Genomic DNA, 288358 nt, shown 5'->3' with positions numbered 1-288358 from the left:
TCGCAGTTCCAAGTAAAGTGGTTTAACCATATTCACAACGCAGTGCACACACACACACACACACACACACACACACACACACATGTGGCGAAATGTTTCAATCTTTTCCCCTTATTTTCTGTATCTCGATCAAGACCCACTTTCTCCGTGACAACCCACCGTTTTCTGAACCCCGTCGCCCGTTTTCCTTATCGTAAACCACTGAAACCCCACATAAAACGTTTGTTTTTATTCTCTTTTTCCCCATTAAAGTTCTCCGCTTGTTACAATAAAATATCTGCTCAGCGAACACCTGTTGCAAATGTATACAATTCGTCCACACTGACTACAAACCCCCCTTACCCCCGGCCAAACCCACCCACACACACACACACACACACACACACACACACACACACACACACACACACATGATGGCCCATGGATTTCCATTTTCATTTTTTCATTTCATTTCCCTCACCGAATGTCGTTCTCGTGGAGACGTCTCCGAGTGAAGGGTCGAAGGTCAGCTACACTCAAGAGGGTCATAAGGGCGGCTACACACACACACACACACACACACACACACACACACACACACGGGTTCCAGACGAGTACAAGGGGAGGTCTAGGGTCGTCCACTCTTGCGTGCTGGCGTCGCAAATACTCCCTCGCTCCCCCTACATGGTTACCCACTCTGTTTTTTTTTTTCTTCCCCCCACACCATCTCAACCTCCACTATTCTCGCACGGTCTACAGTGATGTGAGGCGACCCTTGTCATCTACCCCCGGCGACATATTTCCATCCATATCAAACATCAAAATATAGTAAACCTGCAAAACGCAACAAAAAAATATAGAAAATAGAATCAATTTTCGTCGGATCCCAGGCGTTTGCTCATTCCGACTTGAAACAGCCTCCAACCAAGCAGTGACATGGCCCCTGTTCGTGACTGTACATATATATATCAGGAATCGTTTGGTTCAATTATCATGGATATATAAGTTCAGAAAACTCGCTTACGTTCGTTAATGCATAAAACTCGCTTACGTTCACTGATGCATAAGTTCAGAAAACTCGCTGACGTTCGCTAATGCATGAGTTCAGAAAACTCGCTTACGTTCGCTAATGCATGAGTTCAGAAAACTCGCTTACGTTCGCTAATGCATGAGTTCAGAAAACTCGCTTACGTTCGCTAATGCATGAGTTCAGAAAACTCGCTTACGTTCGCTAATGCATAAGTTCAAAAAACTCGCTTGCGTTCGCTAATGCATGAGCTCGGAAAACTCGCTTGCGTTCACTAATGCATAAGTTCCGAAAACTCACGTACGTTCGCTAATGCATAAGTTCCAATTTTCGCTAAGCTTTTTCTTTTTAACTAATTCAATCTCTATCCTTTTCCAGACTCGAGTCTGCTCGTCAGGAACTACGGCTGGACCAGACAGTTGCGGCTCCAAGTTGGGATCGAGGCTGCAGGGGTGAAGTTAAGGGGTTTCGAACCTGGGATGTCCTGAAGCGGTCGGGGGGGGGGGGGGGGGGGGAGAACCCCCTGAAGCCTTGATGAACTTCAGTCGGAAGCTGGAACTTCGATGAAGTGGCGCTGACAAGGAAATTAATGATGTTCTGTTAAGAGGAAAGAAAATTATCTAACTATATATATATATATATATATATATATATATATATATATATATATATATATATATATATATATACTCTCAATGGTTTCAGCATCAGTTTCAGATCTGCCATAGCAGTTTCAACATCAAAGACAGAGTTTTCATTGCAGTTTCAACGTCCAAGTTGTCATCAGCAGTTTCAAAATCAAAATCAAAGGTACGGTGACTAACACATGATATATTTTCTCTAACGTTGCTTGTTACATAATCACTTGTCACGGTGATTGGAATGAGATTAGCATCACTGCTCCCTTATCATGCCGTTACTAATCCACCAATCACATCCCCCCCCCCCACTAATAGCCTACAGTCGTAGATAAAGGGTGATAAGAGTTACTTCAACTGTACACACACACACACACACACTACGACATTACGTACGTGCTTGAGTGTTGTCACAAGTGTAATAGACCCCCCCCATAACTGCTGCCCCTACACGACTACAATGACGGCATTTCATCCTCCTTAACACGGGGGGAAAACATACAGCCAGCAGCTGGGGCCCGGCTGTAACCAGCCCCGCCCCGGTAACGCGTTACGTAATACAGAATCATCGTGGCTCAGTTACATACAGGTCTGGACCTTTCTGTACTATCCCCCCCGCGGCTCTGTACGCGTCTTCTTTGCTACCGGCCAAGGAGACGGACACGAGCGAACGCAGACCATACGTTTATCTTCTACGCATCTTCGGGGGGGTTATGGGGGGGGGGGGACTGAACGGCTGGGGAGAGGAGAGGAGGTATGTGGGAGGGGGGGGGTTACGAGATAGCGTTCACCCTCGGCCACCCGAAAAACAACTCCACAGCCAATGTGTCGCCGTCAGCAGCAGCAGCAGCGGAGGAGGAGGAGGAGGTGGGCTGTAACCTTCTGACCGGCCACTCAACTTCAACCCAAATTCAGGCATCTATCTCTCTCCCTCCCTCCTCTCCTCTCCTCCTCCTCCCCCAATCCTTTTTACCCACCACCACCCTCTCCTCTCTCTCTCTCTCTCTCTCTCTCTCTCTCTCTCTCTCTCTCTCTCTCTCTCTCTCTCTCTCTCTCCCCTGCCCCTTACATCACCCACCCCCATCAACCACCTCCTCCTCCTGCCCCTTTGGAGTACTAAGGCCACGGGAGTGACCACTTGCCCTGACCCACTATGAATGCCAGGGATAAACATTTATATTTCTTACAGTTCCACGTCTTAGAATATTCTAGAGAATGGGGTCCCCATCGGCGCAAAAAAAAAACTGTACAAATATGCAATAGATGATCACGTAAGTTATCTTACATAACTGGTCCTCACTGAGGATTAGACTGGTGGTCCCATAGTGCAGTAAAAACCAGTTTCCTCCCACACACACAGAAACAGACACAGACACACCACAGCAGTGTGACACACTCCCTACACCAGCTCCATTCAGACCTACCACACTCGTTCCCTTATTTCCCCCCATCACCCCATTCCTTACTCCCGACATGATGGGGCGACCCTCCCCTTCTTTCCCCTTCCCAACTTCCCCTACGACTCCCTCTAATCGCCCTGCACTCCCCACCACCACATGAGGTAAAGCAAGGACCCTTCCCCAACCATCCACTCCCTCACTACACCCTCACAACCCCACCCCGACCATCGACCACAACCTAGAAGCAGCGAGAGACGTCCCTCGGCCTCAAACCTCACTAGTGGACCGAGTCAACCCACAATACAGTCATTAGCGGAGCCATTAACTTTATAGCTCGGAGTCCTCACTCCCCAGCGAGCGTTCGTCACGTTAGACGCTTCCAAAGGAGCGTCATCCCGTACCGTTGAATGCTGCTGCCCTACACGTCTTCATGCTGCCCCACATGTCTTCATGCTGCCCTACACGTCTTCATGATGCCCCAAACGTCTTCATGCTGCCCTACACGTCTTCATGCTACCCCACACGTCTTCATGATGCCCCAAACGTCTTCATGCTGCCCTACACGTCTTCATGCTACCCCACACGTCTTCATGATGCCTCAAACGTCTTCATGCTGCCCCACACGTCTTCATGCTGCCTCACACGTCTTCACCCTGCCCTACACGTCATCATCCTGCCCTACACGTCTTCATGCTGCCCTACACGTCATCACCCTGCCCTACACGTTATGATGCAGAGTCCACTTCCCTCCTTGCTTTACCGCGGAGTCCAGAGTCTCACACGTCACAGAGGCGACACGAGAGTTGAGGTGTCTGATGGTTGTCGACGTTGACCAAGAGGTCTCCCAGTTACGTCACCCCCTTCCAGGACACCCTGAGCAGCCGACCACGTCACCCACCCATCCACCAAACCCAAAACTGTAGTTATGCATATCAGCCTCGCTTCTGGCCACTACCCACCCACCCTCTCTCTCTCTCTCTCTCTCTCTCTCTCTCTCTCTCTCTCTCCACTGCCTTACGAGGCCACACAACCTCCCTCAAGGCGCTTCAGTCCATTAAATCTCGTGGTATCTCGTCGACAAAGTATACTGGAAGGTACTGGATTGCACCATCTTCATATCTCCCTAGCTCCCCAGTTCCTCATCCTCCGTCGACACGAGACGCTGTGCTCCCTATACCCAACACACAACCCTGCGTCTCCTCAACTCACCTCTGCCTCCCCCAGTCTGGTGTTACCCCAGACACAAAACAAGGAAAGAAAGATTCCCAGTCCCTCTATCGTCACTTATTAGGAGGTGTGTAACACAAATCCTAACCCCAATTCTCCCCTAATAATCCCTGGGACTTCCTCCGACCGCTTGGGGTTCATAAGCGTACTGCACCAACCCGACCATGCACCGTCACGTGAGATCCCTCGTCCCCTGGGTTGCAGTTCGCCACCTCAACCGCACGGGGCGCGCGCGCGCCTCAGCTCCTACAGACCCGCCACAAGAACCCATCCCAATCAAGTACAGCTATCCGTCACAACAGGTCGACCTTCATCCTCGTAGTGGCACAAAAACTTCATCATTACCGATCGACGATAGCCAAGGCGTTCACCTTGTATGGACCTTATTTTTTCTTCCTCAGACGGGACTCTTGTCACACTATCATCATGCGAAAGCCAATCCCCCTCCCGACACACACACACACACACCCACTAGACCAGCCCATCACTCGCTCCTTACCTCTGGACACTAAGCAACCCTCTGGGGCTTCCAGATAATGTGGAGGGTCGACCCATCTTCTCCACACCCCTCTAATCTCCCTCCCTTCTCTTCCCCCCTCCTCCTCCTCCCCACCCTTCGACCACACCACACCCTCCCTCCTACCCCAACCCTAAAGCCCTTGTCGCCAGGATCTGTCATCCTCCTCCATCCTCGCTCTGAAGGAACCCAGTCATTTAGGAACAAGTGTTTCCGTCGACCTCACCCTCTCCCACTCGGTGTCCTTCCCTGAAATCTGAAGTTTCTGTAGCCTCTGGTGTAGGATATGTCGTCCAACCGACATTCCTACACATGCAACGGGGTTCTCGGAGATAAGACTCTAATGGGCATAATCCATGACGGCACAGACAGACAGGAAACCCCACGTACGAAGATTTTTTTCTTCTTCTTCTTCTTCTTAAGTGTCGTACGTCAGTGTCGTATGTCACTTGCGAGCGTCGTGTGTCGTGGGTGAGTGGCTCCTTCCCCCCCTCTTCTCTGGCCTCTATAACAGGATCGTCTGGCCTTACGACATCCCCTTCTCTCTCTCTCTCTCTCTCTCTCTCTCTCTCTCTCTCTCTCTCTCTCTCTCTCTCCGTAACGTCCACCCCCCCTCCCTCCCCCTGTCGCAACCTGAAGCTAACGAGATTAAACCACGTGAGGGGAAAACTTACTTCAGGTGTTCCAAGTTCCCTCCACACCCTCCCTCTGGGAACTTTAAAGGTCAGGTCAGGTCACGTGTGGAGCGTTTTTCTTCCCACAGTCATGAAGAGGTGGGAAATATGGACACTTTTCTTTCTCTCTCTTGATGATTTCTCTTTGGAGTCATTTTTTTTTCTTTTGCGATTCCTTTGTTTCACAGACCTGAGGCTTCTGGGCCGTGGGGTTTAAACATGTACTTAAAGCCTCTCACACAGAAAAACAAGGACAAGCATACAGAAACAAGGACAAACACAAAGACACTACAGACGAACAGCAAAAAAAAAAAAAAAAATCCACACACGGAGACATACAGTGGACAGAAATTTTAACAAGGTGAGTTATGTCTATGTTGCAAGAGACAAGGGCCCTACAAGTTCACCCTGCTCCCTCCTCGAAGTCTAAATAGGTAATTAAACACACACACACACACACACACACACACACACACACACACACACACACACACACGTAATATCCTCCCATTTCCAGAATAACACGTAACGTAAAGGTCACGAGGGAGGAGGTATGGTCGGCGCTGGAAACGACACAACCCCCACCCACACATCCCAGATGACCAACTCTCGGTACAACCTGGGATACGGTGGACGTCATTGGGAAACCCCCACAGAGAGAGAGAGAGAGAGAGAGAGAGAGAGAGAGAGAGAGAGAGAGAGAGAGAGAGAGAGAGAGAGAGAGAATGTGCAACCTACGATACCGACTGACGTCGTTGGGAAAGCCCAGAGAGAGAGAGAGAGAGAGAGAGAGAGAGAGAGAGAGAGAGAGAGAGAGAGAGAGAGAGAGAGAGAGAGAGAGAGTAACGCGACCTCCTGAACCTTCAGGTGGCGTCGTCATCATGATGTCTACACGAGGAGAGGGGAGTCTTCCCTACTCGGCTTACATGATAATACTGTTCTTCCTTTCGACTCATCGCGGACGCCAATTGCGTCCACCATCGCGGACGCCAATTGCGTCCACCATCGCGGACGCCAACTGCGTCCACCATCGCAGACGCCAATTGCGTCCACCATCGCGGACGCCAATTGCGCCCACCGATCTACACAGTCAACTGCAGTTACGTGTATCTAAATACAAGATGTACAGGAAGTAAAGAATGGATCTTTCAAGCTCTCAAAAAATAATTAAATATGGCTACAGTCACGTATACGGACGCTAACACAAGGCCTAGAAGTCCGCGCGTCAGGTCAAATGATCACTTAAGTACAGTACTAATGTAATGATACTTATTACTGGACTCTGGGAAAAAATGTTGTACTGTCACAAGCCGAACGATAAACAAGTAAATTCATAAGAAGAACTGCGTTGCCTGACGTACGTGCTATCAGCTGATACGTAAGGGGGAGAGAAAAAAAACCCCGCTAACAAGCTCATTAACATATTCGTCTTTGCCTAATATATACGTACATGTTACGAACATGAACTACACATCATTGAACCACGGTGATTAGCGAGTTGGTTGATTGGTTGGGCTTCGGAACCATCGACACAGCCAGGGTCGTTATGGGTCGTCTACGTCAAACTACGTCCAGCAACCAAGAAAAAAAATTCTTAAGAAATAATCCTCAGGTGTTAAGGACAATTCTAAAATCACACACACACACACACACACACACTCACAATGTACGTGGCTCTGCACGTATGAGCCACTGGACGCAGAGGAGAATCAGTGTCTTCCTTATATGCAATTCTATGCCAATATATTCTTTCTTGGAAACCCCACACTACAAAAAAATACCGAAGACTTCCTCTTAAGACACTGGCACTCCTGTTTGGATGATCCAAGTTCCTCTTCCATCCTTAGAGTTGCTCCGTTTATACAGAGGATTGAACCTTCCTTGTATGGAGTTGCTCCGTTTATACAGAGGATTGAACCGTCTTTGTATGGAGTTGCTCCGTTTATACAGAGGACTGAACCGTCCTTATATGGGGTACTGTTCTCTCATCTGGAGTGGCTCTAGCTCAGCATCCTTACTTGACGGGGTTCGAATCAAAAGCGGTCCGACTTGTAAACTCTCCCAGTCTAACTTCAAAAACCCGACCCGCCCGACCTACGCCGCAATAGTGGTTCACTTTCCTCTCTTCCACAGGTATTACTCTGGTTTTTGCACCCGAGAGTTGGCTGCTTGTGTGCCCCCCACCACTAGGTAGACCACACAATACTCGGCAAGCTGCTGCGTCACGTGATTACTGTGCGGCCGTTGGCAACTCAAGGGTGGGCCGCTTTGATAACTTTTTCTTTCCCAACACCTCGAAGCTTTGGAACTCTCTGCCCTCTCATGTCTTTCCCAAAAACTATGACCTGCCGCACATCCCAAAAGACAAGTTTTTCACTTCCTCCAAAATACGTCCAGTGCTTTTCCTCGTCTCTTCTCTTTATCCCTCTCATCATTCTCTCTATTTCAATCAAGGCTCAGAACTGACGTGGACTATTCGTCTGTGCCCGGAGCCTCCAACAACAACAACAACAAAATGAGATAACAAGAGACACATGCACCTCACATCTACTCAGTTGGTCACCTCCCCTCTGGGGTACTTATGGTGCAAGTTTATAAAAAGATTTGTTCTCAAGTTATCGTGCTATGAAAGTACAGACACACACACACACACACACACACACACACACACACACACACACATACACATACACACACACACACACCTTGTAAGAACTGCCTCTCTCTCTCTCTCTCCCTCTCTCTCTCTCTCTCTCTCAATCAATCAAAAGTAACCGACGACGATAACCGTTTTCTATACGACGTTCCACCCACCTTCACCACAACCTGACCCCCATCCCTCCCTGTACCTGACACAGAGAGAGAGAGAGAGAGAGAGAGAGAGAGAGAGAGAGAGAGAGAGAGAGAGAGAGAGAGAGAGAGAGAGACTGCCAGCTCCGCCTCATTGGTTGAGACTATGGCCTTTAAATGTCGAGGTGAAACAGGTGGAGAGAGAGAGAGAGAGAGAGAGAGAGAGAGAGAGAGAGAGAGAGAGAGAGAGAGAGAGAGAGTTCTCACAAGGTGTGTGTGTGTGTGTGTGTGTGTGTGTGTAGGAGGGTTAGTGTACAGTTCCGCGAGTGCGTGTGCTGGAAAGTGCGTTTGTGTATGTGTGTGTGTGTGTGCGTTTTTCTAACGGGAGATTATATTTTTTCTTCTTTCACCTTTTTCTTTTTCTTTTGATCAAAAATGATTCACTATGAACACTCGAGTGAGGACGGGGTCTGGGGGAGAGAGTGCTGGGCCCCCAACACCAGGATAGTCGTGTCCTTTCGACCATCTAACCAAGTGACGCCACCTATCCACCACCTATCCACTAAGCACCGCCACCTACATCCTCTGTGGACTACCACCTATCCTCTATCCACCAACAACAACCACGTGAAGCCACACACACACACACACACACACACACACACACACACACACACACACACACACACACACACACGATGATAGGCTGGGTCAGGACCCAATTGTAGGGGGAGACTGGAGTAATAATAGTCAAGTTGCGGGGGATGGGTCGAGGCTTCTCCTCTTTCATAGACGACGAAATGGAGAGACTTGGCGAGTCACGTCATGCTGGAGAGACCCTGACCCCTCGTGTGTGTGTGTGTGGGGGGGGGGGGAAAGGGGGACAGCGCAGCCCTCTACCCCCTGCAGAAGGACTTGTGTGTGTGTGTGTGTGTGTGGGGGGGGGGGGGGGTGGAGGCAAGGCAGCCTCCTGCAGGACTTGTGTGTGTGTGTCTGTGTGTGTGTGTCACATATGGGCCCTTCACCCTAAACCGTACATTGCATATATACACGGGCAATGAAAATGTAAGTTTATGTATATGTCCATACATATACGTTGGTCCCTAGGCTTATGTATGTATACACACACACACACACACACACACACACACACACACACACACACATACATACGATACATGGGGTTCATCATTCCACCTCTGTAAAATGCTCACCTATCTATCCTCGTGCAAATGTGAACCCTCGCGTGCACACAGTGCTTGTAATGTCTTGCCCTCGGCTGATTCAGATCGCACAAGCAATTCACCTTATCTCCAAGAAGCCAGGCCCAATGCGACGCCTCTCCCCTTCCTGTGCCACTAGACCAAGGCCCGCAGAGTCCACCTGGTTTTCCTCAACTTCAGTGTATATGTCTTTTGTTCTTCCTCCAAGACGAGGGTTTGAACTCGTGGCTACGTCTCAAGGCAGGGGGGGGGGGGGGGGGGGGGGAAGGAAGGAAGGAAGGGACATTCAGCACCGTCTGTTTCCACCCCCCCCCCCCCCAGGCCTGCGCTCCCTCACAAGACAGAGCCACTTGGTGTCGATATCAAGACTCGTGAATGGTCGTCTGTTCCATCTCAAAAACCCACCAGTTCCAGACCCGAGTCTTGCTTTTCTAACGTTCCCTCCTCCCTGATCAATCAACGCTGATCCTCTCGCTTCCCATTTTTCCGCCTATTTGATCAACCACCTTGTGATCAACCACCTTCTGATCAACGTAACGATCATCATTTTACGTGAAAAATCGCTTCAATCAAGTCATTTCTCTTCACATCATCATGATTTCTCCATACTTCTTTTTTTACTCAAAAGTTCTTCAGTTCCTCCACGTGCTGTTATTTGTTCCCAACGATAACATAATAACACACACACACACACACACACACACACACACACACACAAAGTCTCAGGGTTAGAAAAAAAAAAGTAACATGACCCAAAAAAATATACGCATCACTCACATCCACTTTCTTCCAAGGCCGAACCCCAGCACTCCAGGGATCCCATTTCCCTCCACACCGTTCGTGTGTGTGTGTGTGTGTGTGTGTGTGTGTGTAACAGCAGCACAAAACCCACACACCCTATACAGCGAGCGATGCCCCGCCACCCTCAGGGGATACTAACTCAGGCCCTCCTCTCCAAAACACACTATCGGCCGTAATTCTACAAACGCCACGTAAAAAGAAAAAAAAAAAACCAGGTCGCTAATCACACCATAATACTGAGTCTCCCTATCTCTCCAATCTCTCTAAAGCCTGGCCACTCCTTCTATGGGTCAAGAGTGTGCAAACCCCTGAATGTCATACTCACCAGAATCCTGCGGTTCACTGGACGACTTTGAACCGTACGTGGCCGCTCCATATACCTCAATCAGCCCCGATCCCCTACCCCCCCCCAAAAAGGGGCTGGCAATTTAGCAAGATGTTAGCCCACGGAGACACCCAGTCTACCCCACGCCCTCGTGTGGGTAAAAACCGTCCCATCACTCCACCCGGCGCTGTCCTATATAGCGAAGGAAGGTCTTACGCGAAGGCCAAACGCGCGTAAAAAAAAAGAAAAAATATATTCCTTTCCCTACAACTTGGTTTTGATTTCGCGAGCGCGACCGGTCGGGTAATCCGAGACACGTCCACGCGTTACGGTATTTCTAGCACGGTTTATCCCCCTTGAGCACGGATAAACCCCGTTGAGCATGAAGATAACACGTCCCAGTGAACACGACGGAGGCGTGGTGGCCCCAGGACCCAACCGCTCAAGACGGGAGTCAAAGGGTTCGTGTCGCTGTGCTTAAAGGTTCGATGTCCCGAACACAGGCGTCGCTATACATATATCCACTAACAAACAAGCACAAAGGTAAACAAAAGGTAATTTGTATATATATATATATATATATATATATATATATATATATATATATATATATATATATATATATATATAACGAAACAGACAAATAGATAGAAATACTAAAATATACTTTCCCACCGAAGCGAGCTTCAAATTACTGGTTTCTACCGACTCTCCAGAACCTAAACTAACGTCTGCTTATCTTCCCAGTCCCTCTCCAGCAAGGATGGCCCTCACTGATACAGTTTATTACATTCACAAACTTTCACCTTCCCCTGAGGACGGAACAGGTTGTGCAGGTCGGGTGGGAGGACACGCTGTTGTAATATAATATATCACACAGTTTGACGCAACCTCATAGTCTCCACGCACACTTGGGGGAACTGGCATGGCTGCGTCCGACCATGAAGACTGAATTCCAAACGATACATCAGTAATTTGAGTCATATGCCCGACTCTTCAAAGGCCGACGGTAGAGAAAATGTTAAATACGGAAAATGCACTGTGAATCCTAGGTAAATCTACCGAAGACGAACTCCCTCGGAGGCGGCACGAATCCTTCGATGAATCCGACACGACTCGAATCCGGAACGAAACCCGCCCCCCTCCGAACCGAACCGAACCCACCGAAATTCGGAACTCGCGAGATAACAAGCTGTACCATCATCGACGTAGCCCAAAAGACACTCGGTGTTATCAGACGACTACCATCATCAGATAGAAGCAGAGACACCCGCTGATAGCAACAACTTCGTGTACTCCGTAATCAAACAGCCCCGACCCTGTGTAGTGGCGAGATGCCCTTATCTCTACAGATAAGCTGCCGATAACGCGTGGGACACACTCGCTATAAAGAAACTCCCGTGCGGCAGCTGGCGAGGCACCTGCCCCCCTCGCTCTCGGACTTCGAACTTCGGCCGGGGCCCCCAAGAGCGTCACAAGCCGTCTGGTGAGTCTCTCTCTCTCTCTCTCTCTCTCTCTCTCTCTCTCTCTCTCTCTCTCTCTCTCTCTCTCGGGCCCCTAGATTTCGAAGGCACTGTGATCCTCTACACCGTCAGTATCTCCCCGGGAAAGCGACTGCGCCTTGGACCAAAGGCCTCTGGTCGAGTAAGGACCTGGGAAACGACCGTTGACCTCACACGGTACGACAAACAGGCCTCTAACCTGGGTGTGTGTGTGTGTGTGTGTGTGTGTGTGTTGAGTTCCCACATCAACAAATGATCACTTCTTAACCAGACCAAAGCCAAGACCCAAATGAAAGAAATATCTCCACCCCATGACGTTCGGAATATAATATACATATATATATATATATATATATATATATATATATATATATATATATATATATATATATAAAGAATAATGCAAATTTGAATGTCAATAATTTCGCGATTAGAGTAAGACCATAAGGTACAAACGCCTGCTCCTCCACTGTAAACATACACGTGCACTGCGCCACCACCACCACCACCTCGACTCCATTTTCCACCAACACTGAGCAGCCGGCTGGGCCTGGCTCCTGGCTAGAGGCTCAAGTGTTGCATATACACGGACGGGACAACCGTTACTTACTGTCATTTCCTTTCCTTTCTTATCTCCCTCCCTCCTTGCTTAATAGAGACTATGGAAGCACCCGTAAAAATATAAAGGAATTACCGTAACTCATACCATATTCAATTTTCCTTATCAGTATAGGTTGCTATATTCAATTCCTCCCCACCATTACTATCAAATTCAAGAAGCATAATGAAAATGAGTGAAAAATCATGCTGACTCTATGCAGAAAAATCTTAGATAATCACCATTACAATCGCCCTTGAAGATAACCTCTTACAATTCCGTAAGGACAATCAATCTTGGAGGAATTTATAACAACACGATCATCATTCAAGTCCTGACTTATACGATCTCAGATACAATATAACATATCTACATAACTTTCCCAGTCTTACAGGTGATAAAAATACGACTTCAGATACAATATAACATATCTACATAACTTTCCCAGTCTTACAGGTGATAAAAATACGACTTCAGATACAAAATAACATATCTACATAACTTTCCCAGTCTTACAGGTGATAAAAATACGACTTCAGATACAAAATAACATATCTACATAACTTTCCCAGTCTTACAGGAGATAAAAATACGACTTCAGATACAAAATAACATATCTACATAACTTTCCCAGTCTTACAGGTGATAAAAATACGACTTCAGATACAAAATAACATATCTACATAACTTTCCCAGTCTTACAGGAGATAAAAATACGACTTCAGATACAAAATAACATATCTACATAACTTTCCCAGTCTTACAGGAGATAAAAATACGACTTCAGATACAAAATAACATATCTACATAACTTTCCCAGTCTTACAGGTGATAAAAATACGACTTCAGATACAAAATAACATATCTACATAACTTTCCCAGTCTTACAGGTGATAAAAAATAACTTCATGTAGTTTTGCTGCCCTACGAATCTACAGCAATGGTAGGTGTGTCTTTTTTCTTTCTCTCTTAATCCCATGACTTTAAAAAGTCGGCAGTGTGGAGGGATACGCATATCAGGGAAAAAGTACAGGTCAACGCACAAGTACGAGCAAGGCTATAACTACATCAAAAGAACCTACATGAAAGCCTTACTTAATTTCACGGAGCAGCAGCTAATTCTACGTATCATTCCATGTTATTTCGAAAAATGCGATGGTTCAGATCTAGCAGACAAGGGCGCGGCCGCCATAGGACAATGGAACATGAAGACAGCTTCCATTGTTCCCATCTAACAGTTTATAATACATTTCTTTCAATCATCTCACGTGGTGAGGAGACAACAGCAGGCGACGTTTGTATGCCTGGTCATAACTTGTGGATGTAAAGGGAACTCTCTCGTCCTCCTCAGAGAGAGTTCAGTTCCCGATGAGTCGATTTATTACCGTGGATTCCGTTCACGAACGCCACAGTCTTCACGGCCCTCCCGACTCCGTTCACGAACGCCACAGTCTTCATGGCCCTCCCGACTCCGTTCACGAACGCCACAGTCTTCATGGCCCTCCCGACTCCGTTCACGAACGCCACAGTCTTCATGGCCCTCCCGACTCCGTTCACGAACGCCACAGTCTTCATGGCCCTCCCGACTCCGTTCACGAACGCCACAGTCTTCATGGCCCTCCCGACTCCGTTCACGAACGCCACAGTCTTCACGGCCCTCCCGACTCCGTTCACGAACGCCACAGTCTTCACGGCCCTCCCGACTCCGTTCACGAACGCCACAGTCTTCACGGCCCTCCCGACTCCGTTCACGAACGCCACAGTCTTCACGGCCCTCCCGACTACCAATCAACTTAAAAGTCGTTTGGGGAAAAAAAATAATTCAACTCTACATCGCACTCAACTCTCTTACCATTTTCTCACTATGAGTAAAATGCACAAAAAAAAACGGCTAAAAAAGAAAAAGTTCTACTGGGATTTGTGGTGGTGCTGAACTAAAATTTTGGTGGTCATGTAATATGCATTGCTATTAGCCTGAAGTACTTATCGTCTGTGTACGTCAATATCAATGTAGTTTAGATGAATAAATCATATTTTTTGGAACATGAGTTGGACCATTTATATAACCTATCAAACAATATCGAGTAAAGTCCATAAAGATTAAGCAAATCTTCGAAAAATGTCGGGTAAACGTAAAAGTAGGGTGAGGAACAATAAAATATTGCCGTAATCATAATAAACCTCACCTTACAGCCAAGATTAGACCAGCATTACGTCAATATTGGTCTCGCGATGCGTAAATGGCCACTAACTGTGCTCTTTGTTTGTTGACACACGACGACATGTTACCTACCTCTGCCTGGTTCAGTCCCACGGCATTCTCGACACACGTTCTTCTGTAATCATTACGAACTACATAAAACACCTGAAACACAATAATTAGCATCTCTCCAAAGCTAGTCAGTATTCATGAGGAGCTAAAATAGACTTCTACCGAATCCCGATCTATCGAATCCCGGTTCCAACAGCGTACATGAAGATTTGAGAGAGCTTGTATTACCCAAGATCTATGTATCAATTTCCCCCCAGAAACTTACAACCAACAGCGACACCGAAGAAAAGAGTTTAAGAAAGTTTAAGATTTACGTTCGGGTGTTCGTGTATATCGGTCACAGCTGGGGCTGGAATTCAAGTAAGAGTGACGTCTCGTGAACGGGCTTCGGGGGCTCCATCTACTGACCCCTTGATACACGCATACGGAAGCTGGGAGACGTAAACGGCTGAAACCACCTCTCAAAAGATGATGTGTCGTGTGTGTGTGTGTGTGGGGGGGGGGGGGGGATATCAAGTGTGTGTGTGTGTGGGGGTGAGGGGGAGAATCAAGTGACACAATGGTTTGGCAACAAGCGTCCGTGGTTTGCTACCAACTGCACTTCAAGATCTTTGAGGTTCTCAAGACAAGGATTTGTCATAATATTTTGGTTTTACATATATTAAAAAAAAATAATAAGAGTTGTAGAAGGAACATTCACCAATGACTGGGTTATACTGCACGACCCTGGGAATTCCTGTTATTTTTTGAGACTGTATGACACATAATATCTTTACGCAATCACTCACATAAATATCACAACTGAAATATACATAAATTTTCAATAATCTCCAACATCCTGTCTAAGAATCTATGATTTCCAAGGATATAAATAAACCATGTCATACCGATGCGCCCTAACACCCAAACTACTTTTAAAAAGACTTGCAGCACAAGAAGAGTTTAAAACAAGGCAGCATACGTGGTTAATCGTCAAAAGTGACAATCCAGGCGCATGTTGACATAAGACGAACTGTTTAAAACACGGCAGTATACGTGGCTCATCATCAGAGAGCACCAAGTGATTGAATACTGACACAATCCAGGCGCATGTTGACATAAGACGAACTGTTTAAAACAGGGCAGTATACGTGGCTCATCATCAAAGAGCACCAAGTGATTGAATACTGACACAATCCAGGTTCATGTTGTCAAGACGAACTGAACAAACGTAAAAAAAAAAAAAAATGGTCAAACGTTGCTTATCCTTCAAAGAAAAAAATGTTTTTCGAAGATCAACTGATCCTTAAAAAGGACAGATTTGCCAACCAAAACCAGACACTTACATCAAAGGGAGGGAGCTGGTTAGCATGGTTTCCAGCCCACCCATACAAGCTCCAATTACACTATTCAAAAATATAAAAATAGATAAGAAAAAAAAAAAATACGTGGCCACTGGAGCCCGTCAACAACATGTACATGATGGATGGCAGCTAATGAATTAAACTCTATTTTTTTTTTTTCCCCTAGGCGGCTTCAGTCAGGGCTGCGCTACGTTCAGTAGCAGAGGGAAATGTTGGACACCTCTCCAAGTGAGGGAGTTTTCAGACAAGGCTGGCTGCACTCCTGTCATCAAGAGACCCAACCTGCACCAATATATTAAAAAAAAATTGGATCCCTCGCTCCGAAAAGACTTCGAAAGAGAACGAGTTCTCGAGTCACAAAAAAAAAAGAGAAAAAAAAAATTACCGTCAGAAGAAAATAAAAGACAGTCGGAGATAAAGACATCCCCCCCCCAACACCCACAAAGCCTCCCCCACAGCGGTCAAAAGCTAAGACTTGGCAATTATCTCTGGCGATTTTCCCCAGAGTGGAGGGGAATTTTTTTTATCTAACCCCACGATCACTGAAGACATTTTTTTCGCCTCATTGAAATCTGCTCGAAGCAGTTTTAATTCTAATCGCTATTACACATACAGCTATGATATATATATATATATATATATATATATATATATATATATATATATATATATATATATATATATATATATATATATATATATATTCCTATGAGTCCACGGGGAAAATGAAACACGAAAAGTTCCCAAGTGCACTTTCGTGTAATAATCACATCATATATATATATATATATATATATATATATATATATATATATATATATATATATATATATATATATATATATAACAAGTGGCTCATACACTCTCACGAGAATAATTACGAGCTTGTGACCCGAACGCTCTGGTTCGCGTGGGAGTGCATGGGAGTGTGTCTGGTGGGAGTGCATGACTACGCATGACTTAATGGAGTGAACAAGCGACCATTAAGGGAGCATCCATGCCAAAAAACCCCCCCCCCCCCCCCCCCGGGCGAGCCAGCCTGCACCCGTCCTACCTAATGGCTCCCGGTCGTGGTAATAAGAGGCGGCGAATCACTGGCAATGACGTCCATCGTGTCATGTAAACAAAACAAACAAACACACAGCTGATGGCAAGAATATAATTGCCTGACAGAGTCTCTTACGAACTTTTTTTGTTTGTTTGTTTGTTTGTTTCTTGTGTAAAATGAATGACATTAAGTCAGAGACGTCATATCTCTCTGACACCATCTTTGTCTTAAGAGCATAAAAATATATGAAATATATAAAATATATCAAATAAACTTGCTAGCCACCGATGGCACGGAACTTAAGATACAAGTCTGGGTTTGAGGTTACACCTTTCGTTGTCAGGAAGAATAATGAGAACTCAGAAGTCTCACATTAATGAGAACTCAAAAGTCTCACAATAATGAGAACTCAGAAGTCTCACAATAATGAGAACTCAAAAGTCTCACAATAATGAGAACTCAAGAGTCTCACAACGACACCATAAATCAAAAGATCAATGCAATGAGTAATCTCAAACCATAAGGTGCACGAATGCGGCCTATGCATTCATCCATTAACTGTGATTGGCAAAGGACCTTCAGTTAACACGAATGATAAACGATAAGAAAAGAAAAAAAAAAAAAAATATATATATATATATATATATATATATATATATATATATATATATATATATATTCATATATATATATATATATATATATATATATATATATATATATATATATATATATATATATATCAATTCATTCAGCGCGAGAGCATGACCACAGAGCACGACGGTACGACCTTTGAGCACGACGGTACGACCCCTTGAGCACGACGGTACGACCCCTTGAGCACTATTTCATCTTGTCTATTATAAAAATATGAAAACTTTCCCACATATATTCATAAGCGGAGTAAAGTCTATGTCCTCAGACCCAATACTGATGGGAAACGGGGTGGAAAAGGAGGTCGGGAAAGTGGAGGCGACTGGTAATGAAGTGAAAGTGTCACGCGATGCGACATTGTCTGCTCCGTGACACATTCACTCGATCGTGTTTCAAGGAGTTGGATCAGATTCCCGCCTGTACCCTCACCCCAGCAGAACCTTCTCGCCGCAATGGATTAAAGCGAAAACTATTATATATTATAATCATTCCTGAGGATGACGGCTCGGACTTAGAGCACAGCGGTATAACCTAGGCTTTCCTTATGAAAGCCTAGCCTATATGCCTGCTCCTCCTTAAGGCTAGGCTTTCCTTATGAAAGCCTCGCCTATATGCCTGCTCCTCTTAAGGCTAGGCTTTCCTTATGATATGCCTAGCTCATTATGTCTCATCCTTAATGGGGGGGGCGGGGGGGGGGGGGGGTCAGGTCAGGTCCCCCAGGCTATACACGGGGTCTTACCGTCGTGCCCTTAACTGACATCAGTACAAGACTAGATTTCGTCACGAACGTGAACCACATATGCACCACATACTGTCACCCCAACACCCCCCACACAGGTGTATATTCTCCCCCACCTCCCCATACACACAAGTGTACACGTGGCTCACACGTAGCCCACTATCTCCCCCACAACACCCATATCAGAGCCCGAATACACCGGATGGTTAATAACTGGGGAATATACATATAAAGGGGCCTTGATATTACCCGGGAGGCCTTTACATAAGGTGACTGGATTTTCTTATCGACAGATGACGTCAGAACCGCATTGCGCCCACCAGTTTGAACGAGGCAACTCAGGTGAGCCCCCGCGAAGACCTGGCATAACCCCCGGGATCCCTCCCTCCCAGGTCTGATCGATCTCAGAACACATCATCGAAGTACACAAATATATGAGAGAGGAGGAAAACGCCTTCTGCGATGAGCGTGGGTGGAGGCCCATAGCAAGAGGGGTGGGTCAGGTTGAGATGGTTAGGTTAGGGAGGGAGACCGGGAGCCATGCATCGACACACGAGGGTTGACGTGGGGCCCCCACGTGGGCCCATGAAATCAGAAGGCCCCCCGGACCCCCTCATCCTATCGGTTCAAATAAAGGAAGAGAGGTAGGAACACATTCTACCATTTGTCAACCATTGCTGCAACGTCTCATAATGTTCTGACTTCTGGCTTCTCTCTCTCGCGCGCGAAGTGTGAGGCTTTCGCACAGCGTGAGACTATGACACAGTGAGGCTTTCGCACAGTGCGAAGCTTTACAGTGTGAGGCTATCACACAGTGTGAGACTTTCGCACAGCGCGAGGCTTTACACAGTGTGAGGCTTTCGCACACAGAGACTTTCACAGTATGAGACTTTCGCACAGTGCGAGGCTTTCGCACTAGCTCCACCCCCTCAAAATAAAAAAACAAACCAAATACAACATAAAATCACTACAAAACTTTCCTCGTGACTTATATTGAAATCATTTCTTTCTGGCCATTTTTTCCCCTCTCTTCTTAACGCTCCTTGTCATGCGAACGTGAGACACAGCAGGAGAAAGTCCCGTTCACTCAGCCCTGCAGACTGGCATAGCCAACCAACCAACCAACCAAACCAGCTCTTACGACCACACTGTTGCCGGCACGACCCAGGTCCAACCCAAACCACACGACAGGTGCGGGAGGCCCCACGACCAAACTCCATGCCAGTGACCAACAAATGCCGTGGGTAAAAAAAAAAGAAACCCAGTCAGGCGTCAAAATCTTTCGGCCACAAACCGAAGCCCAGCCCACAGTAGCAACAGACGCGCGGGCTGCCCCAGCCAAACAACGAACTAAACCCTCCGTTTAAACGCAGACTGGGGCACCAAAGCCCAACAACAAGATTAAATAAGGTTGTCGAACTCTATAAATACTATGTCAGAGAATGGTTCCTCGATGCTAGCGTGTGTGTGTGTGTATGTGTGACACCTGGTAACAGCAACACCTTGGTATAGGTTCGAAACCCATCCATCGTTCTGTCAATGGGATCTAGTTGCTTATGAGAGGATAGGATCGTTATGAATTGAGCCGAATCTGCTGATCCAACCATCGACATATGCAGGTTGGTTGGCACAATAAGGACACACAATTTACAATACGAAATCATTAAAACAATAATTAAAAAAATAAGGTCTTCAAACACCAAGTTTTATGCCATACACAATTATCTTTCAATTACTTTTCCTCTTTATCCTTTATCAGACGTCCATTGTCTAGGGAATACAGGGGTATAATATTCACATATAGGAATGAACCAAATGTAAAGGCGGCCTGGTTAAGACGTTTCTGAGGGGAGAGAGGTTATATATGGTTATATAACTGATGACCTGATGGTCCATAACGAATTTATCAGTTGGAGGACAGTACACGGAGAGGACAGATAAGCAGATCTGATGGGCTAATAATGACAATAATAATATTATCATTATTATTGATAATAATAACAATAATAATAATTACTATCATTATCACCATTATTATCATCATTATTATTATCATTATTGGTAGTAGTAGTAGTGGTAGCAGTAGTAATATCATTATCATTAATACTGATCATTATTACCATCATCATCAATATCATTATAATCATTACGATTATCATCATTATTATCATTATCATTATCATTATCATGCGTAGCCTGTACTGCCTCCTCTAGTCTATTGTGGGAAAACCTCTCTCTCTCTCTCCATTCTTATGGCAGTTTCCTATGTTATAAAGTCTGCCGCCACAAGATTGTGTGAGTTCAGAGAATCGACGTTGACCCCCCCCCCCTCCCCTCTCCTCCTCCCCCCTCAAAAAAAAAAAGAACAAGAAAGAAATAAAAACCCCGGCGGAGGAGGTTTACTACCCTGGCGCTAATCTTGTACGCGGCCGTGACGCAGCGGGAGGTCACTGACACTCTCTCTCTTGGGTTTTACGACACACTCACAGGTGAGAGAGAGAGAGAGAGAGAGAGAGAGAGAGAGAGAGAGAGAGAGAGAGAGAGAGAGAGAGAGAGAGAGAGAGAGAGAGATTACCTATCTGTACCAGTATGGGGAGGGAGGTTTACACTCATGGTGAGGTGAGGAGGAGTTGGGGGGGGGCCTTAATCTCGTGTGTGTGTGTGTGTGTGTGTGTGTGTGTGTGTGTGTGTGTGTGTGTGTGTGTGTGCGTACATAAAGTCAGGACGTGGTAAGCACAACACAGGAGACGGAGGCATAAAAAAAAAAAGAAGAAAACGTTTGAAAGAAAAACCACTTCCTCCGGGTAGCGCTATGAACATACCACCTTAGTGACACTCATATACCACACCCTCCCTTCCCTTCCCTCCCAGCGAGGGCCAACACAACGTCTGATCCACAGGCCACAATAACAACACGAAGAACATGAAGAACAACAAGAACAAAGAGTCGCATCATGGTGATAATGAATATGTGAAATCATGATAAAGACACACTCAACCCGGCTACATATATACTATATACACACACTGACTCACCAGAAGCCGGCTACATATGCAGTACATACAATATACACACACAATGACTCACCAGAACCCGGCTACATATGCAGTACATACAATATACACAAACAATGACTCACCTGAACCCGGCTACATATGCAGTACATACAATATACATACACAATGACTCACCTGAACCCGGCTACATATGCAGTACATACAATATACACACACAATGACTCACCTGGACCCGGCTACATATGCAGTACATACAATATACACAAACAATGACTCACCTGAACCCGGCTACATATGCAGTACATACAATATACACAAACAATGACTCACCTGAACCCGGCTACATATGCAGTACATACAATATACACACACAATGACTCACCTGAACCCGGCTACATATGCAGTACATACAATATACACACACAATGACTCACCTGGACACGGCTACATATGCAGTACATACAATATACACACACACAATGACTCACCTGAACCCGGCTACATATGCAGTACATACAATATACACAAACAATGACTCACCTGAACACGGGTACATATGCAGTACATACAATATACACACACAATGACTCACCTGGACCCGGCTACATATGCAGTACATACAATATACACAAACAATGACTCACCTGAACCCGGCTACATATGCAGTACATACAATATACACAAACAATGACTCACCTGAACCCGGCTACATATGCAGTACATACAATATACACACACAATGACTCACCTGAACCCGGCTACATATGCAGTACATACAATATACACACACAATGACTCACCTGGACACGGCTACATATGCAGTACATACAATATACACACACACAATGACTCACCTGAACCCGGCTACATATGCAGTACATACAATATACACACACAATGACTCACCTGAACACGGGTACATATGCAGTACATATAATACACACACAATGGACTCACCTGTGGCACAGGTGCGCGAGCACTTTACCACCACAGTACAAATGTACACGACATCTGTACACGGCAACATAACGACATACAATCGTTACACTTGCCGAACGGAATGTACACCCCAGGTACACCCCTGTAACACCAGGTACACCCCTGTAATACCCTGGTGGGCAGAGGAATGTACGCTGTACAACAAGGGGATCAGGAAATGTACAAATGTACAGCCATGAGAGAGAGAGAGAGAGAGAGAGAGAGAGAGAGAGAGAGAGAGAGAGAGAGAGAGAGAGAGAGAGAGAGAGAGCAGCAACAAATGTGGCAGCCACCATCACAGTGGCTATCAGCTTTCCTTCCCTGGCCCCATGGACGTTTTTGGGGTTTACCCCGTTCCAAATGTCGTTCAGTCCACCAGCAAACACTCTCCCCATCTCCCACATCAACACTCAACAACACCTAACTCACTTCATCTTATTCTCAACTCTCATTATATCTTCCTGCGGTAAGCGGTACGCGGCGCAAGCCCAGCTTAACGGCAAAAAAAAAAAAAAGAAAAAAAAATTCGTTAATCACTCTTCAGCAGGTGGATTCCTTCCCTCCTTAATCCCACAGAGACGAAAGCAAACAATGGCCATATTATATATAGAGAGAGAAGGGAGCAAACAGCAAACAACTACTCAATTACAAACAGGTGAGGGGAGGCGAACGAGAATTTCCTCCCCCCTCCTCCCCCCTAAGCAAGACTTTGGGGGTGGGGGAATCTCTTACCCCAGGGGCCCCACTGGTGGCACCAACCCCCCTCCCTCAGTACGTTCTGGATGCCTTCCAAACACCACGTCTTCCTCATCATGAACAGTGCCCAGCCATGAGCAGAGGAGGGCTGTACAACTTCCACTCAGGGATGGTATGTCGTAATCCACGACATTCCATCACGCCTTCCTAATCTTGTATCAAGTCCTTGTATCGGGTCCTTGAGCACGATGATACGGTCTTTGAGCACGACGATGCGATCCTTGAGCACGATGGTACGATCCTTGAGCACGATGATACGGTCCTTGAGCACAATGGGGTGATCCTTGAGCACGATGATACGGTCCTTGAGCACAATGGGGTGATCCTTGAGCACGATGGTACGATCCTTGAGCACGATGATACGGTCCCTGAGCACGATGATACGGTCCTTGAGCACGACGGTACGACCCTTGAGCACGACGGCACGACACTTGAGCACGACGGTGCGACCCTCGAGCACGATGATGCGGTCTTTGGGTACGATGGCACAATCCCTGAATATCACACTTTTGCCTTCATCCGTACGCATGTGGAAGCATGTCTGCATAAGGGGCAAGCACACGCCTCTCTCTCTCTCTCTCTCTCTCTCTCTCTCTCTCTCTCTCTCTCTCTCTCTCTCTCTCTCTCTCTCGGCAGCGCAGTCACTTTTCCTCATCAATCGTGGAAGTCGACAACGGACACACGGGCCTTCGCCCGTCCTCCACGGGAGTGTACAGGGGAGGCGCCCAGCCTTAGGTGTATATATTTCTTATACGTCTCTTTCTAGTGTCTCTCCTGATGATGTGATTATTACACGAAAGTGCACTTGGGAACTTGTGGCGTTTCATTTCCCCGTGGACTCATAGGAATACATATACATATATATATATATATATATATATATATATATATATATATATATATATATATATATATATATAAACCCAGCATCTGTCGGTGCTGGAGGGTCGCCCTCACACACACACACGCGCGCGCGCGCGCGATTTCTGGGAGGCAGCCGACTCTTCTAAGGGGGTCAAGTTATGCTGAAGCTAGTTTCTGTGAAGCTGCCTCTACCAAGGGCCAGAGGTGGAAACTGCAAGAGGAAGTCGAGCCAACGTTGCATGGGTGGTAGGGTACGACAGAAGGGGGGGGAGGCGAGGGAGGGAGGCGGGGGGAGGGGGGAGGAGGAAAGAGGGGGGATGTTGGTTCCTCAATATGGGGCAAAGGGCAAGACGGAGGGGGGGGGGTTAACATGAGCGCCGTAGTGGTATGAAGAAGACGGAAGGGTGGTGAAGAGGAGGGGAGATGGCGAACATGATAGAAGAGTCACTATTAAGACCAGACTCAAGAGGGGGAAAAAATGATAATAATTTAAGCGTAAGAGGGGAAAAAATAATAATTGAAGCGTTTAAAGAAAAAAAATAGGGAGTGGTCTGTTTTCGGAATACAATCTGTACATCGACCTCCTTAATAATGGGAGACATGTCTCAGGCTGGCGATCTGTCAACTGGGCCTCCAGGACAAAAAGGCATAAAATAAAAACATTTATTTTCAGAGATGCCGAACCCACAAGTCGAAGCCAACTGAGGCAATAATCGAAACATGCAAATCACGAATCAGTAAACGGAACATAAAAATCAGAAGTCGAAACACTTGGAGAAAAAAATTATCGTAATGAATACGTCAGCGTCGAAACAAGGAGTCAGAAAGATACATGTGTTGCATACAAGTTAGATATGTACTTACATATCTCATGCTTGGTTCGTTTGAGCTTAATAATCGACGGAGAGAGAGTGAGTCGGGGGAAGCGGACATATCTCGAACTCACGAGTCGAAGCAGTATTGCTCTGAATAAAGCTGAGTGATCAGAAGTGACCCCCTGAGAGTGTTCAAAGTGGGATTCGAACATACGGTAGTGGTTCAGACTCCTAACCTAAGAACGCCCCCCCCCCCAAAAAAAAAGCAACAGACTTTTAAAATAATCCTGTGAGCGTATCATTTAAAGTGACTTCAAACCATACCATACCTCTCTTAGAGTGACACCTACTTGAGTATATCTAATACCATGAATCACAACTGATATCATGACTCATTGAAGTGACTCTCGAGCAATGATACGAGAGAGAGAGAGAGAGAGAGAGAGAGAGAGAGAGAGAGAGAGAGAGAGAGAGAGAGAGAGAGAGAGAGAGAGAGCGTACTCGTACATGAAGCCGAGAAGAAACTGACAAAAAAGTAAGAGACTGACAAATAATAGCCCGTCTCTCTCTCTCTCTCTCTCTCTCTCTCTCTCTCTCTCTCTCTCTCTCTCTCTCTCTCTCTCTCTCTCTCTCTCTCTCTCAATTTATATATATATATATATATATATATATATATATATATATATATATATATATATATATATATATATATATATGAGATACATGAACAAGTACAGCACACATGAGAGGCAGAGCGGAGCGGCCGGCCGGCCAGCCTGGCTCCTATCCAAAACACCGTGTGATCCCGTCTTCACCACCAGCACGCCACGTGGCTCCCACCTGACACACCCCGGGGTAGCGGTGTCCGGTCACCCTCCCCAGGGGGTGGCATTTGGTCACCCCTCCCCGGAGGGGTGGTATCTGGTCACCCTCCCCACAGGGGGGGTAATGAATGGCCACTCACCTTTAGAGATAGTGTCCGACCACCCTCCCCTGGGGTTAAGGCCGAGCCATCCTCCCCTGGGGGATGCTGTCAGATCACAGGGGCACATAGGGTGATGGTGGTACTGGGCTACTACAAATTCCCTGTGTACTTCAGGTTCCCCCAGGGTAAAGACAGGTCGGCTGCGTCTCCAGCGATGACCTAAGGTACTGGGGGGAACCCTGTGGACTCAGGCGACCCATGGGGAAGGCACGAGACCCAGGGGTAGAGACGAGCGCCTACCTGGCGACGGTCCTCAGGGGGTAATCATACACGCGTCCCAGCACCAGCCCCTGGGAGTATCAGTAAACCACATGAGTAATGACAGACCCCTGAGGGAATGGCACGAGTATCCCCTGAAGTGCGTAGTGTTACCTCGGGGGTTCCTGGTGGTCGCAGGAGGGCTAAACATTTGACCGAGGGGGTGAATCCCTCACCCTGGGATAATTACTTATCTTAGAATCAATCCTTAACCCTGGGGGAACTAAGGATAAACCCTTACCTTAGGGAATAAATACTTAACTCATGAGTAAATGCTTATCTCATGGAGGGGTAAACCTTTACCTCAGAGGTAAATCCTTCGCCCTGAGGCCAATACTTAACCCAGGTGAAGATACTCGAACTAACATATTCGGTACACAACTTCGAAGAATGCGACACACACACACACACACACACACACTGGAGTATTTACTAAGGGAGTGCCAGGGAGATAACATAGGATAGGTTGCGCAGCCAAGATTCTCAAGGTAAATTCTGTTCTTTCTACCGGGTTAGGGGCAGATCTGACAGGACCTTTAGCTTGGCACACACACACACACACACACACAGGGTTGTACCGGAAGTGCGTGCGTATGTCAACGCCGTGGAACATCGACGATTATCATTACTGAGGTTAGGTTAGGTTAGGTAAGGCTAGGTTAGGCTAGGTTAGGTTCGCGCAGTTTTCAAGCCGTCGGGAGGGGCGATGGGAAATGACGAGCCTGAAGTACATGAGAGAGAGAGAGAGAGAGAGAGAGAGAGAGAGAGAGAGAGAGAGAGAGAGAGAGAGAGAGAGAGAGAGAGAGAGAGAGAGAGAGAGTGTGTTATGAGCGGTCAATCTTCAACATACAACCTCACCACTAGTAAGGCGCTACTCGCTTCCAATTCATTACCACGCACTGGTAAGAAATCACCACCCAGCATTACTGAATCACCAGTTCACTATATATATACACAAACACACACACACACACATATATATATATATATATATATATATATATATATATATATATATATATATATTTATTCATTTATTTATCTATTTTGCTTTGTCGCTGTCTCCCGCGTTAGCGAGGTAGCGCAAGGAAACAGACGAAAGAATGGCCCAACCCACCCACATACACATGTATATACATACACGTCCACACACAGCACATATACATACCTATACATCTCAATGTATACAAATATATACACACACAGACATATACATATATACCCATGTACATAATTCATACTGTCTGCCTTTATTCATTCAGTCGAATTATCTAAACATGTAGTAATCATAATAAACATCTGAACAAGCCTAACCACATGTATCTTAATTTATTTGCAGTCTTATCTAAGCAACTATTTTCATACGTTGTAGTAAAGATAAACACTTGCTGACGCCCTAAGAAATCATCACACTAAACTTACAGTCATACGCTATATTGTATTTCAAATCTGCTGTGGACAACGAAAACACAAACCATTTTTTTTTTTTCGTCCAAAATTTTAAATATTCCGAGAAGAGAAAACGGTTGGGACAGCCCTCTCGTTCGCTCACTCACTCCATCTTTATTACCTCATTATCACCATCCCACTACCGACTATATCCCAGGCCGCAATCGTTCAACCAGTCGCCGAAACTCGTCGAACGCCGCTCCGACTAAAGTCGCTCATTCTATGACTTACACGAGAGTCTCCAACTGTCGCAGTGATCAGGGGAGCAAGCGCCGCCCACGGACTGCGCCGTGCTCCGCTTTTGGCTCGGTGGCTGCGGACATGTTCTGTTAATAGTACTGCTTGTTTTTGTTAATATAAGCTTGTCTGAGTACCCCCCCTTTGAGCGCGTCTGTGGATAAATATTTATTGAGATAAAGCTGTGGACTTGTTTTCGTTCCAACATTCTCTCTCTCTCTCTCTCTCTCTCTCTCTCTCTCTCTCTCTCTCTCTCTCTCTCTCTCTCTCTCTCTCTCTCTCTCTCTCTCTATTTGCAATCTAAACTTGTGCAGTATTATCACAGCGCAAATAACCAAACACTGAGGCTTTTTTACTCACCATATTTGCGACCTCAAGACTTGCCCCAAAGGAGTAACACACCGACCTCCAAACGACTGTGCCATCTCTAATAACAGCTACTGTCCCCAGCCTCATGTGACCCGTGGGACACTGCCCAAGCCTCCTGATCTAACAGAACCTGATGAAAGACTTTCAATATTGCGAGAACGAAATGTAATACGTACACAAAAGTTCCTCCATAAAGAGTACTTTCGTTTCACCCTTTTATTTTTACCCGTAAAATAAAAGCGAAATAATGGAACACATTCACACAAGCTTTAATGAACTTTCTTATATATATATATATATATATATATATATATATATATATATATATATACCGTCGTTCCCATGATGCTCCGCAGCGTCTCCACGAGAACCACCGCAGCACGCCATTGGTCGGCCACAAAGCTACTGCGATTGGCTGCCGATACTTTTCAATATCAAATCTACAATAATAATAATAATAATAATAATAATAATAATAATAATAATATAATTATCATTATTAGTGGCATTATAATTATTATTATTATTATTATTATTATTATTATTATTATTATTATTATCATTATTATTAGTATTAATATCATTATTATCATTTGCAGCATGTCTTCTGTCATCCATGAAAAGAATATATTTTGTAATCATGGCTATCAATGCTAAAGAAAATGTAGGATGTTCGAGACAGCTGACCCTGCTTGCTTGCTTGCTTGCTCTGTCAGTTCGCTGTTACGTTGAGCACCAGCAGGGACCGACCCTTGGGTACGACGGCTTAGCCTATGACCAAACCCTTACGTTAAGCCTCAGCTCAACGGTCGTCCCTGACAAAGATGACACCACTGTGTGCAACTGGGTTGTTAAACGATACGGAGAAATAGAAACCATGGAATTCGTTAATTATTAATGTATATTTCACCGTCTTATATCTAAAAAAAAGTCTGGAAACCAGTTTCACAAGGCATCGTAGTGTTCTGGGACTCGATGTGTGATAAAAAAAAAAGGATAAAAACTGGTATAATATTACTTACTGCCTCTCACTCATTCCTCCACATCACAGCCCATTACTCAACACCCGAGTGCAAACATCTGGTCCTCTTTTACCATCTGGATTTTCCATGGGCGTCACTGGGCCCATCCCGGACGTGTATACACTTTAACTCCTCACACACACACACACACACACACACACACACACACAACACACACGCACACACAACACACACACACACACACACGCACACACACACACACACACACACACACACATTCATATGTACATATATGAACATCAAGCGCTACTGCAAACACAGATAAGACATTCTTAGACTAAAACAGACTCTGCTCTCATAAACTCAAAGAAAACACTATGTTCAACTCTCTCTCTCTCTCTCTCTCTCTCTCTCTCTCTCTCTCTCTCTCTCTCTCTCTCTCTCAACTACCATAGGAATAATATGGATTCTATCTCCATAAGCACAAGCAAAACATACATAGAACAGAGCAGAACTCTTTCCCTCTCACACGAATAAAGATATAAAATATAACAGATCCTATCTCCACGAGCACACACAAAACACAAATAAATATAAAAGACTATACTTGGCCGTCTATCTTTCTCAAATAAACAGACAGACACACACACAGACACACACACACATATAATAACACTCCCCAAGCACACACAAAATACAAAAACAAAACTCTCTCTCTCTCTCTCTCTCTCTCTCTCTCTCTCTCTCTCTCTCTCTCTCTCTCTCTCTCTCTCTCTCACGCACACAATACTTCCCATTACGCGCTCCCATCTTCACCCACAATACCAAAATGCTTATCAATCCGCTAGAGGAAACGTGGCTGGCCTCCTTCCCAAGGGCGCTCCTATCTATAACCCTTGCTCAGCCTTTTCAATGCTTTCCCCTGACACATCGCTCTCCCACACACACACACACACACACACACACACACACACACCACTAAGACCAGAAACCTTTCGTGCGATGATGATGACAGAAAGGTCAGAAACATGGGATTCCAATGTACACAAATGCAAAAGGATGCATTCTGGTAATAATGTATCGTGAATAAAGATATATTACTAACGCTCGGTAAACCGATAACAGAAGCAAGAAAACGGCTTTAGAGTTATTTATGATAAAAAAAAATGCCTATCTGAATAAAACACTGCCAATAGCGATAAAAATAGACAACAAAACGAAAGATATATAATATCTACTCTTAATCCATTGCTCCCCGGTCAAATCTGATTTGAAGTAAGCTTTTCAAAATCTATGCCGAACGCAACTTCATGGAAATAGACGCTAGAACAGAGCAACAAAACTAAACGACACAGATAAAGCCTATTGAAGTAATAATATTCTCTTCAGACAAAAAAAAAAAAAAAAAAAGGTTTTCTGGGATCTAATTGCATTTTCAAAACAATCAGTAATTTCGAGTTGAGTGGTAAACCTCTTACCATAAGACATGGATTCAACGACCAAAAATAACGGCGTGGAAAACAAAAGGAAGATGAGATGGCAACGTGAGTACGATATCTTCAACCTATATGAGTTGTCGTACAGCATTGTGGCTATACACTACTGCCATATGGGGTAAACGCCAAGACCGTCAATAACTACCAAGCCAAGGCTAGACAATTACTTCAAGGACATCTAATTCCAGTTAATATTACGCCTGTTTGTAGATGAGAACAAAGATACCAATATGGCTGGCTGGGTTCACTGTGCCACCGGTATAGTCGACTGGGTGCAGTGAGTCACCGGTATGGCTGGCTGGACGTAGCAAGACACCGGTATGATTGGCCGTGTACGGTGAGGTATGGCTGGCTGTTGAACGTGTTGCTGGATATTATTACCACCACTGAGAATGTGCTGCTTGCTGCATATCACTCCCGCTATGAACGTGCTGCTGCATATCACTCCAGCTATGAACGTGCTGCTGCATATTACTACCGCTATGAACGCGCTGCTGCATATTACTGCCGCTATGAACGCGCTGCTGCATATTACCACCGCTATGAACGTGCTGCTGCATATTACTCCCGCTATGAACGCGCTACTGCATATTACTACCGCTGTGAACCCGTTGCTGCAAATTACTACCGCTATGAACGCGCTGCTGCATATTACTACCGCTGTGAACGCTGTAAGGGTACATACTGACGCAGTGGGACTTGCCGCAGGAATACTAGTATATAAAACCTGAGCCAAAACATTGAGGACTGCCGCAAAAGGCCATATCACCAAGAACATGGAAATACAGGGAGGGAGCAGGTCCTGCTTGGCAAATGTGGGTGCGGCCTTCACTGCGGGAGTGTCCAGCCCCACCCACCAACATCAATAACCTCCCCTGGCCACGGAACACTGACCTATGCCCTCCTAAGACCTCGACGATGACTCGGCGCTGAGAAAATAGAACACCGATATCTAATCTTTAAACATTCCCAGCGTCGTCGTACGACCGCCAGCACACGAGCGGTTGAAAACAACTCTCGTCTCTATCTAGGCGACAAGGGCCATCTGCCCCAGTTGACCAAGAGGAACAACAGCAACCTTGAGCCAGTGCATGGGGTGGAGAGGTCGTCAAGCAAGAGAAACCGGCTGGTACCAGTTTCCTTGTTGCTAACCTGATCCTCTAAGAAGGCAACGTCTTCGCTAGGCTACCGCTATTCCGCTTCCCGCCACCACCATACGCAACGTCTCCGCTTGGCTATCGCTATTCGGCTTACCGACGCCGCCCTACGAGTATGTCTAAGTATAGTCTGTCGCTTGCATTAGGACAACGACCCTAGAAAATAATGCTGGGCTTCAGTACAGTCTAACTCCACTCGTCTTAAAATATATATATATATATATATATATATATATATATATATATATATATATATATATATATATATATATATACTAACTTTCTCCCGTTCGTATCAACTGCTAAGAGACCTCCGTCTATTTGTTGCTAGGTTAGCATGACAAGGATGGCTAGGCTGCTCGACCTTGGTTCTCAAATAAGCATCCGTAAAATTACCATGCTCGGTGATGCAAATTAATAGCAAACCAATGTCTTAATGGCAAGGGTAACTCGTGGACAAACAGGTTCTGCAGTTAAATTCAGTTCAGCGAAGCGGCAACAGAAGGAACGTGCGCTACGTGACGTAACACGGGATCGCACCACAAGGCCTCCACAACTACTGCACTCGAACGCACTCTCGCACGACAAACAATACGGTTTAACAGAACACACGCACTCGATCATTCTTTTTTCTATCCACCAATTATCGGTGCAATGACTCTTAAGCCTGAACACTACTTGGTCATATACGTTATGGAATGGACTAAAGTTAACACCAGCGTTTCAAGCTAAAGCATATCAACGTAGAGAAAAACTGGCAAAGACAGACACACACTGTGACAGACAGATGTAATACGTGCGTTTGAATTGGGTGTTAAATATATAGTTGGATCAAGTAACTACCACGAATCGCAAGCATAAATCAGTTTATTTTTTTATGTATAAATTGGTAATACTCAATTTAATCAATTCAAAAATATTATCCCAAAAAGACATTCACATACACTTGTGGAACCATAACAATCTAACCCATTAAACTGGGAGTTCACAGGAGCTGTGATCATTATGCAGGAACACCAACAGCTGACTGTGAGCATAAGTGCGAAAAGACGTGGCATTCAATTCCCCCCCGCCCCCCCCCCCCCCCCCCCCCTCAGGAAGATTCATCATATACCCTTAGGTATGGTAAGCTGACCTCTGAATTGATGACCCTTCACAGTCGGGTCAAAGTTCACGCCGTTATACCCAAGGGATGTGTTAGTCTTGCCCTAAGCTCGTACCACTCTTCTGACAAGATGCAACATATGTTTACACTGCTATTCTGTGGAGGTTTACATTGCTATTCTCCGGAGGTTTACACTGCTATTCTGTGAAGGTTTACACAGCTATTCTGTGGAGGTTAACATTGCTATTCTCCGGAGGTTTACGCTGCTCTTCTGTGAAGGTTTACACTGCTATTCTGTGGAGGTTTACATCGCTATTCTGTGGTTTACACTATTCTGTGGAGGTTTACACTTATGTGGGTTTACACTGCTATTCTGTGGTTTACATTGCTATTCTGTGGTCTACACTGTTATTCTGTGGAGGTTTACAGGGCTATTCTATGAAGGTTTACTTTCCTATTCTGTGGTTTACACTGCTATCCTGTGGAGGTAAAGTGCTTGTGTTTACAACACGGCGTTCATCCGTGTTACAAGTCCCCCACAACCACCATTATCATAAGGTGCCACAAACGTAGCGCCGAAAATAAACCAAACAGACCACTGGACACCAAGCCCAATAAACCGCGATCATAAAACTGCCCGGAACGCCATTCTAGATAACGCTGTGGCATCAGTAACGCGTTAATAAACTCATGACATTAATGGGCTTCTGGAAAATCTGCTGCTGTTTAACGTTAATTTCTTTATGAGAAATACATGCACTAGCATAGTTATTCTTCTTTTAAGTGTGTCTAAAAATAGTATGAATACGTGTATATGCACATCTGAAAACCGAATCTGCATTGCCTTATTCGTGGACACATGCATAGGTCACTATCCTTCCCGTGTGGTGTTTGTGTATTAAGGACCTGCCATCCCTTATAGCAGAAACTCAAAACAGCTATTTCGTAGGTAAATAAGGAATCAAGAAGGCGCTCTCTACACAGTGCGGAAACGGAGTACAGGCCAGTATCTCACCCTGCACCACACAAGCTCTTCTTTCAGTTCTAACGTTAAAAAAAAAAGTTAAAACGTTTTTCTTCTGACCGCTATCTCTACCCCCGTTTGCAGCCCCTTGCATTTATGTTGGGCAAGTCATAAACTGATTATAAAGAGAATAATTTATCTCAACTCCAATATAAACACACATCAGCTGTGTATCAACTGACTGTCATGGGCAGCAATACACGACAAAATTCATAGCGTATATATATATATATATATATATATATATATATATTGGAAAGGATCACAGTTTTGGCGTCCTAGCTTCGTCTCTTCGATGTATATCAACTGACTTATATTTCTCTCTTGTGTCTCCCCTGATGATGTGATTATTACACGAAAGTGCTACCTGGGAACTTATCGCGTTTCATTTTCCCTGTGGGCTCATAGGAATTTATATATATATATATATATATATATATATATATATATATATATAGATATATATATATATATATATATATATAATTCTTGAAAAATATATACGATTTCTAGATACTTATAACATTACAGAATTATAGTCTGTAGTAATAATTTCGGGAGAACAGTACCTCTCGTGCATGCCCTTCAGAACTCACTCTTACATACTTACAGCAGAAACCTTACGACTGTTTGTACAACCCGTCCAGACAGGTGCGTCTGACACCTCTCCCCACACACGACCAGCTTGTCTGAGTTACCTCAGGAAGTCTGACTTTACCCCCCATGAACACTGCTCTCTCTCTCTCTCTCTCTCTCTCTCTCTCTCTCTCTCTCTCTCTCTCTCTCTCTCTCTCTCTCTCTCTCTCACTGAAGGACAGATGCGGCTTCGGATCAAATGGCACGGTTATCAAATGATACGAAAATCACTTTGAAGTAATACGACCCTAAAGATTAGCATACACAATCTTTTAAGAAAATAAATAAATAAAATTTCCGCGCGTTCGAAGGTTGTCAAATGAAGAGCGAAAACATGGTATCTAACGTGAGCATCTGCGCTGTTGCCGAGATAACGACGAGAAAGCAATGCTCACCCTATTAAATTGGGTCGCGTCACAAAATCAACCAACTCGTAGCTCACGCCAAAAATAATCATGATAGGCTAACCAAGACTGACGCATCGGAGTCGTTTTTTATCCATTGTGTAAATCATACATACGCCCTTTAGTCCTCCATGCATCATCATCAGAGGCTGTTCGTAATATTGAAAACTACTTTTTGCTTCCCCTAGACTCTGGGAGGAATTAGGAAAAAAAAAAAAATACACCGGAACTAATTCTGGTCTAAACGCTTAAGTGAGTGCCCCCCACCCTCCCTCCTTCCTCCTCCTCTCAACCGCCATTCATACACCCATTCACGTGACCAGCTCTTCTAACTTGTCTCTTTTTCTTCTATACAGTGGAGCTCACAAACTACAAAATCTACTTGCTACGAGAGTCGGTGATCATGAGCGTGTACCTCTGTCAAACTAACGCAGGTTGGGTGAGCGTTATGGGCTAAACAGTGCGAGCAGTGACGCCTTACCCGGAAGCGCATCTGATTTCCATACACGGGTAAGTACCACTGGTTCACGAACTGACGAATACAGTTAACAATCAATTCTACGAGCAGCGGCAGTCTACGGTGTAACCAAGCCAATATTCACGTTTTACTACGTTCCCCAATATACCTTCCGCCATCACGGTTTGAATGAGACGTAACTCTTTGATAACCTGCCGACATACACCAAGGTTTTTGGAACATCATTACCCCGCTCTAAGCCACAACTGGAAACTCAAATACGAATACAAAACATTTAAGACCGTCTGGGTTTCAGCCACTTTCCTCGCCGCGCTATCGACAACCAGTGAACCTCCAAAAACAAAATCCCTATGGGTAGTTTAACGCATCAACCATTGCTAATTACCACATTACCAAAGCAGTTCCCACAGAAAAATCCATATGCCTTTATCTACAACATTTTACGTTAATTCCAACTTTTAAAAACCTCCCCATTCCCATTATCACGTCTCCATCTCGTCTCCCATTTATCCCCCAAGCCGCTTCACATGCCCTGGTTCAGTCCACTGAAACGTCGCCCTTTGTATATTACATCGCTTTAATTCGCTCTATCCTCTGCATGCCTCAAACCCTCCTGCTATCCTCTGCACGCCTCAAACCCTCCTGCTTGGTTTCCTTCCTATACTTCCAGTTTCTCGATCCTTACTTCTCACTACAAACCTCAACATGTCTACATAAACAAACACAACCCAACATTCACCTTAAATGTTTCCCGTTTCATTCCCATCGTTCCTACCACTGAACAGTTCCACCAACCCCAGTATCTAACGCACCTAACCCAACCACTCGAGAGGAAGTACTTCTAGCCAATGCAGCAGGTTCACAAACCTCCCCAACACCAACAGCCTTATTGATCACCACCGACACCACCTAAAACAGCCGGGACTTATCGATATGAATAAACCCCCATTAAGCTCAGGACTATTGTTATCGTATCCTTGTTTATGTCACACGTCTTATTAAGCTGTCGACCATAAACATTTTTTTTTTCTTACGGCAGGTAAATGTGACTTCTCATTCATTTTTGTTCCCCAAATGATAAATCATACATAGCCTTCATCCTTAGCAACTCTCAGTTAACGTTAAAATACGAGGATTCATCCCTAGAACATCTTTGTGCGTTTAAACGTAGGCGTCATCCTTAGCAAATCTTAGTACGTTTAAAATTGGATTAGGCTTCATCCTTAGCAAATCTTAGTCCGTTTAAAATAGAACGAAGCTTCAAATCTTAGTACGTTTAAATATAAGTTTTCATCCTTAACTCTTACTACGTTTACATGACTCCTCGTTTATACCCAAGTTTAACATTCAACCATTTAAATAGTTTGGAGCTTAAACTTCCTTCGCCTGGTGGTAACAACGGTTGAACACAAACAAAAGTGTGCGGATGCAAGTCACAGAAAAATGAGCACAAGTTTGAACGGACGCATTCAGAAGTGGTGCGCAACGCCAGAACGAACTTTAGCATTAGCACCGTTCAACTCTACAGTAGTGTCCCGGCTGCAGGCCTGGCGAGCCACACCAACGGGGTTTCAAGCAGTCCACAGATCAATATTGGTGGTGGGTCACCCAGTCCCTGAGCCAGCTCAGTTGCTAGCTTGCATGCTCTCTCTCTCTCTCTCTCTCTCTCTCTCTCTGGATTAGAATTTATATAAGAAAATTGTTACAGGAAAGACAGCGACATTAAGGTACGATAAGCGTATATAACCATTCATTTTGAAAAAAAATCTAACATTTTGTCACAAGTCAGTCAAATCTTTGACAAAACGCTACACAGTATGCCCCACCCATGAACATTTTAAATATGGTGTTGAAACAACTCATCTCGTCCAACACACTGTAACTAGTTTAACGAAACTTTACATGGTGAGCACCAAAGTGAAAGCTGTCAGGATATCCATGATTTTACGTGCATGCCATGTGGAGTTGCAGCTAATATACAACCATAGTTGTGGAGGTGGGGGAGACTGAATGCTACGTCTGGCAGCGTGGTACTATTGCCCCCTTTCCAACCTTTCATACAAACATGGTCAAACGTCTGCACGTCATTCTTTAGTTATTTTCCGTACTACACATAATAGTCTGCATTTTACACCTCATACCGATAAAACGACTTTGCCTACAGATAATGGGAAAACGACTGATTGCGGCAACACGGTTCCAACTTCGAAAATTGCCGCTCCTAGGTAGACCCAGCACGAAGGTCCTACTTTTTTTTGTCAGCCAAGCAGTGCAAGAAATTCAGCACCTCAACTCCTACCGTGCGATTGTTCTCTTAAATGGAACAATATGCTACAGAATAATCGGTTTCAGAATCAGAAATTCGATTTTGCCAAAATATACATACAATGAGATCAAATGGACATGAATTTTTCCCGCAACACACAAGCGTGAGAATTCATCCTAAATACAAATCAAAGCAGAAATGAAAAAAAAATGCACTGCACACTTATTTACAAGAGTTCACGGCATTCTGTCTTGTCTGGTAAGGTCATAGACTGGTTTGCCGGGAGACGGGTGAGGGGGAGGGGATATGAAACCGTACGACATTCACTTGTTTCGCCCGCCTCAGCTGCGTATGGCCCCTCAGCAGCCAGTACATTTAAATGATGTCAAGAAAACATATTGTGTGCAAAAATGGGCGTAAGATGCCGGACAGCAACGCAAGACTTTGTACAAAGAGGATGCAGTCAACTCACGCTCTCAGCACATTGTAAATCATCTGATAACGTACATGGAAAACACAGAGTTCATACCTTCGTGTAAATTACTGGGTTAAGGTAACTTACACCACATGTGATTCGCTCGTTAATCTTTACGTTCGATTCGTGTTGAGCGTTAAGCTCTGGTTCAGAGATGACAGTGTGCTTTGCTCAGCTTATCAAGCATTCTACTTAAGTCTAGCGCTACACAAGCAGGTCTGGCTATGACCTTATTCATTGGTGATCCAAAATTAGTGGTCCAGCTGGGGGTAAGGTCAGCTTAACTTCAGCTTGGTTTGAATGAGCTACCTAAGGCTACCATCTGTACAGCTGGCCAGATTATGTTACAATAAATAATTCTATGCTACAGTACATAGTCTAGAAGAGGTGTGGCAAAGCTTTAATGTAGTTTCTTTACTCTAACTTGATCAATACTAACAGGTAAGCCACTGCCGCATGCATGCATGCATTCCTCAGATTCCCTTGAACTATGATCAGGGTGTCTCAGGGGTCAAAAGTGAAGGGAGCAATGCTCCAAAAATACACCGTGCTACTTACGGATGCAGACGGCGGCGAGAAGGCGTGCAGACTCGTCCGGCGGTATGCAGGTCGGGAAGAAGGGCTTCATAATGTACACGCTGAAGGTGAGGGCGACGATGGTCTGCGAGCACGGCCGGACGATGATGCACTCCACCCAAAGCCTCATAAACGCCAGGAAGGGCCCGAACGTAACCATGATGTAGGCATAGTCGGCACCAGTTTTCTGAATCATGCAACCCAGTTCGGCATAGCAGTAGGCGCCGACCATGGAAAAGAGGCCGCTGGTGATCCAGACGATGAGGGAGAGGCCCACGCTGCCAGTGTTCTGCAGAACACCCTTCGGCGAGATGAAAATACCAGAGCCAATGATAGAGCCCACTATTACCGTGATGCCGTTGAGAAGGGTCATCTTCGGCTTGAGACCCACAACTTCATCTTCCTTCTTGATTTCCTCTCCATCTCCCGTGGGGACCTCCTTGTAATCGGTTTTCGCTTCAGTCATGGCTGCCGTCTGTGCAAGCGTTCAACACCTTTGACGCGGGAGCTCGGCAGACACTGTCAGCGAGATCCACCCCAGCTAGACTACGGCTCGCACGGCACAGATGCCAGAATCTGCCAGAAGCGTACAGTCGTTATTATCCACATTCACTTGGCATTACTCTGTACTTATAAGAACACAAAATAACATGCGTCAATGTCTACCATACAACTACTGTATCTTAGAGCTGCTGACAAAGCCATATTAAAAGTATGTTGAAATACAGTGAGTTATCATAGAGAACAATTAACATAACTTTCGATGTAAACCATCTAATAATGACGTCACAAGATCGCTGGAATGAACAAATTCTCAATTTTGTGCTGTCCTGCACGTGTTGCAGCTCAGTAGCAACAACATCGCATCACCTTAATGAATTTCACACACACAGATACACTTCAAAAAAAGTAACTCCAAATAAGCAATTACACTTGCAAGCGCTAGAGGGATCTATTGGTTGTAAATGCTTAGAATTTCTAATGGAAAAAAACCCTAGTCCTTTAAATCTGAAACCCGTTTAGGTGATCTTATTCAAAGCAAGCCTAACTGCACTCAAATCTAGTTTCGGTTTTCCCTTAAACTGCGTAAAAACGAGAGTACAAGTTTCGCGAAGTTAACCTACTCAATTCTGTCACTGAGTAGCATAAACTATAGCATTTTATAGTAAGCATGTCGTATAGAAATTGCTTTTGGGTCAGAATACAAGGACACAGACCCTCTCCTGCTCTCTCTCTCTCTCTCTCTCTCCACCCCATAGCTCCAGGCATCGTCCCCACTAGGAAATCCCAGGAAAAGGGACGCCTGGCCACCCCCATATCGGTACGCGCGCCGGCCTGGCCTGCACGTGGCGCCTTACACTACTGCGCGTGCGTGACGGCCGAAGCCCCTCTACTGCCACCCTCCTCACACTATTATTCTCACGTTTCTTCAGCTACCTGAATGGATTACGCAATACTCTCCGCGTGGCATCGTACCACACAAACATCTGTTTGGTAGAGGTTCAAGTCCTTTGAGTGTGGCGATATCTCAACATTTCCTGTACACGGGGAGTCTGATGCAATTTCTGTCACAATTAGAGTCAGATGTGTTCGCCTTCAGTTACAACACTGAATATTTTTTCTTTTACTCGTAATATACATTCAAGTCCATAAAGCGTTCATCGGAGAGTCATATCTTAAGATAATCAATGACCCAAGTACCCTCTAGCGAAGACCTGAGCGACATTGTTTGATTCAAATGGTATGATGTGCGCCTAGGTGCGCGCGGGATGGTGCGCGCATGAGCGAGGGAAACCGATCAGGTTATAACCGGTTCACGGGTGCCAACGCTGACGCAAGCTCACGTCATCTGTGGGGCCACAAGAACACCACTACATTCATGCCTTACCTACGCACACGTGCCACTAGTGGCCTGTCATGTGACAATGCAAATGGCGGAGTTCCTTCAATATTTTTAAACGCGAAAACATCAAATCAAAATCTATTTAACCTCATGAATAATAAATGCTTAATCTAAACTCATTTTTTTCGGTGCTGAAATTGCAATAAATAAATGCTTAATATAAACTCATTTTCGTTTTTCGGTTCTGAAATTACAAAAGACCTTGTAATATTTTCTTTTGAAGAATGCTTTTTGTAAGATCTCTCATATCACAAGGACGTAGTTTCTTCAATGATAGATCCGTTCAGGAAAGAGTTTCCTATGTTTTCCCTTGTCACAACAATCCCTCCACCTTTTCTTCTTGTTCAACCACTTCAATCAAACACAACATTTGCAAACGACACACCCTTCACTTAATCCAATACACCCAACAATACCTCTAATGCCTGTACCCCTTATATACAGCCGAAGCCTCACCACTTTGAACAGTGTGATAATCTTGTATTCAAAGGGCGTCAAATAAATCTCACTGATTTAGGTAAAGAAGGCTTTGAATAAGAGGAAAACTGTGAGGTGGAGGCATTCTACATCAGCTGTTCAGAGCGAAAACAATCGACGGGCGCCACACTGGAGACACCTGCTTCCCAAGTCATTTTGGCCAGTGTCCTCGCGCAATTCAAAATTTTTTTTGCCCGTCTTGCGGATATCCAAAAACATCCACCTGACGCTTGTTTATGATTCAGAAACGACCTTAATTCAGTTTATAAATCTTTATTATGAACACTAAATGGGTCTCAGAATAAAAAAAAAAAAAAAAAAAGGCTGCCTGTGGTGAAGTCTATGAATTTACGCCTGTGTAAACACATGATTACCCACAATGTTTATAAAATCCATATACCTTCATAAATCTAAGACCCACACAGCCCTGTACCCCACCACATCTTTACATCACGGTTTGCCAACTGGTCAACATGCGCATCCCCTCAATTAACACACCTCTCTGTACAATATTCTGGATCTGTGTTGTTTTGGACTAATGATGCTCCGGAATAATATCATTGTTATGCCAGAGATTCGGGCTCTGCAGCAAGATGGGACAAATCCTCAGCATGACCCTGAGGCGACCTTTGACCTGCCTCTGAAAGGTTAGGTCAAAGGCCAGTCCGTCATGCTCAGGGGTTGTAAGATGCGTACCGTCGTATTCAGGGTTCTCACAACCAACGAATTCAAAAGAGTTACGATGTGAAGCTAAGCTTTGAGGGACACAGTTTACGATTGGCGTCATTCGTCTGTTGTATGGTTTCATATTCTCACTGTAGTTTGCTGGAACGTAGAATAATAGAAAGTTTATAATGTGAATATCTTTTTATGAACGAGAAAATAAATAGTGAATATGATGTACTGAAAACAGCAACATGAAATACACTTCACTGATTGATCTCATTACGATCAATATTTATAGTAAACAGAAAATCAGTTATCTCCAAGCTGGGGAAACTGTGGACATATTTCATTTTGATGAAAAAAAAATAAAGCAACGTTCAAGTTAATCTGTATCAAAGTATTCTATATGTATTGAAATTACAATTATCTTTCGCAATAACAAGATTAAATACGATCTTAATTCCCCTCAAACTGGACAGCCTAGTGCCATCAAATTGGATAGCCTAGCTGGCCCTAGCCTCCCAGTGTTGGCCAGTCACTAATAAGTTATAGGTCATGTTTGTGTATGACATATACCGCTACCCCTTAAGGTGATCCTCGGCGTCCACAACTCCTTCAGTCCCCCTAGCCTAGCTCTGCTCTCAAACCCATCTCCCTTTCTGTATCTCTTTAAGTCGCACTATTTCACTATTTTTCCACTTCGCTGTCGTTCCATTTCCTTCCGTTTAAATGTCTTGTGATTGTTCTTTTAATATTTTCACGCATTCGGTGTTATAGTACAGTAAGGTCAGGCATTTCCAGTACTTCATCCCACTGAAGTGAACGATCCAACATCTCTGCTCCCTCACCTCACCAGCGTATCCCTCACTCCACTCCCAAATCTAGAATGATTTTCTAACCTCTACAACCGCTCCTACTTTATATATTATAATCTCATTACCGTTTATAGTAACTTTAATTGTATCAGTTAGAGAAGTAATAACTATAAGAAACTTCTACTAGTAATCCTTCAAATATATATACATCAAAGGTGTACAACTCTCTCTTCAGATTACACAAATATTGAACTGTACACAGCCTATCCTCATCCTTCTCCACTAAACGACTTATCCGTGTCTCCATGCTTAACCCTACTGTAAAGGTAGAAACTCTAAGACGATGGAGTTGGGTTTATGGACCCCTTCCCCCCCAAGTAAATCAAATGACATATTGCAACCAGGAAGGCATTCGACCATCTCAAAATATTTCGTCATAAAGAATAGAGATGTTCTACATCCTGCCAGATTTCGTGCTAGCTGATACCATCCATACACTTAACAGTTACACAGTTTCAAGTCACCCTGAAAAGTCAGTTACTTAAAACCTAATGAGCTATTTTTCAATGTAAAATAATCATATTACCATGAAACATAAAAGTAGATCAGGAAAGTAATCAAATACAATTAAAACAATGAAAAGAGAACAGTAAAAATTAGCTACGACGGTTAGAGAACACAATACAGACGAATTAAATTCAAATGAGCAAAACGACAAAATTAGTATTCTGAAATTTCAGGCACAGTTCAATACGGTAATTACTATGTACTACGACTTCCGTCGTTCTCTATCTACAATCGAACGGTGTGATTCAGTCAGTATCTTGCTTGCTACCACAACCCGTATAAACTTCGACCAATTGAGAGCTAAGCTCTTAATCATAAGTTACAAAGCTCTACCTAAACCAGCAGGAGACCCCTACATATTTCAAGTATACCCAAAAGCTTTCTTTGAACCATCCTCGTTTAGCATTTAAGCGTGGATTTCCTGACGACGATGTATCCAGCCAACACTCACCATAAGTTGACAGAGACTTGCAGTGATTTTTAAGGCTTATCCGATGATAGAGGCATAAATACACCGAGCAGAGAAGTAAGAAAGTGACCATCGTCCGCGCAGCCCCTCCACCACGTTCGTATGTTTGCAATTTTCTCAAGGGGTCACAATGCCTTCACTGAGTACACGCGAAAACAAAACTAAGTGAAGGGAGAAAACAATCATAAAACATGTACTGACTGAATAAATGGGTGAGGTCAGCCTTCGCCGAGGCAGGCAATCCTCTTGTTTTGATGCGTGGCTTATATTAGCACCTGACTGAGCAAGAGTACAGATAAAATCTCGTCAACTCAATAGACTACTGAGGTGATTCTAATGCTTCCTGAACAGTAGCTGTCCATCTACAGGATAGATATGTTCCATATTGCATCTGACTTGACTCGAGAAACGTATTGAGGATGAGAGTCGAAAGACTGGACTGCTGCAGGGAAGACACCGCTGCGCTAAACTCCAACTCCGCCACCATGATAGCAACAGAACCCTAAAAGAATCGATGCTATTTTGATACATCCACAATCATCTATAAATCTATTCTCGATACAAAAAGGGACGCCATCTACAATAAGGTGAACTGCTTCCATTAAAAAAAATACCAGTTGTAACTGGCAACTCGCTCATGGGTAAAAAACACACGTAAGGTAGTGGTAAATGGCTGAGTCCATGGGCCAACCCGGGGTCGGCCCCACATGAGTTCGAATCCTGGATGTGGCAGTAGTAACCCACCTAACTCAGGTGTTCAACCTTCCCTTCGGTGTTGATCGATATAAATGGATGAACGCACGTCGCGACATCTCACAGTTTTCAAGCTTTTCGTTTTCTTTGAGCAGTGGAGTCGATCCCAACCTAGCGCGAACTTCTCGTTCCATCATCGCTCGCACCGTTGAAATCCCGTGTTTATGTGCTGCTGTTCGCGGTTCATTGTAAGGTTGTGTAATGAACACAATATCAAACTGGGAAGGTTCATATTGTTTTCCTGAGCCACCGATTTTTTTTTTTTTTATCTGCGATGTAAAGAAAAAAAGTCAGGAATGACATGAATTGGCAAAATCGCTTCCCACAGGAGTCTAACCTAAATCCAACTATAAATAAAAACCAAAAACCACAGGCTAGTTTCCCTTTGACATAATAAACTCAGTGTATCTGTCAATTAAATACATAAGATAATACATTCCTGTAAATTTTTCCTTACATGTAGATAAACTTTAATATAATTCCCCCCCCCCAAGATTTAAATCCACATTATTTAATTTCCCTGACCCCAGACACACACAGCCACAAACACACACACACACACACACACACACACACACAGGCTCAGGGTGATCCTTTCTTTGTACGCCAATGAATGTGTGTGAGCACGTCTGTCTATCTGAACCCAGTTTGTGTGCACAACCTCTTGCTTCCAGCTGCCCCCGGGTTCACGTGACTGGTGCAATGGCCCCCCCCCCCCCCCCCCAAATCCTCCTTGCCACCAGCAGAAGTTGTTGCATCCTCAAGAGGGGGGGAAGGGTGGGGTGGGGGGAGGGAGGGAGGGGAGGGGGTAGAAAAACCACTGCCAGCCAACAAAAGCGGACTCCAGGTGAAAGTGGCCAGTTTTACAAGTACACACTGAGGCTCTTGCTGGCCGGAGAGAGAGAGAGAGAGAGAGAGAGAGAGAGAGAGAGAGAGAGAGAGAGAGAGAGAGAGAGAGAGAGAGAGAGAGAGAGCATGTGCGTCCTTGCTCTTCCTGATCAAGATAAACTAGTCTGAATTGACTGTGTTCTCTCTCTTTCTTTCTCAAACTCTTCCTGCTGCTTTAGCAGCCCATCCATGGAATAAAAATCTTATTTTCACATATTTTTTCATACATTTTCGCAATTTCTCGTGTTAGCGAAGTAGCGTCAAGAACGGAGGACTGGGCCTTAGTGGGGGAAATCCTCACTTGGCCCCCTTCTCTGTTCCTTTCTTTGGAAAAGTAAAAACTGGAGGTGAAGATTTCCGACCCCTCGCGCTCCCAGCCCATTTAGCTGCCTTCTACGACACGCAGGGAATACGTGGGAAGTATTCTTTCTCTATCCACACACACATATATATATATATATATATACTAAATTTCTGGATAAGTTTAGCTGTTTTCAGGTCATGACTTGGCTTTCACGTCTAGTCTAGTCTGGGCCTCACGTTTCTCCTTCGTGTTTATCTCTTCTGCCGCTCGCTGTTCCTGAGTCATGACCTGAAATAACTTGTTACAAAAAAAAAAGCAAAACACGGTTTACCAATCTCCGGTTAAGACTAACGAACAAAAATGAAAACTAAATTGAGGGCGACAGTTTAAAAGTTCTCCATGAAATTCGAAACAAGTGGAATGCAACCGAGCGTTTCTGTTTTTGCTCATGAGATGATGGTGCGATTTTATTCGCCACATAAATTGTTCTCCACCTTGAAACGGACTATATGAGCTCATTCCTCTGTTCTCAACGCTACCTCGCTAACGGGGGAAATGGTGGGTATCTATAATATATATATATATATATATATATATATATATATATATATATATATATATATATTGTGTATAACAGATAAAACCACAAAAGAAATGGACTTGTATTGCAAAGATCTTTCGCTGTATCCCATCTTCACGCAAATTGACAGAAATATAACGTAACAAGTAAAATATGCAAGGAAAACCCTGGTCAGTGTGGAGTTACATCAATCAGAACTGACAAACCTAGTAGTAACAAGTCAACTGTGCAGGATCCTTTACATACACTTTACACACCTGATTGACACAGCCTAACTGAACTCATGTCCAGTGTACGTACAGGAATCCACACCAGTCGACATGGTGCGACTACGTTTATCAATCTTGCTTAATCCACTCCACACAAACCTGAGGTTCTCCTGTATATATATATATATATATATATATATATATATATATATATATATATATATATATATATATATATATATATATCCCTGGGGATAGGGGTTTAAGAATACTTCCCACGTATTCCCTGCGTGTCGTAGAAGGCGACTAAAAGGGGAGGGAGCGGGGGGCTGGAATTCCTCCCCTCTCGTTTTTTTTTTTTAAATTTTCCAAAAGAAGGAACAGAGGGGGGCCAGGTGAGGATATTCCAAAAAAGGCCCAGTCCTCTGTTCTTAGCGCTACCTCGCTAATGCGGGAAATGGCGAATGGTTTAAAAAAAAAAAAATATATATATATATATATATATATATATATATATATATATATATATATATATATATATATATATATTGTGAAGGTGAAAATAACAAACATAAAAACATAGGAATCAGATATTGGACAAATCTTTAACATATAGTCAACAACAGACATCCACAACTAATTCAAGAGGATCACTGGCATGGAGGCGACCTCCTTGTTACAAAACAACACTGCAGTGTTCTGCTGTGGCATACAACACCTATGACTGACGCCACAGGTGCCTGTTGTTCGCTCCTCTGATGCAACATCTGCCTTCTGTTGCACCCCGCTCCTCGCACAGGGAGAGAGAGAGAGAGAGAGAGAGAGAGAGAGAGAGAGAGAGAGAGAGAGAGAGAGAGAGAGAGAGAGGAGGGGAGGGGTGCGTGATCCGTGGCTAGGCACTAGGTGGTGTGGGCGTTGGCCGGTAACTTTTCGGCTTGGCGGCTGCTCGCCTACACTCTCGATTAAATATATCGCCCTCCACCCCCACCCCCTTACCTTTTACTCCCTCCGTATATTCTACTTACAAATTCTTATCATTAATCCAGGGGGGGGGAATATATCTTTTTTTTATCTTGATCCTCAACGTCGGATACGAAGGGCAAAAAAAAAATCACAGGAAAGTCCAGTACGGCATTGATCTTTAGCCCTGGCGGCGATCCAGGTGTTGCCGTCACTCAGTTCGGTCTCAAATTTCGCCCGCGACTGGCCGTCGAGGAAGTCTGTCTATCTTGGTCTCCTGTCTGTTTGCGCGTGTCTGCACGTCACGAGTCACGTGAACTGTCTCGTTCCGAACTTCCCCAGCGGCTAGCAGGCCTTGTGTCTATCTGTCTACCTGCATGCCTGTGTTTATATCACAAGTAACTGTCATCTCCATCACACTTCTCAACCTAGGCTAATTTCACCTTGTGCATCTTATATATGAAACACCTATGACGCACACACAAAACCCTTATATAAATCCACACAGCTACATATCTGAAAAATACGTCCATGTCAATTTCCATTCAGCTCATCCATCATCTTCCATACCTTTCTTACATATACATTAGCTCCTTCCATCTTTACTGTGTGCGGTTTCTCTCTAGTCTTTTAAAGCGTTACATGAATGCATGACTATTTTCCTACTCTCACGAATTAAGTATCCCAGTTCTTTTCCACTTACACACCTCTCAAGCTTCTGTTGAGAGCAGAAGCTAAAACAATCATGTTCACTGGCATTACTCAATGTCCAACTGAGTAATGTCAATGAACATGATTTCCCAGTACCGAAATATCTGAATCATTTGCATTTCTTCCCACCTAAGGCTAACACTACACAGGGACCGACCATCACTAGCAGACGTATGTATTTTACTCCTAACATTCTCCTCCTCCATCACTTATCATCAAAACAACCTAGTCTATTATGAGCCATCATCAGGAATCATTCACCCTCGTCAATAAGCCTAGCCTTTCCACACCTTTCAACTCCCTCCAGACAAACACTCCACCTGTTTACACTCGCCAAGACTGGTACAGTTAATTAACATATTATAATAATCTAGAAGGGGGAGTTGGAATTATTCTTACACCCCCCTGGAAACGAGCGAGTCACACCGACAACTGAATTTACGTTTGTCGTAGAGCGTCCGGTATACGGTCACATTATGTACTAGGCTCCTCATCTAAAGGCGCTGTGATCCTCTATTAAAGGCGCTGTGATCCTCAAAGGCGTTGTGATCCTTAAAGGCGCTGTGATCCTCAAAGGCGTTGTGATCCTCAATCAAAGGCGCTGTGATCCATGGCTGGTGGTAACTGACGAACACGAGTGTGTTAAGTTGCGGGATCGATGCCAGTGGTAACTTGGGGTGGGGAAGTGGAGGAGGTGAATAGAGATGATTCACACTGGTGGGACGACAACAGTCGACGACGAGAAACACGACAGACGAACGACCAAACACAGAGCTTAAATGTTGCTGGGGAGAGAGAATAAAAGTGACCCGGGACGCGCTATTGTGATAATGGAGGGGACCAGTGTACCCTGATGTAAGTAACGGGAAACAGTACTGAGACGAGAGAGAGAGAGAGAGAGAGAGAGAGAGAGAGAGAGAGAGAGAGAGAGAGAGAGAGAGAGAGAGAGGGGGGGGGATATTCAAGAACCCGCCATACCATTCTTTTTTCAGATCCCTACCCTTTACCTGCCTTCATTACCGGGCCTTCTGGCGTGCGTTCTTCGTCTCGGGGTCACCATTTACCACCAGTTAATCCACCAGTCTGCCCGGCCGGACGGCAGGAGACGTGCATGCAAGACGGTCATTGTTATTGTCAGTGTTGCTAGCCTGGGGCCAGCATTAATGGCAATGGCCCCACCGGAACTTAAAGCATCCATATGAATATATACGTTTTCAATATATTCACAACAGTTCCATATTTTTTTTACTACATTTCCCTGTGCAAAACTCGCATACTCTTACATATTTATCTTATGAACACATGATCAATTAAAATAACATTAAACAGGATGAAGTGTTTTTAAAAGACTTCTAATAAATACAGAAGCTACCACTACCGATTAAGTAAACCCAAACGTCTATGGTAAAGTGTGACATAAATTGGAACCTTACTTCCAGCTCAGGAAAAGATAACTAAAAGTGAATCTTTACCGCAGGTCTTTCCAGAAGATAGATTAGAGGTCGCTTTGTTATCATAATCGAACTTATGATTAAATTCAATATCAACGTGTTTCCCGTATCAACAGGTGTGATGCCTTAGAACAATGTACGAAAACTGTACCGTGATAAAGTGTTTACAGCGGGACACGGAGGAGTCAAGTTCACTCAACTACGCACGTACACGCGCACTCACCAGGGGAACTCCGTGGTGTAGTGCTCAGTGTCCCTTGTTCGGTTTCCAATCTCGGAAGGGGCAGTCGGCCCCCAGTCAACCCACCTGTTCATCCTCCCCCTCGGAGCTGGTCGATAAATAGGCACTACACTTAGGCTGGGGTGTCTACACATGAGTAGAGACATGATATATATACATACATATATATATGAACAACTACAAGTATACAATAAATAGCAACATATATACAAAAGTATAAACAAATACATACATGCACACATAATGTGCAGTCATACATCCACACACAAATATTGTCCAGAGGAAAAGAATACTTAAAGAACAAAAAGTGAGAAAATCCAGTGGACTATAAACTACAGACACTGCCTTTGAGGCAACAACAGAACTTGCCACATACTACGATAACGAAAGGAAGATTCCTGCAGACGACAAGTCATAATGGAGGAAAACGAGAGGGAAAATGGTAGCCAAAAAATGTCGCTAGGCTGAATCTAACAAGCACAGAGGAGTAGGGGAACTCGTTCAAAAACGAAAGGGGTAAGTATGGTGAAGAAATGTGCGGCGTTGGTTGACGAATATATCGCCCTACAGGAAGGCGTAGGTTGAATACTGCGACCATTTCAGAGCCATTCTCAACATCCTCTTTGGCTGGCCGGGCCTGCCTGCCTCCCTGCCGGGCGTCAGAATGGCACAATTTGCTGTCATCTCCGGACAGACTGATGCTCCCCACACGACAAACTATTTCACCCTGCCAACACGGGGGATGAGATGGCGCTGGTATCATTTATAACGTCTGTTTGTAAGCAAAAGACGCGAAACGGCTGATCGAGCGCGGCAAAAACAAGATAAAGTTAATTGAATAAGCGTCCACTTAACCACACACAAAGGAACCCTACCACTATAAGGTCGAGCGACCCATTACTGTCAATAAATAATGGTCGTTAGTGGTGGAGCAACATTTCACTGGGTCAGCTGAACATGGTATAGTCATCTTGTGTCAGCGTGAAAAGCAAACTTGAGTATGTTCATAATACCAGTCAAAGTGCAAGGCTATCATGATCTAATCGTGTAACTGCGTAGCACTTTCCGAACCCACTTACGTAGTTCAATGTCTGTTTATGACCCGAGGAAACATATCTAAATCATCGGAATGACAATGAAAAGTACAAATGAGCATATGATCATTATTGGTCACAGAATAATGTGAGGTATGATGTAACTCAAAAGCACAAGATTATATATATAATTTTGGGTCAAGGTAGTGTAAATTATCCTCTCCACAAACAGCAGCTCATAACTGCATTTCAGTACATGGAGAAAAAGAAAATCCTTTTTTGGAATGAATAATTGTGGACATTACAAAAACGGTGCCTGAGATAAGATACGCCACGAATTTGTGTGTTTGTGTGTGTGTGTGTGTGTGTGTGTATTTCGTTTTCAATCAATTATATACTGTTCTTATCAGATAATATATCATTACATTATTCATCAATTATTCTTATCACACGCGTTGATAGATGAGGGTGATAATGAAATACAGGTAAGTGCAGGAGTATGACATCAAAATGGATGAGGTGACTCACATGGATAATGACGGGTGATAAACATGGACCGGAAAGTGACGTAATTACTAATACACATGGATGAAGGGATGATGTGAGTGATGGACGTGGATGACAAACGCGGATTATGAGACGTGGAACAGATTACGTACCTGAGCAACAGAGCGCCCACTATGCCGTCAGGACCTGGAGAAAAAAAATATTATACAAAATAAGTCTGGCAGTTGGTGGATTTTTTTTTCTCTCGTCACAAATAAACGTTTTATTAACAATAAGAAAATATGAAAAAAGATATTATTGAGTAATACAATTGAAGTTAAAATGATATCAGTTCCATGGCTAATAACAGTAAGCAACAGAAAATATGTGAGGAAAAGTGAAGTAGTGGATGAGAGAAGTTGTAAGGAACAAAAAAATAAATAAATAAATAGACAGTGCTCTTAAATAAGCTTGAAATAGATGATGGTACGGACGGCTCTTGCGGTGAATAAAGGTAAATAGAATCTGTATGACACTGCCAACTTCACAACAGCGAGGCTACAACAAAGACATTAACCTTGGCTCGATACAAAGCTACAAAAAGAATTACGAACTACGCTACAATCAGCTTAACACAACCAAACAGCCGCTTCTTCTCCCTGAATTAAGAAGGATGGCGGTCACGTCTTTGGAGGTTTTATGCAATATAATGTAAGTTTAGGTTAGGTTTTATGGTCTAGGCTGGGTTAGGTTAGGTTTAAACAGTTCGGTTCGGTAGTATCAGTCCTTGAGTTAAGTTGAACGTGTGAAAAAATTACCTTAAAGATTTATGCAAAATGGGGTACCCTCATTTTCGATATCAATAATAATAATAATAATAATAATAATAATAATAATAATAGTGATGATAATACAGTTGTCGGGTTTGACTTGCAGTGTCGCAAACACCGAAGTCCCAGATACCTGCGGTAATGGCCCAGAGGTGTATGTGGCACATTGCCATACATGTGGCTGTCCATATGGTAACAACCCCCACATACATCTGTAATCCGAGGATGGATCGTTAATACGTTGTGCAAACGTTAATGGTCTGTCACACGGACGGCAGATGGAAGGAAACTTAAATCATTCTAAAATGGTATCGTAATTATTTATTTTGGTCATCAAAACACTATGTTACCTTTTCTTAAAACTTCAGTGATTGTCAGATAATGTGCAGAGAGACACTTTATGTACATTTCAACATCGACCGAAATATTTTGTGGAATCTGTAGTATACTGACAAGTACTTCGAGGTATCCTAAGGCATCCACCATCATCTTAAAAGATTTCAGTACCATGACGTGCGTGAAGGATCTCCACCACAACCGTGGTACAAGGGATCCACCATGTCCGTCTGCTGCACCAACACACGATTCATCCCCAGCCGTCTGCTCCAACCTCACAAACTCATAAGGTTCTCGTCTACATGGGAGTCACCCAGGGACATCTGGCCTCTCCCCTAGCGCTCTGCCTTTCTCCGGTCATTGCCCCAATATGGCCGGGACCACCGCCCAGCCTTTCAGAGCCAAAGCTACGCTCTCCTCACCCCGGGATATTCATTCAACTCTCCCCATCCCTCACTCCAAGCTTCCTCCCTCCCGAATGGAAGCACATTCACTCAAACCCTAATTCACTTCCTTAGTATTTGCTTACGTACCACACAAACTAATTTGATTATCTACGTCACCGACACCACCACTTGTGCCTGAATGTCAATGCACTTTTAGAATGACTGTCATGGGATCATTACACTTACGCGAGTCATGATGTTGGAGGAGCAGCGGTTTAGGGCTTGCATGAGGTTTGTTGGTCAATAATGTAAGATTGGAACACTTCGGGATCATCAACTAAAAGGAAAATGACATTCTCTCTTCTAAGGGACATCTTACTCGGCCTTAATGTAAAAATTTTATTTCAACACTTGTTATTGACCAGTTCTTTCAGGGTGACTCATGCTTTTGGCCCGCTTCCCTGCCCCTCAGCGAGATGCTGGGCTCACCGACATGTAATTACAGCGGATGGTCACTCTTGCCAGGGTTTGATCTATGCAGTACATATACATCCTAGTTAAGTCTTCTGTACCTATGTACATTATATATATATATATATATATATATATATATATATATATATATATATATATATATATATATATACATACACTTGATTGTCGTTTCTCGCATCAGCGAGGTAGCAGCAGGAAACAGACGAACGGCCCATCCACTCATAATTTCATTTTATGGTTCTCTGATTATTTCATAATTGTATTGGAGGACAATAGACGAAATGGAAGAAACAGGAAATCTATGCTTGATGACAAATTATTACAATAAGAGGAGGAACGTTGAAAATTAAAAGTTGCCAAGAGTTAATTCCTTGAAACTGAATCCGCTGACATTCAAAATAATAAAGGGAAAAATACTGACCCATCCTTAGCTTTTTTGGAAAATTGCAATGCCATGTTTGTATATCATACATTATCATTCCACATGGTCACTGCTTGGAGTTCTCATACTTACGTTGGGTGAGGTAAGGTTGTTTGGGTGTGGCTTTTCACTATATTTCTCAGAAGTGACCTAAGGAGAAGGGAATGTTTGCTTTAAAGAGTTTGTGTTTGAATAAGAAGGGTGAGTGGTCCTCGGTGAAGGTGGATCTTCATCAAGGAGGAGTGATGTCATCATGGTTATTAATATATGGACGGGTTCTTGAGTGGTGAATGCAAGGGTCTTTGACTGACGGGTTGATCTATGGCAAACTGGAGGTGGGGAGGCATGAGAGGTGAATCAGTCAGTTTCCAAGTGAACAAAGTCCACATCAAATGAAACAGGATGATAGTGCAAAATCTCCCAAGCTTTTCATCCATTTAGGTTGATTCTAGAGATGATTTAATTTCCACACAATAATGAAGGCTCCAAAAATGGAGGTCTGGGGTGCTTTACAATTGCAAGCCCTTCTGTCTGTCTATTTGTCCTTTCACAATTCAGTTTCCATAGGAATATGAACAAAACTTTTTGTCTGGTTTCATCAAAATTACATATGAAGGTACTTTGGAAGAAAACAAAGAGAATCATTGGTTTTATGGTTCACTTTTACCCATTATCCCAAACTTATGCATCAATTTTATCAAGTTCTCTGTCAAGTCTGCCACTAGAGCCATATCATCTGCAAACAGGAACTAATTTACCTCACAGGCCCCCTACTTCTAGAGGACTGCAGATTTGCAACTCTCCCCAAAACTCTAGCATTTACTACCTTCAACCATCCCACCCATAAACATGAAACAGCCATAGTGACATCCCACACCCTTGATGCAGACCCACCAAAACCTGGACTTCTTCCCTTTCTTTAATCAATAAAAACTCTTCACTGCTTCTAGAAGCTTTTCTTTATTACCATAAGTTTGTAGCATCTATAAACCCTATCACATGCTTTCTTCATACCAAAAAATACAATAAAAAATATATCCCTCTCTTTCTGTTAGTTTTTCTCACGCATAACAATTGTTTAAGCACCATTATAAAATTGTAAGACCTTAACATGGTTTAGGTATAGTATTTAAACGAAAGTTGAGAATATATGTAGGATCAAAAGAAATGTGGAGGGAAAATCAACGAAAAACATTCTACACTACAAAAAAAGATATAAACTTTTTACTTAGATATATCAACAAAAACCATTAACTTGTTATATTCTTGCATATCTTTTTTATAAATCTGCAGAGATAATTTGCCACCCTCCTATACTGTGTCCTAGGTAATCAGTGTTAACTTTTGGTATTCTTAGTTGTCTCTCTCATCTAACAAAAGTGGAAAAATGTAATTACACTTTTTTTGCAGTCACATCAAATTCCTCTTGAATCATCTAAAGTTTCTTTCAAAAAGTAAGATATACTTCATACATAAAAACTTCATTAGAAATGATCTCTCCTTAGAATAAAAAGAGCTTTATTCAATAAAATGAAAAGCAAAACATCAGTAATGAAACAACTCGTTGCATAATACAGGTCTTCCTTTTTTCATCTAGTCTCTGTTTCTCTGTGTTCTTTGTTTCTTTTGCTTCACTCATTGTGTTTCCCACATCTATTGGCCACAGTAAATCTTTAATCATAATTTCTTCCTTTCCTTGAGATTATTTATGGGAATCAGTAAGATAAATCTGAACCTTAAATTATATCAATGAACACAACTGAAGTGGAGATCAACTGCAGTAAACAATCACAAATACACCAAAAATGGAATGTTGATAGTAAGTGATTTTATTACTCATTCTCTCCCCTTCCCTCCAACGTTTTCTCCTATATTTTCTTCTCAGTGAAGAACTGTAATAAACAATCAACAGTCACTAAATATGGCACATTGATATGAGCAAGGCATATAAAAAAAACCAAGCAACTTTCAACTCTGGATGATTTTATATCTCATCCTATCCCTTCCCCTCCTATGGAACACATGCCATCTCCCATATTTTCATCACACAAGGTCCTTTGAGATCTCTCATAATTATGGGCAGGCAAGGTATATGGTCCTCCTCTCTTGAGAATTTTGATGAATCATTTATCATGGCCCACACCATCTCTTTAAGCGTTTGACAAGATTTAACCTAGCATTGCTCACTGAATTTCCTTTCTTTGGCTTTCCTGCTTTTCTTTTTCCTTCAATGTGTAATTTCCTTTCCAGTCAATACATTGCAGTGGTCAGTGATAGCACAACTCCCTCTTATCCTGGCAACAGTGGTATGTATCCATTATGTTCTGTCATACCTTGTATTCATTTCTGAAATTATAGTAACTTATATCTTGAACCTCTAACCCTATGCCAACAGTTCTACACTACATTCTTCAACTCACTTTCCTTCCCCTCCTTATTATGAAACTCATTCCTCTCACACTCAACTTACTTCTCTTTATTCATACTTATGCAGTGTCTTCAACTGGGAAACAGTAATCTCATTAATTCAGCAAAGCAAGAACAGTTTTTGCCTGCACCTGTTTATGAATCTCACTCCTTTCGTTCTGTCAAATTTCAAAGAAAATTCTAAATTAGTTCTACTATCACAAACATATTTTAAGCAGTACTGTATCCTCCATCCTATATTGGGACCTTACAAAATGAATATTACAAAATCTGCTTTGCAAAACCTGATGGTGTTGTATAGCCACTGCAGTCATTTTTCTTCTGGGCAGTTATTCCATATCTGCAGGGGTCTCATTCACCCGAAGGGAGTACTGTTCTTTACCAACCTTTTTTAACCAAAGTGGAATAAAAAGCATCTAGTCTCATTAACTCTCCTTAACTTGCCCTTTCTACCCATCATGATGTTGCTTCTTTCTCTCTGTTCTGCAGGTGTTATTCTACTATTTCTGCATGTCTGGACTGCAACATCCAACTGGCTGCTTCGTCATAAATCTCGTTTGGAGATCACCTTCACGAGAAGTGCCTTTTGTGATGCCTCATTACTCGGCACAGTATAATGCTGGAATTCTTATCCTCCTTCCATCTTTCTCACTCCTTTAACAATTCTTCTTTCAGGAGTTGGCTCTACAAACATCTGAGGGGCTCATATTCATTTCACTTGTATTATGTTTTTAATTAAATCTCCTTTTGCCATTCGAATGACATGTCTTTGATGGGATACTCCCATCATGCCACACCAGCTATGAAAAATATATGGACTCATGTTATAGTGCAATTTGTCATGCAAATTTAATTAACAGGGATACACTGTAGTGATCAGTGCTGCTGACTAGAGGTTTGCAGGACCAGGTTTGAGTTCTAGCCCAAACACAGTTCACATTAGCTCAACTGTTCATTGGTAGTCATAGTTGCTTGACATAAGCTAAAGAAGTTAAGCTACAAGAAGACATGAGCATAATGCTTGCACCAATCCTGTAATCAGTACCATTGAAAATAATGATGGTAATGTAATAGAAGTGAATAAATGAAAAATAGAATAAAATAATAATAATAATAATAATAATAATAATAATAATAATAATAATAATAATAATAATAAAATGTGAATTCCTAATGTAGAGATAAAATGTCTTAATTCTCCCCCTGAGAATACAAGTGCTGGCTCTGATCCTTTTCATTAATACTTGTAGCAGGTTTTAATTCTGGGGCTTTAGGACATATATGTTTCTTTAGAGTGGCATGGCGAGTGGTTAGAAATGGACAGTATGGGCAAAAATATGGTACACTTGTATGAGTTTTTAAGTGCCTTAGGAGATGGCTGTTTTTAGCTGTCCGGTGTGGGCAGTGTGGACAAGAAAATGGCTTCTCCCCAGTGTGGGTTCTTATATGCTCCTTCATGTGGTCTTTCTTGACAGTAGCATATTTGCAGAAAGGACAATGATGCATATCCTTATTTGAGAGAAATCTATCTGTTCCCTCAATAACTAGCTGATTTTCACCTCCCATTTCTCCCTGTAAAAGAAAAATAATTGTAATATCAAGATAATTTACATAATGCTTAAAACATTTTTGTGAAACCAGTCTGCTTGGCAAATGGATGATCAGCATTTTAACATGAATATAACACTATTTTTCTTTAAAACACAAAACCTTGGCTTTCCTTTTCATATTTTGATTTTGGAGAAATTAAGGATCTTTATATGGCTCTTTTATGTACATTTTACCTCTCATACTGTGGTGAAACAAAATTTCATATTTCTTCCTATCTTTTGTGATTGGAGACTGTTTACATATTTCATCTTTCAAGCAATTCATCACTTTTAATTATCAACAGATATATTCCGGTTGAAACTTTTTTATGGAAAAGAATTTATTTCAAAACATGACAGAATCTGTTATCCATTACCCCAATATAGTATTAGCTGGGTGAACTGAAGAGATCTTTTATTCATTCATAATGTACTAATGTGAATATCTTTTTCATACTATTCACCATTTCCCGTGTTAGCGAGGTAGCATTCAGAACAGAGGACTGGGCCTTTGAGGAAATATCCTCACCTGGCCCCTTTCTCTGTTCCTTCTTTTGGAAAATTAAAAAAAATGAGAGGCGTGGATTTCCAGCCACCTGCTCCCTCCCCTTTTAGTCGCCTTCTACGACACGCAGGGAATACGTGGGAAGTATTTATATAGGAGTTCTTACCAAGTATTTATAGGAGTTCTTACCAAGGTTACTTTTGGCTACAACACAAAGAATGCAAGTAAAATATTCTCTGATGGAGATAGGGGTCTCTGTACCTCTGAAAGATGTTAAACCAATGGACTGGGAATCTGTTGACAAGAAAGCTATCCAAAACTTTTAAGGAGCTTGAAATACTTAAAGTGTCCTGAGTCCTAAGCTAATTTTAAAAGTTATCATATTCTGTCTTGTCATATATTTAACGAAAGCTTGAGAAAATACGAAGACAAAATTGACTAAAAAGAGTGATATACATAAAATCAATTCTCTCCATGGACTTCTCTGACATACCTAGGCTTCACCAAAGACTGGTATAGAGAAAGTTGTATGTAGTGTAAGTGATATTTATTAAAAGGCAATACATAAGTGCTGTTGCTAACTCTTAATACCTTAGATGAAACTTCAGACTCTCAAATTCACCTCTGGGTATTTCTGAACTCAAATCAATCTATGTTCATGATCACCTATAGTTCATATGTTCCCGTTTTGAAGTATCAGGATGATAAGCAAATTAAATGTTACAGAACAAATAATATTCTTATAATCTGAACAACCTAAATTTCCCTAGGGCAAATATACAGATGAAAAAAAAGAAAATATTCAAATTGGTTTTCCTTTCTGTTTTGCTTCATATGTACACTACAAGAATTTAGAAAATACCCTGAAAATAACATTGTATTAATTAACCTTGCTATCATGCAATACTTACATATTTCTTTCTTTTACTTTCCTGGGGACACAATATCATAAAAAAAGAATGCTGTTGCAGAAAAAATGTTCCTGATATGTCACTTAACCACTGGTTAATATATTGAGATACTGATGTTTCAATGTACAGTCTGCTAAAGGCACTATTACTGTCATATCTTGTAATTCAAGAATTTTCAGATAAAATGCTCTTTTAAGTTCAGTTCTCATGAAATCTAATTTACATATCCTCATTGTATAAAGCACTTTGAAATAATTTAGGACAAGTCCTTCTCAGCTACACAAATCAGAGGACTGTAACACTGTAACTTGTTTCTTTTTGTTTTAATTTTTGTAATACTGATATTCCCTTTCTCATACCTCTGTACTCAGTGACTTAATGAAGAGAACCTTTCGTGTCACTAACCACATACATGGAACAGAAGTGGTAATCATAATACCTCTATTCAATTCCAAAAATAAATCTTTTATATCCATTACTATATTACTAATTTTTTCAGTCAGTGTCATCCTAATAAATGATACAGTATCAGCATCAACAAATTACGATAATACAGGATCCCTGCCATAAACAATTCTACAAACAAGTATTACTACATGAAGTGCATCCTTCAGTTTGGTCCTGAATGTCACATACAAAATTTAGCAATCTCAACTTAATTTTGTTGGAGTATGACTAATGAAATAAAAGTAAGCTTGTACATTTGATATTTTTCACACTATATTACTAATATATCTATGGCTGACTTATGATTCATATATATGGTACTGTTATATCTTCATATCAATATTCATAACCCCAGGACCCCTTTTATGGAGGTGTGGTAGTTTCAAGAAAGCACTACAATCAGAAGCAAGGAATCTATGGGCTCCTTGGCTCCTTTGGAGCAAAAAGTCCCTGGATGAGACTGTAATCCCTTCATCAACTGATGATACAGCCGTACCAAAGGTGACTTTTAACTCACAGTATAAAAGTCCCTGGATGAGACTGTAATCCCTTCATCAACTGATGATACAGCCGTACCAAAGGTGACTTTTAACTCACAGTATAAACACAAACAGGCAGAGTCTGTTTAAAGTAATAATTATGAGATGCTTTACTTTTATCAGCTTTTCAAAGGGAACTACAGACTTTCAAAAATCTAAACCTTGCAAGTTCCTTGTCAAAAGAAATTCTGACATCATTTATACTACAGTAAATAACGTACCTTGAAAGTCATTAAACTCAAATCGATTATGACATATCAACATCTTCAACTCCTTGAATAACATGAAGTAAAAAGTTCAATCTATGAACTGATAGATTTTCTCACATTTAACATTTTGTATACAAGCTCTTGTTTTTCTTTATGAGTGGAATTTATGTTCACTTCACCAAAGAGATGAAACTGACTGAGCAAAACTTATCATCTCAATTTCAATAAATGAATGGAATCATTTTCATTTGCACCAAGAAAAACTGCAAAACATTAAAGTGATAATACTTAAGATGTACTGATTTAACAGATGATGTTCACAGTAAAAATATTATAAAAAATAGTAGTAAAATTTCTGATTAAAGATAAGAGTATATACATGGTAATATAGTGAACAATGCCACACTGAAAAAAACTGACTGAATTGACAGTATCTTTATGATGCACTTTATTCCCTTTGGTAACCTATCTGCTAAGAAATTACATCCTCAACATCATTTTTCCTAACACTATCTATCTTTATCCATTATGCCATCAAACACTATGCTGTGTGGTCCATGCTGTTTCCTTTATATATTCTTACAACTGTACAATGCCATACACTCCACCTTTTAAACACATATTACACATTCTTCCCAACTCGGTCCTTTCACATAATTCTTGATCTCTTCTTCCTTTCCAACTTACTTTTTATCCACCGTTAATCATTATTCTCACAAACATTCTTTTTCAATTTTTATTCTTTCACTAATCAAAATCTTAATAAGTTCTATCGTAAGACCAACCATCTTTTCTTGGCAAAGATACTGAATATGAAAGACAAGTAACATCTATTTACAATAAACTCTGCTAGGTGCTTTTAGATTCTGGTTCTAATAATTCTACATAATTTGGATTTTTGGATAAAATAATGTCATTGATGAACACTACATTGCATAAAACTTTTTTCCTTCATGAAGAATAACTAACACAGGCACTGGGAGACATTGCAAACTACTACTGGGTGTGAGTCCGCATATGAATATTTAACAAAGATCTACGGGAAAACTGAAGTTGGCAGTACGGACAGGAATGCGACTCATGAACATGAGTACGCATGTGTTGCATTAAAGCACCTTTACAACTGCACTGTATCTGACACTGAGGGCAAGTAAGTGGCTTCCCAACTGCATGCGTACGAATATGGTTCTTAAGATTAATTTTTCGAGATGTACGAAAAGGACAGTGTGAACAAGCAAAGGGTTTTTCGCCAGTATGAGTCTGAAGATGTCTATGTAAATCGCTATTTTTTGCTGTACAATATGGGCAGTATGGACAAGAAAAGGGCCTCTCTCCAGTGTGAGTGCGTATATGTTCTTTCATATGGTCTTTCCTAGCAGTGGAATATGTACAGTAAGGGCAATGGTGCATCTTCCTGTTGGGGCCACTCCGTTCTGCGCTCAGGTTTCCTCCTTCATCAGTCCTCTGACTATCACTATCCACTCCCACCTGTTAAAGATGCTCCAATTATTCATAGCCACATATTACTCTTCTAAATTTCAGTTAGAGCAAGTCATTCTATCTAAATGATTAACAGGAGCAATACATACAGCAAACATCATGAGAAACAAATGAAGTGCATATAGTGTTGCTGTTATTTCTGGTTCATAAAATGTACTACTGTAGTGAGGTGGAGGGAAAAATGAATGTTGTAATGGATGTTATACTAAACACTTCAAAATGGGCTTGATTTTATGTAGGTGCCAAAGGAGATGTACATAGGTGACTGGTTCAATCTACATAATATAGCCATGACAACTGACTAAGAATTTCTTTAAAAATCATATCTTGATTTAATTAATGTAAGACATAAAATTTCAAGTTCCAAGTACCTTCACTGCAAATTACAAAATGATCTTTTTGTGTAAGTGCATACTACATATCCTCTTGATAGTGTGTAGTATGAGAATCCAATTACCTAAGATTAAGTGTGTGACTTGAGCCAAAAGGGCCTACTGAACCATAAACTAATGAATAAGTTTTCTCTCTGTTAGTCTACACAATCAAACCAATGGCATGTATTTTGAAATGCTAATAGCATGCAAAGGTAAAGTGGAGTTGTAATAGATTCAAAATAAGAAGTATCCTCTTATGAAGGAGTATGTGCAATATAAGGTTCTGAAAGGCAACAACCAGTTCTTCATGTGTTTGAATAAGTAGTTTATAGGAAATTCTGATAAGCATTTAAAAACTTAGTTTCTAATAGCATATCCATACCATTACACTGGTATTCTAAGTAAACTGAAATGTCAATAATTCTTAACATATTATGTGCATGAATAACAGTTATGAGAAAGTTTAAAAGCAATTGCTATATACAATATCACTCTATTCTTTTACCACAGGTCACAGCTAAAATCCATTCCGACGTCAGAGCCTTCTAATGTAAAAGCAGCTACAGGAGAAAAATTTTTGGTAGCTAAAAGAGCATCGTATAAATTGCAAGATTTGGAGATGAAAGTTTGAGGGATACCATTAATGAAAATAAAAGAATACAATCCAGAAAGTGAGGTATGGAAAAGGGGAAAAAAGTACAAGGTAGATGCTACAGAAAGGGCTGATGTGATGCTTATGTACACAGTTCGCATTTTCTAAGCCATATAAAAGAAAAAGTATTGAAAGTTAAAGAATATGCTGCAATGGAATTAGTCTGCAGAGTGGAGGAGACAACATGTATGGTAGGATACTGAGAGAGTGAACTGATCAAATTCTTAACATATATGATTGGACATATACAAAATGTTTTGTACCAAATGAAAAGAGAAATGAAAAGAATGCCTGCAGTTTTACTAGATGTGGGTAAACTATTGCAGAGTTTTAGCAAGGTTATGAAATGCACTAAGATTATGAAGTGCAAAACATATGCAAGATATTACTAACAGGTGAAGGAACTAAGAAAGAAGCAAAAGGGATAGAATTAAGTTAAGGGCAAGTGTAAAGAGATGTTGGGAACATCAAAGTTATGGAAGAACAAAAGCACACAGGTTACTTGGGTAAAAGAGAAAATACAAGTAAAATCACATTTCCCACTATCAAAGTGTTTGTAGGATATTTTGCATGTGATTTCCACTTGTGCTGGTATGATATGGCTTATTAGACACTGATTAACACATAAAGGGTATGCAATATTTAATATCACCACTTTTTAAAATAGTTCAGAAATATGATACACTAAAAAAAAAAAAACTAATCCAACATCTTATTTCTTTTGAAAGATTCTGCCATCTCCCTATAAGCATAAACTTCAGCACAAATGTGTACTTATAAACAAAATCATATAATTCAAGACTTATGAATAATGAAGCAAATGTAAATAGAAAATGGATTGAATGTGTGGTACACTATTTACTCACATTGCATTATATGATTTCAGTTGTACTTCATAAAAAATTAAAAAAAAACTTCTTTCATATATATATTTGCTATTTCCTGCATGAGCGAGGTAGTAACAAAAACAGATGAATAAACCTTGGAGAGAAAAATCCTTACCTGTTTCCTTCTCTCTCCCTTCTTTTAGAAAGTAATGCAGGAGGTAGGAATTTCCAATCCTATAAGTCACCTTTAATGACAAACAGATGTGTGGGCAGAACCCTTTTTCCCCTATCCTCAGGATTCAACATAAAATATCAAAGCTTTATCTTAAAAGACCATGCACAATTATCAGGCTTTCATTTTTTTGTACTTTTGCTGTCAACAATTCAAAACTAATATTTAGGTTACAAAAACAACAAAAAGCACAGTATAAGATTTTATTCATTAAGAAATTATTAGCACCCAGTTTACAATACATTAAGAAATCATAAGCATCCTAAAAATCAGCTCTAAAACAGAGGAAATCAAGTCAGAATTTTCTTTCAACTCTTTGGGATATGCGTTAGTATGGGATTAAAGAACGTCAGCCTTTTGTACCACATATATCTGTCTCTGCATGGAATGCCTTTTTCAACCTTCCTTCAGCTATTAGACACATAATTCAATTCAACACATATATCAAGTATTTAAAATTTCATTACATATACAGCACGAACTGGGTATAAAATCCTAGTTAGTACTGAGTTTCATTACAGAGTAAGTACTACTTCACATTTCAACTTGCATATGTTCATTAAACATACACACACACACACACACACACACACACACATATATATATATATATATATATATATATATATATATATATATATATATATATATATATATATATATATGGTTTACCAAACAGCGTCCTAGCTACGTCTCTTCGTTGTATATCAACTGACTGTTATATTTCTCTCGTGTCTCCCCTGATGATGTGATTATTACACAAAAGTGCATTTGAGAACTTATCGTGTTTCATTTTCCCCGTGGACTCGTAGGAATATACTTAATCATGCGCAAGTAGCGAGGTAGCGCAAGGAAAAGACAACAAAAGCCACATTCGTTCACACTCAGTCTCTAGCTATCATGTATAATGCACCAAAACCACAACTCCCTTTCCACATCTAGGCTCCACAAAACTTTCCATGGTTTACCCCACAAGCTTCACATGCCCTGGTTCAATCCACTTACAGCACGTTGATCCCGGTATACCACATCGTTCCAATTCACTCTATTCCTTGCACGCCTTTCACCCTCCTGCATGTTTAGGCCCCGATCACTCAGAATCTTTTTCACGTCATCCTTCCACCTCTAATTTGGTCTCCCACTTCTCCTCGTTCCCTCCACCTCTCACACATATGTCCTCTTTGTCACACTTTCCTCACTCATTCTCTTCATGTGACCAAACCATTTCAATACACCCTCTTCTGCTCTCTTAAACACAGTCTTTTATTACCACACATCTCTCTTACTCTTTCATTACTTACTCGATCAAACCACCTCACACCAAATATAGTCCTCAAACATCTCATTTCCAACCATCCACCCTCCTCTGCACAGCCCTATCCATAGCCCACGCCTTGCAACCATACAGCATTGTTGGAACCACTATTCCTTCAAACATACCCATTTTTGCTTTCCGAGATAATGTTCTCGCCTTCCACACACTCTCCAACGCTCCCTGGACCTTCACCCCCTCCCCCACCCTGTGACTCACTTCCATGGTTCCATCCGCTGCCAAATCCACTCCCAGATATCTAAAACACTTCACTTCCAGTTTTTCTCCATTCAAACTCACCTCCCTATTGACTTGTCCCTTAACCCTACTGGTACTCTTACTTACACTTACTCTCAGCTTTCTTCCTTCACACACTTTATCAGACTCAGTCACCAACTTCTGCAGTTTTTCACCGGAATCAGCCACCAGCACTGTATCATCAGCAAAGAACAACTGACTCACTTCCCAAGCCCTCTCATTCACAACTGACTGCATACTTGCTCCTCTCTCCAAAACTCTTGCATTCACCTCCCTAACATATATATATATATATATATATATATATATATATATATATATATATATATATATATATATACACACATATATATATACATTATTCATTTATCTATTTATTTTTCTTTGTCGCTGTCTCCCGCGTTAGCGAGGTAGCGCAAGGAAACAGATGAAAGAATGGCCCAACCCACCCACATACACTTGTATATACATACATGACCACACATGCAAATATACATACCTATACATCTCAATGTACACATATATATACACACACAGACACATACATATATACACATGTACATAATTCTTACTGTCTGCCTTTATTTATTCCCATCGCCATCCCGCCACACATGGAATAACAACCCCCTCCCCTATCATGTGTGCGAGGTAGCGCAAGGAAAAAGACAACAAAGGCCCCATTCGTTCACACTCATTCTCTAGCTGTCATGTAATAATGCACCGAAACCACAGCTCCCTTTCCACATCCAGGCCCCACAGAACTTTCCATGGTTTACCCCAGACGCTTCACATGCCCTGGTTCAATCCATTGACACCACGTCGACCCCGGTATACCACATCTTTCCAATTCACTCTATTCCTCATATATATATACACTCTCCACAAAAAACCTAATGATCACTGTTTAAAATAAGGCTGTCACACATCAGGTTTTACCCGTGTCTCATTAACATATTACTCATCATTTGGCTTGAGAGTACTATTTCATAGATGTACCGTTGAATTCTAGAGTCTTATCTATGATAACTCCTAAATCCTTGACAATTTCTTCACTCTTCATCTTTTCCTGTTTGGCTTTTGCATAGAGACACTGATAAATTGTTACTTTTCCATGATTCAATTGTTCAAAATACTTCAAATTTCACTGAGTTCTCTTCTACCCAATTATAGATTATGTTCACATCATTTTGTAGCTTTTCTTTGTCTACTCTGATTCTATTATTGTACCCACTTACTTGCCTTATTCATACCATCAATGAAACACCTGACTATGCTTCCTTCACTTTCTTATCTATATCTGAGATCATTATCACAAACAGTATTAAGACTAGTACAATCCTTATGGTGCTCCTGAAACAACATCCAGTGCTTCCAATATGGTTCCATTTGCCACCACTGAGTTTTCTTTTCTGTTCGTCACAAACTCTTTGATCCTTTGATTTCCCTACTTTGCTTTTAATATTTCAATCTGCCACTTTCTAGAGAGAGAGAGAGAGAGAGAGAGAGAGAGAGAGAGAGAGAGAGAGAGAATGTCATCTAGAGTCATACTAAGAATGAATGAGTTAATAGTTTTTAATCTTCATCCTGGAATATTTTGGATACAGTTTTCAATCATACAAACTTAATAGCTCAAAAAACTGATCCACCGTTCTACACTGCTGCTATGGATTTCAGAATTCTTCTTATCACTACCTTAAAGATATATTAGAAATGGTTTATATTCCTGCACTCACTGCTCACAATGAGAAATTTACTTTCCAGATACTGCTTCTGATACATCTACATTTTTCATTAAACATTGATAAATCCGAAAGGAATGAGTAAAACCATTAATTCTGTAGTGTGTATGATAATCATACACAAAATATGACAGGTGAAGCAATATATGCATCACAGAACATAAATTGTTGTTGACATTCGTGTTATATTCTTTTCCATTCATAAAAAACCTTTTGGACTTCAAGCAAGGGAGTGAAATTACATTCCCTCACCTCAGACCCTCAAATTCATTAGTAAGGATCATCATGGATATTGCTGATTTAAAACAATTTGTGCTGCATACATCATCTCTCACATATTTCAATAAAAAATACAAATGACATGAGCAAAAACAAGAGCACAAAAAAAGCTAAAACTACTACTAAGAATTTTCTTGTGTTAGTGTATTGGTGGCATAAAGTTACCAGCATGAAATCACTGAAGTTTCTCAGCATCTCTGATAATTCCTCACCACTGGTTGGATTGCAGTTTTTATCCCTTGCATTGTTATAGCTCAACATGACTTAATATAATACAATGCAATATATCACAGAAAAATAATGAAAAAATATTCATTTCAAAAATTTTCAGGTGTGTCACAAATGTTCCTTAGTAATCTACATTATCTTTTATCATCTGTGAGGTTATATCATTCATGACACTAGAACTGAAAATGACAAATTGTATCAATCTCCCAAATATATCACAATGCACTGCTTGGAAAAAATTGCGAAATAAAGATCCAAAACTTTGCAGCACAACTATACAAACTAAAACTTATATGACTACTGAAACACTATCTCACCTCACAAGGAAGCCTTGGAAACTGTCTATAACTGAGATATCATCTTGCTTTCCCACAAGAACTGTAGGATATGAAAGGCCCTTGTGATTATTCAGTATCAGCTAAGGGGATCCAACATGTCTCACTAGAGAAAAGAATCAAATATTGGGGAACTATTTAATCAATCTAAAGTAACATTTATTCCCCAGTAATCCATTTTTTCTTGAAAAAACTCACTCATGAAACATGATGCTAACTTACCAGTGTGCATTCAATGCATTTAACCTATCAACTGGAACATGTTGTTATGAAGGGGTCAAATGCTTTACAACTAAGCCAGACAACATATAAAATTTCATATGGACTTTAACATAACTTGATGACCACAAAAATGCATCATATAAGAATGCCCATCTCAGCTGACTTATCTCTTTTGCAACATTTTTTTTATATCTTGAAAGCTGGAACTCTGCCTATGAACATAAAAAATGATTCTATCCCAATTCCCTACAACAATAAAGTTTCTATCTCTATACAGACTGACAGACTGACTATTGCAAGGTTAGTCTAAATCTCATATCTTTGGTTACTATTCAATACACCCTCCTTAAAATGAATGTTTTGAGAATCAAAAGAAAAGCATGTAAGCATTCAATTATTTCCTACATAAACCAAAATACTCTTATGTACATAGAATAAATTTCCTTTTTCTACATAATATGAACAAGATAATCAAAAGATATTTTGTACAATAACTGAGTAACAGCTTTGATATATATACACATTAAAAAAAATGCACATTACACAATTAAATCACAATCATATCAACAAAACAACGAAATGACCAAGTCGCCCTTGTTATGTCAAGTTTAACCCCAACCCTTTCCAAATAAAAATAAGAGACAGTTAGCAGCAATACCCTACACATGCTAAATGCCCCTTTGGAACCTCTATTTTTATCTAATATGTGTTTGCAAATGTCTAATTAAATTGACCTTCTGAGCTGAGCGAAATGAACAGTGAGGGCACACAAATGGCTTCTCACCCGTGTGGGTTCTGATATGAATCTTTAGATTTATCTTCTTGGCACAACGATAGGGGCAGTGAGGGCATGAGAATGGCTTCTCCCCAGTGTGTGTTCTTATATGAACAATCAAACTGTGCTTCCTTGAGGTAGAATAGGCACAGTAGACACACTTGTGTTTCTTGCTGGTCGTAGAGAGGCTCCTGGAGGATCCCAATACTTCTCCCGTGCCAATCCTCAGATCATCATGGCCCAGCCTACCCTGTAGGGTACAAGTGTCTGTCTCATTCATGACCAGAAGATATTCATGAATGCTGATATTCTCAATAAAGATAATTAACATGCAAGACATAAAATTTATTCTAAGATGCACATAACTATTCCCTTCAGTTTAAACTCAAGTAACATTGTTCAACTGTGATGCTTCACGTAAAAACTGCTAGAATTTTGAGCTATTTCTGAATTCCAACTATTTTTGGCAGGTCTACGGTTCCATGAGTATTCATTTTCATTGTATGAAAAAACTTCAATATGCGCAAGCCAACGTGCACAAAAATGCTTAATGCATGCTCACATATACATACAAACACACACACACACAGTTTACTTGTTATTTCAGGTATCATAGTGGCAGTTTTAGTACCATAGAAGAAACTGATTACCAAATAAGTAAAAATTTGAGTGGTCCTTCAAGATTAATAGAATAGGCAAAATAAAAAGAAAAATTACAGCATGAACGGAAAAGTGTTCATTTGCTCACATTCATGACTCAGTATAATAAAGCATAAAGACATTCCTCAGCTGCATATTTTTCGTCATTATGAGGGCAGTAAGAAATACTATAATCACCCATCATTACTGTTAAGCAAATTACTCAGTATCATTGTGTAATTGCCATAACAAAGGGGTAATTGGATACATTGCTGACATTGCACTCAGGTTGTCTATAAGGTTGACTACAATTGCTCTGAAAGATACATTTTCTGCTGCTTCAGAGCCCATGAGCAAGGTAGGTGTAAGGTTGGATCAACTGGGCCATGAATAAATGATAAAAGGCAAATTTTCAAAAATTTTCATAAATTTTCATTTTCAAAATAAATTTACCTTCTTCAGCCTAGTAAAACTGAATCATGAAACCTTTTCAGATACAGGTATTGTGATATTTTAGAATTATTAGGTTAATATGTATTAGATCACTTCAGTTTCTATGTAAGTGTACCTTCTACAGATGTAAACTCCCTACAAAAAAATAGAATATAATTTTTCTATATACAGTTGATAAGATTTGAAAGGCATTATCTGGTATCAGTGTTTAAAAGTTACATCATATAAATATTTTGATAAACATGAGGAAAGGTGTTAGCAATATTCAGGAAGGTATTTTCATGAACTATAAAGTTGGTTATCAAACCTGAATTAACTTGAAATCTAATCATATTTAGTCTGATGTGTTTATCTGTTTATCAATAGAGTGGATTATGGGATTAGATAAAAGAAAAATTATCAGTCTAACCAAGATGTTGAAGGCCACTGGAAATTCATATGGCTGTGTATGAATTCTCATGAGGTGGTATTTGAAGACAATACATCACAGCACTGCACACAGTTCACCTGTATTTATGTTGTAAAAAGATGCTGAGTTTTTACTCCTATGTGGAATTAGTTTTTTGCCTGAATCACAAAGCAAATAAGGAACAATGCCATTTGATTATACTGTGGTAATGTGGACTGCTGAATAATAACAATGATATGGGAAATTTAAAATAAACGTAAACCCATGTACAGTTTTACCATAAAATTACACACAGACAGATTACATATCATTATACAGCACAAGCGTATTCAGCCTGATAACACAAACTATGTCAAACGTGGATATTGAGGGGATGCTATGGAATTTTCAAGGGAGTCATACAGCATCAATTTGCATGCCTAACCATTCCTTGATGAAGATCTAGCTAAATAATCAGTTCAAAAACATTTGGTTCAAATAAAGTCTAACTAAAACCTGAATGTATCATACCATGAAAGCTTTTGGTTGGTTCACAACAGACTGTACATAAGCACTTCTAAAATCATTAACTTATTGCAGATGCTAATCCTTCCCAAGATGGTCTTAGGAACCAGAAATGATTTTCACTTAACCAAAAAAACATCCACAACAAATGTATCTGTAACTCTGCAGTGTAGAGTATGTGTGCAAATGTAAAGACAGTAATAATTACCAAGTGGGAGATGATATCTAGATAATATATAAGGGACAACAGTTAGATAAGAATCAGAGCATATTCATGATAACGGCTCCTTATATCTATAAACAGGTTCCAAGACAGTTAAGTGCTATTAATCACTTAACTGCAATTCCTAAGAAATTATACCCACCCAATACAAAAAGAAAGATAATCAAAACTGCTTTTTCCTTACAGAATGTGCCTCTGTCATACATCATTGGAGATAATACCCATGAATGTAACATATATTCTTCTGTGTTGGTGTGGAAGGTAAAGAATGGATTAACATGGACGCTCCTTACCTAAGTGTACATCAATGACATCTTTTTCTAGGAAAGATTTCATTCTACAAACATCCAATCACATTGTAAAATCTATGGTCGTTTTCTAAGCATGATATCACACAATACATGCTTTTATATATCAAATGTATCATTTATATATTTACATAACTTTTACACAAGCAGAACTTTATTTACATTAATAAATGAACAAATAATTCTATTTACATCTAAAATACAAACAAATGACACAACAGAAACTGCTTCTTTTTCAATCTATCCTTACATCTCCAATTTGGTCTCCCCTTCTTGTTTTTGCCACTTCTGACAAATATATCCTCTTTAACCCTTCCTCATTCATTCTCTCCATATGTCGAAACCTTTTAAGCATATCCTCTTTAGCATTTTCAACCACACTCTTTTATTACATCTATTTTTTTTACCTCTCTCTCTCTAATCCTAGGATCCCTTTCACAGGGCTCAAGAAGATTCAAGGCCACACTGCAATCAGTAGCATGGAAATGATAAACTCCTTTGGAATGAGAAGTCCTTCAATGAGATTGTACTCCTCCCCCTAATTTCCCCACCCTTGCAGATACATCTTACCAGACTCTACCAACATGTGGTTTTGCCACAAATGAAAAGATACCTTCAGAGGGGTTGTCAGTGGATGAACAGGAGTACAATCTCACTGAAGAACTCTCACTCCAAAGGAGTCAATCATTTTCCTGCTACTGATTGTAAGCACAGCCTTGAAGTTGCAAGACCCCATAAAAAAGATCCTAGGATTATATCATTAAGAAAAAAATTATAAATCCAAAGCACTTCATAACCACCTACACTCCATAACCACCCATTAACCCTAAATTATTCCTGCCTCACATTTCAACAAACTTTATATGAAGATTCTCCCTTCCCCCATTAAACACAAAAATGATAGAACATATACACACCAAAATAACCTGAAAAGCACTAAACATCCACCCTCCCTACTAAATCTTATACATTCCACCAAACATACACCTATCTGAAACTATACTACCCACATATATACAAGTTACACTTTATCATCTGTGTTCTGGACATCAACAATCTCTTCAACATTACAGACACTGTTTCAGGATGGTGATGAGACCCATCATACCCAAGATGCAACTTTCACATTAAAGATATTGAACATTAAATCCTCAACTGTACCATGCTCATCCCACAGAGACATACCACACAACACAGAATGATCTGTGGTCCTGCATGGTGGATTGTGACAGGCTTCCTGGGTGCTCCAGGAGACCCAGTGATGGGATCCCTTACAGCAAGAAGGTAAGAGATATCTATTTCCCTTTAACATAGCCTCAAAACAGCAGAAGCCTCATAAAAAGGAGACCTAGGGGGTTACATAATACTATTAATAATAATAATAGTAATAATAATAATGATAATAATAATAATAATAATAATGATAATAATTATCATTATTATCATTTTCTTTTCTTAATTTCTCATTACTATCTATTTGACTTTTGCACACTAGTAGGTGTTTGCTCATCTTCCTACAATTTTTGGTATATATTGCAACTCAGTTCGGTAAAATCCTCCTGCCAAAATTATGTTATGCAATGAGTATAAAATTACAAGATGTTCTAAAACTGTAGGTTAACAAAATCTTGACATCACATTTATGTTACTGGCTATGTGATGAATGAAGAATAGAGAAAAAAAATCCTCCTCTACTTCCATTAAACTCAATTAATGATCAAATGAAGATGAAAGTATTGAACTGAAAATACTGTATAATCAGTTTGATCTCATAGCTGTTCGTCAGTTCATCCCTGACTTTTACCATTTAAGAGGAACTTACTCATTTTTGAGAAAACATTCATAATTTGTATAACATATAAACTTAATAGCATAAGTTTAATAAAAGTATGGGAAGATAAAAAGTCTAATAATGATCTGAAAGTATTTGGTGTCACCACTGTTCCAGGCACAGGATAATAATTTCCAAACACATAAAAGCAAATGGCATTTCTCACTGCTCTGAAATGTACCTCTATTAATTTTTTTAAGTTTTTGGGTACAGTTTGTGCTCATGACAAAAGGAATAGATCTGTAATCAAATTACTTAGTACAGGTTGAACCTCTCTAATCCAGAACCCTGTGGTCTGGTAACTCCCATGGTCTGGCATGTTTTGAATCTGCTGCTATTAGTTTAAGGATCTGCCACCAGGGCGGCACTGTTAGCAGTGCTAAGGCGACAAAATCTGTTTACACTACAGCAAAGTTAATCAACGGTCCTATTAATTTCTTATATCAATTTTTTTGCTGAAAATGAAAACCAGAAAAGTTTAAAGTTTCAAAAAACCTTGAAAGGTGCCCAGAGTACAGAATTAGACAGTGCACTTATAAAGTGGTTTAAGCTCCCACGTGATGAAGGTGTAGGCATTTCTGGGGAGATGCTTATCGAGCAAGCCAAAGTGTTTCATAGAGAAGTAAAGCCAAACTATGACTGAATATTAGGATGGATGGTTACACAAATTTAAGTGGAGACATGGAGTTTCACTACATAGTGTGCATGGTGAAAAGTGTAGAGCTGACAAAGAAGCTTGCAGTGTAAGGTTGTATTAAAACAATCCATAAAAACTCCAATTCCCTATTAACAACCAACAACAATAAGTACAAAGCAAGAGAGAGAGTGTATGAGCTGGCTGCCTGGCTGGGCCTGACACCACAGCACGGGCTGAATGCCTTGACAATAACAATAAAAAACAATAGCAACAAAAGTCAACCAAAGCCAATTACCAACCTATGGTCGGTCATTATATTACCTACTCATCACAAAGCTGTGACAAAGTTTGTGGATGAATTTGCAGTTAGTGGCAACAGAAAACTTAGCCCCAGAAAAAGTGTATGATGCTGACAAATCTGCCCTGTATTGGTGTCATATGCCATGAAAAACCCTTGCCCAAGATACTAAGGAGTCTCCATCTAGGGCATACTTCCAGTGTAATCCAAAGTAACAATAAAAAACTTTGATAACATAGTAATATGTAAGTGGAATGAGCTGGCAAGACTAGGGGTCGTGCATATATTTACATAGAGGGTTCCCTTGGGGAATAAATTCTGTTTTTCGATGTTTTCTGTGGTCCAGCAATGGCCAGGTCCCAAGGTTGCAACATTGAAGAGGCTCAACCTGTACAATATATTTCAAAATTACATTCTAAAGAAAGGCATTTACAAAACACAATTCTACCTGGTGTGTGTGTAAGAATGTCTAACAAGGTTCACCTTCTGAGCAGTACGGAAAGGACACAAGGAACATACAAATGGTTTTTCTCCTGTATGAATGCGAATATGAATCTTTAAGTTTATACTTTTAGAACATCGATAAGGGCAATGTGGACATGCATATGGTTTCTCTCCAGTATGTGTTCGTATATGATCATACAGGTGGTGCTTTCTGGCAGTTGAGTAGGAACAGTATGGGCACAGATGCACTTTGCTGTTGACAGGAGTGAAGGCCAATGAAGTTCCTGCAGCTCCTCCTCCACTGATAGTCATCAGGTTTCCACTATCCACGGCTACCTGTCGCAAAATATGCGACTTTTAAGTAAGTACAGGTGATACAATTGTTCCTAACTTAAAAGAAGAACATGTAAATTATTCAATGCCTTGAAAGCTTTCCAAGATAGCAATGAAAAATACTTCACCAGTGAAGAAACTCTTAAAACAAGTATTCGCAAATCTGAAAACTGAAAAAACAAGCTATGTGGAAATGTTACAAAGAACATAATTCTTATTCAATAAATGGATTGCTTTGTGCATGAACACAGTTTCATTCTGCTACTACTATTAGTGAGGGTGGTGTCTTGAAATAAGACCACGGAAATGTACGGATGGTACCTTTGAAGTGACTTTATTACCTAACCTCAAATACCATACTTACCAGCAACACAGGTTAGTTTGGCCATGGTCTTAGTCAATTCATACTCCTGTTGGGATCATCAAACTCAACTTTTCTAAAGTAACACCAACCAGAGATTTTTTTTTCTGTCGATGAAACAATTGCTTTACAATCAGTAAGTTAAACCTAATTCCAGCACGTTCATAAAGCAATGAAGACCCGCAGATTATGTAAATTTTCTTGAATCATTTACTGATCAATCCACATGCGAAATGTTGCAGATAAGGTAGAAATTTACCAACAATGAACAGAATTCCATTAATTCATAATCCTCAAATATAAAATTCTGCAGCTACTATATGCACAAATATGCCCGTCTCCAAATTGGATTGAAAATACATTCCATTTCTAAAGCGCTGATGTACTTTACTGACAATCTGTGAAAAACATTAGATTAAACCTCCTAAGTCTAACCACAAAGAACAATATGGCTCCATACTGTGCCATATACCTTAATGTCTTAATGTACTTGCTCTTCAGTGATTTTCATATTAAACTGTTCTAAGTAATTTGTCACATGCTGATCCCAAACTGCTTGTTACACAGGAAGGCCAAGCCACATCTTTTTCCAATATAACCATACTGTGACCAAAAGATGGTACCTATTTACCATAAAAAACAATGGGAAGTTCTCAGTGATGCAGTGTTATAAAACTGGAGTAAATTTTGGCGATGACAATGAAACTACGAAAGCATAGAGAAGATACTCTGTTCTGGATGGGGACTGAGATGATATCAGTATCTCAAGAACAAAGGTACAGAGTTGAAGGCATAATCATTTACTTAATCTGAATGAAGACAGTACAAGACTTTCAATAATTTGTTTATGGTGGAAAACTCTACGAATTTCGTTAATGAATATGATCAATCATACACACTGAGTGCACAAAAAATGTTGTCTAATAAAGGGACTTAAGTTAAACAAACTGAAAACTGAAGTTTATTAAAGATCATTAATTCTTACTTAGCAAACACTACTGTTGCCAGAAATCTTACAATTCAAATGTTTTCAATACCATTTAAACCATTGCAATAAAAAATTTCTTACAATTCAACAGTTTTAAATATCATAATCATTAAAGCAACTAAAAAATTTCTGGCAGTCAAATGAGATTTTCTTGTACAAGCACTAATGATAAACACAACTCGCAAAATTCACATGCACAATGCACTCACACACTTATGGGAAAGAGATAGAGTCCATAATGCTTTGGGTGCACATATATGCATAAGTATGCATGCAAGATGTGCCAGTATAGCTCACTGCATCAATAGCAAGCAATTACGTGCATATACACCTCTGTCACACAAGCATATGCTTATACATATGCAAACCATTCAGAGTTATTGTTATGCCTACAAAAGCCTCTCAGATGATCTACATGGTAATGCAAATAACCATATCATAACATAATGCTGTATAAACAGCTTCCTCAAGTCTCTCAGTAACTCAGGATGGAAACAAAGGTGGACACATCATTAAGACAACAATAATGAATCTATCTATGGCAGAAAACCATTTGAAATCTTGTGTACATTTTGGTGACAAAATAGGAAATGTATATGTGTATCTTTCAAAAGAATCTTTCCTAATCCTCAATATATTCACAGTGACTGCTATTCCAGTTACATAACACTTGTGGATAAACTAAGGCCCTACACATAAGATGAGAATAATCTGACAGAAAAGAAAGGGAACTAAAAATGCTTGCATAGTAATGAAACTAACTAATTTGTACATCAAATAACTAGATATCTGGATTCATAGAAATAATAAGTAGAAGACAGAGCAAGATTAAAGATATCAGTTTCTCCATCACAGTCTGGTAAGTTTTTCTTAATGCTACTTTGATTACAGTTTCTTCAAGTATTTAGTACTGCCCAACTGGTGGCATCTTCCCCATGTGTGTACATAAGTGACTTCTAAGATTGGTTTTCTGAGCAAAACTCTGAGGACACAATGGGCACATATATGGTTTCTCACCAGTATGGGTTCGAATATGGCTATTAAGAGTGCCTTTCTGGACAAACCGGGATGGACAATATGGGCAGGCGAATGGCTTCTCCCCAGTATGAGTGCGAATGTGCTCAATTAAGTGGTTTTTCCTAGCAGTGGAATAGGAACAGTATGAACACTGGTGCATCTTCATGTTGGGAATGACAGTCTTCCTGGCTGCAGTGGCTCCTCCCCTGCCAGGGCCCTCAATGGCACTCTCCACTCCTCCCTGTCGGAGACGGCCTACTTATTTAGGGTCACAAAGCATACACTGACTATATTCTTATGTTTCATTCACACACAATATCTTTTAATTTTATAAACTGGTGTTTCAAAGGCTAATTCACCACTGCACTTAGATACGTTAGGTATTTCCTTACATTGCAACATGATAAGAATCACTTACGGCAAAATCAATCACTTAACTCAAACCCTTAAGCATATTCCTTACAATCAATTATGGCACATGCAGAATTCTCATTTGATCTCAGGACTCTCCTCATATGATCAACTACTTTATCATCATCATTCCTGAATATACTTATAATCATATAAGTGTTAGCAATAAAAATGATTGCATAGATACCTGCATATAAGAAGACTCTAGTTTACAAATGAATCACATATCCCTTTCTCTAAATTAGAGGGGTTAAATGATACTTACATTTACACAATGAGAAATAACCTTTCTCTGACAATATGCAATCACTTATCCACTTACAGCACAACCTCTTTATGATATATTCAAGAGATGAATGTTCAAATCAAAAGCCTTAAAGACCAGTGACCTTGTTGCCAGAATGAAAATGTATCAGCAGACTCACTTGCTATTATAACAGTAATAACAAATGTGCTGAAAAATAACCACAAAGAAGTAAACCTTATATTCCCATACTTAATAGCTAAGCTAAATTTATTCAATCAGTATCATTGTTACTAAATCATCAACCCAAAATATGTGTTAATTAGTAAAAGTTTATATTTCTACAATAATATGTTCTTCAAAAGAACTTACCAGTCTATTAATCATCAAACTGCATAAAAGTAATTATTAAGCATAAAACTTTCTGATGCAATGGCAAATTTCCCTGAAGTACTAAAACACTTATGTTAGGCACTTTAAACAAAACACTGCAAACACTTTCTTTTAAGTAATCATAGCAAGCATCATTCCTTGTGGCATGTTGAAGATTTTTAATAATTTCTGGCACACTTCATACATCAGTGCACATAAAGATCCTTATGTATGGCACAAAAGGGCAAGTTTGGGATATTTCTTTAGTAAAAACTGCTGGTATAGACATAATTTTAGCAGGTAATTGAACAATTTCTCATGTGTAAATGCTGGAGTGTTTGTCTCTAGTAAAATATGGAAAGATCTAGAAATTCTTCTCAGTTGCATACAGGCAGCATCAAGAAAGTTTTTGAAGAACATACAATATACACTGAGTGTCTCATTTCTAAAGTAAACCTCCAGTCAGCTCACTTTTCTAAAAGATCCGGTAGTATGAACACATAATCACGATTCTTGTACTTACAAGCAGCATTCATTGAACTTCAACTTTTATAACCCACCAATCTTCTCTTTGTTCATTACTCCATAGAGATAACTGGGCTTCTGAGAGTGAAAAACTAATTCTATTTTTTCTAACAAAACTTAAGTCATAAGCCATGAATTTCAGTTAAAAGTAAAATCACGGACACCCATGACTTATATATTACATAATTCATTCAACAAGAATATACAAAAGTAAAAAATCACAATACAAAGCTCTCCTTAAAGAGTTTTGTTGTACACACACAGACAACACTTCACAAAACACACCCTAGAAAGCCTTAATAACCATAATCGCTTCTTGCATTGTACCAGACAACAGGTTAAAACCAGGGATCTGACACTGTTCCATGACACATCCTTGCACAGATGCTGTCTGCCACCACCTTCACACAAAAATTACAACAGGAGGTTACCCAGTTTCATAGCTGGCCAACAAGTGAGTAATTCAAAAAAGGCTTCACCACCAAAACCCTCAAACCACACAGTATAGTTCCCTAATGACCACTTCTTTCTCCCATCCAATCTTCCCCTAAACAACTAAGTGGAAAGTATTCTTCCTCTCTTATCCCCAGGGATAACTACTTCAAAGTTTTAAGTATATCTCCCTCCTTTCTCTTTTTTAGTCTAGGCAAATACACATCTAGGACCAAACAATCTACCTATATCTCTGATGCCTGTTCCCTCTGGGAACTCCATCAAGGGGGTGGCTATAGTAAAAGTGTCTCCACTTATTCCTTAACATGGGTTATGTTCCAATTACAGAATGTGGTCTAAAACCGCCTATAAGTCTTACTGTAACTGCACAAGATTGTTTCAAGTTTTTTGGTAATCTATGTGAGACTAAGAGGCTGGTTCAGCACTATCTCACCCTTAGTAAATGTTAGGAAAAGTTGTGTATACCTGTGACATCAGGATAGTGCATGTTTTATGGCTGTCATGCCCCTCCAGCCTCCTTAAACTTAACACTCACCCACTTTTTCTCCTCATAACTTCCCTCACTTTTAATGGCAATCTTACAGTCCTTTAAGTCTTGACATGCCTCCCTTGTGTACAACATTCCACATGTTCCTCCCCCCATTTCTCTCCCTCCAATACTCTTCTACTCTGTTTCCCAGTGTCACAGGTGGTCTTCCTCTCACACCAACCCCTTTAATTGTATTATCATACACTCTCCCAGTAAACACCCACTATGCATATACCTATCTGAAACTACATTCCCGAGACAAACACAAGTCGAACTTTCCCATCTATGGTCTGAACATCATCTATCATTACAATACTAAAAACACTACTTCAACACATCCCAAGACCCTTCATGCTTAAAGTACAACGGCGAAAGTAGTCACTCATCATTCATTACTCAATAGCCCAATACTATCCCCTCATACACACACAAACATCATTATACATTATGACCTGTAGTTTCATCTGATGGATACAGCAAGTTTCCTGAGCAATGTAGGAACCCCATAAAGTTAGAAGGAATTCCAGAGGCAAGAACTAGTAAATACTATATTACAACCAATAAGGTCAAGGGCCAGATGGGCATTTAGTATAGATGCAAAGCTAAGTCAGGGGTTGTTACAATTTGTTGCATGTTTGTCAAGTAGAAATATCACAAGGGGTCCAGTTTCAATTCTGGATAACCTTGCAAATACTGCAATACTTGCATATACTTGCAAATACTATCCATACTGGTAGAAGTATTGAAACAAATATGTGGAAAGAACTTTAATTTACTTAATGATCTATTAAAAATCTTAGCAGCTGGCTTTTGACCTTTAACTGCCAAGGGAGAAGTACCCTTCTCATCTGTGGCAGTGATAGTTTTAATGGAAATAAAAAAAATAGCTCTCGCTTACATATACCCTTATGACAAGGTTATTAATATACAAAACTTTGGTCAAGTTTACTGATGGTATATCAAAGAAACAACATAAAGGATACACAGATTAGGTTATGTTTTTAAACACTTACAACACTGACAATGTGAAGCCTCACAAATATCAAGGAAGGAACAGACAGTCAGTGGGCAACATAGAATTATTGATCAAAATATATGTGTCAAATTTTCTGAGACTAAAATTTTGGACAAAGTATGAAGTTTCGTACACTTGCACAAGAGGTTTTGTTCACAGAAGACATAGAAATAATGTGGAATGATGGCAGTGATGACAACTCGTAAAACATAGACTCCAATAATTCGTAAGATTATGAACTATGCCAAATAAAATATAATAAAATAATTATAATAATGAGTGCAAGATGATCATTCAAAAAGAACAAGAAAAACTTTCCCAAATTCTAACTTAACCATACCATAGTAAGAGTAAAGACTCAAGTCCAAAATTCAGTAAAAGAAAGAAAGAAAATCTGAAATCCATGTAGCCAAACTATGCTTGAATTTTGAAATCTAAAGTATCTCAGAAACAAAGAACTACAGACTGTGGTCTGAATACAGCATAACCTTAAACAGGGTGTTTTGTATACTCCATGCAAGTTCTAAATGTTATTTGTTTGTAATATAAGGAAATAGATACAATATAAAAGTCTAATAAACATCCACTAACATTATTGTGGTCTTCTGTCATACTTGACTGCCTTTTTGCCTTTGCAATATAGCATCAAGAACAGACAAAGAATGACCTCATTTGAACATATGAATTCTCTAGCTATCATGTAAAATGCATCAAAACTAGAGCCTCCTGTCTACATCTGAGCTCTACTTCAATGTTTATCTAACTGGCCTCATTTGCCCTAGTTCAGCCCACTGACATGTTGCTCCTTACATACCACATCAACCCAATTTATTCCAATTGCCCTCCTCAATGTTCAGGCCCCGATACATTCATCATGTTCCTTCACTTCAGACGCATATTTCCTTTTAATAAGTCTTTCTTCACTTGTCTTCTCCATATGCCCACATCATTTTAGCATATCCTAGTTGGCCACACTCAATAACTCAAAACCATGCCTCTCTTACTGTCATTCCATAAAAGATCAACCTAACTCATCCCACATCTTGTACTATGCATTTCATTTCCTGAGTGCTTCTTTTCCAACATTCACTCTCTAATGTTCTGCATGCATGACTCTATACCCACATCCATACAACACTGTTGGGACTACTATATGTTCAAACACATCCTTCTTTGCCCTTATGAAAACACTTCTTTCATCCACTCCTTAATGCATCCTGGGACTCACTTTAGCCCCCCTGTTTCCATCTGTTGCCACATCCATTCCTATGTGCCTGATGTAATCCACTTCCTCTAGGTCTTTCTCATTCAAACTCACAATCAAACCATCCTATTTCACCCCCAGCTGCACCTCAATGGTTACCTTACTTGTTTCAAATTTACTCTCATCGTTCTCTTTTCACACACTCTCAAAAACTCTCTTACCAACTTTTGACTTTGTCCCTATAGGTCTGCCACCAGTGGTGTGTCATCTGCAAACGTCAACTGATTAATTTCCCATACCTCCCCACTCCCAGCATAAGGAAATAAGCCTGCCCTGTGGTCCGAGACCATCCCATCCATGAGCAGATTAAACATTAAAGTCATGGTGTCACTACATATCCTTGATGTAAAACAGCCAAATCAACCAATTGCCAGCAGTTTCAGCCCTATTACTGAGAAAGTAACTGAAATCCCTTTCTCTCTTGCTGCTTTACCACACTTCATCTTATGCAGATCTTTAAATACCTCCTCTCTTCTTACCTTAATATTTGCCTAGAGTATCTCAATCAGCATGCCACCTCACCCAAAACACATCACTCCTGCCTCCCTATTATCCACCACATTCAGTCCTTTAAAATACTCACTCCACTTCTATTTCACTTTCTGTGACTCTTGCCAACAAAGCTGGCCTTGAATAACTAAGGAAGATATGGCTGAGGTGCTGGGGTTATATTCTGAGGATTTAACCAATGAGGAACACAAGCAGTTGGAGGGTGAAAGATTCCAAGAGAGGGAAAAAGAGACATCCTCTACTGTAACATGCTAATTTACAACCATAAAGTTAGCAGAAATGTCTAACTATCTGCACAAGACTGCTGCCCTTACTAATGATGTGGTTTCCAAATGTAAATGTGCCCTGGTGTTCTTCAGAGGGCTGGAAAATCTTTCTCATGTCTAGAGGAATATTCAGCAAGAAAGAGAGACATGCCATGCAGATAATAATGGACAGCATTTTCAAAAGGCTTGTGACAACTCCTCCAGCTGAAACAAATGCCTGATCATATGATTCAAGAGGTGATGTAGACAAGCACAGTCCCCTTCCTCTTCCTCCCAGTGTCCCTTACTCCATCTATTCTGCCACCACGTCAAGCTCTCACTACCACATTTTTTTTTCCAAGTCTATCATCTACCACATTTTGGCAAGTCTATCATATATCATAAATAATACCTGTGAGGTGGCAACAACTGCTGAATCAGATAATTCAGGAGATGATGTACACAACTTTAGCACACCCCCCTCTCCCTCCATGTAACACTAAGTTCATCCCATCCCACTCCAGCAGCATTGTAAGCTCTCATCACCACATATAAGTACAGTATGTACTTTTTGAGTATGTTTTCATCAAATATTGTCTATATTACATAATAAGAGAGTGTAATACTGTATATGGGTGGTAAGCTATTTCAGGTACACTGTATCCATCCTTAAGTGCTAGACTGGTAAAAGGTTTGATCAGTAATGTAACCCCCTCATAATATGGAATTCAATGGACTGTCTTATAATGGCAGAGACTTACAACAGATTGTTCAGGAAAGTAATCATATCGTAAGTTGAGGCCCATGTGTAAGGTTCAGTTAGATTGGGACATCAAAACACTTCATTTAATTTCTGCAAAATTTCCAATTTCTAAAAAAAATGGTAAAGGCAATATGCTTTCTCTTTGCAAAACTTCACCCAACATAATTTTTCATATACTTTTCATATACCATTATAAGGGCAACATTTTTGAAACTATGACAAAAAACTGATACTAAGAATGAAGAAGCTACCATGTGTTTAGAAAGTGAGAACAACATATGTTATGGAAGCGCATAGTAAACAAAGTGGCTAAAACTGGAAACTCATGATCCAAGTTGATAGAAATTTTCAAGATCCTGGACCATGGTTTCTGGGAGTTTTTGGTTTCAACAAGCTCTGATTTTAAAAACTTGAACAACAGCACTTTAATAAAATTAAGACTGGGAGAATGACTGAGGCAAGGCAATAATTATACCCACTCTCAAGCTAGAATGTCTGCTTAAACATGTGAAGTTCCCAGGGCATATCTTTCGTATCATATTGAGGTGAAATGTAAGCTTTGTATTTTTATGGTTATCAATGTAAACAATATACACTAACTGCTCTGGGATTCCATACAAAAATTAAATTGTACAAGTTATTACAGCATTATTCAAGCTCATTTATAAACATACATCCCCAGACTTTATCTATGCTCATTTATGAACAAATATCTAATTTTTAGAATGCACAAAATAATAAAAAAAAATTCATATGAACATGGAATGTTTATCTATCTTTAATCAAATCATTAATATAGTTACTTCAATAATCATCTCTGCATCGGTTCTCTTCAATTGAAATTATACAAAAGAAAGGCTAAATCCTGCATCACATTTGGAATTCCATGTGCTCTCCAAAAGCATGAAATATGGCTGGACCATATCTGAAAATATACATACAGTATACACAAAACACACATACAATACTACATTCATATAATCTATCATACACTAGTATGATGGCAGGTTAACATTTGCACAATCCTCCTATTCTTCTCATCCTATTAATTCAATTAATACTAGTAAAACAAATTCCTTTTGTTATTCATTTCTGTTTCACAGCATATATCATTTGGACTCACTTTGTATTCAATATTTCTGTTTTAAAATATACATCACTAAGATGGCAACATAAATGCACATATTAGCTGCCAAGAAGACGTCAATATTCAAGTGAAGCAGGCGAAATAAGAGTGCGTCCTTTCAGTGAGACCCAAAGCTGCAGAATCTCTACCATTAAATAATCTAATGTAAAAAAGAAAAAGACTACTTGTTTTCACAAAAAAGTTACATAGCAAATCTGAACAAATTCCTATGAATGTGTAGCTATTACAGTAGTATTTCGTGTACAGAATGCTTTACACTGACACTTCATCTCCAAGTACAGGTACTAGGGACAACATAAATTCAACCCTTGTTACCAACTATAAGCATCAATTCCACTGATACACAAGGGCAGTGCATGACGAACCTTTTACAATTAAAGCAGTGGGTCTCATGACATGACTGACTCCAAAGGAGAAGAAAAAATCCAAAGGTTTGTTACTGAATTCAACCCATGCATTGTAGTCATGGAGGTGTATCCCAATTTTCATCGCCCAATCCAATTATACTAATTCAAGTCTGTGTTCAAAAGCTAAAACTCAACAGTTATATATTGAAAAGTCACAATGTAAAATACTTGTGGATATGCTGGTCGTTCCGTCCATATTTGAGCTATACATCAAATTTACATTAAAATCCAATGACACAATGAAAACTTGATTACTCAGAACTAACAGTTACATGATGAAGTGCCCAGTTCAAAACTGAAAAAAGTACTATCATTGTAAAAAAAAAAAAAATTACAAAATGCCATCAAACTCAAAAGGTGGTGCACCTACATAGCCATGTATCATATGTAATTCAAACCTAATAACAATGAATCAAATCAGAAAATTCACAATAAATCCATAACAAGATGGCACATGTAACATTACATAAGCCTAATAAGGTAAAATGGGGAACTGGTACACTCTGAATGAGTATGAGTAAACTGGATGCATTCCTAAGTTGCAGTGTTAAAAAATCTATGTCTCTCATAAATTGCAGTATGGTATGATGAAATGTTATTTGATAGTCATACTCCTATTTAGGACAGGGTACTTTATATACTCCACAGATGGACCATTTAAAAGACAGTGAACACATATGTAAGAAAATGAATATGATTCATATGCACTGTATGTAATCTGTCACATTATTGAAAAATTGATCTGAATTTAGTCATGATGGTCAAAATTATGTCACAATTCACACTCAATGTCATTTATCAAACTAGTTCAGGAATAATACTGGATCTGAAGAAAACATATATATTACCGCTAATTTTTACAAATAACAAACAAGAATTTGACATAAAGGAGGACCATTTTCTATTCCAATTCATAATTCCATTTCAGGTTTTCTTTCAGTCTTTCATCTTAATTCATAATTCCATTTCAGGTTTTCTTTCAGTCTATCTTTTCATTATCTTTAATGAGAATAAACATCATGGTTAGTGCATGGCATAATCATTAAACCAGAAAACAATTTGCTCTATTCAGAATAGGTTGCATTACTGCAGGTAAAGTAGCTTGGGATGTTCCATTTTCTAATCTTCTGGCTGCTGATATATGAAAAAGTAATGATACTGATACCATGAGTTTAAGCCCCTTACTCTACCAAAATGCATAAGTTCATATTTGCGCTCACAAATGCACAGATGCTACAAAGCTGTCTACCATGGAGGTGGGGAGAGAAACATCCTGCAAGGTTTTATATCAGCTGGACGATACTGACAGTCAACAGTTCTTTAAAAGATACAGCACCAGAGTTACCAGAGACCATGACAAGAAGCTCAGCAAAAGAGCTAGCCAGAATGGATCTTAAGAATTACTACTTCAGTGAAGGGGAAGTGGATGGCTAGAATAAACTGCCCAAGGAGAATGTGAATGCTAGCAGTTTATATAAGTTTTTAAGAGACTACTTTATACATATGAAGTTCAGGAGATGGGGGTCCCATGGATTTAGAAATCTCTTCCCGTACTGTACAAATATGTAAACACAATCAAATGCATACAAACACACATACAGTTCCTTAAAAGATGCCACAACCAAAGGTCACAGGAAAAAATGTAAAAGTAATTCTATAGTATTGGGGTTACAGAAATGTGGAATAAACAGAAAGATGAAATTTTAAATGCAAACAGCAGTGAGAGGTTTGAAAGGTTGTATGGCAGTGAAGAAGGTTCATGAGATGTATCCCCATTGATGTAAAACTCCCTTCCCATAATATACAAACAGACAATTATACATATCAAGCCAATTCAGAACTATGACAAATTTGAACAGTCCTGACACAAATCACTTCACATCATGGAATTGTATAAATTTTCTACATCACAAATGAAACAATAACTACATTAGAAGTTCAAACCAAAATGTACGTCAAAAACTTTCTCAAATGAATTAAGTCTTCTTATAACAATCCTTTACATTAAAGCATTACAAACTTAAGAGAATATCAAATGCATATGGCAACACAAGTTCACACCTGTGTAAACCTGAGAAAGTTCTACAATTCATTTTCCAGTTATACCATCTTCACACCACATAACTTTCCCTTAGAAGTCATTTCAAACAGTTACTTTCCATGAATACCAAAACTGTAACTAAACCTTCACACACACTACTTTTCCTTAAGTAGTCACTTCAAAAAGTCCTTTCCCATGCTTTTTTGACAATGTACACTGAATCTCTACATATTCTCTATTAAACAAAAATCTATGATCAAGCTTGCAAATGTAAAAATAATGATTACATCTGCAAAGCCCAGTAATGAAGTATTATTTCAAAACATACATGAATATATAAATCTATGAATAAAGTAAATAAATAAATAAATAAATAAAAAATGCATTATAATATATAACATTAATCTGAAAAAATCTATATTCCAAAAATATATTACATGACTACTACGAGTAAAACAGTTTTCAAACTTTGAAACATATGACTGAGTAACATTCACGATTCAAGACAAGAACGAGGAATGTTTTCACAATATAAGCCTTCCCTCTCAGGTTACAGGTATGTAAGAATAAAGGTTTGAGTCCAACTCAAAGCAACAGACTAAATACCTGATGTGGCACTTTACTGTTAGTTATGAGTTAAGATGTGGGCCTTTAAAGCTTTAATATGATCAAAACTTTGAGGGCATGTTGAGCATGTAAAAAGCTTTCCTCTAGTATGGGTACAAATATGAGTCTGTAGTGCACTACTATCAGGAAAACTTAAAGAACAGTATTTGCAATACTGTTTTTCCTCTGTGTGTGTGCGCATGTGAATTATTAAAGTATCTTTCCTAGGAGATGAGTAAGTACAAAAGGTACAATGATGAAGCATAACCTTGTCCCTAGTATGAGTTAAAAGGTGCTTCCTTAGAGCATTCGTTTGGATAAACCGTGATGGACAGTACTGGCACGCATAAGGTCTCTCCCCTGTATGGGTACGAACATGTATTTTTAAATGATCTTTCCTGTATGTGGAGTATGAACAGTAGGTACACTGGTGCAACTTGGAGCGGGAAGTAAGGGTTGTCCTGGCTCTTGTGGCTCCTCCTTGACCAGGTCTGTCACTGTCTTCTCTTGCCTGTAGAAAATGTTTGACTTTTGTCATTCACCACAGGTCAACACTGTTGACAAATTATGTCCTAAATTCTCATTATAAACTCTGAAGTTCCTGTGAACTGTATTAAGAGGTAATTTAACAATATTGTGACCAGTGAACTTAATAAATCCCATTATTCTGAAAATGCATGTGGCAACATGGAGATTATCACAATCTATATCTTATTTCAATTCATAACTCTATATACCTAATAAAAATATCTACTTTTTATAAACTTTTCATTCTCATATCATTCACAATAATTCAGCATTAATACAAAAATATCCAGTACTTTATTGATTTATGTCTAAAGAATCACAATAACTTGCAACAACCAAATCAATTTTATCTCTTATTTTTTCTCTACCAAAGAAACTCAAAACGTCCTAAATATACTGTAAAGAACCTAAAATGTCCTAAATATACTGTCTCCATATCCATGCATAATTCCACTATTCCCAAGTTAAATGCAGTAAGAGAGCCTGAAATTCATTGCTACTTCCTGGTTACATTCTTTACTCTATATAGCAGTGAATCAACATTAATGACAAATAAAATTACCAGCTATGAATATTATTACAGTACTCTACTGGAATACAGATTGAAATGTAGAATCTTGACATTCTGCTCAATAATCTTCTACTTAGTTGTACAAGTGACTGTAAGGTAAAACAGATGTATGCTTAAGAGAATCCTGGTATTCAAGCAACAGCCACTTTAAGAATATATATATATATATATATATATATATATATATATATATATATATATATATATATATATATATATATATATATATATGTAATCTGCCCTCCAACCCTACACAAATGGATTGCCTGAAGCATGCAATGTGAACTGTATTCTGACTACCTGCCCATCCTAATAACACTTCACCTTGCCCACCCAAATCCACAGAATCATCAAAAAGACTTATATAAACAACAGAAAAGTAGTATATGGAAACAAAGCTCCAGAACCTCAGCAAAGATGATACCCATTACTAAATCATACTATCTCAAACTTCAACAACATCTCCAACTAAGCTAGCAAAAAACACATTCCACAATGACATAGAAACAAATAGTATGCTAGCTTTTCCTTATGCCACACTCCATATAAACTAAAGAAAGCAGTTCATATAAAACTACACACCATAAGTAAAAATCAGTGAACCACAACGACAGAAGCAAATATAAATACAACTTCTCCCAACGTTATACACAAATATAAAATAGAGAAAGCAGCTCAGACAAAACTGCTCACCACAAGTAAAAATTACAGAACCACAACAACACAGAAACAAATATAACCCTTACTTAACTCCATGTTACAAAGCATATAAAATAGAGAAAGCAGCTCAGACCATATCAATGACAAAAAGTGGTTAGCCAACTTCATAGTTTGTTTGGCAAGCCAAAGTCATCCACAAAAGCTCAACCTTCAAAATCCTGAAGCTCTACAAAGGAGTTTTCCAAGGAGTAGTTGCTTCCCTAACCCTCTTTAGTCTCTTCCAAAAAAAGTTCCTCTTACCTGCAGACTATAATGTGAAAATCTTCTTGTACCGCAGATGACACCACAATCACACAATCCAAGCAACAATATTCAGTAATACATCATGTAAAAAGACTACTGGTTCCCTCAAAACAAAATGTCTACATATGCAATGGGACAATCGAACCTAATCACACCCACTGTGGAGGAGTATACCCTATTCTGTCAAAGTATGTACTTATCACAAGATTTTGCTATACCAGTACTCACAAGGTTCCCTAGTAATATATGGTCCTTTTCCCTCTTCACTTCTCCTATCCCTCTAACACAGAAAAGAGTTTTTCAGTTCTTAATTAACTTAAGAGCAGAGGGAACTTGACAAGTTAAAAGTAGAGGGCCAGAGGGTGAGGAAAGGTAAGAAGGAATGCTAGCAAGACTAAGTGCCAGAAGAAAAGACTTATCATATTTCAAAACCCATATGTCTTCCATATGCATGAAAGCATTGTGAGCAACAGTGAAAGTAGGGCCACATGAGGGAGAGATATCTTTTTTTCACCTTTACTGCAGAAGGTATGAATAAGGGTGGTGCCTAGGTAGAATCCGAGAGATTCTCTAGAGTAACACAAGGTGCATCCTCAAGATCCAGACATAGACATCTGACATTGTGAGATTTCTGAGCAAGGATCTGTCATACTGATAGAAAAAGGGATATTTCCTCAAGGTATTCATTAGCTTAGTCTAAATGACGCCTATAGGGTACAGCAACTTGTGCTCTTGCTCATGCGCCAAACCTCCTCAGGAAAGAAATATACAGCACCTTTAAACACTTAATATGCCATCCACATAATTCATAATATTATGGTACATGCTGAACTTTTTTTTCCTTATCATCTCAAAACATCTTCACCTTCTCACACCATTTCTAACTGTTAACGATGCATTCATAAGAAATTACGACCTTCTGCACATTTTAACCACTTTGCATTACTGACTTGATCTTTAATCCATTCACAGTAACAAAGCAAATCTGCAACATGTTTTCTTTCTCTAGCATCTCCCAGATCACTTGATTAAGGCGAAATGCACAACTAGGTCTATCATCTGTACCATTCATCCAATCTCCTCATTCCTTCTATCATGGTTTTTTTGTGTAATGGTACACAATCCTTTTAGATGAACTGAAGGTATTATGTGTAAAACTCAAAGAATTAAAAACTTTCAATGTGAAACTAAACTTGGGTATGAATAAAAAAATTATCTTAATATCTAAAACAAATTTACACTATGATATCTATCATCTAGTTTCAGGTCTGGGTATCCCTTAATTAAAACTATATACAGACAACCTTCGCTTGATAAATACCATGCAGCTAAACTTTCTGATCATAGTCAAATCTGGGCAGTTCTTTTAAAATCAATCATATGAGCATGCCTAATGCCCAGGAAACTAGCAAAGTTGCAATGATGCCAGTCTTTCAAGTTTAACTTTAATGTGATCCTTTTTTGCAAATTTCACATATGGTATTTTACTCTTCTTCATATATACAAAACATGTAGCATCCTTAGGATACATGTGGCATCCATGTCAAAGAGCCAAATAGTAAGCCTAGTCATTCCTGCATCCAGGAAACATGAACTTCTACATATGATAAACCAAGAATGTTAAATATTCAGACTGATTACATCCAGTAGAATATGGAAAACTTGTTTTAATTGCATCAGCACTTAAATACCTAATGGAACAAATTTAGTCATATGCTTAACAGTTTGAAGCGTGATGGATGCATTATTTGCATAAAATCTCATGTCTGCAATTCACCCCCATTAAGATTTATGAGGGTACTAAAACAAATTTCCTAATAAGTAATACATCATCTTTATTTCTAACAGTATAATTCAGCTAACTGTATTATGCAATGCAATTTAGAAATCACATACCAAGGACTGATTCATAGCTCTGTACTCATAAAACAAAAGTTTTGAAAAAGGAGTTGGGTCTACAAAAAAATACATGGATATGTCTTTTTTCATTGCTATATCAAAAGAGAGAGCAGAGGTAATGTGTTGCACTCACCACCTGAGGCCCATTTAAGGATGCTTCTAAAGGGAAAGGGGCAGTGTGTTATTTACTTTGGTTGTGCGCAAAGTTTTTTGCTCAGTCAAAGTCTAAGAGCAAGTTAACCCTTACCTTTTAAGAGGGATAACCATGTGAAAGAAGGAGACAGCAGGGGAAGTCAGTGTAACTTCTTACTGGCTCTGATGAGATAAACTCATGCTTTGATTTAAAGTGTTCAAGTAATTATGCAATCCATAAACACGTCAAAAACAACAGTAGGAAGAAGGATCAAAGACAGTGTGATTGTCCAAGAGCAGGACAAATGAATTTCTCATAAAAGTATCATAAAATCACACCACATCAACTTCAGACAGTGGTAATAAAATGCTTTATTTATCACATTTAGCCTGTTGATGTGCTCAGCACTTATTCAAGCTTTATATTACTTAAGCTATCACCTATATCACAAAATATATTTTTACAAAACAAAAGTTGGTCAGTACTAATCATGAGTTAACATATGGCTTTTTACATTACTCTTTCGTGCAAATCTCTGTTGACACACAGGGCATGAATATGGCTTTTCTCCCGTATGAGTACGTATGTGATTACCAAGAGTGCCTTTCTGAACAAACCGAAAAGGACAGTACGGACACGCAAAAGGCTTCTCCCCTGTATGAGTACGAATGTGCATAATTAAATGGTCTTTCCTGGGAGTGAAGTATGAACAGTAGGTACACTGGTGCAACTTGGAGTTAGGAGTAAGGCTTGTCCTGGCTACAGCAGCTCCTCTCAGACCAGGTCTCTCACTGTCTTCTCCTGCCTGTAGGAGATGTTTGGCTTTTGTCATTAACCAAAAGGGTACAGCAGTGCACTAATTATCTCATCAATTCCAGCTTTTAAAGCAGAAACATTGCTTGAGACTGAAATTAGCAATTATCTATCATAAAGCTGTCATACTAAATGTTATTCTTGAAAAAAAAAGCTTTTTCATACTGGATAAAAAATTGGGCTAATCCACATATTCTGAACAATATTTGCTGGACAATGATGACAAAAACATCTACATACGAGAAATGAAAGTGGAGAAGCTTGTCTGGTCAAAAGCTGATGCTAAATGCTGCAGAAAAAGAAAGTTTGTCCATGTGTACAGAAATAAAACAGGTATGGGAAGAGAAGTTACAAGTGTTTCCTCAATACAATTCTTTTTTAATTATGTAACCTCAGGACCCCTTTTACAGGGCTCTTGCTGCTTGAGCTGCATTACAATCAGTAATAGGGAAATGATGGACTATTTCATGATTAAGAAGTCCTTTAACAAAATTGTACCCATTTTCATTCAATGACGATAATACAACTTCACTGAAGGCCATCTTTCACTTGTGGCAAATCACAGGCAGAGTCCATTTATATCCCTCCTCTACATATTCTAAGATATGCAATTAAAATGGCTTTCACAACACATAGTATGTGCATAACAAATACAGCCAGTGAAACAGTGACATGTATTTTCTGATTATTTTGAGAGATTTATGAGATATTTGAGGTAAAGGCTAGTTAAAACGGCTGCACTGACAAATGAACACAAAAGTTTGGACTTCTATGAACTATAGAGAAAGAGATGTGTATCACAACCATGGAATAAGGCTGGAATAAGACATAATCAGTCTGGAAAACAATTCCTGAGATGTGGTCTTTGCAAGGACCATATCATATTATTGTAGAGACTTCCTCTTTTTATGATAAACGCTGGATTTCGAATGAACATTTTTCCCAAGGACTAGCTTATGAGCATGTTTATTTTTTCAATATGTTTATAATAAGATGACTGATGACAATGCACGGAGAACCCTGCATTCAAAAGTCTCTATGAGCTTATCATAACAATCCACACACTGAAGGCATGTATGAATTAATTGCATTATGGTGAAAACATAGGCACTGAAATGGTATTGCCTAATCGTTCATGTGAAAGGTAAGAATGTTATCAGCAGAATTAGCCATTTCTTGATAAAGACCCACATATAACTGACTAAATACATTAGATAACCTCTTCTTGATGAGGGATGAATCATATCCGAGTTGCTTGGCAAAACATACCTAGTAAGGTCACAACACATTAAACTCAAAGTTCTTCATAAAATCTTGATAGATTACATATCCATCTTTTATGACCAGGATTCTGGGCATTGGCAATGATTAAACTTTTCGTAATATCATATATTCCTTCCAATGCAAACAGTGCTTGTACATGGGTCTTAAGTAATATGCATTCTTAATTTTGCCCTTTTTTCATCGATTCATCTCTCATCTAGTTGTCATCACTTGCATTATATGTACCTTTTAAATTTACCTGTACATTCCTGCCCCTTAGGCCCTTTCCATGGGCTCCTGCAGTGCTTAGGAAACTAACCATGTCCATCAAGCGGGGCCATAGGTAAGGGAGCATGGTGATAGGTGCATGCCTGTGAAGTCATCTGCATATGAGCAAACTTTCACACCACATTCAGCAAAACATGATGGAAGGGCATGTAAGAAAAAACTGAGAAGGGCTGAAGAAAAACTCATTCCTCAGGGAACTCTAATATTGAGTCTGAGAATTTTGGAGACAGTCATTCTGAGTGACTATGGCTTGTCAGCTGCCTATGAAGTTGGCTAATCATTTTTCTGTCACTTGTGGAGGGTGGTGTCAAATATCTTTTGTATGTGTTGGGGGAAGGTGGTGAATACTTTGTTGATTTTTACTGTCACTAACACTCTGTGTAGAAATACTGTAATTAGATGAAACCCTCCAGATTGTTGTGTGAGGTTCATGTGCAGTGTGGCAGCAGAGTGACTGAGTAAGAAGGCATGCTGTGTCACTGACAGAGGGATATTCCACATGATTCTGTTGTGGATCAGTTTTTCAAGGAGTTTAGATACAGAAGACAGCAGTGATACAGGACAGAACAAGAGGAATAGGGGAAGGTTGAGTGGGTTGGAGGGTTTCAGAATATTTACTATGATGGTTAGCCTCCGTATGTTAAGGATTCTTGCATCTGGGTCAAAGTTGTTTATTTAAAAGTCTGATGATATCCTGTCAGGGACTATTGCAAGAGAGTTTTTTAATCTTCTGGTGCTATGGACATCAATTAACACCTACAATGTGGTGGTATTGGCACCATATTTCATATTTCATTTCCCACTAAAAGTTTAATTATGCATATTATCAGTTCTGTTGGCTAGCCAAAGTGGCAACCAATACAAACAATAAGTCAATGGAACTGTCTGAAACCCTCAGTAACCTGCTATTGACTATGGCATGCACCTTCTCTAAGGACTCACTACATCTGTGGTAGCCACTATTGCACCCAAGCTGCCCATGGCACCAACCATCACCACCTCAGAAGTTAATCCAAAGAGTAATGTGTCTGCCTGACACTAGGAATGATTGTTCGAATTCATATAACAATTTTACTGTTTTCTGCATGCTGGGAGGCCATAAATATCAATTGGGTATACCATAACCATGCCTTATGAAATTCAGTGGAAGGGAAAGGTGAGTCAATGCCAATAAATGTGTTCATATTATCATAATGGCATGATTCTGAGAACTAATACATATTTTCACTATTTATTTTTGTTCTGCATTCAGATGTCAAACTGTCAACTCACTGAAAATACCACAACTGCTTCAAATACCCTGGTTCTGCCTACTGGCTCTCTAGGATTTCAAAACCATTTAATGTATGACTAAATGTTACCAAGTTTTCTACAAATTCAGCATAGGAAATATTGTAACATGAGTAATTTTCAGTATTAGCTTTACTGCATGTCACTGGCTTTTCATATATGTCATATGAGCACTATATTCTTCAATTCACTTCTTTTGTTTATTCAGCACAGAAGGGTCAAGTTTCTTTGTGAAACTGAGACCAATGAGAGGTAAACTGATGTACAACATATATTTACACTTTATCCCTTGTGTTGCAACTTATACCCCCGAGAAAATATTTTCATATCACTATTTACATTCTGCACCAAGTGCAGCAATCATAATCTTTCTCTCTGCAAAATGGCAAAACAAAGGTAGATAAAAATATACTACTTTTTTATATTTTTCATATTTCTGGATGCATATCTTTAATATTCTAGGAAAAGATGTCTTTTACGTCCCCACCCCCCCACCAAGAGTAGCATTCATAAACTTTAACACTCCATCATGGCAAAAACAAAGGTAGATAAAGGATTTTTTTCTCATTTTCCATAGTTCTGCATACATATATTCATAAATATAAGGAAAGAAGGATTAAGGGACAGCACAGTCTTCCCGACCTGGCCTATGCTACCAAAACATAGACATAGAATGAATCACAGACATCAAAAATACAGACTGTGGAAATGAACTATTTGAGCATAAAAAGTACTATAAGGTCCTCCTATTTTAGTTTGTGAGACAAAAAGAAAAAAAGTAAAAATTTTGTTGACCAGTGTAATGATACTTGAAAAAGATATATGAAAAGTCATCACTTCAGTTGTAATATAAGAGATGCTTCAAAGTTTTTAAGCTGATGAGAAACACATGACTTTAGCCAAGCCCATCACTGCAATACTCAGTCACATCTCCAGATAACTTTCATGAAACATTAACTAAATTACCAGATAAGAATCTGTAGTAAGTAGTTCCAAGGCTTAGTTGTTCCGTGTATAGAGGTATCCCTCTCACATGGACTCTGAATCTAACATAATGAAGGTGGTATTCATGCTATATTGCGTATAGTGGATATTCAATTGTCAGAGGGAGGATAGCAAAGAATATCTGAGCATATTTAATCACTAACATTCTTGGTAGTGCTATAGACGAAACCCATACCCCAGCTTATAAGTGCCCAATTTGCAGAAATTCACTTCTACAATTATATTCATATAAAATTCTTTGATTTCATAATGAAAATCTTGTGGTCACAAAAATTCTTCGACAAGTTTTAAATATTAATGAAATTAAGAGAAATGGGTAAGGTTTCTAAACATCATACAATGTTTATCTCTAAACTCTAAAGAGAAACTATGGTCTACACATCTAATTACACAAAACTACAGTATCCTAATATATATAAATATTCATTATACAATGAATATGGCATGGGCAAAACATGCACCAATCAAAGCCATCTCAAGGAAGAAGAAAAAAAAGGAAGAAAAAAGGAAGAAGACATTAATCAGGACTCCATAAATGCCTGTAGACCTGACTCTTCAAGGTAATAAGGTTTTAGGAAGAAAGGCGAAAGAGAGAAGATGATTTCACAGCTTCACTGTTCGAGGTAAAAAGAAGGTGTCAATACGGGTAATCCCCATGTGGCCTGTCTCCACACAGAAATCATAAGCAGCAGCCAGACCCATGGTCTGGGTCCATGCCATAGTGGGAGGGACACATGCAGCCAGCTCAAGAGAGTAGCGGCCAAAATCATTATCCTAAAAAAAGCACATTGCATCAATAATCAGTAGGACTGGATTACTGGTTCATTGGTGAATTAGTTCTGAGATGCTAGTACAGGCATCTGGGAGTAGTATGTATAGAAGCCTGCAGTGTCGCCAGGTCTTGAAGAAACCAACATAAGGTATGTTATTTACCCTGCTCTTTTATTCAGTTTAAAGTATGGCGATGATGGACATAAGTAAATGCTGCATCAACACAACGAAAACACATGCTGTCTTATTCTAGTCACTCTTTTAACACACGACTCCTTGTTACAGTAAAGTATAGTATAGTACAGTATAGTATAGTATTAGTATTATTATCTTAATCTTATTGATAATAATAGACAATAATGATGAAAATATATCAAATTCATCAGACTTGCAACAAGAATAAGTGAGGAGATTACATTTCAGTTTTGAGTAGATACACCTAATATGTATGATACTATTATCTCTGTGGTAACTTAATCTAGTTAATTCTACACACTGTTACTTGTCAAACATGTTATCTTACAACATTCTGGGTACATCTTTTTTCTTGGGGACATGATCACAGTCAATGGGAAAACTACATATTTCAATAAATCAAAAATCTATATCCTTTAGGTTTTTGAGGAATGATACCTTCTCATAACTTAAGGTATCAGTGTTTGTGTTAATTAGCTTTTGTTCTGAAGCATTCAATCCAGAAAGACCTTGCTTTCAAACTTTCAGTGACAGATGAGTGCCCTTTCATTGCACCTTCAAACAGACTCCTGGTTTTCTTTTGAAAAAATTCTGTACCTAAACAAACTTTCCTCTGGTTTTGATCTTTAATCTATAAACTCAACTGGTTTTTCATTTTCTCCAACAACAAATTATGCTGTTAAAGGCTAACACTGACACTAACCTTTATTTTGACTTTAAACTAACCTATAATATGTACACTAGATTCAGCTAAGCCCACTGACTTAGCAATACGAATTACCCAATTCCCTTGCACAAGTTGCAAATGTTGTGTTTCTACTATGCTACAATGGCTGACAGCTAAAATGAATGCAGATGCAAAGCAGTCATTTACCTGTATAGTAATAGAAAGTTTACTATGCATGGATCAAGATAGGAAAAAAGGGGGTCAATAATGAACAAATCTCATCCTTTTAGCAAATGGACTAGTTTCCAAAAACAAAAGTTACATTACAATGGTATTCCGGTATATGAGGTGCCATTATATGTGGGATGGATGTATGCAGCATTCCATTTGTTTCTCTAACTATGAAGAAAGATACGAGTTATATGTAAAATGCTCATCATGTCAGGAAAATGATGCAAGTACACCACATTTCAGTCAAATTAGAAGTTCTACTCAAACTTCCTTTTGCGTGTTTAATAATTTGATACTATATTCTTTTATTACTAAAAAGGATGCACTGCTGATATTGTATCAAGGGAAATGTTTCTTCAAGCCTGGCCACTTGGCCCAAGTGCAGCACTCATCCCCCTCATGGTTTACACGTAATACAAATCACAGAAACAATGACATACAACAAATAAAAGCAATATTAACATAGAGTACATACAGTATTATGTTGCATCTACTTTACACATCTATGTTAGCAATAATCAAGAGCAAAAACATAAGCATAATAATATTAGTTTTGAAGTCTGAAAAACTTCTTCTCTCCAAGGCAGCATCTGCAAGCAAAATTAGGTACTCTTTGGTGGATATCAGTATCGGCATCACTACAATTCCCTGTTATGGTGAGGAAGGCTCAGTTTCACTGTTCAGGACCAATTCTGAAATCACTAGAGCTATTTGCTCATAATGAATGATACAGACTCAGCCATTAACTGCCTGCCATCAGCTGGTGCCTTCATCGAGCAACTCAGCAAACAAACCCAAGTGAATCTGCAGGTGGCAACACCAATCCAGGAGAGTGCAAAGAGGCTCCAAGAAGAGGTTTTTTGAAAAAGGAGGGGAAGATTGGACAGGATTAGAAAACATGAAAAAACGATTGTGGACATGAACACTGACAAAGAGAAAAGTATTTCACACTTCAAAACTATTTTTCTTTTCTTTGCTGTCTGCCCACAGGGAAAATAAGAGCACACCCATGTGAAGGAGGAGGGTCAGAGAGACTTTTAAAAAGCTCCAAAAACAGCAACAGCTCAATTACCTTCACTGAGGAACTGGTAGAGAACCAGACACTGACTCTCTGGTAGGAGGCTTCCCTGGGGTCACACAGGAGATATCCATCACATCTTAAGTAAGGTACCATATATGAAGATCGAAGATGGATGTCAAGTCACTTTCTCTTGGTTTACTCCATAGAAAGATTCATGTGAAATGCCAAGGTAAAGGCCATTCTCTTAATTCATGTACTATGGTGTAAAAGCCCAGGATGAGCCAGTAAAACAAGTGACTTGATCTAAGTAAGATATATTTCATGCAAAGATGCATTTCAAGGTTCCAGGAAGCACGCACAAACAAGAGCTTTCCTCAATAATCTCTAATGAAAACTAAAAGGTCTTGATTGTTTTTCACAGGGAACAAGACATGGTATGCTCAAGAAGAAATGTCACAAGATTGGAAGATAAATGGAGCATATCTAAACTTAATGGCTTCATCTTGCAAAAATTTTGGGTTTGGTTCAGTCTTAATTCATAAAAGCTCATCATAAAAGACAAGAAGATTCTGTGTATGGACTTAACACATAAATCACTAGCTGTTCTTCCTGACCTTTAGGCTAAAGGGAAAAATTTGTTTATATGAAAATGCTGAGAGCACTGTCAAAACAACTTATAGACTGTAACAGATCAAGACAAAAATCCCCTGTGAGGTGAGATAACCACTTTGAAGAGCCAAATGAGTTTAGCCCAGAAAAGATCTGACAACTTCATCCCAAAAGCAGAGAAAAAGTGTTCTTGAAAGGAATGTCTGTTTGGTGAAGTCATGTAACTAGCCATGAATCAACATGGAAAGGGCTAGAAAAAGCATTAATATCTTTCAGGGATTAAAAATTTCCCAGAGAGAAACTGTCTTACAGTAAAAGGTCAAATGTTATGCTAAGCAATCTCCAAAATTCTACCAGAGGAAAGTGATAAGCATCTTCATACAAGAAAATTCCAGTATCCAGGGCTTCAAGGTTGGGGGATCCAATTAAAAGGCTAATGTGACCTGAAAGTACAAGAATCAATCAAGACATATGACAAGGTTGAAGGAACATCATGTACTAGGTTTGCTTGACCCATCCAAGGGCTCCCATTGTCACAAAACCGTGAAACAAAGTTAATCTTAAAATAACTAGATCCAAAGATGAACTAGCGAGAAAAAAAAGATAAATCAAGTCCTACAGATACCAGTCAAGGGACAAGGCATCTATTGTCAATATTTTATATATAAGGTACGAGAAACGTATATCGGGTAATGCCACAAAGGATGAAAAGGAGTGGTCATTACCAAATTGACACATCAGATTACTGAATCTGTTTACTCTAAAGAACATAATGCACTTCAATGATGATTCTCTTAATTTCATTTTATATTCTTATTACCAAGAAACAAATAAGTGAATGACCACAATACTGTGGTAACTATGACTGGTATGAAACGTAGTATCACATATAACCATTGTTTTTTGGCCTTCTAATGCACCCAGTGTGGAATGGGGGTTCTGTATCTTCACACCACATTTTCTCATCACAGGTTAGAGTAGGTAGTGGGGTAGGGAGGGTGAGGCATGACAGATGAAGATGTCCATCAGCTCAACAAAACAACCCATACCAACATTACCTTTTTTTCAATTATCAAATGGACTTACAGTCACATGAAAATTAATAAACAGATGAACTTATAAAACTGGACCACTTACAAGAGGAAATAGAAAAAAAAAAGGAACCTTATCTTTAAAAGATTGGTAGTCTTGCAAGAACAGAGCAGCATCTGCATATACAACAGACCAAAGAGAAAGCAAAGTCTCTATATGAATGGCTGGATGAAAGCACCAGCTGAAGGCAGGCACTGTTTGGCTGAGGCAAATGCAAATCATTAATTCTTAGCAAAGAGCTGAGGCAAGTGCAAATCATTCATTCTAAGAAAAGAGCTGAGGCGATCTCAGAATCAGTTCAGAATGGGCAAGTGAATCTGAGCTTTCCTCACCATTATCTGGGGTCTGCAGTGATCCAGACCCAGATACCCACCATGGTACATCTTATCTTGCTTGTGGACATATTGAAGAATAAAGAAATAATGCATTATAATTGAAAGCATTATTTAATGACAAGCAACAGCAATATATCAAATCTACTGCTTTCCACGAGCTATGTATACCATATACTTTCTTTTTATATCACTGTTCACCACTTCTGAAGTTTATCATCACAAATCAAATTTCATGAACTCCATAGAAAATAATGAGAATAATATTCCTAGAAATAAAAGCCTTTTTAAGTTGTCCATATGTTACTACATTTCACAAGCTTAAACTTCTCACAAAATAATTTTGTTGCCAGAATATATATCTGCCATATTATATGTTTCCTTGTCCAGAAACAAGTTAATTTGGGGAGAACAAGTCATTAACTCAGGTGTTTTGATTCTCATGTTGTAAGTTTCCAAAGCATAACGGAAATTAGGCAATGTTAAAAAACTGTCAGAACAACTGAGATATCATCACTGAAAAAAAATACTGGAAACAGGATGTGGGCATGTGCGTGTGTGTGTGTGTGTGTGTTTAAACAGTGGGGATAATCAAGGGGTCTAGAATCAAAAGTAGCACTGGGGCTTCTAGGCCTTGGTCAAGAGCTGGTGGGGACAGGGCTCTTCTGCTGTCTGAGCACCTACTACAAATGAAAAAAACCCACCACGCATTTTCTGAAGCTGGTGTTAAAAAAAAAAAAAAAATAATATGCAGGATTGAAGTCAGACATACTGAGGCCATGCATAGTATGTGCAAATGTGTACGTAGAGAATAGCAAATGTACAAAGTTAATCTCCACATCTCCCATTACAATGATTATACACCTCCATTTTCTTCTTACTTTTGTTCATTAAAAAAAAATATTAGAATCAGTTGTTATTGTAATGCCCATAATAGTTCAAGGTCAGACAATACTACAAGCTCAAAATCATAACTATAAATAAGGTATACTGTGGCAAGAATAAGTATTTTTGGAAGAAATTTCATATACAATATCAGTGAAAATTTCTTTCAGTTTTTCTGTATATTTGTTTCTCTTAGTTTAGTGAGGTAGTACCAGGAACAAAGGAATATCAGCCTCATTACCACATATCCTCTCTGTAGCTGTCATGTATAATGTCCTGATGCTAGAGCATATCACTGACAGCCAAGATTCTTGGACTATTCCATGGTTTACAGTACATTGCTCCCTACACACCATATCGATCTTATTCATTTTATTCCATGCATGCTACTTATCTGCCTGAACATTCAGGCCCAGATATCCCAAAGCCTCCTTAAACTTAACCCAATCCCTCCACTTCCTGGTCTCTGCTTCCCCCTTTTCCCCTCCACTTTTGACACACAGACCCTTAAAAGTCATTCTTTCTTTGCTCATCCTCTCCTTATGTCCAAACAATATCAGCATACCCAGATCTCACTCTCTTAATCACACTACACTTACTACCATACTTCTCTCTTACTGTCAATCCTCACACAACTTGCTGACACCACATATCCTCAGGCCTTCCCTTTCCAACATACCTACCCTCTTCCTTTCTTTTGCATTCAAGGCCCTAGACTCACATCTATACAACACTGTCAGGACTAATAGAATACACTTAGAGGAACAATTCACTTGTTCCTCCAAACTATGTCAATAGCTTTTGGGGTTTCTCCAGAGTGTACCAACAGAGTCATGTCATCTGCAAACGGCAATTGATTAACCTCCTATGCCCATCTCCAACTACCAAAATATAAAGCCCCTCCTTGCTTAGAGCAAAGAGAAGGTCTATGATAAACAGATTAAAGAACAAACAAGTGAATGTAGCAGACTCAGATGCAAATAATGAAGGCTATATACTATGAAGTTATAAAATTTACAAACTTTCAGGGAATTTTGGTGAATATCAGTCAGTATTTCAAAAAAATTAGACAATAAACACAAGAGACATTAATATTCTAGGCACTGCGCCTACTCTGATGGGACTTGTCAACATTGTATATAGTGTCTATTTACATGAAACATGTATCAATACTGTATCTAATGTGTCTATCAAGACACACGAACATTTCCCTGTAGTGCAATAAATGAAAGAGCTAAAAAGATGTGAATACATTACACAATTCTCTCAATCACCAAAAGATGATAAAGCTGAGCAACACAGTTCAGTCTAAACCAACTCAATGTACACAATTCTTGTGTGTATAATGATATGAAATATACTAACACTATACATAATGTGCCCAATCCTATTCAAGCATGTACCTTTAATATATCTAAACTACATCTTGCTGGACTCTGAATAACATAGCCTAACTCTGCTTCATTTAATAACACACATTTCTACATACAAGCATTTTACATCTTTATGTTTCTCAAGTGATCTAAATTTCTCATTTACTTTCTTAATTTCCTTGTCTTTGTCTGATCTTGCACATCTGAAAACCTATGAATCAATTTCTTTAGTCACAACATTCTCCTCTTCTCAGTCCCAGAAGTCCAACAACATGTCCACCTGTACCTTTTGTAACATTCTTTAACTGACTGATCCAATGAAACAATGAATATTCCATCTTTGTTCCAAGGCCTTCATGAGCAGTTGTTATTCAAAAAAGGTAAGAAGACCAAATTGAATAAGTTAAGAACACTTAGATGATGTGCTCATACATTTTGCTGATATTTTCTGTCAAGAAACATGACTGAAGTCTTTGAACCTCAACAAGAAAAATAACTGATTACTGTTTTTTATGGCATACAAAATATCTGAGTTTTGTAACTGATCATCAAAATTAGAATTCTTGAGCCACCAAGTGCCTGATGATTCTCTATATCTCCTTTTGGGATGGAAGAAGAAAACTAAATCATCAGCAAACAATTCTGTTCCATGGTGCTCACCTAAACTACATCCTGACTTGACCCAAAACGAAGGTAAAGAGAGTGTTTCTTTCTTCACCTTAGTGATATGCTCAAAGTCCAACTGGTGTTTTTACCTTGAGAATCACTGGTACTAGATATCTTCCTTATATCTTACTATCTCAATGTTTACTTCATATAATATGCAATGAGCTCCTGAATTCTGACTTTGGGTTTCCCACATCCATTTAGAGAGTTCTTCATCCTTTAAGCACACTGGGTTAAATGTAGTATGTTTTCTAGTTACTGCATAACAACTCTAAATATCAAATAATATCTCTGTAAATAACAGACATACATCATTTATGGCAGAATGCCTCTCTGGTTTTTCTACAGGTTACCTCATAGTCCCTTAATTTCTCTGATCCTGACAAAAACCAAATTCCTTGGCTTAAAGGAATCCTGCAGTAATGAAATTCAGAATGCATGCACAGTTTTAACTGAAAAGTTTGACACAGGCATGGATAACCAGGAGAAACCAATAAAAAAGCATGGATGAACAAACATATTATTTGATATAAGTAATGTAAAGTGCATCAATATGATAATACAAACATATTATTTGATATAAGTAATGTACAAGTGCATCAATATGATAATATAAGCTACAGAAAATAAAAGTTTTGAGTGTGCTCAATGAACACTGGAAAGAACATCGTTCCTGGTGTTAACAGTAACTTTGCCTTTTTCATCTTCATTGTATCATATTTCAGAACTCATTCCAGGTTTTCCTTTTTCCAAGTCAATTCTAAGGTTTTGCTGTAGTTTTTGCATTACTTTTTTTCCTTTCACGAGACTTAGCATGGGTAGTAAGACTGAACATATAGGTGGAATCATGAAATTCAAACCATTTTGGAATGTGTCAGACCAAAGCACAATACAATGTCTAAGTGAGTTCTCACCTTAGCATGAATGGGATGACCTTGCAACAAGCTGATTCATTGGTTCCATTTATAATTTTTCTTATTTTTTTGGACGGAAGGATGCACAGATACATTTCTAAAACTGATTAGGTAAAGAAATATTTCATATGGAGCCAGAGATGACTTGTGATTAGATCCAACTTTCATCCATTTCTCTTTTTTGTGTGGAGGTTGACATTTAATATCTTCAAAACTGCATCATTAAAAAGAACACCAGTGGGGTTCCTATGGTGACATAGGATGCCAAGGGCCATAATACATCTACCCATCCACCAAAAATAAACGTAATAATTTGCAGGCTTCAGTGACAATATCTCATGCTGTCCCTCAAGTTTTACAGTTTTTTAACAGCTGCATGACTCATGTTGTTTTAAAAGTGAGGCAGCCAGATTAACTGTATAGCAATATGCCCTCTCTGAGAGTATACAATACTCTCCAAAACCACTTACTTGTCTGGGGATTTATGGCATAAATGTCTCTGCCTCCACCCTCAGCCGACAACAGGGGCCAGTAATATAGATCATTGATTATAGTTCATCTTTCTACAGTTTCATTTCAATTTTGGTGTGTTTCATATCACTAGTAAAGAACATATGTAATACTGGCCTTCAGACATGCTGGCCTGACAGTAATTTGGTGGACTACCAACAAATATGCCATCCCATCACTCGTTTACACAGAGTTTATGACTAGTACTATGTGGTTTAATTGATATAGTATTCTCTATATTTTTTCATTGCTTTGTTCCTGTTAAGGTATACTACACATTTTCTAAGTACTTTACCAAAATCCAGACGATTTTTTTGTGTACCATACTTCATGAAGAGAAGTATGAGTTTTGTTATGCACTATAAATAATGGGTTAATGTGCACAGTGAAAGAGTAAGACGCTATTAAATAAGTGTAGAGGTTTAAGTTTCACTTTAACATATCAAGGTTGGGTTGATGAGATTTACCTGAGAGACAGAATGTATATGATTCAAAACAAAGAACTGGAACATGATTCAATCATAGCTTGTTCATCTGTAAAATATCTACTTCACAAATAATACACCTGCAGCAGTGACCTTCAACCTTAAAATCTATATTCATGTAAAAGTTCACTTTACATAATCTTTTTATGAGTACAGTCTTGTAAAAACTGTTTTCCACAAATACCTGTTGTTGGGATACTGTTCTTCCTACAGTACAAGAGCAAAGGTATATATGGCACACAGTAAAAAGTAAGCACCTATTATAATCAAACTGAAATACAAAGGTTCAGGACAAATGAAGTATCTACTGAACCTGCTGAGAACACAACTGATGGTTAAGTTTTCATCATAAACTCCAGAAAATCTACGACTGCATTAAGTTCAAGATAAAACTTTAGCTTTAACTTGGCAGGCATCTGAGAACAGACAACCAGCAACTAACACTATAAAGAGTATCATCCCAAGCCTGGAATAAATCCTCTTAAACCCAGAGTTTGTTCTGGGTTTGAAGTGTATTCTAGGTTTACGGAAAAAATCCATGTGCCATTAATCAGACCACTTTAAGAAAATGTTCCAAACCTGCAATGGAATCTTTTTCCTTTTCTTTACCTGGACAAAATCTGGGTTCTGGAGGTTTTGGCATTCATAGTGCTCAGGTAGTATCAATGATTATGTATAATATATAGATACCTACTTTCAGTATCAATGAATCTGTGCAATACATGGGTACCTATATTGTCATAAATTTTCCAATACCGAAATTGTCAGGATCTACCTTGGTGATTCAACAACTCTGCTAGAAAGGAGCAACAATCTTGCATGTTATGAGTAAGGAGCTTTTTGCGTAAAACACATGCTACACAATGAACCTCATCCGCCAGTCAATAGCTTGTTTCTAGTCATCAACTAAAATGCTTCCACATCAGCTTGAACAGATATGAAGGCACAATAGTTGTTTTAAAATTTTACTCAATCTTTTCCTGTATATGACTGGGACTACTACTACAGGCAATCTCATGCTTCTTCCCGTCTGTACTGTGCATCCACAAAGGCTAATCACTGGCTTTAAATCCAGTACTGACACAGTTGAGTTCACCAACAGTCCAAAGCATCTACTACATAAACAGTTACAGAAGAAAATGCCATTATGGTACTTTGCATAATTCATCAAACAAGCCGCTCAATCTGAATAATGACAAACTTTTCATCTACATCTGATATCTCCCAAAAAATAAATGCTATTTACCACATTCAGAGCAAAGTGGCAAAAAATAGTTTCTTCCATAAGCCCAAAAATGGCAGCCTCTTCTGAAGAAATATGAAACTAACACTTACCACCTGGTGCTGCTGTGGATGATCGGAAGTAGGAGGGCTCCCTTCTCCACTGTAGTTTTCCATTGCAGATAACCCTGCAGCAAAGTCCCCTCCACCTAGCCACTGGGGAGAATAAATTCATGTTAGAATTATTTTTTCAGTTGTCTTAAGCTTTGCTTGGCTACTGATAAGAAAGGTTTTGCCGGGAGAATGAGGGTTAGAAACTGCAACTAAAAACAAAAATTTATGCTCTCAAAGGTGTGTACAAAATGAACAGCTTAAACAAGAACAAAAGTCAACAACATGAAATTAAAAAAAATACAATAAACAAGAGATGGATGTCAGAGAGAATCGAAAAGAGAGGTAAAGGAATTGCAAACTGAAATGTAGGAGCATTTTGCAACAAAACTAAATTCAAATGCTAGCTAGGAATCGAGAAATAACATTTTATTCACATATATTCTAGATGACTGTTCCAGTTCTTCCAATAACATTCACCACTTTCAAATTTTTTCTTTTGATGTTCATCCTAGTCAAAAGAAATCAAAACAATATAATACATATTTCATTCATTTATTAAACTTTGTTGCTGTCTCCTGCATTAGTGAGGTAGCACAAGGAAACAGACGAAAGAATGGCCCAACCCACCCACACACACATGTATATACATACATGTCCACACACGCACATATACATACCTATACATCTCATCGTATACATATATATACACACACACAGACATATACATATATACACATGTACATAATTCATACTGTCTGCCCTTATTCATTCCCATTGCCACCCAGCCACACAAGAAATGAAAACCCCCTCCCCCCGCATGTGCGCGAGGTAGTGCTAGGAAAGACAACAAAGGCCACATTCGTTCACACTCTGTCTAGCTGTCATGTATCATGCACCGAGACCACACCTCCCTTTCCACATCCAGGCCCCACAGAACTTTCCATGGTTTAACCCAGACACTTCACATGCCCTGGTTCAATCCACTGACAGCACGTCAACCCTAGTATACCACATTGTTCCAATTCACTCTATTCCTTGCACGCCTTTCACCCTCCTGCATGTTCAGGCCCCAATCACTTAAAATCATTTTCACTCCATCTTCCCTCCTCTAATTTGGTCTCCCACTTCTCCTCGTTCCCTCCACCTCTGACACATATATCCTCTTTGTCAATCTTTCCTCACTCATTCTCTCCATGTGACCAAACCATTTCAAAACACCCTCTTCTGCTCTCTCAACCACACTCTTTTTATTACCACACATCTCTCTTACCCTTTCATTACTTACTCGATCAAACCACCTCACACCACATATTGTCCTCAAACATCTCATTTCCAGCACATCCACCCTCCTCCGCACAACTCTATCTATAGCCCACGCCTCGCAACCATATAACATTGTTGGAACCACTATTCCTTCAAACATACCCATCTTTGCTTTCCAAGATAACATTCTTGACTTCCACACTCATACACATACACATCAACATATACTCATATACATACATATACACAGACATATACATATATATACACATGTACATATTCATACATGTGTAATGCACCAAAACCACAGCTCCCTATCCACATCCAGGCCCCACAGACCTCTCCATGATTTACCCCAGACATTTCACCATACTAGTCAGATGTTCTTGGTATGACCTAAATCATCCAGACTGTACTACTAAGAAATGTGGTGGCATCTTAGGTCAGTATTGCTAGTTTTGAATCTTCTCAAATTAAAGGTATATTGGAACACCCAGTAACAGTATAACTTAAAAATCTTTATGAATATGTCATCTGCCAAACAAGTTATCACAGACAGGCTGTCCCATAAAAAATGATGCTCTATAGTGTATCAAAAACTTTTTCCTTAACATAATATTGAAACATTGATAAATTAGGATAAGTCCTATTACTTAAATCCATTTAAAATTATAAGGACATTTGAAAAAAAAAATCAATAAAAAAAAATCATAAAGGTCACATTAAAACTGACCTCATGCATGCCTGAAGGTCCAGCTAATGCTTCAACAACAACTTCTGGCAGTGCTGGTGGCAACTGCCCATGGTGACTTTGGCTCTCATATTCCTTGGGTAATATCAAATTAGAATGGTCTTCCTGAACCCCATCCACAGCACTCACTGATGAATCTTCTGCCAAAGAACCATATCCCACCGTGGCATTCAAAGAGTTACTCTGGTTTTCTCCTGAGTCTTCCCATGCTTCCTCCTTAATGACTATAGATTCATCCCCACCATCCTAAAATTAGAAAGGATATGATTATTCAGTCGATATCCTAAAGGCTGATATGAGACAATTAGTACAGTAAACTTTAAAAATGTGAATGTGACTTTACATAGTGATGGCATCCTCATTCTGTAACAAATAATTCTATACTAATCCCTCCCTCCCTGGCCAACACACCCTGGATAGCATAATGGCGCTGTTCAGTGGTTCCAACCACCCAACCCTTTAATTTTTACACTTTGCACCTAACATACTGATGGCACATCATGCTCAGCAATGCAATATTTTCCAAAATAAACCTAATTGCATATATTTTCCAACTTCATTTTATGAAATAAAAAGGTTTCCCACCTTATACTGATTTCTGGAGGATTCTTGAGAGACAGGTTGATGCTGAAGCCTCTGATTTAGTTGTTCAATTCTCTGTTGTGCTGCTGTGTCTGTGGTAGTCCTCTCTATAAGTTCATCACTATCACCAGTGTTTTTTTCCACTTCCTCTACTTTTTGTTCCAGCTCCTCCAGGTTTGGTTCTTGAACCTGGTAATTATCTTTTGAATTTTCTTGCATTTGATTATTGTCTCTACAAAGTACAGGAGCTTTAGGAGAGTCTGAAGTACATACAGGAGCAATTCCACTTTGAGAGAGCATTCCATTATCTTCTCTTTTTCGTCTCTTTGGGTGTGGACTAGTTCTGTCATCTGAAGATTCTACTACTTGTGATAGCCTGGACTGTGGACTAGTCTTGTCATTGCTTACACTGTGGTTATTGATCTTATTCTTCTTCTCACTAGGTATTTCATCTGGGACAGCCAAGCCCTTAATCTGCAGCAACTCAGCAACTTTAATAAGTCTGGAAAGATCCCTCTGTGCTACACTCACTATACCGGCATACATATAGCTCAAGAGTGCTTCTAGTTCATCACGACGTACGTCCTGCAACAGCACAACTGGATGTTTTCCTAATGTGTGCTCAAACATGTCCTCAAAATACTGACTGCAGGTTGACAGCACCAATTTATGAACAGCATAGAATTTGCCTTCACATGCTATGGTTGCATCTGTGTACCTCTCCTAAAATGAGAAGAAAAATAATAATTACCTATACAGTATAAAAAAAAAATCATTAACATAAAAGTAATGCACTAAAGCTTAAGCATGTGAGATCTTTTGATAAATAAAACACCAACACAAGGATTTTTTTTTAATTTGTGATGTGCCATTTCATAGCACACATTTGCAAAGTGCAGAGACACAGCACATTATTGAACTACGTTCAATAATGCAATCTGTAACAGAGGGATATCTTACTTGGATCATTTTGTGAAAATTAGTGTTCATTTCAAAGAAATCCATCTGATCTAAGACTAAACATAAGGTGATAGCACATTGGTGCAATACTCGCTGAAAAATCTTATTGTATCTTACATCTTATCGATGACAGACACCATTCACAACAAAGGAAAATCTTTGGTGGAATCCAAGTGAAAGCATCTACTCCAATCATAACTTATGAAGATGTGGTCTTTTTCTTTGGCAAGGAATCTGCTGAAACAATAAACACCCCTTTAGATTGAAAAAAGTTTCAATTATAAACTGGTCCTTTGAAATCACCACAATAAAGGATTAAATTTTTTTAACTCCAGAAGGAGAACAGAATAGTATGAACCTTTGCTCAAAGGTCACTGTACTATCGTATGTTGTTATCCATGAACCGTATTCTTTGACCTGGCTTTAAGTTGTTTCGAGCGAGAAAATTCCAAGATACCATCAATCCTTTCTTGATGATATGCCACGAAAATTGGGTTTTTGTCCACAGGCCTGCTAAAACATGATCTTCAGAAGACCGAAAAATCATGCATCTATCTGAACAATTAAGGGATCCAATAGAGCTTTCCATGCAATAGGACTAACCAGATTTTCAATGTTAGATCACCAATTTCATGAAAGATCTGCCTTTTACTGGAAAAAAGAAACTTGTTTACCCAGGTCATCTTTTTGGCTTGTAGCTTTGCCAAGTCACTGAAAAAAATGAAATTTCTCAGTAAATGCTCCAGCTGGTGATGGGACAACCAGTCTCAGGAAAAGCCAAAGCCAATCAAAGCTACAGTAGCTTATGAATAGGAACAAACAGAAAGTTTTGGAGTTGCAAATGATATAGAGAAAAGCCATCATTTGGCTGTTAATCAACTAAGATTTCTTTGGGTTTTGAATGAAGCCTGTTTTCCAGAGGCATCTAAGACTAAATGTCTCTGAATAACACAATCCTCTCTTGAATTCTTCACCAACAAAATATTGCTAAGAGGTACCAATTGCTTCTATTGATATTATTCTCGTCATCCTATAAAAGAAGTCGCTATGCAGCATCTTTTTGCCTTCCTTGAAGGTCAAAAATTTTCTCACCCTAGGATAAACTGGAGTGTGATAATGTGCATCCCTCAGTCCCTGCACTACAGCCAACACACTTTCCTTTAAGGTACTCAGAACATTTTCTAAGGCAACTATTTTGAAATTCTCTCAAAGGGTATCTTTGTTTAATACTGAACAATTCACAACCATCTTCCTTTTGGCTTAATTCCCTTTTGTGACTGGGATGAGCATGTTTAAAAAATTAGTCCTCTGGCAGGTTCAATGAAATTTTCATGTCATTTTTTTAATGTACTTTGAAAGGTGAGTTACAGTTTGTTCTGTAACTTTCCAGGGCAGGCATAAAAGATGTTTAATGCCAAGCTAAGGCTCTCTTACATTTGAAAGGTACAAGTGTCAAAATCTACAAGGTTTAGGAAGCTTTGAAGTTGACTCAACTTGAGCTTTCTGAAGTTTCTTGGTACTCCTAAGAGACTAACTAAAACAAAAATAAATAAGTCATGGCGAAGGAGGTGAGAGTACGGTTTTGATTTTTACATAGTGGTTCTAGTGCACACAAGCAGCACATGTAAATTCAATTTTGAAAACTGGGTGTCCCAGCACTTAACATACAGACTGGTAAATTGGCAGGGATGCCTACTAACAAGGAGATGACTTACTACCATGCTTCCTTACCACAAAAGGGTGACTATAAATGATATCTAGATAAGAAGACGTAAAAAATACAGAAACAATTTTCACCTACTGATTTTTACCATAAATACACATAATCTGCCTTTACATAAGAAATAATTTAGGATACGACATAAACTAATGTTAAAAAATTTTCATATGAGCACTTTCATATCCTGAGCAAAAATACATATCAGCATAAATGATGATCTAAATCTAAATCATTATGAACAATTTTTACCTTCTGTCTCAGCTGTGAGAGCATGTGACAAAACGTAGTGCTGTGGTTGTTCCAGGAGAGTGAGAGCAGTCCATCTGTCATCTTGGAGATCAAGTTGTCCTGCATAAGAGGAAAATAAATTAATCACATTGAGCACTCATGATCATTAGAAAAAACAATGATCCCAGGCACATTCCCTAATCTAATTCTACTCCAAATCCAGTGCTCTACATTGCAAAGAAAAGAGTCAAACGTATTCCTTGCACTACTGTAAATATGTACTGAAATAATCCAACAAGTGACTGACATGGCAACTAAAGTTTACCTTACTTTTGAAACTGAAAAATATACTATTGCTACTGTTCATATTCACATCGTCCCCTTCAGATTCTATGGACAAACACTTTCACCAAACACATGATTACTTTTACATATGAAACATGGAAAACCTCACATACCACCTAAGATCTTAGTTAAGATTATCCTATTTTCAATACCTAAGTATGACTATAGATATCACATGATCTTGTGTTTTCATTTGCTGTGCACGATTTTCACATCACCCCAACAGGTGGGATTGAGTTTCATGCACACACTTCCTTATACCGGCAAAAATTATGCACTCATATATTTCCAACTTAACATAAAAATTTGGTTAACTATTGGCTACTGTAAGAAATTATGAGAGGATTTCATTGGTTCCGCTGTATGTATAAGTGTTTCAACAACGAGCACTTTGACAATAATCAACCCCTTGCTTTCCCTAATCATTATAAGCATCACCACTGATATAGTATTTGTATAGACAGAAAACAACATCATTCCTGCAGCAACATTAAATCTTTACAGAGGACATAGTTCTTTTCAAACTCAGAAAACCCACTCACAATGTAAGGCTAATCAAGTGGAGGAACTTAACTGATGCGATACTAATAATTCTATGAATATCAAGACTTGCAAAAACTCCTTTCCTATAGAACGAGTCAATGAAAATAATGATAAAGTAGGACCAGAAAATAAAATATCAGCATGATCCCATTAGAGCTACTGGTGCCGATATATCGGCAAAACTGACACTGCCTAGTGTCCATGTACATAGGCACGCCCCTGAAACACTTTACTAATCATTCTTGGTCTGCAAGCTACTATTTCGACTCTAAGCCCAACCAAATCGACCTCACCATATTGGTAGTTTATCTTGTTTTCGTCTGTCCTTACATCGCGTTAATATATGCTTCACTTGTCTTTCATATTCCCCGGTATATAGGTAGATCCATGGATATTTGGGGCGCCAGTCTTCAGACCTGTGGTAGAGACACACTGTACTGACAAACCCATTCATGGTCATGTCTTAATGGCGAGCTCTCCCACATATTCCCTCAATGATGACTCCGGCATTATCAGGGACACTCACGCCTTCATAACACGAAATTCAACCTACCAGGCACTCACTCTCCCATTCGCTGTCCCAGTGAAGTTTACGATCCCAAGACCTTCTTTGTTTGGTTCCAATATTCCGCAACCCGAACCACCTGTAACAACCAGTATTTATCATATTTTACGTTGAATTCCCGCATTTAGAGCTACAGCTTGTTCGTTAGATAATATAGAATAAGACAAGATATTCCACAGATGATCATCATATGTAGAAGATATACTAATTACACCGTATAAAAAGATATTAAAGTTTCTAGTATGTAACATTCAATTCAATACTGTCAAGAACAATTTATTCTTAAAAAGTATTATATCGCCATTTTATATATATATATATATATATATATATATATATATATATATATATATATATATATATATATATATATATATATAATCAAATTTTAACACGACTTTTCCAGTAAAGTTTTACAGGTATTCCTGTCTATCAATGTATTTTAATAACGATCGGTCGTAATTATGCTTTCACATTTTAATCTGAAATGTGTAATCAGTTTCGGCCTATTCCCCTATATAATAACTGCCTATTATACAAAATCTGAGTTCTCGTAATTTGTCGTGCTAATTTTTCGACCTGGATCTCAGATGGTTTGGTATATTGCCCTTTACAAATCTGACACTTGACTGTAATCCTTGCAGCTAGAAAGTTAACATGTGTCCCTTACTCAAACTACAATTTTTGCCTCATTCTGGAAGTATTATTTCCAAGGGACTTACTTCAGATCTTTAGGTCAATGATTGTTAATAACTGCTATTTATCTATCAGTATCTCTGACATCCATTTACCCTGAAAACTCCCATCAAGGGGATGGCCATGGCAAAAGTTTCCACTTATCCCTGTCCTTATATGCTTCCCTTGTGTTCGAAATTCCACACATTCTTCCCCTAATTTATTTCTCCGTCACAACTGTCCTTCCTCTCACCCCTACCTCTTTAATCCTTCTGTCATAGTGTCCTTTCAAACTCCCCATCTTGCATTCTTTTCACATGCCAAAACCACCTCAAAGTATTATGTCACACCTGTACTTAAATTTATTTTTTATCAATTTATGAAACCCCTGAGGCCCTTACTAGCATAAGGTTACAGCAAACAATTTCTTGCTTTGTCAGTTTAGATATTTTGATTCCACAAGTTCAGAAATTTTAAAACTTGCTGCAGTTTGTATGCTTTACCGAAGTCAGAAAATGACAGAAAGATAGTTTGAATGTTTTTGAACAAGCCTTGGTAACCTGTCTGCACAGAATGTAAATGAGACTGAACTGTATACAGCTTGTGGCCATGAGTATTGACAAGTACAGTTGCTTCATACCTAAGCAGTTTTGTCACCTCAATTAATCTGACCACAGTAAATACATGGTTATCTTTATTGCAGCACACTCAAAGCTCCATCATATACTTTAATCTTCAGCACTTATCAAAATTGTACCACTTAATACTTGTTTAAATTTATCATTTATCATATATACCTTTACTCCATTCAGAGGTTGACTCATCTTGAATCTTCCAGCACAATATAATTGCAGTATACAACTCTCCATAAACTGAAAACTTTATAGACATACTCGAAACAATTTCTTGAGACCTCTACATAGTTTGTCTAAAAGAAGTGCTACTGGCTTTCAGTACCATGTGACAAAAGAAAGATGAGCAGTTAAGGTAAAGAAATAGTATATGACAGAGGGAAAGAGAAATCATAAATGGAAATTAAACGAATGCATCCATCTTTGTAGGATAAAGGGATCTGGAGACATTCAAGAATCTGTCAGTGGTGAAGCTGTAGTGCTAATGTTGCCACATTACTCATGAATGAGTCAACTTTTAACTTCTCCAGAGGTACTCAAAAGTAGTCTACTGCATATCTTTTCCATTCAAACACTGGGTAAAAAAATAAATATTCATATATAAACAGCCTTTATTAACAAAATGTTTGGACAATCATACATTTATCAATTACAGTAAGTCAACCTAATTAAACATGGTCATCTTTAATAGACAATCTAACCTAATGCAAAAGAAATATATCATCCAACAAAAAAAATTTCCATTTCTTTTCAATATACAGAAAAGTGATCCTAAAGTTTTACTTTTCTCCACCAGGAGGAGGGGGTGGTAATGGTGGACGTGGAGGTGGTGGGGGTGGTGCCATGCTTGGTGGGGGAGGACCACCTCCTGGTCCTCCAGGTGGTGGGGGTCTCATCCCCCTTGGTGGAGGACCAGGAGGTGCAGGTCCCCCTCCAGATGGAGGAGGGCCTGGAGGAAGTGGGGGCCCTCCACGCACATGTGGTCCCATTCCAGGCATAGGTGGAGGTCCTGGAGGACCTCGTGGAGGATATGGTGGTCTCCCAAATGGAGGTCTTCCAGGGGGACCACCTGGAGGTGGAGGTCTCCATCCAGGTGGTGGTGGCCTCATTCCCGGTGGGGGAGGCATTCCTGGAGGACCAGGTCGTGGTGGAGGCATACCAGGAGGTGGTGGCATACCAGGTCCACCTTGCCAGGGAGGTGGAGGCATACCTGGACGTGGTGGAAAGGGTCCAAATGGTGGCCCTGTACCTGAAGTTGGAGGTCCACGTGATACAGGGGGTGCAGGAGGACCACTTGTTGGAGGTGGTGGAGGCTGTCCAGGTGGTGGTGGTTTTGAGGGGGGTGGAGGCATAGGTGGAAGAGGTGGAGCAGACCCAGGTGGTGGAGGTGCAGATGTTGTGGGTGGAGCATTTGGAAGTGGAGGGATTGAGGCTGAAGTGCCAGGAGGGGGTGGTACTGGAGGTGGTGGTGGAACTAGCATGCCAGGAGGTGGCACAGACAGGCCAGGGGGTGCATTTGATGGGACACCCCCAGAGGACACTGGAGGTGGAGGAGGTGCAGGTGGAGGTGGGGCAGACTGGGTGGGAGGTGGTGGAGCATCAGCAAACAGCTGATGGGGTTTATCAGCTTGTGATAATGGGTTCTGAGCTGCCAGAAGACGTTCAGCAGCAGTGCCATGGCGCTCTCCTTTGCTGTCCTTCTTAAAGGCATATGATATACTAATAGACCGATTACACAAGTATTGCCCATTCATTGCTTCAATAGCAGCATCAGAAGCTTCAAAGGATGCAAAGTTGATGAATGCATACCCTTTTGAGTTGCCTGTGTCGGGATCTCTCATAATCTGTCAAGTACATAAATGGAAAATTGATTACTGGCAAATAACGCATAAACATAATATAATATACATAATATTTAGTAATGAATTCAGCTAACTACGAACACACAAATACTTGACTAAAATTCAAGGGTTCCAATTAGCCAAAGTAAAAACAAGTACTTCTAAATACCAACAGTCCCTGTTTGCCAAAGAACTTCCGCAAAGTGCCCAAAAAATTAGGCACACCACTTGTGATAATACAAGCCAATATGACACTGTTGACTACATCAGGTGTTACCTTTGAACAGCTTGCAAGCTCATTTACAGAAACTATTAAAGTTCATATATAAGAATTGCCTTCATTTTGAGTAGAGTGCTCCCTAAAATTTAACACTCAAATCTGGTAATAATTCTAGTCTTTACACCCACTATACACTGGTTTTGTTGGAAAAATTAATTTTGCTATGTGATATCTCTTAGTGCAAAGTTTGTGCAAAGCATAACCCATGCATAAAGTGAGGGATGGGTTTATGTCAACTCAACTGATTTCTAGAATTCCTTGAACAGTTTCCATAAACAAATAAAGTCTGGCTATAAGTAAAAGCAAAAATAGTCTGAATATTTATGCCTGGTTTACATCTTTGTAGGTGTAAATGACTTATAAGTTTGCTGAGGATTCTGTAAGAGACAAATGTCACAGTATATAGTTTTGTTATACTTACTTTTGGTGTCTGTAGAATTACACCAAAAGCTGAGAAAGTATCGTACAGCAATTTCTCATCCACCTCTGGATCTAAGTTACCAATGAATATGTTTGCACCAACATCTAAGTTCTTTTGATGGGCTGATGCCTTGTTGACTCGTATTGGTTTACCAAACAGCTGAGGATGTAATTACTTATCAATAATACATCTGAACAGAGTTATGTTTAGCATCACACATAAATCATCACACAACTACAGTGAAATGCATAATGCATATATGAAATTATATTTTGTTAAATAATAAATTTTCAGATATACTCTTAGAGATACTACTGTCATATAAATCACTGCAGAGAACACTTTGAAACAATATAATGCTGTGAAAGGAAGCTAAAAAGATACAACAAAGAGCTTCCAGGAAGAATTTAAGTGCAAACTAAATATTTGACACCATTTATCATTACAACTAGAATGAAATAACTTCCCTTGAATCTTGGTTAACACAAAATCTTATGTACATGTACGTAATCAAGATAATCTCAATTAAAACATAAATGTATTGTTCAAAAATTTCATGATATACCCATTACCCTCCCTAACTTGTACAACTCCATGACAGTACCTACAGTGAAGCTTTCCTTCAGAATATACTCACCTTTATCATGTTCATAATCTTTATAGCATAGTCAGCATCCTCCTCTCCCATGAACTCAACAAAGCCGTAGCCTTGATGCTGCTGGGTAACGCGATCCTTGGGCATGTGGACATTAACCACTGGCCCAGCCTGTACAAAGAGTTCCCATAACAGTCCCTCTGACACTTTGTCATCAAGCCCTCCAACGTAAATCGTAGCATCTGGGTAAAAATAAAATCCAAGTCATAATTATAAGATAACGATAGAATATTTGGATATTTTATCCTACTGTGATGATTAACCAACCCTATAAACTATAGACAGAAAGGTTTATTTTCCAACTCCCCCATAATTATATATCTGACTTTTAAATTAATGCAGTTTCCAGTCTTTAACAAAATGTTTTATCAAATATCTGGGGAGCAATGAATACCTACATTACCATACATTTATCTGTTAAAAGCACTAAAGAAATATTTAGCTTACTTATGAAGAATCAATTAACACAGTATAATAATCTACTTTCCCAGTACCACATAAAATAAATCTTCAACTGCGTGTGAGGTACAGTAAGGTTTTCATAAGTTTTGTTGATTTTTAACAACTGAATTATCAATTTCTACTTGACGACTATCAACGTGATTAATATGATTCAGGAATATATAATGCTCAAAATCAATGCTCCACATTAGTTACCCTATTTCCTAAACCAGTGGGTCCCAACGATAGTGGTCCCCCAATCCCCTGTAGGCGTTTATGAAATTATGGGGGTGAGGCATAAAAACTATAGGCATTATATTAAAACTATGACCACGGTATAATGGTTAAATTCTCAATGTACTGGATAAACGATAGATAACCATAAAGTTGCCGAACACCCTCATTTTTAACAAAATAACTGATTTTCATGTTTTACAAATATTACATAACCACGAGAAAAGTGCCCATGCACAATTTTCATCGCTAAATTAATATAAATTTCATAATCCTGATACTTTATCAATTTTAGGCCCAATCATGCTTTAACTACCACTGCAGAGTAAGCTCAAGCAACTAACCGACGCGAACGTAAACTAGACATTTACATATGAAATAAAAACCTTTTCTGTATACTCTTCTGACTGCTAAACTAACCTTGGTTACGTTCTGCTATAGGTCCAGCAGCCATGATGAAAATCCGTGAATTCTATGAAGTAAACATCTTCATAAGTCACCGGAGGCCATCAACTAAAACAGTCTTAGTAAACAATGTGGAGGAGCTTGTTCTTTGGTTCTCATCTCTCATGAACCGAGAAATTCATAAATCTTTTCAGAATTTTCACCAGTAACTCTAGATATATTTTCAAATACGGAATTGTTTCTGCATCATATAACTTATACACCAATGTTCATCTAGAGTATTTTTTAAGCATTGATTATCATCAATGAAGGCCCTTGACGTCTCTACGAGGAAGATGGTAAAGACTAGAACTCATTGTACCTACCTCGGCTCTCATGAAAGGCTTACTCGTAGATTAAAGATGTGCTCTCTCTCTCTCTCTCTCTCTCTCTCTCTATATATATATATATATATATATATATATATATATATATATATATATATATATATATATATATTACCTTTCTTTTTTTTCAAACTATTCGCCATTTCCCGCACAAGCGAGGTAGAATTAAGAACAGAGGACTGAGCCTTTGAGGAAATATCTTCACCTGGCCCCCTTCTCTGTTCCTTCTTTTGGAAAATTAAGAAAAAAAAAAAATAACGAGAGGGGAGGATTTCCAGCTCCCCGCTCCCTCCCCTTTTAGTCGCATTCTACGACACGCAGGGAATACGTGGGAAGTATTCTTTCTCCCCTATCCCCAGGGATAATATATATATATATATATATATATATATATATATATATATATATATATATATATATATATATATATATATATATATATATATATTCTTTTTTTTCATACATATTCACTATTTCCCGCGTTAGCGAGGTAGCGTCAAGAACAGAGGACTGAGCAGACGAAAGAATGGCCCAATCCAAACACATACACATGTATATACATAAACGCCCACACACGCACATATACATTTTAATGTTTACATACATATACATATACAAATATATACAAATATGCACATGTACATATTCATACTTGCTGCCTTCACTGCCTGGGGATAGGGGAGAAAGAATACTTCCCACGTATTCCCTGCTTGTCGTAGAAGGCGACTAAAAGGGAAGGGAGCGGGGGGCTGGAAATCCTCCCCTCCCTTTTTTTTTTTAAATTTTCCAAAAGAAGGAACAGAGAAGGGGGCCACATGAGGATATTCTCTCAAAGGCCCAGTCCTCTGTTCTAAACGCTACCTCGCTAATGCGGGAAATGGCGAATAGTATTAAAAAAAAAAAATATATATATATATATATATATATATATATATATATATATATATATATATATATATATATATATATATTCTACCCTAACTTTTGTACTTAAAAGTTTGAAGGTTTCAGCCTGTTCCATAATGTACAAATAATATATATGACATTGTACAGGGATGTAAAACTCGATCATTTCACTTCAGAGTAGATTCTCCACCAATGCAGCAGTGGAATGTGATGCTTAATGTATGCCTCACACCTGAAAAGAAGGTTAAACCACTTCAAATTGAAGTTCACAAATGCAGAACATAAGTGTTCACAAAAAAAACCTTTCCCCATATATAGTCAAAGGTTATCCCAAAGTTACATATCAGCACTTTGTTACCACTCCTGTGGCCTTTATTATAATCTAAAGACGTCTCGGCATGAAATTGGCAAGGTTCCTTGATAGATTTAGGTCTATAAGGTCTTGATCTGAATGAGGTGAGGTGTTACAGGAAGCCTGATTGTAAGTTCTGAACACCTACTACATCTAGAACTCTCACGTGAACCTACACTTTTTTGCTTACATGCGAGAATTCAAGCTTTCTTTCCTAGAAAAGATAAGACTCAACCATCTTGAAGCACATGTGGAAGAAAGTACAGTGCCCAGAGGAGAAATTCCTAAAATGAAGTGGCAACCATGAAGAGTAAAGAAAGAACATTCCTACAGACTGTGTAAAAGAGAAGTATGGTATTAAGTGGAGTAAGACAGAGCTGAACAGATTGTGCTGAAGTAGTTTACATACATTCATAAGATGAGTGATAAGAGACAAAGTAAAAGAATATAAATGTCAAATCAAGAAGAAACAAGGGAGGAGGGGCAGGGGGGGCTGATAAGATGTTAAGATAGAGACCTTGTGTTATAGGAACCTGAACACATGAATCATGCATGATATAAAAAATTAGCGTTGTATCATTTAAAGGACAGTGTGCTCTCAATGGGCTGAATGAGGCACAAGAAAAGGTCAAGGGAAAAAATGGAATGAGTTGAGCTTGACTGTGGATGGGGGTTATGGTTCCTGTGAATTAAACATGAAAATGAGAGGATGTGAGCATGTTAGGCCTTTGTTCATTTACTCCTAATACCTCAGTGGTGGAAAATAGCAATAACATTGGAAAGGGGTAAAAACAAAAAAAAAAACATGATTAAGGAAGAGAAAGGCAGCAATATATGCCCAATAACATAACAAGAACAACATAATGTACTTGTCAACAATAATATGTATTAAGTGGATTCTTTCATAACCATTTAGAGATATGTTCATAGCAAACTGAGCTTTTGCTTATAAAAACAACTAAAGCCAACTCCATCTTTATTCTGAACGACACAACCAATAAAATCATCTGCAGGTCAAAACTATTACATTCAGATGCTGCTAGTGGCAAAGGCATTGTGAATAACTGAATATATGCTTGGGGCTGAAAGTGAAAGTTGACTAAAGAACATAAGTGTATGGAAGACACCTTAACTTTACAGGATGCAACAGACAAGATGACAGAAGTAATGTTTTGAAAGCTGAAGAAGTTGATGAAATATCTAAGACATCATATCTTAAACTCATTGTGGTTGACCTTGTAGCCAAGGATCCCACAACCCAGTAAATATTCAATACAAAACATGAAACTAAATCCACAATTCTTAGCATACACCTTTAGGTTTCTGAGAATAAAGGTTGTACGTTCCCTTGTTGCAATCCTGTTTGAAGTTCATGGCTTTGTTGATATCAAGGCAAGAAGTACATGGATAATATCATATAATGTCAAGGTTTCAACTCTGAACTCTATCATGTTATTTCTTGAAATTGTAGTACCTGAACAAGTACAACATGAGCACCAATACTACAACTCATTCAAAAGTTCTTATATTCCATGGATTATGTAAATTTCAGTGTCCCTAAAGTTAAGATGGAATAAAAAATCTTTTCCCTCCCATTATACTGACAATTTCCTCCATGTAATTTCAACCTATAATGAGAAACAAGTGTTATAATTTATGCAGCAAATAAATTACAGGCTGCTGTTTAACAATAGCATCACATTTTGTATAAAAATAATGTGACATTATATACACCCCATTAATCTTTAGAGAATTAATGAACAAAGAGTAATGAAAAAAAATATACAAAATCCGACAGGGAATGTTACCTGACATTATGCCATGAGTTGTTTCATTGCAACATTTTTCCCACACTTTTTATCTTCTTGCATAGACAAGAATATTAGAGTCATAAATACCCACGACAAGGAAAACTGTGAAAACTTAACATCCAGTATCCACTTCAAAGAAAAACAAGACTGAAGCACATGCCAGTCCCATGTAGGGTGGTGAACATACCAAGTAAATTAACATAAATAACCTTCCAAACAAATCCAAGCAAGATTTTTTATAACCATCCTATCTTGAATTTTATTCATTATCTCTCCCTACCTAATTCATATTAAAAAAGGTGCATATAATTTTTTTTTTCCAATAAGTGTGGGAAATGAACAAAAATACCCAATACCATTTCTTTTGCATATGTCAACATAACAATTTAAGCTCATGTGAATTAGATTAATCAAGAGGCTATCAGGAAGAACTCTTTAAAAATATGTAATGTATTTTAATAGTAAATGAAATAAATTCAAATTGGTTGTCCTGAAAACACATTAGAAAAATGGTCATGCAATCCAAAATAATATAATTTTCTATGTCAGATCACCTCTTCCACTATTCAGTGTAGTATGGTCGATGCAAAGTTCAATCATTCTGGCAACTGACCACCTCCACACCGTTCAGTAATGAACACAACACCATGGCTGATAACCCATGGTAAATTCTGATAATTCTGTCTAAGAAATATGCAACCACAACTCACCGAGACTGGAAGTGTGAATGCAGAAAATATGAGATTACATCAACAGTTCAAACATGGAAATTGGATGCTAAGGTGCACAGGCAACAGACTACATTTGTTAACCACGAAACACCCCACAAGACCTCAGTTCAATCCTGGGGCTTGGCATGAGTGGCAAGGCATTAGTTTCACTTTGATATTTTAATAACTGGTTCCTGCCCTTTCTGACCCCACTCCAAACTAATTCTTACAATGACAATGTTATTTTTTTAAACTTAGAAACAGTATAACAGATATTCAACATAAAAAAACAACTATGGTACTGTTTCCTCAGAAAGAGGTATGGTTAACTATAGTGGTCTGGGATGTTAATGTGTGAATTCTTCAGTCCATGACAATTCACACTAAACACTGCCAGGCCCAAGGATTAAATGTCAGTTTCCTTTATTACAAATCCATAATTATCCCTTCACCCTGGTATTCTATAGAAAATACCGCTACACTTGAAGCATTCATTTTAACTTGTGATTGTTTAGAGGTAAAATTTTCTTAAAAAAAAATTCCCACTTTCCTTTTTCAAACTCACTCACACACAAAGAATCAAGTAAGTTATCCCTGGGTATAGCACACAGATAAAAAAAATTACAGCATAATCTTATAATGAAAAATTACATGAAAGTAGTTACAAAACATCACTCTAAACTATACAGAATTAATATGAAACCACCAACATTGAACAAATCCAAAATGTATACAATAATGAAAGTCCTTTCTTAATTGAAATAAATTACCATTCTTTGCAAACATGGTGTAAAAATACTCCTCACTAACTTCTGAAAAAAATCATTTCTCTACTGACATACTCAGAAAAGAATTATGTGAACACAAATACCGAAATACTTATATCTGTCCGTACATATTCAAAAAGGAATGATACTGCATCACAACTGTTGAACCATACAACAGAGGACTGGTTTAAAATAACTATATAGCTTAGTTCTCCAAAATAAAAGAACTAACCTCCCTACAAGGGAAGTATGCCTACAACAACAACGGCAAGACGTTTTGTCTTCCATGAATATCATTATTTACTCTACTTTACTTAACAGATTGACATCACTGTCAAATATGCATGAATTTCTTCTACATCTACCTCCATTTTATAAACAAAACTTATGACATCATTTCACTTGTGATTCACACCAGTAACATTTTCTTAGCAAGCTACTGATAACAAGTCTAGTTACATACATCTCAACTGCTACAGCTGTATAACGGTCAATAACAATAATATGTCTATACTGAACAATAACAAGTTTAAGAATTGCATGCTTTACATCAGCTTCGAGTACAATTTCAGACTTCATATAATGCAAGCATACAACACAGTTAAATTACCCAGACTTAGGTTAAGCTGTTACACTTTGCTGCCAAATGAAATTAATCTCAAGCTTGCTATATCCCGCGTGAGCGAGGTAGCGTCAAGAACTGATGACAAAGCCTTATAAGGAAAATTCCTCCCTTGGCTCCTTGCTTTGTTCCATCTTTTGGAAAGTAATACAGGAAGGGAGGATTTCCAGCCACCTGTTCCCATGCACACACACACACACACACATATATATATATATATATTTTTTCTTTCATTCATACTATTTGCCATTTCCCGCGTCAGCGAGGTAGCGTTAAGAACAGTGGACTGGGCCTTTGAGGGAATAATATATATATTATCCCTGGGGTAAACCATGGAAAGGGCTTGGGTGTGGATAAGGAGCTGTGGTTTCGGTGCATTACACATGACAGCTAGAGACCGAGTGTGAACAAATGTGGCCATTTTTGTCGATTTTCCTGGCGCTACCTCGCTGAAGCTGGGGGTAGTGATGCTGTTTCCTGTGGGGCAGGGTAGCGACAGGAATAGATGAAGGCAAGCAAGTATAAATATGTACATGTGTATATATGTATATGTGCAAGTGTATGTATATGTATGTATATGTTGATAAGAAATAATATATGTGTGTGTGTGTTACTTGACTCTACCCATATGTGGTTACAATGTGAGCAAGAAGTCACCTTTGGTGACCCTACATCATTATCAATGGAGAAAAAGTTGTTCATTACTGATGACTTTCTTCCTCCAAAAGGAGTCTATCATTTCACTCTTTGCACAAGAAGTGCAGTCTTGAACTTAAACAAGCCCCAATGAAATAGATCCTGGGTTAATAATAATAATGGTGATCTTTCTTTCATACATGTTCACCATATCCTGTGTTACCAAGGTGGCACTAGGAATAAAGAAGTGGCCTCATTCACTCACATCCGCTCTCTACCTGTCACGTAAAATAATAATAATATAACAATAATAATATTTTATTATATTTTTATTTTGCTTTGTCGCTGTCTCCCGCGTTTGCGAAGTAACGCAAGGAAACAGACGAAAGAAATGGCCCAACCCACCCCCATACACATGTACATACATACACGTCCACACATGCAAATATACATACCTATACATCTCAATGTACACATATATATACACACACAGACACATACATATATACCCATGCACACAATTCACAGTCTGCCTTTATTCATTCCCATCGCCACCTCGCCACACATGGAATACCATCCCCCTCCCCCCTCATGTGTGCAAGGTAGCGCTAGGAAAAGACAACAAAGGCCCCATTCGTTCACACTCAGTCTCTAGTAGTAATAATAATAATAATAATAATAATAATAATAATAATAATAAACAATGATGATAATTTTACTGTATCTTGAAAGAATTATTTGGTCTGCTGTCATACATCTCAAATAACTATTCACTAATATCTTTATACTGTGGGCCAATGATTTAAAGTTGCTTAAGCTGCTCCATCAATGGACAACTGACACCACTAAGGCTAGCATTACATGTCTTTGTATGTCAAAAGCAGTTATGCAAGACTAGTATATCAAATCATATTTATCCAGAATATAATATAAAGGTCAACAAATAACTTACAAAATAAACTAGAAATAAGTATAAATAAATATAAACTATGTTCTGGAAAACTAACCCTGGTAAGAAAGTCTGCGTAAGAAAAGTGATGAAGTCAGTTTCAAAGGAAAATCTAGTGAGCTGAAGTTTATTAAAATAACACCAAAAGGATACGAACATTCTGCTCTAGGTGGCCTATCCTTGTTCCTATATTAAAGCAGCTCCAAACAACTTCTAAACTAATTGACAGAGTAGTAAAAAGGTTTTATTATGAATGTATGGTCTGAACTCCATCTCATATTGTGGCCAGCCCTTTGAGGAACAGAGAAGGGGGACCAAGTGAGGATTTCCCTCAAAGGCTCAGTCCTCTAACGCAGGAAATGGTGAATTATATGAAAAAATATATATGTATATATATATATATATATATATATATATATATATATTTTAGATATCTGGGAGTGGATCTGGCAGTGGATGGAACCATGGAAGCGGCAGTGAATCATAGGGTGGGGGAGGGGGCGAAAATTCTGGGAGCCTTGAAGAATGTTTGGAAGTCGAGAACATTATCTCAGAAAGCAAAAATGGGTATGTTTGAAGGAATAGTGGTTCTAACAATGTTATATGGTTGCGAGGCGTGGGCTATGGATAGAGTTGTGCGCAGGAGGGTGGATGTGCTGGAAATGAAATGTTTGAGGACAATATGTGGTGTGAGGTGGTTTGATCGAGTAAGTAATGTAAGGGTGAGAGAGATGTGTGGAAATAAAAAGAGTGTGGTTGAGAGAGCAGAAGAGGGTGTTTTGAAATGGTTTGGTCACATGGAGAGAATGAGTGGGGAAAGATTGACCAAGAGGATATATGTGTCAGAGGTGGAGGGAACGAGGAGGAGTGAGAGACCAAATTGGAGGTGGAAAGATGGAGTGAAAAAGATTTTGAGTGATCGGGGCCTGAACATGCAGGAGGGTGAAAGGCGTGCAAGGAATAGAGTGAATTGGAACGATGTGGTATACCGGGGTCGACGTGTTGTCAATGGATTGAACCAGGGCATGTGAAGTGTCTGGGGTAAACCATGCAAAGTGTGTGGGGCCTGGATGTGGAAAGGGAGCTGTGGTTTCGGTGCATTATTACATGACAGCTAGAGACTGAGTGTGAACGAATGGGGCCTTTGGTGTTTTTCCTAGCGCTACCTCGCACACATGAGGGGGGAGGGGGTTGTTATTCCATGTGTGGCGAGGTGGCGAGGGGAACAAATAAAGGCAGACAGTATGAATTATGTACATGTGTATATATGTATATGTCTGTGTGTGTATATATATGTGTACATTGAGATGTATAGGTATGTACATTGTGCGTGTGTGGACATGTATGTATATACATTTGTATGTGGGCGGGTTGGGCCATTCTTTCGTCTGTTTCCTTGCGCTACCTCGCTAACGCGGGAGACAGCGATAAAGCAAAATAAATAAATAAATAATATATATATATCCCTGGGGATAGGGGAGAAAGAATACTTCCCACGCATTCCCTGCGTGTCGTAGAAGGCGACTAAAAGGGAAGGGAGCGGGGGCTGGAAATCCTCCCCTCTCGGTTTTTTTTTAATTTTCCAAAAGAAGGAACAGAGAATTGGGCCAGGTGAGGGTATTCCCTCAAAGGCCCAGTCCTCTGTTCTTAACGCTACCTTGCTAATGCGGGAAATGGCGAATAGTTTGAAAGAAAAAAAGAATATATATATATATATATATATATATATATATATATATATATATTGTCCCTGGGGATACGGAAGAAAGAATACTTCTCACGTAATCCCTGCGTGTCGTAGAAGGCGACTAAAAGGGAAGGGAGTGGGGGGCTGGAAATCCTCCCCTCTCATTTTTAATTTTCCAAAAGAAGGAACAGAGAAGGGGGCCAGGTGAGGATATTCCCTCAAAGGCTCAGTCCTCTGTTCTTAACGCTACCTCGCTAACGCGGGAAATGGCGAATAGTATGAAAAAAAAAAAAAAATTATATATATATATATATATATATATATATATATATATATATATATATAGATAGATAGATAGATAGATAGATAAATAGATAGATTAATGTTCTATCAAGTGCAAAGTAGCTCAGAGAGCATGTGATGTAGTCTTACTTCAACACAGTTACACTTCAGAGATCCAGACAGGCATAAAATAAACTGACAGTAAGCACCACAAACAAACTCCTAAATTTCATGTTATTTATAATACCGTTTTTGTTGTCAGAATTATCAAGAAGACTGATGCATAACCAAAAGAGGTTTTGATACCATACGGGAGTGTTTAACACAGACCTGGAGTTATCAGCACCTACTGCTGAAAAAAAGTGCATACAGAAAGAAATGTAAAATCAAGGAATCCCAGCCATAAAGAGAAGTTGCTCTAGCTCTAGACTACATTTAAGACATGGGACTTCATTGCAATGGATAACCACACAGTGGAAAGCCATTTGTTATTTGGGAGATGATCAACTTTAATGTTATGAGGATACTAGGCTTAGATTTTTTTTCTTACCCATAAAACAACAAAGGCTTTGAAATTTTTTCCCCTATACAATAACACTGGTTTTTAATTTGCTCTTAGCATCCGAGATGCGGATATCCCTTTCTCAATGTAGGCATCAACACCAACCATGACTTATATAAGCCTCTTCAGAAAATAGATACTAATACTCACTTTTACAACGTCCCCCACAGGTTTCAAAATAGGAGAATTTCATTATTCTCTCCCTCTCACATCATGAACTCTTGTACCAAAAGAAATCCTAGGGTATGATGAAATTTGCAAGTGTCAGAAACATGTAGGAGGCACAAAAATACACACACACAAGATAAAATCCTATCATGCATTTCAAGGACATCTCTATGTTAGTGTTTTTATTTGGGCTTGTCAAATGACAAATACATAACACAAATGTGATGGAACCCCCCAACATCAAGGAACCTATTGGAGATATGCACAAGTGAAACATTACACCATCACTCTGAAAGATGTAAACCACAAAGGTGATGGTAATGCATACCATGGCAAAAGAATGCCTGTAATCAGGATTCCGTGAGCAAGCCAAGACTGACATAAGAGAAGTCATGAGTTGAAGCAAATGCACTGTGACTTGGATTCAATGAACTGCACTTTTCGTTTTGTATAGAATGTGACAGGACATCAAAATGCAACAATATCAATGGAGCACACAGTATTTTACTCTCACGATTGTGGTGAGATTACTTTGTTACTGTATCATGATACTTCTACAAAAGCTTGACAACTAACCTGCACCAAAGAATACAGATCTCTTTGAAGTAGAACCTTGGGTAGAAGTATTTTACTTTTTTCCATTTTCAATTAGCAGTAATGCTCACAAATGAAGGCATGAACATTAGCATCAAAATGTACAAATAAGCAGTTCTATACACAAATGAAATTCACCATTTCAGAATAACATGGCAGAATAGTGTTATCAATTTTGCTTGTTTCTTAAAATTTATCAATTCTTGTTTTCAAGTCTCTTCCTATTGTATTTTATGCAAAAATAGGGTTGACAGCACCAGTAAAGTTTTTGCTTTGGTATATTTAGGGGGAAGACTGTAGTTTTAACAGAAAAGCAAATGATTTGCTTAAATTTCTGTAATATGTGATGAAGGGTGAATTACCATTACACTGCTGGATACAAAATCTTAGTTCTGCAAGACTAACTCCCACAAAGGTGCATGCTTATGATCCACCAAATAATAACAGAAAGAAGTCAATGATATCAGATAAATTCAGATTCAATAATGTCACTGATACCTGACAGTTTTATTTTTCATACTCCATTACATGAAAACTATCAATCAATTTTGAGTTTACAGTGACCCCCTCAAGAAATTAAAATTTCCTGGTTTAACATACATAAAAATTCCTGATGCCCAGGTACATGTTATAATACTTTTCTAAATCATAATGTAAAAATTCATTTGAACACAGTCTAAATTGAAGACATCTTACTGGATTAAGCATTTAGAAAATACTTAAAACAAAACCCTCTTACATGCTAAGACATGCTATTTGAAGTTTTCTTCATTTTCAGAGCCTATTTTAAGACCCTGTCAGCTGATAATCAGTCAGCTTCATCTGAACACTGAAAATAGTTTACTTGTAATATTACGATAATTACAGAGAACACTGACCAAATATATGCAATGTTCAATCATCAACCTTGCAATTAAAGAAAATAGGCCCCTAGTTTTATACAGATTAGGGCACATTTATCAAACTCTCCATAACACAAACAAAACAACATTCTTTTTCTTTAAGTACACTGTTACAAATCTTAGCATAAAATGCTTTTCATTTCATAAAATCTAGTCAAACTTTAACATAAAATCAGTCTAAAGTACAAGTTTTGGTGCAAATCCCCACACCAGTAACATACTTAACCAAACTGTTTGCTATCATAAATGAACATACAGCACAAGAAGGACTTAGGATAATGAACTTAACCTTCAAAATGCAAGAAAATCATAAAACAAATTTTGCCAATTAAGTATCCTTTGGTTTACAGATCCTTTGGAATATATATATATATATATATATATATATATATATATATATCTTTCTTTCTTTCAAACTATTCGCCATTTCCCATATATATATATATATATATATATATATATAGAGTGAATTGGATCGATGTGGTATACCGGGGTTGACGTGCTGTCAGTGGATTGAATCAGGGCATGTGAAGCGTCTGGGGTGAACCATGGAAAGCTGCGTAGGTATGTATATTTGCGTGTGTGGACGTATGTATATACATGTGTATGGGGGTGGGTTGGGCCATTTCTTTCGTCTGTTTCCTTGCACTACCTCGCAAACGCGGGAGACAGCGGCAAAAAAAAAAAAAAAAAAAAAAAAATATATATATATATATATATATATATATATATATATATATATAGTAAGTATGCACAAAAACAAAATTACATATACATATGTCTACCTCGCAAACACGGGAGACAGCGACAAAGCAAAATAAAAAAATGATAATAATAAATGTCTATAGGGAACATACAATTCTACCTCTGTATTCCATAGGTATGGAGGTGGCTGGATGGCCCCCCCTCTTGTATTTCAATCTCTCAGAGATGTGCTACCTCGCTAATGCCAGAAATGGTGATGCTATTTCATATGTAGCGGGGTGGTGACAGGAATGGATAAAGGCAGCAAGTATGAATTTGTACATGCGTATATTGTGTATATATATCCATATGCATATGTATATGTATGTATATGTTGAAATATATATGTATGTATATGTATTCCCTCCAAGGCTCTATCATCTGTTCTTGACACTACCTTGCTTACATGGGAAATGGCGAGCATGTATGAAAAAACAGAAGAAATATATATGTATACATATATATAAAGCCACAAATCCCAAAAGAATATCTTAGTGACATGGTTTACTGAAATCCAACAAAATCAAATAATTCCAAAATAGTAATTGCAACAACAATTTGAATGACAATAAAAAATATGCTTAAAAGACTTTAATGCATGCAAGCATTTCAGAACATTCTTAAGTAAACTGCAAATTTAATGTAATCTTTTCCTCAAGTCAATTTCACAAGTTCCTTTGCTTGCGTTTTCAGCTTCTTTGAATGCTTTTGGATTATATTTCAATGGGCCTACGGCAAGATTTGACATTATAACCAAGAAATTTATAAACTAAACTAATGTTCTATGTACAGTACATGACAAGTGACAGTAACCACTGAAACATCACTTCAAGTAGTATCTACATCTGAAAATATATCTTCATGCATAGTATTCCTATGTTCATCGTGGTAAAGCTTGTCCACATCTGCCAGGAATCTAAAAGGTAACCCAGCCACTTCCTGACCCTCCACTTGGTGGATTACTAAAAAGAAAAATGAGAGGGTGAAATGAATTTCCAGGAAAATAAATTGGCTTGCTTTCATGGCATAAAGATATACATTTCTCTATTTTCAATAGAATGAGAATTAGAGTATAAAAACTCCATAAATAAACTAACCTAGGTGGTGGTGGTTTGGCAGAAGCACTAGCAAAATCACCCCAGGATTCACCAGCACCACCTGCGACAGCTGGTTGTGCCATAGGATTGCTAGGTGCACCTGACAGTTCTCCCAGTATGTCTACATTACTAGTAGGAGCAGGTGGTGCAGCTGGGGATGTGGATGCAGATGCAGGAGCTGGAGGTGGTGCTAGCTTTACTCCACCAGGGGGTGGTGGTAAGAGACCAAGATTTCCAGATCCTCCTTTGGGCTTAGGTCGATTAATGCCTTCCTGGCCTTCCTTCTTCTATGAAGTGAAATAATCAAAGTGACTTAGTAAAGTAGGAATAACCTCTTAAACTTAGTCATATACAACTTAAATCAGAAGACATTTGAAACTTTTTGACTAATGTTAACACAAAAAAGCAGTTTTGAAAGCTTAATAGGATATACTGCTTCCACTATCAAAGTTCTTTAACAACATTCAGAAATCTTCCACGCAAATCGTATAAATTCAGAATTTCCTAATACCTTTACGATAAGCCTATTCTAATTCCAAATATTTTTTTTTTGCATTTTGCTTTCAAACTTACTCTACTGTCAGTTTAAATGTAAAAATCTAGTCTACATACCCTTCTCATTTCTTAGATATACCAAGTTCTTCACCTACAAGAGTTCAATAATCATTTTAATACTATTAATCACTAACCTACCTTAAACTTTGCAAGCAATGCTAGAGGGTATGTTCTATGTATTCTTTTCAACAGTTTTTATTTTCTTTAGATTCATACAGCTTAACAGTCATTGTGTTTGTCCAATCATCACAAACAAACATTTTTCACCTTATGTATGTGCTGGCACCTTCTATCCTCTTATTCTTATCTAAAATTTCTTTCCCATTTCATTCATCAAAATGAAAGTGCATTAATTGCTGAAAGCTGTTGCAGACATGACATTCAGGTCTGAGGCCAAATGTACCTTTAGTAGAACAGTATGTAGAACTGGGGTCCTCAACCTCATCCCTACAGGCTGGCAAAAGGGCACCCAACTTCCTGAGGTACGCTTACTACAACATAATGTAGTTCTCAATATTATTTCATGTTCCTAACTTATCCTTAATTTCCTACCATGCTAATTTACTAGTCAAATCAGAGAAACACAATTTCTAATATCAAACTGAAATTTAGAGAAACTACACAGCAAATTTATCTACACCTACTGTTATCTTCATGTTGATTTTAATAGTCTGACCATCCTTGAAACCTAGATCTAGAGTAGGCTTTCCTTCTTCCTTCTCTTTTTCGGCCTCTTCCTCTTTCTTGACCCATTTGAAGTGATCTTGAAGTGCCACATTCAAATCAAAGCTGTCAGATCTATCTCCAAATCCCATACCAATAAATGCTGCTCTTCCTGAGAAAGAAACATTGGCTCAATAAAACTCCAAAAACTTCTCTAATCCAGGGAAAGGAGGAGCAAACTATCAAAGTTTATCAAAACAATATTTCAATATTTGCACATGGTTCATACCACAGATATCTCTTGCAAAACTTAACAGAATACTAGGATTTTACCTTCTTCATCTTGTATTCTGAGAACAAAGTAACGTGATGAATCAGTTACAGCTTCAATTGCCACCCCTGGGTATTTATCAATAGGACATTTGGCAAACAACTCGCCTGATGTCTTGTCTTCTAGCTTTAAGATACATTCATTCTTTCTGTTGACAAGTCGCATTCGTCCTGTCCAACTTGGAGTTCCTAGATTCCAGTCTGCTGCTCTGAAAATTATGCTTTGTTAAAACAGGAGAAAGTAATCAACATTATTTTGAAGGTAACAAAAACTTAAACTACATCAAGTCTAGGCTATTTTCAGTCTTCAGGTTGTACTGTCTACCAAAAGGATCAGTGAATAATCTAATACTGTATCATACAAGAACTTCTTGTAACTATGCAAGTAAACGTATTAGCATATGTTCATGAACACTGGCACTGTTCAAGTACATGCTGAGGATTTCAACTTTTACCATTCAAGCATTGAAACATATAACTACATCTTAAGCTGTTTTACAACTGTGTTTCCATGACTTGTTCCTTAAACTCTAAATCAATAAGTCAAGAAATGTTACATTGAGACAGTGAAGCTTAAATACCTTGGTCCTTTTGAGAGCAAAAAACATATGGTGGGAAATACTGAAGCAACTGGGAATTGATGGTATAACTTAATATCTTAAAATGACTTTTCACTCATGTGATCATTCATATATATCACTTTAAGATGACCGTGGATATAAAAAGAAAACATAAGTAGCAAAGTTCAATCTAGTCTATTTTTTTCTATGAATAACTCAGTGGTACACTTACCAATAAAGGTAACAGTCATCTATATATTTGCTTTCCTTAAAAATGATGTTACAACTCCACTTGAGGCAAAAGAGATGATGATTAATTCTGACACAAAACTTAGTTCTTATCATCTGTATCACTGATTAATCTACATTCTTAAATCAGGCATTTCTAGACTTTACTAGGAAGTTTTCTTGTAATACAGCTTCATTCAGTCTGTATGTAGACTTAAAGACCATATACAGCTCTATTGAATTCAAACACAGAATCACATGTTGCACTAGAATATCAGATGATGTTCAGTTATGCATATTCCTCCTGTTCATTTCCTAGTTGCTGGACTCTGAAAAAAGGGGCTATCAGTGCCATCAATACTCTCAACCAATGATGTAAAGTGTTTTTACCCCACAATTTTCCTCTATACCAAAGCCCTGCTAACTTTGATAGAACTTAAAATAGATGGAGCAGGAGGTGGTACACTTAAAATCCCACATACTGTATCAATTTCAGTCAATGAAAGGAATCTACTGGTACCACTTTCATCAGATTCTACCAACTAGAACACATGCGTACACTTCAGATCACTTTTTCTAATTAACAGTCCACTGCTTTGTGTTTCATCTTAATCCACTAGTCATACCTGTTAAGTCCCTAAATTTCACCAAATGAAATAGAAAAGAGTATACCATCTGATCAACTGATGCTCACTAGAAAAAGTCCTAACATGAAAATCTTATGAAAATAAGTGTAAAAATACATGTACCTGTAAAATGTAACAGCCTAAACACCAAGACTAACTCCTCAGACTGACATCTGCCACCACACTTGCCTTGTACCAAGAAGTGCTCGTAAAAACACAAGAATGGTCCTATATTTACCACTGTGAATGTCATAAACAATCCATGAACAAGTGCACAACTAAGCAAGTAAATAGCTCTGTTTCCCATAGTTATGCATAAGTAAGTCACTATATTACTGTAATCCATCCACAGTGAAAGTATTCATCACTCAAAGTTCACCATTAAATATATAAAGTATGCCAACACATTAATACAGCAATCCAAGCAGTATGTAAACTGACATCACTTAATGTGCAACTAATCACCACTATATATCAAACCATAAAATATGTAATGTAGAACTTCCTGTACTATTTAGACAGACTTTACTCGTATGTTATCCAGAGCGTAGAAGTATCCAACCCCACCTTTATCTTAAGCTCTTTTTTATATTAATGAACTAGTTATCATTACGATCCCCTCAGTTCTGTAATTTCTCAACTACATATGTGCAGCCGAACTGCTGCCTGAATTCCATAAACCATAATTTATACATCTATTTCTGCCTTGTTTCCGAGACTCATCTGGACGTACTTATTAAGAACTGAAATTGTTTGCCGACGTTTCATATTAATGGGATGTCTTTCAACACAAGAGAAGGAAAACGTACAAGAGTATCAAGCTATGTGTATATCAATGGATCATCAAAAGAGAGAGCCTTGGTCAACCAACTACCGTAAACCAGCTGAGAAACGCCCCCAAAGGAGGTCAAAACAAACGTCGGGTCACCAACAGTTGGCAGTGCTGTGTCAGCTGATGTCACCCCCGCCCCCATCACTCCTTCTGACATCATTCGGGATACGCGCAGGTGAAATTGGCTCAAATATACTACCTGTAGCCTCTGTTCGTCGACCGGGGAGGTATTCTGTAGACGAATACCTCCGATTTCACCAGTAATATACTCTCGTAATCGTCCATGGTTAACACTCGGGACAATAAGCTCCCTATGGGATACAGCTTATGTAATGGTGATGTTCAAAGTTTGAAGAGCCAATTATGCGATCCTGTAAAATTAAATCAATAGTAAGTTATATATATATAACGAGTTCTATATACAATATCTTTTAGAAATTATGAGAAAAGGTTGCTAAACTTAAAAATAATTTGTCAGAATAACTATCAAGGAAAGCAGGAACTACCGGGGTAAACATGATAAGGGTAGAACCCGGTAAATTCAATTACTTCATCTGTATTCATTTTCTATATACCCGGCTTTGCAATATATTTATCTATACTTATGCAAGCAGGGATATTGTAATATATGGACATTATTTACATTGACAAAGGATATATGAAACCCTCAGTAAATGAGCTAACACAGGTTAAATATCAGATTTTCTGTGCAGAAAGATTCTCCCGATCTTCATAATTACGGAACTTTAAAAAGTCAGTCGGTCAGTTTTTGTCTTTCTGCTGCTATCATTCTGAAAACAATAACATGACAATTTGTCTTTAAAACGATGAGTTGTAAATTAGTCATTTTACGTAATTTGAGGACAATTTCCCATTGACAGCATGATTTCTTTAGACTTATAGAGACTGGTGGATCAAATTCTGCCCCCACGGCAGTGCAAGTCTGACAGCTTCGATTTTGGCCAAATAATTCTATCTATTAACACCGCCTCCCTTTTCTGCAGTACGCTTAGGGTCATGCATAAGTCGACAGCTTGCAAGGAAAGTAAACAAATTCATCAAAATGTTATCTAAAAAAAGAATGGAAGATCAGTCAAGCCAGTCAACGTGGCGTACTTAGCTAAGGACCCAGGATAAGCTGTATGGAGTCCAGGACAATAAGGGTGTGTTTGGATCTACCTCGTGATCTCGATAGTTAGTTAAGACAGTTTAGTTAAGGAATTTCGGGTAGATCAAAGTGAGACTGAACTAATTTGTTGGAAATGAAAGTAGATAAATTCATTTTAGCTGAACACAGAGACAGGTAAAACTATTCTATCAGTGAACTTCAGTAATTTCAGGACTAGCACATTGAGTGTTTGATGTCACATTTTATGTATCAATATATATATATATATATATATATATATATATATATATATATATATATATATATATATATATATATATATATTTCTGCTTAGTACAATAATTATTTTTTCAAAAGCTGCATGGCCGATCAGCATTAACCCATCACAGACAAAACATATGTGCACTCATATAAGCCATTATTTCTACAACATATTATAGTTTCTAAGTTATCATTGGTCAGATATGGATATTCATTCATAGAGATATAAAATATCCCTCTATACACAACTTTTATCATGAAATTGTCATTGAAATCTTTAAACATATGCTCTCTCTCAGGGAATGTTTGGCGCTCTTGGTGTAGACGTTGCTAAGCGCTCATGGCGATGACAGGCGGCGCCAACGACCATACCTATTTCCTCATTTTCAGACTAATTAATTCGTGTTACTGGGTTCTTTAGTAACGTAGCTATTTCAAAAGTAAAAACATATTAAAGAATGTCGAAATATAGTTTAATTTTAAACCTACTTAACGTGATATTTATCTAAGAATAATCCGAAGTATTTATGTACTGTAGGTAACTCTATTTTGAGTACTTTTTATACCACAGTATACATTCGTTGAGCGCTCTGGGTGTTAATATTTGTGTCCTGATAATGTAGTGATCAAGCGATGTGACTAATTTCTAAGATTTTTCGAGCATTGAGATCACAAAATTTGTCTGATATATGTAAAACATTTACCACTAGACCGTTTATATATTATGTAAGTCGTCCGTTGCCACATGCAATCAGTTAAGTAAATGCCAACGCCCAATGCTTAAAGCTCAATGAAGTACAAATTATATTTCTAAGTGTGATCAACATCCATCATTACCAGTAAAAGGAAATATGTTAAATGCATGAGTCTGATGGAGCAAGTCTCTACCCAGTTCACATAAAGTTGATTCATTTTGGAGGTAGCAATGGTGACAGGATAATGACACATGAACTCAATCTCATTCTCTAAACATCCTATTGAAACCACTAAGACAAGTCACGGATAGACCAATATTGACAACAGATGTATTATTCTGTTGCACAACAGTAGTAGAAATACTCTGCAGCACCAAATGAAAAGATTCGTACAGTGAAAATATCTCGGATAACGATAGAAAAAGTTGTTATCCTCGTCACAAAAGGCAGTTTAGTATCAGCTGACGATAAGAAGCTGTTTAGGAGACCTCTGACCAGGGCATGATGGGAGTCAGTCCAGCGAAGAGAAGAGAGGAAAGTCAAGCTTCGCTGTGGATTGGGTTGAATCGCCTGATCAGCTTGGCCGTGGCCTCCTGCCTGGCCTTCACCGCTTACCTGCAGGTGAGTCCTCTCGACCACAAGGGAGGCTGGTAGCCCTACTGTGAACCTCCTGGTAGGCAGGTGAAGATCAGGCACTGGGTGTGGTTGTTTTGGACCCAAAATATTTTTTTTTTAGGAATATCAAGGTTTCGGTGAGGGTAATGTCCCCCCCCCCTTTTTTTTTGCTATTAATATCTGGTCAATTATTTTTTTTAAGACCTGACGAAGAGGATTGGTTTTAACTTGAAAATAGCTCATCCATTTGACAAAATTCTTAACGGACACAAGAAACAGTCCAAACAATAAAAAAAAAGAAATAGATTCCATTGCCAGAATACTAGTTTACATTGATAAATATCTAATTTCATTTGTCATCGACTATCTGAAATGATAAAGCGATTGTCTGGCTTTTATCCATTGAAACTTGCTTATCTCTCTCCATCAGTAGTACGTACACTTTACGCAATTCAACTACAGTTTTCATGAATGAACTGTTGACATGAACAAGTGTGTGATAAGTATTGTATTTTCCAGGTGGAACGGAAAGACTACATCGTATGGGTGGTGAGTAACGGAAAATATCTGGATGCTTTCTAACTACAGATCTAACTACAGACACAAGTACTAAACGGATACGTTATACATATTCATCTACAACGAACCTCTGCGTCACCATGACATCACAGGTGTCTTCTAAATCTAGAATGAGACAGCAGTAGTGTTATATATATATATATATATATATATATATATATATATATATATATATATATATATATATCATAAAAATTCTCTCGAGTTACAGTGGACGAAATCATAGTACAAGATGAAATAAAACTATAAACATATTTTAGTCTAAGTTGGGTTAGGTTTCGGGGCCAACTCTTGATATATCTGGGTCGTTGTAGCAAGATGAATTGTCTATTTTTTTTTTCTACGTCTTCCAGGTAATATAAGTATTTCTATTTCTTGATTAATACATTAGAATGATATATAAGTCCATGAACTATGTACTCTGAAGGGAGTCTAAGAAACGCAACTGTAATAATTACAATGATAATTATATATCATACTTCTAATAATAATGATAATTTCTTCGGTAATTGATAATTCAAGCACCTTATTTTCAGCCCACCTTCCTGATCCCTGCCATTTTGACCTTCATCTTGACGCTACGACTGAAAGCAGTTGGTGAGTGATGGGGAAGGATGAGTCATGGTGATGGGTGAGTCATGGTGGGAAGGGTGATGAAAATTGCAGTTAATAATAAGCAGTGAGTCAGCTGTGGATACTTTTCGTAAAATGTGATATTAACTGATGGTGTGGGACGACCGGTCATAGCAAATTTAATGGTAAGAAGTGGATAGTATAAAATAGGTGATAGTAAATGTCACTTTGAAAGGTAATGGGTGATAGTGAAGCTTAAAGGGTAATGGCCTAAGGGCTAAGGGTTGTCAGGGAGAAGTTAGGGTTCGTGTAAGAGTTACGGTTGACAGCGATAGGTTAGGTTGAGCCTTACAGCACGCACTTGGTGGCGAGGGAGGTGGTAGCAGTAGTAGTGTGTGACGGGGGCCACCAATCAATAGCCTAACCTGTTCAACACCATTAACGGTCGATCAGCGGCTCTGACACCCACTGCCACACAAGAGAGAACACTGGCGGGAAAGCGGAACGTTAACTGTCTAAATAGTTTCGTTGGATGTTAAATGAATAACTGTTTTACCTCCACAGGAACTGAATTCAGTCAACTGAAGCCTATTGAACGTCTCTTTGATGGCAACTCATTAATCAACTGAAATCAGCTGCTGTTCCTCTCTGTGAAGACTGTGTTTCATTGTTTCACGTTTGGATTATATATCGTTCGTTTAAAGTACAGCCATGGACTATCATACGCACGAAAATATACCAAATGAATGAATGAACAAATGCATGAAACGAGAGATTGAAGAAGTTCACTGGTTGTCTCATATAGATTTTGAAATGAAAATCTTACCTAGACTTTCATTAGAATACGATAGGTTAGATTTGGTTAAATGTAAGTTAGATTATATTATTAACGTATCAAGTTGGACATAAAAAGTCCTTTTAGTGTTTCATAGACAGAAAAAAAAACACGACAATAGTTACATATGTTATATACAGTTTCCATACCGTTATTTTGCCTCATGTTTTGCTTGTTACAGATTGTGTGGAGGTCCACGCTGTCATGTCGTTCCACATAGGCTGCTGTCTGTGTCACCTGGTCTATCTTGCCACTAGGTTAATCTACATCCTCACCGGGAACTCCCCCCAAGCCTTCCACTCGCTCGAAGAACTCCCCCCTACCGCTTCCTACAACCCTTTCCTCTACCGTCAGACTTGGTGAGCGGGTAGAAAGGGTTGGTGAATACAATGGGCAGGCTTGGTAAGTTAGGCTTGGTGAGTACTGCTGGGATGTGTATGAGTACCAGCAGGTTTGGTGAGTGAAAACTAGGTTGTTTATGAGTACCAGGAGGTCTGGTGAGTAAAACTAGGTAGAGTATGAGTACCAGCAGGTTTGGTGAGTAAAAACTAGGTGTTTATGAGTACCAGCGGGTTTAGTAAGTATAAACTAGGTTGTTTATGAGTACCAGCAGGTTTGGTGAGTAAAGTTACAAGACTCGGTAAGAAACAAGACTTGGATGAGTAATGTAAATAAACCTAATGAGTTAATACTCGGGTGTTTGCTTGATGAGTATATTAACAATATAGGCCTGTGAGTATCCTAATAACTGAACAGTAATAAGATTATGAGTTCTGTAGAGTAAGCGATGTTTTACCGTACTGTTATGAGTCCCTAATGAGTACTAATACAAGGTTTAATGAGTACCAGGCGATACATGGAGTCACCCCATCCGTTCTAATTGAGGTACAACCCTCTGCGCCTTCGACAGGGAGTGTATGGCGGTGGTGATGGTCGTGGCTTGGCTCAAGTTCCTGAGGATCAGCACACGTGAGAACCTCAGGTCAGTGGAATAATGGTGGGAGGGTGTGACATGACCTCAAAGTCAGTACGACGACAGTGATCTGGTGACCTCTGCTCGTCAAGTTTGATATATGGACTTACATGTCCGACCTTAACGCCATCTATGGCTCTCTGCCCGAACTGAGGCTGGTCGAACTCGTTATCTGTCATATCATGAGAAATCACAGAAGTTAGCTGTATGGTAGTGATGACGACAGTGAGAATAATAATAACAATTAGACTCAAGATTATTGTGATATCAATAACAACAAGAATGGAGAACTTACAATGATGATGATGATAATAATGATAATAATGATAATAATAATAATAATGATATATAATGATAATAGTAGTAATGATAATAATAATAATAATAATAATAATAATAATAATAATAATGAGTTATAATGAAATCTTCCTTTCAAACATATGTACACACACACAGAGGGTGAGACGTGTGCTAGGGTAGACCAGCATACCACAGGAGGCAACAGTAAGTCCCTCAACAGAAGTGTGAGGAGAGACTTAGGGGAAGGGAAAGCCAAACAGCACACAATACATTAAATAAAAGAAGATGGTACGAAGACAGAGACGTTTTCAGTGAAATGGAGAAAATGGGACTCTCTCTCTCTCTCTCTCTCTCTCTCTCTCTCTCTCTCTCTCTCTCTCTCTCTCTCTCTCTCTCTCTCAGTTTCTGCTCCTGTGACGGAAAATATTCATTGGCACGGCTACAGACAGTTCTTGAAGGACCGAGACGCCCTCTTGTCAAGCGTTTGGGAGGCGCTGGGATTGGCTCTCGAGTCTTGGAGTGTCCTTCGCTCCAAGGGCGCCAGCCGAAGTGGGTAGGGGAGAGGGTGTAGTGAGGGCTGACGATGGTGTGTGTGAGAGGGGAGAGGGTGTAGTGAGGGCTGACGATGGTGTGTGTGAGAGGGGAGAGGGTGTAGTGAGGGCTGACGATGGTGTGTGAGGGTGTAGTGAACGCTGACTTTGCTGACGGCAAATTCAGCTCTCCACGTCTGACAATGAAAAGAAACAGCTGATATGTCTCATACAGCTGATGCAGTACAGCACAAGTGAGATAAATAAAACATTATATTTCTTATAAAATCTGTCCAACACTATCATTCAAATCTATTCAGTGATAATAACAACACTATGGGTGCAAATCATACCACTTAAGTGAAGCAATTAGACCTTAGTGAGAGGGATTATACCTTCCTCTTGCCCCTAAAGAAAGAGTATGGGATAAACAGGACTCGAACCCTGTCTGACAACAGTGTGTGTGTGTGTGTCTGTGTGTGTGTGTCTGTGTCTGTGTCTGTGTGTGTGTGTGTGTGTGTGTGTGTGGGTAACTACCTATCACCAATCTGTAATTATTTCTCGTGGGGCCCCAGTAAAATTCAGTAAGATTTTAAAACCAAAAAAATTCACAAATCCTTATTTAAAAAAAAAAATTAGATCATGCGATTTTCATCATTTTTTTCTTTCTCCTGGTGAGGGTAGGGAGGCAGGCATGAGCCAGGTGGCGGTGATATCCCCGAAGAAGATGCTGAGGATGCTGTGTATGGTCTTCCTGGCGCCCTTCTGCCTCCTGTGGCTATGCTGGGTGGGCGGCCCGCCCCTCTGGGTGGCCCAGGTCGCCCGCGCCACCCGGGATGCCCTGGACATAGAGACACACCCACAACTTCCAGTCTACAACCCTATTGCCCAACCACAGAAGCCTTTTCCTAATTAGTGTGTGTCATCTGTGTAATTACCTATATGTGTGTCATCACCAAGTGGAATTAGCTATCCGTGTGTAATATCCCATTTCAAGTGTGTAATTAGCAAGCGGAATTACCTATCGTATGTACATACATACGTGTGTATCTTACCTATTTTCATGAGTGTCATTACAAGCTCGTCTGATGACCTGTTTTCACGTGTGTAATTACCTGTCTGTGTGTCTGATTATTGTTTTTGGAAGTGTGGTGCCTGGTAAGCAACAAGGGACGGTGTGAAGTTGAATGTTTCAGACTCGGGAGTTCATGAGGACGTATGACACAGTCATTTACCAGGCCACTGTACCTCACCCTCTTCTCCACACGAAGCCTTGCGTCCTCCCTGAATAACGGAAAAGAGACAGGATAATTACTGTAAATAGAATAACAAAAATATTTTTTGGAATCGCGTTGATATATATATATATATATATATATATATATATATATATATATATATATATATATATATATATATATATATATATATATATATATATTCCTATGAGTCCACGGGGAAGATGAAACACGATAAGTTCCCAAGTGCACTTTCGTGTAATAATCACATCACCAGGGGAGACACAAGAGAGAAATATGTCAGTTGATATACATTGAAGAGACGATGTATATATAAATTAGTGCCATGTTCTAAAAACCTGTCATGTTAATTCAGTTATCATTGACTCCTCTCACAATTATATATAATAATCCCAGTTGTCGGACGGGAAGAGAAATAACTATTTAGGTGATCAATACCGTGACGTATCTTGGCTAGGCTACCTCGTCCGGCGCGACAAACACCTTTGTTCTTCTCTCTTGACCACCTCGTCCCTAAAGGTCCAGCTAGTCTTAAAGACAGACATCAATTATTAATAATTATGTTATGAGTTAGACATAAGTTATTTCTATGAGTTGTATAGAGACAGAATCTACATTAGCGATCCATCGTAGCTCAAGCTGCGTGAGTCATCGGAGGCCTGCCATGGCGGGGGAGGTGGGGTTTGCCATGGCTCATGCGCACTAGCCATTGTGCGATACAAAATTCCACTAAATTGTATATTAAAACTAAGCTTTCATTATCATCAAATCAAATATATATTTTCTTTCTTACTAGCATACTTTCTACATCTGGTGAGGTTTGAATTAACATTCACTGGGTGTTCCTTGTCAAGAATGTCTATATGCGGGTTCTGTATTGTAGGTTCTGTCACCTTCGTATACCATCAAACCGTCTGGAGAATATTTTCTCCTTTTCAAATTGATTCATCAGGTTCACGTACCAACAGTAGCACCAAAAGGAAAGTGTTTGATCAGAGATATGTTGATCAGGCCTCAATAGCCATGTGTGGGTGGAGGAGTTCGAAGACAACCTTGTCAGCTGAACACCTGAACTGCTTAATTCTACCTTTCACGCGTCTCTGACAATATCTCAGTTATCCATCATCTGAAAACACGTTTCGTTTGAGCCCTTGTATATCCCCATACATCCATGAACAGAAATAATATCGTGGTTCTAAGAGAATAAAGATTCAGGCTATCTGACTTGTTTTTATATGGCTAATTAATACTCCTGACTTAGACGGGGTAGGGAAAAATGAAGAAAATATCAACACAATCTTTGGACTTTGAGCGCCAAGTTCCAGTTATTCAATGTTTAAGGATAACACATCGTATGTTACCTCTAAGCTTGAATCATGACTCTAGTTTTAAAAAAAAATCTACTTACATCACTGCTAGATAGATATATCTATGATTCACGATAGATCCTGATTCAATATACACAAAAGCATTGTCTACGTGAGAATGTTATGTTGTATGAGTTGTATAAAGATTGAAGTACAGGGGAAATAAAATTGTATTAGTAGATTTGAGACTTAAAAACATTGAAGCAACACCACAACATTACCACTGTAACTGCAAGCATACACCAGGCCCTAACGCGGTCCCGGACCCTTCACCACACTACAGGTGAGCATCGATCTTGTGTCCTCAGTACCACGTGTAGACCAGTGCTCACTCAGCCAGCAACCTTCACACATCTCAACAGGGCCTGGGGCACCCTTTACATTGCCTCATTAATGTTTCTACCTTTTCCATAAAGTGCTCAAGTGTATGTGTGGTCTTTGCTTTGAGTGTCTGATGGACTAGTTTTCACAGCCCTTGATTCCAGTATGGATAATTTAGATTATCTTCCCATGTTCCTTATAACAAGTCTAATTTCTACGATAAAATAATCACAACTTCCCAACAAAAACCTATAAATTTCTACGACACTTTTTTCAAAGGTCTTATCATTTCGTTAATGATGACAGGTTTTTAATATTCATAACGGTTGTTTATTATTCCATGATGAAGAGCCATCGGAATTTTCCTCCTTACATGCTTTAGGTTAGGTCAAGGGTACTTTACGGGACTGTATCCCAGTCTTACAATTCATCTCTTGTTACCAACTGGTGCAGGGCGCAAACCCATGAAACAATAGTCATAGCCTATTCGTAAACCATTCATCGTTTTCCCTGTTATCTTATTGACGACTACGCTTCATATACGATGGTTAACATGTTAATCACATGAAGTTCGTCTCATCCAAATAGTCTCTGTGGTTACGGGTGAAAAAACAAAAACTATATATTAATGACTGTACGACGTCACAGAGTAAAATTCTCTGTCGGCCACACCTTAAATTTTGAAAATATCAACGTAGCAACTAGGCGTCACCTCACCTGCCTGTGACCTTTGTCAAATCCCCTCGAAAAACGCCACATTTTTCTTCCATTTATTTCTTAAGTTGTGGAATCCCCGTAATTTCGAAGAGGCCAGATACAAGTACCATGACAAAATGTAGTCAATGATATATATATATATATATATATATATATATATATATATATATATATATATATATATATATATATATATGAGTGTAAAATGAAAAGCAGAGTCGCTTAGGAACGACTGCAGCCACTGGTTTGTCTGGTCTGCGAAGAACCGATTCAGTGCGTGACTGCAATACCAGTAATCCAGGCAGGAGATTCAACACTACAAACAAAACCTGGATAATACTCCTCAATCCTGCCTGCAGGATTCCACACCACACGTAAATTTCTAGGCAGTTTAAGCCAGAGATATACAACAACATCAGAGCCTGAAACTGCGCACACGGATATTATGTATAAGTATACTGGGGTTTGAAAATTTGTATACAGGAAGTACTGGTTAACATGTATACGTATACAAGAACCTAGAAATTCGTTGTATACTACAGTTTGAAACTGTATATATATGAGAGAGAGAGAGAGAGAGAGAGAGAGAGAGAGAGAGAGAGAGAGAGAGAGAGAGAGAGAGAGAGGCTACGAGATTTCGCTCCGATTGCAAGGATAACAACAGAGTGACTCTGGCAGTTGATTGGTCTATACCCTAAATATCCCCAACCAATCTTGTTTCATTGTTATGGGACTTCATAACATTCATTTGGGGCCATCCTATCATAGACTCATTCACAGCAGCTAATGCATGACGCGTGAACACGCTCTCTGGAAAGGGAACTAGCCTTTCGTAATTGGGGAACGGAATGGGAGTCCAATAACTGGCAAATGGACATATATCACAACTTAAACAGGGGAATGAGGACTTCGCTACTAGCAAGCAACTGCTGAAGAAATTGTAAATGGGGAAAGTAAGACGTTTATCGTAGCTGGCATAAACCCACACCAATAGTTGTGACTAATACATATAACAGTGGTAGAAAAAAAAGAAAATAGAAACCCGCAGCGCTAAGAAAAAGAAAAAAGTTTAATGTATGAACTGTGATTCAGTGAATATTAAACTCTAAATAGCTGTTTCCGCTCTTATACCACGCGCATAAAGTCACCTTCAGGGAATTTCTACACAAAGGACTACGTCATTTCCTGCTCTTGTCTAGAGCGCAGTGTTACAGCTGCAGAACCTCATAAATGCGATGCTGGGATTTTATAATGAAATACGGATTCTAAAGCTCAATTGAAGAATAACAAATCTATATTCTACGTACACACACACACACACACACACACACACACACACACACACACACACACACACACAAAAAAAAAAAAAAAAAATGGACCAAGGATACTAGAGTAGGAACAGTTATAAGTAACCACTACATCCCCAGTTGACTGCGAATGATACAGAATTACAGTTTCATATATATTCTGACCTGTTTTAATGTTAGTGGTCAACGGTGACACTGACTTTACTAAGCTGTCAAAAACACCACTGTGGAAAGAAATATGAGTTGCATGTCGAACTTCGTCGTATCGACGGCGGAAAATGACTAAATATGCCTTGCTATGTGCCCTTACAAATGGCTGATTATTCTCCAATTGGCAGTTTCATTTTCTGGTCATTTTTAGTTCCAATCCTCCACATATCATTGTAATTAAGCAACAGTGAGTGCTTTCAGCACTGACATTGCTGGAGCTCCGTAGAAACTTCATTAAACACGTATGGAATGCACTTCGATGGTGAGGAGTCTACAATATTTGTGGATCAGAGATGTATCGGTATTTTTCTATTTCCTGAGAACCCTACAATTCTCAGCTCCTCTATTGTGCGTTTGACGTTACGCTCCCATTCTTCCTTTATGTTGCATCGGTATTAAGGAGGATGACTGTATAGTACGTTCCCCTCCTCCCATTGAAAATGAATATCTCCTCTGTGTCAGTCTGCGTCTTTTGCTTTCATTGTCACGACATGTGGTTCTGGTATTTCCTTTCCTATTCACTGAAGTGTTTGCCAACGGATGACTACTACAGCCATCCAGAGGCTGTGCGCTCTTAAGGGACATGGAATAATAGTGAGGGACGGCTGTACTGGTGCGTAGTGTATGTGGGTGTTGGTTGGTCTGGGTGGGGTAGGAGGCGCCAGGGAGACGGGGCCCGGGTACAGCAGTGCGGCGATAACTGTCGTAGTGGTAGGACGTGGAAGGCAGCTGCTCGCACACCACAGAGCTCCGGCGCCTTCACGCCCAGCCTAAGGGCTGATTCTTCTTCCTGTTAGTGTGTGTGTGCTGCACTAGTCTGTGTCGTTTTGATATTCTCGTCCCAGGTAATGGCACAGGAGTGTAGCAATGAACTCGTTTGGACGAGGTTACAGTTTGTTGTGATACACAAACGAAGTGTTCATCAGGAAAATAAACATAATTTAAATGCCATATATCAGATAAAAGGCCAACAGAGTGAATGTCAATGGGAGTATTTCACAATGATTCGTCGTTTGCCAAATTCCAGGGTCTCGTAAATCGACTGTGGATAGTAACATTTCCATATTTTTATATAGAGATTTGAATTTTACATATTTCATTGGCTCTAGTCTATTTTGAACAGTAAAAATTCATTTATAGCTACTTGTAAACACTTTCTGGTTTGTCTCAATCATAAGCACGTATCCCCAGACCACGCCCACCCGAACGTGACTGAGGATCGGGTGTTGTCCGAGACGAGCAAGATCGTCCCCGATGCTTTCTCATGTGTTCCTCTGCATTCTTGTGCAACATTTAACTCTTCCATGGTGACTACTTTGTTTAACATCACTGCACGTCCTTGGACTTGCAAGCAAGATGGTGCAACACGTAATTCAGTCTCGGATCTTAGCTAGGTTACGGAATAGATCGTCTTCAACATGTGACACCAAATGTCTGCATTGCTCGCAGTATATTTAGGGCCCTGTTGTTTACATAATTACCACGATTAATTTAAATTCATCTCTTATTAAAGCTGATGATGATAAGCTTCTTTAGTGTACGTCACCGACAAGGGAGTTTATTATGCAGTATACAAGAGGCTATTGATTCACCATCATTCCAAAAATTGTATATCTTCGAACTGTTGGATAACATTAAAAAGATGAAAAGCATTTCGATTATTTTTTTTGTATTAATCACTCATTACTCACTCACCAATGGCATGTATGATTACATGATGTTCCTGGACTGGCGCTGCCTCTTCGTTAAACGCCTGTGAAAAGTCACCTTCGACAATGTTGAATCGGTTAATAACGGGAGTACAATCTGTTCGAAGAATTTTTCACTCAATAGAATAAGTTCCTCGTTTCCCTGCTACTGGAAGGAGCGCAGCCACAGACCTGCAGTTCCTGGAACAGGGGTCATGGTGTAAAGCTAGCTCCTCATTCAAGAAACTGGTCCTTGGGCATATAAATGGCCCATCCACTCGTGTACACACACACAGGAACAGAGGAGGGGGCCAGGTGAGGATATTCCCTCAAAGGCTCAGTCCTCTGTTCTTAACGCTACCTCGCTAACGCGGGAAATGGCGAATAGTATGAAAAGAAAAATTATATATATATATATATATATATATATATATATATATATATATATATATATATATATATATATATACAGTACATAAAACATATACATGAACATTCACAGACATATATATACACATGTACATATTCATATTTGCTTGCCTTCATCCATTCGGCGCCACCCCGCCCCACAGGATACAGCATCGCTACACCCTGCTTCAGCAAGGTAGCGCCAGGAAAACAGACAAAAAGGCCACATTCATTCACACTAGGTCTCTATCTGTCATGTGTAATGCACCGAAACTAGTTCCATATCTACATCCAGGCCCCACAAGACCTTTCCATGGTATACCCCAGACATTTCACATGCCCTGGTTCAGTCCATTGACAGCGCGTCGACCCCGGTATACCACATCATTCCAGTTCACCCACAGGATACTGACGTAGAAGAAACGTTGTGAGAAAGTTTAGTCACTGGTACTGTGTTGACATTATTATTACAGTGGAGGACCTTGTCTTATGCGCCGCAGCTGAGTGTTCTCCAGACGCTAAGACGAGTGTATCTCCCTTAATTCGAAATTATTCGTTTTTAGTTTCATGAAAGTTTGTACCGAAGCCATTTTCTGATTATATTAAATTTCTCTCAATTATTTAGGCTATACGGCAGGATATGAATCACTCCCATTATTTTCAAGTTTTTGCACTGAAATGTCATATGTGAATAGCAAGCATACATACGCAAACACGTAAATACAAGTCGTGACAACAATAGGAGATACAAAAGAGAGGAAACTTCGCGTGATCCTCACCCTGGGGAACACATACATGAGGTTGCAAGAAACCGCAACCTGACCACTCTTAATTACATACCACACAATGAAGGCTTCGGTGAGGGAGTTTGTAAAGAGATACCAGGTGAGAAAACCAGATGGGTCCAATCTACTACTCGGTGTAAAACGAAGAAATCAAAGATGTTTTATGAAGAAAATGACGGCACAACACAGGAAGTATTGAAGTTTGTAAGAGGTGGCGCCAGGAACATTCGGAGAAAGACATCATTTGCTCACACACACACACACACACACACACACACACACACACACACACACACACACACATAGACATAGTCTAAGGCGAGTTCAGTTTTTCTTTGACTGAAACTTACTTGACCAGAACACAGGGCACATGTCATGTGCCTTTTCTTGTCAGGTTAGAATAACTGTTGGTGTCCCACAGGTCTCTTCTCTGGGTCCGCTGTTGTTAACGTACACGAATGCCTTCCCAGAGGGAATCATAATTAGATTGCGAATGATATCAGAATCCGTTGTATTAATGATTACAACGACTTTACTTACAAGGATACAATGGAGAAGCGTCATCATTAGTTAGATGGATGTTTAACCAAACACACACGAAGGTTATGGCGCGTCGGGAACAGAGGAACCAGACTCGGAGAACGAGTACTTCCTCCTTGCAGAAGGCAGAGGAATCCACTTGCGCGAGAAATTAAGGGATAGACTTAATGATGATCGGCGTCAGAATCACAACGAAATACAAGAACAAGGAAGGTTTCCAGACATTCATATCTTCATTATAGAGTCTTCAATTATGTCTCCCTATATTAACAAGCATAAGATACTCCAGCTAAAGTCCAGCGGCGGGCAAAGCGTGAACTAAAAAGAGTTGATGATAGGATATCAGCCGTAGACTTGCTCACATAGACAATGGGAGGTCAGGGGGTGACCTGGCTATCATCAAATCACCCTATTGGTGCCGATAAAACACAAGAAACTGAAACTAAGACGTATAAAGTAATGAAATATTTGAGTAGAGTAATTGTATGGAAAATAATGGTAAATGGAACATATGAAGTAAGAGATTACATTAACAAGTGTGAAAAATGTAATACAAATGAGGTAAAGAAATGAGCCTTGAGTGAAAAACACCTACTCATCACGTTAACACATTCACTTTCATAAAGATATGCAAATTTTTCCATCAGAAAGCAATCGTGAGCAATAGGGACATGCAGAAAACTCTATGCGTCCATTTTCAGTGTTTCAGCAACTCCAAATAACATCATTTTATAAATTCATGGCAATTCTTGCTTTCCTGTTCCACTAAGGCGAAATAATATGTATATTAGAAATCTATATTTACACATTTCACTTTGTTCAGTATCAGTGATAAGTATACGGGAAATCACATCCAACGAGAGAACATGAAAGTCATACAAATTAAGAGAAAATTCTCACACGAAGTATAACGTAAAACACAGAAGTGCAATTTTAAGCGTTTTTGATCCGCGTTATGTGGCATCCGGGAGTAGCGCTTGCATGCGGGAAGTGGCCGCCCTGTTTTGTTGATGTTGTGAATGAATGTCGCATGAGACGCTCAACACAATGCCGATCACTGTCACAGTTTGTCATATTTACGTTTAATCCCGCCCCCCCCGTCAGTCAGAGGTAAGACGAATGTGTTTAATCTTGAAATAGTTACGTTCTTGTCTAAGGAGATGCAGATGTTATATGTGCATGAAAGTTGATATGTGTTGATGTGCATGACAGTCGTTCCTTTATGCATGATGTGTTGTAGCGAGATGCCTGAATGTTGTAGCCTATTGGTGTTTGTGAAGTGGTGCTTGTAATGCAGATCAGCAATGACAGTCTCTTTACGATGGTTTTATATATATATATATATATATATCGTACGTCTCTTGGATGTTGTTGATATTTTTGACAAATATGAAGGAATTGATTCCAGTCATGTTAGATGGCAGAGGCAGTTATTTGAAAGATGAAAGTACATATTTTCCTTGCATATATCACATATAAACAAGCAGTAAACTGATAGACAGACAGACACAGACACGCATGGTTTACTGTGCAAAAGACAGCAACAGTTTCTGCAAGATAACAAAATGTTATTTATAATATAGACTCCAGTTAGTCTTTACGAATTTCCTAACCTCAGATAATCATCAAACGGAGAGTGAGTAATATGACGTATTAATCAACCACGTAAATAAATAGAGAAGACAGCAATGTCGTGTAATCAAGTTTATTGTACCAGTTCGGCAGAACAAAGTAGGAAAGAAAATCCGATTTTAAGATGATTCGTTTCTGTTCCATTCTGCTTCGTTCCTAATGTTGTTTGTATTTCCCCCATTTCTATCATATCTCTTCTGTACTGACGTCTCTGCCGTGATATCCACCCTACACTGTCCCCCCTCCATTGGCGACGCTGTAAGTCCAAATCCAAACGACAAGAATGAAATAAGAAAGAATATCTTTCTACGCTGTTGATTGGAAGACCTACTTTCGGAAATTCAATATAGGGAGGAGTTGCTGGAGGGTTCTCGAGAGTGAGGCGATGGTAGTTTAAGAGGAAAGTATACGAACAGTGTCGAGAATTTGTAGGCTAAGTCGAAAATTGAACTATATAACCTGCAGAATTTACTTAACCCCATCTATAAGTGAATGTAGATTTCAAAGAGGTTCTTTTAATGGTGCGATATTAAGTTTATTAATGTATTTATTGACTCTCATGATACATACATTTGATAAGATGAAAGTAAAGTTGGTAACTATAGGAACCGTAGGCTGACACATGGGTTTCAGGAAACTACTATGGGTTCTCTTAGTTCACACAACATGCCGGGCGGTGGTTTTGGCGGCGTGTTAAAGGTACTATTCATTTGAAAGAAAAAACAACAACGTTACCAAGAAAGAAAGAATATATAGATTTTACTGCTGCTGAAATGCACCGGAAATACCAATGACAATGAATGGCTAGGCTACTTCCCCTCCAAGTCATCGAATAGAGTAGGGAGAAATAAGGAGCACGAGCCATACTTGCCAGAGGTACCGAAACCATGTTGTGAATGTCCTTGGAGCAGCTCAGTGTGGCAATACCTTCCCCAGGCAGCGGTGTCAGGATATATACATCAACAACATGGGAACTTTGAAAAAAAATCTTGGCAACGTTTAGAGCCTTCCGAGTACAAGATCAACAACCGAGTTATAAACATTGCAACCCCTGCCTGACTATAGAAAACATAGCATAGAAATAAGCAATATAGTTTAAACCTCGGTATACAAGCCTAAAATCAACCATAGCTCAAAGATGTACCGTAAAACTACTTTGAAAAGAACAGGTTTAATACCAAAATAATAAATCAAAATCATAGGTTCCTTACTATCTAAAACCACAATAGTTTACATGCATTTTCGCGAGCATCCAGCTCAGGTGTTCCCTGGTCTGTGGCTAAAGCCTCAACCATTCTCATCGCTATGTCTGTGGCGTAACATGCTTCACATCTGAAATTCTCTTGATCGCCTCACACGTAATAGGGTGGTCCTACCTCCCATGCGTGACCTCGACCTTTGTGTTGAAAGATACGAGCCTACTAGAGCAGCCAGGTTGCCCAGAGACTTAAATATCATACAGGAATATCTTTATACGACTGACAACTGCAGGGAAATTTCAGAGTTCCTGTTTTTGAACTTAAACCACTAATGGACTCCACTGTTCGTCCACTCACGGAATCCATTGTTGGTCTTGAATACTATATGACATCAGATTTCTGTTATGACAGTTAGAATCTCTCTATACATGTGCAAAAGAAAAAATAAAGACTAACTTGGCACTAATGAGACTAAGTGAACTATCGCGTTTTATCATTTTGGTATTAGACTTGCTTTTTCAAGTACATTTGATTTTATAAATGCTTTATATATTTTTGTCATGATTGATTCTATCTTGTATATATATTCGTTTTTATTATATCAGTAATTATACTGAACATACTTCAAAAAAGTGATCAATGCACACAGTTATCAGAATCTTAATAATTCGAAACTTTATTGGTCCAATCAGAACTTAGGCACAACACTAAGTTATTGATATGAAGTTTTTTCATACTGTGAAGGTAATTGTTATCTTCATATATAATCCTGATCCTTAAACGTAACATAGCACTTATCAATTTCCTTAGATTTAACTATGCAACAGAAAGTTTCATGTTTAATAATAATAATAATAATAATAATAATAATAATAATAATAATAATAATATTAATAATAATGATAATAATAATAATAATAATAACAATGATCATAATTCTTTACCAGTTTAAGGGTATTTGATGAGGTTATCCATGTTATATTTTGGTGTTAAAATAAATTTTCATGTCGCGTTAAATTTTCCAAATGGCCTCGTTAGACCCTGTCTGGTATGAAGGTACCTTACTACAATTCCAAGCGCATGAGGCGTGTGATTAAGTAAATCATCGTATGAGGAACGTTACTTGTCTTACAAGTTTAAGGTGATATACTAAACGCTGCTTTGCTGATTATTCAAGTAATATGATGAATCAATTGAAAAGTAGTACCGGTAATCAATCAGCCACAAAACAAACACACTGAGAAATCCTTAATGTTTAAAATAATGCCAGAGTTTGATCTATATAAATCAGGAACATGCGTGGAACAAAAAACATTCAGGAGAAACAGCTTCCTTTAAGTTGTTTCTGATATATATATATATATATATATATATATATATATATATATATATATATATATATATATATATATATATATTTCACAACTGCTAGCTACAAAAATATGACGATTCATTGTATCATACAATATCAGCTATTTATAGTTATAACATGGTTGAACTTTTACGAAAGTATCAATGTAGGCAGCTGTTTATCAACTACATTTTCTCCACAATTGTGCTCCTCATTTCCTTTCAGTATTCTTTTAGTTTACATTAATGTTTACTGATTTAGGTTAGTATTTACAGGTTTACATTAGTATTTACTGGTTTACATTAGTATTTACCGGTTTACATTACTATTTACTGGTATACGATAGTATTTATCGGTTTACATTAGTATGTCTAGGTGCTTCTCTTCCCCTGTTAGATGTCGGCGTCCTTCATACATTAATATTTCATGAGGAATTCACGTTTGCATGGCAGTAGGAACCCAGAGAACGACGGGTCGTCATGGAAGAGTCGGCTTCGTGCCTGGCTACTACGTAGACGTGGCCGATGCTACAGAACACTGACGCTGGCAGCATTGCATTTTGTATACATTGACGTGTCGTGCGGAATTCTCGCTCAGTGGTTTTTATCTGTTGCTAACCATGAAGTCCAGCAAGGAAACCCTTTTAAAGTCTTCGAGTCCCCAAAACTCGTTCTTCTTAATTACTAGTCGAGAAAAATGCATATATATATTTCCCCATCATCTAGACCAAAGGGTCCGGCAACAAAAGTATTTTTCCTTCATAAAACCGTATATTTTTTCATCCAGTCTCCTGAAATATGCCGTTTTTTTGAAGTCTTTTCTTCTCACTTTGAAGATCCTCCCTTCAGCGTTATCAAGCGAGCAGCGTTTCTCACGTTAAGGCAAGCGGCTGGCCAAAGAATCCGCCTTATCGATTAATGGCGGTGTCCGGGAGGGAGGTAAGCGAGCGGCCTTCCCGTCCCCCAGCTGGCTGGCTGGCTAGGTTAGTGTCTAGTCAGCCCGCCCGAGACGACTGCCACAGGTAATTTACGCCATGTATCTAAATTGGATGCCACTACTTAACTATCGTCCGGTGATAAGCAACGGTTATCGTAACGCCTGTTAGCTGTTGGGAGCTGTAATGTGTTTTGTATTTTTCGACTCCAGACACCTGTGGTATGCCTTTGCTGTAACATCTTGAACACTCGTTGCAGCGTTTATAAATACCCATAGGAATGCTACCCGAAGAGTATTAGGTTCTGTCTTTATAAAAACGTTTCATAATCCCATAAAAAAAGCTTGCATTTCGATGTCAATAGATACACATCTTAATTATACGAATTAAGCTCACTAGTGAGGAAAATGAGCTGAAAACCTCTTAGATATGCTGCTTATGTATACAGGGTGGGAATAATTCATTGACTGGTTGGTTAACTGGGCTTTAAAAAGCCTGTCAACTGCTAGGGTAATTAAGGCCGTCAACGTTAAGTTACATCCACCAACCGAAAAATCTTCAACACCTTCTTTAGGGGGTAAAAGGTAATTCTAAGACCACATACACTCTTACTAGGCATATGGCCAATGATATTTCATTCCTAAGGTTTCAGAACTTATGTCTGCCGAAAAGGTTCAGGCGAGGGATCGCTCGAACACAGTTGTATGGTATTGAGCAAAGAAGTTTTCAAGTACGGAGGTAGTCTAACCAAGCAGGTGGTGAGGTCACTGAAAGTACAAATGACAGTAGAAATATATGAGTGAAACGTAGGCGGTAGAGCGTATCAATGCCGTTTTAAATTCCTAAGCGTCGTGTCTGAATCTTCTTGCCTAGTTGATGCGTTTACCTTTGTACTGATAGCTGTTCTAAGGTCGCGTTTAATTACCGTTATCGGTTTAGATTATAAGCTTTTCCATCTTTTTTTTAATGGTCTTTAAAGATTGTGAGTAAAGCTTGCTTTTATTACTTTGTTTTCATAATATTTCGTACATATTCACTCAGGTTACATTGGATCCTGTTCGTTGTCAAAACTCTACACAAACGGGAAACACGTTTACACAAATACACGCACCATAAATCAAGTGACAAAGTTACTTTCAAAACAGATATGTAAGCATGTCTTCACCCATAAATGACATACAAAAATCTGCCAAAAAATCCTTTTGCCAATATTTAAAAAAATTATTCGCAGCTTCAAAATTTACCTTTTTTTTTTTTCAAAGATTTTCACTTACCCTTGCAGTTAACATGGTTTACACTCGCATTCACAAATGCGTGTAGACTTCTTAAAGTCATTTCTTGCTTATTTTCAGATAGGAGTAGCGGGCGAGCTGTGTATTAATGAGTGGATCCGAGGACCGTGCCAGACAGGGTCGGCACCGCCAGCCTCGAGGGGCGAGGAGGACTTCGACGTCAACTTCGAAGTCTGAGGACCCGTGGGTACCGCGGACCGTCTGGGTGGCGGGTCGCTACCCGACGGTGGCTCATCCTATCCATTCCTCAGCGCCGGGAACCTCCCGCTCCGTATCTCCTCGTCCCCCTGGTGCCTTACCCCGTACCAAAGGCGCGTCTCGCTCCCTCTCGCCTCAGTCGCGGTCGCAGACGCCGACGGGAAGCGTGTTCTTCAACACTATCAAGGCCGCGAGACAGAGGCAGAAGGTGCTCCAAGACGCCACAAAAACTCCCACGGGCAAAGCTGACTTCGGAGATGTGGTGTTGTACCTGCAGGGTGCCGTGTCCGCTGAGGACAGCAGCCTAGACCCGGAGGCCACAAAGCGCCACTGGCACCAACAGCAGCAGCAACAGCGGCAACAGCAGCAGCAAAAACAGCAACAGCTGCACCAACGACAGCAGCAGCTACAACAAGAGCAGGAACGACTACTGCAGCAACAGCAGCAGCTACAGTATCAGCAGCAGCTGCTACAACAGCAGCAACAGCAGCAGAAGAAGAACCTGGTCGGGCAGCAGCAAGTACAGTTCGGTAGCTTGCTGAAACAACAACAAAAATTCCTTCAGCATCAAAGACACAATATCCCTTATCAGCAGCTGGTACATCAGCAGCAACAGGTACAGCAGCAGCTGCGACAACAGCACCAGTTGCAGCAGCAGCAGCTGCAGTATCACCACGCGCAGCAGCAGCAGTCATTCAACCATCAGGGACATCAAGTCCAACAGCAGTTCGGGCAGCTGCAGCAACAGTTTCAGCAGTTACAACAGGAACAGGAAAAGTTCAATGAACAAGTACAGCAGGAGCTGGAAAAAGAGAAGCAGATAGAAGAACAACTAAAGCTAAGGGAAGAACAACTCAAAAAACAACAACAACTACAAGAGGAACAAGACGCCAAAGCTAAACAATCCGAGTCAGAAGAGAATAACAACGACTCATTTAAAGATATAAACAGTCTCCTTCGAAGTGTCTTAACTCCTGCTGAAGAAGAAGACGAAGAAGAGGAAGAAGAAGAAGAAAAAGAAGATAAAGAAGCCGTTGAGTCTGAGAATGCACCTTCTACGGCGCCGCCGTCAGAGGAGAGAACCGAGGGTTTCAGCCAGGAGGTTCAGGGTGTCGAACAGTGCGTCGACCGAGTTCGATCCTTCAGCTTCAGCAGCGTAGCCACCGAGGAGGCAACATCTAAGGAGGTACATCCACAACCTCGACGACGGTCTTTGGTGCTGAGCAAGGGGCCCTCTGGGTTAAACTTGGGACCTTCCCTGCTCCACCACGGACCTGGGGGACACCAGAAGGGTCCTGGGAACCTAAACAAGGGCCCGGCTTCCCTGAATAAAGGCCCGGGTAATATCAACAAAGGCCCAAGCGAGATAACGAAAGGGCCGAGTCGACTTTGCAAAGGTCCAGCGGAAATCAACCTCGGCCCTGCCGAGAGACAGACAGGGCCCTCAGGGATAAACAAGGGTCCGAGTAACTTAAACAAGGGCCCCCTGACGGAATACACTATCCAGGCCACTGCCTACAAAGGGCCCTCCTCTCTGGCTAAAGGACCTGCTAATAAGATATTAGGTCCGGCAAGTCAGAGGTTGACGGCCGAACACACGCACTGATTCTACTCAAAAACGCTTGAGCTGTTCCTCAGCGAGGTGAGCATATCGCTGGTGACACTCGTAAATATCTTGAACATCGAACTCGCTCGCATAGTACCCTCCGGCTGCTTTGCTCTCCTTCCTCTGATGTTTATAGAAATATTTTATTCTATAAGTGTACTTTAACAACATAGCACCTCATTTATGTAACGATCTATAGCCACCGCATTCAACCTTCAGTATATGAAGATTTCAAAATGGTGAACTGTATCTAGCCTGAAATATATTTATAACTTTGAGATGCGAATAACGGAAACGAACGTAAAGTAATATGTTGTGACGAAGAGTCGAGTGATCTGAAATTTATGTCGGGACTCTGGAGAAATTTTGAACAAAATGTCAACCAGTTTCGGCTGCCAAGCTATCATCCATTACTTTTAAAATCATGACTACACAAAGGAAGATTTAGTGTCATATCCAAACATCATAACGTTCCATAGGAAGATCTTTCTGGAGTGCGAAAGATGAGTTAAACACTGACAAGGTATGAGATTCAGTTACAATCGAGTGGTTTGAAGCAGAAGGTTCGGGTGCTTCGTACAAAGTAAGCTCTCCACCGCCAAGATTCAGGTGATCATATCTTAATCATTCCTGGTTCAGAAACTTCCACTGCTCTACACTAAAGTGGTCCAGAACATAAGTCTGTTGTAGATCTATATTTCTTTTCTCTTCAAGTATTCAAACAAGAAACATCGGCACCTAAAAGCATTTGAACAACAAGTTGAAGCCAGCGCTCCGACTTAAACCTTTGAGCCGTTGAACTCCTCTGGGTCAGGCTTCCGATACTACAGATCATGAGGTGAGTTGAAAACTTGCAACACATCATCACTGCCAATAGTCATTTCTTCCTTTGGTCGAGTGTCATTCACGCTGTATATTCGTCACGAGTCTTGGGCATGGATTTGGGGGTGGATGTAGTTCGCTGACTCCCCCAGATTTTTTATCCACCGGTAAATCATTATAATAATCTGCACTTCCCCAGTTACTATTATACATATGCGCACCCTCCCTACTCCCAGTGTTTGAACATCGGAGCATATGACAACATCCTAAGACAACACTGACCCAGCGAGTGTGTGAATTACAGCTAAATAAAGAGAGGGTCATCTCTTTTCTTATCTAGGTAACCTTAAAATCATAAGTACTGATAACCAATACCCGTGTGCATGTTTGTTCATTAACTCAATCTCTCTTGTACTGGGCTGGTCATTTTCTTGTTTTCACTGCATGGACTCACGAAATAGCAAAAGAAGAAAATCTGTTCACATTCAGTTGCTGTCTTGTCCGTATTTATCATGGGACCAAAGTATTATTACCATCTTCATTCAAAAATTCATTGGAGTTGGCAGCTACATCCAGACGGTAGTCATAACCATTTTGCTTGATTTTCTGGCACTGGGTACAGCAACCCACATAGTCACATCGCCTTCAATGAATCGCCAGTAACACGTCTCATTGATTAGTATTGATGGCAACTACGTTTCCCTTACAACACCAGACACGCATCGAGATACTTTTTCTGCCCCCAACTTTTCGTGTTTGGCCGTGTGGGCTTTAAGCCTATCATATACCAGGGTCATTAACGCCGTCAAAGTCAGGCTACAACATCCACCAACCGAAAACAATCGTAACAGCTTATTCAATTGTTAGATGGTGATTCAAAGTCTGCATAAACTTTCACCGTACGTTGGGCCCATTGATGAGACCACTGACATTTTGGCACCACAGAATTTGCACCAACAGAAATATGCAAAAAATAAAAAGAATCTAATGCATCAGCTTTTCATAAACCCATTACAATAACGTCGCAAAAGCTTTTATCAATTCCTCTCCCAGAGAAAAAATTTTGACAATAGACACGCACCTGTCAATGAAACCTACTATGAACTATATGCAAATAGATTTTATCATTAATCATGCACGAAACGTCACTAAATATATTCAACTTGTATTACAATTTAACACATGAAATCTCCCAGATGATTCCTCTGAATTGTAAACAATTCAACGATTGCACTTACCTTTATCGCTTCTCCATTACTATGTTTTCTGTCATCACAAAACTTATTATAAAAGCAGAGTGGTCTTCGTGCATAATAAAGATTGGTCTTCTTACATTTTTTCATGAAACCACGAGGATAAGGTTGTTGGCTTGAACAGAAATAATAAAGTCTGAACGAAAAATTCTCATCACATTACATTCATGCTCGAGATATCTTGATTCTTCAGCTGAATGAATTTTCACATCCACAAAATATTGCTAAGTCAACAAAACACTGGCACAAACCACTTCACAAAAAGACTTAATAGATATTTATATCAGAGGAGGTGGCACACAGCCAACAAACCCAGCCAAACACTACGGGCTGGCTGGCGACACCATCATACACAAACACACACATACATACTCACACACACACACAGTTGCCACTGATCATTTTTGAGTGATGCCAAATACGACAAATTAATGGTATCAAATCATCCCAATATGTAATATATATTGAAAATAACAGAGAAAGTTATCTTTTTGCACTGACGTGTTAACTTTGTCATACGAGTATAAACAAACACTCCATGAATATGATTATTGTAATGCCCACCGGGGAAGTACTTATTTTGAGGGGGTACATATTAAGCAATATAGACCGGGGAAGTAGATATGCATGATCTACTCTGGGGTGTGCTTATTATGGAAATTCAGGGGAGTATAGATTATACACCCGATTGGCATTTCACCGTGACTGAAGTTAAGTCTTTACCGAAGCAGTAGTATGATCATCAGCTGACGAAACAAGGATATGAGCTCGTCTAAGAGATTTTTTGCTCCATGGGAGTACATTATACAGCTACTGAGTATAACGTAAACTTGGGCGGCAGGACCCACTGAAAAAAGGTGCTCTTGGCTTTTAGGAAGGAGTTTTGGGATATCTTATTTGCCCATGTATAATTGACCAATTAACCCACAACCAATTTCTCAGAGTCCTGGTGTTACTTACGCTCTCGCTTTAAATGCTCCTGAAACCCAAGGCTGCGCTACTTCCAGGAGAAGGGAAGTGTAGACTCATTTGTAGTAATAAGTTCTTTGACGAGACTGTAGTCTCGAAGCATGGTAATATATATATATATATATATATATATATATATATATATATATATATATATATATATATATATATATATATATATATATATATGATGCCGAAGGGATGAATTAAGTAGGTCTGAAAAAAGCACAAATTATTTCAAGGTACTGGTAATTAAGGTTAGGTTAATCTTAACAAATAATTAAGTTGAACAGCATTTTAAACTTTTACTAAAATCGTGGGATAACGCCAGGAAAGACTTACCTTCGTGGTACCTTAGAGATGATCGTTAACTTTTCCAATAACTTGAAGATAAACTAAAATCTAGCAGCGGTAGTTCACAAAATATCAATCAAAACTAGGAAAGGATTATTTGGGGAAGTTAAGGGCATTCGGGAGACTGTAAAAATACTAAAGCTATCAAAGAATCAATTTGATAAGCTAATAATATCGGGAAGTTCTCTCAGTACGTAGAGGAGGAGGCGGGTATAAGATGCGTCCTGCGGGATGATCCAATGACGGTCGACTGCTTCGAATTTCAGGCGGGGTGGGATCTGGTCGCGCCGGTGGCGGAGCGCCCTATGGTGCGGAGTGTGTCTTCTGTGCCTGGTTACCTTCGCCATCAAGGACGCCCTAAACTACCTCCTCCCTGACCATGAAGCCCATAGGTAGTTGTCAGTGTCTAATTACCTATTTGTGGCTGACTTATTTGCAATTACCCATTTGTACTGTAAGGGGAAGGAGTTTTTACACTCGTTTGTCCCCAGCTCTTATATTCTCTTCTATCATATTTCTTAAACTTATGTATGCTTTGTGTGTGTGTGTGTTTGTAGACTGATATATGCACACGTATGATGAACTTGGACTGCTACGTAGCTTGGAGTAACGTAATGCTGGTTAAAAACTTATACATATTGCTGAGTATGGTCTATTATATAGTTGTATATAATGTAGGCGACTATACAGCTTTAAGCTCTCTAATCATATACGCATAGGTGATGAGCTATGTTAACTAAAGAGCTGCGCACCTATTATAAACATGCTGATGTTTACATTACAAATCTATACAAACTGACTTAAGTTGTACAACTATGTTTTTATATACACTAATGTAAATTTGAATGTGATATAAAGTATTATACAGTTGTAAAATAAACTAAGGTGCCGATAAGTCTGGTCACTGATGTAACCTGTCCAGTGTGTATCATTTGAATATACGAGGCCCTCAGTCCAGCTTTTCAATTTGCCCAATCGCCATTATGAATGTATACGTCAAACACAAATGTTTGTCGAGTGATGTTATGTTTTGCCCAAACCGTAAGATGAGCTGGTAAATAGTCTTCAGGTTAACAAACGATATGGGCTGTTTTAATTGGCCGTTTAGCTGAAAATATACCATAAGCAGTTCATGGCTGTGGCGTGCATATAGCAAAGGAAAAGTAATCCAATATCCTTCCATTTGGCAGAAATCATCGGTGTCCACCACCTCCCGTGGAGCTTGACGGCTGCGCATCATGGCGACCTATTCTTGTTTCTCACCCCACCTGCGCCTGCACCCGGAGGCTCCTCGTACTGCACGACACGTATGTACGCTCCTCAGATGTGCACCAGGTGTACATACCTTACACCTGCACTGAAATGCGGGAGACATAAGCTGCCTATGTTTACATACATGGCTCCTCAGTAACTTCTCAGCAATGACTGCTCCTCCTACAATTATTCCAAACACTCTTGTAGCCTTTATAATAGCTGACTAACCTGCTGCAGGTGTTTTGATAGCCAGTTAACGTCACTTGCAGGTGTTTCAGACCCTCTCCATCCCTTCCCACTGCAGGTGCGCAGACTTCGTGGCGCTTGACACAGAAGGACATGTGTCCTTCATGCAGGAATACTTCGGCAACTCCACGTGCTCAGACCAGGCAACGCTCAGGGGGCCTCGGCAACATGTCATATCCGTCTCCAGCGACGATATGAACTCGGCGGAACTCGCCGCTCTCAACGCCACCATCACGCAAGTCAGTGTAAGTACCATCAAAACAAGTCAGGGGTAATTTCTTCTTGACGGGGAAAAGGAATAGTGTTGCTTATATTTTCTTTTAATAATTGACATCATATATATGGTATGATGGGTCGTATCTTCGAGTTTAGCGGATTAATTATAAACATCATTTAAAATTCTCTGAATAAATGGTATCTAAGTTAATTGCTGTAAAACACGAAGTATGCATTTCATTGCTGTCAGGAGAACACGTCCTTTAATGCATTAGATTTATAATGAATGTTTTAAATAAGTTATAAAACGTCAGGTATAACTTAAAGGGAAACAAATTCTAGAGGACTGAGATTCAGTTTTTCTGCTACAGGAGTCGGGTGTATGTTTCAGTGTTTTACAGCGTAAAGGTAAACATAAAAGCGTTATACAAAATCTTTAGGTCCATGGGAGGTTATACTGCACAGGTAGCTTCATTAGAATAAGTGTAATGGCACAATTTTGAGATACTAAATAAAGACTCATTTACAGACAATTCCTTTTTACTGTAAAGTTAACGGCACACTTATTCATGCGAGAACTATTGATGTGCAGTTCCTCTTTTGACATGATTAATACAAGCTGATAATAAAAGCTCTTCATATCGTAACTAATAACGCATTGCAGCACAATGTCTTTCCCTGCAGGAGGTGTACAAAGGCTGGGTGTTGAGACTGTACACGCGAGTGACGCCACAGAATAGTGCGGGCCTGTGCTCCCTGGCCTGCGCCAATCATAACCTCGATCTCTGTGACGTCCGGAACCTGTCGCAGCCAATTAGCTTGTCGGATGAAGCAGGTAATATATTGATATATAATGCATGGTGGAGGCTTCACACTTTACAACCGTAGTTATGATGTAAACGTTCATTGACCATGAATGTATCATTATGGATAGAGCAAATGTGTATTGTTTGCTAAAATGGTTGATAAAGCGAAAAGTCAGAGGCACAGAACTCGTATCATATGTGAAAAGTACAGAATAAGGAAATTAGGTTGTTGGCAAAGCATTAAGTGGTGCTAGGATGATGCGTGGATCAGTGCAGCCTTACATGTGGCTGCTGAGTCCATTGTTAGCCGTTTTGTAAGTGGAGCAAATGTCGTGGATGTGGATTTGCACACCTGGGGCTCTGGTGCATGGTTGGTTACTTCTATAGGTGGTTGTCACACACATTTTTACAGGTCAAACTCGATCTATAAGACCGTAGAGTTTTGTATGCACCATCCTTTCACTGTAATTGGTGGGGATATCTGAATTTTATGTTTAATGATAGATAGATAGATAGATATTAAGCCTATGAGTTACAATTAACTTTCATACATCATCATTAGTATTGTTTATTTATTTTTTTTTTTTTTTTACATATAGGAAGCCACAAACCTATTTATTTCCGGATTTATATCAATGCTTGTTTGGGGTACCACAGTCCTTGAAATTTAGGGAAACTTCTAACTCCTTATTCTTGAATACTTACGTCAAGTGTGTGTGTTCAGGGCGGCTCGGGTGGCGGTGGGCGGTGCTGGGTGACCCGTTAGTGTCGGCGTGGGCGGTGAGGCGGATGGACAGGACTATATTGTCCCGCGAGGCTCACGCCGTTACGCAGTTCATCAACTCTGATAAGGTAAGCTGCAAACACATCATCATGGAGTCGCCTGACTTAGCTATCAACCGTAAGCACGACAGTAAAAGAAATGTTTACGTCAAATAGGAAATTCTTATCGGAAAAGTCAATTAACGGTACTTTTCCAGGAGTGTTTTAGTCAACCATCTACGTCTTATAATATATTTAATGCTAGAATTCGCTGGATTATTGAAATAACCCCTTAACCAGGACGAGACGACCCTTGAACACAACGGAACAACCTTTGAGCACAGTAACTTCGGCTCATAGGTCGTCCCGTCGTGCGTAAAACTTACATACAGACAGTAAATTTAACTCCCGCTCCCTTTTCCCCCACTTCCTAGTGTTGGCACATGATGAAGGACCACGCCTCCCACGCCCACGACCCTCGCGGCTCAGGCCTGCTCGGCGGGAAGACCTCCTGGGGCGTCACCCAGCTTCAGCACATCAGTCAACATCTTCTGCAGATCAAGAACGCTGAAGAAGAGGAACGTATCGTGAAGGTGAGTAGCCTCAGAGCTGTGATCAGGTTTGGTTCTGCCAATGGAATGTCTTTTACATATTCAACGAAGTTACAGTGGCCGTAGTTTAAGGACCGGTGGAAAATTCTCAAAATCTAGTTTACCATCCATTTAAGAATCAAGTTTCCTTTTACAATAACGGTATCTATATTATACGAATAGTTCCGAAAATGGTTAAACAATAAAATGAATACATACTTCAATTTATGGATTTGTATGTAGCATTTATGGATCTGGAGAAGGCATATGATAGAGTTGATAGAGATGCTCTGTGGAAGGTATTAAGAATATATGGTGTGGGAGGCAAGTTGTTAGAAGCAGTGAAAAGTTTTTATCGAGGATGTAAGGCATGTGTACGTGTAGGAAGAGAGGAAAGTGATTGGTTCTCAGTGAATGTAGGTTTGCGGCAGGGGTGTGTGATGTCTCCATGGTTGTTTAATTTGTTTATGGATGGGGTTGTAAAGGAGGTAAATGCAAGAGTCCTGGAAAGAGGGGCAAGTATGAAGTCTGTTGGGGATGAGAGAGCTTGGGAAGTGAGTCAATTGTTGTTCGCTGATGATACAGCGCTGGTGGCTGATTCATGTGAGAAACTGCAGAAGCTGGTGACTGAGTTTGGTAAAGTGTGTGGAAGAAGAAAGTTGAGAGTAAATGTGAATAAGAGCAAGGTTATTAGGTACAGTAGGGGTGAGGGTCAAGTCAATTGGGAGGTGAGTTTGAATGGAGAAAAACTGGAGGAAGTGAAGTGTTTTAGATATCTGGGAGTGGATCTGTCAGCGGATGGAACCATGGAAGCGGAAGTGGATCATAGGGTGGGGGAGGGGGCGAAAATTTTGGGAGCCTTGAAAAATGTGTGGAAGTCGAGAACATTATCTCGGAAATCAAAAATGGGTATGTTTGAGGGAATAGTGGTTCCAACAATGCTGTATGGTTGCGAGGCGTGGGCTATGGATAGAGATGTGCGCAGGAGGATGGATGTGCTGGAAATGAGATGTTTGAGGACAATGTGTGGTGTGAGGTGGTTTGATCGAGTAAGTAACGTAAGGGTAAGAGAGATGTGTGGAAATAAAAAGAGCGTGGTCGAGAGAGCAGAAGAGGGTGTTTTGAAATGGTTTGGGCACATGGAGAGAATGAGTGAGGAGAGATTGACCAAGAGGATATATGTGTCGGAGGTGGAGGGAACGAGGAGAAGAGGGAGACCAAATTGGAGGTGGAAAGATGGAGTGAAAAAGATTTTGTGTGATCGGGGCCTGAACATGCAGGAGGGTGAAAGGAGGGCAAGAAATAGAGTGAATTGGAGTCATGTGGTATACAGGGGTTGACGTGCTGTCAGTGGATTGAAGCAAGGCATGTGAAGCGTCTGGGGTAAACCATGGAAAGCTGTGTAGGTATGTATATTTGCGTGTCTGGACGTGTGTATGTACATGTGTATGGGGGGGGGGGGGGTTGGGCCATTTCTTTCGTCTGTTTCCTTGCGCTACCTCGCAAACGCGGGAGACAGCGACAAAGTATAAAAAAAAAAAAAAAAAAAAAAAACTTCAATTTACATTAAGTGACCGATGAGGCCTTCAATACTTACAAGAACGTGCCGTGAAAGGAATTTTGTGGTTGTTTATAAATACGTCAAAATTTTATAATGGATGTCGTTACTCCACGAATGTCTTCGGCAAGGCTGTGTCATCGTTAATGGATGAATAATTGTCTCGTTGAGAAACTTTCAACTCCAAAGGAGCATATCATCTTTCCTGATTTAAGTTGAAGGGCACCAATACAAAGAGTCCTTTAGTAATTCAATATATCAATTTCTTTAAAAGTATACAATGCAGTTTTCCACTGGGTATTACATATATGTACTATCTGCAGAAGTAGTGCAAAACAGCCATACGACTACGTTGGGAATATTCTCAAGTTAACGACCTGTGTACCTGCAGGAGCAACTGCTGCCGCTGATGGGCGATGACGCCATGATCCACGACAGTGTCTCCTGTAGTCAGAGTTCCGGCGTCGTCCCATTCCCTAGTAGGCGTCGCCCAGGCCAGTGGGTCGGCATGCCCGCCCCGAAACCCTCGCAGCAACTGTACCAGAAGCTCTCCCAGCCATATATGGCACGAAAACCTACAAATGGAACCTCTAAACGCCCCTCACAGCGAGAAACTCCTGCAGGCCATTTCGCTCCGGGAGAGAAAACTGAATTTATCAGAGCGGGCGTCAAACATAACGCCAGCCAGAGACCGCGCACAGGGTCGCCTGGCCTACGTCAGGAGCTGCCTCGGAAGGAGGCTGAGATCAACAGGCAGAACGGGATCCCCACGTGTCCTTCTTCCTGCCGGCCACTCCTGCACCCAGACTGGGAATATTGCTGAAGGATTTAGTCATCTACCCATCGTGTTACCTGCTAGTTGCAACAGCCGTCCGGCCCTGCCCTTCACCTTGACAGCTTTGCTTCTCAACTGACACTCAAAACACTTTCAACCATAATGATACAGAACTATTTCAGGGTAAAACCTGTTTAGCTTAAACTTTGCACTCATCACTCATAAACTTGCTTTTTGATTATTGGTTTTCAGGTATTCTACCATGTGCCTTTGAAAGTAATTCCTACGATTTTGAAGTCTTACAAGAATTTTAACAAAACTAGAATTAATAATTGATGAGGCACAAGTCTAAACCAAATTTTTATGAAGGTATCGGTACAAATAATACGTTTAGGTAAGGAATCGCCATCATTAGGCCGGATGAGTATGGCATAACCTAATGCAGAGGTGGAATTAAAAGCTTTCGGATATAAGAAACTTGGAATATAGAAATAGCAGTACAAATTAGGGATGAGAAGTCAAATGTCAGGAGAGATGAGGAACAACTGAACTTGACATCACAGGTGAGAGGAAGTCAGATGTAATTGTTAAGTGAAGCAGCGAAATGGTCGTCAGTAGAGAGTACAAATCGGTTATCATTAGATGACCAAAGTGTGAAGCACAGGCGTATGGAGATGCAGCAGGAAGTCTGTCAAATGCAAATAAGGCAGTTGGATAGGGCATATCAAGGAAAATCTGATGTTGAAGCAAAAGCTCTGGGAACTTATGACCTGTACTAGTTAACTTCAAATACTTAATATTTTAGTTTCTCAAACTTTACCACTTTTAGTAACACCCAGACCTATCCATGGCAACTTCCCTTTATTCAGTTAACTTACTAAGTCTTAATTCCGCATTAGTAAATAGAATTCCAGTAACTTTTAGGAAAGTTGAATTACGAAGGATGGAGAAAGCCTCTATCATGTTTGTAACATTAAGACAGTGCACTGAAACTATTGTTTGTAACAACCCAGAATTAAGTCATCAGCTGACCCTGCCAATATATTTCTATGAAATGGTCATGATAAAAAATAACTACGAAAATGCTACCACTACTTAGGATCTTCCCAAAGGTAACAAAATAGATCAGGAAAAATGAATATAATTTCAATTAACCAAATCCCTTTCTTGTACATGGATGCTGGTAATTACACAAATCCCTGAAACTCATCACGTCCGAGAGCAGTTATCCGATTTATCCCATTTCAAACCATTGTCATCATCACTTGGGGATTAGTGTGAATCTGAAATAATCTTTAAGGTCAAAGGGACACTTGTATACATAATAGTATTTTGCAATCTGTCGAAGATTGACTTCATATGGTCTTCAAAGTGGAAAAGTAAATGGAAATTGTCAAAAGCGAATTCTGAGCAACCATGAAGTTTCTGAGCAAGGTCGTACTTCCTCCGATCTCATATTATCCAGTACCGACTTAAAAACTATTAATTGCCTTAATATATATATGTTGGAATGGTGGCCCAAGTAATGGAATATAGATTTTTAATAACGACTTTATGGACAACTTTGTCCCTTACAATTCCAGTGTTTGTAAAAGTCTTTATCAACTATAATAAATATACTGTTGTAATGAATTCGTTTAAATATACCTGAAGAATGAAATAAATTGCAATCCTCTGACTTGGGTAGCTCTTGTCTGCCTCATCCACGCATGGACTGCTTGCATTCTAAACATACATTTTCTCAACGTGACAACACTTGCCATTTCATTTCATTTCCTTGCATTGAGCGTTTACCTGACTTTTGGCAAAATGTGGAGAACAGAGGGTAGAAAGTATAAGGCAGGTGCATCTGGTAGAATTAGTGGGCTGGAAAATTTGGTAGGCACATTGAAGTATTAGTTATTAGCTTGCACAGGGGCCTCTGGAAACAAAAGCCGCATTTTTCGAGACCTTTAAGGTTAAGAAGTGCCACTAATTTACGTTAAGGGAACTTTAGTCAAGACCACCCCCTTGAGGAAATAGGCATCAGAGATATGGACAGATTGGATCACTGTGATCATGCCATTCAATATTGCGCTGGCAACTCAATGTTTTCCCAAAGAGTCGAAAATCAGCCATATAATTCATACACATCTCAAACCAACCTTCCTTCGCAACATCTTTAACCAACCCATCCTAAATTATACTTATTACCCAATAGTCTGGCCTAATACCATGCTTTAACGTCATTTTCTCGGAACACATTCTGACCTTATTACTTTCAATTATATGCGAAAATACATGGCAATTATGGTCAACTTTACCACACTACTCAAATATACTACATGCTGTGAAATCATTCCATGAAAAGCTGCCCGTACAGCTCCCAGTGCACACATTGGCATCAAAGTGCTACAGCATCTTTAATGACATCTTTCATCCTTGGTTAACTGGTCAAAACAATGAGATTTTCCTGTAAAGTTTTATTTAAATTGTAAACAGTACATCAAGATATTTTGTATTATGTTCGAATGCATCAGACACAACTGACCAAATAAAACATTCTCCAGTGAGGTATTTTATTCACATTTTAAGCAGTTAAAAGATGTTACCTTACAGAAGGCAAATAATTACTAATTATCAATCTAACATTCGAAGAAAGTACAAATATGGAAAAAAAAAGGGCCTACAATCAGTAAGGAAGCTGCATAGGTCACTCATCATTCAAATCTTCTGATTTTTTTGGGCTACCATTCTGGACCGGAGTTGGTGACCGACTTCTGTCTCTGGAAATAGAAGAAACCTTGCAGAATTATCAAATGCAAGAGCTTAAAGTTTTGATTACAAAGCCATTAAAATTCAACACTTCTTGTGTCTAATTTGGAGGTTGGCATGAAACATGTTTTTTACAGACATGGATGGTGGGCAGTTTTACTATTGGAAAAGCTTTGCCAATAAAAAAATGTTGTCACGAGAAGAAATGCACCAGATAACCGAGAATGAGAATTACTGATGAAAGTTAAAATAAATTTGTCAGAGATCACTTTTCTCCAACATTATAGACAAAATCCCATTTGCAGCTAAAACAATATATTTCATTATAGGTAGGGTTCTAAATGAACTATATATATTACTATACTATTTAGCAAGTTTAGGTACAGCCTATGCAAAGCTACTGGAAAAGGAGCCCCCCAAATCAACATGAGCTTATTTAAAATCTCCCACAATAATGATAGGAATCCTCTAAAATTTAGGCAAGTTAGTTAGAATCTACCAAAATCAAGCTCATTAATTCAAAATTTCTGCCAACTAGTCATACTCTTAATTACCTTTGGGATCAATGCTGGAAGCCTACAATCAAATCACAATTTCTTTCATTTCTACAAAAATATAATTAAATACTTAAGATGTGATTTAACTGAAAAAGACACCCAAGTGTGTACACGCCTTAATACTATGGATTGAAGAGAGATATCTATTTTTTTTTTTTTTTTTCTTTGTCGCTGTCTCCTGCGTTTGCGAGGTAGCACAAGGAAACAGACGAAAGAAATGGCCCAACCCACCCCCATACACATGTATATACATACGTCCACACACGCAAATATACATACCTACACAGCTTTCCATGGTTTACCCCAGACGCTTCACATGCCCTGATTCAATCCACTGACAGCACGTCAACCCCGGTATACCACATCGATCCAATTCACTCTATTCCTTGCCCTCCTTTCACCCTCCTGCATGTTCAGGCCCCGATCACACAAAAATTTTTTGCACTCCATCTTTCCACCTCCAATTTGGTCTCCCACTTCTCGTTCCCTCCACCTCCAACACATACATCCTCTTGGTCAATCTTTCCTCACTCATTCTCTCCATGTGCCCAAACCATTTCAAAACACCCTCTTCTGCTCTCTCAACCACGCTCTTTTTATTTCCACACATCTCTCTTACCCTTACGTTACTTACTCGATCAAACCACCTCACACCACACATTGTCCTCAAACATCTCATTTCCAGCACATCCATCCTCCTGCGCACAACTCTATCCATAGCCCACGCCTCGCAACCATACAACATTGTTGGAACCACTATTCCTTCAAACATACCCATTTTTGCTTTCCGAGATAATGTTCTCGACTTCCACACATTCTTCAAGGCTCCCAGGATTTTCGCCCCCCTCCCCCACCCTATGATCCACTTCCGCTTCCATGGTTCCATCTGCTGCCAGATCCACTCCCAGATATCTAAAACACTTTACTTCCTCCAGTTTTTCTCCATTCAAACTTACCTCCCAATTGACTTGACCCTCAACCCTACTGTACCTAATAACCTTGCTCTTATTCACATTTACTCTTAACTTTCTTTTCACACACTTTACCAAACTCACCTAAACATAACTATCAGACACTGATCATAATTTTCTTCACGTGCAACTGTCTATCTCTAACTCTGTTCCCTTTGCGAGCTCCCACAAGGGGTTCTGGTCACGGCTGTCAGACATCGTTCACAATTTCCTTCACATGCAACTGTGTCTATCTACATATCTGACCCCATTCCCTTCAGAAACTCCAACAACGGGGTGCCCACAATCCTATTAGACTATATTTTCGTTACATTTAAAGAGCTACCAAGACATCTTGATACATGTAGCACCATCTGATTTCCTCTAGCCCTAGTCACTTATCATCCATACACTAAGAATAACATACCTCTTTCTAATAGCCCTAGTCACTTATCATCATCCGTACACTAAGAATAACATACCTCTTTCTAAACAATCAAATATTACCTTCAATAACTTTACTGTTCCTGTACTTCCTAAACCCTTAAATCTTTATCCTGGCCACCTATACACAATTACTAAATCCACCATTGCTCCTTGTTCCTTCTTTCTCTTAGATCATGTGTACTTTTAACACAACTGTATTATTTCCAGAAAAGGCTTTCTTAAAACTTCAATCCATCATGTTCCTCTTTCTACAACCAATTCTTTTATCAAAATACCACCCTCTTGCCATCCCCACTGCCTTGATGGAAGTTCCCAGAAGGAATGAGCATCAGAAACAGACATGTACATATCAAGAGCATCTGCTATTAACGAACACAAACTAATTCTAACGTCCCACACACTGAGACACCCTCTATTACTGCTTTGTTTTTATGGCACAACAAAACATAACTACCTACCTTTTAATCAGCAACTCTGCTTTAACATCCACCTGATCAATGTCTCGGGTTTCATCTAACTTGAAGTTTTACACAAATTCCATACATTATTAACATAATCCTGGGCCCAGGGTAAGTAGAAAAATATGCTCAATACTTTCAACATATATCTGATCTAATAATAAAGCATCCCCTTCTGATAAAACCCCACCAGCATAAGATCACATATTTCCACACACACATCACCCATGAATACAACCTTCTGATCCAATCCAGAACAAAATTTTTATAAATCTCTGCAAAGTTTCAACTCATTCCCTACTAACACAAGGCACTATTGAAAATTTGAAACCCACCTCACCTGATATTCATAACGAATAACTTTAACTTACATATTTGCCATCATATTCATCACTGGCTTTCATTTCTGCTTACACGGAGAAGTTCAGGCACATGAATGTATGAACCCCCAACCCAAGTCCTGTAGGCTGGCAAGAGGCATCTTCGCTTCTCACCATTCCACACAGCATAAATTTAAACATTTTCTGTACGTTGAACAGTTAAAATTTACAGGCCCTAGGTACCACACCTCTTTCAGACCAGCAATGCACTTCCAACACACATCTCAGTCATTCTTCACTTTAAGTTACCAAGTAGTGAGCACAATACGCAAACTTTGCTGCCATGGCAAAATCTCATTTTAAACACTCCCCAAATGCCTAAACCATTTCAGCATATCCTAGACAACCCTCAATCTGACTGTAACCTCTACGATGCTTTCCCAGATAATTGTTCCTTAAATGATCAATTTATTTCAAAACATACATTACCCGCAGACATATTTTCACCACTCCAGGTCACCTTTCTTTGTATCCAAGGCCCAAGATACATGTATAAGACTAATACATCATACTGACTCACTTTTCCTTGACAGACAGTGACCTATCCTTTCACATGCTTCTTTGTCAATACAGGGCCTTAACCCCTACTTCCGTTAAGTAACTCGCTTCATTTCCCATAATCATTTGTATACACTGCCAAACATGTAAAGCACCACTTCCTCTTCAATAAAACAAACAAACCAATTTGTCTGTCTCCCCCTTCCATCACATTATGTTTCAACTACCTCCACTTACACCAGCTTCCAGACAATAGCTTCTGGAAATTTTCACTAGGGCCACCTATCACATCACACCACCAATGTTATTAGCAAACACCAACTGACACAATTCCCCCACATCATATAACACAACTAAACATCACACTTACCATCCTCCCGATCCTGAACATGAAGAGAATGAACCATTATAATGACAACACGCATCCTGGCACAGACCCACTGTGACAAGAAAATAACCTAATCCCTTAGCACTTGAAAGCATGCCTTAATCTTCCAGTAAAAAACTTGCAGCATTTAGTAACTTTCTTTCCACACCATTCAAGTATTTGCAACCCCTTCTAAGAGAATGTTAATATTTCCCAGATCCATACACATCACATATATCTTTCTCCAGAGGTCTCTCACATTCAAATTTAACATCTGGTCTAAACATCAAATACCACATCTGGAGCTACACTAGAGGCTCCTCCCCAATCATATACTCTATGCATGCCATCACTCTCCTATTACCCAAGTTTTTTTTTTAGTTTGATCTTCCAAATTTGTGCATACTACCCTTAAACACATGCACTACGCATGCAGTTTGCCAGTCCTGTGGCACCTTCCTTGAACCATACAAATGTTAAAAGGCCTTCCTGAGAAACTATTGCAATGCCATCTGCCTTTCATAACCTTCTCTTCCCATTAAAACATTTGCCTTAGCTTCTGCAAGCTAAACACACCTTGAATGCCTCAGTTACCTTATTAATTACAAATCCTTCAAAATATTCACTCCATCTCCACACATCTTTACCTATTAGAACTTCCCCATCTGCTCACTTCTCACATATTTCCATGTTATCCTTTTGCTTACCCTCTTCTTTTTAAGCTCCTGTACCTTTCACTTGACCACCAGCTAAATAAACTCTCATGCGAATTCCCTGCAGGTAAAATTCATACCCTCTTTTTCACACTAATTATTCAAGTCTCTTACTTAACCACCTGTATACTTTTCTCATACATTCATCACTAGATCCCACTTATTTCATCCAGTCATGTGAATCATCATAAACAGCCTTAAGCTACCGAAAAATCTGCCACCCACATCCATGGACATAGAAATTTCCAAAAAAATTTCACCATAGAAATGGGCCCCTCAGCCACAACCCTAATTCCAAAAGCAGACTATCACTTAAAAAGAAGTTTTTTGCTACCCTCTACAAATATAATCAACAGCAACTTACCCCTTGTCTTCTCTTGAGTGAGAGTTGTCTCTGTCGCGATCTCTGTCCCTCGATGGTGTTCTTGACCTGTCACGAGTACGGCTGCGACTGCGGCTACGGCTGCGGCTTCGATCCCTTGTGCGTGAGCGAGACCTTGATCTGTCCCTAGACCTGCTTCGGTCCCGAGAGCGTGAGCGATCCCTGGTCCTACTTCTTGAACGCGACCTTGAGCGCGTGTAAGATCTTCTACGACGGGGCGAGCGACTTCGACTTCGCGATCTTGAGTACCTGACCATGCAGGCACTACATTAGAGCTTGTACATAACAATGCCATTAAGGTGTGCAAATCTGATATAAGTTCCCAGGATGCCTGTGCTGGACTGCTAACATCCATACACTTACACTGATCATGTTACATTCTGCCATGCACAGATCTAAGGCCTGGATGTTGGAAACCGCTTCAACTCAACCAGGCGTGCTCATGAGTATAGGCATGATAAGCACTGCAAGATCACTTCGATCATCCCAGATTATTATGGCCAACCTAAAATTGGATGCCACAATTTTTTTTCTTTGGATATTATAAGTTCTCCGTCATGGCTATTACTTTCTTTTTCCACTGCAACTATATTGCTGCAACTTCTACTCTGGGATAAGTGAAATTTTGAATGTGACATCAGAAGACCATGGCAACACAGGTGACCATAAATCAGATTTGCACAGAAACACCTTGTAAGATCTTAATTACTTACATGAACTGCCTCTGCCTGAAAACGGTTGATGAATAAAATGTATGGGGACTAGATAACTGCATAAGTGAACACTACCTATAGTAAAATAACAACCATTAATCAAATTTTACACCAGTAAGCTTACTGTGCCTGTCAAGAGTCATGAATCTCGGAAGAAAGTTGTCTGAAGGTCTGACGTTCGATCACGTAGGTAGGGTCATGTAACTGCGATGTTTAACCAGCGTTGAACGCTCATGTAACTGCGATGTTCAAGTAGAGCACGAGAGAAGTCTACGCTGAATGACTGGCAGGCAGTAAGCTTTACAAATGAGGCCATGAAGTTCAAGTTGTGGCCAGGTCAAATTCAAGTCGTACTGCGACGATCAATCGACAGAGCGCCGATCTTTGACTACTCGAGGTTTGGGAATGGGGATCTCAGCCGTTTTGCCTACAAAATATGAGTGTTCTGTCAATACCAGTTCCACCAGGTGATAATCCCTTAGCTTTATTTGATAAGTTTAAGTAGACCACACAAGACAAGTCCACATGACAGGGCTAAGGCAGAGATTAAGCATCACAGAAAAAACTCACAAAGAAATATCTTTAATAAAAATAAAAATATGAAAGCAGCATCACTTTAGTCATGACCTACAGGAACCAGGTGAACTGATCTGATACTGGCCTCCAATGTGAAGTGCTTACTGACCAAAGCTCAGGATTTCAAGACTCGTGCAATAACCACCAAGTGCAGCAGAGTCACGCATACCCGCTCCCCCAAACGAACAATTACATACCTTGAGTATCGTCGGCTGTACCTATAGCAATCCCTGGCATAGTGGCCACGCTCCCCACATTCATAACATCGATCTTCTGGATGGAAAGGCCTGCCTCGGCGTGGGGGGGGACCACGGAATCTACTACGAGATTTACCAGTGGAAAGTTCTACACGGACACGACGGCCACATATTGTCCTGAAAGGAAAAAAAAGAAAAAATTCATAACTTTTGGAAAAATGCCTCTTAAAAAAGTCATTGGCTTCATCATATTTAAGTATCTACTGCCATTAGAAATTTGCCTATGTTCAACATTTAAAGAACACCCAAGTCTTTTGGAATCGTGTAGTTTTCAACACAGGTCAATAATGATACCAAATATCAATCTTAAGACTATTTTCAACTTTTCCTTTCCAAATTCTAAAGTTTACACAAACCATTCTTATCCAAACCCATATAAAGTGTTGATGCTAACAGTGTTTTTAAAAGCACTGCAAAATGGTCAAAAAGTATTCCTACAAATTTGTTTCATTTTGTATTCCTCCTTCAACCACTAAAGGCCTTTCTTACAATTTCAGTTCTTGTAATCTTTTGCCACTCTCTACAGGAAAATGATTTCTAATCATGGTTTAGAGGATAGAGTAAAAATATGCAACAGAATACCATATTCCTGAAACATTACTTGGTAAAGGAACTGAAGATCTTTCTATATAATTACAGGCAGCTAACTGCAAATAGTAACTATACTCCTGGGGTTACCCATCCTGATCATGTGCCTAAGGTTGGCAGTGAAACTGATTTTTTGAAGCGTGTACTTTTTGTCACTACATATACATATTGCCCACCAATGAAGCAAGCATAACTTGGTTTGCAACAATGACATTGACAGAAATCAGTTAACCCCACCTATAATAGTGTTGGTGTCTACCAGTGAAATTGGCACCTTCTAGCAAGCAGCAGCAATCATGTGATTATGCCAACATACCATATAAAACTGCCTCAGCAAAAGTTTGTTATGAGCTGGTAGTTCTTATGTATGACAAGGAGAGACTATGTTTAAGGAGAGAATGCCAGTAGTTCACAAGTGGGTGAAGCAGAAAGAAAAGATAGCCAACTGGGCCAGAAGAGTGCAACCTGACAACCACTCAAGTGCTGGCTCACTACACAGGCATCACTAACCCTACCTATGCCCAGGTGGATGGCACTTGTAATATACCTACATGGTTGTTGGCCAACCAATAAATCTAATTTTACATAATCTAATTTTACATAAACATGTACTGTTCATTGTGTAAAATCTTTTTTTTTTGAGGGAAAACCCAAATATTGTAGAAATTCTTTGGCTCAAGGACCAACCACCTATTTGATTTCTCCAATCTGTCAAGCTAAAATCATACTGCACTAGACTTCATACTTTAATTCATTAAGAGCAAGCTAATTTTCCTTTTACTTTTAAAAAATTTGTGTAACATTCTTTTAAAAACCTCACTTATTTCAACCCTAACTGTTTCACATCATAGAATAACTAAATTGATGTTTTGAAATATTTCATACCACACTTTACCCTGATGTTTTATACCAACATAGTATGTATCAACCTTGTGCAAGTCAATTGTTTCTACATAATGCAGGCCTCTCACCCTTCTGAACATTTATGCAATAACTCCTAATACACTTTTCATTCAATTTGCTCACTTGGATTCAGACATTAAATTTCTATCATTACATTCTCTGTCCAACCCTCTTCATCATGTCCTGGTCAACTCTCCCATCAAAATGACTCTCCACTCAAGTGATCAACCTTTCAATTCCCATATATATATATATATATATATATATATATATATATATATTTTTTTTTTTTTTTTTTTTTTTTTTACAAAATACGCGTTACTCTCACTGACACACTGTAATACCACCTTTGTGGCCTAAAGTTTTGGATGTATGTGCCTAAAGTTTTGGATGTATGTACTTCAGAATCCATGCAACATTTCTGGTTACAGAATAAGTTGGCTTGAAGGCCAATTTCAGGCTGCCATTTTATTTATGGTACAATGCTACGTATTGTAATTGTGGGAAAAAAAAAAAAAACTTTCAGACACGTCATTCTTAATCCACTTTAACCCTCATAATCAAACTAACTCCCAGCTGCATTTCTCCTGCACACTATACTATATATATCATAGGTTAGTGGCTCTGCAATATGTATTCTTTTATCTTACCCCTCCCCTATGCAAATGCTTTACTACTAGAGGTACACATGATTTAAATGTCACCTCACCTGCCGTCGAGTCCCCTAACAGCATCTTCAGCATCACGCACATCTTCAAATTCAACAAAAGCAAAACCAGGAGGGTTTCGTGCCACCCAGACATTCCTCAGTGGGCCATAGTATGAGAAAGCTTCCTCAAGCTCCTGTTTTGATGCTCCAGAGCCTAAGTCACCCACATACACCTTACAGTCCAGTGATGAAGGCATCCTGGCTGTTTTTTTCTCTGCGGATTTAAAAATACAATTAGCATATAATAAAAAAAATTATTTCACATGATAAAATTGGTAGCAAGCAATTTCATTGGAGAAAACTGAATTTCCATAATACAAAACCTTAAAAAGCCTATCAAATTACATCAATGCTCGTCAGTAAAAAAAAAAAAAAAAAAAAGTGGAGAGGGAGAAGTATGAGCGGCACAATTAGGAAGGTATTCTTCCAATAAATGAAACCTGAACTGTACAAACATGCAAATTCTACACCTATAGGGTTATGAAAAAAAAAAAGTTGCACAGCTCTAAGTGAACATAATGCTCCAAAATCATTATTTTGAATTCTAGAACTTTACTGTCAAGCCAAATAATATTAAAGTCTGATACAGACAACCACCTAGAATTTGAAGGCAAACTTATTCACCAGCTACATATCTAAACAAATGATTTCAAACAGCAACAGACCACTAACACGAGACTGATAGTGGAACAAACTTATGGACTGATGGCATAAATACTTATTTTCCTTTTTTACCAGTTAACTTGTGTAGCTAAGGATGTGGTAAATGTTTGGCCGGGCCTATCTACCAGCACAATAACCCACATGTTCAGACACTCAAGAACGGTACACATGATACACGGTAAAACTAGTTTCGGTCATTCACCTTTCTGAAGTTGAACATTATGTTATTTGATGTGTTTTGCTCCAATCTGATCATTTCAACTGCACAAATCCACCTTACCCCTCAATACTCAACGATAATAGGGAACCCCAATAGGAAACGGTTTAGGATGGGGGTAAATCAAGTAATAATTTGTGAAACATGAAGGTCTTCAGTCATGCAAGACATCACAAACCATCGGTTAAACCTTAACCAAACCAAACCTGAATAGGGTCAGGATACCCGAAACGGTAATAATGCCGATAATCAAAGCCAAGGTTATATCCAATACCTCTTCTAACTGTAGGACTCCTGTAGAGTCCCCTTGTCCGTTTCTCGTCTAAACTTAAATTTTCAGGTTATGTTTAGTGGTGTGTACTTTTCTCATAGTTATGTTTGTCTTTGGCTTTTCCAGAAACAATCTAGTATTACTTCAAAGGACTGTATTAATGGTGGTTAACTCTCTCTGGGAGGCTGTGTTTATTTGTATAAACGAAAATTTCCTAATATCTAATCTTTTGATCTTGCTTTGCCCTCGGGTGGTAGAGTCATCAAGGTGTACAAAACTGGACATTTTCATTATATTCCTCAAGTTAAACGCTAAATTCTATAGAATGTTATGCATAATAGGGCAACAACCTACATTCTGCCAAAGGGACACTTACAGGTTGGCCAATGCGTCAAGATAATCTACTCAACCCAAATACGTTTCGTAACCGATCTTAATACTTACCTGTGACTTTGTAGCCAGCATTAAAAACGATGCACGCTCATTAAGCATTTAGATTAAATCTAATACAACTAACTTTAGTATACATGTGATGCATATTCTAGAAGTGTAGCAAACTACGTAGACAATACCATGACGCAACGAACTTTTAATAATAGCACCCCGCTGGGCCTCCCGAGGGCCGGGACCAAGCCATCATGGCGGACCCGACCCAGTGGCCGCGAGGAGACGCACCTGCTTCAAACACTCGCATCCACCTTCAAATACATTACCTGGCGGCATACATATACTCATCATAACCACAAGGTATACAAATGTCTTATTACCTACCTCACTCCCCAGTGTCAGGGGTAAAGGCCGAGGTTTTCTGTGAAAATCAGGCAGTTGGCGGATACGTTTAAACTCGAGGAGACGCTCATGCAAACATGCGACGCCACCGCCGGTTTCATCAATATCCCCCCTCCCTCCCTCGACTAATCGTATGGTTCTCTATTACAAAAATATGCATCCATAAATACACATCTATAAATAAATTAGATCCACTTTTTATTCACTATATCATGGTTACTTCACTTGATAACTTGAAGTCCTAATATTAGGGAAATAATGAAAGAAGAAAAAGAAAAGTTGGATGCTTTACAGTATTGACATTTAACGATCATCTATTTTGAATGCACTAAACATGTAGAAAATGCTTATAATTTTTTTTGTGGGTATGAAATACAGAATTAATATAGTTTAGATTCTTACTGTCCGACCTAATTCAAATAATTTCCATTATTCCTAAAGAATGGGAACGACTGTGCTTTTCAAACTGATGACGTGTTTATCAGATGACACGTTGTTACCATACTTTAAATCGATAAGTATTTTCAGTATCATCATGATACAGGATACAAACACACGAATGTCATCATTTTAGTTCTTCAAGAAAGACTATACAGATAACATTACTCCTAACGACAAATCATTCGCAATAAGCTATTCTCTTGAAATGGATGCCATGAACAGACATCTGCAATCCTTCCCACGCTCCCACACCACACCACCACCCTGTTCAGTGTCATGTCTCATGGGTTTTGAGTTTCACAGTATCTGACACCCTCACGCAAAATGTCTCAGTGTATATGGACTCATACCACAATGGTTAGGCTGAATCGGGTCAGATTAAGGTTGTCCAGACCTTACCGTCTGGGCAATGTGGGATGTCCGAATTCCCAGTGTCACCTGCAAAGGTCAAAGACATTGTTGATGACGAATACTCTGCATCCATGTTTCATTTACAGTATCTTTAACAACGTACTTGATACACTTTGATGTTTGTTTTCGCTTTTCATAGGGTATATGGAAATTCAAGCCCATATTATAAGTGAAAACTATTTTATAATCTCAATGAGCTAAAGGAAATGCATTGCAATGGACGGATTGTCATAATCATCTATCTATGACTCACGAATTATTCAAACGTCGACAAATATTACCTTTAGCTCCATTAACAAGTACATAGAGCTTCCCACCACACTTATCCTTTACTTAGTTCCATATCATAATGCATTCTTATTATCTTTTCCTTTGCACATACTGTTCCTTATACTATGACAGCGAACATTCTAAGCAGAAATTTTGTGCATTCTGAAACCATGTTCTTGTCAAATACTTGGTTTGATACGTGGCTGGAAATTTCAGGCACATTTTTTTAAGAGAAAACTAAATCCAAATGGCAAAGTACAAAATGTTATGTAGCTTAAATTCCAGATTTTACACACACACACACACACACACACACACTAAAATATGTAAATGAGTCTAGTGAACTTAAAACAGGATTTATTTTCCGGAAAAAAAATTGGATTTATGAGATATTGAAGTATTATTACCATAGAATGTCTTTTTTTGTTTTGTTAAGAGATCAATAGATGGACAGACACGTCTCTACAGTACGTCAAAAGTATTATGATGTATGTAAAATAAAAAGAAAAAGAATAGGACGACACCAGAAACCAAAGAGAATTTTTCAAAGCTGGCGTTTGGGTAAAAGTTTTACAATGAGAAAAATGATTCAATTTTTAGTAGGATGCGTAGGAATCCTGTCGCCTTCAGACAAAACTAGAGAAATGTTCGTATCATTCAGTACTTGGGGGGTGTCTGATTAGGAAATAACTGCTCAGTTATGCTCGTTACATGGGATTCTTACCTGCTGAAGCACGGCTTTACGGCCCAATACGAACCATGCTGTGACAACAAGGGGACACGTGCTGATAATAAAATCAGAATAATGAAATCAGAATATATGTGTATCTCATATATGTGTACCTTGTCTTTACTCCTATGTACACACACACACCGGTCTAAGGTACAGTGCGTTACCATTTATGGACCAGCTTTGAAGAGAGGATGAACACATGGGCCGACCGCCACACCCAGGATTCGAATCCATGCTTGTGGGAACCCCAAAGTGACCCATGATAACCCATTGTCGGTAACGTTGACCACTACACCACGGTCATTCGTGTATATGTGTGTGTGTGTGTGTGTGTGTGTGTACTAATAGTTACGTTATACATCCATTCCTGGAACGTTGCACAATTTTCTTTCCCTTATCTCCATGATGTCTTAATACACTGGCTTTCTCTTAAAATTATCACCGATAAAACGTAGAACTACATTACTGAACAACGAATAACCGTACTTATCCACCTCTCCAGAAGGCAGATTAGTAAGATTCAAAATAAATCGGTGTAATGAGGGTGTGGCTCCATCCGTAAGCAGTAACATTAGAAATGGACGAAGCAGACAGATGTTATGTACGACGAAGCCGAGAAACCAGAGCACGTAGCAAGTGACTGGACCAAAGACGTAAACTTGTTGTTCAACAACTTTGAGCGTCTCGTATCAAAACCGGAAACGCAGGTCCAAGGATCTTCCAGTGCGTCACCCGTCTTATTGTTTCACACTAATTTGTAGTTCACAATGCAAACTACAAGAGCCTATCACATACAGTCGGGAAAACAAGCCGGTTGAATTTGTCTCTTGTTATGAATATCTCGTGTAAGGAATCCGGGTGTGGTTCTATAGACGAATCAAACTGGGAGACTGGATGGAGGGAGACAATTCAGAAACGAGACCATTGCACCATTGAATCCATTCATTTTTGACGGTTTGAGGTGATGCAATAATACACACGCTTATAAGTAAATAACAATGTTTGAAAATCACGAAAAATTGCAACTTTCTCGTCTGTCATGTCTTGGAGTAATCAATCTCCCTTGCAGTTCAAAGGTTATATATATATATATATATATATATATATATATATATATATATATATATATATATATATATATATATATATATAATGGGTATATGCTCGCTAAATATCATGTTCGGAAGGTCTAGGAGAACAGGAACGGTGGACATTTGTGTACTTAACATGAGGCTGAAATTTTACTTCCCGCCCCAGAGAGTGAAGAGGCCAATCTGAACACTTGTAGCCATCGAAAATTACATCAAGTCAGAACCCAAGACGACATGAAAATCCTCATATTTTCCTGACAAGTTTCACAGCCCCGCCCAACCAAAGTCAGAGTTGCTTACGATCGCCTGGCCACGATTTTTTGCCTGCCTTACTATGATTAGTGAAGAGCGATGATATGGACTATCTAATTTGACTTTTCCTTTATACTTTGATATATGTACAAGCAAGAATGTAGCCCGGCGAAAAACAGTCACAAGTGCAAAATATCATAGGAAAGAGTAACTATTTCGTAGATATCAATGGAAATAAATATCATAATAAACGCCAATATGGAAGACTGGCAATGAAAGGAATAAGTCTGTCTGTAAAAATCACTTCATGAAATTGCTTTCTCTCATTTTGCTAAGATAGATAATGTGAAATTTTTAAAAGTTTACGAATTTCTTTTTTTTCGTGGACCGTTTGTGGCAACTTGACGCATCCTTTAAGCCTTATCGCTGGCAGTACTTACCACGGCATTTCATTGGGCACTGGCTTCATGTTACATAAGCATTTAGCTCAATTTCTTTTTGCCCAATTACAGTCATGGAAACTGACTGGGTAGTTAATACATTGGATTACGCCCTTACCTTGTGTTTGTTCTTCGAATGGATTTGTTCGGGGTCGGTTCGATCTGCATAAAGCTATGGAAGAGGTAAGTTGTTTTATTATGCTTCCTCCTTCAGCTACCAGGCTGACTGAAGTACAAGAACTTGACCCACAATCAAGAGAGTAGACATGTTGGAGCTTAAGGTGCGCATAATGATGTAACTAAAGGAAGGCGACAGTACAGCACTGACGTGTATCACTGTGACACCATTATATGCCTCAGGGTTCCGTTCCAAACTTTAGCTAGCTAGGCTTTGCGATTCTAAGATGAAATTTGACGATAACACAACCTCAACATGATATATATATATATATATATATATATATATATATATATATGGCAAAAATATGAATGCCGTACATCTATCTGGGATAATCTTTACCTATTTCATTTATTTGCTGAAATACTTTAAACGCAGGCTGTTAAGTGATTTCATTTTGGAAGTATGATAAGAAGTACTGCTCACACAACGACAGAACATTGAAGTTTATTTTTTTCTGAAGTATAACCTTCTAAAATCGTTTTTTCTCAGAGATTCCTGTGAAGGATGTTCCTAACAAGGAGAAAAGCATCTCATGATGTTTTTGAAAAGAGCCGTAACTAAGACATTGTTCATAGCGTTATATAGTTCGGGTGTTGCTCCTCAACTATAGCTTGTGATGAAAGTTTCCTAATTAAGTGTAATTTTACCGTAAAATGTTTACATATGCTTTCAGTGATGCGTATTTCACCAATTGTGATATGGACAAGGAGAGGCAGTACCTCATACAGACAATATCTATTGTTTGATGACATATTCCCCCAGAGCAGACTCGAAAACTTTAAACGTTTTATGGTCAGAAAAATATTTTCCTACATCCACCAAGGATCATAAAATGATGGCGTGTGCGTGGTCGTGTTCATTGCCAGAACGGGGAACTGCCCATGGGTAGTGGGGAGAAGCGCTAATGAAATGTCGGCAATTGCCGACTCGCTGTCAAGCAACACAGTAACCCCTAGTCACCAGAGTTTATGGTACTCTTATGAAATATCTAATCCCGTAGAGAATAGGATGAAATACAGTGAAGACTTACAGGTAACTGACGTACTTGCCTAGACTATAGCCACGAAATACCGATTAGACGAAAACCTGGTGTAAAGTATAATGACTTCGACACCTTTCTTCACCCCAGAATCATTACCATTCACTATAGTTTGATAGTGATAACAGATTTTTGTAGACGACAAAAAAAAAAAAATGTTTTTGAAAAACTAAGACACTACTCGTGAATTTTACCTTCATACATCGGTTAAAACTTTTACATGCTGTCCACATCCATAATTCCATAACAGTTCGTTTACTACTCTTAATACCATTAAAGTATTTATTTACTTTTTTTGACCAGACGTTCGAGAAAGACCAAGGAGCCTAGCTAGACAGGTAGCCCTCCTTGCCTAACCCTCAGAGCTCAATATTGACCAGAGAGGTCAAAGTTCTCCGCAAGCCTAGCCATACGCAATGATTTTCGGCATGGAAACCATCTATGATATTACGAAGCATTATAATTTCAGGGCGTTATTAACTCGAGACGTCATAAATAGTCAACCTAACCTAACCTAAAACTGGAAATATTTCCCCACTTGTAGCCTATTTTGTACTCTCTCTCTCTCTCTCTTCTCTCTCTCTCTCTCTCTACTTTGGCTTGCAATGTTTACCATGAATAATTATTGTCTCCTGCAGCGTTTATCACGGATCGATCCCACCTCCTCGAACATATAAATTCATCTAAAGTGTCACAGATAACAGTTTGGATTACAGGTTCTGGCTAACATAATCTCCCATAGATAATGTAGAGGTGGATGGTTCCTACCGACAGACTTCCCACAGAAAGGAAACAATCGGCACCACAGTGATTCTAAGAACCCTCCTACCCCTTACCCCTTACAGCATGACGGAGATGACGACTCGAGGGTGTACCGCAGGAGGAGGAGGTCCCTCCTGAAGAGACTCCGGCAGGCCGTCGTGAGCGTCCTGAGTCGCCTAAGCATCTTCAACTCCTGCAGGTTCTGGGAAGACGCACCACAGGACACCTTCAGGAGAGTGAGTTGGCCGCCGTCGGTATTGGCGTGGTGTATTACACAGATCATAGGTAGATATATACCTGCTGGGTTACAACACAGGGCATAGGTAGATATATACCTGCTGGGTTACAACACAGGGCATAGGTAGATATATACCTGCTGGGTTACAACACAGGGCATAGGTAGATATATATCTGCTGGGTTATACAGGTCATAGGTAGATATATACCTGCTGGATTACACATATCATAGGTAAATATGCTACTAATTGCACAGGTCATAAGTCAGTTTCTAAACATATGCGTAAGATAAAACCAAACAAAGCATTAGGAGCCGATGGAACGATATCTATTCTCAATGTCGATCAGACGTTAGCAAATTTGCTTGATAAATCGCTAACGTATAGCATTGTGTCAGAAACATCAGCGGGATGCTAATCCAGTACTCAATCTTCAAAAGAGGGTTAGACACCTCGATACCTCAAGATTCATATTATTATCCTGTTGGTGGTGGTTTGGGGTCTGGGTGTGGGGGCCTAACTTTTAAGCGACCTCACCTCACCTCACGGCCGCCGAGTTGCCAGGTAGGGGATAGCCTGGGTCAGAAGAGGTGGGGTAATTTCCTGGCCTTGATTAGGAACGTGGTTCCCACCTGTTTATATGTGCCTCCTTTTGCTTTCTGTGATCAGCACACCTCCAGATGTAATGCAACGAATCCACAGCTCCCTATCCACCAACCAAGCCCAACGGACCTTTCCACGGTTTACCCAGGACGCTTCATATGCCCTGGCTCAGTCCACTGAGAGTATGTCGACCCCTTTTACCACATAGCTCCAAGTAGCTTTATCCCGTGCATGCCTTTCACCCTCCTGCATGTTCAGGGCCCGATCGCTCAAAATCTTTGTCACTCCATCCTTATTAAATTAGCAGAGTAATTTAGATAAAACGTATGATTTGTTTTAATGGTCCAATTAATTTGCATGTTTGCTTCCCTGTCATCCATCCAACCTTCCGTGCCTGCCTGTGTGGTTGGTATGCTGTCCTGGTGCCGTGTGACCACTTGACGCGGCTCCTGAAGAGGACGATAATGGAGGCGAGGGTGCTGGTGCTCGGGGCTTCGGACACGGGCAAGTCGACCTTCATGAAACAGATGAGATACGTGTTCGGCGACACCTACCCCATACATGATCGGAGGAGGTCAGACAATGGTCCATTTGACCCCATTTCTTTTATTGTTGTTATTTTTTTTCACTTCCATGTCTTGAATACCATAATTCACCATAATTCTTAAGCTTGGGCCTTTGATAATTTTACCCGTTTTCTTCACGGGGTTGTTGATATAAACGCTTGAGATTTATAAGGTAACGGAAGACCTTTGTTGGTGATATTTGCCTGTGTATCGCCAGGCACCTGCCGCACATCCGTCGCAACCTGCTGGAGAGCCTGCACAAGATGGTGAGGGCGATGGACAGCTTCGGCATCGCCCAGGCCAGCCAGGAAGCCAGGGAGGCCGCTCAGAGATTCAGCGACATGGCATCCCTGGAGCAGTTCCTTGAGGAGGACGCCACAGTGGACTCCCTCTTGGTGCAGCAGACGCAGGTGCTGTGGGCCGACCCCGGCGTGAAGGAGGTTTACATGAGGGGCAATGAGTACCACCTCCTCACCAACGCCGGGCACTTCCTCTCCAACGCCCAGGAAATTCTGGGCGATAACTATCTCCCGACCATGGACGACATCTTCCGCATGCGGTACCCGACGCGGGGAGCCATGACCATCACCTACGACCTTGGGGAAATGCAGATGACCCTCCATGACATGGGAGGTCAGAGGTCGGAACGTAAGGACTGGATCAACCAATTGAACAACCCGACAGCCATTCTCTTCCTGGCGTCCCTCTCCGAATATGACCAAACGGTCGAAGAGGAAACTGAAGGCCTGGTAAGTCGAGTATTGTACTGTACGCGTCTCATGACTTGGTTTATTAACTTGGTGCACTGATTTCTTATTCTTATACCATCTGATGAAGTGTTTTAGAGGCCGGGCGAGTCCACTTGCGCACACCTGCCGGTGAAGTGTCTGGGAACTGGGCTTAATCCCCGACGAAGGAGAGGAACTGTATCTCTGACGGGGTTTGACATTTGACGGAAGACGCGTCGTACGGTTGACGAAAGACGCGTCGTATGGTTGACGAAAGACGCGTCGTGCGGTTGACGGAAGACACGTCGAACGCTTGACGGAAGACACGTCGTAAGACCCTCCGTAAACCCGTCAAAAAAAAAAAAAAATGTGACTGTCGGTGTGGGAGGTACGGCACCACCAGGCTAGCCACCATACCCGAAGGTCGGACAGCATCCTGCCCTTCAGGTTAAGGGTTATGTGGTGGACGCCATGTATGAACGAAAAAAAAAAAATCTTTATCTGCCGAAAAGGCGAGATGGATTCATGCGTGCCCGACCTTCGAAGTGGTCGAGGAGATTGCGTGACGTGCTAGTGACGAGACTGAGGACGAAAGCGAATTCAGTAAAGTCGTCCAGAAGCATCAGGTAACGCAGGTAAGGTCACCGAGCGTCATGACAGTCGGACGTAAAAATCTCGCTATTTAGTGCCTTCCCAGGAGGGACTCCCTCTGGTCTCACTTCCCCAGCCCAGCACCGACAGCCACACTCACCCCTCACCTCTCCCTCCCTCACCCTTCACCTCTCTCTCTCACTCACTCCTCACCTCTCCCTCACTCACCCCTCACCTCTCTCACCCCTGCAGGAGAAGAACCGGGTGCAGGAGAGCCTGGACATCTTCACGGAGCTGCTGAGGTATCCGCCCTTCGTCAACGTCCCGGTCATCGTCCTCCTCAACAAGTCGGACATATTCAGGGAGAAAATACTTTACCACTCTCTCAAGGACTACTTACCCGAGTATGACGGTCAGTGTACTCCACTATACCCTGCCCCTGTCTGAGCTTGTTGTGTATGACGGCCAGGATGTGTGACTGTGTTACAGTATATGAGAATATATATACGCACGATGTAGTATGCTTGGTAGTCCTAGATTTCTTCAGTTAAGCAAACCATGTGGAAAAACCGCTAACCTACGATTCTATTTCTCGGTAGAATGCTACATACTAGGGAAATCACTCCCTTATTTCTTATCATCTTACGAACCTGTAGTCCTAACCCAACAGTTTCCTCTCTTATTAACCTTAACATCATTTCTCCCACTAATGAACCCACCAATGTGTACCAAAAGAACTTTATACTCAAACCCTTTACCACAACCTCCTTTGTACTACATACCACCACCACTCGGAACTCCTCCTCACCTACACTTATAACCGAGCAAAACCCAGTTCGTTCGATCTCACCATCTCGATCACCATCCGACAGGTCCTGAGAAGAACGAGCGAGCTGGGCGGGAGTTCATCGCCAGCCTGTACGAGAAGTTGGCCTCCTCCCATAGCTGCCACTTCTTCTCGCGCTTCACCGAGGCCACCAACACAGACAACTTCATAACCATCTTCTCTTACATCAAGAATCACGTTAGTAGGATCATGATCGGCCAGGCGGGACTCTACTGAGGCCCCAGCGAGTGTGCGTGTTCGTCTGATTTGAGTATAGAAACGACAGCTGCAGAAATGCAAACGACTTGATCGTCTTGGAGGTTCGGCCATAGGTGTGAAAAAAAAAATATATATCAGAAAATGATTCTTTGTCGAACAGAGGATACGTGAGTTCAAGGTTCGTGTTAGAGACACGAAGGAACAATGTCCAGTGTCTTGCGTGCTGCAGAAAACGAAAGAAATTTTTAAAAAATGTGATAACTTGAGGAGGTGGTTCTTCTCGAGTGTTTTCGCTTTCGAAAGACACGGTCAGTGATTTGGGCCGTCGAGTGACCTGTGGAAATATAGGCCACAACCTGAGACACACTCTCAGAGGTTATAGTAAAATACTGAGTGGCAAAATTACCTTCGTACATTAAGAGTCTGTACAAGAAAAACTTCGACATCATTGCATTGATCCTGTGTAGACAAACAGGGTACGACAGTCTAGGAAACCAAACCTCTGTGGGCGCCATCCAACACCATAGTGTGATGGGATTTTTGAACCCAAGAAACCGAATGGTGTGTTAATCCTGCAGTGTGAGGAGAGCATCGCTGACACTCAAGGTGTGACAGACTGTGTGTCATGAACGTAAACAACATTTGAGACCTACACATATATAGATGATTAGTTCCTTTGTGCATGACGTTAGATCCATCGGTAAGATATGACGTGACCTCTGACCTGACCATTGATTAAGTCAAGGGCCAGGCCATCATGCCTAGAAGTCACATGGTCGAGTTCACTTACTGCACCGTTATGTTCATGGGGGTTGAACACCTGTACTGGTGCCTTATAGCATCAAATGTTCACTGTAGGATCACAACATACATGGCTCCAATGAATCTCATATATGCAGCTTGTATATCTTATTAAGCACCTGAAATGTATGTAGAAATTACATTCGCTAAACAGAGGAGTCTCAGTCCTTATACTCAGTGTCAAGAAAGGCCATAACTCTTTCAGTAATTATGTACTGGTATTGTACGGGGAGAGTGCTATACCACACTCATAGGGGCTCCCCCATCTGTTGAACTTTCCCCAATTATCATACAGCTGTTAAAACCACTGTACACCGTATGCATTCACATTTTCATTACTTTGTGTTTCATTTAGTACTTTCAGTACTGTTTAAGCACTTCCTTAAATATTTTCCGATGTAAAAGTCCTGTTTTAAATCTTTTACTGAACGTTTTCTGTTTGATTTCATGTCATGGCCTCTAGTTATTTCGTCTTTGCATTCCCAAATATCAGACATGTTCAAAAACGTAACTGGTATGGTCCCTTACTCTTCTCTCTTTCATTGGGGGACAAATCTACATACTTCAATCTCTCACTGTAACTTGAAACATTGTTGATCATAGCAAAATCTTTCATGCTATCTTCAGCACCTCCTGACTTTTCTTTTTTCTAAGTTGGGTGACCAAAACTCGAAAATCTTATTCTAGTTTTGACTTAATGAATGATGACGTAACAAGTCTGCTGAACGTTTCCTTATCCACGTACTTGAATGCGAATCTGATATTTTCTTGCTGACCAATTTGCCTCACTAATAATTCTCTTCCTGGTAGGACTCTGGTGATAACTCCAAGGTCCCTCTCGCACATACATTCCCGTATCTCATTCCCTCCTACATAATATGTGTAGTGAGGCCTTCAAAAGCGTTCCATTCTCATTACCCTACATTCAGTCGAACTGAATATCATCAACCAATTACCTGACGATCTCCACAGTTTGTCTAGGTCCCCTTGTAAGACGATGCATTCCTCGTCAACCATTTGCTTCCGTCGGGAACATAGCACCGTCCGGGAATATTTAAATACGAGTCCGCCGGTCCTTCTGGCAGGTCATATATATATACATACCAAGGAGCAACAGTCCCGAAATAAGAACCAAGAGACACAGCAATGGACACCCGACCTATTTTGAGAAGTGTCCTACCCCACAATGTGTATCTATCTACTCCCACTAAGGAAGGAGTTTCCCAATTATTTGTCTGACGATTCGCTTTCATTGCCAGCCTCCTGTGTGGTGAGGAGTGAAATCCCTCCTAGCAGTCCAGGTACACACCTTCGCCGTATGAAAACGGGACGCGACTTTCCAAAGCGGTCAAAGTAGTATGTTCCGCATGGCCTTATTTCCCCAAGACCGTTTGGCCATTCGGGTAGTTTCGCCCTGGCAAGAGGATCATCCTTCGGTGCTTTTTCTTGCAGACGACACTCGTCTCATGAAGAGCGACTGGTCTGTGGTTCTGCACAACATCCTCTGGCGTCCTTTCGTCGAGGAAGGTACGACACTCGTCCCCTTTTTGGAACTTTACTTGCCTCTAGCAACGTCATAGGACATCAAGCGTCCTGTCACACTTCATCAAGATCTTTAGCCTCACATGGGTCAAGGCCCTTAAGAAATATGTTGTGAAATTTCAGTGCTTTCCAAGACTTCTCCCGCTCCCATCTCCCTGGTGTTTGGGCTATAGTTTCTCCTCGCATCTGTTTACATCGGTCTTAGAACTGTACGATCTTAGAGTACCTGTCTCACGGACACTTTGTATCAGCCTGATATCTCTTGTATCTTTTTGAATGTTATCTCTCTGTTATCTTTCTGTATTTGTTCGTGACCCATGAAAAAATCTATGACGGATTATACATTATTATCATCAACACCACCATGCCAGTTCTTTCTCAAAGTTGCTCCTCCTACGTTTTACCTGAACAGGTCATCTTACGGGATTTCATGAAAATACAGCCTCTTTTTTTTTTTTTTTTCAAGAGGATCAATCCCCCTTCTCTTCTGTTCTCTCCCTCTCTCTCTCTTTCCCTACCAGGCATCAGGTATCCTTCTGGACACAACACGTCAGATTTTCCGTCTTTACCCGGTTTAGTTTCCTCTGCTACATACCATCAATCTGAGGTATGTTCCCCGATTCGATCCTTTGACCCTCAACCCTCTTTTTCCATAAACTGCCACTATACCTGCGTTTGTATACGTTACTTTCAGTCAAACAATCCTATCACAACATTCCTGACTTCTCTGAGGTACGGCCGAGGCTGTTCTGCTCTCAGGCCTTTTAAAACTTCTGATCAAAGACATTACACAAAGATTTTTTTCTCACCAGTGGCCAGCAAGACAGACTCATTGGAAGCCTGTCGGTCGCTGGCTTCCTAATCACTCTCCCCCACTCGTTCCTATCCTCGTATTCTCTATTTCCCCTCAATATCCTCCAGTGTCTTTCCCATGATCACGAGGGCGGCCTCTTGATGCCTTCAGTCTACCTCATTCCAGGAATTCCCTGCGAGACACCTCCCCTAAAATAGCCCAGTTCAAATGTCGTCGTACATCGCGTTCCTTCCATTCCCCGTATGCGGCCCCGATCACCTTAGCTTGTATTCATTACATTTCAATGCCCATTCAACAACCATATCCTCTCATATCTTGGTCTTATCATCTTATCCATTCCCGTAACTTCTCTGATCTAGCTCTACTGCTCTCAGATGTGCATAGATTTTTTTTCTTTTTTTTTTCTTTCAAGCTCTGCTTGGAGCCAAAGTTCAGGTGGGCCAGGAGCAGTGTGAAGCATATTGTTCAGTCCATGATTTTGTACCTACTCTCTATAGACTGAAAGAATAAATAAAACGTAGCGGCTGTTCACTGTGCAACATAATTGGCCGATGCATCCAGCCACGGCGATGCACAGATTGTAGCTAAAGTTGATGATTGATTGATTGATATGATGCCATTTGTAAGATGATGTTTGATTGATTGATATGATGCCAATTGTAAGTTGACGATTGATTGATTATGATGGCATTTGTAAGTTGACGACTGATTGATTATGATGGCATTTGTAAGTTGACGACTGATTGATTGATATGATGGCATTTGTAAGTTGACGACTGATTGATTGATATGATGGCATTTGTAAGTTGACGACTGATTGATTGATATGATGGCATTTGTAAGTTGACGATTGATTGATTGATATGATGGCATTTGTAAGTTGACGACTGATTGATTGATATGATGGCATTTGTAAGTTGACGACTGATTGATTGATATGATGACAATTGTAAAGTGTTAGATTTTAAGCAAGGATTAACTATCTAAACACTCGATACGGTTTATATTAAATCATATGATTTAGCTTCCTTATAAAAGGTTCACCAGTCTTACGTAAGCACTCCTGTCAGAAATGTCTCTAAAACATTTCCTTCTTCCATTGTTAACATTCAATTCATATATGAATCCTCGAGCTTCAAATGAACTAAAGGAACTCTTTTCCCCTGCTCCTGCATGCAGTGCAGTCCTGATGAATTTGCAGGACTCCCCAAGGTAAAGGAAGGATCTTGGGATTGTATATCATAATTCGTAATGTCAGCAGCCCAACCTGCCATGGTGCGTGTGGAACTCCTTTTCCCCCTCACATAGCTCCTAGGACGCAGCAGTTCAATGCCCTCCCCCCTCTCTCTCTCTCTCTTGCCAGTGACTGAGTGTGAGATCGTCCGTGCTTGTTTACAGAAGCTGCATAGGGTCGTTACGGCAGTGTTGTGTGTGGGTATCTCCCAGCTACTCTGGCAATACCCAGACTAGACTGCGTCGTCGGGAGGCCTCTTTGGCAACGGTGTCCCCTCCCTCAACCCCCCAGATGGCGCAGTGCGGGTCGCCTCTGTCCAAAAACGACCAACCCGGATCCCTCCCTCACCCGCAACTTACAGCTAACGACACTATCACTGGCAACCCCTCTACTAGGTCCCTGATAACGTGGGCAAGCGACCCAAGCCACGGCTTTACCCCCCCCCCCCCCCCCCCCGTCTCTAATCTGTCTGGTACAAGGTACAGTTTCCTAAACATATGCCGACGGGTGACTGGGGAATGGAGAGGCGATCGCTTGGGTTGCCGATTTCCCTCAGGAACATATGAGTCTAAAGCTGCGACCTACTTACGTCAACTGTGAGGGTAATTAGTGTGTGTGTGTGTGTGTGTGTGTGTGTGTGTACGCGGTTCTTCTTCAGCCCTTGAAAAAAAATTAAAAACTCACGAAATAAGGACATGAATCAAACGCCCTCTGATACATATACCAGTTAAACAGCGCACAACTAACAATGGAAGAGCTTGGTATCCGGGTGAGAGGGGCACATCCCACCACGCTTGGCGCTTGAGACAAAACAGGTGTTCAGCTTGTGGTAAAGGAAGGTACCAGTATGGTGGTGGTATACGCCACTCCGTCAGGGACTCGCCGAGGTAGTCGTGATAACAGGAGAGCAACACACACCACAGAGCCGGACGGGAACCAACAGACGGGGATTGAATTAATCAGTGGAACGACGAAAACATGGATTGAAAATAAGTGTCCATGAAATAGCGGCTTTCTTGAAGATACTGAAACAGGACAAATTCAACAGTGAAGAGCTACCCAATATGAATGTATATATATATATATATATATATATATATATATATATATATATATATATATATATATATATATATAAAGGCAGTGAGTATATGGCGACACTTGAGGTGGCTTGAGTGGAGATGATGTCACCAACGCAACAAGACAGGCCTGAAGCTGCACACACACACACACACACAGAGTGTTGACTAACGTCGGCTGAATGTTATTGTTGCAAGACACCCGAGGTCGTAATATAAAAAATATATTACAAAAGAAATATTTTTTTTTTTGGCTGAATGGCACCTCTCCCTGATCTGCTGCTCTTTATCTAGTAATTTGCTCCTGGTGAAATTATAAAGTATCGGTTTACCTTTCACCTCGCCTGCAATTCTCTTTTTATCAGTTCCTCCTTCCTCCAAATTGAGCAGTACTCGTTTTTCTCTATTTTTTTCTCATGCTGGCTGGCTACAGTCTTTTGTTCTCTGACTATCAAGCCATATCTCTCACCCCTTTTCTACTTCTCTGGTGCCTATCTCCTACTTCTTTGTGTATATAGGTTTGTCATTCCGGACCAACGTCCCCTTTGAACACTTCCTTTATTACTAGGCTGTTTGCATATCAAAACAAAAATTCGCTACACGTCTCCATATCAAAGGCAGTCCTCACCAGCCTTCCTCGTACATCTTGCCTGTAATTACCGATTCTCCAAACTTGATTCGTTTCGTCGCCTGCCTGTCAAGTAGTCAAGTAGCTTTATAAACATGCATCCCTTTCCCCCCTTGTTCGGAAGATTGTCACCTAACTGTGTATGTTTCGCGCAATCTAAACATCCATGGATTATTCACATTCACTTTATAGTCTAGCTTTGTACAACTGTTTACGATGTGACATTCGGTCGAATTCTTGTACAGGGTAATGGTGGCGCGGTCCATTCGCACAGCGGCTTCCAAACTTAGCATGTTATGTCCGCCACTCTCCTTCCCAGCTCCAACTTTGCAGAGATTTCTTCACCATGATAGTAAATTCAATACATTCCTTACCAGAAAGAAACCAATTCCAGGAGTTATTCATTTTACGATGTAATCTTTAAATGAATGACTATCTGTTTGAATTACTATAGGCTACAGTCGGTTATTTTGAGACTCCCACCAAGAGATGGCAGCGCACACTCTACAGAGATAAGACGCCCTAAGCAAACAAACCCGCATATCATAATCTCACATTAGTATCTATTTTATAACTATTACTCTAGTCGGTTGTGTCTATCGTTGTTCAAAAAGGCCAGAGTGGCACGTAAGCCTCCGAGGTAGAACGGTCCACACACAAGCATCTCTACAGTGGCTTATCACCGGAAACACACGGTAAGTGTTCCAACACCAACAAGGCATCAACAAGGTGTCATGGCTCATGTCATGAGTATTCACTTCATTCCCTGACCTTTTTCTTATATTTACCATAAGCGTATCTTGATAACTTCATGCGATGGTATCATACATAAACGTTGAAGGGCAATTCGAAATTCGTTGAAAACGAATGCAGGTGCATCGAGAAACCTCCCTCTCTCTAGGTTGATTGGATATCTGAGCTTTACGCATATCGACTGCTCGGGTTACTAACGTCAAATCATAACCATAATCGAACACCTTTTACATGTATAGAGTAACACGAACATACAAGCTCTTACTGTATTCATGGCCAATGAGTTACTGATCAATCCTAGCTTCCTCCTTAATGACAGGTACTGAGCAGTCCTAGCCTCCTCCATAAAAAAGGGCTATTGAGCAACTTCGGGTTCCTTCTTAAGGATAGGTACTGAACAATCATAGTATCCTCCTTAAATAGAGCTACTGAGCAATGCAAGTTTCCTCCTTCAAAAGATGCTATTGTGCAATCCTAGTCTCCATCTTAAACAGACCTACTGAGTAATCAAAGTTTCCTCCATCAAAGAGCTACCGAGTAATCCTAGCTTCCTCCTTAAGAATGGCTGCTGATCGACCTTAATTTCTTCCTTGATCATTACCCAGCAATCCAAGTGTCTTCCGTTACCTATTAAATTCTAATTTCCTTCCTAACGCCTGCGCTACAATAAGACACCTAGTCTCCTTCGCTAACTACCGTTAGTATGGTTACAAACTCACGTCATTAATTTCTTTATCCACTGTAGGTGGAACAGAGACTGTTCAAACCAAGCCTTCGTTACACTACGAGAATCTGGACACGGCAAGGATAAAAAAAAACATACGTTGCATAATCTAAGCACGTTCTGTATAAGAGCAGCAACATTATATATACAGTTGACCGTCGAATCTTTCTCGAATCTCTTATCGAAGTTTCTGACACGGCATTACTATATTAAACCAAAATCAGTTTCTCTTCAAATGTGAACGATACAAATGTACTATAAACAAACGAATTCCAGCACTATGAATATTTTTGAAATGTCACAGAATTTGTAGATACCTGTGACTTGGTGATACAAAACGCAAGGGAATCACTTACTTTCTGAGAACTGAATTTCTTCTATTGCTCTACCTCAATCTACAGTGATGTAGGGTAACACTTGCAGTAGGGAAGAAATCCAAGATATATTAGTTATTCCTTTTACTTGCTACAAAACTGCAACAGAGTGCAGTACAATTCACACCATTTACTGGAAACATAAGTAAAATTTTCAAACTGCGATACCGATTCTATTGTTTTTAGTATCTAAATACCATACGAACATCTTACCACTTTTATCGTACTATGCATGCATAAGTAGAATTATACAATCTAATTGTAACTAGCAACTTCAAACTACACAGTTACTTTTAATGAAAGACTAGTGTTAAACATGAAGCACTTCTTATAACAATACTTTATGATACTTCACTACTCCCTACGCTACAGGAGAGACACTTCCTCACTTGTGTTCCACCTGTGGTGTTGTCAGAAGGCGTGTTCAACAGACGACGTGACTACGCAAGGCGGAGGAGGCATCGCATGTGTTGGCGACCTCTAGCCACAGTTAACTTGTCTTCACTTCACCTCCGATGATCAGTTCAGCAAAACATCTACGCACATAAATGATAGTTATGAATATTGGTATATACAATGAAAACAACTCTGAAATATGTATATGCTGGGGGGGAAAAGTACATAATAAAATGTGACATGATAATCTAAACAACTCCTTTGTTCTCTGAGAGAACTTGATTTTGGAGTTTCATCAAACCTCTGACTTTAAAAAACAGCGTCACCTCAGCTAAACTAGCACCTCATCATGAAGTAACCATCCAGAGGGACAGGGCTGTAACATAAACCGTTCAGGGGTTGAACCAAGACCGGCCGAGATGCGAGCCGATCTGGCGGAGGTAAACACTAATAGGTTCAGTGGGAGAGGCGGGAGTTCGTGTCGACGATGCCGTGCATTTCCACATAATGGGTCTCAGGCGCCGGTTCTCCGGAGTTCTCCTGCCACGCCTTCTGCTTCTCTTCCAGCAGGGAGAGCTTCCTGACCTCCTCGTCGCAACTGGGCATCAGGGCCTTCGTGCCATCGTCTCTGTCATCCTTGAATCCGCAGTGCGCGTCCGCTGAACCAGTGTTGTAGCAGGCGAAGGTATCCGGGTCCAGCTTCTGACGCAGGCGCAGCAGCGTGTCCTCGTCGAACTCTTCGTAGGTTGAGTCTGGGTCGCTTTTCTGTCCGCGTTGCAACAGCTGCCGGAAATATGTATACATGACTATAATGTATCCAAAATAATAAAACAACAACTATAAAAGATTAATATTTCAAATATTACACCAACTCTAGACAATAACAACAAAGAAAAGACGATGACAGAGGTAGAACACAAATGAGTTACTAAAACAATGTTAAATACAATGATTAATTAGGTCGGTGTGCACCAAGGAAGCCATGAACTTGTGCAGAATATATTTCAAAGCAAAAGAAAGGGCAGGTTCGAGAACATTAACTATTGGCATGATCCACGGCAGCAAAATTGCTAAACCTTCGCTAACATACGAACGACAGTGTAATCTAAGGGTCATACGGGAGCACAAGTATGGCATTAACGCCCTATCGTTAATATGTCTCAAGACACGAACGAGAAGTAAGGTAAAGTGGACCAAATAGTTAAGCATGGAGAAACATAGTTTAATGTGTAATATTAGTGGTCATCGTGCCTAGGGTAAGATTGGTATATAAACAAGTTATCACTTGCATTAGAAAGAGTCAAGATGACGTAATAGACCATTTAGAACTAGTCTGTCATCCTCATCACCATTGTGTGTGTGTGTGTGTGTGTGTGTGTGTAACGGGGGAGGTATCAATTTCGCTAACATGGATTCTATCCATCATGCCCCCAGGAATCTTTACCATCCTCAGTAAACATACAGCAAACTTGAGAGGATAATGAACATAAGGATGTAATAATTAAGAAAACGGGAAAGTGCGTCAAGGCTAGGATACAACGTACGTGAGAGAGAGAGAGAGAGAGAGAGAGAGAGAGAGAGAGAGAGAGAGAGAGAGCTCTTTGACGGTGATAAACACAATTCCTGCATCGGCCTCTATAGCACGACGGTACGACCCCTGAGCACGACGGTGCGACCCTTGTGCATGTCGGTACGACCCTTGAACACGACGGTACGACCCACGAGCACCACGGTGCGACCCTTGGGTATAATGTCGCCACCTCTGACCTCTGATCCCCATGGGTCGGGTCAAAGGGCAGGCCATCATACCGTAGAACCATATCCTCAAGTTCAACAAAAGGCATCAAGCCACAGTATACGCGACGCTTGCGTCATCTGAACTTACCCGAAGTTTTCCTCCGCGTACTAACTGGACGCAGCAAATAAGAATTCCTCGAAGACACTTCGTCATGCATGATGTGTTTTTCTCGCAAGAAAAAAAAAAAAAAGTGGACAATGCGACGGAGAAGCACCTGTACATCGATTCAGAATTTCTCAAATACGTATCGACTGATTGGCATATATCAATTATGTCATAATTGGCATTCGTGGCGCTTGGGTGAGTGTATTAGTCGATATTCTAAAGCAAATTCCCGCCCGAGAGCTATCAGGGGTGTGAATATGTGGGAAAATTTAGGCATTATAGGAAAAGTGATGAATGTGTGCGGTAACTTTAAAGTTCTACACCTGTCAAGGAAAGCAGAATAATTCTATTTCTCCTAAAGGCAAGACGGCCTCCACGAACACAAGATCTACCCAGGTATTTGCTACCAGCTACGTCAAGACGATGGCGAACTTACCAATGACTCGGGTAGCTTTGGGATGGGAGGCGGGACGTCTGAATGAGGGCGCCTACGTCTGGTAAGCAGGAGATACACCCAGGCAGCCACCACCAGCAGGAAGGCTCCGCCCAACACACATCCAAGCAACACTGGCTTGTACAGCAGATGAACAGGGCTCTGCTCGCTGACAGCTCTAGGCAAGCAGTCAAACATTAACTTCGCGGACCCCCCTACCAGGACGACGAAGCCCTCGAAACTGTGCGTCTTCCACCAGCGACTAGACCTGATGGAGCGCGACCAGTTGCCCACCCTCACAATCAGCCCATGTTTATCTCGGCCCAAATGGACGATGTGTCGGTAATAATTAACTTGGACTTCTAACCAGCTGTTGATGTCATCACTTCCCAGATCCAAATCACTGAAAACTATCTTTTCGTCCGTGAGGTACGGACCTCTGGAGTTCCAGAGGTTATCAATCTTCATGTGGAACACCAAGGCACGAAAGCCCGGTTGTGGCTTGATGTAGAAGGTGTACTCGAGGAGATTGATTTCATTGACTTTATGGAGCCCGGCTCCGGCGGGCGACTCGACCTGGGGACAATTTCTTGTCGGAGCTTCTCTCTTGGTCACAAGTTTCGGTTCCGCGAACCGTCTGGCATCAAGAGCCACCACGTCTTTGTCTCCCTGCCCCTGGACATGGCCGGGGACGTCTGTAATAGACTGCTCCTGGAACGATGCCTCCTCAATCAACTGTTTTTTCCCAGGTACGTGAGCACCAGCAACACGGGTCTCTAAAAGCACACAACAGAAGGCAATCCAGAATAAAGCAATTTTTGAGCTATATCCCACCATGGCGCAGGTGTGGGGGGGTCAAAGCGCTTTGCCAGTATAGTTCACAGATGGTCGCTGCTGGCCTCTTCTGGAGCACCAGCAGCCAGATGGTTCAAGCTCTCACTTGTGACCTATCACTCGACACAGAAGGATGGCACTGCTCTGTCGGGAAGCAAGGCACTACTGCGTATACCACAGAAAGACCTGGGAGGGGAAGCCTGCCCAGCTGCAGGATGTGATTCACGCCCCTTAGCCACACGCCCTCACCTCTGGAAGCCCAGTGACGTAAACGTGACGAACCAAGGACTCTGCCTTCACCACCTTTCCCCGTCAGGCTCATCTTTCATGGTTCCATAGTGTTATGATCCAAGGACTGGAAAGTATCGAAAGCCTTTGACACTTCACTGGTTGACAGTGAACACTGGCTGACTGACTCGGGCTTGTTTAACTCATATGAGAAAATGACACATATCAGTGTCACCTTAATTCTTTTTCCTTTGTCGATACGCAGAGATCTTCCTATCAAAACCGCGGGATTATGATGAACAGCGATACGGTAAAAGTGTGCTCCACCCTGACGCACCAGCTCTCTTGCACAACCCAGTCACGTAAGCAGCAGATATAATATTACTCGCCAAAGACAACAAGAGTCCCAGATAGTGTCTCTAGCTGTTATGTCACTAACAGTCTGACCCCATCTAATGATATCAATCAGAGGGATTATGACATTCAAGTCTTTGGGGTCTTGCAACTGAGATCGGAAATCCCGGATCCTTGGTGTCGTTTTTCAGGAAGGCGGGAAGGAAACCGAGAGGACGAGGACATTCCTTGGAGAAAGGTAAGGGTAATGTTATTTGTAAACCTCAGGACCCCCCTCCATGGAATCCCAATTGAAAGTTTTCATTGAACACGGCGATATTTAGGTATGATGATGTGGTCTCTCGCATGACCCCTTAAAGCTTAGGTCAAATGTCATGGCATCATACCCAAGGGTGGTATAGTCGCGTTTAAGGGTCGTGCTGTCGCGTTCAAGGGTTCTACACCCCGTCTTGCTCAGCAGTGGACCGATGCGTCGTGGTCAAAGGGTCGTACAGTCCTGATGAAGAGGATGAAGTAATGCATGTATAAGACAAAGCGTACTTAACCACGAGACTGTGTTCTGACTCATCCCCGCACTGCTTTATCAGTATGTCACATCAAGGTTAGCACTGAGAGAGAGAGAGAGAGAGAGAGAGAGAGAGAGAGAGAGAGAGAGAGAGAGAGAGAGGAGATCCTCATGTGCGGCAAGTTACAAGCCCTTGCTCCATTGTGGGAGTTAAAAGTCCCGCAACTCTTCAAAGCAAGCTACAAACTTATACTCTGTAACGAGAGTTGAAAAGCTCTCGCAAACTGCTAAAAACAATTTCGTTTCTACAAGAAAAATTCTCTTCCTGTCAAAGTAGATTTTAAAAGGTCCTAACATGCAAGATCGACGCACTACTTTAGTCCCTCCTTCCAGTTACCTCCCAGACAAAATCTAAAACATCTACAATAGATCTAAGGCAGAATATTGAGTCATAAAGAGGAGAGATTTTGGAAGCGCACTGAAAACTATGGGGCATTTTCACACGCTAATTTCTGTTGGTTTCTTCAGTTTTTCTCAACGTACGATTTGCTTCATATAAAGTGTGAATTATATGTCCTATAATCTTTTTCACTTCATTCTTGAAAGACATGAGACGTTTCGGACACACGAGCAGTGCCCTTCTTCGCTCAAGTAATTATAATTATACGAACGATATAAAGAACAAAAGTCTCATGTAGTTGAAGTGTACAGTGAAAATAAATATATGTCATTTAATGTACACTTTATCTGATGAGCCAAACATCTGGTGAGAGAAATTGAAAAAAGAAAGCTAGTGAGTTTAAATTGCAATAGTCTTTAACAAAAAGTGAATTAAAGCATTAAAGAAAGCTAAAACCTAATGGCACTAGTCTTTAATAAAAAGTGGATTAAAGCATTACAAAAAAGTAAAACCAAAGTACACAAGAAATACGAAGGATAAAGAAAATGTTTAAGGTATAGTTGGAATTATTAAAGCAATGGAGTTTAAAATATACGATCATGTGCTTTGAAGTGATTAGGAAAGCGCATGGGTGAATCAATTTCAAGATGGTATAGTCATGAAAAATATATGGCAGAAGATAGGCTGCTCAAAAAGTAATAATGCTGCACTAAAGAAGGTCTAAGGAAAGAGACAGGTAGGCTACAGAAGTGATGGACAGTTCCTGACAAGGATAAGGTTATTTCAGATGAGGCTTGTCAATGATGATCGAGTGTCAGATGCAATGGAAGCAATTCATGTAGTACGGGAATGAAACTAATGTAGACTTTGGTTTCAAGTGACGAATTAACTTAGGTAAAATTCAGAAAGCATCGAGGAAATCTGCAAATTACTTTAATGCAATGGGCACGGGCTGAAGATGTGTCTATATTTTGCAAAGGTTATATCGTGGTATCTGATCCAACCTCACTAATCTGAGAATGAATGAATGACAATGGATAGATAGATATACAGATAAACACAAGTTCAATAAATCATACTGAAGTCACATTTAAGCTAAGATGGTAAGAGAGTGATCATAAACGTGTAAATGATCGAAATAGCAGAGTGACTTGTACTTCGTCATTGCTCTTTGTTCTGCCTAGAAATACAAATGACTGCATCTTACTCAGACTCCTTTGTTCTGGTGAGAGTGACATGACCAGAACACATACCATAACAAAGCCATGGGATGTTCTTTAATTCCTCACTACCGTGACACAAACATTCTGTACAGCGGATACATGGCAATTCTTACAAAGTGAAAAGTCATGATCAAATGCCAAAGGGTATATGAGCCACTGAATGAATTAATGAATGCAGTAACTTTATTAAGTTACAGTATTCAAATACCCTGGGAAACATTACCAGCTAACTAATAATTAAACAAATTGGTAAAGAAATAATTAGTCAGCGAGCTTTACAATCATTTCTGGACCATAACTTACAAAAAAAAATCCAGTAACCCTTCAAGACCATTAAATCTATCAATGACACCGAATGCAAGAATCAATCTGCAACATTTTAATCAGAATGATTTAACTGACGTCCACATCAAGTGTTGGTCAGGCTACGTGCTTCTGAGAGTCCGTCACTTGTGTAATGTCAAAGTTTTTCCTCCAGGTTTCATTTTAGCGTTTTCATAGTACGCAACTCACCTCCATCAATTGGAAGAATGGTATTCTTGACTGAAACAACCAGAAAAAAATATATATATACAAGGTATATACGAGCGTCAACTACTGGTGCGGTCAGTTACTCTTTCAGCGATAGTAATGGTCAAGTTAAAGTGGAATAATCTCATTACTAAATAGCATCTGGTAATATGTCAACGAACCCAAGCACCGCTGGTTTACTAAGCTCATTATGATTTAAGGGATTTTCTACGTGATTTTTTGAGAATAACTACTTCTTGACTATTACTTACAGAAAGAAGTTACGTACCTAATTACTCAGGAAGGCTTCTGTACGGCGCTAGATTTTCAGAAATCTAGGTTGAAGGGCTTCCTGTGCCACCATGATGGCGACCTCCAGTGACGTCATCTGGTAGCTGTAAACAACTGCTGATTCTAGAAATTTGTTCATTACTCGATTTACACAGTTTCACTTAAACTCTTCATTAATTTTTCAAAAAATTCAATTCACGAGATAATGGACCTTACATACCAAACGAATTGGTTTAAAATCAAAGTACCGAAAGTAATTCCCTTCGATTTCGCGTTATCTATTAACTGTGTAACAGACATTAAGGTATATCATCTGCCTCAATTGCTATACATAGTATTTCGATTTCTATGAGCAATATATCGTGAACAAAATAACTTGACAGGAGCTAGTGATTTAAGATGTGAAAGAGGGTGGTGGCCTCATTAACGAGCTATAGATATTTTGTTGCAAAACAAGCTACTGTTGTGTTTCGACTTATTTGGCATTTTGACCATCTGATGTTTTATATATGTAGTGAACATCTGACTGACTGCAGATTAAGTAATAACCCATTAAAAAAGATACCCAAAATAACATTCAGTTGCGTATGGAGTTGTTAGCTTATGAAAATTACTAGTTGCGAGTTGTTCTACATAAAACATTGTTTCTAGTGAAAGTATTGTCTATGACGTTAAATAAAATATTACTTTTTTCACCAGATTTGTTTTAACGCTTATGTTCTTTAAACAATGTAGTAACCTAATTGATATCACAACCTTCACAGCAATCACGCAATCGGTAAATGAGCTGATTTCTTAATTACATAGGCTTTTTCTTCGTGGGTGTGAAACGATCTACTTTATTTGGATGAAATTTAAGATAAAATGAAGTAAAGAAAAGGTATTGTTAGGTACAAAGGACAGAATATGTGAGAGGATTATGCAGAGTATTGAAGATGGGTTGAAATTACAATGTATGAAATGTATACATTAAATTACAATGTATGAAATTTTGTGTATCCTTTTTTTGTACACTAAAAGGAGGCTTAGATGTATTCTGACATGCAGATGTCTGTTTTCTTTATTTACACCTTCAGGATCTTGTTACTTCATGTGTATACAACGGGATGCTTCTAAACGCCTATATACCTAATTCTTGCAAAGTCAATAAAAGTAATTTGATACAAAGCTAAGCAATCTTAGGTCAGATTCCAGTTGAGCATCTGACAAACTTGTGTACTAAGTAATATTTTTAGCTGTAAATACCAGCTATCAAATTATCTGCCACATTTAAAAAATTCACTGAATATCCACAAATATTAATAGTTGAAAACGTTACATAACTCTAGGCTCATTACTTCAGAAGGATGACTAGTACTTTGTCTCAACAAGCCTTATGATGATGATATAATGCATTTATAAGTTTACCTTTCCTCAATCTCTACAGTGGAATTCCCTAAGTAGCAGTGGTTTCTCACACCCTTTTCAGAGTCTCTTCCAGCACAACTCTCCTTCACACCCTGCAAACCTCTCTTACGTAAATGTCACACTCACATCACAACCCTATAAATGTTAAGACACTTGCTGATACATGTATAAAGGAAACGAACCGAGTCTACTTGAAAATCAAATCTGCACTTCATTCAATTCCCAAGAGTTGTAATAGAACCACATGATTTGATGTCAAGTAATTGATTATAAATGAACTTCTGAAAAACAAGTATTTGTGCTTTTCCAAAATATTCAAAAGGATTCTTAACTGAAAAAAAAGATAAGTCAATGATGAGATTACTCTTTGAAGTTGATAAAGGTTCATTGAATTGCTGAAACATTAAGAAATACCACCAACGTTCAGTCTCATTACAAAACAGATGATGCATTGCTCTGGTATATTGGATGATCATAGGACTGACTAAAATAAGTTCCTCATCAGCTTTAATTGGACTCCCTAAATACAGTTCACCATTCCTACACTCCAGGTATAGGAAAGTGTAAATCACCTGCCTTAACGGAGGATAAATAACAATGTCAAGCTTTGCTTGTAAAGTATATTTGATATTTTGGAAATAATACATAGTGCTATCACAGTCAAGGGGGATATCTGCTCTAAAGAAGCAGATAACATGAGTTTTTGCAAGTATGAGTTCACTAACAGTGGACATTACTCATCATCGCTAATGTACTGAATGACATCATGCATGGCCAGACATAAGAACATTTTCCAGTAAATAAAGCAATTCAAAATTTCACTCTCAATTCTCTAGCTGCATCTTCTCACACAACATATGAAGGGAAAGTCTTAAATAAAAAAGTGAAAAGTACCACAATTTATAGTACTTTAAAAATGAAAAAAATAAGTAACGAATACAAAATTGGTCACAAAACTTGGGGCCTATTGAGTTGTAAATATTGTACAATGTTAGTTTGGGATTACAGAGCCATCCAAAATAACTGCTTGGCCATATCATATATAAAAAGACTGTTAGGAAATCCAATCCACCAAAACAGTATACTATGACAAAACTGTCATCATTATTTACACATACTGAGGTCTTTGATGTTCAGAATAATCATAAATAGCATGGTCAAAAGCAATATCTCAGTAAGAGCAAACAAAAATGGGAAGACTGTTTGAGACAAAAAGGAGTCCTACGAAAACACAACATTACGACCAGCTTAAGCACACTACAATATATCAACTGGTGAATACGTGTGACACACATGAATGTATACGTAACTTTTGGAAGTTAATAAGACTGCTGGCTTCACACCACTAAGTAAAAATGATTACAAGTTAATTTGTCTTTTAAACACACGTAATCACCCAAAGATTATATCTTCTTATGAACCTGTGTCTTAACTACAGGCTTTAATAAACCAAAAGTAAATCCTTCTTTTAACATAACAGTCTTGATTAATAATTTTTAATTATCTAAACATTATAACTTTTTAACACAATCATTCTTTAACTAAATGCTTTGTAAAACCACAGATTATGCCCTCTTTTACTTGTGCTGAACTTAAACAAAATGCTTTAATAAACAACATATAATGCTCTTTTAACACACCCAATCTTTAACTAAAGGTTTTAATAAAACAAAAAATTATATGCTCTTTCAACACACACACACACACATATATATATATATATATATATATAGTACTTAACTGCATATCCTTGATAAACTGATCACAATGGTATGGCAGTGGCCTCCTTTGCTTCTGTGAGAGCTCGAGGTTTATGGTATAACACAGCTAGTTTGACACCCTAAGGGAAAAATATAGCGTAAGTCATCTATATGCATTTCTAATGCGGAGTCAGTCACATTTACAAAGCCCTTCTCAACATCTTAAATACCAAAAACAACTACTAAAATAATGGTCAACCATAAATTCATCTTTGATGCTATCTTTAATATACCTTCCTTCACAACATGCAAGGGACACATTTCTAGAAAAATGCATGTACAGCAAATCCACACAGAGAAGACCTATTCGTATATGGCAAAAAATAAGGATATGTTCCTGAAACCTCACATAGTAACCCTTTTATCACTCCTGCCACAGATTAAATGTACTTACCAATTCTGTAACGATACATTACATATGGAGCTTTTTTCAGGCTCACTTGAACTTAAAGGCATGTTTCTGTTCTGATCTTCCACCCATATCACCAAAAAATTCTTTCCCTATCTAAAGATGTCTCTCTCAAGTCACATTATAGCTTTCAGAAAGTGTGAGTCAGTGCTTTTAATTTTCTTCATGGGAATTCAATGATGCGAGAACATAACCCTGAAAGTGCATTTTTTCAGTAATAAAAACAACTGAATATCAAAAAATACTTGAAGAAATGAAAATGGAGCTTTTTAACTGGATTAAAATTTGTTCCATACACACTCTTTCCACTTTGACTAGTGACTTTGATTCAAGTTATATCTTTCTTCAACACTGGTTAGGGCAACAAACATATCATGACTGCAAGAGATAGCCAATGAGTGGGCTACACCACAAGTGAAAGAGATAATGCGAAATAGGTTGCCTTAAGTCAGCTGACATATATGTAAATGTGTATATGAGTGGATGGGTCGTTTTTCGTCTGTTTCCTGGTGCTACCTAGTGACATGGGAAGAGGCGATCAAGTATAATAAATAGAGGTATAAGTTTGTTGAGTATTCCTGGTAAATTATATGGGAGGGTATTGATTGAGAGGGTGAAGGCATGTACAGAGCATCAGATTGGGGAAGAGCAGTGTGGTTTCAGAAGTGGTAGAGGATGTGTGGATCAGGTGTTTGCTTTGAAGAATGTATGTGAGAAATACTTAGAAAAGCAAATGGATTTGTATGTAGCATTTATGGATCTGGAGAAGGCATATGATAGAGTTGATAGAGATGCTCTGTGGAAGGTATTAAGAATATATGGTGTGGGAGGAAAGTTGTTAGAAGCAGTGAAAAGTTTTTATCGAGGATGTGAGGCATGTGTACGTGTAGGAAGAGAGGAAAGTGATTGGTTCTCAGTGAATGTAGGTTTGCGGCAGGGGTGTGTGATGTCTCCATGGTTGTTTAATTTGTTTATGGATGGGGTTGTTAGGGAGGTAAATGCAAGAGTTTTGGAAAGAGGGGCAAGTATGAAGTCTGTTGGGGATGAGAGAGCTTGGGAAGTGAGTCAGTGTTGTTGTTTGCTGATGATACAGCGCTGGTGGCTGATTCATGTGAGAAACTGCAGAAGCTGGTGACTGAGTTTGGTAAAGTGTGTGGAAGAAGAAAGTTAAGAGTAAATGTGAATAAGAGCAAGGTTATTAGGTACAGTAGGGTTGAGGGTCAAGTCAATTGGGAGGTGAGTTTGAATGGAGAAAAACTGGAGGAAGTGAAGTGTTTTAGATATCTGGGAGTGGATCTGGCAGCGGATGGAACCATGGAAGCGGAAGTGGATCATAGGGTGGGGGAGGGGGCGAAAATTCTGGGGGCCTTGAAGAATGTGTGGAAGTCGAGAACATTATCTTGGAAAGCAAAAATGGGTATGTATGAAGGAATAGTGGTTCCAACAATGTTGTATGGTTGCGAGGCGTGGGCTATGGATAGAGTTGTGCGCAGGAGGATGGATGTGCTGGAAATGAGATGTTTGAGGACAATGTGTGGTGTGAGGTGGTTTGATCGAGTGAGTAACGTAAGGGTAAGAGAGATGTGTGGAAATAAAAAGAGCGTGGTTGAGAAATAAATAAGGCAGTTGACAGTTGAAGATGATTTTGGGGCTACAGGACCATATTCTAGCAAATGAAGAAAGGGTAGCAAGAAGAACAAAATGTCCAAAGTTACTTACAGCTGTCATCTTAACAAATGCATGTCTTGAGATAACACAGATGAAGGTAAGACATGAGATAACCACAGCAAATTATGTCTGGTGTGGAGACATGTACCCTTAAGGCAATGAAACTAATCAAAAATAGGGAATTAAGTGGGGTGTTCATCAGAAGTGATAAACCAAGACGAGCATAGGAGAATTAAAATATATAGTCAGACAAAAACTGGAGGCATCAGAATAGGTTAGAAATCAAAAGAGTCCCACCATCACCTCAGGGAGGCATGAGTCTCAGATTGAAAATCATGTTAATGAATGTGAATGGACAGGTAGTTAACAAAAGTGCTAACATTCAAGAATGAAATTGGTGAAAACAATCAAGATGTTGAGTAAGTGGGAGTACATGGTAAGGACATATAACAGTCAATGTATAGGAAATGACTATAGCAATGGAATATGGAAATCTGTTGTACATCCCTTTCAGTAATTGGAATAAACAATGTTTCTACAAACTTTCTCCACGAGCAAATTGATAATGTATATAAGCATTTCTATTATATGACCCTTAGTCCTATATTACAAGAATATGGCTCACCTGATGCTCAGCAGATCTAACAAAACCTCCATTAGAAGTGACAGTGATGGCTCTGTGGGCATGGCCAGTGCCAAAGATGATCCTGGTAAGTTCACGCACCTTAACTCCAAGTTTTATCTTTTTCTGAATGAACAAGTAAAAAAGAAGTGAAAAATTTGAAGACATCATATTTAAAGAAATTAATGTAATCAATTCCTTTTAATTCACTTAATTTTTCTCATAAACAAACTGTGCACAGCAACACAAAATTTACAGCAAATGGGCATTTCTCAAGAACAGTCATTAATTCACTACATCAAAATCATGCATTTGTTTTGCATCTAAAAACAAGATGGCAAACATACATGAAAGAAATGAAATAAAGAGGGCCTGTGAAGAGAGTCAGTTGTTATTCGCCACTGATACAGCACTGGTGGCTGATCTGAGTAAGAAACAGCAGAAGTGGGTGACTGAGTTTGGAAAAGTAAGTGAAAGAAAGTTGAGAGTAAATATGAATAAGAGCAAGGTAATAATATTAGGTTCAGCAGGGTTGAGAGACAAGCTAGAGGGGATGTGAGTGTGAATGGATAAAAATGGGAGGAAGTGAAGTGTTTTAGATACCTGGGAGTGGACTTAGCAATGAATGAAACCATGGAAGTAGAAGTGAGGCATAGGGTGGGGGAGGAGGCAAAGGTTCTGGGAGCGATGAAGAATGCGTGGAAAGAGAGAACGTTATCTCAGAGAGCAAAAATGGGTATGTTTGAAGGAATAGTAGTTCCAATAATATCATATACTTGCGAGGGAAGAGCTATAGATAGGGTTGTACAGAAGAGGGTGGATGTGTTGGAAGTGAAATGTTTGAGGACAATATGTGTTGTGAAGTGGTTTGATCGAGTAAGTAATGAAAGGGTAAGAGATGTGTGTGGTTGATAGAGCAGATGAGGGTGTGTTGAAATGGTTTGGAAATATGGAGAGAATGAGTGAGGAAAGATTGACGAAGAAAATATATGTGTCAGAGATGGAGGGCACAAGGAGAAGCAGGAAACCAAATTGGAGGTGGAAGAACAGAGTGAAAAAGATCTTGAGCAACAGAGGCCTGAACATGCAGGAGGGTGAGAGGCGCGCAAGGAATAGAGTGAATTGGAACAATGTGGCATATCGGGGTCAAAGTGCTGTCAATGGACTGAACCAGGGCAAGTGAAATGTCTGAGGTAATCCATGGAAATGTCTGTGGGGCCTGAATGTGGATAGGGAGTTGTGGTTTCGGTGCACTGCACATGACAGCTAGAGTCTGAGTGTGAAGGAATGTGGCCTTTTTTGTCTGTTTTCCTGGCACTATCTTGCTGACACAGGGGGTGGCAATGCTGCTTCCTGTGGGGTGGGGTGGTGCCAGGAATGGATGAAGGCAAGTGAGTATGAAAATGTACATGTATGTGTATGGGGATGTGTGTATACATGTGTGTATATGACTGGATGGGTCTTTCTTCATCTGTTTCCTAGTGCAACCTGGCTGATGCAGGAAAAGACGATCAAGTGTGATATTAACAATAATGTACGTGTATGCATACATGTGTATGAGTGGATGGGTCTTTCTTCGTCTGTTTCCTTGCGCTATGTGACTGACTGGGGAAACAGCGACCAAGTATAATATAATAAATAAACAAACAATAATTTTTTTTTTTTTTTTTTTTTGCTTTGTCGCTGTCTCCTGCGTTTGCGAGGTAGCGCAAGGAAACAGACGAAAGAAATGGCCCAACCCACCCCCATACAAACAATAATAATAATACTACTACTAATAATAATAATAGTGATAATAATAATAATAATAATAATGAGTAAGGAAAGATTGACAAAGAGGATATATGTGTCAGAGGTGGAAGGAACGAGAAGTGGGAGACCAAATTGGAGGTGGAAGGAAGGAGTGAAAAAGATTTTAAGTGATCGGGGCCTGAACATGCAGGAGGTTGAAAGGCTTGCAAGGATCAGAGTGAATTAGAACGATGTGGTATACCGGGGTCAATGTGCTGTCAATGGATTGAACTGGGGCATGTGAAGCATCTGGGGTAAACCATGGAAAGTTTAATATCCGAGTACTTTTACCTTAAAAAAGTCTTCTCCCGGAACAACTGTCAGTCTGGACACCAATTTCTCAGCCCGAACCTTTTCACCCTTACCACCAATAGTATGAACAATTTCTAGAAAATGGGTAACAGCCTCTTGACATGCCAGTAGCTCTCGTCCTGGAAAACATATGAATTTCATATCAATCTTACATCCTCAGGCAAATACAATGTGAATGCACATCAATACATCTAGAGATGACAAACAGCATCATAAATGATGATGAGGATGGCATGCAGAATGCTTTTCAAACATTTGAGTTAACATGCTTTATCCTACAGAAAATGATAGAAATACAGCATGGGCTTATACAATGAACATCAATAATCAATGAAAAAAGAATGATTACTGGATTACCTTCCTTGTTAATAACTAGTTTTCCCATGGTAGTACTTCCAAGGGAAAATCAACATAAAACCTATTTAAATTATATACAGTACTGCTCACAAAATATCCCAAGATAAGGTTGTGAACCCTTTCAATGCATAATTACCATAATTTTAAGGTTGCTTCAATTATTCATAAAAAATGAAAGTATCTAAATGTCCCTTTTTATTACTTGTCAAACAACAATGACAGAAGCTGTAATTTCCATTCTGTCATTAATGTTCCTTTAAAACTTAATTAGTGAAAAATGCTTCTCTTAAAACAAGAAAAATATAATGTCAATTATCCAACAAAAAATGAAAGTAAAAACTTCCTTAACAACTATTTTTTTCAACAGAGAAAGGAACTGTATTTTCTATACCTGGCCTTAAAATTTCTTAATACCATGTCAGTGGTAAATAACACTAACAGAAAAATTAAGAAAATAATGCCAAAATGTTCTCCAATTAATGGTATAAATATGAGCAAAAGCAAAGTCAATAAGAGGACCAAATCAACAACTCTGTTACCTTGGCCCAAATTCATGACCATACAGATTTCTCAAAAAATGCACAAGTAAGGTGTTCAAGACCTTGTCAAATGACTGGGATAAACCAAGAACAGATCATCTATGAAGTATTTTACCTCTATCACAAAAAAGATAAAATGGGTGGTAACTAAATTGTTTGAAGAAGCTCCTGTAAGAAACAAGGAGCGCTGAATGTGAGAAATGATATGTACGACTGAGTGATAATACAATGACTTGGCAACCCATATTCAATCGATAAACTTCTAGCAAATTAACCTGGAAAAAGCTATATGCATATAACCAACAGTTTCCCCAGGTAATCCAAATTATTATGATCAATACTATTATAAAATTCAGCATTCTTTACCTTTAAAGTAACCATCAAGAGTTTCCTTGACAGGATTATATCTTTCACATTTTGCTTGTTCTGTAAGAAATTTGTCCTTAAATTCATAATTTGCTCCACCATTAGCTGTAGCTGTCACATAAGCTATCAAGGCAGTAACATCAAGGTTGAGCTTCTTTATAGTCCCCGCCTTCTTATCCGAGTCAATTGTGCTCTTTCCATCTTGCACTGGGGTCAATATAATTTCATATTCTTTGATAACTTGACAGTCATCTGTACTTTTTGTGTTATCATCAGTTTCTTCATTGGAACTGCTGCTATCTGCCGTTAGCTTCAAATCTTTCATTTCTGGAGAGATGCAGTCATACTCGTCATCTGTTTTCATGCTTTTGTGCTTACACACATTTACTGTAGGAGCGCTTTTCGGTTCAATTTTAGTGTTGTCTTCTACATTCAGTTTGATTTCCCCTTCATTTTCATAACCACACTCTTCTTCATCACTTGAGTATTGGTTGTCAGAATCAGAATCCTCACTCTCTGTTTCGGTGTCTCTATTAAAATAATCAGGCAGCCCCAGTTCATGGTCTGGTATTCTTTTTCCCATTATTTCTATGCCTTTTTCTTCAAGACTCACAGCCAGACTTTCACTCACGCCACTCTTGAACCAAAACACCACCTGAAATGAATAAATCTAATGAAATGAAAATTCACCAACACCTGCTCAGGGTATTATTACTGTAAATACTACATGAAATGGCAATTGGTACTTTGTGAGCATTGTCTTTCACGAAGCATGGTCACTCCACATGCATATGCCGTGTATTTCATGCCTATTCTGACTGACAGCCATTTCAAAACTTTCCTTCCATCATACTTTTGGTTTCCTTTTTCTGTTAAGATATTCCTACATACATATAGAAAACAAACATTGGTTGGTGGGGAGAGAAAAAATGAGATAATAAAATACACAAATTCTGATATACTGTAAGTAGATACAATAACTGAACAATAAATCCAAGAATTTAAAAATCCATTAATCAATAATGCCTCTATCAATTTACCAAACAACTATCTGTTACTTCTAACTCAAATCCCACTAAAACTGGGTAGATCGGCCCCTCAGTTCACTTGCTCATTTCCTTAAACAAGGCCTTGTGTGATCATGTCAACACAGGCTTTAACACAATTATAAAAAATTCCCAATTTTACCTGCTGACTCCCAGACAAAATGTTTACATTCTCTGTCCTCACTATCAAATGGCCTAGACAATCCAACGTATGCAAGTTACTTTTACTTACATTTCATAAGCATTTTACGACCACAAGATTAGGAGCATAAAAATGAACAAAACTGTTTTTTCTTCAGAATTAAGGGATAAGCATTTTCAGTCTGTGTAAAAACCCATGTTTACTGGACTGTCCAATCCTGTATACCAGTGATTTTGGCACAGTGATGGCCATCACAGGTGTGGCAAGTCCCAAGAAAATCTGGTCACCCACCATAGTATCTGGTGTAATAATGAGAAATAAAGTTTTCTGTTTCTTATCTCATATGATAAGGGGATTCATTGTAAAGTATCACTGGAGAAGGTCACATGAAGAAAAAAGAACTAAGAAAGTTAAGATATCAAACCTTAATACATCATGTTATCATGACTTCCCTGTCACCATGAAGTGGCAGTTTTAACAAGGAGACACTATGAAAACTAATTCAAATGACTTAACTAACACGGTTAGTCTAATCAGCTAAAATATCAATGTTTATTTTTACATATCTGTGATTATAAGGTCTTATCAATTTACCTACAAAATAATTTGATACCAGGAAGTTAAAAGTAGGGGATAGGAAGTAACTTTTGGGGGTTATATCTAAACATCACAAAATGCTGTAGGGGTAAGGACTCTTAAAAAATTTCCTAACAGTATTCCAGTTTATGCCCATTCCCTCTGGCTTTACATGCACCAGATTTAACTTAGCTCACTAAAAGACAGGAGTTTTCTTCAAGTTCTGTAGCGGTTTTCTTCAAGTTTTGTAATTGGGTTTTCTCTGTCTATATGTGAATTACAAATATAAAAAAATTCTGAAACCCCTCTAACTAGATTTCACAAAGATTATTATTTTCTCTTGAAATATAATCACTGCAATACAATTCACTTTTTACATGCTTGCCTTTGGAGTTGAATAAAAAACTGGATGTTGTTCTGCACATATCAGGAATTCATCAGCAACTTCATCCAGTGGTTTAGCGCCATTTCTGCCACCAGAAATAAACAGCATATGGAGTGCTTTTGGGTTCCTCAAAATCACCTGTAAGGAGGAATCAGAATTTTTGTTTAACTGACAATGCAACAACAATGCCACACAACAAAAATACCAAAATGTAATCTTCGTGTAATAGTATACAGGTTAAGTATCCCTTATCCGAAATGCCGGGACCAAAGGTGTTTCGCATTTCGATTTTTTCGGATTTTGGAATATTTGCTTATATATATATATATATATATATATATATATATATATATATATATATATATATATATATATATCCCTGGGGATAGGGGAGAAAGACTACTTCCAACGTATTCCCTGCGTGTCGTACAAAGCGACTAAAAGGGAAGGGAGCGGTGGGCTGAAATCCTCCCCTCTCGTTTTTTTTTTTTTCTAATTTTCCATAAGAAGGAACAGAGAAGGGGGCCAGGTGAGGATATTCCCTCAAAGGCCCAGTCCTCTGTTCTTAACGCTACCTCGCTAACGCGGGAAATGGCGAATAGTACGAAAGATATATATATATATATATATATATATATATATATATATATATATATATATATATATATATATATAATGAAATGTGTGGAAAATGGGATGGCATGGAAATAAGCGGGTTAGAGCTGGGATATACCTCAACGTTTCGACTGTTCGACGGTCTGTTATTAGGAAGTGATGGTCACCCGGTCGGACGCCATGGCGTGTCGGTCCCTGGAACGCTTGTCCTGCTACCTCCCCCTGTTCACAGTGATCTCCGCTGTTCATAATCCCTTCCTTTAGGTAAGCTTTCACACTATCACTAAACGGTTTGTCACTTGACTGTGGTTGCCTTGGCGTCGACCGTTTAGTGATGGTGTGAAAGCTTACCTAGAGGAAGGGATTAAGAACAACGCTCACACAAGGTCTGGGTTCATTTGCTGGTCACGTAAGGCAGCGGAGATCGCTGAGAACGAGTGAAGGCAGCATGACAGGCGATCTAATCAGAGACCAACACGCCACGGTATGGTCCCGCCTGAAGAAGACGGTTGAACGGGCGAAACGTTGAGGTATGTCTCATCTCTTAACTCGTTTGTGTCCATACCATTCTGCTTTCCACATGTCATGATGGATAATAGATAAGATATATTGAAGATGGGACCCGTCTAAAAACAAAATCCATTTATACTTCATGCGCTACTAACGCGGGAGACAGCGACAAAGTATAATAAAATAAACATTTCATGCACAACTTATACACATAGCCTGAAGGTAATTCATACAATATTTCTGATAATTTTGTGCAAAAAAAAAAAACTAACACTGAACCATTAGATAGGTTTCACAACCTCAGCCGCCCGTTTGGATAATCTGGTTGTTTGGCGTCACCTTCACTCCTGACTCTGAATTCATATGCTAACGATAAGCAGTCACTTTCTACACTTATTTACAAAGAGCGGAGAATGAGAGAGAGAGAGAGAGAAAAAAGCCAGTAATGCACGTAGGTCTGGCGGTGACGATGGTTTGTAACAAACGCGCCAACAGAGCGCCAGATCCCAGCATGGGCAAATGAGCTTATGTGTGGAATTTTCTAAGTGTAACGTCATGTCGCTGCACAAAAACTTTCGGATTTTGGAGCATTTCATACTTTTGGATTAGGGGATGTTTAACCTGTATAGTCCGACAAATGAGTCAGAACACCAGAGTATCTTAGGAAGTACCCACTGTTTCCTCCAAAACTATTTTAAATGAACAGACTTATTGGTGCTCCATCCATGATTAAGAAACACCAGGAACTCACAGCTGATTACAAGAAAAAATTGTTCACAAGCAGATGAGGTATAATTATAGACAAAGAAGTGAGGATATGTCATTGTGTATATATATAGACAAAGAAGTGAGGATATGTCAATGTGACTACAGTTCTGGAAATGTGATTAAGTTAAGAGACTGCTACAAAGTAAATTTAAAGCTGCAAGCCAAAAAGAAGCAACATAAGAATGCTGCCAAAGGCAAATGATCATTAAGACTGGATACCAGAAACATGAATGCAGAGCGCCAACCTTACAAAAAAGAAAAAAAAAAAAAAGGAAAAAGTTAAAAAAAGGAATTTTGCAAAACGAACCTTATAACCACATGCAATACATGCTGCACTTTTAATACAGGAAATTGTGGTCTAGTGCTTAAGCCGTTATCTCCATTCGTTTATCTACATATGTAGATAGTCTATAACTGTTTACTTTAAAACCAACATAGTATCTAGTTTGTCAGTAGGATTTCATTTTCGCTCGTTCAACACTCAACACAGATTCTAATGTTTGTTTGTCCACACATATTGTCCTGGCAAGAGCTTCTTGTTATATCATCGAAAGGAACGAAAAATTTCTTAGGCACTTCTATTATTGTTATTATTATTATCATAATACTTAATCGCTGCTTCCCGCGTCAGCGAGGTAGCGCCAGGAAAGACAAACAATGGCCCATCCTCTCATACACGCACACACACACACACACACATATATATATATATATATATATATATATATATATATATATATATATATATATATATATATACTCTCACCACTTTCTTCTCCCCAACATTCTCTCTTCTTTCCTGGAAACCTCTACAAATCTTTACCTTCTCCTCCACAAGATAGTGATCATACATCGCTCCAGCTGCCCCTCTCAGCACATTAACGTCCAAAAGTCTCTCTTTCACACGCCTATCAATTAACACATAATCCAATAACGCCCTTTGACCATCTCTCCTACTCATATATGTATACTTAAACCAGGTATTCCCAATCACCAGTCCTTTTTCAGCACATAAATCCACAAGCTCTTCATCATTTCCATTTACAACATTGAACACCCCACGTACACCAGTTGTACCTTCAACTGCCACATTACTCATCTTTGCATTCAAATAACCCATCTCTAAAACCTGGTCTCGTGCATCAAAGCTGCTAACACATTCACTCAGCGGCTCCCAAAACACTTGCCTCTCATGATCTTTCTTCTCGTGACCAGGTGCATAGGCACCAATAATCACCTATCTCTCCATCCACTTTCAGTTTTACCGAAATCGATCTAGAATTTACTTTCTTGCACTCTATCACATACTCTCACAGCTCTTGTTTCTGAGTAGTGCTACTTCCTTAGCTGTTTTCCTCTCACCTATCCCTCACGTTACTCCCCACGACTTTCCCAAACCTCTCTTTCCCTTTACCCTTGAAGTTCGTTTCACTCAGAGCCAAAACATCCAGGTTTCTTGCCTCAAACATACTACCTATCTCTCTTTTCTTCTCATCTTGGTTACATCCACACACATTCAGACATCCCAGTCTGAGCCTTCGAGGAGGAGGATCACTCCTCGCTTGACTCCTTGTTTCCCCTCTTAGAAATTCAAATACAAGGGGGTTCCCCCACCCCGGCTACCGTTCCCTTTAGTCGTCTCCTATGATATGCGGGGAATACGTTTTTTTTTTTTTTTTTTTTTCGCTGTCTCCCGCGTTTGCGAGGTAGCGCAAGGAAACAGACGAAAGAAATGGCCCAACCCCCCCCATACACGTATATACATACGTCCACACACGCAAATATACATACCTACACAGCTTTCCATGGTTTACCCCAGACGCTTCACATGCCTTGATTCAATCCACTGACAGCACGTCAACCCCGGTATACCACATCGCTCCAATCCACTCTATTCCTTGCCCTCCTTTCACCCTCCTGCATGTTCAGGCCCCGATCACACAAAATCTTTTTCACTCCATCTTTCCACCTCCAATTTGGTCTCCCTCTTCTCCTTGCTCCCTCCACCTCCGACACATATATCCTCTTGGTCAATCTTTCCTCACTCATCCTCTCCATGTGCCCAAACCACTTCAAAACACCCTCTTCTGCTCTCTCAACCACGCTCTTTTTATTTCCACACATCTCTCTTACCCTTACGTTACTCACTCGATCAAACCACCTCACACCACACATTTTCCTCAAACATCTCATTTCCAGCACATCCATCCTCCTGCGCACAACTCTATCCATAGCCCACGCCTCGCAACCATACAACATTGTTGGAACCACTATTCCTTCAAACATACCCATTTTTGCTTTCCGAGATAATGTTCTCGACTTCCACACATTCTTCAAGGCCCCCAGAATTTTCGCTCCCTCCCCCACCCTATGATCCACTTCCGCTTCCATGGTTCCATCCGCTGCCAGATCCACTCCCAGATATCTAAAACACTTCACTTCCTCCAGTTTTTCTCCATTCAAACTCACCTCCCAATTGACTTGACCCTCAACCCTACTGTACCTAATAACCTTGCTCTTATTCACATTTACTCTTACGTGGGAGGTATTATTTCTCTCTTAGCCCCACTTCTGTTCATGATAATATTGCGCGACTTTTTGAAGCCTCAGGAGGGCCTAGTCTAGGATCAAGAGTAGCCTGGTTAAACAAAGTTAAAGATGGAAGCTTTATGAAGGTCGAGCACGATCGTCGGAAAGTCCCCGTTGTATTGTTCTTGAATACGGTCCATGATCGAACGGCAAAAAGACCGACCGTGCAACAATTTATGCGGTCATTTCTGCGAAATGGTTGGGAATTGGCTGATGTCCGAATGTTATTCTGTTCATCTGTTCTTGTGTGCGCGATGAGAACGTATATTATTTACTGAGCAGTGCACCCGTCAACTTCCCATACATTACGTGTACATTACATGAACATATGCCGAGAATCTAAAAAAAATAAACGTACTTTACCAAGAAAAATAGTACTACTGTATTTATCTTAATACTACTGGATGTCAAAGCAAGTACAGGTGATGTACAACTGTTGTGGACAAAAGAAGTACACATCTTAAAAAATTTGAACCAAAGGTATCTAAAACAGATTAAATCGTTCTAATACTTACCTTGATCCAATGTTTTCCACTGTCTGCCACCACATCAACAACAATCTTTTCAAAGCCATCAATAGAAAATGATTGTAGTACTCCACAAACCTACAGGGTAAAAAGTCAACCATCATATATCTCAATATACATTAAGGAATTTGATATTCATCACATGGGTGGCTTAACAGAAATACTACACACAAAGTAAATGAAAGCACTTTAGATTTCTTAAACTCAAATTGTGCTGGTTATGTCTTTGTCTGCACTTCATTTTTTTCTTCCATCAGTCTTGAGGGTATGTATAATAGCATTTGGTGAAATTATTCATCACTCAGACTGTTAATAAACAGGAGTTGTCGATTTGCCTACTACCCAAAGTCACCACATAGAATCCACTATATTGTATCAGATGTTCACAATTATGTAATCTGTTTTTCTTGAATCAATCTGTAATGAAGTACTTTACCATGGGGCTATCATTCATTAAACATCACTGGAACAAAGTTTCGGCTATTTTTCAGGATGTCCACTTCATTTTTGTAGGAGCAAACTTCTAGAAGACCAAGTGAACTTCTAAGCATATTCCCTTATAATCTATATAGCATTATCTTTCCCATCCTTCTTACTTTCTTTGAAGAACCTCATCTGGGTTTTTTCTGTTTGTTCTTTGGGAAAGTAATACTGGAGGGGGAAGATTCCCAATCCCTCACTCAAGCCCCTTTCAGTTGCCTACTATGACATGGAGGAGACAGGGAGATAGGTGGGTAGCATTCTTTCTCTCCTATCCCTGGGGATACTACTGTGAATATTCATCATCAGTAGTCTAAATGAATTTCTTCTAACAAATTTCTTTCCTATTATGTACAATCATTACTAGCAGTCTTTTCAAGTTACATAAAGCATAATGTGAAGTCTGCAACATACATTTGCACACAAGTATACCATGAAAGGCTATTATTGGTAGCACTGCACATAACACAGACATCACTACTGCAATTTTCACATAGCTATTTCAAACACAGTGCTTGAAAATACCTAACATATAATCACTACAATTTCTAACAATAAAAATAATGCCTAAACAATCTCAAGAGGCTACTGACATGTTGCTAAAAGCCAAATGTGTGTATCATGATATTAAGGTTATTATCATATTGGAATCATAAATACTGATCAATTAAAGGCAGTAAAACTGCAGAATCTCAATGGAGATTATGTCAATGCAAAACAAATTAATCTTTGTCTTGTGGTGACTGGAATCTGCCAAATACTAAATGATAAATGTTTTTAAGTGTGGTTAGCAAGGAAAATTACTGACAGCCCTATGAACACCTAAGTCTTCACTTTCTTAGCTCATGCACATCTAATGAAAAAAATATCCTTTGACAACATGTGGCAAAGTAAGATTCTGTTTTCACTTACATCTGGAGTACATAAAGCTACTGATGAAAGTGCTCCCAGTTGTCCCAAATTGGAACACAACACATGGTCTTCTTTCAGTTCACTGCCCTTCTTCAGGCCCTGAAATTTAAATGGAACTATTCTAATTTCCAAGCATAGAATTCTAGGCTACATCTTTTCCACTGCAATACTATGGAAATTCCAACAAATGTACCAGGCTGAAAAGTATGAGCTAAAGACAACTAATCAGGATTAGGCAAGCCTGTGTCTGTGACACAGTTTTTACAATGCTGTGTGTGCATCCACCCAAGTAAACCACTGAAACTGGCAGTGCTGTGTGTGCATCCACCCAAGTAAACCACTTAAACTGGCAGCTGTATTTATTTTAGAAGGCATAACAGAATCCGATGCGTAATGAAGGTTTCAGCCAAGAATTAAGATGAAGTGGAAATGAAATACAGCCTCATCTACCCAATACATCATTGTACTAAGATTAGAATGCCAATTCTCTTAAGTTCATTTATTTCTTGTATTTGGTAAAATGGGAGAGAAATAATACTTTCACCAAATAGTGGTCAGGCAGAGAAAATGGAATACAGAATAAGCGTATCATACCAAATGCAAGTCAGTTCATCAAAGAAATTCTTCATTCTTCTCCATTAAAAAAAAAGTGGCAATGATCAAACAACACTCAAATTATCAGCATGACTAAATTGACATTTCATAGTGAAGGAAAAAATTCTTCATCTTTAGTCCAGGAAGAGTAAAAAAGAATGAGCAACATAAGTAGTTCACAGAGAAATCTATAATGGCAATTAAATGCATGGCATTAGCCCCCAAAGGATCATATCCAGACTTGTGTGGGTTAATGATGTACTCATATGGGTTGCCTCATCCTGCCCTTATATAAATTTGAAGGAACGGTCTATCCATATACAGAAATGCCTTATGTTACAAGCAACTATAATCAGCATTTGAGAAACTGTTTCATTTACCCATATAACTGAATGAGGAGATAAAAAATCTGACCTTGTATGGATCCAATCTTTACTAGTATGGGTTACCTTTTACTGTAGTCATTCAAACTGGAAGGTGTGCTTTATCAGAATGATGAGTTGCCATGTGTCACAAGCAACAATTAGCATCAGGAAAGAATCCTTATGTCTCCCTTACCCATATAACATGATAGGGGAGGCTATGGCCCTGGGTTATGCCAAAAACCAATTAGTGGCAAATTAGTAATGATTTCTGTGGGCTAATTATGGTGATAATGACTTTGTTGATGTTGAAGTTTGTTCTTGGAAAAGTTTTGTGCATATTAGTAATCTGGTGGCATAAACAAAATGATGTACGAGTCAGTAAAAGTCACCAAACACACGATGTGTCAGTAAAAGTCACCATACACACGATAATCAGATCTTGAACAGTGTACCTTATTCAAATGTCTGTAAGACAACAAATAAGGATAATCAGCCAGATTCACTATTTCTTTTAATCTTTCTTAATATCCCCTATAAACTGACTGGTGTAATACATATTTTTGAATTGGTAAAATCCAGTCTTAGTGACACCCTTAAATCCTTTGTGGGCTTATATTCATAAGAATCTCTAAATTTCTTCTCTGATAATCTACCTTAAGAAAATAGATATGGCCTTTTAGACGATAATGATACCCTTAATGGTTCTGAAGTTATGTTACTCTGAGCTCGACCATGCTTAACCTAAGACACCAGAACTTAATGTTAGATCAGGTTATTTCAATAACTTTTACTTGCATAACCCCACATTTTCCCTTAACTTTTAAGCCCTTGACCCTCCTTATTTGAGTATTTTTCTCTTAGACAGAAACTAGACAATAAAAATAACAAATATTTTCAGAAACTGAGTATCTCTAATAATGCTGAGTTGCAAATCTTTACAATGACTGATGATAGCCAAACAACACATTCTATGGCCTTCTGAATGTTGCAGTACTCACCTTATTCAGAACTTTTATTTCTGCCTCTATACGTTTCCTTAGTTTACTCGCACCACTGACACATTCCTTTTCCAAAGAAGAGACATCTTTCAGCAGCACATTGGCCTCGCTGATTCTGCTCAAAGCCAGTTCTGCTGCTCTCTCTCCTTCTTGCTGTTCAGTATAAAACATTTTGATGTTTGTTTCTGATGTTATCAGGAGGGACAAATACCATATTTACTAAACAAGTACAAGTATAGCAAATTTTCTTTTTACTCTTCTATGGATTTTTTTCAACATATCGAAATTATGAGATTTTATCAATGAATACAGAAAACATAGTAAGAGGCAATTTACTTTACACTTATACAATACACTGCTTTTTACCAAACATGCACATAGATGCCTATAGGATAGGCAGTGTTCTAACATATTAGCTAACTAACAATGGGAAATGTCTTCAAATGAATATAACAAGTGAGATTTTGGCAGCAAAATTCTTTGTTGTGTCTTAACAGTACCAATCAATTTTTACACTAAGAACTCTTGGTTTACTGATTATAGCTCATCAAAATCCCCTAATTCAAAGCCCTACCCACTTTGAGCAGCCTTAAAACTGTGAGAGTAGAAGACGCAACAGATGTAAACCCAAAATTTACAAAAACTCTAAAGATGGCAGAGAATCCACTTGTACCACTACTGTTTAAATCCATGTGCTACATCACCTGCATCCTCTATCTATTACCTTTAATCTGGCTTTCACCAAGGGCATTTGCAATTTTTCTCTACGTTTTTCCTCTTCAACGCCCAGTCCTCTTTCTGAGGCCTGAGTCTCATGTCACTGATCCTTCACATCTCTCCTGACTTCAGTGTACAGCTTGTCACAGAGTTATTCACATTATGTTTCTTCTAATTAATGAAGAGGCACTAAATAATCTATAACAGCGGTTTGTCATCCACTCACAAGATACTGAACAACACAACAGTACAGGCCAAAGGCACATTCTATCTCCAATCTAATTATCATTTCTCTCATGTTATTCCAGCCTAAGCCTATCAGAAACATTAATGAAGCTTTCAGTTCCTTAGTGACTATAAATCTACCCACAAAGTATGCATCAAACTACAATATTTTACATTAATAAGGCATAAGTGATACATACCATCGTGCTATCTGGACATCAGCTCAGCCATTCTGAATTCAGTTAATTACATTCAAATTATGCGTAAAGATTTCATATGGTCAATGATTTATTTGATTCAAATATTTTTTCTAATGTACTTTAAGGAAAGATAACTATAAAAAGATATTAGTAAAATAAAGAAGGTCATGAGAAGTATCACTTACATAACTTGGAGTTAACAGTCAAACATCTTCAAGTCCCGTCGTTTCTATTCAAATGAAAATAAGATATATGCACTACTCATTATCATTTCTCCAAAACAAAGATAAAAATAACTAGCTATGCTGGTTATGTAATGAAATATATACACTAGAAGCCCTGTCAGCAGATTTTTACATCTATAGGGATTGAAGCATCTCGCATCCTATCAATAAAAAAAATGAAAATTCATTATCAATAACTCATCCACCTATATGCATAGGTAGCTCATTATCAACGTTTAAACAAATATAGTGTCAGATGTCAGTGGGTCTCAGGATCACGCAGGAAATTCATTTATCTTTATCACAAACTGGCACAGGGCTGCTGTGCCTCATTTCCCGCCATTTCAAATCCAGTCTTGACCGCCCATATTGTTTGTGTCTGTATATGTTGGCAATATTAGTGTTAACAGCTATACCTCCCCAAAATGACGGCTACACTGGTGCCTCCAGCCATAGGTCCTCAAATTGGCAGCAATACAGGTGTGTATAACTATATCTCACTTTAGCATCAGCGAGCATTACAAGCCGCCCATATCCCATAACTCCGACTATCGTGGCACTCAACTGAGTCCCTACGCGATTGATTTTTGATTTCTGCAGCAAAAGTGTTGAATTTATTGTGCATTCCTACGCATCCTGTAGGTAAAGGAATATGTTCCTTGGTGTAGGGGGTGGCGCAAAAGAGGATACAGTGTGCACAAAAGGACTAGGGACATGGCCCCAATGACAAATACGTTGTAGGTCAGAGGACTGGACAACACTGAATAGATTATTTTGCTATTTACATGGTAAGTGAAGTTTATAACAATGATTGGATACAAGCAAATGAACTATCTATGATAAGCAAAGTTGTGATGCTTTTCAAGTATCCGGGGTAGAACATTGTTTTGGATAAAATGTTTACCTACACCCTGTAAAGTTTTAATGCCTGTTAGGAATGACCTCAAATCACTCATTTTAAAATAGTCAGGAATATGATGTTACAAGATATTGGCAAAGTTTACATTTGGTCTGTCCATTGTCAACAGGAGAGTGAACTCCCTCCCAAGAATGTCAGGAGCCCAACCGAAGTCGGGCGAAAACGTTAGTGGAACCCTATTTATATATACATCGTCCTTCTTGCATGATATCATGAAGGTAAGTGGCTCTGCTTGTGTAGGTTTCACTTCTTAAGTCTGAAAGATTTTGTTCAAGTTTTTTGTAAAAGTTGGGTTTTCGTACAACTTCCCCCCCTCCCACCCCCCACACCCGTGCTGCCTTGTCTTGGGTAACCGCGTGGTATACCAACTGCTTCACCTGTCTTGTTTTTCACGGTGGCCCACACACACACACACACACACACACACACACACATATCCTCTGCTTTGGTGTTTTAGGTTTGGATAGGTAAAGCTCTGCATTAGGGTGTGTTACTCTACCATACAGTATATAAAGGTATGCTAGGCTAGCTAAGTACGTTAGGTTTTAAAGTCAGGTTAGCTTTACCTTATTGGCATTTAGATCACAGATGGTCCAGACTTCAGAGACTAAATGGACTCCTATTGATTTTTGATGACAATTAGCGAATGGCTAATAAAATGGCTTTTTCGTGTCTGAACCGTCATAAAATGGCTTTTTCGTGTCTGAACCGTATACCTCATTTAGAGAGCATTTATATTCAGATTCTCGGAAATGTGCCAAAATATGACAAATCTTGGACATAATTACCTGGCCAAGAATTAGATGCCGAACTTAGCATGGTAACGTCAGGAAATCTGAAGACTTTTCTCTGTCGTGATTTGCAGACGTGTATCATATCCTCTGGTCCTTATATCCAATGTTTGTTGTATTCTTTTGTCTCCAGTGTTTGTATTATCTTTATATCAGTGTTTGTATTATGGTTGTTCATCCAGTGTTTATAGTAATGCTTATTATATAGTTAGTGTTTGTTACATCGCCCAGTGTTTGTTATATTCTTTGGTCCTTAAGTTCCGTATATCTTCAATCAAGTGCTTGTTATATCCCCTAATCATTCTATCCAGTGGTCCTTGTATCTAGTTTTTGCTATGTCCTGTGGTGCTTATATCTAGCGATTGTGATATCATGTGATGCTTAGAGCCAGTGACTTATATTCATTGGTCCTTTTATCCAGTAACTGCTATATCAAATAATCCTTTTACCTAGTGTGTATTAAAGCCTTTTATATCTAGTGTATGTATCTCCTCAAGTCCACTGTTTTTTTGCATCCTGTGTTCCTTACATAAAGTGTACATCGGTAGAGTTTTTCTTTTTTGAGTGAAACGTATGTTGGTAAGCGAGCAGAGATTTTAGCTCGGAAAAGCCAGAGGTTTTACCGTTACTGAAACGGGTGTTGCAAAGGGCACAGAGCTCTCAGCTGTCGAGCATGATTTGGTTGTCAGATTTGGCTTGTTAGTATTTTTTTGTTTGTCGGTAACCTAGTTTATCTGGTGATGTATTTCTCTTCCTTTATTGTTTTCGACAGGGCACAATGATATTTGAAATAAAACGCTATGTAGCCATCTACAGAAAACGGTTTTGAGTAATACGAGTGAAAAATGAAATGAGAACACTGGCTACTGGCCACGAATGTGAAACCGCTGTTTTACACTACGGCACTATGATGTAATGTCGAGTATATTCCAACAACTGTTTTATCCTTATTGTCACGATTTCCAAGGATCCCGGTGTTCACAGAAGACGAAATAATGTAGATATTTCAAACTTTATTTCGAGTACACTGGAGTTGCTTTACAATGTGGGCTAACGTAATCACAAATAGGTAGTTGATAATACGAGGCAATACATTCACCGTGATATGCTTTACTACATTGGTTAAGAACGTAGAGAGACCCGAAAGGTTGATTGTTTATAACTTTCAAGTCCCTCAGTGACTCACTAGCACAGTGTTTCTGAAAGATGATAGATTCTATCTGGATTTTCTCTTTCACACAAGTGGGAATAGAAGGTAGAGGAAATGCTTTTAAAGCAGTTGTGTGATCAGGAGAGTAGGTAATGTTAGAGGAAATCTGAGTGATTTTCACAGCTAAGGGAAAGTTGTGATTTTTTTTTTTTTTTTTTTTTTACCTCGTCGCTGTCTCCCGCGTTTGCGAGGTAGCGCAAGGAAACAGACGAAAGAAATGGCCCAACCCCCCCCATACACATGTACATACACACGTCCACACACGCAAATATACATACCTACACAGCTTTCCATGGTTTACCCCGGACGCTTCACATGTGATGTTTGCATATATTCAGTTGGCCGTGGAGGAATAGACTATCAGAGGACCAGTGTAAATGTCCAGAGGTAGAGTAATAATTCGGCAAGATTTTGGAAGAAAAGAACTATTGATGAATACTCGAAAATAAGATGACAGTCATAGTTGAATTAAAATGGAGAAGTCAGCCAGGGAAGAGTCGAAGAGTAATGGAGAGGCACGATTAGATCAACCCCTCGTTTTCTTTCAGGAACTTTATGATGTCCATGTCGTTGGGTTTGATCTCCGCCCTCTGCTGGATCTCCTGGAAGGTATAGTCCTTCACCATTTCTCCGTTCTCGAAGACGGTAACCAGAAGGTCCTGGGACAGCAGGGGAAAAAAAAATTTCTATTAAAAGTTTTGGACGGTGAATACCTGCAGTAACTCCCATTCGTCCAACCTCGTTTCTAAGTCCTGCGATGTTATGGACACGAATTAACATATTTCTGAGAGTTCCTGGAAAGTGAAAAACCTACGTATATTGGAAACGTATTAGAGACATTTAAGATTTTTTCTGGAAAAACCCTTGAAATGTTGTCTTCCATGACTATCTTTTTCTTAAGAACCGGCACCATACATTCATGGAAGATGATGAAAATAAAGCTATTTTCAAGTCGGATAAAGAAGTGGAAAGTATACAGACCGAGAACTGCAGTTCCACAACTCGGGACGCGATTTATGTCGATGAGGTCATGTCTGTTGCTGGAACCTTCGACGTTAAAAGAAAATGAAATTAAGGTCGTAACTACCTTTTTCAGATGTTTAGTATTCCAGATCCGTATTAAGACAGTCACCAACATTACAAAGTTTCTATATTCTATTTTAGGAGTATGTCATACCTTAAGAACCTCACATATTGAATACAAAAGATTCGGTTTCAGAGTACTACATTTCTCGAATGTTCCAGATTTCGATGAACGTTGTCTTCATATGACTGATTTTAATTACTCCAGATCACACAAACGCAACAAATTCTGAAGTTTCTAATTCTAGATACAATAAATGCCAAGATTTGAAGATAATAGATTTTAAAACTCATAGTCTAAGTTGTTACGAGTTTAAAGCAAGTGAAATATTTCAAGGAGAATATATATATCAAACTCTGTGAAGACTAATTAATCTTAACCTCTAACAAGACAACCTGACCAGACCTTGCTGGGGTCACCCTTGCCGCTCTCGATAGTGGTGTAGGTGCCGTCGTCCTCACGCTGGAGAGTTAGGCGACCGCGCTTGCTGTTCTTGCCGGGGTCTGTGATAGGCTGCTTGTATACCTCCACCCCACGGCCGTCCACCTCAGCGTAGCTCACCTTGAACGCGCACTTCTGGGTGTCGCGATTAACCTGGAGTAAACGTCAGTTGTGACTTGTATTTATGTGACTTTGCTTCCCAAGAACCCCTGCCCCTTTGCCCTCTTCCACACCTCATGTACAACCACCCCCTCCCCCCCCCCCCGACCGCTACCACCCACCTACACAACCCATTCATCTCCCAACCCCATCTCGACCCTTCCCTCCTCGCTTCCCACCTCCTCCTATCACTGCCCCTTCTTTCTCCCACACCCCAACACCCTCGACAGAGCTCCCCTCTTGAGACCCCCCACCCCATGTAGGGCCCTAATTATAACCCCAAGCACGGACCTCATCTATTCCCGACTACTCTCCATGCTCTGTCCTCCCATCTTCCCAGATCCCTAAAAAAAAAAAAAAAAAAAGGCCCTGTCCTTCACAGACTTTCAACCCCTAAACAGCGGCTCTCTAAACAGACCAGTGCTCAGTAGGTGGCTTGTCCACTCGCTGTGGCCGGCTCAGGCCACTACGGTTGGCCTTTGCGGGACATATACATTAAATACACTTAAGAAAATATTGTTTCCTTAGATGTGCTTGTTCCTGAAAAGTGTTCGGATTGTCCTCTTTAATAATACCCAACACAAGTGACACGTTTAAAGAAAATACTTCGAACCATTTTGAAGTTATTGATTCCGTTCACGTCCATAAAGAAACTGATAAGATGGCGAACGCCATTTTTATTATAATAGGATAATCATTTGGACCACAAGTAGGTTTCAAGGTCTGCTGCCCTCACAAGTTTCACGGATGCCAGGTACTGACCTGCTGCAGAAGGGCGCTCCCGGCCCCGAAGTAAGCGTTGTAGGTGCTCCACCCGTGGTCCTTGAGGTGCTCCAGGGTAGACCCTGCCGGGAAGGAGAGGGAAAAGGAGGGTGATGAATAGCAGGAGAGAGAGAGAGAGAGAGAGAGAGAGAGAGAGAGAGAGAGAGAGAGAGAGAGAGAGAGAGTATTTCAGTTAAGGTGGTTCTTATGTTATAAAGACAAAACCCGAATGGTGAACAGACATAAGAGAGAGAGATGCTGCCAAGATATTTGTAAGTGGTTATCAGTTGAGAAATCCTGAGAGTATCCAAATGTTGACATATTAACTAAAACTAAATTTTAAGGTGATTTATACTGCAATTTCCATTAACATATTGAGCCAAAGAGTATCTGATGTTGCAGTTTCTGACTATGAAAACTACATCTTTAGTATACTTCCTTGCGATGTTTATACTTTAAACGGTTGTAGAGGTCACAGGTATGCCGTGCCTTGTACTCTCGGTCATATTTGATATAATGAGGTTTGTAGAGAAAAAAAATGGCCGAATAATTCTTGAAAGTTACCCTGATCATACCACTTGTTTTAGTCAAAGAATGTTCTTATATAGAGGTAATGAATGTCGTGTTCATTCCTGTTTATAGAAATGTATTTTGATCTGACGACTTACATAGCGTCTTGTGGTTGACGCCGTCTGCTTGGACGACCCTGACGCAAGACGGCAGGACCTTATACCCCTTGGAGTTGGTCTCTGTCTCGTACACCTTCTCGAGGATCTCCAAGCACTGCCGGACGCCCAAGAAAACCAGAGAATCAAATCAGAATTAAATTTTGTATCATTAATGTTCTCATTGTCTCTAAACTGGTAGTTTCGTAACCGTTAGTGTGTGTGTCTGCGTGTTTTGTGTCGTCTGACGGTGTATTCAGCAGGGCGAACATGCACGAAAATGAAATAAAATATGAACATATCTCACCTACCTGACACGCAGCTGTGTTTTGACAACCTGGCGTTTGCAGTGGCATGGATTTGGGGAACGAGTGCGGTAGGAATTTTTTTTTCTTCGGAGTCGGTAGTTGGTTAGGAAGTGTTTGGATGGAAGTCAGAGCTGTTTAACGGGTGTGTCATACATACAGGGAGTGCACTTGAGTGTATTTTTGTTTCGCTATGCTGGTCTTACCATCTGTTAGCGTTTGTCGAGCCACCGGTGATTGTTCTGGTTGCTCTGTTTTATGTGGGTTGTGCCGTATTTAACCCCGCCACTTTGTGACGGACCTATCCATTAAATAATTATTTCGGAGATTAAAAGCTCTGTGTTCTGCGCCTTCGGCAGAAAAATGAGTTAATACTAGGCTTGTTTCACACCTTGAGGGTGACCTCCTTGGTGTCGCCGCTGTCGGGGCGGAGGTAAACACAGCCGCCCCGCGTGCCTCGTTCAAGCACCAGGTCCTTCAGCTCCCCGCACCACATCTCCTCCAGACACTTCCAGATGTCGTAGGAGTCGCATACACAGCCCACGTCTCCTGAGAAGGAAGGCAGTCATGCAGGCAGGCAGGCAACATTAGGGGAACTGAACACTTCTTTATCACTGACTTCTCGGTGTTTTTAAGTAATAAGGACTGCTTGCTAAGCATGCGTTAACTTACACGTTTGTGATCCCAACTCAATCGATTTAAAATCTATTTATGTCCGATTGTTTTTAGTATAGTGTTGTTGAGCTGTGTAGGCAGTCAAATTAAACTTTTGGCACAAATAACACGACTAGCCATGTCTTAATGTCTGCCTGTATTCGTCGAGAAATATCCCACCATAATTCATTATTAAACCATGTTTTTTTTTTTTCGTGTGTGTATTTACGTCACGGGAATAGCAACAGTATGCCAAAGGATAGAATACAACGTTGCTCCAGTTCGTTGCTGTATTACTAACCCTTAGAGTAAGTCTGGAACATATGTCTGTGGGCATCTAGCTCGTGTTCCCTGCCCCAGCTAGTGACGGTGGAGTGCTCCGAGGAAGGGGTCGAGAACCCCGCCACCCCCTGCAAGTGGTAGAACTTCCTCAGGAGCGATGAGCCCGCCACAGTGTCCGAGGCCTGCAAACATACAGAGGTAAATCACCCGGGCCGTAAATAACACTTGTGAAATTACCGTTTGCGTCCGGCAGCGAATGAAGATATTTCCCGAACTCATAAAATACAGTTCAATTTTTGAGTAAGCACGAGAGGTGTGAGTTGTGCGGACCAACGGTCGTTGTTACCTTGAAGTTGATCATGTGAGCAGCGCCGCCCAGGGCTGCCGACTCTACGGACGACACTCCGCGGTACCCGGCGTCGTGCATCTGCAGACACAATATATTGTGACGAGAGATTAACCGACTCGAATAGGCTTGCTGTACAGTAATTAAACTTCGAATAACTTGGGTGAATATAATACAGTGATGTTACCATTGCAAAAATACCTTTGGTGCTTTTTTTTTTGCTTTTTTCATGAAGTTCAGTAATTATGGGACTTTTTTTTTTTTTTAGATTCTTACCAAAAAGGCGACAGTTTCCAAGTTATCGTGTGTCATGTTCATGTAGTGGTGAAGGATCTGCTTGAAGACACGGGAGTTTGTAGCCACCGTCATGGGATACCAAGTCTGTACCAACAGCGTCTGCAACACAAGTATATTACGCAACACAAGGGTAATATTTCTTGTATTGCTAACGCATCCAGGATTTAAAGGATAGAATCGAAAATAGAATCGAACTGAAAACTTAGCTAACCCAAATGGCGTAATGGTCTTCATAAAAAAATACATAATACAGAGGAACGTTTAGACTTACCCAAACATAACCTACAATTTTCCCGCGGCGTATATTTACTCCATTATACATAGTATACTGTACATCATACACACAAGGAATGTATCATGACATATGCTCCACTCTACTCGAGCAATACACACCGGTATACTCAAATCATCTAACGCATACTTACCTCGAGATATACTTTCCTCTATACTCCGTGTATTTCTGTTCACATTTAATGACATACACCGGCAACATACCCGTACCCAGTTATACACTTCGCCGTACTCCATCACACACGCACCATACACTTACCTCGAAGAAGTTGGTTAGCCAGGGCAAGGCAGGGTCTGTGTTCTCTACGGTGAAGAGGACGTTTTTAGTTGGGACGACCGTGCCCTCAGGGACGGCCCTGATCCTCAGGGGAAGGCGGCCTCCGTGGTGCTGGCCAGGGCCAAGGCAGGCAGTGGGAGAGAGATTCAGGGTATATATATATATATATATATATATATCTTTTTTCATAAGGGAATTATATGTCATTAAATATGGTAAATATTCGACGCGCTACAGGATCTCTCTCTCTCTCTCTCTCTCTCTCTCTCTCTCTCTCTCTCTCTCTCTCTCTCTCTCTCTCTCTCTCTCTCTCTCTCACCTCCACTAGGTAGTTCCAGCCCTCCTCGTTGAAGACGTCGTCCCTCCCAAAGACAGCGCCGATCACCTCCTTCGCCTCCTGCACCATCGCCTTGGTGACCACGGGCCCGCAGAGCCATCGCTTCAGGATGTACTGCAGCCCGAAGAAAACGGTGTACGGGAATCTGTCAGGGGATAAGTACATACTGCTAGGGGGAACACGCACACACTGCCAGGGGAACACTTACATACTACCAAGGGAACATACTCATAACCACGAACACTCGAATACTGCCAAAGGACACGTACTTACTACTACGGACAAGTACATAACTGTAGCTTACCTGGAGTGGGCGCAGGTAGTACCGTTGGGGTGTACTTACTTGCCTCCCCTAGACTCGAAGTAGGAATAGAGTGTGGTGGTGCCGGGCGGGTACACCTTGTAGTGGCACGACTGAAAGACGGGAGAATCCTGTTAACGCTTGTAGACTAACAGGAAGGCTTCTGTTACCGCTCACAGGCCAGCAGTAAAACTCTTTATAACTGTAAGACTCGGTATAACTTTACAGTGAAACCTATTGCCGTTTACAGAGCAAAAGTTTAAGACCCATTGTTACCATTCTTAGTTGAACATCAAGACACGTTCCTAGACAAAAGGTAAGAAGGGAAGACGAGGGTTATACAATTCACAGACTAACAGTTAGACGTAAGGACTTCTGTTACCGCTCATAGACCAACAGTATGAGAGGCTAATCGTAAGAGAACAGGCATAGTGTGCATGGGTCTTCATTTGTTAAGATGTTTATTGTGTATCTGGTTAAGATATAAACTTCATCAGTACCTGAAATGGTCATTACTCTCTTGGTGCACCAGAATGTCTAGGTGAAAATACTGACTGTAATGTATCTAATGTGTAGTACTTTAAGAAAGAGTCTGTTATAGTATGAAACTTGTTAGCCTTGTGCGTGCGTATTCGAGTAACATACAAATAAAAAAAAAAAAACGTATCATATAAAGGAGCAAAGCAAACAACAAATCCCACGATTTCCATAGCAGAATTACAATTATTACTATTAGTATCGTAGTAAATCCCAAGATTCCCATAGCAGAATTATAGTTATCACTACTAGTATCGTAGCCCTAATAGTGTCCATTGCAATCGCAGTGAGCGTGGAGGAGACCTTGGACACCAGTGTATTGGTCTGATGGAGTCAAGGACACTCAACTGATTACAAGGCCAAGCGGAGTTGCCAAGTGTATTGCCATATTTTGATCAAAGATGATGGTTACATACTTTATTATAAAGGTCTGGTAGACAGTTATATTTTTCTCTGCCCCTCAGGATGGTCAACGGTAGACTTAGTATTATTCATTTATTAGGAATCAAGACTATCGATGCTTATTATAATGTAATAGTGATACATCACTACCGTATTGTGAATGAGATTTCTTTTCTCCAGACTAAAGTTTTGATATCAAAATCAGTTTGATAATTCCGCCAGTTAGTGTTTCGATACTCCACTAAACATAACCTAGTTTTTTTTTTTTTTTTTACGCAGTCAAGATTTATCTGACGAAAGTTATGATCACACTGTTAGGGAAGATACAAGAATAAGATAGAAGACATATAAGTCAGCTAACATACAAGGAAGAGACATAGCTAAGACGCCATTGGTAAACAAGCGTTACCGAATGGATGTTGGTGGTTGGGTTGTTATGTTTTTAGGGTTAGTGTGTTGGGGTCTGGCACATGCCTGTCATAAGATTTTCATTACGTGGGCAAAAAGAGAATTATTTGATTTTTTTTTTTTGCATACGACAACGATTCAGTCTGTAAAGACCTTCACTAATATTAATGTTACAATTTGTGTATTGTTACACGAAAGTGCACTTGGGATCTTGTCTCATTTTCTTGTGGTGTTATGTGTATACTAGATCACGCGCACCACTGTGACCTCTTGCAATATATATATATATATATATATATATATATATATATATATATATATATATATATATGTATATATATATATATATATATATATCAGGTTCAACAGAGACGAAAGTGAAAAATCAGTAAATGTAGTAACGATCAAATAAACTTTTAGAAATTAGTACATTTTTTGAGATTTTTTATTTGTTCTTCCAGCCAGGTGGACCCCGAACCCCCCTATCTAGAAGCCTTTGAGAGATCATATACCGAGCCTTCCTCAAGGCCCGCATCCGCTCATGGCGCCATTGGTAGGCATTAAATTCAACATACTGAACGCACACGCGTGGCTGCTCATCATTTGAGTAACTACATTAAGCCCGTCATATACGAAACGAGAACAGATTTCTGCTGAGTATCACGATTTTTCGCTTTGGACTTCTCTCTGCAGGACTTGGGAGAGAATCGAGTGAAAGGCCATTTAGATATTACGGGAAAAGATAGGCATAGACAGTCCCCTGTCAGACAACTTTGAATTCAATACGTAACTATTCAGGCAGAAAAAGCATCTGTAAGCAATATATATATATATATATATATATATATATATATATATATATATATATATATATATCGTAGAAGTCATCGTCATGAATTTCCCATTGTAAAATGCTTTAAAAGAGATTAAAAAAATATCAAAGTACAACTGTTCTAAAGGGGAAGCAACTCAGTCTGATGAAAGGAAATCACATCAAACCTGGGATTACCTTAACATTCTCCAACGCTTGTCCTTAGACCGTCAATAAAGTAATTCTAGATGAGGCATTGATATAGTTCACTGATTTTACCCCACATTTTCACAGTCAACTTCTTGTTTTAATATTTTTCTTTATGATAAATAGAAAATATCACCCACTTTAGATTACGTAAAGATGGTTTTAGGGTTTGTGATGAAATAGTCATATGTATATAGATTTACATGCGGGATTTAATCCCTGATTTTATAAAACAAAACTTCAAGGACATGAAATTTGTTTTCCTTAATTTCATCAGCCGCCATAATGAATCACTTACTGCACAATGTTTGTTTGTTAATTTGAAAAGACCTACTGAAATGTAAGACGAGTTACATTACAGATTAACAGAATATTCTTGTTTGTTGGAGTCATACTATGCAATTTAATGAATATATTCTGAAGTAAAGGAATTCTTTTTGTTCTGACATACTCTGCTATTCAATATGAAATTTATATTTTCTTGTAAAGTGTTCTAGAGCAGTGATTCCTAAGCCTAGTGGTCGTGGTCGTGTCTTCCGGTAGGTGTTTGTAGTTTCCATAAGGTTAGCCGTAACAGTCGATCCTAATATGTGTGTCCTTGATATAAGTTGGAGGTGTTGCCCAGTAGGATACATTGATTAATTTCATGTCCTTCAGCTTCTTTTGGAATCACAAGTGATTCTTAAGACAGTCTTCTGCAATATATATATATATATTGCGGGGGGCTGGAAATCCTCCCCTCTCGTTTTTTTTTTTTTAATTTTCCAAAAGAAGGAACAGAGGAGGGGGGGGGAAGGGCCAGGTGAGGATATTCCACAAAGGCCCAGTCCTCTGTTCTTAACGCTACCTCGCTAACGCGGGAAATGGCGAATAGTTTAAAAGAAAAAGAATATATATATATATATATATATATATATATATATATATATATATATATTTTTTTTTTTTTTTTATTATACTTTGTCGCTGTCTCCCGCGTTTGCGAGGTAGCGCAAGGAAACAGACGAAAGAAATGGCCCAACCCCCCCCTCCCCCATACACATGTATATACATACGTCCACACACGCAAATATACATACCTACACAGCTTTCCATGGTTTACCCCAGACGCTTCACATGCCTTGATTCAATCCACTGACAGCACGTCAACCCCGGTATACCACATCGCTCCAATTCACTCTATTCCTTGCCCTCCTTTCACCCTCCTGCATGTTCAGGCCCCGATCACACAAAATCTTTTTCACTCCATCTTTCCACCTCCAATTTGGTCTCCCTCTTCTCCTTGTTCCCTCCACCTCCGACACATATATCCTCTTGGTCAATCTTTCCTCACTCATCCTCTCCATGTGCCCAAACCACTTCAAAACACCCTCTTCTGTTCTCTCAACCACGCTCTTTTTATTTCCACACATCTCTCTTACCCTTACGTTACTCACTCGATCAAACCACCTCACACCACACATTGTCCTCAAACATCTCATTTCCAGCACATCCATCCTCCTGCGCACAACTCTATCCATAGCCCACGCCTCGCAACCATACAACATTGTTGGAACCACTATTCCTTCAAACATACCCATTTTTGCTTTCCGAGATAATGTTCTCGACTTCCACACATTTTTCAAGGCCCCCAGGATTTTCGCCCCCTCCCCCACCCTATGATCCACTTCCGCTTCCATGGTTCCATCCGCTGCCAGATCCACTCCCAGATATCTAAAACACTTCACTTCCTCCAGTTTTTCTCCATTCAAACTCACCTCCCAATTGACTTGACCCTCAACCCTACTGTACCTAATAACCTTGCTCTTATTCACATTTACTCTTAACTTTCTTCTTCCACACACTTTTCCAAACTCAGTATAGGGGAGAAAGAATACTTCCCACGTATTCCCTGCGTGTCGTAGAAGGCGACTAAAAGGGGAGGGAGCGGGGGGCTGGAAATCCTCCCCTCTCGTTTTTTTTTTTAGTTTTCCAAAAGAAGGAACAGAGAATTGGGCCAGGTGAGGGTATTCCCTCAAGGCCCAGTCCTCTGTTCTTAACGCTACCTCGCTAATGCGGGAAATGGCGAATAGTTTGAAAGAAAAGAAAAGAAAGATATATATATATATATATATATATATATATATATATATATATATATATATATATATATATATATATATATATACTGACGTACTGCTAAATTCTACCTTGAACTACTAATTGATTGTTTTCTTCGCCACATCGGAGACAAAGATTTCAGTAATGCATACCGTCATTTTTTTTTTTTTTCATTTCTCTGTACTCGAAAATCGTCACATAGCCCTTCCGTCCTATAGTACCGATTTCGTTTGTAACATAACGTGTTTTCTTGACCCGTTGCACCAAACCCTTACGTAAACTATCGCTACAAACGTTTCCCTCACCTTGTAGCAGTCAACGAGGAGGATGACGTTGTCGACTGGTCCGGAGGCCATGCTGCACCGCTGTAGGAGGGTTTAGCTTGCTCTGTCTGGGCACCCTAGCAGACACACACACACACACCCACACCCACCGTGCTCAACGACACACCAAGCATGCTGTGTCATCACACTGCCGTCTGGCGGCGTATGTGGAGTTTTGATTTCCCGGTTATTATATGATTATTTTTCTCTTCTGATGATCTAGTTCGGTACGTGGAAACAATTGTCTGATAAAACTATCATAGGATGAAATTTCCCCTCTTTCTGTAATCTTGTATTTCTTCCAGTTCTTCACGCTGTTTTCGTTGCATTTTCAACTACCACAGCTCATATCCTCAAGGGCGATCCTCACAACATTGCTACATTCAGGTGTGAGAGAATATCAGTGTAGGATGTCAGTAGGGTGTGGAGGATTCCTTAGCCTTGCAGTCATTCAACGTCTTAGCGTACTGCAAGTCCAATTCTTTCATCCCCCTGCCGCAGAAGTGGTAGGAACACACGGAATAAAATCTCGAGAGAAACAGTCGGTGTATTGCGCCTAGGCTGGTCTCGGGAGGGACGTGATGGGCTGAATCATAGCCTGTACCTTTACCCCCCCCCTCCCCTCCCATCCTCATTAACGGTCGGTGTGGCATCCTTGTTCAGGAACCCTAACCTAACCCTAACCTAGCTTTTGTCTTCTTGTTTTCTCTAGGAAAATCATTGTGAAACAAAAGTAGAACTGTGTTGTAAATTCATCATGCAAGGGAATTCAGGTTGGAGATAGGTTTTGTGACGGTGAAATACCTTTTTTTTTTTTTATTCACATACGAATTTGGGGCTCTCCAGTCTAACTGGATAAATGCCACTATTTATCCCCATCGCTAAACCGGGAGATCTTGGGAAACATCGACCCATTAGCCTTCCCTCCTGTGTTTGAAAGATGGAGAGAATAATACGTCGTCGCCTTCCTCACACCATAGGCGGCTTCCACAACTCCCTCAATGGTTTCATACACCATCGCTCCATTGTTTCCCTTTACTGCAGTCACGCTGCCCGCGTCTCCGTCTTTCTTGATATTAAGGGAGCGTCTGATACGACTCAGCTTGACTTCATTTGAGGTGAACTTGTACGGTTGCGGGTTAAAGGGCGACTTCTTAGATGGATCGCCTCTAACCTCACTGGGCGTCAGGCCCAGGTTCGCGTTGAAGGCTATATATCTCCTGTTCAAGAGATGAACCTCGACACCCCTAAAGGTGGAATCCTGAGTCCCACCTTGTTTAACACTGTCATGCACCCCATTGCATCTCCCGTGGCCTACAGGAGTTGTCCACTTAGCTTAGAATATGCCAACGATGTCCTCCTCCAAGCCCCTGACTACTATAGCATGCAGGAGGCCCTTGATCTGGTCTCCAGAGAGTGTGATTCACTTGGTTTCCGTCTTTCAACAGCGAAAACAAAAGCCATGTGACATGGTCATGCTGTACCTCCCCCCCCCCCATGTACTTAGGAATGTCCATGGATTGGGTTAATGAAACAAAATACGTGGTTGTGTATGTAACTCGATCCGTTGTCAGATCCCAAAAGTCCGCTATCCTCGAGACATGCTTTCGACGTCTCGCTCCCCTTTCCACCATGTGCAGGGGTTCCCTTGGTGCCACCATTCCCGTACTTTTCACCACGTAGTACAAGTCCTGGGTCCGCCCCTGGCTCCTGTGTCAACTACATTAGTCGGGCTGCGGTCAATCGTCTCGAAGTTACCCAGAGGAAGGCTGCTCGTTATCATCCTCGGGGCACCTCAGTGGACGCGATCCACTTCTCTATATACCGAACTTGGTCTTACAGAATCGTGTTCGGGAGATTGATTTGAAAACTGCTGTTTCCATTCTACGGGATCCACAAGGCTACTATGTCCGGGCCAACTTGATTCCTGCTCTCCGAGTTCTAGTTCCTGTTAACTACATGGACTCCTGGATGCTGTTTTTCTTTTATTACAAACAAGAAACAATGGTTTAATTATCTGCGACTTACAGTCTGCCCTCCGCGCCCTCTCCTTTCCCAGGCCTGAATCCCCTAAACTTAATCAAATATTACCTCAAGGTCCTACAGCTCTCGAAAATTCACTTGTCATGCACTTCCTGTGGCTCCCCCTCTCAGTAGGAAAATCAGCGAACGACACAGTCGACCTTCTCGCCTGCACCCGGTTCCCTCACCTACCACAGGAAGGAGATACGAAATGCCCTCACTTCCATTCTCTCTATCGCACGAATACTGAGCGGGCTCGGAGTGTGACCATATACCATTACAACTTTATCCATCGTCCTCACACGTACCGTCGACGTGGATTTATGGTTCGCAGACATAACGTGGTGTCTGCTCGTCTCAAACTAGGATACAGACTAGTGTGGCTGGTGACTTTGGCAGATGACTCTCAATACCCCTCATGTGAAGTGTACAACACACCCATTGCCAACAATCTTCAGCATTACTCCCTTAAATGACCCACTGTTACCACAAGGAAAGTCTTTAATAGATGTATGTGAATACTTGCTAAGGGACAATCAGACTTAATTCTTATGAGACGCCCCCGCCTGTCGCCTCGTACCTCATAACACAACTTACCACCTCACGCCTCATAACACAGACCCACTCAATGTGAGCCCCCCTCTTTGGTGGGTTTTAAGTGTGCGGTGCACAGCCGTGTAATAAACGGCGTGTCTGCGAGTCACTAGTCACTTGTATAAAGACAGCTTTTCATGTACTAGGTCTGTCGCTCCTTGAGCGGAATAAATTGATAAAGACAAAAATCCTGTAGAGTAATAAATTGACATAAACAAAAAGCCTATGGGCGTATTTGATCAACTATTGAAGAAAAGGAAATTGTCGATGGAAAGTAAGAGAACCGGGCAGGACCCCGCCATATTTGAGAGGGGAACAGGTGGAGGTTTGAGCCATCGACGGTTACGGAGATAAACTGGTCACAGAGGGAGCTAGATGTGAGAAAATAAGGTGAGGGTAGAAAGCTGAAAAGACGGGATATCTAAGATTAAACCTTGGTGTTACTCCCTGTCAAAAAAGTTCGATAAAACAAGGGTTGTAGCACTGGATTCCCTAGCCTCGTAGTGGATGATCAGACATCACCAGTGGATCATAACCCGTGAAAGCCATACTGATGAGCTGAGAGAAGAATGTACAACTCACTATCCTAAATGAAGTGGGAATTGGAGATGTAAAGGCAGGAATTAGAAGTCAGAGCAGCAGAATGTTCGTAGTTTTATATCTAAGGATCGTTGCGTTGAGTATTGACAATTAATGAACAACCGTAATCATCCCAATTTTCCTTAGTTACTCTAATGATCATTGTCTACGACAGGAATAACAAATATACTCATTACTTATAAGCTTGTTGACAACATGGTGTCACCTTTACCTTTTCATCCAACAATTCTTTCTCCTTACTGAGTCCAGACTTCGTTTTCTGGGACTTGTTTTCCTTGATTTATAAGTGAAAGGATATACCTTATAGAAAAATCTATTACATTTGAAAGTGATATTTGTTTCAGTGTAGTGCAGACTTACAATATATATATATATATATATATTTATACGTATATAGAAACGAAAGTTGAATATGTTCTGAACGCGACGAAATCCTCTGGCCTCGCTCGTATCATAACAAACCTGAGTCAGGCGGGATTGAACGTGTATACGACGTCCACTAGTGAGTCTTAATGGACTTACGACTAAGTTAGAGGTCACACAGGCCAAAATAAGGAGAGAGAGAGAGAGAGGTTAGTACATGTGTATGATTGTATAACGTGTGGGTATGTGGTATTTTTTAGTGTTAAAACACCATCGTGTCCGTCCTGGTGGTGGTCAGGGGATGGTGCTGGCACCTACATAAGTTACATTGCTGAATTGCCTGGTAGGAGGCGATGTACACCTATGGCACCAGCTCCTACTGATCCTAATTATAATTCCGGTCCAGTCTGGTCAGCACATTAACAATTGATTCTAAAGAATTACTTGTTCACACCCGAATGTAGTATACCTAATTAGAAGTCTTCGTCGTTTTGGCTTCGACTATAATGTGGGTAAACGGGTTAATAAATCAACTGCTTTGTGGCTCAGTGAGTTTGTTCCAATATTTAACTTGTGTCGGTATTTGAAGAACTTTTCACGACCTCGTGTAACATTGTCTGCCCCTGTCCATAATCTTATTTTGCATTCCACTTCGTACAATTTTCCATCATATCTCTCCTTAGCCTTTGATATAAGTGTGGTTATTCTTAGGGATTTCACTGTTTCCTGAAATTTGATATTACAGAGCCCTGGTACCTGTACATCAAAACCCAAAAATATGCCAGTATCAACTGAAATTGGCTGAAATTAGCAAGGCTGGACCAAAATAATTCAGTGATTAGGATGTTCAAATGAGCTGTAAGAATTATGTTTGATATGAAAAAGATAGCATTTGTAGTCCAAGAAAAGATGATTATTTTGCCTTAGTGCTATCACCACATTGGTCGCCCAAACACCGAGACATTGTAAATAGTTAATTGATAAAGGTAAAAAACTATTTCTCATGAGATGAAAGAACAAGTGATATAAGCCCCTGATTTAACCGAGGAGAAATAAGAAACTTGTCGTGGAAGTGTATTGGTAAGATAGCAGTAAGTGCTAGAAACAGTCACGTTTCACCAGGTGGTGGTATTATCTCAGTACTTATATAGTGTTTTAGTGCACTTGCCCATTATAGTTGGATAATGTCCACTTTGGTCCATATATTTGTATTGCTTTTGAGGATGTTTATGTACTTTCATGATCTTGGACCACCCTTATTATTACTGTGAATATAGTTATTGATGATTCATAACTCAGTATCTTGTTTTATTACTTATTCATTATACATTGAAACATACTGACACTTAGAATTTATGAACAAGTGAATTTTTTTTATTTTGGAGGCTGTAGTCTTGGACAAAAGTCCACATCAAGGTTGAGTCTTAACTGAACATATGAAGAGGTTAATGAAAGGGAGTAAGAAAAGATAACGAAAAGTCCTTACAAATGACAGGAGTCATTGTTAGTGTTGTCAAGTCATTACAGCACAGTGATTAGGTTTTGTCAGTTATGTTTGTTGTGGAAGGTTGATCTGCAATATGTGTTATGAGCATGTGTGTGTCCCATGTGTGTTTATGCTGTAGGTGATGTTTATGTTATAGGATATGGCAGAGTGGTGGCCAAGGCATCCGTTATCTTGGCTTGGAATTTGATACAAACATGTGTGTTCCATGTATGTTTATGCTTGTAAGTAATCTGTGGGCATGTTTTTTATTGATGCTTGTAATATGGAGGACTGAATGTCATGTGTACTCATGTTGATGTTTAGTTTTTAGGTACAGAATCATTAAGCTGTTATTATAGATTAATTTTTTTTTTTAGATATGGCTGCATTAAATAGAATTTTATATTCTTCTATATTTTTGATAGTAAACTACGTATATATGTTTTTTCATTGTAGGGTATCATTAGTATTGAGCTGCAATGCCTCAACAGGCAAAGACAAGAGAAAAGAGAAAGAGTGGTATTACTTCATCTCATATTTTCCATGGTTGTACAAGACAAGGAACATCCTTTTCATCTCCAGTTGTTTTATCGTTGCCTAAGACAAGTGTGTCTGTTACAAAGTCTCCTAGTTCAGGTGATCTGGGATCTGCTGCTGACACTTCAGGTGTTAGTCAAAGTAGGACTCGAAGTGCTCGGCTGTCACTCAGTACCACGCCGGAAGTTTCAGCCAAAACCCCAGTCAAAAGGACTCTGGATTTGAGTTCTCAAAAGCTAGCCTGTGTCCCTTCCAAACAAAGAAAGATGTCCTATAATGAATCCATTTCAGCAAAGTCTGAGGAGTGTGTGGAAACCAGGCTTAATAAAGAAGTTAGTGATTCAGCTAATACATCAAAATTGCAAGATTTACTTAGTAATATTCAGTGTCTCCAGTCTTCTCCCAAGTCACCTCATCAAGCAAGGTCTAGAAAAGCTGAAACAACCAATTTTGTAGTTCACACAGATACACCAAGCACAAGGACACCTGTCAAGGTAAGTGCAATGCAGATTTTAAGATATCCCAGTGCTGGAGAGAGAATATTATGAGAGTACCCTAAAAATACTGAAGAAGATAAGTAGGGCTCATTATGTGGTGCTTGAATATCACACTATCTACTGAATTGTTTAGATGTATCTGTGTAAACCATTTAGGAGGGCATCCTGAAAGCATACCCCTTGGGATAGAGGAGAAAGAATATTACCTATGTATCTTCTGTGTATTGTTCGAAGGCAAATAAAAGGGACAGAAATGGTAGAGGGTATGTTGATCAGATGTTTGCTTTGAAAAATGTGTGTGAGAAATATTCAGACAAACAGATGGAGTTGTATGTGGCATTTATGGATCTGGAGAAGGCATATGACAAGGTTGATAATGATGCTTTGTGGATGGTCTTAAGAGTATATGGTGTGGGAGGTAAGCTGTTAGAAGCTGTGAAAAGTTTTTATCAAGAATGTAAGGCATGTGTGCGAGTAGGAAGAGAGGAGAGTGACTGGTTCCCATTGAAGGTCAGTCTGTGGCAGTGGTGTGTCATGTCTCCAAGGTTGTTTAATTTGTTTATGGATGGAATGGTTAGGGAGGTAAATGCAAGAGTTTTGGAGAGAGGGGCAAGTATGCTGTCAGTTGGGGATGAGAGAGCCTGGGAAGTGAGTCAGTTGCTATTCACTGATGATACAGCACTGGTGGCAGATCCAAGTGAGAAACTGCAGAGGTTGGTGACTGAGTTTGGAAGTGTGTGAAAGGAGAAAGTTGAGAGTAAATGTGAATAAGAGGAAGGTTATTAGATTCAGCAAGGTTGAGGGACAAGTTAATTGGGATGTAAGTTTGAATGGAGAAAGGTTGGAGGAAGCAATGTGTTTTAGATATCTGGGAGTGGACTTGGCAGCGAATGGCATCATGGAAGTGGAAGTGAGTCACAGGTTGGGGGAGGAGGCAAAGGTTCTAGGAGCGATGAAGAGTGTGTGGAAGGAGAGAATGTTATCTCGGAGAGCAAAAATGGTTACTTTTGAAGGATTAGTAGTTCCAACAATATTATACGGTTGCAAGGTATGGGCTATAGATAGGGTTGTATGGAGGAGGGTAGATGTGTTGGAAATGAAATGTTTAAGGACAGTGTGTGGTGTGAGGTGGTTTGATCGGGTAAGTAATGAAAGGATAAGAGAGATGCGTGGTAATAAAAGGAGTGTGGTTAAGAGAGAAGAAGTGGGTGTGATGGAATGGTTTGGACATGTGGAGAGATTGAGTGAGGTAAGGTTGACAAAGGGGATATATGTGTCAGAGATGGAGGGAACAAGGAGAAGCAGGAGACCAAATTAGAGGTGGAAGGATGGACTGAAAAAGATTTTGGGCAATCAGGGCCTGAATATGCAGGAGGGTGAAAGTTACGCAAGTAATAGAGTGATTTGGAACGATGTGGTATATGGGGTTGATGTGCTGTCAGTGGACTTTACCAGGGCAGTTGAAATGTCTGGGGTAAAACCATGAAAAAGTCAGTGGGACCTGGATGTGGAAAGGGAGCTGTGGTTTCCCTGCATTACACATGATAGTTGAAGACTTAGTATGAACGAATGTGGCCTTTTTGTCTGTTTTCCTGGCATCACCTTGCTGAAGGGTAGGGGTGAATGCTATTTCCTGTGTGGCAGGGTAGCTACAGGAATGGATGAAGGCAAGCAAGTATGAATATGTACATGTGTCTATATGTATATGTCTTTGTATGTATATGTATGTACATGTTGATATGTATATGTGCATGTATGGGCACTTATGTATATATATATGTGTATATGAGTGGTTGAGCTATTCTTTATTTGTTTCCTGGCGCTACCTCGCTGATGTGGGAAACAGCGATTAAGTATAATGAAATAAATAAATGTCTGTAATGTTTCCATTAATGGGAAAAGTTGCTTGGGGAAGAGCATATAACATGTTCTAATTGGAATTGTGTTAAAACAGGTCTGGAGGGGGAGTTAAGGATTATCATCCCATAACTATCCTGTTACTAGAATTTGTAGGAAGTATTGACTCATTAATTATTTAGTGATTTTATGAATTTGGTAAAAAGCATCCTTTCTACAGATGATTTCTTGAATAATGGTACTTTTGTTTAGGGTTTGCAGTCGTACAGGGACTGAATAGTGCTGTAATGTGGAAAATGGAATGATGCTATTGTTTGAGGTCTTTAGGTTGAATAAGTTATGGATAAGTGGAAGTTCACTCTACCACAATCATTTTTGTGAATTGGGAAGCAGTTGAAAACAATGAAATAACCAGATTGAAAACACAGATTTTTATCTTCAGATTACTGTGTTTTTTAACCATTAATTTTTCATTGATTTGTCCTGCAAATCTCTGATGTCTCAAAACAAGTCTCTGGAACAATGCTTTTATGTAGCCTGATAATGTAATAAGCTACATCCTTTAAGTTCGTCAGCTTTGTTAACCCACGTAGTTGCATTGTCTTTTTACATTTTTTGTGATTTAGGGTAATGTAATGCCCAAAAGAGATAGGTATTTAGTTTCCCCTCACCATATGGGAAGAATTACTTTTAATTTGATCTCGTGATTGATGAATATGATATTTTTCTTTCAGTTGGTGTCTAAGGAAAAAAATTTGAAGCCTTTGAAGATTTCAGAAGATCAAAGACATTCGGAACGATTGGTAGAAAGAAAATACTCACAGTTGAATATGAAAGCTGCTGATGTTATGAAAAAAGAATCACCAACTGCTCAATGTGAAGATAATGAAATTTTGGTAGGGAAGAATAGCAGTGAACTATCTCCAGCCACACACAGGCATGTTACGAGGGTAAGATCCACAAAAATAACTGCTGCAACATATATTGCACAAGTTGATGCTGCAGAATCATGCAGAATATCTGATTTTGCAAAACCTGCCACTGACTTGGCAAAATGCCATCCTCCAGTTGATATTACTACAGGTGATCGTGCTGTACATATAAAAACTGATACATTAGAAGCCTTTACTGAAACTGTTAGGGTAAAATCACCTCAAAGCAGAGCTAGTGCTGCAGAATCTGGAACAGGAATTGCTAAATCTAGTAAAGTTGAAGCAGAGATAGTTAAACTTAACACAAAAGATTCAGGGTGTGATGATACACATTTGTCTAGAAAGAATGCAGAGTCCACTGCAACTCCAGGATTTGATGGTACACATTCAGCTAAAACAAAATGCAATAATGAAACTTATTCTGGAGAAGCCATTACAAAATCTGTCACTGTAAACAACACCGTAGAAGAAATTACTGTACAAAAATCCACACTGGCAGTGGCTAATACTATTAAGTCTGATACAAAAGACGTTGATAATACACAGTTTACTGCAATAACTGATTTTTCAGTATCCAGCACTGATGATCTTGATTTGTCAGATTCAGCCACAACTGTACATCATGTTGCAGATGCCATGATAGTTAAAAGTCCAGTGCAGTCCACTAAGCAAGAGTCTGGTATGGTAGAATCAAGAACTGAATTTACAAAATCCACACCCAGTTATACAGTTAAATCTTTGATGTCACCTGTAACAAAAACTGATGCAACAAGGGAGGATGTTGAAGCTGATGCTGCATGTTCCTTTATAAATATATCATTTACTGAAAAATCTGTTTTGAATAAAGACAATGCATCAGAATCCATCAAGGGAGATGACACTGCAAAATCCACCAGAAGTGCTCACCCTTTAAAGTTTATAACGGGAGTTGATATTGCAAAGTCATTCGTGTCAAAAAAAGATTTGAAAATGCTATCAGAATCTGATTCAGCAGCAGAAGTAGATATTCCAATATCCCTTTCAAAAACTGATGATGGAAAGTCTAGCATTTCTAAAGGAGAGATTGCACAAGTTGTCAAAAGTGTCACCACTGCAAATGCTAATAGATCAGAACTTGTTAGTTGCATGACAGATAGCAGTGAGGTAAAAGTCTCTGGATCAGATACTGGAAAAACATCAGACTCAGTTACAAATGGAGAGACTGCAGTCACTAGAGAAAGTGATGAAATGACATTAGTCACCAAAGCTAATAGTATGATAACATCACATGCAATAGCCAGTTCTGAAATGTTGTCATTAACTAAATCTGGTATTGGAAATGCACCAGCTACTCAATTAAGCATTGCAGAGGGAGCACTTGCCACAGTAAGTGATGAGAAGACACTAGCCTTCACAAATATTGGAAAACTAGCTGTCACATCAGCAGGAAATGTAAACACAGTGGTACCCACATCATTTACTGGAAATACCATTGCTAACACAGGAAGCACTGAAGAGATACATGTCACCACAAGTTCTGGAGAAATACAAGTTACCACTGCAGGTTCTGGGAAGTTAGACAAAACAGGAAGTTTTGTAAAGACAGAAGACACCACAGCAACAACTGGAAAGACAGCAATCACCACAGTTAGAATTGGAAAGACAGCAGTAACAAATGAGGAGACATTAACCCCATCAGCAAGCACCGGGACAACAACATTCAGAGCTTGTGGTAAGGAGACAGCAGTCTCCAAAGCAAGTATTATGAAGAGAATAGTCACTACAGTGAGTACTGGGAGGCCAAAGGTCACCACAGCAAGTACTGAGGAGGCATCAGTCTCCACAGCAAGTACTGGGAAGACAGCAGTTGGTACAGTGATTACTGGGATGCTTGAAGTCACCACAGCAAGTACTGAGGAGACAGACATCACCACAGCAAGTACCAGGAAGACAAATTTTATCACAGTGAGCACTGAAAAGCCAGAAGTCACCACAGCAAGTACTGAGGAAACAACAGTTGCCACTACAAATTCTGAGAACACAAGTGTTTCCACAGTTAATACTGTGAAGCCAAAAGTCACTACAACAAGTACAAAGGAGACAGCAGTCACTAAAGTAAGTACAGGGAAGCCAGCAGTCACTGAATTGAGCAATAGGAAGACAAACATCACCACAGCAAGTGCTGAGGAGACAGCAGTCACCATAGCAGGTGCTTGGAAGACAACAGTTATTGCATTGAATACTGAGAAGCCAAAAGTCACAACAGCTGTTACTGGGGAGACAGCAGTTTCCTCAGTGACACCTGGGAAACCAAAAGTCACCACAGCAAGTACTGAGAAGAGAACGGTTGCCACAGTGAGTACTGGAAAGCTAGAAATCTCGACAGCAAGTACCAAGGAAACCTTTGCCACAGCAAATACTGGGAAGACAACAGTTTCCACAGTGAGTATTGGGGAACCAGTTGTCACCACAGCAAGAACTGAGGATGTAACTGTCACGACAGCAAGTTCTAGGAAGCCAACAGATGTCACAGTGAGTACTGGGAAGCCAAAAGACACTACAAGTCCTGGTGAGACAGCAGTTACCATGTTAAGTACTGTGAAAACAGCTGTCACCACAATGAGTATTGGAAAGCCAAAAGTCATCACGGAAGGTACTGGGAAGCCAAAAGTTACCACAATAAGTACTGGGGGCACAGTAGGCATCACAGCAGGTACTGTGAAGCCAAAAGTCACTACCGGAAGTACTGGGAAGACACCGGTCATCACAGCGAGTACTGGGAAGCCAAAAGTCACCACAGTAAGTCATGAGGAAACAACAGTCACCATAGCAAGTGCTGGGAAGACTGCAGTCACCACTGCAAGTATTGGGAAGACAGCAGTTGCTACAGTGAGTATGGGGAAGCCAAAAGTCACCACGGCAAGCACTGGGGAGACAACAGTCACCTTGGCATGTACTGGAAAGACAGCAGTTGGTACAACGAGTTCAGGGAAGGCAAAAGTCACCACAGCAAGTACTGGGAAGGCAGTAGTCGTCATAGCAAATACTGGGAATCCAACAGTCACTGCTGTAAGTACTGGGGAGGCAGCAGACACCACAGCAAGTACTAGAAAGACAACAGTCACCACAGCAAGTTCTGGAAAGACAGTAGTTGCCACAGCAAATATTGGGAAGACAAAGGTCACTACAGCAAGTACTGGGGAGACAACAGTTACCACAGCAAGCACTGGGAAGACAGGTTTTGCCACTATGAGTGCTGAAAGGACAAAGGTCACCACAGCAAATAATAGGAAGATAACAGCCACCACACTGAGTACTGAAAAGGCAAAAATGACCACAGGAAGTACTGTGAAGACAACAGTAACCACAGTGAACACTGGGAAGACAAGAGTCTCTACAGCAAGTTCTGGGAAGGCAACATTTACTACATTAGATACCGGGAAGACTGTAGTTGCCAATGCAAATACTGGGGAGACAAAGGTCACTTCAGTAAGTACTGGGGAGACAAAGGTCACCACAGCAAGTACTGGGGAGACAACAGTTACCACAGCAAGCATTGGGAAGACAGGTGTTGCCACTATGAGTACTGAAAAGACAAAAGTCACCACAGCAAATACTGGGGAGACAACAGTTACCTCAGCAAGCACTGGGAAGACAGGTGTTGCCACTATGAGTACTGAAAAGACAAAAATGACCACAGGAAGTACTGTGAAGACAACAGTAACCACAGTAAACACTGGGAAGACAAGAGTCTCTGCAGCAAGTTCTGGGAAGGCAACATTTACTACATTAGATACTGGGAAGACTGTAGTTGCCACAGCAAATACTGGGAAGACAAAGGTCACCTCAGTAAGTACTGGGGAGACAAAGGTCACCACAGCAAGTACTGGGGAGACAACAGTTACCACAGCAAGCACTGGGAAGACAGGTGTTTCCACTATGAGTACTGAAAAGACAAAGGTCACCACAGCAAATACTGGGGAGACAACAGTTACCACAGCAAGCACTGGGAAGACAGGTGTTACCACCACAAGTACTGAAAAGACAAAGGTCACCACAGCAAATACTGGGGAGACAACAGTTACCACAGCAAGCACTGGGAAGACAGGTGTTTCCACTATGAGTACTGAAAAGACAAAGGTCACCACAGCAAATACTGGGGAGACAACAGTTACCACAGCAAGCACTGGGAAGACAGGTGTTACCACCACAAGTACTGAAAAGGCAAAGGTCACCACAGCAAATAGTAGGAAGATAACAGCTACCACACTGAATACTGAAAAGGCAAAAGTGACCATAGGAAGTACTGTGAAGACAGCAGTTACCACAGCGAACTCTGGGAAGACAACAGTCACTACAGCAAGTACTGGGAAGACAACATTTACTACATTAAATCCTGGGAAGACAGTAGTTGCCAATGCAAATACTGGGAAGACAAAGGTCACGACAGTAAGTACTGGGGAGACAACAGTTACCACAGCAAGCACTGGGAAGACAGGTGTTGCCACTATGAGTACCAAAAAGACAAAGGTCACCACAGCAAATACTGGGGAGACAACAGTTACCACAGCAAGCACTGGGAAGACAGGTGTTGTCACTACAAGTACTGAAAAGACAAGGGTCACCACAGCAAATACTGGGGAGACAACAGTTACCACAGCAAGCACTGGGAAGACAGGTGTTGCCACCACGAGTACTAAAAAGGCAAAGGTCACCACAGCAAATGATATGAAGATAACAGCTACCACACTGAATACTGAAAAGGCAAAAGTGACCATAGGAAGTACTGTGAAGACAGCAGTTACCACAGCGAACTCTGGGAAGACAACAGTCACTACAGCAAGTACTGGGAAGACAACATTTATTACATTAAATCCTGGGAAGACAGTAGTTGCCACTGCAAATACTGGGAAGACACAGGTCACCACAGTAAGTACTGGGGAGACAAAGGTCACCACAGCAAGTACTGGGGAGACAACAGTTACCACAGCAAGCACTGGGAAGACAGGTGTTGCCACCATGAGTACTGAAAAGGCAAAGGTCACTACAGCAAATGATATGAAGATAACAGCTACCACACTGAGTACTGAAAAGGCAAAAGTGACCATAGGAAGTACTGTGAAGACAGCAGTTACCACAGCGAACTCTGGGAAGACAGTCACTACAGCAAGTACTGGGAAGACAACATTTACTACATTAAATCCTGGGAAGACAGTAGTTGCCAATGCAAATACTGGGAAGACAAAGGTCACGACAGTCAGTACTGGGGAGACAAAGGTCACCACAGCAAGTACTGAGGAGACAACAGTTACCACAGCAAGCACTGGGAAGACAGGTGTTGCCACCACGAGTACTAAAAAGACAAGGGTCACCACAGCAAATACTGGGGAGACAACAGTTACCACAGCAAGCACTGGGAAGACAGGTGTTGCCACAACGAGCACTGAAAAGACAAGGGTCACCACAGCAAATACTGGGGAGACAACAGTTACAGCAAGCACTGGGAAGACAGGTGTTGCCACCACAAGTACTAAAAAGGCAAATAAGGAGATAACAGTTACCATACTGAGTACTGAAAAGGCAAAAGTGACCACAGGAAGTACTGTGAAGACAGCAGTAACCACAGCGAACACTGGGAAGACACCAGTCACCACTGGGAAGACAACAGTTACTATAGCCAATACTGGAAAGACAGCAGTCACTACAGCAAGTATTGGAGAGACAACAGTCACCACAGCAAGCTCTAGGAAGACAACCACCACAGCAAGTACTGGGAAGACACCTGTTGCTACAGCAGGAACTGGAAAGATAGTAGATGTTGCTCTGAAATCTAAGAGTGCAGAATCATTGGTAAGCAAAAGTGCAAATTCTAAACAAGAACTAATCATTCCATTAGATACTGAGTCTGCAGCAAATGCTGGTCCATTGACAACCACTGCCGTAGTTGGTCCATTTTCAAAGAAGGTAAGGCAAAATCTTGTTTTAAAGTAGTCAGATATAACAGCACTCACTTTTGTGAATTCAGAATATGCCTTAGCTTTCAATGGTGAATCGTTGCATCTAAGTTGTGAAAGAAACCATCATATCAAAAAGCACAGATTCTGTAGTTACTACTTTGGTATCTAGTAAAGCACCAGACACTACATCCAGTGCCAAAGTGGACATTGCATCAATTAATAAGGTATGTATTTATTGTATGTCTTGATCTTTTTAGATCTTTATGTATTCATTCACTCTTGATAATACCTTTCTGAAGATTATACTTATTTAAGTAGAAGCATTCTTTTTATTTTAGAATTTTTTGGTGCTGTTGTGTGTATGTCATTTAACCACTTGAGTGCACTGATATCTTACATCAGGTTGTTTTTAGGCCTAAGCTGAGCCATTGCTAGATTTATGAGTTTTCCAGATAGTAGGTACTAACATTTTATTTAATTTTTAAACATTACAGCATCATATGAGTAATGGTTGCTTCTGTAAGCATGTGCTACGTTTATTGAGCACTTAAGGTACTTACTAGGTAATTGAAAATATGTATAACCTATAAAGTTTTATTTTCCAAGTATGTAATTCTCTGGAGATTTGATAGCATTACAGTCGTAGTTATGTACACTGAAGACGATTGAAGCTATTGGTGCCTGTGTAGAAATTGTGCAAGGAGTTTCATTTAGTGTCAGTGCTCTTACAAGAGCAGGTTAACACCAAAAATTGACTTTTCATGCCAAAAGGTTATGTGTTTCTCTTGTCCCTTGGAGTTGTTATCATTGCTAGCCTTTTGAGCTCAGGTTTAAGGAACATATGTTAGAAAGTTTGTTATATACTGTTACACACTCCTTCACTGTATCCCTACCTCATGTATATGATATCCATTTAGAGCTTACATAAGTGTTTCTAGTATGATGATTTGAACAACATTCATGCTCTTCAAAAATATTTGCTGGATGGATATCTTTGTGGTTAGAAGGATTTTTTGTTGTGGTTTACAAAGAGTAGCGAGACTTGTTTTTACAATGCTCTGCCATGTATTATAGAAAGATGTATTTGCAGATGAAGGACTGAAATGGAAAGAGTGAGTGCATGATTGGAATTTTATCATATCACTGATGAAATCATTTTGTTGCCTATGTATCATTGCATACACTTGGGGACTGCTTTATCCTCTGTTATTATCCATCATCAGTCTGTCCATTATTGGTTGTCAGACTTTAACCTGATGTTAGACATGTTGATCATGTGGAGAATGGTAGTGCAAGAGTATATTGTAGTATTAAGTGCAGTCTGAGTGGGGAGAGCTGAGGTTTTATTGAAATGGACTGGACATATGGAAATGATGTGTGAAGAAACTGACAGAGTATCTGTGGCACTTGGAAGCACGTACAATGAAATGTTTGCCAAAAGGCAGAGCTAGCATGTAGTTTTCACTGCAGAAAGATCTAGTTATAAAGAACAAGTGTTATGAGTCATGACTTGTTACTTGTGATATGGGGAGATTGTTTGTTTGTGGATTTAAATGTCGGTAGCCAATATGTGAGGCAAAAAGAAAAGATAGCAACCAGAGGGGAAGATCAAAAAGAGATAAAAGCACTGGGTAAAGGAGGATTGGTGGCATCAGGGTTTGGACACTCAGGAGGGTGAGGACTGTAAATAGAACAGAATGAATCGATCAGTGTGGTATGGAGGGAGGGGGAAGGCAACAATCTGTCATTGGGTTGATGTAGGATACGTGAAGGTATGACATTACTGTAATCTATTTAGTTAGTTGACAGTGATATCCTTGTCAAAGTGACTTTTCACTAGTGGTGTAACCTCAAGCAGGCAGAGGTTATTTCAATTCACCTATTGCATATGTTATGTTGAAGGTGGAAATCTAACTGTATACTTGTTTTATGTATTTAGTTTAGTTTACTAAGATGTGATTTTCATTTACAGACAATATCAGACCAGTTGGGGGGCTACTCAAATAATGGAATCATAGATAAAAGGTCAGTGCTCAGATTTTTTTTTAATAGAGATTGGACATTACTGAGTACAGCAATGAAGAACGATGCTGTGCATGATGATATTTTGCTCAGTGATTTGATACATGATACAGTATTATATTTAGGGCACTTGAGTTACATCAGGGTACTACCAAGAGCAAGATGACCATATTTTCATTAAAGAATGTATAGTATTCCTTACACATCTGAGGGTAAATCAAAGATATTTTCTGGTATTGTTGATAAAGTATGGTATTCTTTGAGTGGAACAGTTGAATATTTTACTCAACAAATCAGGTTGGTATTTATTGGTGCTATGTGGATCCCAGGGGATGTCCTGTGTTTTAGGCAAACTTACAGTTAGATTATCATAACCTTTAATCTTGGTTTTCACAAAATTAACAGGCATTGTTCATGGTAGAATCATGAAATGTTTTAAGTTAATTGCACTGTGTAGTATAGTCATGAGGTAAAGCATGTATTAAACCAAAATTGGACTGTACCCCTCAAGTCTGGTTCTTGCATCTAAAGAATCACAATGATTATATTGAAGGGGGTATAGAAATGAGCATGGAGAAGTTTCCATTGTTGTATAGTGGTTGATAGGCCGCCATTCACCAGGGAGGTATCTTACTGGTACTACCTGCCTAAGTATCGGGAGGTTTAATGATGGGTGTGTAGTGAGCCAACACTTTAGTGATTTTCAAGTTGCACTGTTCTGACTCAGGTGGCTGTCTTTTCTCTTTGCCTTACCCACATGTGGACTGCTGGCATTCTGTCCTCAATCTCTCCTTTTCACTCATAACACTTGACAACACTTTACTCACAGAACTCTTTCTTTGTAACTCTAGATTTTCCTGCAGTAAGCGTTATGTTCCAGCGCTACCTCTTGTCAAAATGATTAGAGCAATAGATAGAAGTAGTTGGTAGCAGCATTAGGCTGGAGCATTAGGTAGAAGTAGTAAGTAGGAAACAATTGGTGGGGGAATTAATTTGAATTAGTAAATGGGAACGTAGGCAAGAGCATTAGATAGAAGTAGTCAGTAGGAACATAGATTCTTGCTGTGGCAACCCTTTTACGGGAGTTCCTGAAGGGAATGTCATTAGACATATAGATAGATATGAGTTTTCATTGTCATTTATCTTCCCCCCAAAAAATGAAATTATCTAAATCACCTCTTGTATTAATTTTTTTAGCTTTGAAAGAAGTATTATATCTTCTGTCCAGTATTAATACTCCCTAAAACCATATTAGTAAAAACTATTAAGTAAGAAAAGTAATGTCAATTATACACTAAGTAAAAGTGTGTGAATTACCTTTTGTACTGCTTTTTCTGCAGTGAAATAGAAGCCTCATTTTTTTATTTATTTTTTTCATACCATTCGCCATTTCCCACGTTAGCGAGGTAGCGATATATCTGACAATATTATTTCTTAGGAACCACATTTGATTGTGAATAATAATGATTAAAAAGATCAAGAAAAGGCAAGTGTTCTCCAAACAGTTGTATGGAAATAGGCACACCTAAATCTGAAAGAGGCCCAAATCATATCTTTATCATTATATATGTATTTTATGCGTCCCTCACATGTAACTCAATTATAAAGAAATGTGATGAATTCATAACATGGTGAGTGAAAGGCATTGTCTACCAAGTGATCAGTAGAACCTAGCATAGCACATTTCTATCAGTATGAGTGCATATGTGGTCGTTGTTTCAAGTTTGTTATGATTTTCTGGAATGATGCAGTAAAGTGAAATGCTTTGGTAACTGTGGTGTAATACCATTTCTTGCAGTCATTTAGTATAGATGTTTATTTAGATAAACATGGTTGTTGCAGTAAATGGCGTAGTTTCTCTGAAATGTTGTATTCTGTACAGGTTAACTCTTGCACTTTCATATCTTCCCATGCTCATTACTGTCTGTCTGTCTGTCTGTATATCTATCTATCTATCTGTCTGTATCTCTGATGCCTGTTCCAATTGAAATTCTCTCAAAGGGGTGGCCATGGCAACAGAGTCTCCATAACTAAAGAATTCCATTGCTACTTCTTAGCCTTTTGTCCTTCACCCTCAATAGGCCAGTGGCAGAGGGCAAGTATAGCACAGTGTTTACAGAGGCTCCAACCTAATGCTCCTTCCTAGATGTTCCTACCTCCTACTTCTATTTATTGATCCTACCATTTTGCCAAAAGGTAGGGCTAATATATGGTGCTCACCACAAGAAAATCTAGAGTCAGGAAGAATGAGCTGTGAGAGTTAAGTCTTGTCAAGTGTTACATATGACAAGGAAAGATTGTATGTGTGTGGACAGAATGCCAGTGGTCGACATGTTAGTGAGGCAGAAAGAAAAGACAACTACTTGGGTCAGAGGAGTGCAACTTGACACCCACTGAAGTGCTGACTCACTAAGCAGATGTCGCTAGCCCTCCTAATACCCAGGCAGGCAGTACTGGTAATATACCTCCCTGGTCATTGGCTGCCTGCCAGCTACTCATTACTGCAACATAAATATTTAGCAATGAAATTAAGATTTATATTTCATACCATGTGTTAGACCATTCTGTGACTATTATTTATCCCCAGACCTGGTGATGAGCCATTCTTTGACCATGTTGTCATCTTCGCCAATGCTTTGTACAAACATCACTTGGAAGAGCTTTCATGTTTTCAGGTAAATACAAGGAGGACACCTCAGTTTTATTTATGTTTCTTTTGAAATATGACACCATTAGTGTACTGTTGTTTTCTAGTGTTTCCAGGATATTTGATTATTCCATTATGATTATCCCAGGACCTCTTTTCAAGAAAGTCTTGTTGTTACCTAGGATATTTTTCCACAGGCTCTTGCAGACCAAGGCTGTGCTACCACCAGTAGCAGGAAAATGTGGAAGCTGTTCCACTGTCAGTTAATGAAAAAGAGCACAGTTTTGTTAAAGAATTTTTTGCTTAAGAAGAGTCTATCCTGTCCCTGATACTAATTGTAGCACAATTTTAGATCTGAAGGAGTCCATGGATGGTGCCCATGGATTTTTCATTAATAGAGAGATAGGTGGCTGGGGTTTTGGTGCATTATGCATGAGAGTTAGAGGATGGATGTGAGTGAATAAGGTGATTTCTTTATTCCTGATGCTACCATGCTAATGTGGGAAACTGCATATATGAAAAATGTAATTATGATAATATAATAATGATGATAATCGTACTAATTATAATGTTGATAATGGTATCAATAATTATGATAGTGATGATGACTTTCTGGTTATATATTTTTTCAGGTAACTGTGATAACAGAAGACAACCTGTGCTTTAAAGATGTCCCTGAGGCAATATGTCGCAGTTACAGCGAGAGGACCAACAAAACATTGTGGATTTTACCTTTAGGCATCCATAGTATTATTGAGGTTCATCCCAATCATGATTGTAAACGTTATGGATGTGTAAATCAACTGACAACCATTTCATATGAAGGATGTATAAAGCCCTCAGAAAAAGATGTGACCGACAGAATTTCAGATATGATATCCCATGCTAAATTGTTGAGGGAAACTGTGCAACGGGAGCTGGGGCCCGAGAGTCTTGTCATGTTGGTACCGCTTATACCAGCTGCAGTTATTCAGGAAGATGCAATTAAGGATCATCGTGTTCTACATAGTGTTGTTTCAAGGAATAATTCCTACTCTGCCAACAATGCAGTTTTAAGTGCTCTACATACAATTTATAATAGTTTTTGTGAGGCTTGGTCCTATTTGGTAATCAAACCTGTGAAAAATCGCTTAACTTCTGTGATGGTAGAGTTCACAAAAATGAACCAAGGAAGTAATTTTATATTTATTAATAGAGATATTGATGATTCTTTTGTTTTTATCCCTTGGATAAAAATGATGAAATCTATAATCAAACTTGCCCTGAGTAGATGTCCTCAGGGGACATTTGGTCATCCTAGAAACATTAAAGATTTGAATACCCCCAGCCATGCCTTGCCAACTGCCGGTGCAGTACCTATTAATCTTCCGTATCAGGTCACTGGATCATCATTGAAACAAGAAGGTCAAAATCAAGCTGTCTCTCTCTTTCAGCAAATTATTGTGCTGGGTAATAGAGATATTTCCACTGGGTTAAAAGACTTAAGTAAATACTTTCCAATACAGTTTGAGTACAAAAACATAAGTTTTGATGATGATGGTATGAATACCATCCTTAAGTGCCAGAAGAAGTGGCAGGATCAGACCCTCTGGTTTATCTTGTCAGATCTCTCTTGTTTGATTACACCAGTGGATTATGAACCAAAGTGTTCGATGTTCAAATGCCCTAAACCTGTAAGGGTCTTTGATGTAAAGAAGTTTGGTGACTACCCTGGACATACAAAAACCACATTTAAAAGTGCAGCAGAAAATGCAACTCATCTAATCAAGGAATTTGTAGCATCTCTTACTGAGCACTTAGAAGAAAACTCAGCAGTTTTCTTAGCTCCTGTCTCACCTTTTTATGTGATAAAGGGAGACACACCATCATATTCACATGAATACCTCCATAGAATTGTAAAGGCTGATCCTAATATCCCTGTTGTAATAGGTAGAAAGGAAGATTGGGAAGAATTTAGTTTTCAACTTAAAAATGAGTGGACAGCAATGTTAAAGAGTACTATGTCTAGTCATGCTGAACCAATTGATTTATTGAATAAGTATTTAAAATCAGACAGCAAAATTTTGGAGTTTGTAAGTACTTTCCCCAGAGCTTGTCACTCATTTACCCAAGATTCATGGAATGAAGTTGTCAGAGGACTGCTGATATTCTTTGCTAATGCAAAAATGGAAGATTGGGATGCAGAGGAGTCATTGTGCCACAGTGATTCAGGTAATTTTGAGTTTTTTGTTTTTTAATTGCTTGGAGTTTCATATTTACTTTATTCTCTGTACTCTTTCTGAATGTATAAACAGTCCTAACATCTCTGTGTACAGTTTTTAATGATTTCCTATTCTAAAGCTCATCATAAAATTGATCTTAGTATCTCTGACTGAACTTATTGTCATTATATAACATACACAGCCTCCTTCTTGTGTAATTTTCTTTTGTATCCCACACCTGTGAATGCCCTTATTTTCAATTTCAAGATTGCCTTTATTTGTTTACTTTTAAGAATGTATTTACAGGTTGATATAAGAATGTTATAGACAACATAGAAGAATATGGTACACCAGATGTCACAGTTGTTTTGAAGGATTGTGTGCTTGTGCTTATGCATTAAGTTGACTTAATCAGTAGGAACATTAGGGGGGAACCTCTGCAACATTTAGCTACAGTTGCCTTTTGCTGGTGGCCTGTTAAGGGTGAGGCACTAAAGGCAAAGTTCACTAGTTATGGAGACTATTGCCGGGACCACCCCCTTGAAGGAGTTTTAGGTGGGAATAGGCATCAGAGATATAGATAGATAGATAAAATGTATGCTTGTGAGATTATTTAGTAATAGTAAGATTGATTAGTGGGTTGAAGGAACTTCAGCTGAAATTTTGGCACCTTCAGGCAAAGCCCTATGAGCTTTAGGGAGAAATCTGGCTAGGTTGGTTCAGATTCTTTTTTTATCCTGGTGGATTCAACCAGGGCATCACCCTTTTTAACCATGATATCTGGAAAGCTGGTTGATGTTCTGTTATAGGGATCCAGCAACAATACTTCAACCTACTGTGGCCTCCGATTTATTTGGTACTGCGATGCAAGTTGTGCCTCCTGGCCTTTGCAACAACCAACACTTATTTCACATTTCGGACTAGGGACATGTTTATTCTTGCTTTTGTACTGCCACCCTTTTAATCACCACTCTTCCATACTTCTGTAGAGTGTACATTCCCTTTTTGGTTTTCACCTGACCTTTGTCTTTTTTTTTTATGTTTGCTGATGCAAATTATTAGGTCCTTGGTCTTCCTTTAGGGCTTTTGGTACATTATAGTGTATTTGATCAGCCAGTCTACTCAGGTGAACATACTAGTGCAGTGATGTATATTATTTTGGCTTTATCTGTGTATTTTTTTTATGAGATTTGTTTATACTTGAGTGGTTTTCTTGTAAGTGGAAATTTGTATTTTCTGGTAGCTTCCTTTTTTTTCCATAATGCTTGTAACTTTTTTTTTTTTTTTTATACTATTCGCTATTTCCCGCGATAGCGAGGTAGCGTTAAGAACAGAGGACTGGGCCTTTGAGGGAATATCCTCACCTGGCCCTCTTCTCTGTTCCTTCTTTTGGAAAATTAAAAAAAAAAAAAAAAAAAAACGAGAGGGGAGGATTTCCAGCCCCCCGCTCCCTTCCCTTTTAGTCGCCTTCTACGACACGCAGGGAATACGTGGGAAGTATTCTTTCTCCCCATCCCCAGGGAATAAATGCTTGTAACTATAGACCTTTTTTTTGGCTGGTTAGTCATCTCATTCAGTGATTTACTATATGTTTTGCAATGCTTGTATTGTGTTTTGTTTTTGTATTTGCCATTCTCTCTGGTCTTTGCACTACCTTGCTTTCATGAGAAATGATAAGTATGAAAAATGAGTTATTGTTAAGGAACTGCTGAACATTTGCATCATTATACCCAGTTAGGAAAAAGTAAGTAAAAAAATAGTAAGAGTGTTTCTTAGACTCCCATTCTTTTTACAGTGTGAATGTTGATATTTACTCTATTCTCTAAAATGATTCTTCGAATTAGTCTAATCCTAAACTCAGGTATAGGATTGTATTTGTGGGTTTTATATTTATGGATTTCTTTTCAGGATATTTGAATGTGAGTTTTTATTCAGTCTTTGAAAGAGTTATGTTTTGTATGACAATTTATCACATGGAAGTACTTTTTATTACAGAGTTTTGCTCAGAAGAATTATCAGGAGCATTAGTAACCTCTCAAGAACAGCAGAATGAAGGTTTGGCGGTTTTACAGTCACACAACATGCAAAGTGGAAGGTCTTGTAAAGAGGACAGCAATGATACTTCTTGCATACTTTCATCACTCTCATCTGTTCAGCTGAGTGCAGTATTTTCTCCCAAGGAAACAGATGACCTTTCTGTCAAAAAACAAGCAGATCCTCCAATCAGGCGGTCAGACACACCTACCAAGCTGCAGTTAGAATCTGCTAAGCCATCAGTAGAACCTTGTGCCAAGGAGCCAACAGTTCCCTGTATCATGCAAGAAACAAACCCTCTAACCAAGCTGCCAATAAAGTCATTTGGAAAGAAGCCAACAGAGTTTTCAGTTGAACCACATGCCAGACTGTCAGAAGATCATCTTATCAAGCATAAAACAGACCCCCAAGCCAGAGTGTCAACAGAATCTCTTACAGAACAGTCAAAAGAGCCTTTTGTTAAGCTGCTTGGAGGAAACTCAGCTAAGCTACAAATAGAACCCTTATCCAACTTGCAAGCAAAACCTGCTGAGCTATCACCAGAAGCTACTGCTGCTAACAGGGTACGAAATCAATTTTCTGACAAATATTCTGTAAAACTTTCTGAGCATCAGTCAGAACCTCGTGCCAAGATGTCAGAGGAATCTCCGGTTAAGTATCCAAGAAACTCCTCTGCTACATTTGCAGTAGAGCACCCTGTTTGTGAAGAAAATGTTGCAGATAGAACACAAATTGAAATAGTACCTAATAAAAGAACTTGTAAAAAAGATGTTAATAGTGATCAGTTTTCAATTAAAACTAGTAGAAAAGAAATGAGAGTGGAAGCTAAAAGTGATGATATTATATTAGAAACAGTTGAACATAAGTTTGCTGACACTGTTAGTGGGAATGATGTGGGGAACAGCGAGAAGGCAGTTGATGATAGTTCCCCAAGTAGAAATGATTTATATCAGGATGAATTGGATACATGTAATTCAGAATCAAGATTAGATGAGAGAACTGAAAGCAGATGTGATTTTGTTAGGGCTTTATCACTAGAAATGAATAGTTCTGATAAAGGGAATTCTCATGATAAAAATTTTAGAAAGAAGGAACAAAGATATGATTCAGTAAAGCTTAATGGAAGGAATGAAGATAAATGCACTTTGTCTGGCCAGCAGGATCATCATACAAAAGAATATTTTCTAGTGAGAGCTGCAAACATTAGTATGTTGCCCTTAACAGTTCTCCATAAAGTGTTTCAAGCTTGTGGTGCACTTGATAATGGAAAATTTGATGGAGGTTAGTGCTGATTGATGTGTATTTGTCTTGAGATTATGTGATGTTTCATGATTGATGATTGAATTTAGCAAGCACTATTATAATGTTAAGACAGTATTCTGTCCTCTTTCTAATCATATTCAGAGATACCTCAATACAGTATTTTGTCCTCATTCAAATCATATTCAGAGATACTTACCTCAGTTACACTACATGTTGACATTTGTTGTCCCTTACATTAATCTACTCATTAATTCTAAACCTATAGTACCTTATGTAATTTTTTTGTACCCATAGATGTATGTCTAGTTGGATGATGTTTAAGACTGAGGTGGGAGGGTGATTGTTTTATGCTTGTTGGGTTATTTTAGTGCTAGAAGGAGTGAGAAGTCTTCATCAAGGGTGTAAGGCATGTGTACGAGTAGGAAGAGAGGAGAGTGAATGGTTCTAAGTGAAAGGTTGGTCTGTAGCAAGGATGTGTGATATCACTATGGTGGTTCAGCTTGTTTATGGAATGGTTGATGGGGTAAATGTAAGAGTCTTGGAGTGAGTAGCAAGAATGCAGTCTTTGGGGAATGAGAGGGCCTTTGAAGTGGGTCAGTTGTTTGCTGATGATACGGCCCTGTTGGCAGATCCAAGTGCTAACTGCAGAAATTAGTGGCTGAGTATGGAAGAGTGTGTGAAAGGAGAAAGTTGAGAATATATTTGAATAAATGGAAGGTTATTAGGTTTAGCAGGGTTGAGGGACAGGTTAGTTGGAATGTGAGTTTGAATGGAGAATAAGAAGAATGAAGTTTTATAGATACCTAGCAGTAGATATGGGAAGTGTTTTATAGAGCTGCCAACCATTACATTTTTGCCATATTTTTAATGTTTTTTGAGATAAATGCAGCAGTACAATTTTTCTCAGTAAGATATGTTTTTTGAAATTTTGGTTGTTTGTTCATGTATTGTACATGTATTGTGTATGTAACTTATGAGAAGTTCACAGGGGTGCACTGTTTAATATATAGTGTACATTCTCATTGTGCATGCAAATTTTAATGAAGTGTATGAAGTTACAGGCGGACATTGGTCAGTTTCTGATGTACAGATTGTTGCATGGTCGGTCTTATTGTCCAGTCGTATCTTTACTTTGTGTAACCAGGCCAATCCTCCTCTTAGTCCAGGCCCTCCTAAGCCTTCAAAAAGTTGTGCAAAATTATCATGCAAAGGAGTGGATCAGACATTACCATTTCCCTTACATCTGTTTCTGTTCTTCAAAATAGTAAAATTTAATTTACTAAGATTTTCTAGCAGTGACAGATGAAGAGTAACAACAAAAATTTTGCAATTTTCGAAAAATCATATCCTCAGTATTTGAATTACATCATCACATCAGTTTATTTAGGACTCTACCATTGATTAACAGGGATAAAATGAATTACTATGTATAAAGCTGATCCTTTCCTGCAACATTTAATGTAGCTTATCTCTGACAACCCAATGAAAATGTTCGTATTACCATTACAAATGCCAATTCATGTCTATGTAAAACATTTGAAAAATTTTATAAGGAAAATCAATCAGACAATGACCAATTCATAATGGACGAGTTTGAAGAGGTCAAGATTTTACAGCCATTTCCCACATGAGAAAACTTGGTGTTCATGTTTTGGCTTGCTGTTGTTCATATTGTATATTGTGCTATGCATCATTGAGCGAGTCAACGGTGAGCTGGGGAAGCATGAAGTCACTTCATCATGTCATCGATTTTGCTTTTGAGAGGGTGGAAGATCAGGCAAGCGAGGCATAGTTTAGAGTGGAGTCGATAAATTGTGTGTAAAATATGCTGTGAGATTCTCTGTTTATGTCCAAATCTGGTGCTAGTTAGTGTTCCGAGGGCTACTGCATGAGAGTTGCTTTTGTGTTGGATGAACTTTGGCTTGGGCAGCAAATGTAGTGTGTTGTATGTGATGCCTTAAGTGGTTGATGTTTTGTTTAGTTGGAGTGATTGTCCATTGTTAGTGACTTGGGAATGTGAGCTGGATTTGTGTTCAGGGGTTAAAAGAGTGATTGATTACTTGTGTAGAGATGCAGATATTCTGGTCTGGTATCCAGTTTTTCCATTTGGATGATGTACTGTGATATGGTTGCTGTTGCTCCTGTAGTGTGAGGTGTTAGCATGGGATTGCTAGGTCGTCTGCATATGAAAGGACCTTCATACTCTGGTTTGCTGTAGGTAATAGGAGGTGATGTTGGAAGAGACCAAAGAAGGTAAGAGAAAGAACTGCTTATTTGTCAAGTTTTAAGAAGTGGAGAAATCAGGAGTTTGCTTGAAGGACATTTATCAGTTGACGGGGAGAAAGGTATCTCACAGTAGAGTGAATTCGAGGATTGCTATAAGAGCTTAAGGAGCTGGAGAGATCAGTATTTAAGATTAATGTTTACTAGGAAATTTTACTGAGAAATGTCTGAGTACTGTACATGTTTTGTAAAAAGAACAGCACAAACATCACATCCATAAGAGGGGAAGCAGATTTTTTCATACACATTAGATGACAGTGTCTTGGATGAGAGGGGGAAAGGCATGAGAGATATAACTTTTTTTAACATATTGTTTATTTGATCAGCTTGTTGATTTATGAGTAATTACTGTTTTTTCTTTTTTCTTTTGTAGTGGATCTTCTTTTTAGGTTTAAGTCGATGAAGTTTGCGTCTCTCTGTGTGGCGAAACTGAATAACATGCGAGTGCTTGACAGATTTTTGAAAGTGAAGTTAGAGGATGATTTTCTTGGTAAGTATTATCCATGATGTTAATATATCTCAGAATCTTTTGACAGTGTGAAGAATCTCAGAATCTGGACATTAATGTTTTTAACAATGTGAAGAATATTCTTTTTTTACTCCAAACGTGTTAGAAAAATGAATTATGGACAGAAAAAATAATGGCTCTTCCAAGAACTATTTTAGTGCTTTCCTGCTTAATTTGGATATTTTTCAGGTAATATTTTATTGTAATTGAGCATAGAAAAGATTAATGAATTTCATAAGATCTGTTTAAACTCAGATATATGTATACTTCTTTAGTTGCAGTTTATAGTAAAAGGACATTACTGTTATATGTTTGTAGGGATTAGTAAAGAGTTGAATTGATATGACTAGTTAGTGGATATGACTCGTTAGTGGCTTCTGTTGATACTTTTTAATAAACAGATTTAAATATAATTGATTGTGACTGATACGATCTTTTTAGTAGTTCAAGTTAGTGCTGCTAACAGAATTTATGTCACTTGATTTTTGACAGGGGTTGTTATTCATGTTTTGTTAGCATCCATTTCTCACCCCCTTACGTTAATGCATTAGCATCTTAAAAAGCCCTTGCTTGGAAGGAGTGGTGTTATCACTGAATGTAGGGATGGGAAATACGAGGTTGATGTTTCATATCTCTAGGGGTTCCCATCTTATTTGAAAGCTAATGTAAGGAAAAAGAAAGTACCAAGATTTAAAAGATTAGTTAAATTTTTTTGTATACTAACGTTTTTGTGAATATTAATCAGAAGAAAAAACAATTTATTGCTAAAGAGCACTGTTATGACTAATTTCATTAATTTTTGCACCACATTCCTAACTTTCTATAGTTTCTTTAAAATTCAGGTATAAGAAAATGATTAAAGCAATGATTGAATGACTGAGGCCAGTCATTTTCAAGAAAAATGGGATGTCTTAGTGTCATATCATGAAACTACTTGTTTTGTCATACCTTATAAGTTTCTTGTCCAGCGTTAGTATTTATGGTGTCTACTCCCTATTTTTAATTATTAAGGGCCCTTCAAAATTGTTTATGGCATTGTACATATTCATGCCTGCTGAGGCAAAATTAGTCCATGAGGCTTTGAATACTGTCATTGCCTTAATGACTGAAGGCAGGCCATGGATGAAGTTCCTCTGGTGAGGAACATGTCTAGACAAGAAAGACTGAGATCAGATAATTAAGAGCTATGAACAGTGATCACAATAAAGAATCTAGCATTCTCTGACAATACTTGAAGGAAAGTACCTTTAAAGATGGCAAAGTAGTTAAAAAGTGAAGTAAGAAAATGATAATTTTTTTTGTGTTTACCAGGGTAGGCAACACAAATCAGTTTTTCTCTTAAAGAGTAAAGAGTAAATCTTTTCTTTAGTTTTTCATGTTCACTTCTCCATGTGATTTACTCTCAAGTGCTTATAGTGCTTTGTACATAAGTGAGAAATGTAAGTTTGGAAGGTAAGAAACCATTTTATACTGTAGATGGAGCCCTGTGAACATCCATTGATTGTATTCTTTCCCTTCAGTCAACTCTTTTGTACAGAATATATTTTTATACATAAATTTTTGACTCGAGCAGTTCAAGGCAGACACCAGTTTTCAGTCAGTGAATGGGGATATATATATAGTAGCTTGGTGTCACCTCACATGCATGCTGTAATGTTGTAGGCTTAGATGTGTTGCTGTATGGCTGTTATTCTTGTGAGAGCACCTCTTGGTTCAAATGTTTTATGATGATCAGAGAGAATGAATCCTCATGGATATGTCTTAGTTTGGAGATCGGAATATTGTTTCACCCCCCAGTGAGCAAGTGCTTTTCCAAATGTTCACAGGGCTTTACTTATGTTAGAAAATATTTTTCATTCTTCAAAGCATATATTTTTTTTAATGTTGCAGCTGAAGAATATGATTATGATTACCAGGATGAACTGGCTTTTGACGCTGAGGTAGAGGAGACCCTAAGGCAACAGGGGGAGGCTATGGTCAGTTCTGTAAAGGAATGGATTGAGACAGGTAATTTTTTCAGTTTATTGTCATACCAGTTTGTTGATCAGATTCTGTAGTAACCATTCATGTGCATACAACCACATCCTATCTGTCATGCAAGATATTGGGTGAATTACTAAGATGGAGCAAGGACTTTCTGATAGACAGAAAACTCAAAATAACAGCATCTGGGATCATGGCTAATGGAGATTTTCTGTCAGGTGTATTAAAGAGGAAAGATATCCATGAGTGCTTCATGTTAGCCATGGCTTAAGCAGAAAGCAAAATCTTGTCAGTTATTTATTTTTTATCTTCAGATATCTCTTGCGATATTTAATCAACATTTCTGTTGTATTTTAAGTGATTTTGTTACATATATTCTTTTTAGCAGAATTTTATGATTTTGAGTGTTGGATATCATTGTTTTACTGTAGTTATATATATCTCTGTGTATTCACATTGTTCATGGATTTTGCTTTTCAGGAGTGAATGTTTACAATTTCAAAGTTAAGTTATGCATAAATACTAAATGTGACTCTCCTGGATTATGTCTGAATTACCACACATCAACAGATAAGCGGAGAAGTCTTGATGTCTTTGAATATAGGTAAGTATGACGATACCCAATGTTTAATTTTAGATAGCTGTGTATTATTGGCTTTCATCAACAGGTTATCATTCTTCATTGTTTCTCAAATGTTTTCAGCAGTTAGAGATAGCATATAAATGTGTATAGAAATAAAGTAGCCAGTACTATAACTCTTGATTGCTAATCCTGTCTTCTGTACTTTCTTTTTCATCTCTGGTTTCTTTTTCTCAGAAGGACCTAAGATTAGATTATATGATTGTCGTATATTACAGGGTATTATAAACACAGCTCATATAGATGTGAGTTATATTTCATGATTCCAAGATTTACAGAAGGTACAATGAACTAGTGACCCCTTTACTAGTACTGTGGTTATATCCTAGTGTTACACAAACTTACATTAAAGATGTCACTGTCCTTTTAGAATCTGCTTATGGATGGGTTGATGAGGGAGGTGAATGCAAGGGTCTTTAGAGTGAGTGGCTGGTCTGCACTAGTAGGCTGTTTGTGGATTGGCACAGCAGGTGAGTTAATGAGGAGCAACAGGGGGATTGTTATGCAATGATTAGGAAGTAAGTTTGTATGGAGAGGATCTACAGAAGGTAGAGGGTTGGAACCTTGGGGCTGAAGTGAGTCATAGATAGATGAGGGGGCTGAGGTCTTGGGTGTATTGAGGTGTGAGTTGAACGAGAGGTTAGTTATGTGGCAAGTGCACTGTGTAATGAGTAACGGTGTTAGGAAGAGTTGTAGTAGTAGGTGCTGTGTGACTGATAGAATTGAAAGGATGAGTGAAGAAGGACTGACCAAGAGAATGTACAGTCAGAAGTAGAGGAAGGTAGGGGAGGGATATACCAAGGAGATAGAAGGATGAAGTGTATTCGGCTTTGGATTATCGGGGGCATAAACATTCAGAAGGGTGAAGAGCATGCATAGGATGATATGTTTGTATGTGGTGTATGGATGTGTGTGTGTGTGTGTGTGTGTGTGTGTGTGTGTGTGTGATATGCTGTGCTGTGCTGTGCTGTCACTGGGCTGAGCCAGGGTATATGAAGCTGTCAGGTAAATCATAAAATCTTTGGGTTTTTGGTTGTAGTGTCCATACTTTATGCATAAGAGCTAGAGATTAGATGTTTGCCATTGTTTTTATGTTCTTGATGCTACCTTGTTGATATGGGAGAAGCAGTTATGTTAGATAAGATGTTCAGTAGCATTGGTATCTGTGACCTGTAGACTCAGGTTTGATAATTAATTTTCCTTTAGATACTTTTAGAAAAGTGTAATTCCTGTTTTTTCTGTCTTCCTTGGCAGTGATGAAATGTGTCAGGAGATGCCCAAAAGAGGGAGATGTTTTCTAAAAGATGCTTGTCCATTTGCACACACAGCTGTAGAAAAGGACTTCCATGTTAAGCAGTTTAGATCTCTCATTTGTCCAGGTTGGAGTAAAAGTAATTTCTGCCAAAAGACGGAAGAAGTATGTCCATTTGTTCATCCAGGTATTAACAGTTACATACAGCATAAAAGATTATGTTTTGTAGAGTGGTAACTGCATTGTGTATCCCTAAGTTCGTCATTTATGTGAATATATACTTTATATCAGATTATAAAACTTATAATTTCATGTAAAGTAGACTGATCCTACTTTATATTTGATTATAAAACCTATAATTTCATATAAAGTAGACTGATCTTTGCAAACTTAGCAGTGTTTTGATTTTGTGTTTATTAGACTACAATTGCATGTTTGGAATAATTATTTTGTAACAAGAAACATCCTTTATTTCTTTTTCTCACTTTGTTGTGGGGAGACAACTTTCTAGGCAGAGGTTACAGATGGTTTTGTGAATTTTTAGGTCTGGATTAGCTCTTCACATATGAAGCAGAAAATACTCTTTCAGAATTGCATAGCTTCAGGATTGAACTAATAATTTCAGTTTCAGTGCAAAGATCCTTTAAATACTCTCATTCTCATTTTTTGTGCTGCATATGTTTATTCAGAATTGATTGTTTATCACCTCATCTCAGCTAAGTATTATTCTTAAATGTCTTGATTGCTTACAATTCATGTATTTAGGGTGGTTTTAATTCTTCACTTCAGAGACTTAGTTTATTACCTTTCAGCTTTGTAAAGTCTGTGCTGATGTGCAAGCAGCAAACTTTGTACAAGTAGCCTGCAGTATTTCAGATTCCTGTCTTCTAATTTTAGCAAATATTATGAACATTGTATATCCTTGTGTAAAGATTAATCTATATGGCTATCAACAGTGGCATCGTCTTTTTAGAAAAAGATCTGATGATGATTATGATAAGTTATGGATGTTTTTAAGAAATTATTTTTTTCTGTAATGGAGGAAATGTACTTCAGAATTTTTGTGGATATAATAGATGTTATATTCTCTGTCACAGAGAGTCCAGATTCTTTCTACCATGACAGCTGGCAGGACCTTTATGTAGAGGGACTTAGTAACACTACAATTTTCCTTGTGGAGGCTTTCAGAAATATGTTCAAGCTACCAACTGCTTCAGGTAAGGCAGATATGGTATGTTTTCTTGTTTTTTGTTTTATCTCTCCTTATAGTGGGAAAAGATAGTTTCCTGACTAGTTTAAAAGTTAGAATTTACTTCTCATGAAAATCCCGTAACTGCCATTCTTAACGTAATAGTTCATTACTGAAGATGGAAACAGTTGAAATAGTACTCCATATTCTTGTTTACAAAGAATCATTACTTTGAGTCTTTCTTTATTGGTAATAAACATCTTGGAGTGTTATTATCTGCATATTTAGGAGAAACTTTTTGTAATGGAACTCATGCATTCTTTTTTCTGGACCAGGACAGGAATTGAAGTCTTCTACTATTTCCAAAGTAAAGAAACAGGGTTCATTCTGTAATGCTTTTAATTGCCAGTGCTTGGCAGTATGAATTTTCTTTCAAACAAAAAAAGATATTCTTGGTTGAAATATTATAGTAACCACTGTTTCCCTTTTCAGGTGTGCAAATCTTGGTCATAACTCCATCAAATCTGGTGGCTAGGTTGTTGAAGATAGCTGTCTGTGACCTCGCCGATATCTTTTTGCAAACAGTTGTCACTGCAGCTCATAAGGATATGATACTAGGTTCGTTTTCCCTTAACTTGAGATAGTGGGTTGTAGGAGTGGCCTTGTGTAAATCAGAATGATACTGAAAAATGGGATTTCCTATTAAAGAGGTAGCATGGAAGTATTCTCCATATTCAGTGATCACTGTATAGATTACATTGTTAAAATAAAGACCATAATTTGATATAAAGTATTGTCCTGTCTGGTTCACCTGTTTAGATTTTTAAGTAGTTGTCTGCTCAGTCTCATATGTTATAGATTTTGAGCACTAATATGTGAGTCGATCACTGTAGCTCTCTTTACTTAAGGCCATGTATTCTTGGTCATACTCTTTTACTTCAGGTCTTTTATTAAAGTGTACAATTAACAATTTTAGATCACCAGATATACTGAAGGATGGCCTATAAAAAATTTCTACTAAGCACCTCAGTCACTGCAAATCTTGATTGAAACAAAATTGAAACAAAACTTAATATATACACTTTTGAAACAAAACTTAATATGTACACCTTTGATATTTATCCATGCTATGCTTTAGGAAAATAATTTTCTCTCTTATGATAAGAAAGCCTATCCTTGGAGATAGATGAAAGAATACTGCTCACACATTTCTTGTGTATCAAGGAGGGCACCTAAGAGGGGCAATAGTGAAATTCTGGAAATTCACTTCGTTGCTATCACTTTCTAAATATGAGAATAGAAGCAGCCAAGCAAAGATTTTTCTATGAAGGCAGTCATTAGACACTGCCTTGTTGAGAGGGGAGGAAAAGGTCTGAGTTTTAGACAGAGGCAAAGTAGTAGAACAAGGATTGGAGCCTGCTGAGAGTAACTCTCCTTTAAGACTTGAGGAGGTTTGTTCCTTGTCCATTAGAACTAGGAGAGTACTTGAAAGGCCCTGCATAAAGAGAATATAGGAAATGGCATAGGTTCAGTGGGGGGAGTTGGGGGCAGAGGATTAAAAGTACAATGATTTAGAGTTGAATTAGTTTTTTTCATACATCACCATTTCCTGCATTAGCAAGATAGTGTAAAGAACAGATGACTGAGCCTTATAGGAAAAATCCTGTTTAGGCCCATTTCTATGTTCCTTCTTTTGAAAAAGTAAAATGGGAGGGGAGGATTTCCAGCCCCCTGCTCCCACCCCTTTTTGTCGCCTACTGTGATATGCAGGAAATATGTGGGAAGTATTCTTTCTCCCCAGGGATAATAAAAATAAGGTACCAGAAAAAGAGTAGCTTTATCTGGTGGAAAGTTAGCTGTAGGTTGATCAGGTAAGAAGAGAGGAGGAAAACTTGAATTTCAGAAATTTTGGAGGATGATTTGATTAAAGTGTGAGGCAGGTCAATCTTTTAAGGAATGATAGGGTGAGAGAGAGGTGTGGTAATAAATACAGATTGCCTGAAAGAGGTAACCAGAATGTGTTGAAATGGTTCAGATGTATGGAGAAAATGAGCAATGAAAGACTGACTTATAAGATCTGCATGTCAGAATTGGAGGGATGAAGTGGGGGAAGGTGACCAAGGAAGAGATGGAAGGATGGAGATGAGGAGGCTTTGGGCTATCAGTGCTTAGTTATTTTAAGAGTAAACCATGGGGAGGTCTTTGGGGTCTGATTGTGATTGGCTTTGGTGCATTACACATGGCATCTAGAGAATGGATTTTAGAAGTGTTTTTTTCCTGTACCTGGCACTACCTTGCTAATGCAGGAAATGGCAATTAAGTATGAAAGGAAAAGAGAAATGCACTTGAAATTTATTAAACTGGATTGGTGTGTTTTTCTTAGGGGCAGTGTCCAGTCATTTTGCTGAATTAGGGCTTGTGAACTTTTCAAGGTGAACAAGGGAATAATTTGTTGGGCTTGGCAGTGGATATGGTAGGCTCTGGTTTCAGTGCATTACATATGATAGCTAAAAAGTGGGTGTGAACAGATGTCGCCATCATTTGTTTATTCCTGATTCTACTGTACTAAAGCTGGAGAAGCAGTAAGGTTAAAAAGAAAAGTATGTACATTTATACAAGCAACCTCATCCTTATTCAGCATACTGGTTTATGCAAAACCTCTTTAACCACACAGTTTTGAAACATTTCATTAGCCTCTGTGGGGACATCTTTTTCACACATGCCTGCAATCATTCTCTTGTAATGTAATTTGTGTTTTTTCTTGTTTCTGCAGTAGATGCTCTTAAAACATATTGTATATTCTATTAGTGTTTGCATTCCCATTATATTTTTTTTGTATATTCTGGAAGTTTTGACATCATTTTGCATGTTATTTTGTTTCAGACAATGCAACAGTTGTGATTGGGACACCCAGTGTACTTGCTGCAATACTTGTGATGGAGATAGAAAAGGAAACTCACCACTTGAGCAATATTAGAGCTGTCATCATTGATGATATCACCACAATTTTGAAGGACTCTTTGCATCCCAACCAGCTCTCTTTCATTTCTAAGAATATTCTGGATAAGTCAGGTATTTTATTGGAATTAGGTATGATTAAAAAGACGGATTAGAAATTTTATTTTCTATTTGTCTTCTGTACTACAAAGTCTTGAGAATAGCTTCAAAGTCAATTTTCATTTGTTTTTCAAGAGGTATCATTAGCTTAAATTTAGAGGCACCTTGGTACAGCATCTGAGTTACACACGGGCCGCTGCTCAGCACAGTAACCTTACTTGGTGTCATCAACATCAAATATCTAAGTATGCTTCTCAAAAGACTGGAAGTCTTATTTTGAATGATTGCTTTAATTACACTTGTTTTGCATGCAGAAAAGGTTGACTTTTTATTTCTGTATAGGGTAGAAAATTGCTCTTCCCTCAGTAGTCAGGTAGCATCAGAAACATGGAATATGGCCTCATTTGCATGCATCCAGTGAAACCAAAGCCTACCATCTATAGCCAACCTTCATAAACTATTTCATGGTTTAGCTTGTGTGCTTCATATGCCCTGGTTCAGCCCATTGATGGCATAATACCAACTATATACCACATATACCAGTTCATTCTCTTCCATGCATGCATCTCTCTTGAATGTTCAGGCTCATATACCCCAAAGGCTTTTTTTGCAACATCCCTTCATCTTCTTGATCTCCACCTACTCTTTCCTCCCTCCACTTCAGTATTGTAGATTCTCTCAGTCAGTTTTTATTTGCTCATCCTTTTCTTATGTCCAAACCATTTCAGCACACTCTGGTCAGCTATCTCAATGATACTGCATTTACTGCTACACCTTGCTTTTACTCTGCCATTCCTTTTATGATCAGTCCACCTCACACCACACCACATATTGTCCCTAAGCATTTCATTTCCAGTAATTCGACCACCCTCCTCTGTTCTTTTGCATCCAGGACCCAAGACTTGCATCCATATAATGCTGTCAAGACTGATATACCATCAAACATACCCATCTTTGCAGTAACAGGTGCTGACCTCATTCATACACTCTTCAATGCACCCAGGACCTTAGCCCCCCCTCTCCTTCCCTGTGACTACTTTCAGCCCCCCTTTCCTGACCTGTGATCTCCTTCAGCCCCCATGGTTCCATCTTTTGCCAAACCCTTTTTTAAGTACCTATAGCTATCCACTAATATTCTCTTTCAATACCTACAAGTTGAAAAAATTGGTGATAGAAGATATTTTGTATTAAAGTTAGATTCTTAATGGAAGAGTTTTCATGTATAGACATAAATTGTTTATAATATATAACTGAATTGCCATATCTCTTTCAGGTTTAAACAAGGTGGTTGTAACAGAGAAGCTAGGCGATCATGAAATGGAGGTTGCTTCAGATCTTCTGAGGACCAAGTTTGTCAAAGTGTCATTGGAAAAACAAAAGGTCAAGCTTTGTTTAAGCAGTATAAAAGGTACAGCTCATTTGCTTTGTATAAGAACATTTTTATCAAATTGTCAGCCTCTTCACTTCTCTTTATACATTTCAGATTATTTTAGCACACCATGGTAGGCTTTCTTAATCAGGCTATGCCATGCACAGAGCAGCTGAATGGGACAGGGGCAGTATGGTGTCACAAATGGTAGTGGGAATTTGGATCAGCTTGACTTTTATATGACATTTATGGGTCTGGAGAAAGCATTTTATAGGGGTGACAAAAGATTCTGTGGGTTGAATGGGACAATGTAAAGTTTCCAAGTTCAGTGAGCTCTAACAGGAAAAGTAAGTAAGAAGAGAAAAGAGTGGGTAGATTTTAGTGAAAGTGGGTTTGTATCCAAACTTTGTAGCCACAAATGGTTGTTTATTCATTTCATGGGTTGGGCGGTAAGGGGTAAATGTTTGGGTCATGAGGTAAATTGTATTTCTGCAGTGGAGGGAATGAGATTTAAGTGATATCTGTTTTCAGATGACCTTGCTCTGGTGTCTTATTAAAGAAAGACATTCCAGAGGCTGGTGATATAGTGTAGGAAAGTGTGTAAAAGAAGAATATGGAACAGGATGGGTTGTGTATAAATGGTGGCACATTAGCAGAAGGGGAGTGCTCTTTGTTTAGCAATAGATATGGCAGCATAGGGAACCACTGGGTCAGAAGTGAGTTGCATGATGGAAGATGGTGAGTTGGGATGTCATTGTTGTTTTAAGAAACCTTTGGAAGCAGATGGGTAAGTTTGAAGGTGTAGTAGTCCTGACAGTGTTTTATGGATGCAAGTCTTGGACATTGAACACAAAGGAACGGAAGATCAAGAAGCTGCTGAACACAAAGGAAGGGAAGATCAAGAAGCTGGATGTGTTGGAATACTGAAATGACTGAGATCAGCTTACGGCATACAGCAGATTGATCATATTTGAAATTATATTGTTAAAGAAAAATTGGGTTGTGAATACAAGATGCTTAAGAGGGCTGAGTAGGATGTTCATATGGAAAGGATTATGTGAAGGGAGACTGATATAGAAGATCTGTCAGAAGTAGGAAGGGTGAAACTAAGGAGATGAATAGATGGAATTAAGGAGGCTTTCGGATATCAGGGTCCATACATTCAGTAGGGCAGTTTGTTTGTATTAGATGAAAATAAGTTGGAGTGAATTAGTTTATAGTGGTGACATTATGTGCTATTAATGGGCTGAACTAAGGCATATGTGGGGCATATCTATGGTTGCTAGTGTTTGATTTTGGTGTACATGACAGCTGGAGACTGGATATGTGCGAATGAGTTCAGTGTTTTTTTATGCATAACACTGTATTGCTAGTGTAGGAAAGGCTGTCTTGCATAAAAGAAGAATAAATTTTAACAAAGTACACAGCTTTTTTATATTTTGGGAGATTATAGATTTCCTTTCTGTTGAGGAAAGTAAGACAGTTATATATCAAAATTGTGTTTTATTAATTTTATTCTTACCTGTGCTCTTTGTGTGCTTATTTTTTTTTCAGAATCAGCAGTGGAGAAACTTGCAGATGGAATCCCAGAGAGATTCAAAAACTGTTCACGTTCTTCAAAAGGTTCAAAAAGGACTAAATGTCATCTATCACACAACTTGCATAGAAAGCCGAACTCACTGCCATCAACATTACCGCCATCAGAAAGGTTACCAGCAACAGAAAGGAAGTCCCATAAACGGAGGAGGAGCTCATCGTCCTCATTAGAGTCATCATCAGCACGTCCTCTATTTTCACCACAAGTTTTGGAGAAATCCACTAAACGAAGGACTAGTTCTTCACCAGACACTTCCTCTTCAAGTTCATCCTTTGGAACTACCAAATCTTCATCTATAAAGAGAATTTGGTATGTTATTTTCTCATCACTTAACATTTGCATTTTTTACATGAATTAGAATCTTCCTTAATCTTGTTTTACATGCAGCAAACTAATATGCTTTCTGTCATTTATTCATCTTCTCATGGCTTGAAAAATGATTCACAACAACCTGAAGCCCTGTAAGGTATTTGTAGTAGTCCCTCACATCAGAGTACAATATTTGAATGCCTTGTAGATAAGTAGTTTTTTGTTTCGAGTGCTTGGATTTTTGATATTCAGAGGTTCTCACAATTGCTTGTTTATTGTGTACCATTTTCTCACTTTATTTTTCAACTTACTAAGAATTTCACATTATGTTGCATAATGTATGAATATCAGTTATGCCAGCACCACATTGGATAGTTCCCATTAGAAGAGCACATGTATGAGGGCTTAACCTGGGGCTCCTTAGGTTTATAAGTATTGTTGAACTTCATTTTTGCTGCTTAAGCATATTCCTAGGAACAGGTATTTCCCACAATTGGCAGTTTATTTTCTAGAGTTTTGCAACAGGGGAAATAGTTAGTTACCTATGTACTTCGGGCTCTTCTAACCCCATAGCTCACAATTCAGACTTTTGACTTCAAATATTTTGTCAATCTGTTTAAAAATAGAATAACAGAATCCTTCATATCATGTTAATTGCTAATACAAGAGACTAATGATAAGAGTGACAATTAACCTGTATCTGGATATGATTGGCTTTTGGAGGGCTTCAGGAGCCCCATAAAATGATGTCCTGGAGCAGGAATGTAATGTGAGGTAAGGTGTATGAAAGGGGAAATGCTGAATAGTGTGTAAAGTTAGACTGTGGTTGTTGTGTTCTTTGTCTGAAGCAATATGTGTGACAGCATAGTAAGTAAGAACCTATGTTTATACACATATTATTTGCCTCTAATTCCTTCCTACCTCAGAAGCCCCATGTAAAAGCGGCATGGTAACACTGGAGGACCTGTTTTCATAGGAACATCAGTAGCTGGAGCAATATGGCACTTTACTGCTGCAATGATAAGGGTATAGGTGCGGAAAGTTAGTTTCAGTAAAAATTAGTGTTGAGTTTTAGTGTGTGGCACACTTACTAATTGATTTGTAACTTTAGAATATCAGAAAAAAGAGGTCATCTAGAATAAAAGACCTCATGTTTCTCATGCTGGTTCTTACAATAAGGCTCTCATGGATGACCAAAGCCACCTATTTAACTATGTATCATATATTGTAGGGAAATTCGTTGAAGAGATGTTTGATATAGTGTTAAGATGGTTGAACTCTGGTTATGCTAGAATCAGCTTTCCAGTGCAGCATTGTATGTTATTTAAGTTATGCAAATGGTAATCAAGTTTTCCTATTATTCCAGCCACAATTTTGATCATGAAACTAAGAAACTCTTTTTGGTTGAAGAAAAAAGATTAAAATTGGAACACCAGGTTGACTACCAAACCTACTCGGATGTACCAGAAGCTCATCCCGAATATGAAGAAAAGTATAGGATATTTAGAACTAAGTACCAGAAAATGTATGCAGGTGAAGACCTTAAGGAGTGTAAAAGGTTGTGGCTAAGATTTTGGGAAGAGGCAATGAAGGTGGAGCTTGAAGAAGTATGGCAGAGTAAAAGAGCAAAACTTGTCCAGCAGTTTGAAGCCATAGCAGCTAGGAAGAAACAGACTGACACTGCTAAAAGAAAGAAGAGAAGGAAAGAAAAATATCAGGATCGTGAACATAGTGATGCAGCCAGCTCTGATCTTGCCTCAGGTGTCTCTTGGGAACCATGTGAAGAAATAATCAAAATTAGGAAAGCTATGTTCACAGGAGAGGGAGAATTTGTTTCAGATTTTCCTGTTGTGAATCTCAGTTGCAGTCAGAATCCTTCTGATTTACAGGAGAAATGTATAACAGACAAGACAAAATTACCACAGGCTTTACCACAGGCTTTGGCAACAAACCCTTTGACTGTTAGACATCAAACTTACCTGCAGGATGAGGATTTTGTTTCATTACAGCATTTAAAAGATGTACCTGTAAAAGAGATGTTTCCATGTGTATCTAGCACTTCGCAACATAAAAGTGTCACTTGCTATTTATCTCGTGATGAAATGCCATTAGTGAAAGAATTTTTGTCACATACTTTATCCTTGCTTATAGTGCTTTGTAAATCATTAGGTATACTTGGTCCTGCCATAAAGATCATTATTCATAAAGTGTTGAACTTTGGGACAAACACACAAGGTGCTCTTGAAGTGCTAGCTGAGGAGGACAATGTATTACTTATGAGAATGGCTTCAGAAAAATTGAAATCCCTAAGTGAAAAAGCTAAGGGAAAGTACAAAAATATGTTACTTAGAGGCAGTGTTCAGACTGAAAAGTTGTTAGAGTATGCTACTGCTAGCTCACTGACTGAAAAAAAGACGATTTGTGGTATTGATGTGGAGAAAGTTGCAAAAGCCACACTGAACAAGGATGCTTCCTATATTGTTAAGTTTATAGAAAATGCACTTGCTTATGAAGGTATTGTGAATCCCACTTTTGAGGATATAAATGAAATCTTTTTGGCTGTGTCCTCTCAACACTTCCACATGGCCCTGCAGAGCTGAAGTATTATTGTGTGGTTCATGTGATTATGAACCATTTTACAGTTCATCACTATAATGATTATCTATTTATGGCAAGAAAACTATTTTTATTTGTGAATGAAATAGTTGATGGAACTGAAATGTTAATATATTCACTTCCTGATATTGTTTTAAAGACTTTTTTATCATGTGTACAGGGACTGTTTTGTTTGTGAAGATGGAGGTGTAAATGGAGCCATTAGCTTTATGATGAATTGGATTTCATTAGAGTGAAAATTAAAAATATTGTTTTATAAATGTGGAAGCTTATACTCATGCAAAGAAGGATATTGTGTTAATCTGTGCTTATCTCAACCATTTCAAGATGTAATGACAGGGCCTAGTTCAGCATTTGGACACTTTTTTTCTTCTGACATCATACCTCCCCAAAAAGATGGATCTGTTTGACATGATAAGACCACAGGGATGGGTTTTTCAACACCTCACTGCTTCATTGGCTTATCATTTTGGGGAGGGATTACACTAGATGGAAGAAAAAAGTGTTTGGATGGTGAAATCAGCTTTGCCAGTGCATATTGAAATCTTGCTAGTTGATAAATTTTCTTGCTTCATTGCAAGACTATGGGCCTTTTCTTTCTAGGAAATTTCGTTGGATCCATGAATAGTTACTGGTAGAGGAAAATTATCACTTGGTAATGAAAATGTTATTAGATACAAGGACAGTGAGCAAAATGTAGCAACCATTTACGCTTAATACCACAGGGTAGCTGAGATGGCAAATCGTGTCATCTGAACTTTGAGACTGTACAATGCTTGCATACATACTCTATCTCCACCATAAGTGAGTAATAGGATTTGTTCTGCAAATAAAATGGGAAGTATGAATTTTTAAGCGGTAATTGTTGGATGTTTTTGCATAGTTTTTATTCAGACACCCTAGCCTGAGCCATTTTAAGGAAAAATTCTCACATGGCTCCTTCTCTTATCATTATAGAAAGTGATAATACAGGAAAGGAGGTTTTCTAGCCTTCCTCACCCACTTCTCTTAGTTACTTTCTATGACATGTAAGAGATAGCTTTGTAATCCTTGGATCTCACCTATAGGGTTCCTGCAGCTCTTGAGGCTATTCAACACAGGTGTAGGGTAAGAAGGTCTTTTTAGTGCAGAGAGGTCCTTGACTATACTGTACTGCTTTTGTGACTTCTCACTCATGTTGCTATCACTTGGAGGCAAAGTCTAAGAACACTCATGGGAGACATGTGGATGGTTATTCTTTTTACCCTATGTCTAGTTTACTGTATGTTATTATTTACTGCTCCTCTGACCCAGGTAGCTGTCTTTTTTTCTGCCTCACTAATGTGTGGACTATTGGCATTCTGTCCACAAACATACAATCTTTCCTTTCATATGTAACTCTTAACAACTTTTAATTCATGCAGCTCATTCTTCATAAGTTTAGATTTTCCTGCCGTGAGTACTATGTGCAAACCCTGCTTTTTGGCAAAATGGTAGGGGCTGTAGATAGAAGTAGTAGGTAGGAACATTTAGGCAGGATTATTGGATAGAACCATTAGGTAGGAGTTTGTTAGGAGCATTAGAATTAGTCATTAGAAACATTAGGTAGGAGCCTAAGCAAACACTTCGCTAGACTTGCCCTCTGACAGTGGCCTGTTAAGGGTGAGGCATTAAGGCTAAGAAGGGGCACTGGAGTTCTTTAGTTATGGAGACTGTTGCTGTGGCCACCTCTTTAAGGGAGTTCCAGTTGGAAAGGCGTGAGAGATAAAAATAGATAGCGTCATTTTGTTGTATAATTGATATTTATTTTCTTTTAGCCCATATCTTTCAGTAATGAGTTGCTCTCATCATGTATCTATATTTTTTAGCCAATTGGAGTACTTTGTTGTTGGTCAGTATATTTTTCTCTGTGTGTTCCAAGTGAAGAAACTTCTTACAGTAGAAAAATGATTGTCCCAGCATAATTACATGGTTGATATATTTTGTGTGGTTATCATTTAGGCATGTGGAGAAAGTTTTGACATTCTGCTGTTTCAAGAAATTTAGAGAAGGCAGATGATGAATGACATGGATGCAGGACTAAATGCTTCTGGAGAATGATTGATATCATAACCAAGAATTGAATATGTATAATGCTGCAAGTGACAAGTATTGGTAAAATAGGAATTAGGTATTTGGAGAGTGCATAATAGGTATAGGGCAGAAGGTATTTTAGAGAAGGAAAAAGCAGTTTTGCATCAAAATATGGAAAAGCTGGAAGTGGAGATGGAGTCATGAGATCAATTGATGAGTGGTGTTTAGTGAGCTAGAGATAACTAAGATAAATTTTTTTTTTCCTATAATGATGTTTTTTGTGTTTAGATGGAAGTGTAAATGGTGACATTAACATGTCTGTGTATCATACAAGAGTAAAAATTCAAATGTGCCTATGTAAATGTGGAAGCCTATGCTCACTCTAGCACATGTAACATAAGGATGTGAGTGAGTGGCATTGGAGGCCATACACAATTAATCCACCCCATGGAGTTAAAGAGAACAGATTATTATAAAGTCATTTTGAAAAATATGGAATAGAAGCACTTTTGCTATGTATCATCTTTTTGGGTGGGATTGTAGAGAGCAACACAAAATTTTAGGCTAAATTGGCAGAATCTTAAACAATACCAAAAACTATTGCAAATAATAGGAAGTCTTTCTTTTATACCTGTTAGCCATAGGAAGTAAATAAAAAAAAAGATTGTTAAAATAGCCTGTAATTGAAACAAGTACAGAAGTATTAAGGCTTAATTTTATAGTTAGAACGAAGACAAAATTAATAAGACTGATGCTGCAATTAGAGCAAGTAGTTTTAAAACTTCATACAGCAACACTTAAATCATTGGAACAAATGAGACATTTAAGACTTTATTGATACTGAAATTGGAATAAATTGCAAAGCATCAAGACTTTATACATTCTGCAGTTGCAACAAATAGAGAAGTATTGAGATGTAGTAGATGATACCGTTGCACAAGTGTAGAAGAATGAAGGCTTAATAGATGCTACAATGCAACAGATTGAATTGACTTTAGTGATGCTGCATTGCAAAACGTTGAAGGTTATTTGATAGATGCTACATTATCAAGATTGATTATTACAACTTCATAAACTCTGCAATTGCAACATATTGAATATTAAAACTTCATAGATTCTGCATTTGCAAGAATGATTATTAAGAATTCACAGATCATGTAAGTGCAGCAGATTTAGATTTAGACTTTATAAGTGCTGCTTTTGCAAGATTAAGTATTAAGAATTCA

At 39.5% G+C, this 288358-nt stretch overlaps 12 protein-coding genes across 31 annotated transcripts in view; 4 read left to right on the top strand and 8 right to left on the bottom strand.

Annotated features, from left to right (window-relative positions):
- LOC139746981 (large neutral amino acids transporter small subunit 1) overlaps positions 1 to 39646 on the bottom strand; it is a 165633-nt gene extending 125987 nt beyond the window's left edge. For 5 of the 6 annotated variants that reach the window (XM_071658678.1, XM_071658674.1, XM_071658673.1 and 2 more), the window contains exon 1: positions 39069 to 39621. In XM_071658678.1, the coding sequence (XP_071514779.1) occupies positions 39069 to 39552 (484 nt within the window). In that variant the 5' untranslated portion in view covers positions 39553 to 39621. Of the gene's footprint in view, positions 1 to 39068 lie in introns of all 6 variants that reach the window. The other variant, XM_071658677.1, reaches the window with a different exon arrangement.
- A 16235-nt stretch (positions 39647 to 55881) lies between these two features.
- LOC139747120 (uncharacterized) lies at positions 55882 to 115283 on the bottom strand. 8 transcript variants are annotated; one of them, XM_071659026.1, is made up of 7 exons: positions 115190 to 115283; positions 114930 to 115052; positions 113770 to 113868; positions 110844 to 111563; positions 110241 to 110504; positions 108245 to 108346; positions 55882 to 58067 (listed from the first exon to the last, which is right to left on the bottom strand). In XM_071659026.1, exons 2-7 carry the CDS (start codon positions 114930 to 114932, stop codon positions 57687 to 57689), a joined length of 1569 nt encoding a protein of 522 aa, XP_071515127.1. In that variant the 5' UTR covers positions 114933 to 115052; positions 115190 to 115283; the 3' UTR covers positions 55882 to 57686. The 8 variants fall into 8 exon arrangements, with proteins under 8 accessions (XP_071515127.1, XP_071515125.1, XP_071515130.1 ...); XM_071659024.1 differs by lacking the exon at positions 55882 to 58067 and adding an exon at positions 59128 to 62183; XM_071659029.1 differs by lacking the exon at positions 55882 to 58067 and adding an exon at positions 64467 to 69678.
- Positions 115284 to 117101: 1818 nt separating this feature from the next.
- On the bottom strand, positions 117102 to 120955 carry Spx (Spliceosomal protein on the X). Its single transcript, XM_071658679.1, has 4 exons — positions 120801 to 120955; positions 119688 to 119887; positions 119051 to 119209; positions 117102 to 118352 (listed from the first exon to the last, which is right to left on the bottom strand). The coding sequence occupies exons 1-4, from the start codon at positions 120832 to 120834 to the stop codon at positions 117288 to 117290; spliced, it is 1458 nt and encodes a 485-aa protein (XP_071514780.1). The 5' UTR covers positions 120835 to 120955; the 3' UTR covers positions 117102 to 117287.
- Positions 120956 to 132452: 11497 nt separating this feature from the next.
- On the bottom strand, positions 132453 to 138108 carry LOC139747119 (NECAP-like protein CG9132). The gene is made up of 5 exons (XM_071659023.1): positions 137954 to 138108; positions 135512 to 135717; positions 135160 to 135350; positions 133961 to 134247; positions 132453 to 133825 (listed from the first exon to the last, which is right to left on the bottom strand). The coding sequence occupies exons 1-5, from the start codon at positions 138037 to 138039 to the stop codon at positions 133780 to 133782; spliced, it is 816 nt and encodes a 271-aa protein (XP_071515124.1). The 5' UTR covers positions 138040 to 138108; the 3' UTR covers positions 132453 to 133779.
- A 1632-nt stretch (positions 138109 to 139740) lies between these two features.
- Positions 139741 to 146724, top strand: LOC139747213 (uncharacterized). The gene is made up of 6 exons (XM_071659246.1): positions 139741 to 140460; positions 140974 to 141003; positions 141570 to 141630; positions 142623 to 142800; positions 143352 to 143423; positions 144929 to 146724. Exons 1-6 carry the CDS (start codon positions 140341 to 140343, stop codon positions 145158 to 145160), a joined length of 693 nt encoding a protein of 230 aa, XP_071515347.1. The 5' UTR covers positions 139741 to 140340; the 3' UTR covers positions 145161 to 146724.
- A 3364-nt stretch (positions 146725 to 150088) lies between these two features.
- Positions 150089 to 173215, top strand: LOC139747088 (uncharacterized). Of its 5 annotated transcripts, XM_071658899.1 has the most exons (9): positions 150113 to 150273; positions 159318 to 161899; positions 164726 to 164851; positions 165650 to 165766; positions 166018 to 166204; positions 166860 to 167010; positions 167706 to 167833; positions 168178 to 168336; positions 170283 to 173215. In XM_071658899.1, exons 2-9 carry the CDS (start codon positions 161895 to 161897, stop codon positions 170712 to 170714), a joined length of 1305 nt encoding a protein of 434 aa, XP_071515000.1. In that variant the 5' UTR covers positions 150113 to 150273; positions 159318 to 161894; the 3' UTR covers positions 170715 to 173215. The 5 variants fall into 5 exon arrangements, with proteins under 5 accessions (XP_071514998.1, XP_071514997.1, XP_071514999.1 ...); XM_071658900.1 differs by lacking the exons at positions 150113 to 150273; positions 164726 to 164851 and having other exon boundaries at positions 161057 to 161899; XM_071658897.1 differs by lacking the exons at positions 164726 to 164851; positions 165650 to 165766; positions 166018 to 166204; ... (2 more) ...; positions 168178 to 168336; positions 170283 to 173215 and having other exon boundaries at positions 150089 to 150220; positions 159318 to 161898.
- LOC139747090 (uncharacterized) lies at positions 173114 to 183988 on the bottom strand. Of its 2 annotated transcripts, none has more exons than XM_071658901.1 (5): positions 183841 to 183988; positions 181919 to 182132; positions 179659 to 179835; positions 178155 to 178421; positions 173114 to 173431 (listed from the first exon to the last, which is right to left on the bottom strand). In XM_071658901.1, the coding sequence occupies exons 2-5, from the start codon at positions 182113 to 182115 to the stop codon at positions 173359 to 173361; spliced, it is 714 nt and encodes a 237-aa protein (XP_071515002.1). In that variant the 5' UTR covers positions 182116 to 182132; positions 183841 to 183988; the 3' UTR covers positions 173114 to 173358. The 2 variants fall into 2 exon arrangements, with proteins under 2 accessions (XP_071515002.1, XP_071515004.1); XM_071658903.1 differs by having other exon boundaries at positions 178155 to 178412.
- A 3499-nt stretch (positions 183989 to 187487) lies between these two features.
- Positions 187488 to 194473, top strand: LOC139747162 (guanine nucleotide-binding protein G(q) subunit alpha-like). The gene is made up of 6 exons (XM_071659114.1): positions 187488 to 187679; positions 189562 to 189714; positions 190773 to 190891; positions 191101 to 191632; positions 192455 to 192614; positions 193075 to 194473. Exons 1-6 carry the CDS (start codon positions 187671 to 187673, stop codon positions 193263 to 193265), a joined length of 1164 nt encoding a protein of 387 aa, XP_071515215.1. The 5' UTR covers positions 187488 to 187670; the 3' UTR covers positions 193266 to 194473.
- Positions 194474 to 201267: 6794 nt separating this feature from the next.
- Positions 201268 to 205847, bottom strand: LOC139747107 (uncharacterized). The gene is made up of 2 exons (XM_071658931.1): positions 203932 to 205847; positions 201268 to 202375 (listed from the first exon to the last, which is right to left on the bottom strand). The coding sequence occupies exons 1-2, from the start codon at positions 204763 to 204765 to the stop codon at positions 202049 to 202051; spliced, it is 1161 nt and encodes a 386-aa protein (XP_071515032.1). The 5' UTR covers positions 204766 to 205847; the 3' UTR covers positions 201268 to 202048.
- Positions 205848 to 210286: 4439 nt separating this feature from the next.
- Positions 210287 to 229212, bottom strand: LOC139747106 (UPF0415 protein C7orf25 homolog). 3 transcript variants are annotated; one of them, XM_071658930.1, is made up of 9 exons: positions 229154 to 229212; positions 228012 to 228164; positions 226055 to 226153; positions 224651 to 224740; positions 219654 to 219791; positions 217505 to 218159; positions 216222 to 216361; positions 214143 to 214265; positions 210287 to 211520 (listed from the first exon to the last, which is right to left on the bottom strand). In XM_071658930.1, the coding sequence occupies exons 1-9, from the start codon at positions 229154 to 229156 to the stop codon at positions 211443 to 211445; spliced, it is 1479 nt and encodes a 492-aa protein (XP_071515031.1). In that variant the 5' UTR covers positions 229157 to 229212; the 3' UTR covers positions 210287 to 211442. The 3 variants fall into 3 exon arrangements, with proteins under 3 accessions (XP_071515031.1, XP_071515030.1, XP_071515029.1); XM_071658929.1 differs by having other exon boundaries at positions 228012 to 228196; positions 229154 to 229175; XM_071658928.1 differs by lacking the exon at positions 229154 to 229212 and adding an exon at positions 228736 to 228777.
- Positions 229213 to 232087: 2875 nt separating this feature from the next.
- On the bottom strand, positions 232088 to 243762 carry LOC139747021 (nicotinamide phosphoribosyltransferase-like). The gene is made up of 12 exons (XM_071658757.1): positions 243269 to 243762; positions 238541 to 238611; positions 238180 to 238342; positions 237843 to 237971; positions 237272 to 237391; positions 236996 to 237076; positions 236669 to 236831; positions 236105 to 236262; positions 235412 to 235526; positions 234744 to 234826; positions 233787 to 233975; positions 232088 to 232956 (listed from the first exon to the last, which is right to left on the bottom strand). Exons 1-12 carry the CDS (start codon positions 243317 to 243319, stop codon positions 232819 to 232821), a joined length of 1461 nt encoding a protein of 486 aa, XP_071514858.1. The 5' UTR covers positions 243320 to 243762; the 3' UTR covers positions 232088 to 232818.
- Positions 243763 to 246951: 3189 nt separating this feature from the next.
- Positions 246952 to 287742, top strand: LOC139747105 (uncharacterized). Its single transcript, XM_071658926.1, has 17 exons — positions 246952 to 247074; positions 248808 to 249382; positions 251977 to 258003; positions 260083 to 260135; positions 262720 to 262807; positions 263412 to 264990; positions 266976 to 268295; positions 270934 to 271050; positions 272959 to 273075; positions 273532 to 273655; positions 274946 to 275130; positions 276041 to 276160; positions 276625 to 276750; positions 279016 to 279204; positions 280463 to 280597; positions 282113 to 282464; positions 283831 to 287742. The coding sequence occupies exons 2-17, from the start codon at positions 248831 to 248833 to the stop codon at positions 285062 to 285064; spliced, it is 12318 nt and encodes a 4105-aa protein (XP_071515027.1). The 5' UTR covers positions 246952 to 247074; positions 248808 to 248830; the 3' UTR covers positions 285065 to 287742.
- The last annotated feature ends 616 nt before the right edge of the window (positions 287743 to 288358 follow it).

This window comes from Panulirus ornatus, chromosome 67, assembly GCF_036320965.1.
Source record: "Panulirus ornatus isolate Po-2019 chromosome 67, ASM3632096v1, whole genome shotgun sequence".
Classification (NCBI taxonomy): domain Eukaryota; kingdom Metazoa; phylum Arthropoda; class Malacostraca; order Decapoda; family Palinuridae; genus Panulirus; species Panulirus ornatus.
Note: the sequence above shows the minus strand (reverse complement) of the source record. Positions and strands in the feature narration are given on the sequence as shown.

Coding starts and splice junctions, on each gene's coding strand:
- LOC139747213 (XM_071659246.1), top strand. CDS start 140,341: ATGATGGGAGTCAGTCCAGCGAAGAGAAGAGAGGAAAGTCAAGCTTCG. Junction 140,461..140,973: donor CCTTCACCGCTTACCTGCAG/GTGAGTCCTCTC, acceptor TGTATTTTCCAG/GTGGAACGGAAAGACTACAT. Junction 141,631..142,622: donor GCTACGACTGAAAGCAGTTG/GTGAGTGATGGG, acceptor TGCTTGTTACAG/ATTGTGTGGAGGTCCACGCT.
- LOC139747106 (XM_071658928.1), bottom strand. CDS start 228,762: ATGCCCTTGGTGAAAGCCAGATTAAAG. Junction 218,160..219,653: donor TTTTTTATTCAACTCCAAAG/GCAAGCATGTAA, acceptor TATTCATTTCAG/GTGGTGTTTTGGTTCAAGAG. Junction 211,521..214,142: donor TTAGATCTGCTGAGCATCAG/GTGAGCCATATT, acceptor TTTTTCCCTTAG/GGTGTCAAACTAGCTGTGTT.
- LOC139747088 (XM_071658897.1), top strand. CDS start 159,346: ATGAGTGGATCCGAGGACCGTGCCAGACAGGGTCGGCACCGCCAGCCT.
- LOC139747105 (XM_071658926.1), top strand. CDS start 248,831: ATGCCTCAACAGGCAAAGACAAGAGAAAAGAGAAAGAGTGGTATTACT. Junction 273,656..274,945: donor CTTGATGTCTTTGAATATAG/GTAAGTATGACG, acceptor CTTCCTTGGCAG/TGATGAAATGTGTCAGGAGA. Junction 282,465..283,830: donor TCATCTATAAAGAGAATTTG/GTATGTTATTTT, acceptor CTATTATTCCAG/CCACAATTTTGATCATGAAA.
- LOC139747021 (XM_071658757.1), bottom strand. CDS start 243,319: ATGGCCTCCGGACCAGTCGACAACGTCATCCTCCTCGTTGACTGCTAC. Junction 237,077..237,271: donor TGGAAACTGTCGCCTTTTTG/GTAAGAATCTAA, acceptor TTGTGTCTGCAG/ATGCACGACGCCGGGTACCG. Junction 234,827..235,411: donor CGTCAACCACAAGACGCTAT/GTAAGTCGTCAG, acceptor CCTTCCCGGCAG/GGTCTACCCTGGAGCACCTC.
- LOC139747090 (XM_071658901.1), bottom strand. CDS start 182,115: ATGCCTTCATCACTGGACTGTAAGGTGTATGTGGGTGACTTAGGCTCT. Junction 178,422..179,658: donor TACAGCCGACGATACTCAAG/GTATGTAATTGT, acceptor CTGCATGGTCAG/GTACTCAAGATCGCGAAGTC. Junction 173,432..178,154: donor CACTCAAGAGAAGACAAGGG/GTAAGTTGCTGT, acceptor TTCTATTTCCAG/AGACAGAAGTCGGTCACCAA.
- LOC139747162 (XM_071659114.1), top strand. Junction 190,892..191,100: donor CCCATACATGATCGGAGGAG/GTCAGACAATGG, acceptor GTGTATCGCCAG/GCACCTGCCGCACATCCGTC. Junction 192,615..193,074: donor CTACTTACCCGAGTATGACG/GTCAGTGTACTC, acceptor ACCATCCGACAG/GTCCTGAGAAGAACGAGCGA.
- LOC139747119 (XM_071659023.1), bottom strand. CDS start 138,039: ATGGACGATTACGAGAGTATATTACTGGTGAAATCGGAGGTATTCGTC. Junction 135,718..137,953: donor TCGACGAACAGAGGCTACAG/GTAGTATATTTG, acceptor CATAATTTTCAG/AGCAGCAGACTGGAATCTAG. Junction 133,826..133,960: donor GCCAAACCACCACCACCTAG/GTTAGTTTATTT, acceptor TTTTCTTTTTAG/TAATCCACCAAGTGGAGGGT.
- Spx (XM_071658679.1), bottom strand. CDS start 120,834: ATGGCTGCTGGACCTATAGCAGAACGTAACCAAG. Junction 119,888..120,800: donor TATAGCAGAACGTAACCAAG/GTTAGTTTAGCA, acceptor ATTTTTACCCAG/ATGCTACGATTTACGTTGGA. Junction 118,353..119,050: donor TAATTCTACAGACACCAAAA/GTAAGTATAACA, acceptor TGTACTTGACAG/ATTATGAGAGATCCCGACAC.
- LOC139747107 (XM_071658931.1), bottom strand. CDS start 204,765: ATGGTGGGATATAGCTCAAAAATTGCTTTATTCTGGATTGCCTTCTGT. Junction 202,376..203,931: donor CAAAGCTACCCGAGTCATTG/GTAAGTTCGCCA, acceptor TATTTCCGGCAG/CTGTTGCAACGCGGACAGAA.
- LOC139747120 (XM_071659024.1), bottom strand. Junction 111,564..113,769: donor TCTCACAGCTGAGACAGAAG/GTAAAAATTGTT, acceptor TTCTCATTTTAG/GAGAGGTACACAGATGCAAC. Junction 62,184..108,244: donor ATCCACAGCAGCACCAGGTG/GTAAGTGTTAGT, acceptor CATCTTTAACAG/GTGGGAGTGGATAGTGATAG.